This window comes from Chiroxiphia lanceolata, chromosome 12 (assembly GCF_009829145.1).
Source record: "Chiroxiphia lanceolata isolate bChiLan1 chromosome 12, bChiLan1.pri, whole genome shotgun sequence".
Lineage (NCBI taxonomy): Eukaryota > Metazoa > Chordata > Aves > Passeriformes > Pipridae > Chiroxiphia > Chiroxiphia lanceolata.
In genome coordinates this window covers 13,890,541-14,178,898 of record NC_045648.1, presented here as the reverse complement: position 1 = coordinate 14,178,898, position 288,358 = coordinate 13,890,541, and the positions used below count along the sequence as shown (strand labels likewise).

Genomic DNA, 288,358 nt, shown 5'->3' with positions numbered 1-288,358 from the left:
AGATGCACAACATTTATACAAAGCTTAAAACATCGACTGGTAGGATTTATGTTTTTAAAGGATGCCAAAGAAACTTGTGCTTCAACAGGAATAGTTTTTCATGGAGTGCACCTTACATGAAAGGAATGTGCAAGAGAGTGAAGAGCAAGCAACCACATTTTCAAGCCCCTCTAACTAAAGTGACAGACAGGGGAAACTGAAAACTTTGCACACTGGGATGTTCAAAGAAAGCTAAGGAAAACTAACACAGGATAACTGTACACCTCAGCCATTAGCAGGAAATTTTTATTACTACAAACAATACCAGTGTCAAGTCCCACACTTTTTTCCATTTTATATGCCCTGCCTCAATGACTTTATTCAGCAGGGAGACCCTGGAGAGGTTGGGACACCTAGAGCACACTAGAAAGAGTTGGAGAACATTTGCAGAGAAAGGAAATGCAGAAGAGTTTCACAGGTCTGTCTCTTAAACTCTGTCTGCTTACAACAAACGTGTAGAGGAAGCCCTCAGTTTATGGACTACGGGAGCAAGAGGTCAAACTTGTGAGGGGTGGTGTGATACACAACTGTAAGGTCTGACAAGCCATCCTACCTTAACTCTTTCTTTGCTGTGTTAAGCTGTCCTTGCAACTGTTCATTTATGTCGAGTTGCTCTTCAAGTTCTCTCTGAAGTTTCTTTTTCGCACTCTCCAGTCTGTCTATTTCTTCTTCGGCTTCTTCCACTTGACGTTTCATTGCTTTCAAACGCAAACTCAACTGAAATATTTACATGTCAGCTGATTAGAGGACTGTTTTAATTAAAGGAATTTTATTCTTCCAGCATCTATGAGAGGGAGAATAAAGACAAAACTTTGCCAGTGTAGTGACACTGTAATCCTCTGCTTCAGAAATATCTGAAAGTCAGCATTAGACTTCAAGAGAAATGATGGGATACCGGTTTTTTTTTACGGATAATCTTAACAGATGTCTGCAATTTGAAACAAACTGTTCATTCTCTGGGCAGAACATTACTGTTTGACTCACATGCTGAAACAAGTCAAGTTTTAAGCAAGGAATCAACAAAGGCCACAGGAATGATAGAGCATATTGCTATTAGAACATCAATATATGCTTAATACTTATAGCCTATATTTAACAATAAACAACTTGTTTCTTTAAACAAAATGTTATAGTGGCAAAACAGAACATATTATTTGTTGGTGTATTTATAGGATCAATTACTGTCTGTTATCTGCTTTATTTCTTACAATAATTACAGCATTTCTTCTACAAGTGCTTTCTTTTCATAATTTCCAAAATGAATAACCATTTAGTACCAGACAAAAGCACATGATGACAACGGCAACTGCGAATCTCGCTCAGTGGCAGTCCACAAACAACAGAGTTATCAGCATCTACCTACATTCTTCTCATATCTCTTATACATGATGATTTATGTTAGTAGGATTAATATCAGATACTGGCATATTAGTCTACCTGGTCCTTCTGATCAGTCAGTGACAGATGTTCATCATCTACTTGCAACATTAACTCCTTCACTTTTCTCTCAAGTCTGCGGTTACTTAGTTGGAAATTCGCTCTATCCCTAGAAAAACAAACAAACAAACAAAAGACATGTTTGTAAAAAAGGAACTGAAATACTTCTAATCATGATACAATTCCTTAGCAATCTTCTAAGAATCAAATAACTACTAATGGTCCCTACTTTGATTTACTGATTCCATGCAACATATTAAGAAATTTGTTCAAAAGTATGAAGGATTAAGAGGAATTTCCTCTGTCACCAGAGCAACATTTAGAAACAAAAATTAGAGACAAGATTAGAGAATGAAGTGAACGTGCAAGCGGGAAGTGTTACAATACAGTTAATATTTCTAAGTCTATTACTGATAATAGACATTGATAAGACAAGGAGGTATGAAACCATGTTACAGTGCCCAGTTTTAAATTTATAAGACAACTTCTACTGTGCTTTCAGTCGAAAAGAAAATTTGCAATGCTTTTATGAAACAGTAACCATTTTAATTTTGTGCTTGTGAAAAAAAAAATCAAGTTAATTGTAATAGAGACTTAATATTAGCAAGAGGACATAATAAAAACATAAACACACATGTTTTGATCTTAACAACTAGTTTCACCTTTCTTCATTTGCAAGTCGCTCTTCCAGCTCTGTGATCCTTGCTTCCATTTGGGCAACAAGTCCCTCTTTACTGGACCGGTAAGAACCCTCCAGGTGAAGGATTCGGCTCTTCAGGTCTTTGTTCTAGGGTTGGAACACACTTGATTACTACTTATATACTCAAATTAACACATATCACCTTAGCACAAAATTAATTTCTTCAGGAAGACATAAGGTGATCACTATATTTTTAGTTCAGTAAACGTGGAAAAAGAATGTGGGACTTTACAGTTCACTACAAAGAGATTTTCTATGACTGTGCCTTATCAAAAAGAATTTAGTTCAGCTTCAGTTAGGTTTTAGGATTAAATGGAGCCTTGAATTTCAGACAGTTGCAAGCCCCTTCCAACAGTATTTTTTAATATGCCAGGTTTTTTTTTTCAAATACTCTGTCAGATCTGTCTTATGCTCCACACAATTCTTTTGTCAAATTCTGTGTTCACCTGTAACTCCCTGGTGTATGGCTACAACAAGCAGACAAAGAAATTACATCCAGTAATAGTTTTACTCTATCAAAGCTGTTACTGGGTTTACCCCTCCCTTTCTTAACTATCCAATGTTACACCTACTACATAAATAGTTCGAAAAAGATTTGTAAAAGCAGAGGTTTTTGCTCAGATTCACACTTCCATTTTTCTGAGGCCTGGTAATTTAGGTTTTCAATGGGGACCTAATGAAAGAGTTGCCAGGAAAAAAAAAAAAGGGTAAAAAAAAAGTAACATGAGAAATAGAAAATAAAGCTCTTTGTTACAGAACTTCAAACCATGAATTCAGGTCTCAAAAAGGACTATGATAAAAAAGAACTAAAAGTATAAGAATATACCTAGTATATACCAGTAGGTGGCATTCTTTTTTCTCAAACGATCTGAGATTAATTTCACATAATCTAAGGCACCAAATTAGCTGTGTGGTACAAACACGTTCTCTAAATTCCCACTACAATCTGTTTTACGTTCTTGTGCTTGTCAACAATACTATGACTTGCTAAGATAGCTTTCCTATGGATCTCAGCTAAGGGCCACAATAGTAATCTTACTTTCAAAGATCACTGAGCTGCAGAAAACTTCTCTACTCCTATAGGAGAAAACACTCAACTAAAATCACAATTGCTTGAAATTGTATCTCCAACACTGTTCCAGAAACACAGTTAAGACTTTACAGAACAGCTCTTCTGAAAGCTGTCAAAGGATTTACAGCCAGATATAGCCACCTGTCTTTCCAACGAAATTTTGTCACACTCCAAGTCTTGCTTTACAGCTCTTTCCTGAAGTAGCTCTGTCCTCATTTGTTCAATCTATTATAGAAAGAAAAGAGAAATTTTAATAAAAGATTTCATTTACATTTATCTGTATGATACTTTGTGTATGTATATATATAATGTAGGCATACCTATGCAATGAGAAGAATTCAAGACATCCACATGATTTCAGATGAGCTTTACAGTTACAATCTTGAACAAAATTTTCCACTTCAGGGAGTTGATGTTATTCCCAGTACTTACCCTAGGCATTTTACAGCCACAGTGGATATTGCTGATGTTCAGTATACATGTTCTGGAGCAAGGAACCAAGCTCTAAACTGCTGCACGAGAGATATAGCACGTGGCAGGACAGAGTTCTGCATCACATCAGACTTCAAACACCTTTCACAAGTGTTGCCTCCATACTTAAATCTGAACCTCTGAAATGACCTCTTACCTTTAAGCTGCTGACTAGTCTAAATAAAGTTTCACTTTATTAAACACAAACTTGTAGCTGCAGAGAAGTGCCCAGAACTCAGTGAAACACTCTACAGACAATTGCAGTTTTCTATATGAATGAGAACAGTAAAATCTCTTTTTCAACAGACTCTGCTGCATAATGGACATGAACATTTCTCCCCTCCTCTAATCAGTGTTATGTCTGTCATACTGGGAGCACCAATGTCTAAGTTTGGGGAGGGGATGTTTTTGCCTGTCTTGTTAAAAGACAACTTTTGCTCCAGTTTCTGTAAATATTTCAGTTGCATGTTCAATAACCACAAGAAAGATACACTGTCTGTGTGTAAGATGTTAAAAACTACCTGATCCATCCAGAGTCAATGTAAGAATGCAGCCTGAGTTTGTTTCATCTCACTATTGGACTTGACTGGAAAAAAAAATATTAAATTTGAGGCTCAAAGAGAAACTCGGAACTGCCCAACAGCTGCTACTGAAACTTTGGGGCTGAAGGAAAAATCTGCAGTGCTAAAATACTTCTGTTGCCTCTCGTTTCTGCTGAGACCCTCAAGTCTTCACAAAGACCATTAAGTCTTTGCAGGCACAGCAAATGTTACCACAGCATTTGTGCTCTTTCCTGCACAGTGTTTATGATGCTGAATCACCTGAGGAACACAGTGAACATCTCTGCCAATCACTGTACCTGCAAAAACACTGATAAAGATTGCAGTGGCCATAGCATTCTGCTCTACATCAGTGACATTCGAACTTGCATAAACACACCATCCCAGATAAGCAGCTCTAAGTTACAGATTTATCTCAGTAAAGGTCTTTCCAAAGTCATTGGGAATTCTTGCATAAAAAAATCCAAAAGCAATGCTAAGAATGTGAAGGTCGAAAAAGTGCAGCACATCAAAATTTACCTTAGGCCTTTTTCTTAACCACATTATAATACTAAAAAATATATTTTTAGTTAATCACATGTTTAAAGGCAATAATTTACAGTTTCTGTAGCTTTGAAATTAATATATGAATAGAAACCATGGTAGCAATGCATGCAGTTGCATATGTTATGTCACACTATGGTTTCAGAAGAGTAGAAGGCATTTCTGAAAACTAAGGTCAGAACAGCTACTAGAATACAAATGTTCACACATGGCTGTGTTCTCAACAGCCAGGTAATTTCTCAAAAGCTCTCATTGTCACACAGAAGGTTAATAATCACTAAGTTTTATACATTATATAGTAAAATTTTATTTTATATGTTAAAATATTATTTTATAGACACAAATTAAAATCATGCATTTGTATAATGGCTGCATTTATTCATTAAATAGGTGAAAAAATTTATAATGTGAGGGATTACCTAGAATTCATTCTGCTGAAATTGCTTTAGCCATCAAGACAGACACAGAAAGAAATAAAGCAAAATTTGTGGTAAAATGAATGACTAATTAAAAATGTAACTGCTAACTGAAGAAAGGGGTTTTGTTTTATGTAGGAACTTGCTTAATGGACCACTCCAAAGTTCCACTGTGCTCTTACTGTGCTCAAAGGCTGTGACAAATTTGTGCAACCTTCCCAAGATTCAAATTAAGGAATTATTTAGAGGACAATTATTATATTTCCAAGATGACTGCTACTGTTGTTGGACACCTCTTGGTAAATGCAACCTCACAGAATAATAGGAGAGAGAAAAAGTGCTATATCTGATCAGGATCAGACAGCTACGTGCAAATATATACGGGAGGTTGTAAAAAGAGAAGGACAGCAGGACACAATTCTTGCTGTTTTCACTTATCTCCTCCCATTTTTTCAATAGTAGACTCATAATTAACAGGCACAAAGCAAAAAAAATAGTTGCTGTCTGCCAAAATGGGCTCAGTTTCACTTATTTCCCAGCAGTGAGAAGAACACACCAGTGTCACAGTACAAACTCCATGTACACACCATGTGGAACTCTGCTTCATGTTCTACCTTCCCTGTATCTAATATATTTTAGTTACAATAAAAGAACAAACTCTTTCTGCAGCTTGTCACAGATGGATTTGAAGAATGTTAACAACAAAAAAAATGAGAAGAACAACAGTATCAGATTTTAGAAAGCTTTATCAGACATACCAGCATTTTGTGCCAGCTTTAGGATTAGAAGCAGCTGTTGAGTTCATTATTAGTGAAAGCAATTTGATTTCTAATAATGTTTTAGATGCTGTCACTATTGTTTACCATCCTGCACTAGGTTTACAGTCTATGTTTCTTAATTCCTACATCAAGTAATATACATATATATATATGTGTGTGTGCCTATATAAACACCTACATACACAGTTTCCAAGTATGTGACCAAAAACCCCAATGTTTAACAAACAAGCTAAAGCCAAACAAACCCCTTTGATACTTCATAATTGAAAAGCAGCCTTCATATCCACATTTTCACTTGTTTGCTTCCCACACCTGGAGCCAGCTAAAGAGCAGGTATACAGCTATCCATTGGGAACACTTCACCAAAAGGAAGTGAATGATGCAGTCAGCACAATTTTATCCTTTTTTATTTATTGTAAAATTGTCATGAAAACTAATTAGTCCCTTTTTCACACTTACTGGAAACAACTCTGAAGTTAATAGACTCATGTTTGCATTTTCACAGAATACAGGAATTGATGAAGGAATGTTAAGCACTTTTCAATTATGTTAGCAAAACCAACATGGCAAGAGGCACTTCATTTCACTTGTTTGTAGGAAAAGAATCCATCATGTAGTAAAATGTGTCCTGTCCCTGCTCACTTTAGACTCAAAGAGCAGCTGAGCACTCAGGCTTTCCATATATGTGTGTGTGTTGATCATTTTGGTCTTTCTACAGTTACTAATACCTTATAATTTTAAAACTAATAGGATATGACCCACTTTTCCCTGTTTCCACTTTGCTGTGGAACCTCCTGAGAACGCAGAGGAGATGAGAACAGTGTCTCATGCAACCATCCAGATTCAAAAGGGTGTTTAAATTAAAAAAGAATAACATTTTGTGGTAAATGAAATGTGAACTGTTAGTCCTGCCAATGTTTATTCAAACATTCAGCTTTATGTAAAATAGAAGAGGTTGTATAAATTTGTTTTTACTGGAAATTTGAGTATTATAGTTTATTACTGGTATGTTAAAATAACACATTTATAATAATAATTTGAAAAATGTACAGAAATACAGATATTACTAAAACAAATCCATTATAGTTTCTCATGTCATTATAAATGCTTAGCAGACCCTGAAATACTCTTTAGTAATTTGACTACTTAGTCATTCTGGCATAAAATCAAAACAAAGCAACCTTTGTAACTCATGTGTGAAATGAGAAACTCCAGACCTCAAAATAAACACATTTTTTACCCATTATGTAACATTTTGGTCACCAAACTGTATTTCTGGTTTCCATTCAGTTAGCAAATTAACTTACTATAGTTGTAGTGCAGCTGTAACTAAAGTTCTTTTATCCCAGGTTTACAAGACAGGCACAGACTCCAGTATTAAAGGCTTCCTGATTTAACAATAGCATAACCCCATATTATGATTGGTCCTTTACATTCTATTTGACCTACTGCCTTGGGCTCTGTGCAATATCAGTGCAACAATAGCAGAAAGTCTGTATCAGAGTCAAACAGAATCTCAGTAACCTGAGTCCAAACAAAGCAGTGATGGTGCCTTGGTGCTTCAAGGATGTGTGAAAAGAAAGTTAAGCTCTTACTCACTTTAAATTCCCCAGCTGCCTCAGTGGAACACACAATTGCGTCAAAAAGGCACAGAAACTAAGATTTTACTTTCTGTTCTCCCTCTGAAGCTAAAGCTATTCAAAAGAATGTCTGCAGTTCTTTTTTTTTTTTTTTCTGGAGAAAGAGAGAGAAATGAAAACAGACTACTGTGGGTTGTACCTCAGTGCTAATTGTTTCCTGGGCTTCTAGGAAATTACTGTGAGCTCTAGCACTTCATGTAGAGTTACATGAAGTTCATGTAGCAGTAAACATGCTGTAATGAGTTATGCAGCAGTTTCACATCTTTCAGAATGCACAACTAAGGTGAGGAACATTGTCTAGACCATGACAGTCCAAGGTAGACACATCACTGTATTCCTTTTCGTGAACTAATAAAAAACTTGCATAATCCTGACTAATCAGCCATAGGTGCTCTGGCTACTTCTGCAGTAATCAGGCCCTACACTCTACTTTTCTGGTTTATTATAAATCTTTGTTACAGGATCTATAATTTCCTTTGTCAGTTCTTTCAGAAATCTCAAATAATACTATTAAGGCCTCTTAATGACCTCCTAATTCTCTTAACACTTGGTAATTTCCAACTCAAAGGTCTCATCTGCAATACACTCCCTCTACTTCCCCCCACCTGCACATTCACTGGCCTTACAGAAGACAGAAGCAAAATATTTCTTTATTTGAATATAAAGGAATATATATCTATATATATTTGAAGGCATACCTGGAGTACTTTTTATCTTGATTGAGGCCTCATCATACAATCTCCACAACTTCTCTACTTATACAGTCAAAATCCTTTTTGTTACTTGTCTGAATTACTATGATAGTTGCTAAGTGAGACCTATCACTTTATCTTCACATTTTCTGCCCCATTAGACACAACCTCATTAATAAATCCTTCTTCCCTTCTTTCTGGGCTATTGAACATAACATTTCTGGAACAAAAGGTTGATGTTTTTATGTGGAAAATGCTTTCCAACTATCTTACCTTTGATATACCTTAATCAGTTTTTACACTTGTAATGAAAACAAAGCTCTCCCTGGTCTGGCATCCTCAGTTCAGCTGATTTCACTCATTAATTCCACAGTTTCCTAAGCTGCTCCTCCTTCTCTGAAATTAAGACTCTATTATGCTGAATCACTTTTCAGTAAGAGTAAAATCATGATTTTTCAATTTAAAAGACTCTTCACAATGGCCTGTCTCTGACAGCCTCAGCACCAAAACTGAGCCTGAAACAGCATCATCTCTGCATGCATCAATGATTACCTGATGAAGCTCATCAAAAATATTAGAGTATGATAATAGTCTTCAGGCTTTATATACATTCTGTGTCTGTTTTCCAGTTAGGAAAGCATCAAAAAATTGGTCTGTGATGACGTGAAGGAGCATATTTACTCATGATGTGAACTTGGGGTTTTTGGATTTTCATACTCTTTTTAAGTATAGCAGATAAGTCCTATGCTATCATTATTGAGTTGATCAATATTGATTGTGACCCTAATAATACTTTTTCATAGAACCATCATACAAAAGGAAACTTGTTCAAGTACCTGTTCTCTGCATCTGCTGATCCTCTCAGACAACAAATCTGAATTAGTCTTTTCTTCATCAAGCTCAAGTTCCAGGTTAGACAACTTGTCCTAAGTGGAACAAAGAAAAGTAATTTCAACATACTACTTCCCATCCTCTTCAGATTGCTATTCCTTAAACTTCAGGACTCAAACTGTTGGAAAGACTGGGCCTGAAAACTGAAATGCCTCTTAAAACATGTGCAGAATCTACCAAAAAAGATAGCAGGTAGAGAGGTCTTTAAAGTGAATTTGTTTGTCTGACAAAAGTAAAATAGATGCTTTGCTTCCTTTTTTAATCACTCCCACCAATTTCAAGAAAATAAGAGAAATTCTGTAATGTTTCTAGAGACTGCTTCTGAGTGTCTAAATTACATTATACATTTGGAAGACAATTTTCTTTTCATATGAGTACAATGCTACAAAGGTGTTTGTTTATGAAAGTCAAGTGGCAGCCTAGTTGAACTGAAGGGTTATGAAGCTGACCCTGTAACCAGGTGGTCAGTCATGTTACCCAGACTCTTGAAATGAACTGATATCAAATGCTAAATAGAACTTAAACTTCAAAATACTCTTATAAAGTTCTCAGCGATGGGCCTACAAATGAAATGAATGCAAATTTGCCTGATAAACTCCAGATAAAATTAATTAAAAAGAAGTCAATTAAAATGACAAAAGAACAGCTGTAATTTAGAACACACTCGATATGCTAGATATGCTTTGTTTTACATATCTACAATAGATATGCTAACAGATCACCTTTAGAATACTCCAGAATAATTCCTGCCGTAATTCTACGTGGCTTTTCAACAACATCAAGCTATTTGGACTCTTCCCTGGCAGAAACCATGTGAAACACCAGGATTATTTTAATTTCTTCAAATACGAAACAAACCCTTAAGGATGTCTTTTACCTCCATCAGTTTGATTTGTCTTGCCCGATCGTCTTTCAAGTGGTTTTTGGCTTCCAGTTCATACTCCAAGCTTTTCACAGTCTGTTCCAGCAACTGAGTTTTGGTTATTGCCTCATCCTGAGCTCTCTGGTGGTCCCTCAAGTTTTCTTCCATAAGACGCAACTGAAAGAGATTATGGTCATATATTTTGTACTGTACTTTCTATAAATAAGTGATGTCAGTAAAGGGGACTTACTGCAAACACTACAGATCTGGAAGCTTGACAGGAATTGCATTGAGTTCTGGGCTTTTCACAGTAATTTCTGTTTTATCCACATGATGGCACCAAGAAAATAAACTTGGATGAAGTATCAGTTCCAAAGAGATGCTTCACACCACAGGTTTTACACTGACAATTCTCCACAGTGGATTTCTTAAAATTTATTCGTTTTTATCAAGTTACAGCAAGCCAAAATGTTGTCTAAATGTTGTCTAACCATTTTCTAATGGGTGTTTGGAACTTTTGCAATATTATTCCTTTTTTTTTCAGACTCTGAACATTTTAGCTTTTAAATAACTACATAGCTTATATATATGCTTGATGCATTTTGATGACATCATTTTACTAATGACATAATTGCTTTTATACATATGTGTGTGTATATATATATATATGTATTAGTATAACTATTAGATACAGTGGGACTATCTGCTGAAGGCAAAAATTTCCTATTCAACAACAGCATGTCCTCAGTAAAATTATCCAAAACCTTCATGGTACTTTAAAAAAATATATAATGAGTGAGAGGGGGTTTAAGTGAAACCATGACCACTCCTTGCACATGTAACTTGTAATATGTACATAACATAGGATGAGAGCTTTTTTTCTTCAACATAGAGTTTTCCATTTTCTTCCTTTGTTTAGTCAGTGATTATTATAGTGATGAAGCTAAAATAATGTGATAGTGAATATTTACAGAGTTTGCTACCTCTTCCCAAGTCCTGACAACAAACCCTTGGATATCTGCATGAGGTGGTGAACAGCTAGTGAAGTGCAGAGATTTGTACTTTAACAGCCTTTCACGTGCATTTCATGTTTCAGAATGACAATGGACTGTCAGCTTTCCAGATGGGTATCTTTTATGTCTCCACAGAGAACTTGAAAGAGATGCAGTGAAGAACTCCCATATTGCCTTGCAAGACTCATTATTTTTCTGCTGGAACAAGATGAAAATCACGTTGCCATGATCAATACAATCCTTGACTTTTGATGAGACCCTCGAAAAGCAAGTTCTGTGCACTGTGAGACCTACCCAAGAGGATTCTGACAGACAACAGACTTTCCACTGAATGGATGGAATATCTATTTGTACTTCTTAAACACAAAGGAGGAAGTGATAATAAAGACTTTCAATTGTCCTGAAGATTCAGTCTCCTAGAAAGTCTGCTGTTTAACCTGCCTACCCTATATTTTCAGATTTTGTTTCCTCTCTTGCAGCTGGTTGCCATACTACATTTTTAAAGCCCTAGGCTTTTAAATATTTCCTCATGGAGATGTAGAATTCCACAACTAGAAATATTTTGGCCATTCTATATAGTGTTTGGATTATTTTTTTGTCAAACAGTGAAGTTTTCTTTTGTTCATTAATTTTTTCTCTGTATTTTTTCTGTAGTTGCAATAAATAACACTAGAAGTATTCTTCATAATAACTGTAAACACTGTGTTTACACTTTGTTTTACATATTTAATGTTTGTATTAATGTACTTTTTTACATACATTTATTCAACTCATGAGCTATGCTCTCAATGTCACCATTTTATCTTTCACTGTTCATTATGACTCTTCATTCCTTTACAAAGTCTCTCCATCCCTGAATGAAATAAACACATAAGGAAGACAGAACAACAAACAGGAACAATTTTTCTTTTACTGGTGTTCCTTTAAATTGAATTTAAAATAATTTTTTAAGGAGAAAGGGCAATGTAATAGAAGTTCTAAACTGGAAAAATCAAACTATTAAAATATTCCACATACAAAAAATATCTTCGACCAATACATTATCCAGTTTTTCCAACTGCATATTTTTAAAAGACTGGACTGCCTTTCTGGCAAAATTTACATACTAAGAGGCAGACACTTCCTGACTGTGGCTGATTCTTGGCTGCACAGACACCTTTGTCATTTAAATCTGCAACTTGGCTCATATGAAAGAAGAGGAGAATATATGTCAACTCCTCTAGAGCCAGCATTTGGTTTTGTTGTTTGTGTTTGGTGGAGGGGTTTTTTCCCTAAATAACTGCTGGGGGTTTTTTTTCCTAATTCAAAAATATTTCTACATTCCCAATTCCTTCAGTAGCAGGCATTAGAGAGCAGCAGATCATCAGTGTAATCCCTGTCATACCACTTCAGACACACTCATTTGTCAGACACTGCAGAGATCTGTCACCAACAGGAAAGCCCATTTCCCTGGCAGCAATAACACACTGAGCACCACCATGAACAATGAAACTCAAGAGCACTGACTGAGATCCTCTCTCATGATGAGGTGCACAAAAGCATGATAGCAAACCTTCATTATCTTGAAAACTATCTGAACTGAATTCTAGGGCAAAGGTTAGAATTTGTCACTGAAATTGTGAGTCATTACCTCATCTTGCATCCTTATGGTCATCAGGCGTGATTTTTCTACCTCCAGGTTCTTCTCCTTTAATTGCCTCTGCAGATCTGCAAATTCCCTGCGATTTTTCTCCTTGTATTCATCAAGCTGGCTCTGAAGCTCCAGAGCTGATGTTCTTGAGATCTCTACCATTTCAGACATCTGGGAAAAAAGTACATATAATTTTTTTCCTAATTCAGCGCTACAAAAGGTTCTATCATGTTTGATACATCAAAAGGTTTTTTCCTCCAGCTTCAATATTCTGCTCAGTATTTTCAGACAGAAAAATTATCAATTATGACATATTTTCCTAAATAAATTAATTTCTATGCAGAAGTGTGAAAACACAAAACCAGAAAGGTTATTTTCTAATAGTATGCATGGCAAGACTATTCTCTTTCTGTCTGGCAGCAGTTCTTCCAGCTGAGTGATGCAGTGAACTGCATGGTCACACTTCAGTGTGTCAATATTAATTGTAGGGTTTACACACACATGGCACAGTAAGTCTGATGCAGAAGCGTTTTGAGAATCAGCTCTGAAATATCAGTGACATTAGAACTGATCTGAGATCTTGTTTAAACACAACTGTTTTACAATGCTATTTTGAGATAGTGGTGTTCCAATCACTGTTCCAGCCCTGAAAACTTTTATTGAGAGCCTCTAGGTTAAAGAAACTAATAGTAAACTTTGCATTTCACCTTCTTTTGTACATTTCCAAATAAATAATTCTTTACAATTTGTCAGTTCATTTGCTTCTGTCTGTCAGACATTCAGATTCCTGCAGCCTCTCTGGAGTGAACTCATACCTCCTCCTGTAACTTCTCAACAGTCTTGTTTAGTTGCCATCGTTCATTCTCCATTTCATTCTTTATCTGCTTTAACTGTTCCTTCTGCTGAGTTTCATCCTTTAATTGCTGAGTTAACTGTTGCCTTTCCTGTGAAATACAACGGGTGTTCTCCTGTAGGAAATGAAAACATACATATAATGAAATGTAGACCCTCTGTAGATTCCTTAAAGGAATCTTACTTAACACTCAGTCCAGCAGTAATACCAGCAGGCTGCTGTGACATTAAGACAAATTTAAGGGTTTTTTTTTAAAAAAAGGTTATGGAGTTACAGTTTGCTAGTCAGTATTTATTATTTTAGTGATGCAGTGCTTTATCCTTCCTATAAATTCCTTAAACACTGTTGCAACATTTGTAGGACCAATTTCATTATTCTGTTACATGCAAAGCATACATTCCTCTGCAGCTGCACACCAGCCAGGAAATCCCATCTCCTGTACAAGATCCAATATCCATTCCAAGCTTCACATTTTCCTATATGCTCCCTGAAAAGTTTTCTCAATAACCACCTGTTTTATCAGGTGAAAACAAACAATCAAGAAAATCCCCACCACACACACCCAAAACCCCTGCAACAACAACAAAACAAAAACCTAAATCTGTTTCTATGATGAGTGAGAAGTAACTAGTGGTGTTTTTCCCCACTGATGTGCTTCTGTAGCACCCAGAAGCCCTTATCAAGAAGATGCTGTGCAAAGAGATCTTTGCAGCTGTCAGCACACAAATCCCTTTCCTGAGGGAACTTTTGCAGTTAATGTTCAAACCAGACCTCAGTGTTGTTGTGCATTAAATTTTGAATGACCTGCAGAGCTATCCAGTGTGCTCATCTACCAGGGGGCTCCCAGTGTCTCTGCTATCACAGGCAGGATGTCTGAGAGCTTATCACCCTCCTACCTCTAAATAACAGCCTGTCACTACTTCATTCCAACACAGGCACGATCACATGGTTCACATGCACAGCTATTCTCTTTGGAAAAGTGTAAAATAGCTAATGGTTCTCTTGGCTTGATGACTTCTACTTGGTTGGAAATGGTCATTTTCTTACCCAACCATTGTGCACCAGCTCCTCCAAATCTCTTTAAAAGGTGCCCATATTATGATAGTATTATTTAGCCAGTAACTATGCCACAGAATCACTTATTCTTCAAATAGTGAAATTACCATTTAAAGCATAAAGAGTTCCTTGTTGTTTTGCTAAAATCTAGCCAGCAGAAACTTGATAACATAAGTAAAGGGTAAAAATATTCCTCATGAAAACTGAGCATTGCAAAAGAAATTATCTTTGTTTTAGTAAAAATCCTGCATTACAGCAGATACTTCTTCATTCTTGTACTATTATTCAGGAGAAATAACATGTCCTATGTAGTTTCTCACCAACAATAATTTTCTTAGGCAACACAAATTATTATATTGTATTGCCCTTTGCTAGATTAGCTGATAAATGAGAAAAATACTGATAAAATTAGCATTCCTACCTTAACTTTAATATTTGAGAACCACTAATATATCATGCTACAAACAACTGAACCTCAACTTACAATGCTCTGCAACTCTCATTCTAGGGCCTACCATTATTTACCACAATGAAAACAGAAATTTCATGTTCTTCCACCCAAATTTCATGTTCTTCCACCCATGGAATGGATCCCATGTTCTGAACATTTAATTTTAAAAGCACAGATTACTTGGCTCTGCCATCAATCATGTTGGTATAATTGATATTTTTTAAAGATATGACAGTACCATATATGCTATGGTCAAGGGGCATAACAGACTTCCCAAGAGAGTTCTCAAGAAACTTCAGAAAGTCTTCTCAATGGTGCAAAACTGTTAAGATGTATTTCATTTCATGAAACACTGCACTACATGGAGGAGGTTACTCTAACCAGAGGTTATAACACAACATGAAACTATACAAAAATACTCCTGGCCTGACCATCCATAAAGAAAATTTCAGTATAAAGCACTAATACAAACTGGTTGTAAGAATGAAGTGCATGCCAGGTTTAACTTTTCTGAATAGAAATCTGGAATGGAGGAGGAACAGATTTGGCCATGTTTAAAGTAACTGTTACAGTTCTATTCGTATTGTCAGTCTTTCTTATGCTAATCCACCATTAAAAGTAATTTGTGTTATGTAAAAAGCAAGATGGGACAGTCAGGAATTAAATTTCCACTGTGATAAACATTATTATTGTGCCAAAATTTGTCGTCTAAATTGTCAATGGTAACACAAGGCCAAATCAACCTACTGCACAACAGTATTCATTAGAACAAGCAAACTCTAAAGACAGAAAGGCTGAATTGTTCTAAACAAAAGGGACCACTGATTACATCCTGAAGTCCATTAGTGCTCATATCCGGTGCACAAAAGTGTAGAATCAGAAAGAGGATTAAATTTAGTGTTTCCCACTTTAGATGTAAGTTGTGAATAAAATGACAAGACTGACTCTTCTATCTGTCACCTTTCCCAGAATTCTTGAATTTGGAGACCCTGCCTGGAGGCAGCATTATTTGGCTCAGTGCCCTGAAGGATGCAGAAAAACAGGAAGGAAAGAACACACTTTTCAAGCATCTTGACCCAAAGCTAATCAAGATGCAGGAGATGCATGTGGTGCACTGATTCATGTTACACAGGAAGGGCAAGGCAGACTGTGACAGAAGGGAAGTGTGCTCAGTGCAGGGTAGGGAAGAGCAGTGGGCCACCTATGGGGCTTGTGTAAGCACCAGCAATACATACAAGCAAATGAGGAGTATCAGTGAAGTGATAAAACACTTCTTGATGTAGTTACCAGGAACATCAGCTTTAAAACATCATTTTGTAGAAACAAAACTTAGATACTCGTATTATTAAAATCTTAGAAGCACATTCAATTTTAAGACATAGGAGTATTTTCTTCTCGTTTTTATTTTTTTTCTTTTTACTATAATGAACTGAACCATGAGAACATGCTGGTTAACACAGTCTTCCCTTGGTTTTTAGTCCACTTAGAGACAAATTTCTTTTTCAGAACAATAAAGTAACATTTATGTTGAAGACAACAAGGGAAAACATTTGTTCAACTAAAAAAGGGTCACTAGCAATGTACATGTTGCTCACTTTTGAGTCTGACTTGTTTGACAGAATCACTTAAAAACTCAGCTTCTAGACTAAGATAATTCTAAACTGATACCACTGAAATTGATGCTTGTTTGGGACATGTAAAAGGTGAATTACAGAGAAGGAAAATTAGGTTTGTAACTTTTGCAGATACAGAACATGATGTCAGTTAGAACAGTTTTAAGAGGTTGCAAATCCTAGTGATATGTGTTAAATTTCTCTGGGTTTGTGATGACATATTCCAGTTCCATGCAACATTTGCAAATATGACAGAAGCCAATTTCCTGATATTTGTCTATTGCCAATATTTTTGTTTATATTCAAGCACAGCTTTTTATTCTTTTACATGTAAATCACACAACCAGACTTGCATGATCATTCAAAATAATAAAACATGTTTATAAAACCTTAATATTTAAATATTCCAAATTGTTCTTGTTCTTACCTGCATATCTTCTAGTTGGCTTTCCAAAGCCAATTTTAATGCTACCAGTTCTTTTGCCTCCTTCTCAGCATGTTTCAAAGCTTCTTCCAATTGTTGCTTCTCTTCCTGTAATAATTCAATTTAATACATTCAGAAATAGCGACAAGTAAATTGAGCTGTAAAGTCTCTTCACTCTGGCCTATCACTGATCTCCCCACTTGCAAGCTGTGACTTGTTTCGAATCTGGTTTGCACTGGGGAAATCTTTTCTATATATGTAAGCAAACTGCACCCTGCTTCTTATAACCTGCTGGTTTTCCTTACCCTTCCCAATGGCATTATCCATCCTCCTCTTTGTCAGCTTTTACTCTACAATGAATCCATTGCAAACAGGAAGAAGACTCCTTAAGGGGCTTGTTTTCTTAACTTACCTCATATGTCTTTAATTTTTCCTTCGCTGAATTTTCTTCTCCTTTCATATTATCAATTTGTTTGTGCAACTCCTCAATTTTACTCTCTAACTCAGTAACTTTTCTCTTCAACTGCTCGTTTTCCTCAGCCAGCTCCTTGACTCGATTTTCTATACTATTTCTCTCCTCTTGTGCAGCATTTCTTTCACCTTCAAGGACAGCAGCACTCTAGGGAAAACAAATTATGTCATGTTAAAAAAAAGAAATAACTGGTGCTGTTTTCCAACAGAAGTTTCATAAAGCACCACAGCAAATATAGCTAGAATACAACATTAAATATCAATGAAGACTTTTACACTTAGCTTTTGTTTTTCCTCAGGCATATCTACAGATAAAGTATATACAACACCATTATCAAATCCCATTTTTAGGTAATTCAAAGTGATCTAAAAAACTTAACAGACACCAAAAGCCATAAGGACCTGTAAGAAAGTACCTATTTATCAAGAGTTTCTTCCACAGCAACGCAAAATTTAAGCAGCCTCACCCCACTGCTGATTCCAAGAACTAACATACAACACACTACATCCATGCAGCTGTGTGTGGGGCTGCAGAGTAAATGACAGATAAATATAAAGAGGTCTTGACATTGAAAGAAAAGAGGGGGGAAAAAAAAAAGGAGGTGGCACTACTGGAATGAAAAGCCCCAGTGGATTTCAAAACATGGTCCCACAAAGAGCTGTGCCAGCACAGAAGAGCAGCAGAGACTGGAAGTACCTCTCAGTGGTACTGGTACAGCTCTACCTGCAGATCAGACAGCCCACGCCTGGGCTGTGCTCAGTCAGCAGCTCTGCTGGGGCTTCAGTTCCTGCCTGAGGGGGGAAGGAGTTCAACTTGTATTCAAAAAGATACATCTTGCATTTTTCAGAAACTCAAATCAATATACAGCACAAACAAATTATAATAAAATTGTAATAAACTACTCATCATAATTTAGCACATGTGGCAATAGATTTTTAAATTTTTTTTTCAGGGCAACTGGCTGCAGGATGTAACTTTTCAGAGCTAATACTCACCTTACCACTTACCCTTTAAACACCCTACCATTTATTGTTGAAACCATGAGTGGAAGTATGTGCCTGTACTGTTATACTATCTGTTATAACACAGACCAGGTATGTACTTACAAACATGTGGAGTAAAGAGTTGGAAGGATTTAATCTTTGCTCTTCACTGACTTCTCATTCAGAATCCCATCCAAAGAAAACAGAAGAACCCAAGATATAATTTGTGGTTCTTGCTCCTGGGCATTCAGAGTCTGACACAAAGCAATGCTCTGTCCAAAGATCTGGTTCTGATGTGCAGGCCCACTGCCCTTTATATTAAGTCCTTAAACAACAGTAAGAACACCAGAACAGACTCAGGCTAGACCAGTATCCTCTCTTGTGGCCACAGCTGATGCTTACAGGCAAAGAGAGGAAGAACAACTATGGGACAAGCCTTTCCCCATTACACACTCTCAGCTCTCACTAGTTTTCCTCCAGGAACGTATCATCCATTAATTTCTCTAATCCCTTTCAAATCCATTTATACCTTTGGCATCTACATTACCTGGCAACAATAGGTAATTGCACATTAACTACTGAAGCATAACATTTTTGCACATGAAACAGTGTTTATCTGGGTGAAAACAAAAGAAATTCTACCAAACTACTCAGTAAGAAACTGTTTTGTGAAATATTTTATAAAAGCGTGAAAGTCACTTTTCAGTTACACTATTTTTTGATTGTTGCTCCTGATTTTCCCTTCCCTGTGCCCAAAAGGAATAAGCAAAGTTATATAAAAGGGTGTTTACAAAGAGTGCCCTCACTAGATTGTTTTCTAGCAAGCAACAGCTTTAAAATCATGCAAATTAGTTTGATAAAGCGGTAACTCAGAAAACACTCAGACTGTCTACAGGGTCAATGAACTTATTATACAAAAACTGGCAGCATAAGCAGGCTGACAAGTTCTGGTCTTTTGAAAACACTGAAAAAACTTGTTCTTCTGAGTACACGACTGGTTAAAAGCTCTGAAATAAATCTGTTGATGCTTTAAGTTTTCACATACTGCAACTTCAATAGCATTTATATATTCCTTTAATTTTTGCTTTCTTCATGCAGCGAAGTTTTACTAATTAGCAAGCACTCCACCGGTGGCTCCTTTTAGTCTCATTTCCCCCTTCTGGAGCTGAGTGAAAGCAGCTGAGGCACGCTGGGGAGTTCAGGGAAAGGAATGTTGATTTGTCTGTTCTTTTTCATCCAACCGCCTGCTCGGGGCTGCACAGTGAGACAGGACTGCAGCAGCCCCACACTGCACCTGAGGATTCCACTACTTCACCTGCCGGGCTTTGCTCTGCTTTCCCAACACAGGAAACTTCCTTAGAAGTGCATGCACACACACACACACACAAAACCAAATAATCCAACAACTCCTCAGATCTACACACATAAATATACACAGAAGTAGCTTCCATCTCTATATATGATTTAACTTAAGAGGCTCAAAATTAAGTTCAGACTGCACTGATGCAGTCACATCTAGAGATCTTCTCTTGTTTTTTTGCTGTATGTATCTTAGGATACAGCCCCTAAAATGAAACTAAACTGTTACTTGCTCTCCTTTTTCACTGTGTATTTCAGTAAGTAAGCAAGAAGCTACATGAATAAATATAAAAGGTAGAGAGGTATAAAGGGCAAGTCATGAGTACTATCTTTATTAACCTAATTTAAAATCCTGGAAATAAATTGGGTATATAAGTAAAATCTGCCTAAAGTTCCAGCTGCTTGAGTGACCAGCACTTAACCAGCAGATCTCCACAGGCCTCTAATGACCTTGGCACCATTACAAGGGTTGCACCTTCCCATGAACGAACTGTTCCCAAATGAATTTTCTAACACAGTAAGTATAAAAAATTCCTTTCTTTTACCTGAACGAGGTAAGTCTTAAAAAATACCAACAATAAATATATACACTCACACATACTTTTTTGAGATGGTAGAAAATCTCTGTTGGTATATATGGGGAGCTGTGCTGTATTGTAGTTGGAGAGTGAGCATTTTTCCTACTTCTGGGGAGAGTAGGAGGAATTTTCTTCAGAAGTGCTTTCACTGTACACTATTGTTTCAACATCTTTTCAACTTGTTTCAGATACCACTGAAAAGAAACACAGGAGTATCTATCCTATCAGTTTACCTTACACAACTGTACTTGAGGTATGAAAGATCACCCCGAGGATATTGTTTAGGAGTGTGATAAACAAAAAAATACACAAGTATCTTCAATTTGATAGTGAAGTTTAAATAAAGTCAAGCCACACAAATACAATTTAGATATTCTTTGTGTAGAAAAAGTACACATAGCATCACTTCTCCAAAAGAGTCAAATTGAGTCTAGATTGAAAAAAGCTTATGTTCATTTTCGCCAGTGTACTGAGAATTTCATGCAGAGCTTTTCACTGGCATGCCATACACATGCCAAATCCTATAGAATATGGACACGGGAAGTTTGGGTATCAAGAGTCTCCACAATTCTTCCCTTCTTGAATTCTCCACTGTTAGTCTCATTTGGCACTCCATGCTACCTTCTATCTGCTCTCCAGGCCTGCTCTTGGGAAGACAGGTGACCATGACAGGAAAGAGCCTGGGTATCATAGGAGAGGATACACAAAGAAAACAAGCCCTGAAATGCAGCTCTGACAGACCTTATAGCAACACCATTAGGGGAGAACCTGGTGGAGAGAGATCCCTATCCATATATTGAACAGTTACATAAGGGTCAGGCCAGCAGCCATCACATCATACATGGACACTGATGAAGCAGAAAAAGCTTGTTGTGACCTTTGCCCATGGAACCACAGAGGCAGTGGGCCCAACCAGTCCCACACAGCTAGAAGGCAATATTACTCACACAGAGACCATAGGCTGAATTTACCACTCTGTCATTAGAGATGGCTCACTGTATTCTGCAGAAAATTTCCCTATTGAAGCATGGCTGTAGAAGATATGAAAACCACTGCACTGAAATTACAGAGAAATTATTACGTACATTGATAAAGTTTGAATGGCAATTGCTGCACTTCATAGGCAAAAACAAAGTGGGGACAGCAAGGGCAGTTTAAGCTGCCCAACAGTACAGCACAGCAGAGTTCTGTACAGCAGGATTTGGAACAGCCAGCAGTGATCCTGCTCCATGCTTCTGTCTGCATGAGCACAGAGGCTGCCACTGAAAATTCAGGGACTGGCTCACAATTCAAAAAAGGAGTTGAAGGCTGTTTGCAAAAGCATTCAGAGTGGGTTAGAGTGATGATGAAAGCAGAAGGATAACTGAACACTACAGAGCTCGTAAGTACAGATGAGTTAAAAACAAGACAGAGAGAACACAGAGGTAGAGATTGTGCTGTGGATCCACAGCCCTCAGTCCACATGGGACTTGTTTGTAATGGTGCTGTACATAAACAACTTGAGTTAACTGAAGGTCCTTAACGACACTACATCAATTAATGACTCCTGTCAGTGCCCATTCATAAATCCCCTACATTTATTTATTTGAGGATGTTGGAAAAGTTTTGGCAAATATTTTAACTAAGTTTATACAATTTAATCCACGGTAACAGAGCTGGGTGAAGGTCACAAAGTAATGATTGAAGTTAAATATGAAACATTAACAAACCTTGTTAATATAAGAACTTCAGAGAATTGTGGATCAACTTCACAGAGTTTAAAAGAGATTATGAATATAAACACATAACAGAGCACATATCAGACAAAACTGGTTAAACAAGATTCTTGACCTGGAATGAAATACTGTATATGCAGACATATTTGCTGTACAGAAGGAAAAAAAACACACAAAAAACCCAAAACAAAACAAAAAAACAAACAAACAAAAAAACCCAACCAACCAAACAAAAAAAAACAACCTGCAAAACCCCAACCTTCTTGAAAAACAGGAGAAGAGGGAGGGAATTGTATCAAACATTGAAGTGAGCTCTTTGGATCTTAAAATTAACATAACTAAATTCCACTATTGCAGTTTCTTCCCTATGACATATAAAACACATTTATTTCTTTTTACTCCCACTTACTAGTTGTGACAGCATGTTTCAGTAAACCAACTTTTTACTATTACTATTTACTGCATTGTATTACAGAATTATATTTATGTAAGGTAAATACCCCATAGCATTTTTCTTGTTGTGTTTATTTGCATTTGCTTTGTCTTTCCTTTCAATCTGTCTGTCCTCGCTGCCTTCCAGAGCATCCAGTGCCCTCTATTCCCTACATTTAGCCAGCTTTACATTCAGATACCCATCTCCTGAATCTCTGAAGGAGTAATACCTTCCTCTTAATAACTATATCCTTTGCAAACTTCTTAAACAAACTGATACCACCTTTTCATTTATTATTTTTTTAATAAATGAAATATTTATTATGCTTTCTCAAATTTTATCATGTTTAAACTCATGATTTAAGACTGAGCAAGCCTTATCAGCAAAATTAAGCTACAGAGATTAGGTAAAAGGAGCTGGAAATGGGTAGCAAATTTCTGGAAAAAGTTGAGAATAAAAAAAAAAAAAAGCTTGTCCAGAAGAAAAAAAAATATAGTTGTAATGAGAAAGTCCCACAATACAAAGTCCTCAGTGACTGACTGAAGATAACCTTCTGCATTCTCATGTTGTCACTGTGCCACACTACACATTCTTGTCTCTGCCACAGATATCCTGAGGCAAGTCACTCAGCCAAAACTTTCCAGAGGGGCTCAGTAAATGCATGTTCCTTAATTTCCTTGGTGCTTGATTTGAGACACTGGGGCTTGGTTTCCAAAGACTTGAGTGCACAGTTGCAACTGAAGTCAGCAAAAACTGTACCCTGAATATATCAAGGACTATATAATGGCTAACATGGTGTTAACCAAGGCACTTCAGTTTGAACATGCACAACTAAAGGATCCTTTTAACATTAATGTCTCTACCTCTTCATTTCCTATATTTAATACAGGGGATAACATGCCTCATAAGATGGCAGCTATGCTGGGGAAACAAATCAGAGTTTGTGAAAAAAAATCTTTCTTCAGAAGAAGTTTTTGGTATTATGTACTGAGTGCAAGAACTGATCAAAGTTTGAAAAACATTGAAAAATGAAATATTTTAACATTGTGTTTAAGTGAGTACAAGCTACATTTAACTCAGAACAGATAAGAAGTGAGAATGTATGCACATATACATATATATATGCACACAGACAGATAAATATCTCTGTATTGTTTGATTTGATATGTACACCTGATCTACAATGTTTTACCTAGCATAGGTCTGCTTCTCTGAGCCCACAATCACAGCTGCTGGAGTTAATATGTATGTGGCATTTGGCTTTCAGCTTTAGGTCTAAAGTTCCCCTCCACAAGGGAACTTCAGCAGTTAAATTCATTTCCCTCACTTCCCATTCTGCTCCTTTTAGGTGTTTTGCCTAACAAGAAATTAATCTAATAAAGTCTGGGTTTGTGTCCTTGTATATTGTTATAATGTGTTCAGAAGTATTTTAAAACATATTAAGTTTGGTCAAGACCAAGTTTAAATAAAACAGTAAATACTGCTCCAACTCCTTTGCTGCATAAACCTCAGCAAAGCAAATGTATTTATATACTATTCTACTCTCAACTTTGGTGCAAGCAGTGAACAGATTTAAAGAACTGAAGATAAGGCTCAGATAGTACAACAGGCATGAAAATCAAACAAGATCCTTGAGATGCAAATAAAATGTTCTATTTCAACTTGAATACAGGAAAAAAATACTCCTGGATAGGAATGCAGAAAATGTTCTGTGGCTCCACACCTTTTTTTTTTACCACACCCTCCAAACTGGCGAAGACATGAGTGTGGTTGTGTAACTGATCATTAAAAAATGGTTTGGGCTGACTGCAGTGCTTCAGCTCATGGAACTCCCCTTTGGCAGTGACTTCAGGATGCAGGAGTGTCCTTTTACAAAATACAGGAAGAGCTAAAGTGTGTGGGAGCTAAGTATCTCATTCACAGCATGTCAGAATCATTAAATTTTGGCAAAATCCAATGTTTATCAGGCACAACTTGGAAATTTTTTCTAAAAGCCTTTAAATTTCCTTTCAGAATCAAGCTCAATAGAGTAAAACTAGTTCAACCAATTAACAGTTTGTTCTTTAATAGCCATACTTGAAGTACAAATCTAAAGGATAAATCTCCATTCAAAGTGAGCTAGAGCACAAACCAGAGCATTTTAATGGAAGTAAAAGGCTTTGAAATATTCTTTTCATATTGGTATCAAAGTAAATGCCATGATAATCTTCCAAAATCTTCTGAAAGAAAGGGAATGGTGTTGCTGCTCACTTCATTCTATTACTGGTGCAGAACACTTCATTCTACTACTGGTGCAGAACATTAATATCAAGGATGATACTGGCTGCTGAAACCAGCTCTAAAGATCCACGGGCCACCTTTTTAGGTTGATGCTGGACTAGTTGTTTAACTTCTCCAACTATCTGTAAAAGGTTGCATGTGGCTTCAAGGATTCAGATCTACCCAGCTCAGCTCCCTCTGATGATCTAGAGGGGGCAGCAGTGATGGGGATATCAAATCCCTTTCTATTGTCTTTTCCTCTCCTTTTTGCATACAAACAAAATAGTTTCTACAAGACAACTAGACACTGATTTCCCTAGGTAACATGTAAAAAAAACCCCAAAACCATTCTACACCCAAGGACTGACACCCAAGGGAAAGAGACAAACATGGAGAGGCTCAACATAGGGACAACCCTTTAACTGCAATCATCATTAGCTCATTATTCTGTAAAGACAGCTTCTGAAATCAGTATTATTTTGCTATAGTCATCTAGTTTTCCAAGCTCATGACTGTAAATAACAGGTCTTTATTTCTGTTTGTAGTTCCAGTATTTTTACCCACTGTGCACCTTTAGACAACTCTTCCAACCTCAGATACTATTTCTTAAAGCAGTTGAAAGCCCTAGGATGAATAACACAGTAACACCTGGATACTACAGGTAATAAAATCTCCTATCTCTACAAAAGGAATATGTGAACTCCATAAAAGCAAATTGGAGTGTTAGGCTACCAACCCAACCAGAACCAGCCCTTGCCCCCCCACTGCTTCAAAAAAAGGGGAAAAAAACATTAAAAAAACCCCCAGCTTCTTGAAAAGAGACTAAATGGTCCAAATGGCCTTACCTACTGTTTTCCTACTTTACACTCATTATATTAATTCTTCCCATCATCTCAAAGTGAGGCCTAGCCAACTTTAAGACATGGCTATGCCTTTGAAGTTGACTATTATTAGTCACCTATTAAAAGGGTCAGTGGTTTGTCTCTTAGTGAGGTATGCTGCAACCAGCTTAAATTCTCAGCTATATTTCAAGAGATTATTCAGTAAACAACTACACAAATTTACAAGCAATTCAGACTGTCTTTCATTTCAGCTAGAGCCATTCTATTAACTGGTTAAAAATTCACTTGTGACAGTTTAGAGAAAAGACCTGTTTTTTTCCAAGGTCATATTCACTGATCAAAATGGTATCATATCCTTAATATTATTTCCAAAATGATTTAGGTTTTCATTTCTGAGAGGTAATAAAAGATTTAAATGCCTACAATTTAAGTCTAAGTCATGGCTAGGCTTCGCGAACGAAGATTTGTGAAGGCACTATCCACATTTGCAGCAGGCACGCTGGTGGCTTATGAGGCCAATACGTGATAGACATATCCGATTGCAAAAGGCGCAGCAGAAAGACTCCTTAGATGGTGTATTTTGCAAGACACGGTTCTTTCTGCGTTGCCTTTTTTCCTCGAGAGTGATCCTGCGTGAGTTCTCAAAGGCTTCCGCAGCGTTATAGATGGTGTGTCTCCAGGCCTCCCGATTGGAGGCCAGAGTAGACCAGTTATGGTGATCAATATGGCCAAGGCTGAGATGTTGTTTCAGGGAGTCCTTGAATCTTTTCTTCGGGGCTCCTCTCATGCGGCAGCCAGTGGCAAGTTCACCATAGAGCAGGATCTTAGGGAGGCGGTGGTCCTTCATCCTCGAGACGTGCCCTGCCCATCGCAGCTGCGTTCTCAGTAACATGGCCTCAATACTTGTGACAGCTGCTTGCTCAAGTACAGATGTATTGGTCACAAAATCTGACCAGTGGATGTTAAGGATTGTACGGAGGCAGCGCTGATGGAAGCGTTCTAGGAGACGCAGGTGGTGGCGGTAGATGACCCATGATTCGGAGCCGTATAGGAGAGTAGACAAGACTATGGCTTTGTAAACACTGATCTTGGTGCTTTTCTTTAAGTGTTTATTACGCCATACTCTCTTGTGGAGTTTTCCAAAAGCATTATATGCCTTAGCTAACCTGTTGTCTATCTCTCCGTCGATCTTACCATCTGAGGAGATGAGGCTACCAAGGTAATTAAACTGTTGGACTGATTTGAGCTCTGATTGGCCAATGGTGATGTGGGGATGAAGGAAGACTTCCTGAGGTGCAGGTTGATGGAGGACCTCTGTCTTCTTTAAGCTGACTTCCAGCCCAAAGAGCTCAGCAGCACCTGCAAAGCAGGATGTTAAACGCTGCAGAGCTGCTTCTGTGTGGGCAACAAGGGCAGCATCATCAGCATAAAGCAGCTCCCGGACAAGATGGTTTAAGGTCTTGGTGTGGGCCTTCAGTCGCCTTAGATTGAATAGACTTCCATCAGTACGGTATCGAATGTAGATGCCGTCCTGATCATCGAGGTCTGCTGTGGCCCTTTGGAGCATCATGCTAAAGAAGACGGTGAATAGGGTAGGAGCGAGAACGCAACCTTGTTTCACACCATTCTTAATTAAAAAGGGCTCAGAAAGTGTGTTGCCATATCTGACTTGGCCGTGCTGATCCTCATGGAGTGAGATGATCATTTTAAGGAACTTGGGGGGACAACCTAAACGTTCCAAAATCTGCCACAGACCTTTTCTGCTCACAGTATCAAAAGCCTTGGTGAGGTCGACAAAGGTTACATAGAGACCTTTATTCTGTTCCCTACACTTCTCTTGCAGTTGTCTGAGGACAAATACCATGTCTGTGGTGCTCCTGTTGGTTCTGAAACCACATTGACTTTCAGGTAGAATTCCTTCTGCTATAGTGGGTATTAGTCTGTTCAAGAGTATTCTTGCCAGGATTTTGCCAGCAATGGAGAGCAGAGTAATACCACGATAGTTTGAGCAATCTGATTTAGAACCTTTCTTCTTATACAAAGTGATGATGACAGCATCACGAAGGTCTGATGGTAGTTCACCGAGCTCCCAGCAGCGCACCACAAACTCGTGAAATTTGGTGTGGAGTGCAAGGCCCCCATGTTTCCAGACTTCAGGTGGAATTCCATCAACCCCAGCTGCCTTGCCGATTTTTACCTGCTGTATGGCCTTCAGAGTTTCTTCTAAAGTGGGGGCAGTATCCAATTCATATTTTACTGGTTGTCGTGTGATGGACTGAATTGCTGAATCTTGGACTACACGGCTGGTACTGAAAAGAGTCTGAAAGTGTTCAGACCATCGATTCAGAATGGAGGTTTTATCTGTTAGAAGGGTTTGACCATCAGCACTGAGTAGAGGGCTTTGGACCTGGTATGTAGGTCCGTATGCTGTTTTCAAGGCCTCATAGAAACCTTTGTGATCACCTGTATCTGCGCATAATTGAGTTTTTTCAGCTAGATCGATCCACCACTTGTTCTGGATGTCGCGAAGTTTCTGCTGGAGCTTGCTGCATGCGAGACGAAAGGCTGTTTTTCTTGCGTGACAGGATGGCAGTGCAAGGTGTGCTTGGTGGGCGGTTCTCTTCTTCCTCAACAAGTCTTGGATTTCTTGGTTGTTTTCGTCAAACCAGTCCTTGTTCTTCTTGAGGGAGAACCCTAAGGATTGTTCAGAGGAATGCAGGATGCTGTTTTTAATATGAAGCCAGATTGTTTCAGGAGAGGAATCTGTGGGAATGTTTTCGAGCCAAGTTTGAAGGTTTGCCTGGAAACTGTCTCTTACTGTGGCTGATTGGAGATTGTTAACTTGGAGTCTTCTCCTTGGAATGCTGCCCCTCTTTGGTTTGAATTTGAGCTTAAAATTGAGTTTACAGCGCACAAGCCGATGGTCTGTTTGGCATTCTGCGCTGGGCATCACGCGGGTATGGAGGACATCGCGGGCATCTCTCTGTCGCACTAAGACATAATCAATGAGGTGCCAATGCTTAGAACGGGGGTGCATCCAGGTTGTCTTCAGACTATCTTTCTGCTGAAAGATAGTATTAGTGATGGTGAGTTGTTGCTCTGCACAGAATTCTAGCAGAAGTCGACCATTGTCGTTGCAGTTTCCAACACCATGCTTGCCTAATACTCCTTTCCAGGCTTCAAAATTCTTGCCTACTCTGGCGTTGAAATCACCAAGGATAATGATCTTATCGTCTGCAGGAACCTTTTGGGTAAGGAGGCGCAGGTCAGTGTAAAATTTATCTATTTCAGCAGGGTCAGCTTGGAGAGTTGGGGCATATATACTAAAGATGACAACATATTGCTTGTTGTTTAGCGGAAGGCGTAGGGAGATAATGCGGTCAGAGTGACCTGTCGGCAGAGTAATGCGGTCAGAGTGACCTGTCGGCAGATAAGTCTAAGAATGCACTCCTTTTTTACACAGAGCACATTAAACAAAACTTTCCAATTTAGGCATGACCATACATTTACACAGTTATACAATCCAGAACCAGGAAAATATTAACCTCTCTCAGCCAGTACTTATATCAATGTCACATTATCCCCCTGGCTATGTATCATGACATACTCAGACTGGCTTATATCAACAGTTTTTTCAGGGTCAGAAGTTGTTGCAAAGACGAGAGTAAAATATTAACTAATTCTGTGTTCACATTGTTCCCTACTGTTTGACACAGTCAAATACTTCGCATACATCTACAAATAAACATATACTTTCACAGGAAAAACTAACTGAATACATATACTGTCTTCTGCTGATAAGGATTAGAGATCTTCCTGAAAAGGATTAGAGATCCTCCTGATGGCATTGAAGAAGTACCTGGCTGTACAGGCTCTTGCCAAATTTCAGATACACAAAAAAAACCCCCAACAACAACCCCCCCTTCCCAACTGAGACTAACTGAACTAGTCCCAGCAGAGTAAGGTTAACAGTAGTGAAATTACTATTACAGATAAAACAGAATGATCTTTTTAATTATTGTCGAGATGTGGTCCAATCCAACTCAAATAGAACTTTGCAGGACAGTTTTGCTCAGAGGCTTTCTTGACTCTACAGACAGTATAAAAATAGTTTCATGGTACTGTCTGCATCCAAGCACACACATGTACCCACTAAATAAATGGAGGGGTAAATTCCACAGAAAAGAAAGACCAGGGCAGGTAAAACTTAAAAGACACAGTAACCAAGTTACATCTTCATGCACTTGGGAGGCACATTTTATATTCCTGTTGACAACACAGCTCATATTCCAATATTTGTTTGGTACTTCATTTAACGGGTGCCTAAAAACACGCATGATGCTATTACCAAACAACTTCCTTTCCACACACAGAATACAGACACTTAAAGCAAAACAAATCAAATCTGTCTCCCAAATTTTCCATATACACTTCTAAACTATGTGTTTCCAATAACAATGCCCATTTAAGGAGTGCCTGCAGCCTTCCCTCCACCATCACACTTCTGGCTGCACACCCTCCCTCTCTTTCCCCTCACTCCATCTGTGTTTGTACCACACTGAAAATCAATCAGAGACGTACCAGGCTTTTAGAAGGCTGGTAAAAGAGGGCAGAAAATGCAAGGAGGAGAGTGTTATGTCATGAAAGATGAAACACTGACTTGGACCAGTCACTCCACCATTTGACTCTGTACAGTTTGGATCAGTCACCAACCAGCTTCTATCACTGACATCAAACCAGTGTTTTGTCAGCAAAGGGTGCCCCAGGCAAGCAGAGGAAAGAAAACACCCACCAGTGGCATCTGAAATCCTGGCTCATCTTCTCTAAATCTTTTCCAATTGTTGTGTATCTTGCTTGAGATGAACAGACTAGTCTCAGAGGATTCAGGATGCAGATTCAGAGGAGTTACTGACGTATCGATACAAGGGCACAACGATGTTCTCACGCCCAAATAATTCTTATCATATAATTTGTTTCTTTTACTGCTATCAAGACTATGGGTTTTTAGTGTGATTTATTATAACCCCAAGATTTTACCTTAGCATGGCAAGAAGTAGCTGGGATTCTACTGGGTTTTTTCATATATATAATTTTACAGCTATATACATTAGATCTGTGTATCGCTTTCAGTACCAAAATGTCTCTGCAATGCTCCACAGTTATATCTTCACTCCCCTCTGAGGAATTTGGTTTGTAAAGCATTATTCCAAAATACAGTCTCAGAATATACTAAATTATGTTTCATTTTACATTTAAACTATGTATTCCATCCATTTCTACAAAAAAGGCAGACATAGTATATATCAGAATCATTTACAATGGTTAAGTTTTTGTTAAGCTTCTGCTCCATGCAGGAGATTTTTATTAGCTTTGAGGAAGAAGTATAATATTATCAGGCTGGGTAGAAAAAGATTCAATAGTTACTTTCATTCCAAAGGTCTTTACAGCTCTGTGCTAGATTCACCTAAATTCACAAGATGGGAAAACCAAAACCCAAGCTTCTGATCATTTATAATACTCAAAATTTCATATTATTTTCCTGTCTTAAAGGAATACACTTTTAGTTCATAACATGTGCAGAAGGCAACCACTGTCTTTTGCTGTTCCTGCACTTGCTGTGGTAAAATTCCTTCTCTTTCATCGTATCACATGGCTAACACACACATGTCAGCTAAAGGCCACATGACTACGAGCTTCATCACATTCTTCAATGTGTTGATAAACTAATCAGCTCCGAGCTCTGAGTGTCTGTTTTACCATTCAGAGAACAAAGTCAGACGTACAACAAACGCTGGATAAACCAGCCAAGGTCAGGCCTAAACAAGCCTCTTCCTAAGGTGATGATTACAGCTTCTTCTGAACAGCAGAATTTGGGCAGGCTGCTGCTCAAAATACACACACAGGTTTGAAGTGCTGTGCATTTGCAACTGCCCTCTTGAGCTGATACAATTCCACTGGAATTTGAACAGCACTGGTTGCAATAGGCTATAACCTTTTACCTGCAGTATTACCTTCCAAAAGCTGTTTTCAAATTTTACTGAATCAGTGGCACTTCATCTACACTGACAGAGCACTCATGGTTAAAGTAGTACAAAATTCTGGATTGTTGTGTTGTAGAGTCAGATTAAATAACAGAAATTTTTTGTACTACATTAAAAACTGGAGGGGATCCATATTTATTTCTGTTCTAGCATTGTGATTATGAAGAATTCCATTCTTAATCAGAAAGACCTTCATTTCTTAATTTATTATTAAATTATTATCCCACAGACACGGTCTGGAAGTTTTACTATTGTTAAATGGAAATAGTCTGATCCCAGTCTTAATAAACAAGAAATGACGTCAAGAATAATCACAGCCATCTCAAGACCACCACAAGCAAAAAACATAACACAAAAGTTAAAAAGGTAAACTGTAGCAGAGAAAGTTAATATCTTAATATCTGTGACTTTATGTAAAAATCTTTATTACAAAAAACAACCAACAATAAAAACCCAACAAAACCCCCCAGCCCAGCACCAGAGCAGTGAGCATGAGAACAGAATCATACATGACAAACAACCCTGCCCTGTTCTTCTACCAGATAACCTTGAGAATGTTTCTAACATTGCTTCAGAACAGATCTATGTGGCATTCTACCCACACAGACCAAAGGCACTCTACATTACTTGCCAACCTACCTGATGTCTCCAGCAGCTGAAAATTCTGTTGATTTAACACTGGCATAAAAACTACTTCCTTTCTCTCTGCAAAATTTTCCTTTACAGCCTATATACATCACAAAACACCTTTATTCACTGTAGCAATTTGGATGATCTAGAAGCAATAAGTACTAACACTTTGTACATACAGATTCCAACATAACCTGATCTATCCAACATCAGTATCCACATTTTGTGTGTGACAAACCACTATTACAGCATTTACACACCTGTTTTCCTCACCACATACAACAGAATGGCCCTTTCCACTAATCTTTGATGTAAATTTCTTGTACCACCATCCAGTATGAATTTTTCCAGCTTGCAATAATATTAAAAAAAATAAATTTAACAGGTCAAGCAGCTTCCATTGTACAGCATATGATTTTCACACACTGTTGGGTATTCCAGAGTAATTATAAACCCAATCATTAACATCACAGCAGATCACTCAGTTAACTTACTGCAGAGATTGGTTATATTTTCCTGACAGAAGATATATCAAACTCAACAATTGATCTCAGCCAGCAGGCATAAAGATAATGCTGTGCTTAAAAAAAAAAAATCATTAAGAGTACAAGATTTAAACCAAGAAAAAAAACCCACCTTGCAATTAAGCATGTTTTACTTTAAATAAAAACAAAAATCACTTGCATTAAAATTATAAGAGAACTGGTGCTTAGGGCAACATTAATCAAATAAATTTCACTTTTGAACATCTTATTAAATTTACTATTAAATTTACTATTAGACTGTCCTGCAAGTAAATAAATGCTATTTATAAGTATCTCTAAGCCACAGCACCCCAATCATAGAGCCATTTCCCAGACTGTGGTATTGTTATGCTGAACAGACTACTCTTTCATTTCTTGTCAGTCGTAATTACAGCTCCATAATTGAAATACAGTAAATTACCAGGCACTAACTTTGAAAGATGGTTCATTGAGGTTGAGCTGTCACTACAATTACTGTATAATAAAAAATGATCATTTAAATGTTCTACTTTTCTCTCAAAGAAAAAAATTAATTCAATTCAAGCAGCTCAGACGAGTCAAATATCTTCATGATGATGTAAACAAAGAGAAACAACACATTTAAGCAAAGTGAGCAATCTCAAGCACAAGTCCTAGGCTGCATAAACAGCTCAGCATATATGAAGTTTTCAGACCTCTGAAGAAAATTTCATGTTTAAAAACAACCCTTTAAAAGGATAATCTTTAACAGAATTCAGTCCTAAAATATCTATCCAGCATCTTCCACATGTGCTTCTATTTTACTCATAAAGCATATAAAGCTTTGGAAACCTCTTTCAAGTTTCAAGCTTAATTTTAATTCAGTTCTACGTTACGTTTTAGATCACAACTAGTAGGATAACTACAACTCACCTAAGCCCAGTGAGGAGCAACACACATGAATTAGAATGGACATTTCTAAGCAGAAAGCTGGGCCTACAGTTCTGACTTCTATTGGTCAAGCACAGTTTGCCTGCAAAGATTTTCTCAAACATGTGACAGAAATAAAAAGAGGGAAGGGAAAAGATACAAATAGCTGTCACTGTAAAAATAATGCTCAAAACTTTATGAGAACATCCCCTTACCAAAAGAAAATTTTTCAATGTATTTGTAGCTGCTGTCTCTGCAAAGAAAACTTCACAAAGGACGTCTTTTGGAAACCAGTAACAGATAAGCACACATGAAACCTGTTCCTATTCTTCCCCTCACACAGACTTCCTGCTAATGCTGGAAGAGGCAATTCCTTCAGTTCTGTTTTCTTCCTGTCTGATTCAAAACACCCAAATCCCTGCTGTTTCCCTTGTGCTGGAACTCCTTTGACCATTCAGTAAACAAACTAAGTTCAATAAATGAAAAGGACACAAAATAAAACAAAAACCCCACACTAGTACTAAGTAGTTGAATGGACAAGATGGGACAATGTAATCAGGGAACAGGATGTGACACAAGGAGCTGAAAAGAGGAATAGTGGGCTGCAGAGAACTGCTAGAAGTTCCAAAACTATAATTTCAACAGCATCACTGGCAAAGCATACTGGGGCTCTTCAGGGCATCCTCAAGGTTTTGGTGATTCCATTTAACCCAAGACAAGCAAATGGTCCTCTGTACCACACTCCCATCTATTCTCTCTCAAAGTTTGCAATTAAGCACATGTAGTCAATAACTGCTGGAAGAAAGGGCCACAACTTCAGCTGCGACAATCAACCAAAACATCAGATGAGTGTATGAAATAAAACTTACTCTCAGCAGCTAAGAATCCCCAGCCCAAATCTTGTCCTATTTATTTTGCTAAGAAAATAGCAGTATCTGAAAGCATCTAGTGTATGACATCTGAGAGAGGTAAGATTTTTCCCTGTAGAGATTAACTGTAATCACTTCTCTTACCTCTGTTGCTTTCTCCAGGCTCTGTCGCAGATCGAGCAATTCCTTATCGTGTTGCTCCTTAACTTTGTCCATCTCCATGTCATGGCTGGATACTTCTTCTTTAAGTGCTCCTTTTAAAGCTGTAAGCTCTCTCTCTCTCTTTCTCAAGATCTCTTCTTGTTGATCTTTTGCTATTAATACTTCTTGCAGATCCTGCTTCATTTGCATCAGCTCCTGAAGCCCAAAATTAAAACACAACTGTGTGACACACAGGAATGTTCTGTCTGTATTTCACACAAAGAAAGCATATAAGCTCCCCAAGGCCAACTTCGTTTCATATGACTGACATGTTTTATAGTAAGCTAAAAATTTACTAAACCCTAGGATTATTAGAAGCTGATGGTTTATGCAATGGTCAACATATCTGATGCTGTAAAACTATCAAAAGACTTTGATGGTGTATGTTAAGCCATCGGTAAATAAAGAAGGAGTCAAACAGAGGTTGCAATTTAACAACTCCCTAAGTCCTACTTTCAGTAGCAAAAAGGTAGATTAAGAACAAAGACAAAACATTCTTTCTCATATGGCAAGAGAAGCAAACCCAATGATAATTCTTTGTTTTATTTTCTGCTGAAAGAATAAAGTTGCTTCTTCAAGTGCTGAAGACAAAACAAGTGCTTCCCAACTGAGTCCCTGTGTTCACACCCTTCCTCCTCCTCCCACCACGTTCACCCTAGAAGGCATTTCCCCTCTCCAAATTGCTGGGGAGGAAGTGGGTAGTCAGTAAATATGAAGACTAAAGACACATGCATATAAACACAGAATAAAAAAACCAACAACAATCAAAAATGTACAGCTTCAAGAATTATCTGATTTGGTATTTCTCAAGCTGTGAATAATTGCACCTCCAAAACCCATGTAGGCTTCCCCTCACTGAAGCAGGATCAGTACATCTAAACCACTCCTGACACCCATCATCTACTTCATCCTTAAAAGCCTACAATGAAAGGGACTCTACTACCATCCCAGAGAGCCATATTCCTCTGTTTAATTATCAACATTATTAGAAACTTTTTCCAACACTTACTTTAACTCTGAAGCCGAGTCTCTCATTTCTTACTCTGTCTCCACACAACACAGAAAAACTGATCACTATCACCTTTAGAGCAACATTCTACAAAATGCTTTGAATCTTCCCTCTCTCCTCCACTCAGATTAAAGTCCTGCTCCATAGGTAATATTTTTCAGTACTACCACCGTCATTGGAGATATTCCTCTACTTATTTACAACTTTCAACTACAGTATCTGAGATTTAAGACAGCAATTTTAGAGAGTAATCAAATCTCACCTATACAAAACAAGCTAATTATTCTACTAAGCATGTCTTGTGTGCAAACATCTTTAATATTCCTGAGACCTACTGTCTATGCTTTCTTTTGCATTTTATCATTTACCTTCCATTTCTTCTTTGCACTAGTATTAAGACAAGTTAATTGTCTTGGTACTTTAGAGTACTAAGACACTGTGAATTCTTATCTTCTTTTTGAACATTTGTGCACTGATACTCCAACACACCCTTACCAACAAATTTAATAAATGTGTTCTCTATTTCATAATCAGTATATTAATATAACCAGGGTTCCAGCCAATTCATCCTTCATCTCAAGGTGACAGAAAACCTTTCTTTTGTTCCTCTCCAGACTATCCCTCCTCCTCTGCCCCTGAACCCATCAACAGAAAGTCAACAATTTAGAGACTGCTTTGGTGCAATTCTTCTGATTTTTTCATTCTCCTTCTGGCACTTTATAACTAACCTCAATCAGAATCTCTTTCTCCCCTTGATCAGTATGTTTTGCATTATCCAGTTCATCATGCATCTCAGAGAGCTGGTCCTGAAGATCTCTGATCTCAGTCTGGTGCTGTTCCTGTTCCATCTTCACTTGAAAAAGCCTCATCAGTAAAAATCAGACAGGATTTTTTAATTTGTAGAAATACTAATTTGTTCATTCAAGTACTAAAAAGACATATGTATTTACTCCCACAAGAGAATGAGATACAATGAGACAAAAATTAAATGTCAGAGGGGTAAAATTGAGAAATCTAAGTAGGTATTTAAGTGGGAAGTTGTATTTTATTTCAAACTTGGTCATTCAAGTGTTTCCACATTTCAAAGACTCAAACTGTATATCATGACTGTGATATATTAAAAGCATTCTGCACTAAGAGGACGACTATAAATTCAGTAATCTTTCTTTTCCTTCCAGATATTCTAAAAACATGCCTCTTTTAAATGGTAGAAACACTTGCTATGATAACAAATGCACTCATCTGATTCCATTGAAATATTCTGCAGACACAGGTACTTTTAATCTAAAAGGTTTAAGGAAAGGTACAAACCCCAATGACAACTTCTCTAGAATTAACTCACTCCTCCAGGTTTTGCCTGAGGTCCTTCTCATTTTCCTCCAGCTGCTTTTTCAAGGCTTCCTTCTCACGTACACTTTCATCAAGTTGCAGCTGAAGATCTTTCAGACTTGCTCGTGTAGCATCTCTCTCTTCTTTGGAATTCTGCTGATTCTGAATTTTGAACACCAAAAGTTATGCAAGGTAGTAGCAGCTACATGAGTAACACAGTTTGACTCTCAGCCCACGTCTGTCTTGCTGCAATTAACTGATTAACATTTAGCTCTGCAGATACCCAAGATATTTTATGTGCAATTGCTTAACAGTTTTGTTCACTTCTCCAAACTCCTTCCCAAATACTGAGAAGAAAGACATTTGTTAAAAAGCATAACAGCGCTGTGAGCAACCACACTTCAAAGAAAAAGTCTTCTGAAAAAGCAAAGGTACATCTGGATTAAGAAAAACATGAAGCAAAAGAGATTCAGCTGGTTGATCAGTCATCACTTATTTAGGAAAGTATATTTGAAATAGTCAAAAGCTTTATAACAACAAAGTGCTGTACCCTAATTTCCAGATCCAGTTTTTTCTCTAATTCTTCCACTTTCCTTTCAAGTTCTGCTTTTTGTTCAACCAATGCTTTTACTTCAGTCGAAGAATCCGAAACCTACAATTAAATAGAGACATTTATTCCCACAAATGCAAGACATTCTTTTTTTTAAATCTAAAGCAAAGCTACAAGCAGGAATAATAAAGTGTAGCATCAACTGTCTGAGCTCACCAGGGACTTTTCATATGGGTCAGGTCTGGTTAAGATTTTCAAAGAAACCATGATTTGATTTTCATAAAAATGTCTGGATAACTGCTCAAAGCAAGTTGTCAGTAAAACAGGAAATACACAAACCTAAAGAAAAATTCAAATCAGGCAACATATGAAACAATTCACAAGTACGTGGGCCCAAATTTGACTGGGATATTTCTAATTATGCAAAATGGACATCAAAGGAATTCATGCTCATGTGTCAACAGATTTTCAAATACATTTTTTAGGATGTGTTTTGCAAAAGAAAAAAAAAAAAAAAAAAAAAAGCTGTAGTTAATAACAACAGCTACATGAGTCTCTCATTCCACATCTGTCTCACTGCAATTAACAGATTAACATTCACTACTCCAAACTCCTCAAACACTAAGAAACAGATGTCTTAAAAAGGGTAACTGTGCTGGGAGCAACTACACTTAAAATAGCCTTCTGAAAAAGCACAGGTATATGTGGATTAAAAAGAATATGACGCAAAATAGATTTTCATTTTGACTAATTAAAGCTCAGAATAAAATAATAAACAATAAGGATTTAATCATGCTCATGCCATCACTGCAACAACTGGGCATTTCTTCAGTTGGCTTTAGAACTGATAAAAAAAAGGTACCATTTAGCAGGAAACAAAAACTTTTCAGTAGTCAGATTGCCAAATGCTGTTGTTGTAATGTGACTTTTATACAATATCCTCAACTACTGCTTTTCTAAATTACAAATTAAAATACTCTCTCCACTTAGATATCTATTTATAGCACTATAAGGAGAAGATGCTCCATCACTATTTTTTAAACCTAAGTAGAGTAGCTTTTTCTTTGATCTGACAAAACATGTTCAAGTTTGCATCTCTCTCCTTTCAAAATGCAGAAACAAAATGTAGATGGTTTCATGGTAGACGTCTTCACATTCTTTTTTAATTTTTAGCAAATAGATTTTCCATAAGTCACCTCAGTGCATGATCAAAACTAAGCTATGCTCCTGAGGGGCTACAAGAACAGCCTGGTTAAGTCAGTAAGGGGAATTCAAATTTTTCAAGCCCTATCTAAATACTGTAGCACTTTGAAACAAGTCAAAACAAATTAGAAAGTCTTTACCTGTGTCTTTCCAGCAGCTCTTGACTTTAAAGTCTGAATTTTCTCAAAAACTAAGTTGACTTTCCTCTTTGTTGCATCATCATTATCAGGACTTCTAAAACAGACAGTAGAAGTAAGCAATGATATGATCAAAGTTACTATTTTGTTAACAACACAAATTCAGAGTGCCCAAACTACTGAAAATCACCACAAAAAAACCCAAACTAATATGAACCAATCAGAAATTATCTTAACTACGATTTATTAAAACCTTTAAAGAGAGGAATTAAAAATTTATATCCCAAATGTTTTCTGAAAAGCCAACCAAAAAAAAGATCACTGAGCTCTTTAATTGCAACTCTCTTCTGTAAGACTGTAGCTGTGGCAAAACAGATATTCAGCATATATATATATTATTCAAACATACCGAAATTACAAGTAATTAGTGCTAGGTTTTTGAAGTCCTGACTTCTGCACCATAAAATAGCATTTCCAACAGCTCCCAGATCCTGCTATATCAGGAATGTAAAGAAACTTAAATGCATTTTATGTTTTTAATTAATTTCTCCTTCATCTTTCAATAAGTAGAAAGTACCAAGTAAAAGAGTTACAGGTGGACAAAGGATTAAATGCACAGCAACAAGAGAGCTGCTGTCAAACTTTAAGAAACAACATTTTTTGTTGCTGTTTAAAAAACCCAAAGGTTTAAATTCCCATAAGGTATCATTTGAATTCTGCATTGACCTCTATATCACAAGTTTAACTCCAGAAGTATTTAAAAGACCAAGCATAGTCCGATTCACAAGTTTCAAGTACATTTAATCATATCCTGCACAATACCTTCTCATAGCCTGGGTATTCTGAGATCCTGTAAAGCCTTAGAGGACACAGAATTGTCTTCTTAGAGATACAGAATTGTCAGACAGACATTTCATTTAGTTACACCTTTGACTTCACTGTTCCACATTTTAAATGTAGTAAAAAATAAACACTGAGGAAACACAGTCTCCTCTCCAAAAGTTTTACTGATGTTTACTAACCCTTCCTTGAGGTAATTGTAAAGTATCTGTTTCGCAGTCTCTTCATTCGTTTGCTGTGTGAGATCTTGCTGGCCTTTTAAGAGATCAGGAGTTGCCTAAAAGGACAAGAAAAAATGCCAAAAGATACAATCCTACGACAGTTGTAAATACAACCTGTACAACTGAACTTCTCCATTCTGTTCTATTATGAAAACATTCATGAACCTGAAGTTCTCAAAGATCCACTGGAGTTTTGGCTTACTGCAAAAAGAAACCACACTCCACACCAAAAGAAAGGAAACAAACTTAATTTTGTGTAGTTACATATATTTCCATACTCTATTTTTGTGCATTTTTGCTTACATATATTTCCATACTCTATTTTTGTGCATTTTTGAATCATCATAATCTCATTTACAAAAATCTGCTTTGGCCCCATCATATTGCTTCACCCATACAAGAATAAGTTGCTACACAAACCATGTTTTCTACACTTACAACAACAATAATTTTTATATTTACATTTCTCCAGAACAATCCCACTTGGAAGTACACTGTGATGGGAGTTTGTTCTCGTGAAGACCAGAATACACAATTAACAACATGACAGTTTTCATACACGAGAGTGCAAACGACAGCTCAAAGAAAAATTCAAAGTTACCTGAATATTAGGGACAGATGAACATGTTCTTACAGAAATCTTCTTGGCCCCTGAATCGGGGGAAATTGTGATTCGGTTTGGCAACAATAAAGTGGAAGTTACTGTTCTACCTTCCTCCCTCTTACTCTGCCCTGGGAGTGTAGATGACCTACACACCGAGCTCTCAGTATCGGCTCCATTTTGTTTGTGGTGCTGCAAAGAGCTGAAATTGTTGCTCTCAGTGTCTTTAACAGGCATTTGCAGTTTTCCAACACTTCGAGCAGAAATCTTCATCTCTTTGGAAAGTGACTTCTGATCCCTGGATAACTGCTTGCGAAGACAAACTTTAGATGGTCTCAGCAAGTGCTCAGTTGACTTGCCCAAGCTTTTATTGAATTCACCTAAATAATCTGAATTTACATCAAGACCTAACGACAAGGCACTATCAACACTTCTTGATCTTTTACGATCATCTGGATGAATTCTATTCCTTTTTCCTGACCTGCCTCTCCTGTGAGGATCAACCTTCTTATCAAACTTTTCGATGAGCTGATCTACTCCTGGAAGGGACCCAGTGTCAATATCACGACCAGTTCCCGGCAAAAACGGAATGTATCTCCTGTTTTCGTGCCGATTGACGTTGTCTGCATAGATGGCATACTCCTGGTCATCCAGCAAGAACCTGTACAAGGAATTTGCAGAAGTGGGAGTAGCCGACGAGGACGACGATCGCCGTGAGTCATCCAAGACCAGCCCGGTTGAATCTTGTCTGCGGAAGGGAAGCACATCTGGTCTGGGTTTCCTTGGCTCTGGATAAGAAGTGGGACTGACACACGGGGATCCTCCTGCAGATGAGAACGACTCGGAAACACCCCCATCGCTGGGGCTGATCTTGCTACTGGGACAGTCCAACAGCTGCTTATTTTGATCTTCTACTGACCTGTTCAAATGTATTTTTTTTGAACTTGCTTTGGTTGGCTCTGCATGGTACGTATTTGTTTTCTGTAGGGACACTACTTTAGAGGAGGAAACCCAAGGCTTTGCTTCAGTTTTTTCATCTGCAAAAGACTTCGATTTACTGCACGCAGAAGACTGGTAATTATCCAAGTTCAAGTTATTTTTTTCAGGATCATAAGGCTGTAAAAGTTCAGGATGTCTTTGAAAGTTCAACAAACTGGAGGATTTCATAGCTTCATCTTTAAAATTTGACATACCACTTTCCTTTTCATCTACATTGGTTATCTTCAGTTTTTTAAGCATGGAAGGTTGCATGTGCTGTATTCCTGTAAATTTTGTGTGTTCATTGATTTTATCCTCCAACTTAGAAGCAGTATTGGAGTCTGAGGCTGGCTTGTTTACAGTCTGAGAAATGACCTGCTGCTCTTTTCCAAAAGGAGGAGGATTTTCTGATAAACATCCTTCTGTATTGTTCAGTACTATGTAAGGATGTCCATCGATTCCTTGGACTCTAATACTGACACCATAAGACCCCGTCCTCAAATTCTGTGCACTTTTAGTTTTTTGAGTCTCCTCACTCGTGAGTTCAAGAGTGACTTCATAGTCTGGCTGCACGTGCTTAAACCCAGCAAAATATGGCTCCATGTCCATCAGGGGATTATAGCTGAATAGGAGAAAAATTACAAAATTGTCATTGCTTTAAATAATTTAGATTATTTCATTAATTACTTTATTCCACTGTTCAATGTGACTATGAAGACTAATGGCAATATGCAGAGAAATCAATGGCCAAGGTAAGCAAAGCCCAAAGCAAACGTTGTGATACAAAGACAAATGTCTGACTGACAGATTCTGGATCAACATAATGTTATTTTATCATGGCAAATGTTACCTTCACAGAGTTGGTGCTGGTTGCTTTGGAATCAAGTGACTTCAAATATAAGGAACTCTGGTTCAATCTTCTGAGTCAAAGCAGCTTTTACTTTGGGTATCTCCACTATACTTACTGAAAGACCGTACCCTTCACAAATAATGATCATTCTATAGCCAGCAGTTAGTACCAGCCACATTAACCCTTAAACATAAGCCCGGGAGAGCAAAACACAACCAGGCACTTTTAAGTTATGAGTTCAGGTAACTAAAGCACTGCAAGGAAAATCAATATCCTCATTACTTTGAGTTGTGCTTTTAGGTACTTGGGTTTTAACGTTTGTTTCTAATGACATCTGAAAATAAACTTTTTCATTATCTCATTGTCATCCCTAAGAATAAACTTTCGTATGGATTAATTTAACAACCTCCCAATTGTAACCTTGTTCCAGAAAACTCCAGTTGCTATCCTAAAACAAGGTACTTTCCTGAGCAACAAAAATGGAAAAATACTGCCAGTATTTCCAAGGTTGACAGCATCATTTTCAGAAGCACTGTTAACTCCAGTCTGAATGTACCAAAACTGTTTCAGTTCTAGAAAACAATAAATTAAACCCTACCTGTGTTTTTAATGTTAAATGCCATTCTTTCTTTCTCTAAGAGCTGGGTTTGCAGGGAGTTTTACTTTACTGTCTGATGCATATTATGAGCCAAGTGTCTACAGGCAGTGACAGTAAGAGCTGTGTCTATAAAAGAATGGAACACAAGACTCTGTCAGACTGATGCAAAACCTGGAGGAATAAACTTTTGAACTGAGCTGGAGAGTTGAGTAACCCCTGAAGCCTGACAAAACCGAGATCTCTAACCGACGGTGAGTAATCATCAAGAGGAAACCAAAACAACAGGATGTCTCATGGCAAAACAAACCTCTGCAGCCAGTTTCATTCTCCATTTATCTCGGCATGAACCAGCTCCCTCAGATATTTGTCAACAGCAGAATTCTCATTTTTTTCCTGACAGGGAATGAAAAAGTTTGGCTCAATATTCAGAGTATACCAGTTTCCACCCAATTCTTCCTTCTAGCAGGACAGTTCCCCTCAAAAACCTCTTCTTCTCTCTATAAACCAACTCCAGCTCCCCCTCAACAGCAGGCTTACTTCATCCCAAGGAACCAGCATATATTTCTCTAAATATAATGCTAGATATCAAGTGATTATTTTCATGAGGAAAAAAGCAGTATCATTGTCGAAGTCTTCCTTAGCTATTGAAAGATTCAGTGAACTAACTAAATTCTAAAACTAAATCAGGGGTTAAATTCACTTATTAAAGTGAAATAAACAGACACTATGAATTTGATCTCCATTTAAGAACTCCTGGGGTAGGAAGAGAAACAGAACAAGTGAAGAGACAAAGAAGGTTAAGGAAAGTGGAAAAATGAAGGAGTAAAAACAACAGAAGGAAACAGCAAGGACCAATACACTTCATGATCTCAGGCCTCTATTCTATGTATTTCTCCATACTTTTTTACCTTCTTTTCTGACTACTCGCAACATCGCATATTAATTAAGAGAGAGACAAAAATAACAAAGTCAATTCTAATCACCCAGAGTCAATGAAGACATTTCCATCAATGTAGAGGGGTTTTGACCAGGGTACTGAACTGAAATCAGCTTCTGAACTGCACTGATGGTGACTAAGAATTCAAGGAAGGGAAAAGAGAGCACTGTGCAGAGTTCTAACTTAGAATATACACTGCAAAGGGACAAATCTAAGGACTGGAGGCAGGAAGGAAACCAGGCTCTCCACTCTGCTCTTTGAACTGTCCAGCTACATTCACTCATGTCTCAAAGTTTCTTTGTTTGCTCAAGGCAACAAAAAGGAGATACTTTTAAAATTTCAAAAGTTGTTCTCAAATAATGTAAGCATTTTGAAGCCCTTATGCTTTCCATTTTTACATTACTGTTATATTATACAATGTTGATCTGAAGTTACTTCTCTGGGTATGTAATGAAATAATAGAAATTTAAATATTTTCCAGTCTTAGCAAAATAAAAATTACAAAGTAAAGTTTCTCAGACTTCTACATCAAATCAGTATGACGTCTAGGGAGCAAAAGACATGATTTTGTAATTGAAAATTACTAACAAAGAGACTTCAAACAGCCTGTGAAAAAAAGCAACAAAAATACCACAACTTCTAAAGAGCAAGCATTTAAATTCTCAATTAATGTTTTCAGAAAATACAAATTATTCAGAACACTACTTGAAAAAATCTGGTTTGCAGGACACAGTGTGCTGATACTACTCTAAGTTAAAATCACAGATGGTATATTTGCATGTGACCATGTCAGTGAAAGAAAACCCCTGATTTATACATAGTTGGTGGCACATCTGCAGAAGGTGAATATATGAACATCTTTAAAAAAGGCTCTCCAGTTAGTGATTGCAGCAAGACTAGAAATGCCACTAAGACAAACTGCTTAGTGTATGAAACTTAACACTACACCTTCAAGCCGTATAGATTAGCGGACCTATAAAGAGGGTAAAGTTCATCTGAATTTGCCATTAATGGTAACAATTAACAAATACAAGAAAAAGGGGTCAGTAAAAATAAACATAAAAGTTAAAAAAAGGGTTTACATCAATCAGCATAAAGAACAGATAAGGAATAAATTACAATATGTCATATGCAGGATGACTGCAGCAGCAGTGCTTTCAAACGTTGCAGTGTTGCTAAAAATATTAAAGAAGTAGAAAAAAAAACTAAACCCAAACACCATCAAAAACAACCACAAAACACCAAATCCCCTACTACATAGTGGAAACAATATTTAGGTTAATAATCTGCCTTAAATTAACCATTAATATCTTTCATTAGTCTCTAAAACCATAAAGAAGTATTTGACGAATACCATAAAATGTGTATTTGTCTTCTTCATGTGCATTATACAATAAAACTCTTAATTTTACTGTAAAAAAGGATTAGCCCCTCTAGAAATAAAAGTGTTCACCCAACAATTTTTTAAATAAAACATTTTATCTTTATGTAACTGTGGAAAATATATATATATATATATGAATTCCCATTACATCAACAAGAAAGCAGCACAGATGACCCTAGTGTTCAAATATTGAAGGCTTTACTTTGAATTCCTATTTTACAGGATGTCAAGCCGCAGTGGATAACACTCACATGAACTACACAACGTCAAAAAGTTGTTTTACAACACACAAAACCACTGCAAACATTTTCAACTTAAAACTAAAAGCATTACTGGCTTTCCAAATCCCTGAAGTATGTTAATTGATTAATTACAGTCGCAGTCCCATTTCCACACACACGTCGGTCAGTTGGAATCTCCGGCTTTGGCAGGGTTACAGCAGCACACGAGGGTGGGAGCACTGAGGCTGCTCCTCTCCCATCTGTCTGCCCCACTCCTGTGATGGATGTCACCAGGGCAGAAATGCAAATATGTGAAAGCTCTAATGGCTGGGTACACACCTCTGCCAGGGAACACCGCTCAGGTAAAGGCAACCAGCCCCGGGCTCCATCCCACGACTTCTGACACAGGGCAGGGGGCACAGCTGGGGGCCCTGACCACAGCCACAGCTGCCCGGTTTTAATCTTCTCTAAGTCTGCTGAAGCCCTCAAATGTTATGACAACACAGCTTGTTTAGTCTTAAGCTTATGAAAAGAGATTAGATATTTAAACAGTATTTGGGAAGGTATTTTCTCTGTTTGTGGCGCTCATTAATTACTTGTAGTTACTTATAAAGAAAATATTTTTTTAAATAGAAAGTGATATAAATCCTAATTCCAGGTTTTCTACAAAACTAATACTTTAAATTTTAAATATAGCTTCCAAGTCATTTTATTTGCTGTCTCAGAGTTTAAAAATACAACTTTCAGAAAACACAAGGAAAGTCTTAAGCTAAAGACTTTTACCTGAAGTCTTAATTAGGTAAAAGATTATCATTCTATTATATTATAAAATCAGCTCTTATCTCCTATCTGTGAAGCAAGTATCATTACAACATCATATAAAAGTTAACTGGGACTTAAGAAATGACTACTTCAATAATTTTTTTTTTTAAATATTCTACTTGCTAAAACAACAGGGAATATAGTCAAGGCCACACAATCACCAGTATCTTGCAGAGACTAAAAGTTCAGGTGCAGTTTAGAACCACATAAATATATTGATACCTTCTGATTGGTATCTTCACATGCTGTTCATATCAAGCTACACTTTTTTTGAGCCATAAAGAGTCTCCTGAAAACTTGTAAACAGTTCAGAAAAGAAAGACTTTCTAGTTACACCATATAAACTTAAAAAGCTAGATTTACTGATCAACAAGTTCAGAAAATCCAATCATCATTTAAAGCAAATCCAAAAGAACACTAATAAAGATCCAGGAAACATAGTCAAGCACAAACAAAGCAAATTGACTCCACAAAGTAACACATGAAGTTTTACTGAGACCACTGAAGCGTATTGACTGTGTGTCCCAGATAAGTTATTTCATTCAAAAGTTCGACAGAAGAGTAATTTTCAATCAAATATATCTTTGAAAAATGTCAAGAGCTGAAAAAATCTTGCAGGCCAAAGCCTTTGGATCTACACAGGCCCTTTCTCCCTCTGAAACCACGAGAATCATGTGTAGACCCTGTGTGGTCACATCTCCTTTCACCAGGCTACAGGTTCAAGTTCCTTAAGCAGTTCCCAATATGTTGGTTTGAGATGCTTCACAGGATGTATATTACCAACTGACTCTAAAAATATACTTAACATACTATCCCCAAACCCAAAAGTTGCAGCACCCTCTTATCTCAGCTTGGACAACCCTCCCTGCTCCTTTTGCGAGCCCCCAACGTGCAGCCACAGCTTTATTGATCCGGAAAAAAAAGGAGCAGTTTTCTATCAGATCGGCAAGAAAGGCACCAGGGAATGATGGATCCCCTATTTTGTCAGCAGCATGGCCTTGGACTGCTGGAGGCCATCAGAAAATTTCAAGCTGAATTTGTGTTTTAACTTCATTTTCAGGGATAGAAACCTTTCAAAACTTCTACAAACAAAGCCACCTGTCACTCGAAGCTGTTTAGGCCTTTCAGTTTTGGGATTTCTTCCTAAAATAAGACTTCATAAAGGTGTTAAACCATTCATTTTAAATACAGGCCTCCAGTAGATATGGAAGTCCCATATTTTATCATTATTCAGAAAAGGTTTCATTTTTCTGAACAACTCCTTTTTGCCAAAAATGATGGCATTTTTGTTTATAAAGAGAACTTGTCAGCAGAGGTTCTCATGTCTGAAAATCCAATACTCTGCATATTCTTCTGTAGCAGTTTGTTCTTCAGTGGTGATATGATACTTTACAAAGAACCACAGGAGATGAACACTGAAGGTTTAACAGGCAAAAAGCATTTTTTTTTTCAAATTCCTTTTTTTCTTTCACAGCTATTTTACAGCTAGTTAACAGCAGCTATGTGAGACCTGCCTACAAAAAAAGAAAATCTGTCATCTGGAACCCTGACTGTTCTCCCTGACAACATGAGCAGAAAAGAGTGCTTTGGAGAAACACACTCCTGTGCCAGACTTGTCTGTTCCCTTCTTAGCATTACAGCATCACAGAGGCATGGAATGTCTCCACTCATCCATTTCAGTTCTTCTTTTGCCAAATCTACAAGAGAGATTTATCCAAAAAAATTGCCTTCCCAATCCCGTTAATGCCAAACTCTGCATGTGAAGCTTCTCTTCTGTATCCTGCCCACACACCCTCACCACAAAGCCTCCCACACATCTGTCCCACCTTCTGCTCCAGCCTGAGACCAACCAGCTGCACTGCACACACAGGGCTGCTGGCACTGCAATCCAGGCAGAGATGTTGCCCAGCACGTGGGGGGATACACTATCCCACCAACAGACACGTCCCTCGACCTCCCTAAAGAGCCCCAGAGCCCTTACAGGTATTGCCTCACACCACATGTAGGCTCCTTTGGCACACAAGCAGCGAGGGAATATGGAAGAATAAAATGACATTTGGTTCCACGCAATTTATTTCTAAATTTTCTTCCCCCAAGAAAAAAAAATAAGTCACTGCCCATATTATTTAATCGGTGCCTTTTTTGAAAAGTGGGATGTAACAGTTTATGGATGTTTACTCCAGATTTTCCACATGCACAGCAAAATGCCAGGAAGGCACTATAAAATTTGTCCTCCGGCCTTACATAACATTGAGCTTGCTCTCCAAGCTAAATAATGGATTCTCTGTGCAGCTGAATATTCAGAAAGTATCAGCAATATCACACAAAGTGGGTTTGAGGGCAATAATAAATGACAGAGCTATGGAAAAAGGACAGGAAATAACTTTAGGAGAGAACAGGATGGAAAACTTACATACCGTGAGGGTAAAGAAAAGGAAGTAGACAGGATAATTCATGGAAAGACCAAAACTGCAATGTTTTTATACTTGATGGAACACAGTTTTGCAAACATGCCTTGCAAGTATGAGGGGAAACTTCATCATTGTCACTCCTACCTAAAATTTGCTTCTGCACAAGACAAATGGGCCTGGGTTGTTGTCCCTTTCATGCCATAAGGAAGACAGCTCTGGGGTACCTGATAAGTTTATTTGATCTACTGCTCACAGGGGAGCAGAAGGCAGAAAAGTGAAATTTTAAAGTTCTACATACGAGACTGTAAAAAAAAAGTCAGTGAAAGTCATTGAAGAGCAAACTGACAATATCCATCAACAGAAAGATACCTGAAACAACAATTTTACCATCTTTTAAATAGATTCCTTATCCCCACTGAAGATTTTTTTCTACTTCAGGTATGTTGTTTTGTGTATATAAAATTATATTTGTATCGTATCTGGCAGTCACTCTCCACAATTATTAGAAAGAAAATTATGACAGTTACAATACACAATTAAACTTCCACATAATTTGTTTTTTCCCCTGTACTGTCTGTAAACTGCCACTCCCTGTCTAGTGGTCAAAATTCAAAACTTTCAAAAGGCCTACACAAAGGATTTTCTATAATACAGGAATATCTGCAGGCAGTAATGGGGAAAAAAATTATTCAGAGAGATTTCTTTTATTATTGGTCAGCTGTTCTGATGTCAGCATCAAAGACCTAACTAAAATGTCTACAAATGAAGAACTGGAAAAAAGACTGCTGAGTTTTCAAATATTCATTCCCTTTTAAACCAGCCCAAAAGCTTCACGTCCCACCTCTTCTTCCTGCTTGTCAGAAGGAAAGAGACTGTGAAAACTCTTATACTTGAATAAAATCAGGAGTTACTTGGAACGAAAGCCACATGGCATATATTTTTCAAAACTCCATATACCACTGTTAGGCTGCAAAGACTTATGCTTGGTATCACACAGACACAATACCAAATCAAGGCAGCTCTTCAGCATCTAAGACAGGGTTGCCCTGTTATTATAGGTAGAATCACCCTCACACAGCTCATAAAAAGCTAGCAGATTTTACATTCTTAAAAAAATACTACATATAAATGAATGTACAAGCTATTTTTAAACTTAGTGCTAGATCCCATCCAGCACCTCAGCCACAGTCCCTCCGTGCACCTCAAACCTCCCTTTGAAAGCAGTAATTCCAGCCTCCACACCAGAAGCTGTGTAGGTCTGTGCCTTCCATAAATGCAACATGAGTTTTTTTCCTTTGACCAAGTTGTGATTAACCATGGTAGTCATACACCTTTGGGTGCATAATGGAAAATGAGGTCCAGCCACAAACACTGACCCACGGAAGGAAGGATTCCATCACAGTAATGCATTTTTGTAGGAAGTATTTCAACACTTCTGTATCAATTACTTTCATTTTTATTCTGTGAAAAATACCATTCTCTGTTCTGATTTCACGTGGCAGACTAGGGATGAGAAGTAAGAACTTCCTGCAGGATGAAAATTCAAAATAATGCTTTTCTTCCCTTAGGTATTAGTGGAAACAAACAGCCATGCTTCAGTTAGCATGGATTACAGATATTATTTTATCAATTTCTCCTGAAACACAGTATAGGAAAGTGCGCAATCTTTGGGTTTGCTGCCTTAGAAATGAGCATTTCAGCTTCAGTTCTGCCCCAAATACTAAACAACATTATTCAGACACGCAGCCAATAAAATAGAACATTAGTAGCCACCTTTCCAAGGACAGGAAGAGGATTGTATTTAATAAAGACTGTCCGTGGAGAGAGCCATTAAAGACACTTAGAGCAAAAGATACTGTTCACTTGCTTACAACATGGTTCATACTCCCTCTGGCTGGAAATTGTTGTGTTTAAGGAAGTCTCAGTGTCTGAAATGTAAAACATCTTGTTAGTCCTATGAAAGTATGTGACAGATCAGCCAAGTACTGGAGCTGTGTGACATGCAGCAGGTTTTGTTGGCTTATTTATTGCTTGGGTTTTGGTTTTTTTTCAAAATTAAAATCTGCTTCAATGGCTGTAAGTCAACAACAAAATATTTTGGCAGATCCTCAGGTCTCATAAATTGTCAAAGTTTTATTGAAAACAAGGACATAATATATATATCCAATTTTCTTTATCTGGTATGTATGAATTCATGTAGCAATTTTACCAGATTTATCCCCAAAGGAAATAACACATGACCTACTAACCTTGCTTAGTGAGTGGAAATTAAAGCCTTAATTTTTGTTAATGATGAAAATACTAAGAAACCCCCAAATTTCCCATGGGATATTCTAAATTATATTATATATACTGCATCATATATACTTTGTATTGTTATTAAAAAGCTCTCTTGTTCTTTATTGAAATAGTTCATTTCCAGATTCTCCCAAATCATAAGCAAAAGGGAATCAGAGACCAAAAAAAGGCAACATTAAAAGTATACTAAAATAGAAGTCAACCTGCATCTGAAACATAGTTCTAAGAAACTAACTCATGTCATCTGTAGTGACCAGTCCCAGATCCTGTATATTGTGACACAAGTCACTGGAGGGAGATGGAGAGTTACATTTGTTTATTAATAGTTACTTTGGTACAAGCTCTATGTGGACACAAATACCTGTGTGTGTCCTTGTGGCATGATACTGTTTCATCTCCCAGGCTCAGATACATCTGTACAAGTTCTTTTTTGCCACTAAAACAAAATCCAATTACTGGGATTCTCTACTTGCCCTTTAAGTATCTCGACAGTAGTGCACTACAATTAATATTTATAAATTTCAAATACAAAAACCTTATAAACACTTATCACAGAGTTAATTATATACACGTGATACAACCATGCTCAGTTTTCCTTCATTTTTATGAACTTGCAAAGGAGAAGGTTAAAACCGAGAAAAAAAGAGAAATAAAGTCACCAAGAGAAAATTTTATTTTGTATACTTTCTCTTAGTTCATCACATTCTAAATGTTCCTATCCGTTGAAGTATTGACAGAAACAACAGTTGAGTGACACAAGAACACTTACTCATTCTAAAAGCAGTTTGTGATTTCAAAGACAATAGCTGGTTTGTATCCAAACATCTGACAGGATTACACTCACTCCACAAGAGATTCTGTGTTGATTCACTACATTTTCCTCCCATTGTCAGTGTTAGAAACTGTATTTTGTTCCAAAGGAAATTATCATCATACATCCCAATAATATCATTATTGTTTCAATCGAAGAGAGTATCCTGTTCATATTTTTAGAGGCTTGAGCAAAAAATCTCAAGTTTGTTAAGAGTCTCTTAAAAAGCCCTTCTCAAAGAAATGAAGACAGAGAGTTAGGGCAACCTTTCTTAAAAAGTTTTGGGAGTGCTTCAAAACCACAAATTTATTTGCAATACTATCTAACATAAACAGATCAATAAATAATAAAAGGTTCCTTACCTCAGAAATTATTCCTTCACCTTAAATGTGACATTTCACTGGACTTTCTTCTCACTATTCCCACCCCAAAATATAATCTTGTCTACAGGAATTACAGCAACACAACAGATGCAATCAGCATAACCTTGATCATATATGCATAAGTTACTCCTAAATAAAATTAATGAGGAACTGTATGAGCTCAACTGCTTGCAAAGACCAAGGTCTCACCTATATGAAGAGACACAGAACCCAGTTAATCTCTGTGAAGATGCCAGTATTCCATACAAAAACGACATGTAAAAGAGGCTGCAGGAGTCATATTTACACAGCCCACATAAGGCCACAGCTTCATGTATTCAAGCTAGTTATGCCTCCCACTTTTCTATTGTTAAACTTTGTCTTAATTACATTGCATTCTTTAAACACTTGGCTTCACACCCATCTGGTTTCTTTCAACTAACTCAACCATGCGTTTTCCAACTTAAACATGCAGCCAGGACTGCAGGCCCCGAGCCCAGGCACCACCAGACAAGATGATATCATCACACTCTGTCTGAGACACGAGCTGAGGAGAGGAGAGGCTGCAAAACTCCACAGAGCAAAGGAGCTTCCCAGGGTGCTGCACTGCAGCGCCACGAGCTGCAGCGCTCAGAAGGGCTTACAAAGCCTCTGAGGTCAATGCTGTCAGCGTGGGCCCTGCCCGCACACTGAGCACAGGTTTAACCAGCTCCCACTTCTCACCTTCACACTGCAATAGCGTTAATTACTGGGGGGAAATGAGAGAGGTAGGGCTGCTTCTTTATGAAGCTTGAAGTGTTTGTGGAATTATAATGTAACATTACATGCCATTGTTCTTCTAAATAAAGGCTGCTACTGCCAAACATTTGCTCCCTGCGTTTAACAGCTAATGGTGTGCAAATGAGGGTATGAGGGATACCCCAACCCATTACCAATTTCAGCAAGGCCTCAAAATATTCTGAGCTTTAATCACATCACTGAAAACATTCCCCATCTGTCTATAAAAGCTTAAATTTTCCCCACCACTTCCACATTTTGCTTTATGATGAAACAGAACACAGATAACTACCCACTTGTATGTGTGTTTATGTACCTGAAATACATCTGTCATTCTAACAAACTTCAGCAGCTCTCAGAGATCTTTCAATAGAATTTAAAATGGGGTTTAAACATTCCTAATGGCTGGTAAATACTTATCAGGCTTCTGCAAGTGTCTATGAGAGTTTATGTACACACATGCAGAAATACATAAGCACATATGAAAATATGTAAGCACGGGCAACTCAGACAATGCATCTCCTTTCCATATTGTATTTAGTTTCCACATCCACATTTTGGCTCCTTTTAAACAGTGTGTGTAATGTACGTGCAACTAAAGTATTATGAAGTGCTGCAAATGCCTGGAGTAAAAATCTTGTCATGCTCAGACTCAGAGAGTCACGTAGCTGTTTGAATGGTAATGACTCTTGCACGCCTGGGGACCCTCACAAAAAAGGGCCATTGTGGTAATAATTGAGGCATCTCCCAGTCTTACCAATCTCCCCGATGGTTTTTTTGAAGTCTAAGTGCTTTCTGAGATGTTTCTCCAATCACATTTATTCCTCATCGCTCTCTGTCTTTACCAAAATCAAGTAGATCGTGAAAAGGTTCTTACAGAACACTGATTTTAAATCTCATACTGTCAACCTGGTTAACAAATCTCATAAACACAAAAGACGAACCAATTTAATTTAAAACAGTTAATTTGCCTAAAAATTTAGAGGCATTCACATGTTTGGCTATGGATTTTGTCATCCACTCTATTTCACATAAAATGGAAGGTTATAAGCCTACATTTGGATAAACTCCTTCAAGGAGGCTGCCAGCTCTGTTGGCAAAGATGCTACAAGACCACAACAAATACACTGCACTCTAATCCCAAACAGTGGTGACTCCATGACTACCACTCCACTAAATCTTCAGTACATACATTCCCAACATGTTCATTTCTCAGGTTTAAACATTAAATTTTCACACTTGGCTATAATGAAATGTATTACCATTTTAATCTAACACCACTCAGAGAGTCAAGGTCAAAGCAGTTTCTGAAATGTGTTAATGTTTCCAGATAAACATGCCTGGAATAAACATTCCATGAACACGTAAAGCACTTTCCCTCACACAATAACCTGGTAATGGAGTGTTCTCAGTGGGCAGATTCTCCATTCTGCCAATTAAGAATAAAAATAGCAAAAAAAAAACAAAACCAAAAACAAAACCCTTTTTGGGGTTTTTGCACATCCTACCAACACACCATTCGAGATTTTTATTAAAAAAGTTGTAAAACTGCCAAACCTAAGTTCAGGATGCATGAAGTCTGTACCATCTTCCTCAGTATGCAGTTTGTTGAGACCCGGCAACAAAACAGGAGGAGTTCTAACATCTTCACTTCATCCTGGCCATTCAAGTCAGTCTTTAACCTCAATACTGTAAATAGGTAATTCTTTGCAAAGTCTGGCTCTGAAAGGTCTCTCTGAACTGATCAGGTAGATGATAACCTCCTCCTACCACTAAAAAAGGAAGGAGAAGGGGGACAGACAGAAGAAAGAATAAACACAAATTTCTTTAACCTGCTTTATCTGAACACATGAGCAGTAGGCAGCAGGTAGATGCAACATTTCTGCTGCCGTTCAGAGTTGCACTCAGAGGGTGCAGAAGTGTAAAAAATGCCCCATTATTTTATTGTTCATTGCCATTTCTCAGAAATCTCTTTGTATCAGTGATCCTGACCAGATTCTTGCTGGTTCCCTTCTAACAACACAGGTGGATGCTGCCACAGGCTGAACATTGCTTTGCATAATCAGATTCATGTGCCTGATATTAATATACATATTTTCAGGTTACCTCCATAATAGAAAGGCCATATAATAATGACATTATCACCACTATGACTTCAAAAAGCATAAATGGTAAACCAGCAGACTACAGAATGAAACTGGGATGGTCTACTTTTAATTTCTGACATTGGCAGAACTATTTGGCCTCAAAGTACTCAAGTAGCTATTTTTAAATAATAACCTGCTCACTATGATCCAAGCTGAACAACTCCTTGCACACATGTTTATCCTGAACTGCTCCATGACAAAAGACTTAAAAATTCACGTTTGAGGTCATGCCATTTCACCTACACATTTCAGATGACACTGCAAAACCCAGACAAACCAGTTTCACCAATACTCCCAGAAAGATCAACTTCCTATTACACAGTGTAAACCAGAAGAAGGAACTGTCACCAATTCTTTCCTGCACCTTTGTCATCCTTCTTACACAGGATATACCTGTGTATTTTTGCAGTGAATTAAACTCCACATCCCCTACACATACCCTCCCAGGGCAACCCAAGTGCATTTCGAGACATTTTACTACCAACAGGGAGATCCAATGATGCAATTAACAGAAACTAAAATCAGCTGGTTTACTTGGAGGCAATTCAGGCAGCCTAAGCAGTCATCCATTCATTAGATTTAAAAGCAAAATACAACTAAATCAGATACTGAGAATAAAAAAAACCCCAGGCCAGTTGTGTGATACACTGCTGGAGCAGACAGGCTCTTTAGAATGTTCCTGCAAATTCTGTAACCAAAGAGGTGAGCAATGTTAAGGCCTGGCTTTTCATTACTGTCCTAACACTAGTTATGTTTGCTAAAATAATCCCTTCTAATGTGTATTTGCCTTGTAGTGGGATTTAGAAACAGTTAATGTCAGCTGCAACTCAAGGTGTATGTAAACCAACTAGGAATACTTTTCCTATGATTAACATATTTCAGAAACACCTCTAAATTGTAAATACATACACATAAAAATATCAGTCCCTTTGTAGCATACTTCATTTGAAGCAATGCATTTTTTATCTCAGATTAATTATTAAAAAAACCCATGAATATTAAACTGAAAAACTATCTGCTACTAACAATTACCTCCTCTTACGTGAAAGATTATCTTAATAACCTAAGAAAATTTTAATAAAAATTTGAAGCATTGCTTTCTTATTTTATAGAGTTTTCTGTTTAAAAAGTGTAGCTGTGTCTCAAAAATAATAACATACATTAAAAAGCAGTGTAATTGCCTTTCATTACATGACAAACTTCATCTCCTTTGTAAAACATGCTGCTTATTACACTGTTAATGGTTTGCTTCAATACTGTATGAAAAACTTTCATTCCTATTTATAATATTTTTCCAAAAGAAAGGACCCAAATTCAAACTAACACTATAATTATTTAAAAAAAAAAAAAAGCTTACAGCAACTTGGTACACTTTTACATTAATCAGCAGTAACCACATCTGGCTCAGTACACACTGTGAGCATAAGCAGTTTTATTCTGGGTCTAACATGAGAAAAAAAACGAGACAATTCAACAACTGACATTTCTAGAAAATATAATTGCGAGTCAAACAAGTTCTTACAAAGCACCTTTAAAAAGTAAAGAGTGGTTTGGTTTTGCCATTTTAATTATATTTTTATACAGGTTTTAAAGTTCTGTTAAAGCCAGCCATGAAAGAGATTTATAACTATGAGACATGTGACAGTTGTCAGCATAAGCGTCAGACACCAAATCCATCAAATTCCCACGGATGTGCCACAAATCAGGATATTCCAGGGGCTTTCTGATTCACCTACAGGATTCACTTTTATGAGTCCAAGCGAGTTAAACATAGTGTAGATGTTCAGAAAAATAGAACAGCTTTCAAGAATAGGTTTCTACTATTTCTATTCTGACAATTATTCAGTGTACATTGCAGTAACTTTTAAAAAATATTTATATGCTAAAAACAGGAGAAAGATAAAAGCTGCAACAACTATTCTGTCAACTGCAAACGTTCATGCAAACTCACCACAAAAGTTATATCGCAGCACTGATCTCCCCATAAAGTTGTCATCAAATGGGAAGGATATAAATTATATCAGATGCAAAGTTAATTGGGAAGAAGAACAAATGGCAGAACTGCCGTTCTAAGCTTTTCCCATGAAGAAGGGAACACACACAACGCGGACACACCCTTTCGCAAAAAAAAAAAAAAAAAAAAAAAAAACAACAAAAAATCAACCAAACAAGAAAAAACCCAAACCGCTAATTTGCTGAATAAAAGGCAGATGAAGAAGTCAAGAGTGCCCTGAGCCCAGGAATGCCAGGAATTCCCGGAGGAATGCGTGCGGGCAGGCGGTCCTGGCGCCCCGCGGGGGCTCCGGCCGCGCCCGCCCACCTGGAACCCGGGGCCGGCAGCGGCACCTCCGGCTGCGGCTCCGGGGCAGCCGCTCGGGGGGAGAACCCCGCTGCTGACAGCCCCCAGGAGAAACGAAGGCAGACTCGGGTCTCACCGGAGTCCGCTCTCCCCGCAGCGCCCTCTCCCCTCCGCCGCTCAGCCCGCCCGCCCCGGGGCGGCCCCGCCGCCGCTTCGCCAGCGCAGCCCCGAGGAGCGCCCGGGGGAAGCGCTGCCCCGGCGCTGCTCCAGCGGCTCCCCGGGCGTGCGGGGACAGCCGCGCTCTTGCCTCCTCGCCCCCGGGAGGGCCCGGCGCCCTCGGCCTTTGGGAATGCGCGTGTTTAACGGAGCAGAGGGAAGCAGCGACCCGGGGCGCCTCAGGAGCCGCCCCCACAGCCGAGGGCGGCAGCTCCGCGCGGCCACCGACCCCGTGCCCGCCGCGCTCCCGTCACAGCCCCGTGCCCGCCCGGCCCCGGCCGCCGCGGGGAGAGCCGAGCGACGCCGAGCCCCCCTCAGCCCCCAGACCGCCCGCCGCCGCTCTCCTCACCCGTCCCGGGCCGCGTCTCTCGCTCTCTCTCAGGGAGATCCCCACCAACTCCGTGCCACTCTCTCCGCCGCCCCGCCAGCCGCGCTCGCCGCCGGAGCCGAGAGCGGACTGCCCGCCCCTCCAGCGGGGGAGGGGGCGCCGGGGCAGGGCCGGGGAGGAGCCAGGCGGGGGGCACTCCCGCAGGTGAGTCCGGGGCTTACCGCCGCTTTGTAGCCCGCCTGCGGCCTTTGCTCTGCGTGAGGGGGAGCGCGGCGCGCCGGGACCTCCCCGACAGACACCTATAGCCCGCAAAGGGAGGGGAGGGCGCCCCGCGCCTCCTCAGCTCGGGCTGCGGCGAACCGCGCCGGGACGGAGCGGGGTGGCCACAACAACCCGCCGAGGAAGAAACCCGCGCGCTGTCGGTGGAGGCCGCCTGACAGCCGGGTTTGTTTTCCCTCGCCGTGCGGAGGCGGCTGGCGGGGTTCCCGCCGCGGCGGGAAGGGCTGAGGCAGCACAGGGACGGGGCAGGGCGGGCGCGGCGCTGGCCGTGAGGAGGAGGAGGTGAGGGAAGCGCTGAGGGAGCCCGGCTGGAGCGAACAGGGCAGTGCTCCCAGAGCGGCGTCACGGGCACCCCTGGGCACACCTAGGCTACCTTCAGCACTCCGGGTGATTTCCACAGTGTCGTCAGCTACACTGGAAATATCACAAGGTGATTCCAAAATACTCTACACGTGTAATGAGAACTGAAGTGCTGCCGTACTGCAGCATCTCTCTCCCTTGATCCATGAGAGAAGGAAAGGAAGGTGCTAAGAACTTATGGTTTACAAGTGTCATAAAAAAAAAATAATACAGTGTCTACAACTACGTCACAAGAATTGGGCCTCAGATAATTTTTTTCCATGCTCAGAAATCTGTTCTCAAGCTCTGAGCCACATAAAAACCAAAGGGCACTGTCAGAAGAAAAGGCTACAGTGTATGTACGGGGAAACAAACACAACAAAACATGATAGATCCCTATCTACAACAGAAAAATGCAGTGAACATGAGAAGGAAGAATTTAGTATATGAGCCATGAAAGCCATGTCAGAGATGTTCTATACGAGGAGTAGGGATAGGCAAACATCCTCTTTTCAAAGCCAGTAGCACTGGAGGTCACTGCTCAGATTTCTGTCAGAGCTGCTCTGCTACCTGCTACATGTCTGTCAAAACAAGCCCAATTAGCAAACGTGTGTGTATGTATATATATGGAATGTATATATAAAATTATATATAGTATCATTTTATAGATATTCTGTAAAGAATGCCCCTGTCTTAGTTAGAACGTATAAACCAAAGAGGTCCAACTAGATAAGGAGCTGTTCCAAATAAAATTTCAATATTAACACCGCTGGGGCACTGTATCCAGTTTTGGGTTCTATGGTGGGGAAAAATACATCAGAAAACTAAGTGCATTCTAAGAATTTTAAGGACATGTATTTCAGTAGTATTCCAAGTCAGTATTTCATAAGGACCTATTGACTGCTGCAAGAAACAGTCAAAAGCAAAACAAAGAGACAGAGAAGAGTGCCTGACAGCAATTGCTTGTGATCAAATACTATACTGATGGTTAATCAGTAGAAAGAACTCTAAACTGTGGGAATTGGACAAATTATAAACAGTTCTAGAGGGGAAACCAGTGAGTTGTTTGCAGACATATGGCATATGTTTGCTAACAGGAGGGAAGTATTAGGTGTGACAGGGTCTATAAGGACTTCTGTTGTGGAAATATGCACCTCTATGTAATGTATTAAGTTGATTCTCCCTCAAAATGGTTGTTGGGAGGAAAGTCATAGATGTGCGGATTTTTATGGCCCTTGCTAATAACTTGTCTTGTCAAAAAAACATTCATGAGACAGAACAGCCCAAACTTGTGCTGCCATCTTGATTTTTTACATACTTTGACATTTAACATTTGCTTTTCATATGCATTTTTTGACATAACCAGTCCATAACTAGTCTTGGAGCTGTTTAAGTAAAAGATGTGAGGTTAAGTAAAAATGTGTAATGTTTAAGTGAAAGTTTGCTTAGCTCCTCTCACTGTAGTTTTCAGAAAGCACATGAAGGTCACACACACCCCCAACTGATAAAACTGGGAAACAATGAATGGAAAATAAAGTAATTAAACTCTTTTTTTCTCAGTTACTACGTGAGTTATGTGGCAAAGTTTCAGTTGAACTCACAGACATTTGTATATATGACTGTATTTTATTCCAATTAAAGTGTTAAGAAACACGCTGACACTTTGTTCAGCCTCATATTGTAGTTTTGTAACGTGTGAAGGAATTGCACTAAATAGAAAACAAAATGCTTCATTAAAGAGGTGTATACACCTCTAATTTTCAGGTTATTGTTAGAGGTTAATTAAAACAGTGTTAATAAGTGATGCTGAAATGTACAATGATGTACATTTCCATTGCATTTAGAAACAAACCAGAAAAAAAATAAGATTCAATTCTTGCTAAAACAACCAGGCTATGATGACTACTGCTAATTATTATATAGCCTATAATTATTTTTTTTCATGATGTACCTCTCAGATAACAGCTCAAGAGACAATTCAGTTGCTATCTGGCATACTCAGCATTAAATTGCTCAGAAAAATGTTCTTTTGTTCAGTATTGAGTCTCAGAAAAAATGTTTCATATGGTAATTAAGCCAAGGCATTTTTCTTTTAACTTTCAATTACTTTTTTTTTTTAATTAAAGTGGGGGGGAAGAGAAAAAAGTGGGACCAGCACAATTGCTAAAACTCTTGTATTGGCTCTGAGCATCCAAGACTGGAAAGGAGAATTTTGACTGGATTTTGACTCAAAGCTCTATCCTACATTTGGATAGAGGAAAGTTTACTTTGAGCCTTTGAACATTTAATTTTTCATTAAAACTGTTGTTTAAATCAAACATTTTGTCAAACTGTTTCTTACAGATCTTTGGCATGTTCTGAACCTGAGTTTTACAAGTACTTGATGTACTAATGCTACAAACAGGAGGACTCCCTAAGAGCCATATTCCAGCTGGAATACTGCAAAAGTACGAGGTTATCCAGTGAGGTAAGAATTTCTGAAGGAATGTATACAAACCCAGCAATAAGCTAAAATTGCACTGAGGACAGAGTTAGGTCATACACAGAATATCATCTCAGTGCAGGCTGCATTTCCTTTCCCACCCCTCATCCACTTATTTTTCTTTTCCTCGCCTGTAAATTAAGGTTTTGGTCCTCGTTCCCAAGACTGGCTCGACACTGTGATTAATGTTTCTCTGTCCAGGCAGTGTATTATCAGGCAGTTGGGAAGGACAATACAAAATGGAGTTTGCAGCTAAAGCAAAACCAAACAGTAATGCCCAGCAGTTTGTGCTGTAGATTAATTCCAGCTGCTCCAGCACACCTCGGGAACTGAACAGCACTCCTAAATTCAGCTCTCCCCTTGCACTGAGTTAGGCTGTGGTGAAAGCTTGGCCTCTTAGTGCTGTGCTTGGCTCCTAGCAGGATGCATCTCTCTCTCTCTCTGCTATTCCACTACACGTTAAATTGAATTTTGACACTTTATTATAGTCCCTGATTTCCTTTCAGGAAAGGATCTAATCCAATAATCACAGTGGAAAGTAGGAAAAAAAAAAAAGTCTTTCTCAAGGTGTATAATTTCATTGAAACACTGCTTCTGACTCATGTTTTACAATACATGTTGCAAATTTTCTTTATTATAAAAGGTTATAGATGTCTCTTGCTTAAGAAATAATGGTTATCCCTGTTATTACTGTATTCAGTAAGCTGTTGAACAGACATTTTTATCTATTTCTTCTTTCAAGAAGCAACCTTCAAAATTCAGGTTTTTCTTTCTAGTCTCTACTGTTATTTTTACTGACTTGTTTCTCAAAACATTTTATCTCAAGCAGAATATTTACAGAGTTGATTCTAAAATTATATCTGTAAAATTGGATCTGTATCGCAACCATTTTAATAAATGTAAAGCACTTTAGAGTTATATGAGCATGGGAAAGTACCCTTTTATAAAAACCAGACCACTTTGGCTATCACAGAACACAAAGGAACAGTTCTATTTTAAATATTAAATTCACTGTGGTAAAAATTTACTTTCAGAGAAGGGTATGGGGTATTTGAAGAAATGTAATTGTACACTCTTATCAGATGCTTTTTAATGTATGATCTCTGGTTGTTCCTCAAAAGACAACTAACCAAAAAAGGAGACCCTTCATTTTCCACCTTGCTTGTATTTTTCCCCATCTTTTCACAGTGGTTTTTCTCTCCCTCCTCTCTTTTCCTCTCCTCTGTCTCTTCCTCCCTCCCTCTTTCTTTCTTTTTGGGGGTAGCCCATCTTTTACACTTCTCCCATTTCTCTCTCCTCCCAGGTACAGCTGTCAAACACTGGGTACTGCTGACAGAACCCAGGGCACGGGGTTCCCTCTAACCCAAGCACACAGTGTGCTCTAAACCAGCCTGAATAATCCCCCCCATCAGGCCTGGCCATATATTCCAGAACGTATTGGCATGGCAGGAGAGAAGGTCTGGCAAATAAAATGTATAAAGGGGCAGATTAAATCGTAAACCGAGAGATTCATATTTTCAGGTGTCTTCAACAATGAAAAATACCTGGGGTTTACTTTATACTAGCTAATGCATGGTAAGGAAGGAGTTAGGAGATGAAGATTTAAATTGAAACTTCTCTTCTATGGAATCTAATTTCATTTTTGTGAGCTCAGGTTTACAGATACTCCTTCTGCTGAATGTAATGATGCGATTATTATGTAATGATGTACGATTATTAACCTTACTTTTGTAGAAATCAAGAGTGAGATACAATATTCAAAGTTGCAAAGTGAGATGAGAAGGTACCACTGACTTTAACAGCTGTTGAGGGGAAAATGTATACAACACAAAATTTGATCACAAATAATATGATAGTTTCAATATTCATTTAACAAATAATACATTGTCTAGTAATTAATTGAATAATTAATCCTAATATGAACTTTAGTTAAAGATTTTGGACACTGTTCTATAACTAACCATGGCAAGGCTTTCTGAGCTCCCATTCTTCTCCTTGGACAATTTTTGGCTGTATCCACGTTTCTTCCTTCACCTTAATGACACAGTCTTGCTCCCACTAGTCTTATTCAAGTGATCTTAGCAATGACAAAAGGAGGGGTTTTTTCCAAGAAGAGCCTGCAGAAATCCCAGGTACTACCAAGTGCATCTACATTAAACTTCCAGGTCCCATTGTAGCTGTTACCTGCTCTCCTGTGCTCCATGTGGCTCTCCTTGGGAAGTCCGTTCTCCCAGGATTTGGCTGTGCCCTGTCTGCAGGAACAAACTGATGTTTTAAGGGTAGCATGGTCTGAGCCTCTATTTCCACAAAAACATAAAGTTAGTGATTTGTTGGCATTGTCAATGTATTTATTTGAAGAAAGATTAAAGGGTGCATTGTTGCAGTCATTGCAGATTTAAACTCTGAGTCATTTATCACAGAAATAGTAATGTAGTAAATGAAATGGCTTCTATGCTCTTTATGCACGTGGCTCTTAAGAACTACTACTTTTTTCTAGTTTTTAATAATGCCTTCAGTATTAGAACATTGTAGAGCTCCATGCACATATAGATCTATACCAAACAATGCTTTCTAATCTTTTTAATCACAAAAATAGTACAGAAAATGCTGTGCTGAAACCAAAACCATGTATCAGGGCAAGATAATACAGAGACTTTCTGAGTAATTCAATAATCCTGTCTCTTATCCTGAAATAACATCCATGTGTAACTTTAAGCAAATGTACATGTTATTGATATATTTAAAGTTTAACCTAACACATAAGTATCTGGAAAATTAAGGTCTACGTTTGTAAGATTGGCATCCAAGGCTTGAGTCCTGAAGACAGAATATATTCTGTATCTCTCAGAAATATTAATTTAAAATCTTGGTTTACCTTTATTTAATTAGCTTTCTTTTGTTTATAATGTACATGAAACAATCTTGGTTTAGGGTATGCAGGCAATTTAACACATACCTAGTGTATCAAGGAAGACAGCATGTAAGAACAAAATTGTTATTTTTCATGTTTTAAAATCTACTGTTGATTAAAAGTATAGCAGGACAAATTTTTATTTAGTTTACTGTACCAATCAATCCTTTCTGTCACATGGGGATTTGCAGGTATTGCATCTTATATTCAGTTTCCTTAAAAACATGTGTGTCTTTGCTGAGAGCTAAGGCCGATTGCCAGGAAGGAATTTAGGCTCCTGATTCCCACTGAAATAAAATTATTTCATTGGAGAGGTGAAATGTTGAATTACCTGGGTCTAAACCCAAGCATAAACTTCTGGAACAGAGATAAAATCATCACAATCCCATGTAAAAATTAACTTTTTTTTTTCTTATAGACATACATGGGTCTCTTATTTATTAATGTTTTGGGTTTTTTTCTACTTTAGACAAAAAAAAGAAATATTTGTGGAAGTCTAAAGCAGTACCCGATTTAAACCCTTTCTCTGGAATGAATTTGAGAGTGTGGCCACTTTTATGCTGTGGTGCAATAGCACCACTTGGTGGCTACAGTAATTTTAGCAGTTTGGTCCTCTGACAAATATCTGGGTAATAGCTTGTAAGTAAAGACCAGGAAACAAGGATTATCTTTAATATTTTTACATTTGTTTTTATTTCTAGACACTTTTTTCAGTCAGGAGAAGTAGTCCCATTTAAATCGTTTTGTGAAGCAATATTTTCGAAGAGATATAAACATTTCAGTAATGGTAAGAATATTATGTAAGAATATAGGAAACTTTAGGATTCAACTTAAAGATATTGAACTTTCACCTTTAAAGATAAAGCATCACTCCTGATTCACCTGCAGTATCTTAACTACTGATGAACTGAAGACTTAACAAAATAACTCTATCTTTGCAAGTCTAGGCAAGACCCAGAAAGACAAGTTAAGGACAGGTTTTATGGGATTGGAATTTCCAGCATTTATAGGTTTGTTTGGTCAGGACTGATGCAGAAAGCTGCATCAGTTAAGCATGTGCTTAACTTAAAATGCCTTCTTCAAGCCTATTCATTTCAATATGACAAACAGTTATTCATTAATTAAACTTGGAAAATTATTCAGGGCTGAACATACCAGGAAGATGGGTGGAAAATGAATGAGTTACCTGGAAATCCTTTGCTTTTTCTTTTTCGGGGGGGGGAAAAGATGGTAGCAAACAGACATGGAACTTTTTACTCATTTGCAGGGTGTAAACCATAGCAGAATAAAGTCAACTCTCTTCTATCTGAAAAAATATATCCAATTGTATATTTAAAAAAATAAATAAGCAACAGAAGAAAGACTTTTAGCCTATTAAAAAAGAAGTTACGCTGCAATAACAACGAGTTGTGCTCCCACAGTGTCAGATGCATCATGTCAGGGGTCAATAGAAAGGGTCTGCATGAAGTTGAGAGGTTGCTGAAAAGAAGTAGTGTGTGAAGGTCTCCCCTCACTTTGAAGCTCCAGGAAGGAATTCTGGTGTGCTTTATGGGAAATTTTAACCAAACCCCAAAAATCAAGCAAGGAGTTTTGCTGTTTGCAGACTGGAATGTACACGTGTGTAAGAAGCATTTCAGTGGAAATTAAGGGTTTTTAAATTTTTGAGTTCCGCTTGTGAACTAAGTACTTCACAACTCTAAGTTTTTCATAACTCTTACAAAAAGTACTTTGGAATCTAAAACCATCAACAAACAAATTAGATGAACTCAGGGAAACTGGTTCATCCTGGCTTTTATCATGGTTTGTTCCTTGCTTTTCTTTGAAAATAAACAGTGTCTTGTATGGGTTTCCACTTCAGATCCCACAACCATCCATTGTTTTAAGAGAAGAAGCTTCCAGCCTATTTATGAGTCAGCTCAGAATATTTAAGGTATTTCAGTTAATGCTGCTTTCTTTAGGAAGAAAAGCTTTTTTTGGTTAGTGTTTTGTGACTGTAGAGGGTGCTCTTAAAATACTGGTGATGGTAATAATGTATGGCAGTCAAAGGTTTCTTTTTCTGTAAAGCTTATCAATGTTAGGATGTTTATATTTAGCAAAGAACATTGTACAGCTCGTGTGTTTTATTTTTGATATGGGCAAGAGTCACTATCCACATTTGCATCCAAAAACATCCCTGTAAGCTTTTCTGGATTTAGTTTATTTTTGCAAGTATGTTTCTGCTAAACAATGATAGTATCTTCTGAGAAAACTATTGATGTGCTCTAAAACAAGTTGAAAGAAATACTAAATAGGGTATATTTTTAGTTGCAAGGCCATTGAGAGTTGGATAAGAGCTTATTGTTCCAAAGAAGCCATTTAAGTATTCAGAAAAATTCTTTAGTTACATGAAGTTGATGCTCCCACATTGTGCTGGTATTCTGTGGGGAAGGATTTAACTGTATTTTACTTTGGTTTGTCTGTAGTTTTATTGATTGCTTCACCATATTCCCAAGCTATCTGGTTTTTTTATACTTCTTTAACTTAATTAGAAGGGTGAAAAAAACCCTGGATACAATAGACTAAATCAAAATTTATCCTGCTATACTTTTCCCTCAACAATACAATATTTTTTTTAAATATAAAATTTTATGTTCCCCTCAGCACAGCCAAGAAACAATGGAATTAATTCTGTATGCTTCAGAAATGTTGCTTCTTTCCAGAGAGAGCAAAGTCTATTAACCTCAGAAAGAGAAGAATTTTGTTTTAATAATCAGAATTGCAATGAACCCATTTTAAAGCAGTGTAAGGAGAGCTAACATTTCTGAGGTCAGGACCTTTACTATGCTGCTCTGTCAGTCCTGGATGGGGTGAGCTGTAAAAAAATGACTACAACAGCAAAACTACACTTCTTGAATAGGTTGTAGTGTAGTCATGGTAAAGGCTTTTCTTGACATTCATGTCAGTCAGAGATCACAGCTCATCCCATCCAGGACTGACAGAGCAGGGGTCTCACAGTAAAGGTCCCAATCCAAACTTTTCTTGACAACAATTCCTCTGCTTCTCATGCTGGATTTATGTACTTACCCTGGGAAGGTGCTTGTAGACGTGAACTCAGAAAATCAGACTTTCCCCAGTGATCACTCATTGGGGATTCAGGGGGTCACAAAGGCTGTGATTCTTTGCTTCATATTACAGCAGCTCTGCTGTGGGCCCAAATGAGTGCATAGAAGTCAGTGCAGCTTGTTTGCCTGGGGAAACCCTGTGAGCTTTTCTGGCCAACTTCAGCAGCATCTATTTTAGGGAGACTTTGCCAAGATCACTACATTAGGAAACCTTTTAAGCACAGACCAAGCTTAACAACTGTTTGCTGGCTTCTAATGAGATGAACTTGTCCTGTTCCAATCTCCAGTTTCCACATCAAATTCATCAGTAGAACTTGCAGGTTAGGGCATGTCCCTTGACATGTTTGTGTATTAGGTCATACAAGGGGGACTTCAGGTTACCTATGACTGACTGCAGGCTTGCCATGTGAATAGTCACATGAAACTCTATGAGAGCTAGCAAAATGAACTATCCCCACACATCAGGCAAGGCTTATCCAACAGAAGAAATGTTACTGCCTAAGGCCTGATGGTAGAACACATTTCTGTTGTGAGTCTTGTAATAGGGGAATGCAATGATATGGAAAAGACAAGGATTTTGTCTCATAGGGCTTTCCTTCCTCAGGATTTAGTACTAAGTAGTGACTTGACCAAACAAAACCTAGGCCTCCACTGACCTTGTGAAGTACATAAGCTATTAAAATAAATAGTCATGCTCCATTCTTTCTATCACAGTATTTCTGGTGGGCAGTGTTTTCACTTCCCTAGGAGAAACTAGAAGTGTTTCCCTTAAGCATCCCTTACACTGAGGTTCTTAAAATGGGAAGTTAAAAATGCAAATCTTATACACAGTCAAGACTTGAACACAGACTTCCTCTGATCACTGATCCTCTATTCACTGAGCTATTAGATAAAACAGACAGTACTTTTCCTCCCATTTTCTAAGAAAAGGTTGGCATAAATTTCTAACTCTGGAAGAAAGTTCAGAAATTTATTTTGTAGATTTTCACACCTCTGCAGCTCACATTAAAGGACCAGAATGTCAGAAACAGATGGAGCTCAAGACCATCATCTTTTCTTTAGAATGGCCAGTCTGGATGTAATTTATCAACTTGGGTCATTTCTGTGATGGATCCTCTTTCCCTGAAGCGTGGAAAGAGGCAGTGAATGCTCTTCATTCTGGGCTGGAGACTCAGCTACACAGCAAAGCATCACAGCACCAAACCCTCTAACCTGCAGCCACTCACAGAAGTTACCCAACACGTTCTAAGTCAAGTCTGCCTTTGCTGGTTCACTTTTGACAATACCTTCTACAATTCTAGAAAATCTTAAAAGCTCAGGAAAAAAACGTCTTGTATTCTACAATATGGATATTTCAAACAGTGAAAGCTGTGAAGGATGCACATGTTGGAATGACAATAAGACAAATGGAAGCTTTCACTGGGAAGATGCAAACCAGAAGATAGATAGCTTGTTTTGCTTTAGGTAAAGCATGAATGCAAACATTTAAACTGGAGAAACTCCCCTTTCCTTCTGTGGCCCCTCTGAACCATTACATTAATTACTTGGAACTATTTACCTACTTCCCTTCGTTTAGGCCCCAGGTGCAGACATTCTGGATACTGAAAATTATTTTCATTCTTGTCTCTGGAGTGAAAAAACAATATATGGAAACACTCATCTTTTCCTTTCTGAAACCCATGAAGGTGAGAAGATGACATCCTAATATATATATATATATATATATATATATATATATTGTGCTGGCCTATTTTTTAATACCCCATAACAAAACAGGAGAGTGGTAGTGGGTGTCAGCGATGTTTCTTTTCTGAGGTACAGTGAAAATATTTGTTTAGTTTTGTTGCACTAGCAGGGGCAGCTGGCAATGTTTGCACTTATGTATCTTCTAACACTTCTCCGAAGAGATACCCCTAATCTTTTAAGAAAGACAAATATCTCATTTTGTGAATGTGCTGACCTGTTCTTGTACAGTGGCTCTGACAGCCTTCCTTCATGATCAGTGCTAGCCTGTCTTTGAAATTAGTCTAAATTCTGACCAGCCAGATTCAGCCATACACTTTTCCATATGTGAAGCTAGAGAGTTAATGGAAGCATTAAATGTTTAGAAAATAAACAATCAATCTATCACATTAGAAAATTTGGAAAAAAAAATCACAGCAGAGGCTCAAAACCTAAACTTCTAAGTTAGCAGCAAAGGGGATCAGTCTCAATATCTATCTATGATTCTTTTTGGCAAGATAACCATGTCTCAAAGCTCTTGCTTAGAGTTTCATTTCCAACTTCCCTCTGAGGGAAAAATGAATTAAGCTTTTTCTAGTGCTTGTACTGAGAGGTTCTTCTGCTCTTGATTACTTTGTAGTACAAACAACAGACTGTGGAACACGGGCTGTATAGATATCTTTAAATAAAGATTAACAAAATCTATGGCTATTTTCACGAAGTGTATTCAACTTCTCCCTCCCTAGTAAAGAATATCAGTCAATCCCAGGGTAGCCCAGGTCATCACGGGGTGGCTACCGAGTCTGGCTCCCCCTGTCGCAGCTGCCTGGCAGCAGGCCCACCCCGAGGAACAGCCAGCTGGCTCTGCTCTGTGTTTCAGCTTCCTCCAAGTTCTCATGCGGACCTGTGAAGCAGCTGAGTGTATTTTGCCCGATCGGCTTATTTGTTGTCAATCCAGAGAGTTTCCCCATTGCCCTGACTGCTGATGGTGCAGTCAGTTTGCACTGCAGAGTTGTCAGCGTGGCCCCTCTGCTCTGTCATTTCTGCTGCTCTGCACTGGCTCTTCAAAAGATCAGATCTGTTTCACAGATTTTTGTGCTTGTTTTCGAGTCAGTTCAGCACTTCTCTGTTCTGATATGGCTTGTCCAGATGCACGAGTTTCTTTTCCCAATCTGCCAGCTTTTGGCCCCAAGCAGACTCACTCTGAGAAAGACAAATCCTTCCTCTACCCTCTCTTCTATTCCAGCTGCACATCTGTGAAACTGTACAAGCCACGAGGGTGAATCTTCATTTAGAAGATTTCCTTAGAGCACAGGTGCCCATGTTCATCATTCGTGATACATCCACCAAACTTCAGTGGGAAATACAATTCCCTCCTAGAACTGTGAGCAATAACAGTGCAAACAAAAGCATCCTCTTCCATGTTCCTCCTCTGATGTCAGAAAGAGAGTATAAGTAGCATCTGCCATAAAAACAGAACTTTGAATTCTAAGGTGTAAATCTAAGGATTTTCAGAGGCGATTTTAGGACTAATTCACTGTTAAAAGAAAGAGAGTACCTTCAGAATAAAAAATTATTTTCTAGAACATCTGTCTATTTTTAAATTAAAAAGATTATGTATACCCAAAGTATGTAGCAACTTGCTTTCTATTACCAACTAACAACCACGTATTCTTCTGGAAAATAAAGTTCCTTGGCCTAGTGAACATAAGAACATGATATTGTAATTCATTCAACTATGTAGTCATGTTTTTAATCCCATTAGATTAATATCCTGTTGCATTTAGTTACCTAGCTGAGGGAAAGAGATATTTGTCAGACAGTATTTCAGTATCTGATCTTTTTTATTGTATGCTGTCTCCTTATTCAGTAGGACAGCACTGGAAACATTTGTAGTGATATTCATTGCTCCATGTAACCTCATGATCTTAGTTATTTGCAGCCTCAGCTCGTTAGCACAAGTTTTCCCAAATCTAGCATATTAAAGTCTCTTCAAATTGTTTTTAATCACTCTCAGTGTCTGGACTTTTTCTGTAATTGCAGTGTCCTTTCTGAGAAGTGAATTTGAAGGAGGAAAAATGGTCCATTCCCAGACTTCAGTATCCAACAGAGATGAATTTAAGACCTCACCACAAGTTAGTGGTGGCCTCTCTGAGCTGGGCTACTGCTAAGTGCAAGTCAGATCATTCCTCCAGCTTCAGCACTCCTCTCAGATTTAAACAATGGCATTTACAGGCATAGAAAGAGATATTCAGCTATTGGAACAGCAATTTCTGTTCACTTCTGAAGAGAGAGTATCAAATTGGGTGCAGCTCTGCCTACTGGCCACATGCTTAAACAACCTCAGCGACACGAGCCACTGCCATCCTCACCTTCACATCCATACTGCCTCACAAAGGCACCAAGAAAGTTCATTCCAATGCCCTTCTAAACCAAGCAGTTAATAGAGCCATCTCATTCACTATGAATTAGTTTGTTTTCAGTTCTACCCCAATCCATCTGCTTTAATAGGTTCTTCATGACCTTCCCAAATGTCACTACAGCTTGTCAGGAACTTCTCCATGAGCACAGTCCATGTCAGCAGTGAGCACACTGACATTTGCTGGCAGGTAAATTTATTGACTGTAACCTAGACAGGTATCTGAGCTTGTGTCCAATTTAGTTGGACAGAGTTACTCAGATACTTGAAGATGCTGATACTATTCCTGCAAAAGCACCTTCTTGAAATGGGGCCTCTGTCACCTACAAGGATGAGCAGCTGCTGAGTTTGGGAAAAAAATAAAAATTAAAGAAATCCTCTGGTATGGAAATCTGTTTTACATTGCCCACTCAATGTCTAATACTTAACTAATTCTACTTATACTGCATTCACACATTCTGATGCAAATACCTGTTAAATATGGTGTCTAAAAACTTAGGATTAGTATGGAAGTCTAAAAAGTAAATATACCCACGAAAGAGAATTAATTTTAAATTGTAATGTTGAGATTGAGTCAGTGATTACACCGTGCATGAAATCTATTTAATTCATGATTATTCCTGCTATTTCTGATTTTTGCTTCAAATGAAATGGGGCTGATTGTGAAGAATATTACTGAATTCTTCTGTTTATTTAAAAAGGAAGTTGGAATTTTTGAAGGATGTTGAGTGCAATCACTGTCATAGTGTTTGAGGGTGGAGAGCTAAAGAGTCTGAGAGATCTTTCCCATAAATACAGTGTTCTTCAGGCACAAAGACTTGGGAAGGAAACAATTCCATCTAATTAGGAAAGTAATTTTAAGCAGAAAAAAAGATGTAAAAGCTTAGGGACTGTTCTTGTCAGAGAGAGATGTTTCTGAGAAGAATTAGGGCAATAGAGGATTATTGTTTTGTTAAGCCTTTGATTGAGATCTCAGACTTTCATCAGTTCTGTAGCAATGCAAGCAAAGAGATCTAAGGCCCAAATGCATCTCCAGAAAAGAGATCTTGGAGAAAGAAATTAAAATAAAATAAAATTTTAAAAAAAAAAACCAAAAAAAAACAAAAAAAAAAAAAACCCAACCCAGATTAGGATTTAGCTTTTGGGTATTTTTAACACCCAGTTTATAGCCAAGGGGAAGTTTTTCTGTCATCACCCTATTACTTTTAAAAATGAAGGGGAAAAAATATTGCTTTTGATTTCTCAAAACATAGTGTTAGTTATCTGAAAAATTCCAGACCAGAGCATGAAAGATTCTTTAGAGGAAAACTCTAAAGTTGTTGTTTAGAGGCTGCCCTGAGTATAGTCAAGATTAAAGCCCTTAATGAAGGCAAAGCTTACTTATCTGATCAGATTCTAGCATAATGGTCTAGCATGTGATATTATTTTGTAAAAGTTACATAACTTTTTGTTTAAGAGCATGCTTTACTTTCAGCAGCACAAACAACATTTTTAACCTGTTCAGATCCTTGAGAAATGCAAACAGATTCGAAGAAAAAAAAAAAAAAATGGAATATTTGTTCACAAAGGAAAATCAAACCTTTCTGTGACTTGGTTAAGATGAAAGCAAGACAGGAAACTAATAAAAAGGATCAGAGAACTTGGAAATAAATGTTGACAGGCTTGTGCTCTGGCAGTCTAAAAATCACATACTACTAAGCATTAGCTTTCTGCTTAAGTGTTTGCCCACAAGATTGCCTTTCCCTAGGAGAGGCTAGAGATTACCCACAACTCCTTTGTGTTTGCAGCTTTTCTGTGAGTGTGTGTGGGTACATCCTACCATTTATCAGCCACAATCACTGAGGTCACAAGTCCCCAGCCTCATTAACAGACAGTGAGCCAATTGAAAAACAACCCTGCTCTCCCTTGGAGCATCTGGACATCTGGTGCAGGACTAGGATGCTTAATTTTGAAACAGCCAGATCTGGGAAGAAACTGGGCAGTTAGGCAAAAAAATAGGTAATAAAACTTCAGATACACAGAGTCATAGAGTTTTCCTCTTTTGACAATAGAATTTGTGGATTACAGCTTAAAGCTTTTTAGGGTTTCTCACACACTGAGAAATAAAGTTTAAAAGTTACAATATTAAAAACTTAAGTGGAACAATGAAAAAAAGGAGCATAACCCTACTGCAGTGTGGAAGAGCTTCATGAAATCATTAACTGAATATTGCTGGCAGTCTCAGCCCACCATGGTGTAGGAGCATTGTATCATCACAGTGTTTGTTACTGTCAGAAAACAAAGACAGGAGAGAAAGTGATTGCTTGGCTCCTTACATGTCTGATATAATGCAACCTAATATGTCACATTAAAGAATTGTTTCAAAATCCACAATACAGGCTTGTAGCAATTGCCACTGTCCAACTTACAGACATAGCCTGAGTGTGACTGGTGCTGTCTGGTGTTATGCCATCGATCTCACCTTCTGCATTGCCATGAAAATACAGTGTTAATTCCTGCAGCTCAGACTGCTTTCTGCTAAAACATTTACTTGGTTAAACTTCTCACTAATCTGTTCATCCACTGGCACAGGGAAACTGCTATTGTATCCTGAGAAAATTGCCATTATGTACAGCCTTTCCCAGACTAAGGAACCACTTGCTGTACTTTCATTCATCTTTAAACAGAAAACAGTCACTAAAAATTTTATAATTGAATGCAGATTTCGAGAGTTTTGTTCAAAATGGTCCTCCAGAGAACACAGTGAAAACAGTATCTCCTAGGGCAGCAGTGGAGAAGCTTTCACCAGCATTGAGAATGCAAATATTCATTGCTTCTGTAGCCAAGGGAATGATTGGTGCTTTGTGACACCATATATTTAATCAAAGTAAAATTAGCATTACTTTTCTTTATTGTTTCTTTGCCCTCTCAAGATACCACATTCCCTGCTGAATATTAGATTTATTCTGATTAACCAGAAAACAGTAAATTATCCAGTTTGGAATATAGCTTCATTGCCAAATAAAAGGACACTGCTCTACTGCACCATGGCAGGGTCTCTTACTGATGTAAATAATATAATAGAATGGATGGCAGCACTTTTCTATCATCTTAATGCTACAAGTTCAAATTTCTGCATGAGGAAAAGGCCAAAAGAATGTTTAAACACTACTACTTAAACTAACTTTCCTTTCTGGGTCAGATAAACGAGCTAATTGATTTTTTGTTATGTTCTTAACTAACAAGGTGGAATGAGGCTTTGTAAAGCTCTTCCTACCATATTTATACAATCAAAGAATAATCCCCAACAAGGAAGTGTTTCTGCTGCTGAAAGAAGAGAGGGGGAAAAAAACCCCAAACCAACACTGGAGTAGAATAAATGCAACTTATCTTCCCCAGCTGTACAGAGCACAGGGATGGAAAGAGGGTGCCACATTCGGTTACTTCCTTCCACAGCAGACTAAGAAGCAGAGGAGCTGATTTTGTTGTCCAGCTCCAGAAACAGATGTGGTTTGAATTTCTGTGCACTTGGGGCTGAGTGCACACACAGCCTGAGGCCCGTGTATGTGTACCCTGCTGAGTTCCACATGCTCAGACCTGATGGAGAAGGCCTACCTGTAGCTTTTGCAATCACCCACAGCCTGTAAGCTGCTCAAGTACAGCTCCAGAGCCAGGGTTATGCTTTGTCACCAGGAGAAGGGCTGTGATAATGCATGATTAGTCCAAATCCCCGAGAAGCAGCAAGACAGCTGGGACTACTAAACCTGGCATCAGTGGTTTGTAGTGATCAAGTTGTGCACTGGAGGAGGGAGACACCTGGAAGCCATTTCCTGCTTGTGAACTGTTCTCCCTCCCCCTTCCTCTCAAAGATAAGTGTATGCCATGTGGCTTTTGGCCACAGGGAGTTTTTTTGGATGCGTAACGTCAGGAAGGTTTGCTTTAAAGGCACAAATCCAGGTCTTTCTTTACATATAAAACTTCAAAAGACTATTTTCCCCCCCCTCTGATACTTCCCCCTCCCATCCTCTTCTGACTTCAAATTTTTCCAACTCTGAAAAAGTCTTTGCAATTTCATCTTGAAACTGTCAAATGCACTTTAACAGACTGGAGGCCGCTGAGGCACTGACCTGAGTTGTTCCAGTGCCAAAGCCACTGATTGTTGCTTTCTAACCATCCCTCACTAACATACAGCAGGTTAAGATCTCCACACATGCACACACCCCCTTGAGTACTCGAAGTTTCCTTGGCTTTGCAAAGTAAGCACATATTTTGTCCATGAGAATGCCTTTGAGCAGTATCTCTTTTGTCAGTTAGGTTTCTCTGGTGCACTGTAATTCTTGACAGGAGACATCTCCAAACTTCTATTTTTTTTTTTTTCCTGCCTCTGGAAACATTTCATTTGTCAAAATCGTCTCTCTGTTTTAGCTATTGAGCAAGGTGTTGGTCCCCTCAAAATCAATAGGAGCCACCAGATTCTAAGGCACCAGAATTTTTCACCTCCTGCCTTTAAAACCACTTTAGACTAGAAGCACACAATGCTCTGCCGGTTCGAAAGTACTCCAGCCTTTTCTTGATATTTTCTGTGGAACTGTTGGTCTTAGAATAGCAGAGGTGGAACACTCCTGTACTTCTGAACACTCCTGTACAACTTTATAAACTACTTCCAAATAATTAATTTTCTTTCTGCTAAGAGAAATCCTAGTTTTACTAACTGAAATCTAGAAGTTTTTGAAAACAAATTCAAAAAAAGAGTTTTTCAAATGTTAAGAGGCCAAGAAAAATGGGTTTGTGAAGTCTTGCACAAAATGTCACCCATAAATATTCTTCAAGGTTTTGAGAAAATGACTTCTTACCTAAAGACAGTTGTTTTAGTGTACAGTTCATTAGTATTTCATTACTATACTTTGCAGTAGTTGTAAGATTAAGCAAAAGTCCAAATACCAGGCAATTTCCCAGTGGCCAGGCAGGTCCAACATGAAGGCAGGCAGGCAGGCAGGCAATCTGCAGGTCAGGGGCAGCCCAGGAATCAGCAGGCAGAGCTGAGAGGTCAGCCCAGCTCATGGTCTGACCAGCAGCATGATGGCCAAGCACAGGCACACCTAAGACCTGGCTCAGGCAGGGACTGAAACCCCAGGGCTGAGCTTAAATGAAGCCCCGTGTCCCATGGGCAGGGGTGTGGGGAGAGGCCCCAGGTGAGGCTGGTCAGGGCCATTAAACCTCATTGGTGCACTCAGGCCCCCGAAATAAGTCACTGGAACATCCAGAGTCCTATTTTCATGCATAAGCAAGAAAAGAGGAGAATTATGATTGTGGTTTGACCTGTGCTGCATTTTCTGACCCCCGAGTGCCTGATTGCTCAACTATGGTATTACAGTAATGCTGTGTCTACTCACAGTTTATATAAACACAGAGCATGTTAAACAACTGACTTATGATGTGATACTTTTGTTTCCACTGAATTCTAGACCATCTGTGTACTAAAAAATCTCAAGACTTGGAAAGAAGATCTGATCTATTCAGTTTTTTCACTAAGTAGTTACAGATACTACTGGAGTATTCTGTATGTACTTTCACGTTTATATTTCAGTCCTTTTCTCATTGCAATTAAGCATCTGTTGGATCCCAAGGCTTGGTTGATTTTTAAATGTCTTTGCTTATCTTAAACCTTTAAAATTCTCTATTTATGTGCTGTTCAGATTATGAAAATTAGTGCAAGCTTTTTTTCTGAAGTCTTAGAGTTGCTATAGCAGAGTTTCAGGTTGCCTGATTTGTGAGAAACAGTTTGGTCCGTGTCTATTGACAAGCAATGTTTTCTTTTCCATCTTTCCTAGCTGAGGTATTACATATTGCTCTCTCACACTCTGGGACTCAGAGCACTGCAAGATACAATTCTAACAGGCAGTCTGTGCTTCTTGGAATAACTCCTGAGTGCAATTCTGAGTGTCCAGTTGGCAAACTGTGTACCCCACTCTAGAATTAAAAAATACATGATTCTCCTGTTGGTAGAGAGAAGACTCAAAGCATATCAGCTTCTACCAAGTTCTCACTGGGAAATTCTGGCAGAAAGGATCCATTTCAGTGCCTCACACAAAGGGGTTGGATCCCAGCAGGCTGTTGGAGTAGTTCCTGCAGTACAGTCATTTGCTTCCTTAGCTCTGGCTGACCAGGACTAGAAGCAAAAGAGTAACAACAGGCAGTGATCCAGGTGACAAGAGGGAATAGGGAAGAAGTTGAGGCACCTATGCTGGGTCAACCCAAAAGCCCATCTAGCTCAGTATCCTGCTGTGAACAGCAGTCAAGGGTGGGTCCCTTGCAAGCGGGAAACAAATGCTTTTCAGCTTTTCCTTGCAGGAACCGTGTCCTCCACACCTCTTGTTTAGAGAACCACAGTGGGCAAGACAACTGCATAAAAGCTAATAATTGGTGTTTAATGCAGGATAAAAGGGATCCAGATCTTGCTGATATAAACAAACAGTGTTGTTGGCTTCAGTGCCAGTTGTGTCTGCTGAGATTATTGCCCAAAAATTTTACATAGAAAGAATAGCCCGAATGAAGACGTTACTCAGTAGCTGTATCAGATTTCATAATCTTTCTATATTTTATGTCTCCTAGCAGATCATAGCACTGCTCTGTTTCTAGTCTGACACTTTGTTTTGATTTTAATAACCTAATATGAATTAAAATAGCAGGTGCATAGCAACACCTCTTTAGAATGAGTGTTTGATGCTAATAAGCATGTTTAGCCAAGATGTTGCTGAGCCATGGCTTTCATCTCAGCCTGTACAATACATATATGATTTTTAAAAAATTGACTGCTTAGCTGCTGGCTTAAGGATTGTGAAAAACATGTATAAAATATCAACACAAAAATTATCAGTCAGTGAAGCGATGGGAGATCATTAGGAAAACAGGAAAGATTCTATGTGGTCAGATGACTAACATCACTATACTCTGTATTTTTGCTAATAATGCTGCCAACATTGGAAAAGCTGGATGTGGTCTGATAAGAGACTGATGCATGTAAAAGGAACCAAACACTACAGAGAAGGATTCTTGCTCAACATAAAAATGAAACAAAAATCTGTGCACAGACACAAGCAAACTGTAGTTGCATCTAGTGGAAAATTGAGGGCTCATTAAATGAAAGGGTTAAGGAAGGGATTACAAGAATGAACTCCAGGCAGCCAGTGGATTCAATTCCCCTAGATTGTTGGGAGAAGGAAAAAGCTGCATATCTTTGTCTCTTGTAATTGCTTTGTTCATTACCCTCCTAAATCCCCAAAACAAACAACAAACAAGCCAAGCCCTCCCTTCATACAGACATGGTCCTGCTATTACAAAGGTTCCACTTGTTAAAACCACTCTTGTCTATTTTGGGGCTTTTTAACTTTTTATCCTCTTACCAGGTTGAAGGTCAACAGAACTCACAAAGAAAATATTGTAATTTGTTTTGCTAGTAAACTAGGACTTTACTGGAGGCACAAACTGTATCAGACTGGGATAGTGCAGACTTCATATTTGACCTGGGTCCAATCTAGAATTCTGAAAACACAGCTCGGTTGGACTCGATAATCTCAAAGCTCTTTTCCAACTTAAATGATTCTATGATTCTATTGTGGGTTCTGCTACAACAGGATCAATGTATCATTTAATTTCTCTTCCAGCTTCTGGGGCAAACCCTATACACTCCATCATTATCTTAATCAAACAGCACATAAGATAAATTCCCTGCATCACTGAAGTTTCCAATCTCTCCATGATTTCAGTACTTGAACAACATTTCATGTCTCTCATTCTGAATCATCAAACTCTGCACCTTCTGATAGGAAACACCAGCAAAATGGCAGAAATTAAAGAGAAATCCAACACACTCGGCAGCATAAGAGGGATTTCTGAAAGCTACTTATTAAATTCTGGTAAAAATATTGTTGGTCTTGGATATGACTTTGTGTTAAAGGTATAATTGCATTAATTCTTAGCGAGGAAACAGAATTTCTTAGGTGAACACTTCCCCCAGCATCTTGATTTATTCTCAGTTTGGACAAAGCTGTTAATAGGCTGAGTTCTGCAAAGTCTGTGACTCTGGTAAGTCTGGATGCACTGCATGCATATTTTCCATGGGTAAACCTATGCATTTGGAGTCAGTGAGCCTAAACTGTGCAGCATAATTAGAGGAATGAGCCTCAGGTTGCTTTGTCAAAACATTCTTTAATTGCTGGATTTTAGGATTATTGGATTAGAAGATTAGATGGGATGCCTGGAAATCTTAAATTGGAGCATCCACTAAAGTAAGGCTTCTCATGAATCTGATTTACAATGCATCTATAAACCTCTCAGTTTGTATAAGTTGCTGTAGCAATTGTCCAAATATATTTTCACGGTAGGAAAATATGGACATATTAACTATGTTTTTTCTGACCTCCCTTCTTTTCTAACACACGTTAAGGAACCTGGTAACTTTTCTCCATGAGAATCAATTGCTAACTGTGATGTAGCCAGGGGGGATAGAGTGCTCTGAGCTTGGTCTCTGGATCACTGAGCTTCCTTGCCCATAGGATGCTGAAGGAATCCTGATACCAGCCAGACATGGCATTCACCCTGCAGTGGGTGATTATTACTGAATTACATCATGAGCAGTAAGCATAGCTGCATTTTTTGTGGCATTCTTATGAGACTGACTCTGTTGTCAAAGCATTTTGCTCAGTGTCTCTGAGTCACAAGAACAAGGTGCACTACAGGTCCTCCTCCTTTTTCCTCAGTGCAGTACCAAGTGCAGAGACTTCACACGTGGCACACAGGAAGTTATTCCATCATTCCTCATGTGAGCTTATCTCACCTCTAGGGCACACTTAGTACTTCACTCCTGAAAGTGTCTGTGAGAAAGATTTCTCCAGCTGCTGGTGCTCTCCCTGCTTGGCCCAATGTGTCACATACCTCACAAGAAAGACTGTCTATATGTTGTATATCTGTGTGTGTGTGAGTAGAGGAATAATGGCACAAGGATAAACAGGTCACCAAACAGGGAGGGAAATTCAGGCCAAGGCTCAAATCCCTCTTAAGAAAAATGCTAAGACGTTGGTCATGTCAGTATTGAGCAGAATTGTCTGGTAAATTCTGCTGGAAGTTCTGAACCCACACGTTTGGAGTCCGGATGTTTCAAGTGGGACAATTGATATAACAGTGCCATGTTGCTTTTTCCTGAGATGGTTTTGTAATTATTAGGAAGATGGCTTGTAATTAGTTTACCAAAGAGTTTTGAAAGTTATTATTAATAGTCTGCCATCAAGTTTTGTGAAGCAAACAGGACTTCTGTTCGCAAGCAATATGGGGACAGCTGTGCTGGCCATATTCTCAAGATAGGAACAGAGTAGTCATCCACACTTCAAAGCACCATATTCCTATATCACTTAGTACTTGCACTGCTGAAATGACGGTATCCAAAATAAAAGCCAAAGCACTGGAGTGTCCCAGTATGATGAAGATCATGACTGCCTGAACAGAAGGATCAATATGGGAAGGCGTAAATCACATTCTTATTTTCTGGGGTAAAAGAACAAAATACTTTGGTACAATTTTGGCATCTTCTAAAGTCAACTGGTATTTTTATCACTGATTTCAGCTGTGCTTTTTGGGTCTGGCAGTCTTGTCAGGATTTAAAATACCTGAATAAGCATAATTATATCTAGTCAGAGCTTTCATATTTTCAAATTGAAACTGTAGGAATAAAAAAGGTAACAGTTTGTCATTTTGGTAACAGAGCTCTGTGAAAAATAAGTGCTTTCACTAAATTCCCACTATTTCACAAATTTCTGTCTGAGGTAGCACAGAGCTCTCCAACTTCCCTTAAAACAGTGATCTGTGTTTCTGTTTAACCCAGGGGCTGATAAAAATGGTTATACGATTGGGTAGCATAAAATAAGGAAATAAATAGCTCAACAGATGTTCAGTGGGATACATTTTTTTCTCTACTGTGGGTGGCTGCTCACTACTGTCGAACTAAAAAGAAAGTACCTGCAGGGGCCCTTTGCCTGCCTAAACTGAGAAGGCAGCCTGGCTAAATCTTGCCAAGGGTCAGAAGCAAGGGAGTGTCTGTCAGTGACAGGAGAGGGAGCTCAGTGCAGGGCAGGCCTTCACCAGCGTGGCCTCGCAGCTCACCAGCAGGGAGTGCAGGTCCTGTTTTCCCCCATTCTACCCCAGTGGAACTGTGCTGTCTTCAAAGAATATTCCACACATGCACCAGTTGGAGTCTGAGCCTGTGTTTAACCACATATCCTCCTGAAGCAGTTATTTCTGTGAGACACTGCAGCAAAACTCCTCTACAAAAAGCTAGAGCACATGGCCTGAGAACAGGGACAGAACTGGACATGAATCACTTCCCACCCCCGTGCTCACCCTGTGCTCTTAAATGTAACTATAAACTGGAGCCCTGGAAATCTCTGGCCTCTTCTGAATTGCTCTCATGGGTAAAATTATCCCCAAAGAACGTGACACCAAGCACACAAAATTTGGGGGTCACTAGAATTGCTGCTTTGTGTCAATTAGCCCTTTTTTGTGTGTCACTGGCTCTAAAAAGCCAGTTGGCTTTCTTGGCTTCTTTACCTCTTAAAAGACATGCAAGATTTATTTCTAAAGGGTTTTATACTTATCAGAGATTCACAGAAAGAGAGAAAAGAGTAGAAGGTTATAGTAAGTGTGTGAATCCTGCCATTTGTATTACCGAAATATTTTTGTAATCAAAAATATCCTTGCCAGAAACAGTTTCAGGTTTCTTTGGTATTTAGAAATCCTTTGCTAAACAAAGTAAAAATGAATGATAAACAAAACTGAGTTTCCTTTGAGCCTGATGTTCTTGCAGCTGCACTCCACTTTTAAGAGTAACCTATTAGCAATTAATTTAGAATGACACTGGCAAGCAGTTCCCAGACTTTAATTAATATCTTTTTGACAAGCTCATAATCTTTCTAGTTAATAAAGTCTCCCTTAAATTAGTTTAACTCTGATTTCACTTACCATTGTAAGCAATCAGCATCAAATCTAGGGTACTTAACAGTACTTTCTCATTTCAAATGCCTTTAGACAGAGAATTTATAGTTACATTTTAAAGAGTAGAAAGAGTATTTGATGAAGGTCACCCTCAATCCACTGGCAGAGCTGGAAAGAAATCTAGGTGCCTGATGCCCTTCTGTCGTGTGATTGATTAAGCAGTGGGGCTGTCTCCTCTCTTAGCATCTTGCAAGGAAAGGATTAAATTCTGATTCCAAGTTACATAATTGATCCTTTTCCTTTAGGTCAATATCAAGATCTTTGAAAGTTATAGCGCAATGCTGTAGCTATAATATAGTGAGTCACTGCCTGTAAAAGTTACTGAGATAATAAGTATCAGTACAGGACAACTTAGGGGGCAATTTCTCATTTAAATTTAATGCTCTTAATATATTTGTCTACTTCTGAAAAATTGCCCTTAGAATTCTGTGTCAGTTCTGCCCACATGTCTCAAATGCAGAACCAATCTACATGAGGGTGTTTTGCAGCCACGTTACCCTGTGCTGTGTGATAGGAGACAACACTGTGAATTAGAAAAGATGCTGAGATTGAATCTCCTTTTTCCTCTTGGTAAGTCAACAACTTTTATATAAATGTTCTGAAATGTGCTATATATATGCCTGTTACACATGTGTATTATGAGGAAAAAAATTTTAGCTGTAATGAGGTAATTTTTGATATGTAAGATCACATCAACCTTTCTTTCTACTTTGCCTACAAAACAAACTAAGAGGTGCACAAGTTACTGTCAGGCTTTGGGTCTGAGAGGTTTTTTTCAAGATTTAGAAAACTCCAACTTCCAAGCTGTAAAGTTTTAATCTGACTACATCTACAAAGAGAGGAGATCTTTTCATTTTAAAGGTAAGCAATGTTTTGTGTCTAACAGACAACTGTAAGAAATACTTGTGTAAGCACTGGATGACTCTGCTGCAACATACTGCCAAGGGAGACTGAAGGTAATTTTTGAAGGTAATTTTTGCCAAGTGGGGATATAACACTTTTTTAATTTGCTGTTTCACAGGGATGGCTGGTTTTAATTTTTATTTTTCATGTAAGATGAAGCTTGATGTGAAAAAGAGGTATGAAAAAACCAATATTTGCATATTAGTCTCCTTCAGCTTAAATAAATGTAAAAGCCTAATTTAAAAATCTGTCTCGTTAACAAGGACTAAGATAATCAAGGTGACTGAGAAAGATCATTATGTTCTGCAACTTGATTGGGATCCCAAGACCAGGAGACATCTCACCACCTCTAGAAGTTGTGAGCGCTCCAAAAGTATTTGCCTAAAACATATAAAACTGAAAATAACATGTCCCAAACACCCTTTAGAACAGTTTTAGCAGCAATAGGCACCACCTTGGAATACTGACTTTGTACAAAGGAGTTATTTTAGGTTGCTTCTTTGTTCTTTGGTTTTTTTCCTCTTAAGTCAACACTGGGGGGAAAAAAAAAGAGATGAAAGAGATAGCTAGCAAGGAAAAGTGCAAAAAAATGTTTTCAATCAGTAGTTTGTTCCTCAGCTGAAGTTCCACAGTTTTTCCCTGCTGCCTGTGACAGCATCAGCAGCCTGGAGGCCTTATTGCTGTGACAGTTCCTACAGTTCTGTGGCAGAGATAATTCCATTCCACAAGTCACAAATTAGAAAATGGTTTCCTACAATAAAACACCAAATGAAACCCAACATGATCTTCCTCCTTTCTCATGCGTGTCAACTGTAAAAAGTTTCTTTGGCCGGAATGTGGCTCTGATTACATTTCTCTATCCCAAAATAAACACGGTGCAAAAGAAAAGGGTACAGGGAGGAGGGGAAAGCCTGTCAATGGGCCACCCTCAGGAAACCTCACAAGATCTACTGTCTGTCTCTGCAAGCCAGGGAAGAGCTGAGGAAGTGATCCCAACTTGGTGGTCTTATTCTTAATTAAAACAAATGAGGCTCTTTCAGCTGCTGCAGATAAATATTTGATGAAAAGGAACAGGGACAGATGTCGAAAAACTGTAGTAAATAAAGAATAAGACCAGAAGAGCAAATGTTACAACAGTATTTTATATTTAAAAAAAAAAAAATCATTATACAGATTTCTATGAAATGTCTAATTTTACAAAGATCATTCCAAAAGAGGGAAGACTAATTCTTCATATTTGCTTTGTTGAAGTAGAATGAAAATACAAATGCATATCGATAAAGAAAAATTTTTAAGTCAACTTGTTGCACATTATGTGGTTAAACAAAAGGGTGAGTTTTCGGGCCATTGATGAGACAGAAGACTTGAAAGTCATCTGTACACTTCCATGAGTTTATGTTAATTTTAGAGTGACTAATAGAGTTTTGCTCCAAAATATATGTTAAGGATGCACAGTGAGAAGCTGCCCAGCAAAATCCAGTAGCAACATCCCTGTTGCAATAATCTGTCTTAATAATTGTGAGCCACAGCCTTTCTGAATGGTTCATTTTATCAGGTGAATGTGATACCACTCAACCTTTTCCTGTGTCACAGTTGTATTTACAAGTACACTTGTAACTGCAGACTTCGCAGTGCTCACAGTGGGGATTTACACGAGATGAGCTCCATTTTAGTTACTCTGTGCCCTGAGAGCACTGGGTCTAGATTAGTTTATCTTTTAGCAAATTCATTGATAGCATTCTGTGAAAACACTGATCTAATGGAATTGACTTCAAAGTGGGCCGTAAAAGAAAGCTGAGTCATGAAATCAAGGAAAAATCTCAGTATTTGGCTCTTTCAAGATTAACATCTCCCCTGTTAGTGTTATATTGGCATTGCCTGCTGGTTTAAAGTCTGATTTTGCCATTCCTGGGTAAAATGGATGTTTCCTTTGAGTCCAATGGAATTGCACATCTGAGTGTGAAAGAACTGATTTTATAAGTAGGCTTTACAAAACTGCTGAGTGAGTGTGAACCACAGGAGTGTCAATGGAAATATTTCATGTTTAAAAACAGCATGGTGATTTGGGTCATCAGAAGCTGGATAAATTGGTATAATCCAAATTCTGAAAAAAATAAATGTTAAAGTTATGAGTGAATGGAGTCCTGGAATATAGACCTAACTCTGAAGATAGATGAGAAGAAAAAGTTGATTGACTGCAGTGCATAAAAGGGTCTACATGGGGATAGTGTAGAGTCAGAGTCCAACAGTGGGCACAGGTGACAACAGAGCAACATGCAGTGACAGCAAATAAAAGTGAACAGGTTCAGATGAGAGCTGAGGAACAAATTCTAAACACTGAGGAAAAGTAACCTTTGACTGCAGCAAACTTTCTGTAATTGGAGGTAATGAAGTCAGCCTAGAATTCTAACCACTAGGTGTGGGTTAAATTGAGAGGTATGGTCCTCCGTGAAAACTGCAGGAGGCGCTTTGTAGCTTGCAGAAAGTTAAAATATATTATCATAATTGTATCTTCTGGACACAGCACCTGCAAATTTGTGGTGTTCAGCATAACATTGTATCCCGAGCCTCTAGAGGTTTTCTGAAGCTGACACAAAACTTCTGATCCGTGGGTCACACAGAACATCTGCCCTTTCCACTGCAAATTTCAGGCAAAACTGGGTAGTCTCAAGTGCACTTGATAGTCTCAAGTGCAAAACAATGAGACAGGTAGCTTTTAATTTGAGGATCAAACATAAAGAACTCAATAGCAACCTTGCTTGGCACCAATTTACTTGTGATCTGACAGAACCAATCTGAACCCAACAAGCTCCCGGAGATAACAGTTTGTCAATTTTCCATTTCAAAGGCAGCATGATAACTGAGAGCTTCCAGATATATCACAGGGAAATCAAACTTTCAGCACACAGCAAACTTTCTGATAAAGGCCTAAGCCTAATTCCATTGAAGTCAATGACAAACCCCAGCAGATTTCAATAGAGGCTGAGTGAGGCTCAAGGTGAGAAACAGCTCACCTAAGAACGGTTATAATCAACTCAATCCCCAGTTAGGACAGAAAACATGTGAGAGGATTTTTTTTTTAATGAGCAGTGCCCCCAGTTGAGAATTCCCAAAGAATGAGTTACAGGGATGTGTGACACTGAGCACTTCAAGGGACCTCTGCAGAAGCTGATAGGATTTGGCAAGGTCAGCATGTCCCCAGTTAGTGTGGCATTGCCATGCCCAGCTGAGAACGTCCATAGAACCTGACAGCAGTTACCCTCTTTATTTAGCCTCAAGCAATCTCCAGGCTGTCAACACAAGCTGCAGCCAAATGTTGTACTGGAGCATAAACAGTGAGAGTGTGGCTCATGAAGCAATAAATAAAAGGAGTAGGCAGAGGGGGGGCAACAACTTTGCCCCTGTTTTCTGAGCAAGTGTAAGGACTACAAAATGTACAGGGCCACATCCATGGCATGCCCAGTGCAAGACAAGAGAGAGACAGGGAACTGATACACATGCTGCCTCTGAAACCTGGCTGCAGCTGGAATGTGATTCAGCCTTGGATCAACAACAAGGGACTACTCTGGATTCACATGCTCCAGTTGGAAATAAACACCCAAAATACCTGTACACCAGTTCTCTGCTACTGGAGCTGTGTCCAAGCAGCATTGGCCTTGACACAGGCAGAGACTGAGCAGCTTCTCTAAGGAACTTCCCTTCTATTTTTCAGAGTGCAAAGAAAATGGGTAGGATACATGTTTGGTGTTCCTAATCATGAGTGACATATTTTATAGAGATCTACTTCTGTAAAGACTTCTGTGATGGGTGAAATAGAAGCAAAGAAGAAAAAAAAGAGTTTTCTCCAATTTCTTGTTAAAAAAATGTAAGAAAGCCCCAGAATAATGTTCATTTTTTCATCTCCTTTACAAAGTGAAGTAGACAAAAAGGAAAGGACCAAGGTTATGCTTCACAGTCAGGATTTAAACTCAGAACTTTTGAATACGACCCCAGTGCCTGAGCTACATGTTCATTTTCTTCTCTGTATTTCCCCACAATCTTAGACCATGTGGCCACTGTTGGTGAAATGAAAAACAGGTGCAGATCCATGAACAGATGGGAGACCAGCCCTGGCTGATCTCTGGAGGATAATACAACGTTGTTTTCCAGCAAAGAGGATTCCAAAGAACCACAGAGGCAGCACCCCTGCCCTAAAACTGAAGCTGCTCTGCCTCACACTGAATGTTATCTCCACCAGCCCAGCAAGAGGGAGTTTTGAGGAGTGGTCTGTTGTCTGTCAGCAAAGGACACTGCCTTACTGACCTCTCAGACTTGCAATATTGGCATCCCCGATTTTCAGGCCTGTCTATAAAGATTGTAGAAGACTAATTGCAATTCCATTCTTTGCAGTAACTGCAGCCAATGTTTCCAAGTTGCTGAAACAAGAAATTTCTTCCCTTGAGTAGACAACTTTGGAATGTCTAACCCTCAAAAAATGCTATTAGTCATATGCAGCATCTTTCTCTGGGAAAATCACTAGTGATATGGGACAAATCATCCAGGTAAGATGAATGAGATATTTGTTCTGGATCCGTAAGGGCAGATCTACTTTTGATTTCCACTTCATGGGGAGCTGATGGCTTAGTCCACAATAAGTGCTTAAACAAAGAGCTTGGGCTGCTTTTCTTACTGGGGGAGTGGTGGTGAATAACTAACAGGGCAATTGCCTGGTCCTGAGCACAGGAGGGAGTGTTGGGATGCAAAGTACTTCCCTGCCTTGTGTGACCCCAGTTACCATCCCTGCATGGCACAAGGCACATTTTGCCTCCACGTGTCACCTGTCACAGCAGCCAGGAGTATTAAAGCATGGCACCCCTCAGTTCCACAGAGCACAACCCAGGGGGGAGCACATGTGGGAAAACAGGGTGTGTTTCATGGGATCACAGAATAGTTTGGATTGGGTGGGACCTTTAAAGGCTGCCTAGTCCAACCCCCCTGCAGTGAGCAGAGACATCTTAATCTAGGTAAGGTTGCTCAGTACCCCATCCAACCTGACCTTGAATATTTCTAGAGATGGAGCATCTCTCACCTCTCTGGGCAACCTGTTCCAGTGTTTCACCACCCTCAGCACAGAAAAATTCTTCCTTATGTCTAGTCTGAATATACCCTATTTTAGTTTAAAACCATTACCCTTATCCTGTCACAACAGGTCCTATTAACATTTCAGCTTAGATTCTACTGGCTCCAGCTTTGTCATACATCTCTTTTGCTTCATACAAAAACACTCATTTACTGCTGTGTCCAAGAGAGATCACTTGTCCTTGCTAAAGCTGCTTCTGCAGCAGAAATGCATGTCCACTTGGGCCAAGAAACTTGAAAAAGACCTATTTCCTTTGACTTTATTTAAATTGGGGGCACAAAACCTGATTTGCAACAGTAGGCCAAACCCACATTGACAACATGTATGTATTCTGCTCAAATTCATTGGGAAAATCTATCTTGTCCAAGTTTTAGACAGGGTTTGAAGGAGAACATTCTCCACAGATGACATTTAGATAGATAGCATTTAACAGCAAAGACCACCCAGGACATTGGGAATCTCAAACTGCTTGGCCTCAGTTTCTCTGATTTGTTCTTCTCAGCTTCACGTGTGCTCTTTGAGACAGAAAAGAGCATTTCCTTCATTTGGAACCTGTATTTCTCTTCCAAGGAAACATTTGTGAAAGCAGCTGGTCCCAGAGGTGGAACGTTCCCAAACCCCACATGGAGCCAAGTACGTAAGTTATGGAGTCAGTGGTGATACCACGTTACAGAGAACAGCCAATGAGTTTTGGATCTTGCACCTTTTCTCTCTGCAATAAGTTCCCTTCCCCCATTCTTTTGGAACCATCTCAGTCTGTACTGGAAACAGAGGATGTAATTTATTTTTATCGCCTTCCCTGTCAAACTGGCCAACTGCCACAGGGCTCTGCTTTCAGATGGAGCAAGAGGCAGGAGAATCACAATGCAGAACCAGTCATTTCAGTGGCTCCTCCTCTGTTTCCTTATCTTGTTTTGAGGCTACCTACTGTGCTGTCTTATCACTCTTTCTAATCCTGCAAAACTTCTCTGCAACCTGACCCCTTTGCAGAAAGAGCTGACCCGCTCAGACCTCCCTGCTTCTCTAGTCCTGCTCCCAACCTCACAGAGCATCTTGCTCCTTCCTTTGTTACTTTAGGACTCCTCTTTCGGTGCCTGTTTCACCCCCTCACTCCTCCTTTTCTTAGCTCATTACACTGCATTTCATTTCCTAGCTGAATGTACATACAGCTGTGTGGCCTCCTTAGGGAATGCTTAATTTCTCACTGTCCAGGCTGCCCTTTGATGTCTGCTGAAGAAGGATACATCTTCTTTTCCATCTCTTCACATGTGCCTATTAATTACTCTCTTCAGAGAGACTGTTTACTGACTATCACTCTGTTTACAGTTGAATACAGCTAAACATTTGGTCTTCACAGTTCCCCTCTTCTACACCACCCACCCAGTTTCTTCCCAATTGTTACAAAATAGATGTCTCCAAATCACTGTGTAAAGTCACAGATGCAACAGACTCACGTTCGCACACCCAGCCCCTGCTCTGAAACACTGGGTTTGCTTCACTTACAGAGAAAGACTATAGTGGTGAGTTTGTCTTCAGCTCTCTAATGAAAAAGAAGCAGTGAATCTTCTCTTGCACAGATTCCTACCTTGGGTACTGCAGAAAACTCAGATCTGCAAACGTCAGGCTCCTGACCTGTGAAGAAATAATACAAACTCAGTATGAAGTGCCCACTGAAGTGAGAAGGGCTGTCCTGTGCATAAACTGTGCATATGGCTTTGTGGGATCAAGGGCCCTTGGGCAGAGGGAATTTTAACAGGCTGGGGGGGGGGGGGGAAATTACTCCAGCGATGTGCAGAAGAGAAGAATTATATGGTTATAATGTAGCAGTTCAGATCTAAGATGAAAATTCCTTCAGATGTCCTTCTCAATCCATATGGAGCTTAAAATATTACTAAATAATGTGAAATAAATTAAAAGCAAATGTGGGACAAATTACGGGTTTTTTCCCCAATGAACAGATTATTGTCAATCAGAGAATCATGGAATGGTTTGGGTTGCAAGGGCCTTAAAGATCATCTCCTTCCAAACCCCCACCATGGGCAGGGACACCTTCCATTAGACCAGGTTGCTCCAAGCCCCATCCAACTTGTCCTTGAACACTTCCAGGGATGGGGCAGCCACAGCTTCTCTGGGCAACCTGTGCCAGGGCCTCCCCACCCTCACAATACAGAATGTTTTCCTAATATCTAAACCTGCCCTCTGTCGGTCTAAACCTGTTACCCTTTGTCTTGTCACCACATGCCCTTGAAAAAGTCCCTCTCCAGCTCTCCTGGAGCCCCTTTAGGTACTGGAAGGTGCTGGAAGGTCTCCCTGGAGCTCTCTCTTGTCCTGGCTGGACACCCCTGTCTGTCTCAGCCTGTGAGAGAGGCAGAGGTGTCTCTGACTCACCTGTCATGCTGGAAGGGACCTGGCATTGTTGAATCTCACCACTGCTCTCCATGCTGGAGCAGCAAACCTGCACCATGCTAAGGATTCCATCAGTTAATTAGCAGAGGCATGTACCTGGGAATTAAAAGTTTTAAGCTTGCTTACAACTGATCCAGAGGGGAGACTGTGTCTCGTGCAACAGAAACTAGGGGTGGGGTGGGACAGGGAAGGGCCAAGGGAGGAAGGAAGTCCAGGAAGACCTGTGGAAGCAGGCACAGACAACTCAGTTTACATGGCCTTCCAGCTGAAAAGTCACCAGGGAAACATGGGAATTAACCAGTGTGTGGCTGTGGTCATTTTTCATCAGTTACCCCGGACAGGCCAAACAGCCACACCGGGAAAACAGCAAAGCTTGACATGTGTCACTTCTGGTTTCACTCACGCTCTTTTCCCTGATGCTCCTGTAAATGCAGAATTTGCATTTATATCCCAAACACTTTATAATGAGAGCTTTATTGACACATTTGTTCTACTTCTGTATAACAGGATAATGACGAACAGCTGGCTACAGATAATGACAGGCACTAATTTATGGTGGGTTACTACCTTCATATTCTGGAGGCTGGTACCTTTTTTCTTTTTCATTTCATTTTTAGTATTCTTGCCCTCCTGTTGTACTTGCATTTTATGATGCTCACATTTACTGTTCTTGTGTGCTGGGAAAGGAATAAGCATTTAAAAAGCTTTATGTTTAATTACACTTTCAGCTATTAATTAGACACACAAACAAATTAAATGTACATTTAATTAAATGTTACCCATTTAAAAGGGTAAACTGGAAGCAGAGTCCATCGACTTAAAACCAATATTGCGTGCATTTATCTTAATTAGTCAGGTAGTGTTAGGGATTAATGAACTTTAGCTGTTATATTTATAATCAGATGCATTAGCATTTGTGTCTGTAGCACACAGAAAATGAGTTCAGATGTGAGCTCTCTGCTGCTCTGTGCTGTACAATCAGAACGTGAAGAGTATCTGCAAGACTTACTTTCCCTGTCACCTTTAAAACAAATGTTGTGATACTCTCTTTGGCTTTTGCAGGTGTGAACTGAACATTCAAAACGTGATCCAAAAACTTCCCCTACCTTATCATTTCATATTTACACACAGGAGATTTCTCCTCCATGGAGTGGCAACTCAGTATTTGAGATGTAGATTCGTTATTGAGGTTCAATTCTGGTCTGAGCAACTGAGACTGATGCAGGAAATATTAAGCCCACAAATACAGCACATCTTTCTTGAAAATGAAAGAGCCTTGGCATTCCTCTGTCTCTAGTTTACCTGCAATAGCCAGAAATCCAAGTATTTAGCCCGGCCTCTGACTTTCTAACAGGTCTGCCCTCCAGGATCACTTTTGATCAACATTTTGAGAATGATTTTTATCTCAGTATAATTTTTATAAGATTTTTTTTTTTAAATCAGGTTCCATTTAATAGATGTTTTCAATTGCAGCAAAACATTTGAGAAGTCAGGATTAGGAGGGAATTGAAAGGGACTCTGTTTACAGCCCAGAGTTGCAGTTCCAGAGCCTGGTGTGGGCAGTTTATGACTCACACAAACAATCCGAGGTGACTCCAATCAGCAGCTGAAGTCCCTCGGAACGTGTACCCACAGTGCTTGAGGTATCAGTGGGACAGTGGATTTGTATCTTCCCCAGGAAATAAACTCTCCCTGTTTTGCCAAGGCGTCCAGGTTGACAGAGGGATTAACTTCAGTAAAACAAATGCAGGTTTAACAGTACAACACACCCCCTAAATGGCACCTGACTTACCTGCTCTTTGGCAGCAGGGACCTGAAGGGAAGAGAAAAAGGGTTGGAGCAGTCTCCTATTCCCACCACAGCCTGGGAGGCCTTTCTCTGGGGGCAGGTGAGCAGCAGGAAGGCAGGAGCTGGGGGCTGCCTTTCCCCAGGGCTGCAGCCCTCCATGCCCTCCCAGGCTGTGGTGTGCTGGGACTGGGGGAGCACGGTTTGGCCCTCAGCTCTCTGCCTGCACAGGAAAGGGCCAGTTTGCTCATTCATTCCTGGTGGGCCTTCCCCAGCCCCACTCTGGACATGCTGCCAGGCTTTAAAGTTGGGACAAATTATTTCTTCCTTTTACAGGACATTTTATTGTGCCCAGGGGAGGTGTATTAGGGAACATAAGGTAGTGGTGTTACAAACTCCCACCAAAGTTCACCACTCACTATCTCAGTTGTCTTTTGCAGACAGTTCCAATTTTATTTTTGGTCTCCCATGACTTCCAAATGCTGTGGGGAAAATGTTAATTAATTCTTGTGAAATGTTAACTAATAAAGAATCTGAAACCTTCTTTTTAACATCAACTACTCAGTAGCTGGAGAAAAAAGATAAAGTCTATTTTAAGACTTTACCAATGCTTTAGATTTACAGGAGAGCTTTCCTACAATATTCCAAATGCTAATTCCAGAAGAATTGCATTTAACAAAGGTATCCCAATGTGCATCTCTTCCACACACACAAAAAAGAGCAAATAAAAAAAAAGGAAACATTAAAAAAAAAAAAAGGTGAAAGACTTATGATCAGAAAGTAAATGGTAACAGGACAGCAGAATATGGTAAAAGATGAAGGGGAAATTGCCATTTTTACTCTCTCTGAAAAAGAGTGACAAATATTAGGTCTCATTCAGAAAAGGGAAGAGGAGTACTGATGGGAGCTCAGAGGCTGGATTTAGAATTGTTACAGGAATAAGTTTAAACTGGGAATGTGTGCTGGGCACCTCTCCCACAGCTGCTGCTCAAGGCATCTGAAAGACAGACTGACATGGCTGAGTCTGACCTGCAGGCTGGCAAATCCTGTACAATGTCCACTGAATCTCAGGGTAATCCACGGAGTTTCTGAGGTCACAAAGGACAGGATCGGGAGCTGGAAGCGCTGCTGTGCCCAGCAGCTGTACTGACATCACGTTCAGTCAAACATCAGCACTTTACAGATATATACATATATATATATATGTATATATATATATAGTGTCTGTATCAGCTTTTGTCTTTGCTGTGCTTTTCCCTGGATATTTATTTAAAGAAGAGTTGAAAAATCTCAAACTTTCCCGGTCTGCTCATTACCTGAGGTTTTTGGCTTACACAGCTGAGGACCAGGAACTGCACGAAGGTGTCACCACTGTCTGTGTGCCTTTGGGCACTGTGCACTTCCAGTTCCTTTTGTTTGCACTCAGAAAGAGATACTGTAATTTCAAGCTTGAACTACAGACTTTTTCCCCCTATTTTTCCATAAAACTTATATAAAGGTAACTTGGCACTGAACTTCACTGCACAGAGGGGCTCAGATATGAGCACCCTTTCTTCAGGACAGGCAAAGGGAAGGAACAAAATGAAGGAAGAGGACGTGCCTTATGGAATCAGCTTCTGCTCCCAGTTTGTGTCTGCCTGTGCAATCCCCTTCCTGCCCTGCACAGCAGCAAACACAGCTCAGGCACTGCTGCTCCTCAGCTCACTGGGAATTTCTGTACTGGCTTCCAGGGAGGAGCAACAAGCTTCTTGTGCCTGCAACACGCTCAGTTCCTTGGGAATGGATGTCAGGCTGTGTTCAGATACAGGCAGAAGAGAGTTTTCCAGTGTTTTTCAAGCAACACATTGCCCATGAGGAGAGAAATTTAAAAAACTCACTGATTTACCATGTTAAAAAAAGATGGCACATTTATTGCTACATAAATGTTATATACATAGTGTTTTCTGTTACATTGACAGAAATTTTTTGAACTTCTTGCTGCTGGTTGGAAAGGTTTATCAGCAATACCTTGAAATTTGACACAGGGTACAAATCTGCAATAAACCAACAATGGAAACTGGAGAACAAGATGAGAAGCAATTCATCTCGGACAATTAGCTCTTACAATACTCCATAGGTACTACACGGTATGCTAGAACCCTACTATGGTCTTACAATGCTATTGTAAATTTCTGATATTAATGAACAGGTTATGGTAAATAACCCTACATTTTTACTACCTAATATAGTAAAATAAAGTAAGAAACTTTTTACTGAAAACTTTTTTGATTTCAAAAATCTAGAAAGAGTAATATTTAGAATTCAAGAAATTTTCTTACAAGATTATTGTATAAAAGACTAGCTACAGTGAAAAATAAGCCAAATGTTTTTTTCTTTCTATTTTATGAAGGAAAGCTTCTGGGCATACTGCAAAGTCTAATATAGCCAAAAAGACAACAAGCTTAGAAGGAAAAAGGCCAGGCAGTGGCACGTGATCACTTTCACACGTCATAAGCAACAAATTCCGTTTAGCTGATAAACACTGAAATGAAGAACAAGGCCACAGATATAATCAGGTGTTATTGGATGATATATGCAAATTAAAGTAATAGAAATGAGTCCACTAATTCCACAAACTGTTTTGTTAGGAACCATCCAAAACATGAGCTTAAATTCATTAGTTTATTTTATCGATCCATCTTTTGTTCTTTCAAATTAAATGACTTCATAAAAATTATAGTTTTGTTCCTGTTTTGTGTGTGAACCAATTGCCAGTGATGAAAGATGCACTATATAAACAATAGCTCAGACAACCTTGGCTTAGGAAATTTCCTCCCATGGTCATTGCAGTGGAAGACAGTTTCCATGGAAGTTCAAAGGGATTTTAACCATTTCAGCACATCTGTGACAAAGGAATACTTACGGACACTGTTCTGGTGGAGAAACATTTAAAGGTTTTAATGCTAATATGGCTTGGGACATTTGGGGGCATTTGTTTGCATTTGATTCACACTGGTTTTTCTCCACTGACAAGCCATACAAGGTGACATGATCATTAATGTGCACAGGAAGGAAAAACTGGTGACCATTGCTCTCAGATTCCATTACGTAATTAGCCCACCCTGCTGGTGGTTATATCATCACACTACCTGCCATGGTGAACTCAGGATTTTATATTCACCAAAGTTACAGCCTGAAAAAAATCTCCTTTGTATTTTAATGCATTTTGTGCTTACATACAGCTAACACTTTACATGTACTATATGTAGTACTTACTGCTCGGAAAACAAAGCAACTCTAACAAAGTAGATTCTCCCCACCCAATTTACACTTCACGTTACAAGCTTTACTATGAAGCCTAGAAGCCTAAAAAGGTTTTGTTTATAATTAGAAAAAAAAAAAATGTTTGAGGAAAGTCTGAGGGAAAATAAAAATCACTTTTTAAATCCAAGAAATGTTATGGTCACAGTATTGCTCCTGCCTGCAGCCTTCATGAAGCCTCTGAGGGGCTTGAGGCACAGAGCTCAGTATGGAAGGGGAACTATGACCATAACTGTTCAGATTACCAGAGATCAAAAATAACATAAAAAAAGCTATACCAAGGAATAGTTTCCTATTGCATGGAAAACACTAGTCATATGGCAAAAGGAGAGGAAAGGACAACAAAAGACTTTTCCCTTCCTTTTTTAAGACACTAATAGGTATGCTGGGAATGCTACGGGTCGACGGTTGTCACTGCTTTGTTCTCTGAATGTGAACAGCTTTAGTAAATGCTGGCATTCAGCTGAAGTTTTATCAGCCTTTAACATGTTAACTTTTCCCTTTATATGTAGACCTTTACAGTTCCATAACAATAAATAAAATTTGTAGTTACAATGCATTTGTCAATTCAGTTTAGGCACAAGGCAACTTCCACAATGAGTGGAGAGATCACAACAGTCTCTGATTGTGCAGAAGCGACACACTGCTTGCAACAGAATGATATGTTCAGAGTATCTCATGGGCTGAAATTCTGTCTGAAGATCTTGTATCTTCAATCCTGATGCAGGTGTTGACCAGTAGCTTTGATCATAAGATTGCATTTGGGTTTCTTGCTTCAAGTGTTTTCTCCTGTCATGTTTGTGTCTTCATATAATGTTAGTTGTCTGTGTCCTTGTGAAGAAAGGTCACCTTCTGTGTATCCTACCAATAATTCTGGAATTCTAGAAGGAAATTTGGGAGAAGAAAAGGGTATGAGGAAAAGAACCACTAAAAAGCTTCCTGTTGACATTGGAGAAATTATTTCAACTGGATCTGGTGTCATTTTCAGTCTGTTAAGTGCAAAAGAAAATCACACTGAGAGGCCTTGAAATCCTTCTTCCCAGAGATATCCATACTGAATATTATATATTGAACAATTACTCCCCAGAACCTTCTGTTTGGCCTCTCTGGATATGGGAGGAAGAGTAATCTGCACATCTTCTTGGCTTAGAGAGCAAAGTCAAACACAAACTGAAGGTCTGAGGAGACAGTACCTCCTTCCCTCACTCCTGCTGAAGGGACATTGCCATGTACCTGTGCAGCCTCTCCCTGCCAGTGTCACACTCCAGTCATCTAACAAGGTTACTGCTACCAAAAAAAATAAAGACATCAAACTTTTGAAAGTGGTTCTTTGTATTTATATGGCAAGAACAGAGTGTGGGTCTGCTGTAAATCAAGAGTTATCTGACAATTCAGAAGTTGTCTATTGCTCTGGCATGAAATTAAACAAATTAAGGAAATTCAAAGCATTAAAACTTAAAGAAATTCAAAGAAATTCAAATTTACTTTGCTAAAAAGAAAACCCACTTTGTTTATGAAGAAAAAAGCTGCCCATAAGGGATGAGGAAAAAGTACTGCCTCAAATAAGACCTGGTTTCAAAGCCATTTTGCTGCTTTCTAAGAACATCAGGGAATACTAAACTTCCATGGGATATATCCTGGCAAGACACCTTTACCTTAAGGTAAAGTAGAAGCAAACCAGTCTATAGACACAACAACAAAAACCCTCTTGAAACATAAAATTTAGTTAAACTACAGATTAAAATAAGGGCACTGAACCCAATTTTTTTTTCAAAGTGGCAACAGCTCTACTGAAAGATTCAGAATTTTTTCTTTTTAAAATCAAGTTTTTCCCAACTATTTAGAAACCCAACCAACAAGCCACAGTAAAGCCCAAAAGACTAATATTCCTGTAGGGCCTCCCATCAGCAGGTTTAAATGAGCTGTTACATACTGGGCCACATGGGGCTCTTGGAAACACTGATCTACCTTGCAAAGCTGAAAACATCACTTCAAATCTTCACTATCTTTACTAACACAGATTGTGACTTAAGACAGTTCACAATCTCTGCTGGGCAAATGAGAGGAGTTACAACGACTGGCCTTGAGCCAGACAGCAAATCTCTCTGGGATGAGGAGTCTCTCAAACTGTCTGTATCAGCACTGGGAAACAATAGGTGGATTTTTAAATGAACTAATGTGATATTTAGACCATTTAAAGATGTATAATTCATCTCTATTATGCTTGGCTTATCTAGCAAGCTGTTCACAGCTCCTCTGATGTCATGCCAGGAAGGCCACCTGAGCCAAGAGATGTAGCCATTGGCAACAACACATGGAAAGACAGAGACTTTGACGACAATTTCTTGGGGGTTTATTATAGAACTAAACAAATCTGGACGCTTTTGCTTATGCTCAGCTATGAAAAGACTTCAGCAGCACAAAGAAGTTTGGTGCCTCTGGCAGCTCAGTGACTAAAACCCAACATACCCAGGTACCTCCCAGACTGCAGCCAATACAAGAAGAGCTTTTCCCCAAGGAGACATACCTGGCTGGTGTTCACATATGACCCATAGGGTTGGTAGTTTCACTCAGGCCAGGGTGGTTTCCTGGGTGTGGTGTTGGCGGCTCTGCCGATACGGCAGAAACTTTTTCTTCTTCCCTTCTCTTAAGGCAGGCTGCTTTAGGGTTTAGGTTTCGTTCTGCAACAGAAAACATCATTTGTAACATCCCATCCACTGCCAGCAAGGGGAATATCCAGACGTGATCTGCTGGAGTAAAACCAGCTCTGCAGCTTCCCCTCCTGAGCTGACATCCCTGTGCACGCATGCAGGTGTCTAAAGCTGCAGACCAGCACTGCTGAGAGTTCTACCAGACGTCTCCTCAACTGGTGCTTAAAAAACCCAAACAAACAAAAAAACAAACTCAAACTTTACTGGCTGACTACATACACCTTGAGAAACTTTGAAAAGGTGCCTCCTTTATCACATAAGTCATTGAAGCGCAAAATGGGAACTGTCTGTAATTTACGATGTAATAAAATGGAGATTTTGGCATTTTGTTGGTACGCTGAGGTCACATCAAGCTCACTGACATCACACAGCTTTAGTAATGTTGCTGCTCCTTTCCTCCCCAGAAGTATTACCCAGCTGTTAGAACAGGGGAGGCAGAATGCCCTAAACTGACAGTTCTCACCATCCCCTCAGGCCTGTGAGATCACCTTGTGCCCATCTCAGCTCAATCAAAACAATGTGATGATAGTCACACAGAGCAGGAGGATTGATTTTTTTCCAAACTGTATTTCCTCTCACATTAAAGTCAGTACTTTATAATAACCAGCTGTGGACCAGCTATCAAGGTATTCCATCAGCATGTTTTCACTTCCCCACTTAAGCTTCAATAGATGCAGATTTGGATCTCGTTTTCAAATAATGACGGTTTATAAAAGTCGACTGTTTCTGTTCTTCAAAATGGCTTTTCATGAATCAAAATACAGAAGATGTAAATCTCACTGGCCCAGCAGACACACAAAAAAGGGGTAATATATTCCACTGTTGAATTTAATCAACATTTTGAGGTATTTTTCTCGCTGTCAGTGAATCCTGTTTTGCAGTTGGAGATGGCAGATACAATTATAACTGTAAGAACACTGCCAAAACTGAACAGACAGCAAGAGCCCTTCTCCTGCCCTGAACAAGCACCCCTCTGGAACTGCAGTTTACTGACCCCTGTGCATTTTAAAAGGGGTAGAATCCATCTCATCTGACAGAGACTATTTTGGACGGACTTGATAATTCTGCTGTCACCAAAGTCATTATCAACAGCCTCCTACTGCATTCCCTTAAGGATGAGCACTCCTAAAGAGTCTACTGGGAAAAAAAAAAACCTGCTAACTTTTCTCAGTCACAGTTTTCTTTGTCTAACTGTGGCTTGCCTTGAAGTTTTAAAGAAGATTTAATTATGTGGAAACTTTGAAAGGAAGTTAATTTGCAGTGATTTAGGAAATGGAGATAAAAACGCTGGCCCGCAGTGAGAGCTTCAGTTCGAAATGGTTGATTCTGAATAGCATCAATCACAAAATGAGGAGCTTCATTACCAGCAGGGAGAGGAAATCGTTGATGCAATTATATAACACGCTGGGAAAGCTGCTCTGGGCGCCACACAAAGCTCTGGTCAGTCACTTCAGGAACAGGTGCAAGGGAAGACGGGCGGGATAAATGGGGAACACGGGCCCTGTCCTGACAGGCACCGTGAGCTGCCAGGGGCGGCTCGGAGGCACCCAGGGTGACATGAGGAAGGAAGAGCTCTCAATTTACACTGCCTGTACAATGGGTCCAATTTAGCTGTTAGCACATTTGGAAAAAAGATTTCTACCAAAGACAAAGAGGTTTGGAAGCAATCTCTGACCAAGGAAAAAGTGATTAATTATCACATGAAGCTTTTTGTGGATTACAGAACTCGTAAGAGCAGGGAGATGGACTTGATGATTTTTAAACATCAAAAAAACATGATTAATGTTATTCTGACTTCCTCATCATACTCAGCATTATCTTCTAGACCATGGCAAGCATTTTCAGACCAATACAGTTCCCAAGATCTAAGTCTCAAAGATGCTAAAACTGGGTTTTACAACGGCCCCAGCTGGTGTCTCATCTGCAGAGCAGAGTTGCTCTCTGTGCCTTGCAAGAGCTCAGGCTGGAGACTGTGTGTTTCTTTATTAAAAACTGGATCAGTAAAGCTCTGCCTGAAAACACAGCATCTCATCCTTGCTGCACAGTAGGTAAGCTTGTCTAAAGTTTGTCACTTTCAATAAACTCTTAACTAATGCTTGAATCTTTTGTGCAAAATGCAAGCAACAACTGAGGAAATGGAAGTAAAACAAGGTACACAAAATAAAACGTTGGTATCACTCAGTGACATCAGTGATTCAAAGGTACAGAGACTGAGCAAACACAGTCACTGACATCATCCACATCTGCCAGACTTTTCCAGTCACTTACACCAGTGGGACACTAAGGAAGATGGTTGTTCACAAATCCCAAACAGCAGAATATGAGGACACTCCTCGGTAAGTGCCAGAGACACAGAACAGACGAGATTATTTCCACTGGAAGGGACCTACAACCATCATCCAGTTCAACTGCAGGACCAGCTCAGGGCTGACCACAAGTTAGACCAAGGTGCCCCAGAACTTCAACATGTCTTTGACAAAAGTTGAAAGGGAGATTAGAAGTCAACTGTGGCTTCACTGAGACACGAGAATGGAACAGTTGAAGAAGAACCATCTCTCCTTAAAAGAGTGAATGGCACAAAGCAGTCTTCCTTCTGGACCTACCAGTAGGCCTGTTGTTTTTTTCCTGGAAAAATTTAAAGGAATCAGGGGAAGAAAATTCATGCAAACCCAGTTCTGATTCAATTACAGCAGAAGTTGGTTTCCTCCATCCCCAGTATACATTTAATTGAAAAATCTAAGGAAACACACGTAAAGTCATTCCATTTTAACATTTCAATTATGTGGGGTTCATCTTAAAAATAGATCTCTTATTCTTGCTAAAGCCTTTATATCACCAAACAAGTGCTGATTACAATTTAAAGCCAGATGTGTCAATATTTTAATTAATCAATTTACCTTGAAAAGTGTAATCACCTTTACCATCTCCAGGTAAAGAGATGGCTAATTGTGCAGGAGAAAGAAAGGTCAAAGTATAAACTTCATACTCACTCCTTTCCCCCTTTTTTTTTTCTTTTTGTGAAAGTAATTCTTTGCTCTTCTTAAAGACCTTCAGCGTCGTTACAGAACAGAAAACATACTTTTAACAGCTCTGCATTTGTTTGTGCAGGTTTCGAGGGAGCAGCACTGCTCCATAACCAAAGGTACCACACAAGCAGGGCACTGACCTCTCACTTGCTGCTCTAGACTGAGGATCACGGCCACAGCCTGGTGGAGAATGAGCAGCTTCGTCTGCGGTTTCTCGCTCTTCAGGTGGAGCTGACACATCCTGCCGAGCTCCTTGAACGCCTCGTTGATATCCCGGACACGCAAACGCTCCCTGGCGTTGTTTGCCATCCTTCTCTCCTTTTCTCTTTCTATTTTCTGCTCTGGGTTTAAATCCTCATCTTCGTTAGTACTGCTGCAAGAAAGCAGAAATAACAGTATATTGAAATACCACTGGGATTCCAAACAAGTGACCCTGCTGCTGGCTTAGAATTTTCAGTTGCTGAAATTAAACTTCCCACCTAATCCATTCCACTGAAGAATATTTAACTAAGGAAGTGTTAGGTATCAATCCTTAATTTTCCAAGGTAATTCTTGGTGTTCCTACCTGTTCCTGAAAATAAATGTTAAGTGGCTTCTGCCTGAAGAATATCCACAGAATATTGCCTACAGCAGGTAAACATCTCTAGGAAAACTTGTGGCAATGCACTGCTCCTTGAAGCAAAAGACATACTCAGACTACCACTTCACTCAGGTACTGATGGCTGGTCAAACAGTTAAAGATGTAACTCAGCCACCTTGTCAGGTGAAGAATAAATAATTTTTGCTACTTTCCAATACATTATAAAAAAAAGGCATTCAAGGGATTTTCAATTTCATGTGCTTATTAAAAAGTTTCAGTTCTGTTAAGACCTTACTGGCCAATTTTAGAACTATTTTTCCTTCTACTACTCAGTGTAGAACTAAACAGTTATATTTAGAATTCCTGAACTGCCTCAAATGATATCAAGTTGCAAAGCCTTTTTTTAATATAGGACTGTCTAACTTAGTCTAAGAACTGTGCAAAACCTCTGCTCCACTAAAACACACTAAAATGACATTAGACATGTGTGATGATACAGACTCTGCTGCCTGTGCTTGCAAAATTCTGATTGTCCACTGTTATCTCAAATTGCAACAGTTGTGTCAGGCCTATCAGGTAGATCCAGAAACATTTTACTCAGTGTCAGCTCCAGGTTTTTTGTCTGTGGCTTGGGAGGGGACAAAGTGTTTCAAAGGGATATTCAGCCACGGTGTTCACCCCAGGCTCCAGGTTATCAGCCTGGAGCTCTCCATCGCTACAAACTTACATTGAGAGCCAAGGCCCGGCCCAGGCACAAAGTATCACAAATTTCTAACATTCCCCATCCTCTGTGCTGGGCAGGGCCCTCTGAACTTGTTACTACTTAAATGTACAGGCAGACATCAGGCATGGCACTGATCTAAAGGAATGTATACTTTTCAGGTGATTTTCTCAGAAAATCCTATACCTTTTCTCTCTTTCACTGCCTGTTGGTACATGCACTGGTTACACAAAAGCCTTGTAATAAATTTATCAAACCTAAGGACAACAGGCTACAGAGCATTAACAAAGCACAAATTCTGTGGGTCACGTCAGCAATGCACCTTGTTCTGCCTCTGGAGGAGACCTTGATATCCTTCTGGGAGGACTCGTCATCTGATTTCATGTCATCCGATGAGGGCGGTTCATGGATATTCTCATCCTTCTCCTTATGTTCAGACTTGATTTCTGTTGGACCTATAGCCACAGACTGGCTCTGTAGGCCACCCGACAGTGCTGCAAGAACCAGAGAGCAGAGTGAGTGTCACAGCACTGAACATTTCACAGAACCTCAAGCAGATAATGTGGATGAGAGGCCAGAGCTGAGCAGAAGCCTGGGAACACAACAGGAAATACTGTGCTCTGGCAACAGACACGACAAATCCTGGTAACGCTGCTGCACTTGGACACGTGTCATGGGTTATAAAGTGACTGCAATTCACAGAGAGGTCTGACTGGTAACAGCTTAATCTGAGAAAAAACACTGTTTAAGACAAAAGGATCTTTAGTGAAGTAAGGAAATTTGCACCTCACGTCTGGGCTGCACAGTTAAGGGCAGAGCTGCACTGCCATGGAGGCTTGGGCTGAATGTGTAACACACCCCTCCCTCAGTGGTGCTGGTACACTGATAAATAAGCTGATGTCTGTTTTCTGCAGTTTACTTGTTTAGGCTAAAACTGGAAGGAACCATAAACACTGGTGTGGAATGACTTCCTTCTGGCTGGACTGAGCTCCGGTCTCAGCTCACTCCACAACCCTCCTGGATGATCCGGACATGGCCACAGCTCTGCACGTGGATCGTGGCTCCTTAAGCTGGAAGAATGTGGTTGTCATGCAGTTCTCTCTTGGAACTGTACTGGGACAAGCCTTAGACAGGGATGCCCACAAAATTGTTGCAGGAATCCCTAACAGTGGTGGTATATAGGATTTATAATTAATTTCTATTTTCCAACATTATCTATGTCCCTATCCCCTGCACTGTTGCCATTTTACCACGATCTACAGCCTCCCTGGCTCTAGATTGCTGCAGACCCCATTCAGCATTTAGGACTGGAAAGTTACCTCTGTAGCTGTCTTGTGTTTTATGATTTAGTTCTGTGCTCTGAGCAGAAACTGTACTGGGAAGAACTGAGTGGTTGCTGTTGAGGCTGACACCTTCTTCCCGGTGAGTCCCAACCTAAAGTAAGGCAAAGCAAAGGTTTCTATTAAAGACGTGATTCAAAGAAACAATCCAAAAATAGAAGTTTAAAACACTTCAAGTGTTTGCTGGATCAGAGACCTGAGTTAAAGCCCTCACTCAGCGAAGGAAACGCTTGGTTGAAAGATGCTGTTACACTAAACCACCTCTTACCCCTTGCTGGACTGAGCTGTGTCCCAAGCAGTGACCAGCACCTGTTTGAAATAAAGTAGCAACTTGGCCAAAATTTTTCTCAGTATTTCCCCACAGAACACTATGGAATTTCCTCCCTGCTTTACACCTGAGGGGTTGAAGATCTGATTAACTTCTGCTTGCAAGTACTTATATTTTGATCCTTAAAAGAAAAGTATGGGGAATAATAGTCTTCACCCAGTGTGAAAGGTGCATATGCTGCCCTACACTCACGGATACAGATAAAGACACATGTACACTCATTAAACATAAATAGCATCACTTCTTGTTTGCTGAAACAGGATTAAGAAAGTACTGGATCTAATATAAAAACATTATTTTATTCACTTCAATAATTCTCTCTCATTTTCCTACTTTCTCAGCTAAATACATTTAGTTTAGTCCCATTACAGAATCATATCATACAAAAATAATCCAGGCATCTATCTGCTCTTACCACCTATTTCCTAATCTGCTCCTTCATAATAAATTTGAGCAGCAAGCATTGAGATGAAGAGTCTTGAAAAATTCGAATTTTGCATAACTTGAATTAATGGTACTTATGTAAGACAGCCATGAGTGTGCATACCTAACTTGAAGAGGCAATTTGTTAAAAAACTGCTGCTCAATACAGAATACTGTTATCAACTTCTATTAAAAAAAATATTTTTTGTTTGAGAAAGAGGTAAAGACACACTGCATGAAGTTAAATGATTTGGAACACAGACTATTTAAAGCTTTTGATTCCTAAAGACACAAAAGTCCTTAAATATTTATACTATAACCAATATAATACAATTAAACAGTCAAAAAACTGAACAAAGATGAGGGATTCTACTATTATTTGTATAGTTACAAAAATTGGCTACAGATGAAGCTTTTTATTGGAACAGTAGCAAACATGTCAACTAGAAGATTAAGCCTTTAATTAAATAGGTTTATTGCCTGGAGTTACACATGAGAACCACTGTTTTTCAATAAATCCTTCAATCCTAGTAAACTGCTGAGCTTTGAATCCCTCTTGAGTAATTAATGCAGCTTTTACCTTTCATGTCTTAGTATGGGTTTTACCCAGAGAGAGATAAATACCCTTATGCAAGTTTATCCTTTGTTTAATATACACTTGTTCCTGTAAGCTAATGCACAGGAACAAAAAAGGAAAGGGGGGAACCCCCCCGACAACCCACAACTAATATCAGGTCATTCCGGGCTGCTATTTGTATCTATTGTTCTGCAGAAAATCTCCTCTTGTATTCTGTGGAATATCTGTTGCTATTTCAAGTATATTTTATCTTCCTTTGCGTGTAATAGGCTTTGTTTGTGAGAAGTTCTACTCTGGATAGTTATCCCAGCTCCTGCAAGAGCCATGAACTCGCTGGGAGGAAGGAGCAGAGCTCAGGTCTTTCAGCCTGAAAGACAAAACTCTTTAACACGGGAATGTCAAGCTCATTCTCCACACTGAACTTTCAAAAACGAGTCTTCCCCTAATTCTGCCCTGCAGGTTGTGTGTTTTATTTTATTCTTCTGGTCATGCTTAGTCCTAACACTTGAGGGTGCTTTTATTCAAGCTACAGACTATTAATCGCTTCAGGGCCAGGTTTGTTCTGAAGTCTACTTCTTAAAAAAGGCAAAAATTTCTTAAAGCTATGTACTAACATAACAGCTGCCAGAACCCTGGTAACTTTTAAATCTAGAGCTAATCTAAAGGCGATAGATTAGCGAATCAATTCTGACAAAGACAGAAAATAGATTAGAAATAACAACTGAATGAAAGTCCATGTTCCAGTCCTTTGAAACCAAGACAGACATACAATTCAAATTAACAAGATTAATACAGAAATCTTAAGAGATAAAATGTTACAAAACTGACCATAACAATGATTTTTATCTCTGATCCATGATACACTAGAAAATCCAAAGTGGCAAACAAGAAAACCCAAATCAAAAGACTCGCTGAAAGTCGCAGAGGCCAACAGCTGTTTTCTATAGGCACAACTGATCGGTGACTGCTTCGAGGTAGCAAATTGGGTCTTTAGTATCTTATAAGTATCGAGTTCGGAAAATTTAGTTTGCTTTCCTTCTCCCGGACTCGCACTCACAGAACAAGGGCTGTCCCCATCTGCATTTCAATGGAGCAACCTCGGGCTTCCTTTAAGTCTTCTGAAAGGCGTCTGAGCCCCTCAGCTCCGCGGCCTCGCAACAAACGAGCTCCCGACATGTTTTATCGCCGTTATTTATAAGCAATTCTGAGTCAAACCCTTCCCCAGCGCCAAGGTCCGGCCCCAGGGGCACCGCTCCAGGGCAGGACCCGCTCCCCGGGCCCCTCCGGTCCCGCTCGGTCCCCTCACGGCCGGCCCCGCCCGCCCATCGCCGCGGCCCCGGGCCCCGCACGGCCCCTGCAACGCCGGGAGTTCATTTCATAAGCAAACAAACTGCGAGTTAATTCATTCTCCCATGCGCTAATCCAGCCTTGTTTCCATGATCCCTCGCAAGCAAACCCCGCAGGCTCCTCAGCCACACAAAATGGGAGACAAGCGGAAGGCTGGGCTGCACCACAGAGCTCGCGGTTGTGCGGGCAAAATACTCTGTTCAAGTCTGAGGAGCGACCAGCACAGACACCGCCTTTGTTACAAACCTATTTAAATCACTCCCCTCTGCACGTCCCCTCTACACAATGCCAACCCAGCATTCGGGGTTCACAGCAAATCAAAGAAGCCACAACTCGGTAAACCCAGTACAACAGTAGCCCTGCATGCAAGTCTGTAAGTTATAATTTACCGGGGGAACTGTGTTAATTTTTATCCATTTCAATAAAAACTTGCACATAGGACAATCTGCAGCCCCGCTCACAATTGCAAGTTTAAAAAAAAAAAAAAAAAAGAGCGTAGAATGTACTTCGGTTGATTTAAGTGGTAACATTTGAGATCCAAAACCAGAAAACCAGTGAAGTATTTTAGGCAACTAAATAAAAATTAGACAAATCATGGGCACTGATGACACACGAGTGCCTGTAGGAGAACCGAGTGACACGTGGGGAGAGGACAACCTTTGTCCTGTTAACATGGGTTCTGCAGCTCACACTTCAGTTTGATTACTCATTTTGAGCACCTGGCAATGAAAGCTTTTGAGAACTGGAAAATAAAAATACCAGCCTTGCTCTGGGTCTTTAAAACGTGCACCTTTCAAGCCATACTAGCTGGTCGATTTGGCTGTGGTCATTAACACCATTTTAACTAAGGGGTGCCTAATTAAGACAATGAAAAGGGCTTTGGAATCAAGATTTTTACACTTCAGACAACTCAAAGTTGTTCAGTGGGAGCATAATCTCTGTAGGGAAATACCAAGCCTGGAAGGGTTTGAGCAAGAGCAGAGGTTGGTGTTGGCAAAGCTGCTTAAAGTGCCCTTTCATGCTTCTCGGACAGCAGGCACAGGGCACAAAGAGGGAGATCACCAGTCTTCTTAGATTCCTATTATACCTGAAAAAACCCTGTGACTTACGGATTGAGTTTCATCCTTAACTAAATTTCCAGGCCTTTTATTTATTTATTTTTAATCAGTTCAGGCTGTTCTTTTTCCATTGTATTACAATGACAAATAAAAAGCAGCTTGAATAAGAACAAAAAGTATTACTTCTTAACTTTTCAATAATACATGAAATAAAATACAAATCAACTTCAAAGGCCAGTTAGCAAATATTTGATGAGTTTGAGATATTAAAAATCTATTTGAATAAGTCTAATGGCCAGCCCAGCTAAAAAGAAAACAAGACCATTCAGAGCAAGCAGGAAATGAAGTCAACTAGAGTTGTAAAATAAATCTGGCTCAAAAATTAAGCAAATGTTAAAATAAAACCATGCCTGGTTACACTAATTACATAAAAAGGAGTTAAATTACTCATTTCCTAGCTCCTTCTGCCAAGATCATCATCTTCAAGGGAAATTAAATTTATTTTTTTCCTTTTTTTTTTTAAAGAGCAAAAATGTTTTGTGTAAAGATCCCACACTCCCTCAACAAGGAAGTTTCATTTAGTGCTGAATTCCAATGAACATTTCTTGACCCTATGTCAAACAAAACATCAAAAATAGGTAATCATAGGTAATCACCCTTATCAATGTTGACATTTCTCACTATGTTAGCCCAATACTAATTATTTTCCTAAAATTTACTGGAGGTCATCTAAAGTAAAGTAGTATTTAAATCCTGGATGAAGTCTAGATCTTATAGTTCAGTTATTTGTGTGTCAAGTTCTCTGCTCTTCCATAGTTACTATTTAAAAATACCCCAACCTAAGAGTGGATAGTTTGAAATTAATTGGTTATTGCAGAAGAATTCCCCCTCATACTTGGGGGGCATTGCTGCAGTGCAGTCAGCACTAATAACCCACTTGGTCTGCTCTGCAGCCAGATGTGCCAACCTCTGCTCTGGACGGATCTCAGGACTCCATCCTAAGTCATGCTGAGTTCCTGCAATTGCAAATGATGTCAAAGGGCACTCTTTGGGGACTGGGCAAGGCCACAACAGGATGCCTTCTGTTGGAGCCAATTATTCTGATGTAACAAAATTAAGGTTAATCCAAGAAATTCTTCAGCTGACTCACTTTTCAAGCCAAAACTGATCTGGAAGCTTGTTTCACCCAGTGAGGATGAAATGTACAATCAAGTATTTTTTTGATTTGGACTAATCTAAGTTTATTTCTAACAGACAACAAACATCTGCCAGTCAAATCATTAGATGATAAATCAAGTCTATATTACATTTGAGTCACACAACCACATTAAACTTGAGAAAATCAAGGAACCTTGGTCCACTCTGGAGAGTCGTTTTCCGCTTTCAACTATTTTAATATAAACTGAGTTGATAAAATATTTATCACAGCTTAGTTAAAAGAGTAACTGAGATTTTTATATACATTTTGGCCCTATCTGCATTTGACTGTGTCTGGCTGAGCAGTATAGGAAGGTTCCTCAAGTCAGGGAACAAGTTTGTCACCGCAGTTTCAGTCACTCGCTTTACCCCACAGCATCAAGATCAGGGGGAAAAAAGCTTTCTTTTGTATGACTAAATTTCAGTCTATCCCAGAAGATGGTAGAATTTAAACAACATTCTTTAAATATTAAATCTCAGTCGGTATTAAGAAAAAATTCTACACTACCTATGTATCACTTCCTTCATTGCTAAAAGCAACTGTGAACTTGTATAGAAACCTAAAGTTGGATGTGCATTTGGAAAGTCCCCCCTCCCCACAGCCCCCAAACACACACAGCTTATAGAAAGTCCCCGGTTCTTTTTGATGTTTACTGCAGTGGTCCTGAAATTAATATAAATGGATGTGTGACGTGCGAATGGGAGAGCCTGGAACTAATTCTGTTTTATAGAATACAAACCCTTCAGCAATTGGGGTACCTAATTATTTTGATGATAGGTGAAATTTTGCCTTGATCACACAGTACCCAGCTGTGAATCTGTTTTATAACAGAAAATTTCACAGCATGTAACTGGTCTTTAAAATTACGCTGTAAACATGCAAACACATGGCACCACTAAAACAAGCATGTTTTTAAAAGCTCTTTTTCCTTTAAGCATTTTTGAGAGTGGAGGAATGAAAAGGAAGAAAAAGGGAAGTGAGCAATGCTACAAATAGATTCGTTTACTGTGTAATGCTTTTAGCATATTTCTGATCTATAAAAAGCTCAACTGCATTTTTTCAGAACAGTTCACATTTTTAAAGAAACTAAAAGAGATGGATTGAATTATTTCACTCTTCTTGGGGATTAATCTAAAAGTTGTTTCCTTTCCATTGTTACTTACACTACAGCTGTGCTCAAACTCCTTTTCATTTATAAAAAAAAGTTTAAATTTTGAGCCTGCGCACACTATGGTTCCACATTCCAACAGCTTCCTCCCAGTCCTCCGCCAGCATCTGCTATTGAAGACTAGTTCCAATTTACAATAAACAGCTTTTCCAGACCAGAACACTTGAAATTCAGTCCTTCTTGACTGCTTTTCCCATTCAATCTCCCTATTCACCATTTCAAGGAGAAAACGGTTCTGCCAATTATTACACATCTGGAAAAAATGCATGTATAAGCTGAAACGCTCTCAGCAGAAAGTTTCAGCTTTCTGCATATGGTCACAGCAGGATTTTATGGGCCACTGACCAGGCCAAAGTCTAAGTTTTCCCATCTTTTTCCTCTCCCTCATTTCTGTCCACCCCCACCCCAACAGTCTAATTGGAAACCCATAGCAGGTGCAAGCTGTCTGCCATCTTTTCCTCCACACGAATCTCGAGTGGTTTCTTCCTGGTAAATATTAGTCTTACAGCCCAGTTTTAACTCACTAGGCTCTGCGATAACTTAAAATGCGTCAGCTGCAACTGCTTTGCATAAATATGTTTAAAAGCATCATTACCATGGATGCTTGTCTGTTGGCTGTTACAAGGCTGGATGCTCCATAGTTGGAGTTCAGGCTCCCAATTGGCCCATTGTGGGATGGTCCCAATAAACTGTGAATATCTCCATGGCCACCTGACAGGCTCGTTGAAGGCCCCACAGCGTGATTTCGTAGAACATGGATGGCATCATCCAGTCTGTCCAAGCGATCCTCCATCCGGGACTGCTGTTGGGATGCAAGAGGGACAGGAACAGCCATTACTGGATAAATCTGCAGGCTCCTTATGGTGTAACAGATTCTACCTCGGAGATATTAAAGACAGAAGATGAAATGTGGTATCAAAATGGTATCAGAGAGCACCTACCAGCACTACAAACAAACAGGAAAAAGAAAATATTATCTGGAGATTTTTGCTCAAGATAGCATTCATTCCACAAATAGGTGGCAGCTTTAAGAGTGAAGCTTATTATAAGGTTAATGCTACTCAGCTGCTATTACATGGTATGAACAAGAAAAAAAAGAATTGCTACAAAATAAGTTATCTAATGCAGGCCAGAATGATCATAAAATCAGTCTCACCACTTTGGAAACAATTAAGAGAGGTAGTGGCTTTTTGAGAACCTATATTACAAAAAAAAACTGGACAAAACTTTAAGTTACCATTTTTTAAAATGGATCTTCAAACAGATTTGATATTTCAGAAGTAAAAGCGAGTTCTTTGTGTTACTGTAGAAAAGTTTGTCTTAAAATTACTTTCCTTTCAAAGGAAGACCAAAAAAAAAACCAACTCCAAAGCAAAACCAAGTCTGACGCTGCAGCTCTCTAGAAACTGAAAGAGCAGGATGTTGAAGTAAAAAGATGGGTCATACACTACTCTAATTTAAGTTTTTAATGGGGAATCCGAAGGAAGCGTTAATTGAAACACAAAAAGGCACCATCTAAAGTGAAATAGTACCTCACAGACATCCTTTAAGAAGGACATTGCATCTTGCAAATGCTCGTGAAGTTGCTGTTCAACTCGATTTTTCTGGCAAAGTCAAGACAGAACAGGAAGCAAAGCACAGGTTAAGATTAATTCAAAAAAGAGGTGAGGAAACAGCTGATGTGCATGTCAGCAATAAATTGTTAGTCAAGTTAATGCAACAGAGATCTGATTATATTAAGATAAGAAAAGGCTAATATTTAACACTGCAGTTATGTTAGGATTGTAAGATGTATATAACAATTGTATTTAATTGCAAAAATATTGAAGAAAAGAAATCTGATTTAACTTATGTTTTATTCTTGTTAGACAGAAAAAAAGAAATTACATCTGTGGAAACTAGAAATATTAAACAGGTAATCAAAACCTTCCCTCAAATTTTCCCCCTTTCCTTCCCGATGCTGTATCATAAATGTAAGCAAGGAAGTCAGTAACTTAAATCCTCTGCTGAATCCTCAAAAGAAGAAAATTTACAATGCTGTAGATTACTGCCTGTGTGTTTTTCTGTAAGATGTTTTATTAATGAATGAACATTCCCCAATAACAAACAATAATTGCAAATAAAATGTATTAATATTTTAATAACGATGTAATGCCAACAAGCCCGAGAGACAACCATTTGAGGGAGAGAGGGGGAAGGACAAGCAAATGCGGAGGCATGAAGTCTTTATCTTTCTCCAGACTGAACTTTAGATAAGAATTAGCTATGGATTTGTGAAAAGGTACCAGAATCTCATAACAGCGCTTTAGCACCAGCTGTCCTCAGCACAGAAGCCTGATGCCCAAGGAACAGATGGTGAAAGACACACCCTGCACGTCTTATATTGTTCAACTGAACAGGCCATTTGTTAGCAAAGAATTCATTTGTAATGCTATCCTACTGTTTCCTTTAATGATATGCAGGATTTATACAAAACCAAGCCTTCAACTCTTAAGCAAAAAGTACTGTGTTGCTTTCAGCAATTCTTACCAAGGAGTGTAGAGAGTTTTCATAGTTGGGAGATGAGGGGGCTTGTCCTCCACTCCTGGACCACTGACTGGCACCTGCCAAAATTGTCCAGGTTAGTGCACAGGTTCACACAGCAGAAGTGGGAAGCAGAGGCACAGTGCATCTCAACGTAATTAAACCCAACATATTCTGCATAAAGGTAAACTGGCATATGGGTATACAAAGGAGGAGAAATTCCTTCATTCTGCCTTACTGAGAGATAATTTTCATATCCTGGCATCTGTAGGGTTGGACAGACACACTGTCAAGGAAGGACAAAGCAGTGCCATCTTCCAAGTACTTCAACATTAAAAACGTGGACTAAGCACCCACACCCCATATGTGAAATACCTGCCTTCTCCCTGTGTCACCTGCTCAGTTCTGTTCAGTATATGTAGGTGTATCTTTAACAGTGTTAAGATATACAACAAACGTATTTAAAGAGATCAAATAGACACTAAATTAAGGATAACTGGAAAACCATTTTTATGACACCTCTCTACTAAACAAGAGAATTTAAAACTAGATCTAAAAGCTTCCTTTATCTTGTCTAGTTCTACACTACACCATTTTAGATGATAATGCATTCCAAGTTTAGAAGAGTAAAAATACACCTAAGTTATTCTCATTTGTTATTTCAGATATATTTAAAGTAGAACAGCAGCTTAAAGTCATTGATTGTGCAACAAATAAACAATTAAATCCTTATTACCTATACACTGCAAATTCAAATACGTATCCATTCTAGTCTGACATAAATATACCTAATTACCATGTAAATTTTAAAAATAATTAGATGTGAAATGCAATAACTAATAAAGCAGTACTTTTAACACAAAGCCTGAAGTAGTACAACATGCATTTTTCTCACCAACTAATAATGCATCTTTTATAAAGATACTACATGAAATTCTATGGCCATTAGAGACAGCTTCCTTTCAGCCATACAAATGTAATAATAAAGCAATTACATTAATAAATTATGGACATACAATCCAAAGCAGCTCATTAAAGGAAGAGCCTGTGGGCTTGTTCTTTCAATAACAGCCAGGGCTGTACGTCTGGAAAACTGGGAAAAGCTTTAATAACATTACAGTTCCTTTGTTCAGAGAGCTGCAAGTAGTTACCTTTTAAAGACAAGGTTTTATTTAACAAAAAGAGAACAGCTTGCATAGCTATTAAAATACCTAAATATTTCATTTCTAATTAAAAAATAATAATAAAAATCTCCTATTCCATAAAAGTCCAGAGCTGCCATAATTGTGCTGGAATTCTCTTTTAAAACATAAGGAATTCAGTGAGTAAGTTTATAATTACCAATTTTGACTTCACACAGCTATTCTGGGTCTGGATCTGTAGTCTCCTTCTGCATTATTTTCATTCCTGAACTTGGGAATTACGTTTGGAGTCCCACTCATTTTGCAAAGCATTAATGAAACAACCTGAGAGTATTTTGGCTCAGCAAAACGTTCAAGTTTTTATCTAGTCCAAACTCCACTTTTAGAGACAAGAGGGCGGGCAGGAGCTCTCACTGGGACACAACTGAGTGTGCTGCTTCCTGCAGGCCGGCACCGCCGGGCATCAGGCAGAGAGAGAGCAAACACACCGAGAGCCTGTGCCCCTCGCCAGACACGTTCCTTTGGGTTTGCCACATGGAAGCAGGGACTGTTTCTGCAGCAGAACAAACCTCCGAGTGGGATTGTGAGCCAAAAAGCAAAGAGGGGAGGGAATAACCAACTCCTCCTCTCAAAGGCCCAGCCCAAGTGCAACCTGCGGTTTGCAGTCACACCTCCGGCACCGGCGGGGCTCTCTCCAAGCGGTGGCACTGTGGCACTGTGCCTCCCTGTCTGCGCAGGTTGCCAGATGGCACCGATTTCCTGCTTGCCTCATTCCACTCCCCCTCCTAGAAGTTTGTGCATGAAATCCACCAATTATGTTAAAAAGCATCCTGGCACCACAAGCCCTGCAATTAACAACTGCAGCTTTTAGTGCAGCACCAACATAGCAGCATGAAAAACACAAATAAGCCAGGCAAGTGTTAGGATTTACAGGGGTCACCGACAGCAATCACTGTAGTATTGTTCCTACTCTGAGTCTCCCCAACGCTAATCCTCTGGCTCCCCTTTCAAACACATACTGAGAGCCACAGAGGGCTGGGCTGCCTTTGCATCCTCAGAACCCACCAAACCCTTCTGAATACCTCTGATCCTGGGAGAAGGATTCTTAAAATACCAAGGCTCCCACTATTCAGATCCCTATATAAACTTCACATATATATACACATACAATCATTAAAACTATGCAAGAAGCTCAGCTCTGGGCATGTTTATGTAAAATTAGAAATTAAATGAGGGCAGGGAAGATGAGAGACACACTATTGTCTCATAATACTTGGGGGTTTTCATTGAGTTGTTCTTCAAGCTTTTACTTAACTGAATATGTCATTAATCCTCATTCAGCAACCCAACAGCCCAACAGTTCAGTCACAAGATCATGAACCCCAACATCTCCTGATGTTCCTGTCTCTCAGTGCTTTCCCTGGTAAACAGAGCACTCCTACTGTAATTTACAATTAAAGGATGGCTAAATTATGACTTACTCAAATCTGCAATACTAAGAATGCCAACTAAACTAATACCTGACTACAAAAGGGGAAAGTGACAATGAAGGCTAAAATGCCCCAAAATATATCATTTTAGTACACATAAAGCATTTGTTTTATCTGCAATAACTTTTTGGGTCAAGACGGAAAATGGCTACCAGGAGTATAAATAGCAATAAATGCAGTAGTAATTACTTCACATTGTGCTTCACTGTGTTCTTAGTGACTCATCTGGGAATGAAGATAAAAGTCCAGATTCATAAATGAAGGTAATTAACTACTGGAGCAATTTACCACAGGCTTGATAAATTCTATATCACTGAAATTAAAGGGGGTGGGAGGGTATAAATGTGAAGCAGATGCTAAGTTTGAGCCTGAGAAGGATTTCAGCATTATTTGCTTATATCTACTATTGTCTTAGCCATCAGAATCCAGAATAAGGAACACAAACCAAAGTGTGAACTTTGGAGAGTTTTACATTTGATACAGGTTGCAACAGGCAAAGGTAAAAACAGTGAAGGGAAAACACTAATTTTAGGGACCTCAAATTTGTATTCTAAACCCAGAAATTAGCTAGTGCTTTCATGCTTACAAAATGAGGTGTGGTATCTAATCAGGGAACTCTTGGAAAAAACCCTCTTTGGGATCTTTAAAATTTTAAATACTTTTAAAATTCAGAACTTATTTCTTCCAGCCATAAAATATTTTCAGTATTTGCTTTGATGTTAAAAAGAAAATAATAATAATTTTCTGGTCTGATCTGCCTTTTCAGCACAACAGAATAGGCAAAACATTTTTTGTCAACTGTAATCACTAAATCAAAAATCCCATTAATCCCATCATTACTCAATTCAACATGGATTATTCAGTAATAGAAAAGAAATGCCCAAAGCAGCTGCTCAGGTAAGCCATGTCAGATATTCATTAATCCATTATGTCCACAGAAAACCAGAACAGTGTCCATTAAACAGGAGTGAAGTATGAATGATTAAACTTTTGAGTGACAATGCATATACAGATATCCATATTCCCACCCATATGATTATGACTGCATTTTGCATGTAATACCTCTACTAATTTATTCACCTAAATTACAAAAGTGTTCAGCTAAGCTCATTCTGTACCCTCTCCTCTTTAAGTTAATGTTATTGTTTTATAAAAAGCAAAACACCCTTGCATAGAGGTGACCAATGGCCAGAAGCCTGCAGGGATATATTAAACAGCAGAGAATGGGGAAACAGACTGTTGTATACACGTTAAATAATTTAACAAATTGCACTATAGGAAAGAACAGGGTTAAAGTTACATCATCTTGCTTGTAATTCTAGTTCTTTGTTAAACAACAAATTTAAGTCAATGGAGCTTTCACAGCCCTCTCTATATGGAGAACAGCTGTTCAACTTTTACTAGACAGCTGAGGCCACAGTGTCTGTGAAAGCTGCACTACCCACTAATAGCTGTAGGCAGCTGCCCACAGTTCATCTCCACACTGGAATGCTTCTTCCCACATTCGCTCTGCAAACACACAAAGCACAGGTGACAGAGGTGGCTGCAACACAGGGCATTTATTTTGAAAAATGCCAGAAATTCTTCTCCCATAGAATGAAAGCATTCATGAAAGATATGAATGAAAAGCTATCTTGTGGAAAAATTGGAGAGTCTCACAGCCTACTATATTTTCATTAGAGGGAACACACATCTGCTGTGTTTGTCACCGAGAGCTGCCGCAGAGTTTTAACATATAGCTTTAAAAAAGAAAAACAACCCAATCAAATCACTCTTATTCCTCTCAAATGGTGCAGATCTGCACAGATATCTTTACAGCTGTGATAGTATATGGTCAGTCAACGCTTTCAAACATTATTTTAAGATGCTAATTTTCAAAGCCAGTCGCCAGGATTTAAGTGAACGCCCATAACAAAATATATTTCAGAATCTGGATTTATAAATCTCAGTTTAGTACAATGGAAAAATAAACAAAATATAGAAGTAATTATGCAAGGTAGCTAGTGCTGATTTCACTGTGATTCCAAACAGGATGTTTGCAAAACAACAAACAAGTTATTGACAAATGACTGGTCTGTACCTGTAAGAGGCGATGGTGATCCAACTGGTGTTGATGGATTTGATGGAAAACTACTGCTGGTATGATCAGGAGAATAAATCTGACAACAGACAAAAGAGATTGTATATCAGTATATGTTATAATATAGGGGGGAGAAGCACTTTTAGGATTCCTTTTCATGCTTTAATTGTCACTCTCGCTTCTGGATCAACAAAAAACCCAGTTTGATCCTTCAATCACAGTTCTGCTTTATTACACTCAAGGCTCTAAAACTGTCCAGAGAACTTTCATTTTCAAGCAGCTGTCCAAATAAGCACAGCCTGTATTTGATAGGGACACAAGTATAAGTGACCTTCCTTCTAATTCAACAGCAGCAGAAATTACAGCCTTTCTGTCACTGAAGGGGAATGATATAAGTAAGAGTTCACAGTACACAGATAATTAATTATATCAAACAAACCTTCAGGAAAATGCCAATGAATAATGACTTCCTAAACTTTAGAGAGAGAAAAGATTTTAGCAGTCAACACATGTTATATTCTAAAAATTAATCTTTTACAAGAGAAAATATCAAGAAACCATTCAAGTTCTTATTATTGGTACCCACCAAACAAAAAACACCTGAAATTCTGTTCCTCTTGCAATGTATTGCAGCATGCTACATGTATTGTAACGTTCCTCTCTTATTTCTGTATCAGTTGGCCCCTTGAGATACTAACTTTCAACTTACAACAATTCTTTCCCTGCTATTAATGAAATTAAAAACTATTGATAAATGCAAAAGACATAATGCTTAAAAGCTTTAATCAAAAATTAAAATCCCAAGACCCTGGGAAAATTCATTTTATGAAGGGAATTGAATAGATTTAGAGGGTGACTGTGGGCTTCAGAACATATTTTTATAGGTCATCAGTTCAAACCTGTTTTACTTGAGCAGAGACCAGGATTTGTTAGTCATCAGATGGCAGTCAAAAAAATCTTCACTGGCAGTGTGGTTGATGTCTCTTCACACAGACAATATGACATTTCAGCATTTAGCTGACAATAAACTGGGACTTCATTAAGTTCCATATTGTATTTTTTGAACTGACAAAACCAGGACTCGATAGACCACATGCTCCTTCCTGGTTTATCGTACTTTTCCATTAGAAAAGACCATCAGTTCCCTAATTGAAATGCCTCCTCCTTTTCATACATGCTAGAAAGAAAATATATTTAGAAGAACAAACTACCTCAGACTACTGGAGGAAATTCATGCATTGTACATCAGTATAAAAGTAAGTCTTGGGTGTCAGTATAAGAACTGTAGAGAGTTCCAGACAGATAAGATACAGAAAATTAAAATAACATCAAAGAAAGGCCATGAAGTTTCAAAGTAAACTGCTTGTTTTCCACCACTCTACCTGCCACTTTTATTTTGCTGTACTTTTTAAGAGGGAAAATCTCTAGTCTAGCAAAGCCAAGACTAAAACATGGGTCAGAATTCATTCTCATGCAGCCCCTGGCCGCTGTGCTGTTAAATGACCAATGATGAACAACCCTGACACCTTCTGCCAGGCTTAAACGGTAACATGACTCATTTTACTGCAACAAATGAGACTCCTCCTCCTATCAGTCATGGTCCATTCCAATCAGCGGGGTGCCAATATGCCAGGGTCTAATGAAAAGGCTCTTAGACAAAAGCTGCACAATTGAGAGCCTGCAGAGCCAAACCTCAGAGCTGTTAGTCCAATTTTTTAAACACTACAGTGTACATTTCAGTTAGGCTTTGTTATGTTAATGTTATTGAGTCTAAAGCAACAAAGAAACTTAATTCATGAATTACTTTTAGAAGTCAACTTCCCTACATTTTCTTTTCTTTTGTGAAGGGACCAGTGGCTATTTAACTACCGAGACGGTACAAAGGCCTTTACCCCAGTGCTGAGGTAGGAATCAAAACATAAGTTATCACAAAGAGGTCTGATATAATCAACAAAGTTAAACAGTCCTCCTGTTTGATCTCCTCTAAATTAAAGACCAAGTGTTTTGATTTGGCATTAGGCAATGAAATAAACCAGATGTTTCTCCTGCCATATAACCCTCCATGGGCACAATCTTAAAGGGTTATTGTTTGGCAAATGTTCAGGGAAACACATTAGAAATGGCACGAATACCCAGATTTTCTTTTCTTTCTATCTATACTAGTTCATTATCCAAACTAATGCATAATCCACAGGGCTTTGGGAACTTTGTGTAAATACTTTCATGTACAATTCTCTTTCTTGCCTACCCTGAGATTAAGACCACAATTATCCAGGCTTAAACCTAAAATAAAAGAACCTTTGCAAATGTATTATCTGGCCTTACATGTTTAATCACATACTATTCTGTATGGTCTTTAATACCTAAACTGAAGAACAAATGTCGTATCCTCTGATGTTTCGCACATGAAAGGCCTATTGTCAGATGTACATCAACAGAATTTTAGAACTAGAAATTCCTCTCAACAGTTGCAGTGGCAGCATTTAAAATCCCAACAGAAAGGAACAGAGTGTCATCTTAAGAGGGGAAAAAAAAAAAAAGGCAAGACAATTGCAGTATTTAAACAAAACTTTGTTCAAACAGAAGAATATTCTTGATTTACTAGCCATCAGGATTCATGTGTGCCAGCTTCACCTGCGGGAGAGACCACCTCCCTCCTCTGCACAGCCCCGAGCTGTGCTCCCCGCTGAAGGAGCCCGAGGAGTGTGCGGGGTGCGCGTGGTGCGGGGGAAGCAGATGGATGAGGCGAGGGATTTGAAGTGTGCAGACTATGGCATGCACTGATAGAGCAGATGGAATGCATCACCATCAGCTATGACAGAAATGATTTATGGAATGACCTGGCTGCTCCTGCCAAGCAACAACACGGGATGACAGAAACAAGTTTCTATGACAACCAGGGCCCACCCACCAGTTAGATTAAACATTTCTGCCCTGACTTCCACTCGCAATATATTTAGAGTTTTTCCTCAAAACATCAGCCTGGCTTTCTCAGCTAGTGACTTGGACAAAAATACCTGAAGGGTCGAGAAAACCATTTAGAAAAGGAAAGCAGTGGAAAATGTCACGAAGTCCTGCAGGTCTAACTGGCCAGCGCGTCAGACTTACAACAAAATTTTGTTCCGGCTGCAGAACAGCAGACACCCAAATACATCTGCAGAGAAACGAACAGCCTGGAGTATGTAAGCACTGCTATTTCTAGGAGTCAAAACGATCCCTGTTCTTTTCTGACAGGTCTCAAACAGACAACAAGAGAGTGTTAACTGCCCTCTGGACTCCAGAATTGTTATCTACTTGCTGAATCCCCAAAAGCAACAGGGACGTTTTTCTCCTCAAAGCCGGCAGGTCAGAGTTCTCCTCCCCAATATGGACATTACAGACATTATCAGATCTGGTAATCTTCTAACATATGACCCTCTGAGGGATGGATATGCACATTTGCATTCACTGGTATGAGGTGAGGGATGCAGAACCCAACGCAGGAATGGTCATTCAGGGCTGCAAAGTAGTCATTTCTACCCTTTATATCAGACCTAGTCTCCCTCCTTCCTCCATACAGGAAATAAAAAAGTGCTTCCCCAGCCACCATTCCCAACCCTGAAATTTCTGCTACTCTTTTCTAAAAAGTACATCTGATTGTATTAATGAAAAAGTAATTGCTGTATGCATGCATATGGAAAAAGAGCTTACAGCAGACTGAAGATATTTGCCATGTTTCAAATTATTCCAACAAGAGTTAAGAGTTTAAATTCACGCATATACAACATTTTAAAGGCTGTTCCATAAAATACAGCTATACAACAGACCATTCAAAACCTCTCAGTTTTATAAGGCCACTAAGAAAACATTTTAAACCTTGAGGCAGGAACTGCTCTAAGAGTAACATTAAAAATATTTGGCTTTAAATAGAACAGTACAGAAAAAAATTAAAAATAAATCCCTTAACTTTTTACGATTATCTTTTACTTTGTCTAACAAACTTTTTAAACTGTATCTGCCCTAAATTTTTTGATGACCTGAAGAAAAAGGAAGTCTGAGTGACTCTTCTACAAATTAATGCATTTTTCACTTGCTTTTAAAAAGGCATTTTTCTAGTATATGAAATTGTATCATAGTACATTGTTTTAAGTTCATACATGAAAACTCCTGATTTGATATTATAAAATCAATGACACATAAACAATGGATGCAGTGATCTAAACATGTGTTTCAGATCTGAATATTCTAACTGCTACTTACAGATGCCAATGCCTTTCCAAGTGCATCACCTGTCTGTGAGCTTCCAGCACCATTTCCTCTGTTTCCTGTAATGTGGAAAGCAAACCCAACACTTATTTTTAAAGCTGAAATTTTATTTACTTTTATTATTTTATTCATCACATAGAGTTAAGCAACCACTTTTTAAATGGATTTTCTGAGGAAGTCAGTGTCAATAGAATCAGTTCTCATTAGACTTAAAAATTTAATTAAAACAATTAGATTTACATTTAGATGCTCTCCTCTTTAAAGTCAAACACAGTATCACCGTGATAACTTAAGAACCAACAAGTGAAAGCAGTTAAAAAAAAGACAAATTATTTTCTAGGATCACAGTCTAATTTTAATGAAATGTGAAAAGAAAAATCAAAATCAGAAAATTACATTATTGCAGCTTATTTCTAAACTGTTATCACTAAAGTGCTGCATGTTTAATTAATTCTTAAAGCCAAATTCACAGAATAGTTCCTTGTGCGCCTCCCTGCTCCCCCTGCTCTAATTCCCAGTGTTGTACTCTCATCTTTATTTTAAAATGTCCCTGAAAAGCTCTTATCCACCACGCTTTCTGTCATCCCTGCTCTTAGTTGCATGTCAGCAGCTTTGCGTGCCCTTTTGCTCCACACACCATTAAGCCAAGAGGAAGTCTGAAGCCCTGCCAATTGGAAACAGAGAGAGGAACTGGATCCTCCGAAATATCTGCTTTGCTATAGAAGACAGATCCGTTAAAAGCAAATCCTCTTTCTCCAATTATCAACTTCTAAAGCCAAAAAAAAAAATGTATTTAACATGAATGTAAGCAATTCACGTCAGAAATCCAAACAACGCAACGCTTGCTGTTGCAACTTTGTGGCAAACTTGGATTTTCCAGACTGAATTTCCCATGCAGATTCATTAACTGGGTTCTGTTTAAAGATCTTAGTGTAAAACACGTTCCCAAATCAAAGCCAATATAGTCCCCCTAACTAAGTGCAAACCATATCAAAACAATAAGGGGCATCCACGACATTTGATTTTTACAGTAGTATCTTAAAAGGTGCAACTATGTGCAAGGCACAGCTGATCAGCCTGTATTTCATCCTCCCTAGGTGAGCACAGAGGAGACTAAACCAGCCACCATCCTGGCTACTCAGTAATCTCTAAAACAGTTAAGAGAGGAATTTACGATGCACTTTATCGAGCTCCCCAAAGGAACAGCCTTCCTGCCTTTCTCTGGCAGTGCTTTGGTGACACAGCAGCTCTGAAACCTTTAACACCAGCACTACCTAAATGGACACATGCATGCACTGAACTACAGAAGGAGAACTGCTGTTAGGTCAGATGGATGCAATCCCTGAGCATAGGATTGCCTGGGAAAGCAAGTAAACCAGTACATCTTAAGCTGACTGAGAAATGGTTTGCCTGATCTCGGCCATCCTGAGGACAGAAACATCACAGTGGTGAATCTCCCCTGATCTACAAGCAGGCCATAACTTAAACCTCACTAATTTTGTGCGTCACGGAGCCCTAAATTTCATTGTCTTGTAAAATGAAAAGAAAAAAAAAAAAAAAAAGACAGGAAGAACATTTTACCCAGAATATTATCTGATCCATTGACAGGTGGAGTGTGTGAGGCAGCTACATAAGGTGAACTGCTGGTACTGCCACGGTGGAAGCTGGACATTGGAGGAAGACTGGCATTTATATCTGTAGGTGAGACTGAATGCGGGGGATAGCTCTGGAAAGAAGAGAAACAGGGATAAGACATTAAGTAGTCCTTAAATAAATGTTGATATTTTAACATACCAAATATACAACACCCACTTCTTTATTACAGAAGGAAGGGACTCATCCATCCTCTGAACAGACCACTACATAGCCACAGATTTTTATTTATACAACGGACATAACTAAAAGGACATAAATCTAATACACGAAGTCTGAGGTTTCCCACGACTGGGCTTTTAAGTGACACACAAGAGCAGCAAACAAGAAGTTAATTCTTGTAAGTCAGATCTCCATACACAAGCCTAAACAGATTAATCCGTGCTGTGTGTCTTACCAGACGGTCATGTGTGTGCAGGCTGCCGTAACTGCCGGACTGGGACATGTGGGAAGAGGAGCCTCCCAGCATCCCACCGTAGCCAGGCTGGCTCATGCCATTGGATGAACTCCAGAGGTCAGAAGAATTGTGGGTCCCATCTTTTTTTAAAATATTTTTTAATTTAAAAAAAAGAAAAACAAGAAAAATACATTTAATGAAGAAGAGTACTGATTTTTCTTTTCCTTTACAAAATTATTTTAAACAAATACAGTATTCAGCTACTGAGACTAACATCAGCAGGGAAATTGTGACCAGTTTACACTGTAACTTCTATTTTCATGCCATCACCACTGTTGCTATATTTATTAAAAAAAAAACAACCAACAAAAAAACAACAGAGGTTTTATAGCTGAAATATAATCCAACCACAGCTGAGAAAATACCAAACACTTCTGCTAATTACACAGACCTTCAGTAAGGCCAGATTTAAATCAAGAGAGTTGATAAAAATTCCAGACTGAAAGAAATAATAAAAAATGAGGTGGAGGGATAAGAAGTTCGGTTCAACAGAACTCATCATAAACATTCAGAGCAAAACATCTATTTACCTAAAACAAGCAATTTATAGTCTAAAATAAATTAGCACCACAAAAATATAAAACCATTCCATGCCAGCAGATTTAAGTAACTGAAATGACTACATTACATAAGCCTGTGTGTGAGTGCAGTTTCCCTTCTGCAGCACCCACTGAAGTGCTCTGTGAATTCCCGCCCTGAGAACTGAGCTTCCAGTGTGCTCCAAACCCTCCTCAGGCTGCAGCACGAGCTAACTGTGTGACGTGAGGCTGAGGAAATGGATTCTGCTCTTGTTTTGTTCAGTGCAACTCCCTTTTTTCTGTCATGCTGGATATACAAGCTTTTGAGAACTCAAGACTGTTAGCTGATATTGTACAGTCAAATTCCAGAACAGTCAAGAAGCCCCCACCTCATTTTTCTCTATCACTCCAGTGCGCTGCTCTGAAGGCCCTACAAATCAAAGGATGGGAATTCTGTCCATCTGGCCTGCTCTATAATCCCCTTAAATTTCAGTCAGCAATTAATGTCATGAGAAAAACTTTACATCAACAGACAGTTCCCTTCATCTAACTGTTTTAAAAGTATATAAAACTCATTCACAGGCTCTAGTACAATATGCTCCCTTTACACATCTTCATTCACTCAGCAGAACAGTGACTGCAAAGTTCTGCCTAAAGGACATCTACCCATATATCTAAAGTCATTTTACCCACCTTGCATAAAGAAAGTGCTAGCAAACATACTGCTTGGTGGCTTAGGAGATGGGTAACTTGGAGATTCTCTGTTGAAATCATCAGAACTCGGGGATGGTGCATACACCTAAATATTGGAGAGCAATAAAAGCACGTTAGTAATAACTGGGTGTCGTGCATTAAAAAAAAAAACCCATAACAGCACACAGACACAGATAGAAAGCACAAATAAAAAAAGAACAGTGTAGCAAGCCACAGCATTTGTTGCCCTTGTTTTATTTGCTTTTTAGCAAGTTGCCACAGTACAGAGGAACTACAGTAGAATGATCCTAACAACACACTTTCTGGTGTGCCAACTCAGCCAGGTGGCCTGATAAAAGCTGAATGCTGATTTTGCTTTCTAAGTGCACGACTCGCACAGACTTGTTGCTCGAGATAAAAAAAGCAAGATAAAACAACTGGGCCCAAAACAAATTTTATTTTAAAACAACTGTACGCCTGTTTGAATATTTAATTAGCTGGCATCCCAACAATCAGAAAGAAAAAAAAAAACCATCCAGTGACAAATGGAGAGGTTTTAATGCAACCATTGTATCATCCTTTCAGAAGCTTGCACACCCTTGGATGGTCATCAGAAATATATGCATGCAAATGCTGAGGAATAATCTCAGAACTGCAACATGGAGCACATAATTTTCACACTGGTCTGGCATTAAAGAAAAGCAGCATCATTGTTTTTTCCATGTAACACCACAGTGGAATGGCCATTCTCAACTTGAAAACAATGAATTTTCTTTTCAAGTTAAAAACTGTAAGATGCCAAGTAAGCACAACGATTAGAAGTGTTTCACTGCAGCAACTTTAAGAAATATAAAGTATATTCAGGAATAAGTTAAGCAAAACTAGCAAAGCCAACATTCACAGAGTCAAGGATTCTACCCATAGTCAGTTGTTCTAATCTATGCTCCTTCTTAATACCAGTATTTTGGTCAATATACTGAATATTGCAATGATGTATTAAAAGATAAACTGCTTTTTTTAAATTCAGTTTAACATAAATAGCAGCAAAGAATATAAATATATAACATTGAAACTGGAGCATCTCTTTGCTATGAAGTAAAAAATGTGGTATTTTTATTTTTAACTATTTTACTTGCTAAACACATGACTTCATAAATGCATATATGAAGAACAATTTTAAAACTTTAAAGCTTATATAATGCAACTTGCAAAGTGCACTAGGCCCCAAAATTCAAGAGGGAATATTTTGATCCCTTCCTATGCACATCCAGGCACACGCATGTTTGCCGGGCATTCACATCCCTCCCTTGTCTTTCGGGGATGTTGTTTACCAAGCAAGAGAAGGGCCAAGAAAACCAAGCCGGCCAACAAAAAAGCCTAAGTTCCCTAAAAAAGACCCATTGTCCTCCCGGAGGGTGACTATTCTGATAGGGATATTCAGAAAGTGAAGTGGGCAAGGCCTGCTCCATTTGCATACCAATACCCCTCCTCCCCGCTCCCAAGCGCTTTTCCAGCCTGCTGTCGTCGGAACAAATGGCCGGGCATGTGCCTGCAGCCAGCGCGCTCCGACATCCCCGGGATCGGGCACCGCGCTCTCGGCTCGCTTTACACACACACACACACACACACACACACACACACACACACACACACACACACACACACACACACACACACACACACAGAGTTCCGGCAGAGTGTCCCCCCGTCGGCACGATGGAATCGGGACAAGGGCACAGGGCACTAAGCCAGGGCGCAGCCGCCGGGGCGAGCCCGCAGTGACAGCGGCGGCAGGTAAAGGCGCACCTGGGCAGGAGTCAAGTGCAAAGCTCGCAGCTTTCAGTCGTGCGCTCGTTAAACGTTACTCCTTCATCAGAACCAACGAAAAAATTTTTAAGGGAAGAAAGCTTTTCGGAAAGCTTTTGTTCAGTTATTTTACTCGAACTTTTTCAGTTTGCGGAGTAATTGTGAAATAGAGATGCTTACCAGGCCTGAGTGACAGAACGACAATACGTTCTGAGCAATGTTCGCAGTACATATGTATTTACTCTATATGATGAATGCACGTATATTCCATGCCCGAGACATATTTTAACAGAAATGTCACTCTGTCAAATTGTAAATACTTGCACTCCTAAGACTGCAAACATATTAGGCGAAACTGGGCCTAATTTACAAGTTCTCTGTTGTGCAGAATAACACAGCATATGCTATAGCTGATGGATAATCTATCACTGTCACAGGACAGCAGTGGAAACAAAGCTTTATGACACTTAGCACCGCCATGGAGATGTTCTGATTAATGCCAAGGCACCTACAATGACGAATTATACTTCTCTTAAACTGCAACGTTATCAATGAGATTTGTAAATAAAAGCTTCAGACTGAAATGTTAACGTTTTACATAATTGGGCGATTTATAAAAACCGATTAAACACTATCTCAAAAAGGGGATTAAACTCAAAAACTCCTGCAAATATATCATTTACAGATACAAATGTACAAGCCATTTACATAATAAAAATGTTACGAATTATATAAACGTAGAAGAGGCCCTTCCAAACAGCTACATGAAAGTCCTAGCACAGACACATAACTTCATATAGTTTCTGCTTGTTTTGCTATCTTAACTATAGCTTGCAAAAACATAGCTGCAATGTTATGAAGCTGCACTTGTGCCAGTCTAGATTTTTCAGATCAAAGGGTTCTTGCGGCAAAACACAACTGATGTGGTCTCAAAGACTTCATTAACTCCAGATGTGGGGAAATAGCCAGCCAATTCCACAAAAGGAGCGAGTCTCTTTTAGTTACAATCAGAACTACCCACAAATTAAAACCAGGCCTCTGATGTCATCTGATCACCTGCAGATGAGTGCCAGGTTTTTTCTGGTTAATGACCTAATCATAATTTTTATGTTGTGTTACTACAAACAAGATTTAAAAGCAAAGGAGAAATTTTACTAAAATTAACCCCAACGCCACGAATGCAAAGTCCAAAATAAGAAAGTTGACAAATAAAAAAAGATGAAATGCTATTTTCAAGTCGGGAAGCGATGCATCGGGCAACTGGTTTGTTCACTCTGAACGCCCCACATGCACTGGGACCCCTATCCAGGCAAACACAGCCCCTGTGGCTGCTGGCCCACAGGAGGCTGGCGTGGTCTGCATCCTACTTAAAGGGCTTTCTCTTCTGCAACAGCTGAGTAAGGCAGTTATAAATATGACGTGGCTGCTCAAGACGGCCTCTTTTAGCTATTAAACTGATAACACTGACATCCAGGAGGCATCAAACCAGTTTTTCCTGGCTGACATTCCCACTTAGACAGGGGGAATACTGTTAAAAGGTCAGCCTGTTTGCAGAGTCTCCTTGGAGAGGGCTGTCTCTAGCAGGTAGAAGAGGAGCCCATCTTATAACCCCCTCTAACACACTGCGCCCAAAGGCATCGAATGTGTCTCCAGGCTGACAAGCAAAACACTCCCTGGTTATGAATGGGAAATTCCCTTCCGATAAACTAAAGCCAAAACCAGTTTTTCACATGACTTATCAAGTCATGGACTCGACTTTTTTGGAGCTGTGCTAATATCTACATCAATCCTAACACTGCAGCGCTCCCGAAGGGTGGTTGGCCTCCGCTGAGGGAAGCAGGACAAACGAGTTGCTGAGGAATCAAGTCAGAGACCCACATCAGTCTCTCCTGCACCCTGAACTGGTTTGTGTTTCTCCAGTGGGAAAGGCAGGAGGATGACAAGCAGAATTTCTTTTTGAGGGATAGTGATGGGGGTTGACTTCAGACCAGAGCTGAGAAGACATCAGCTGTACGACATCAGGTTTAAGCAAAACAAAAGCATCATCCTGAAATCTGCCCTGGTGATTACCACAGGTAATGAACACTACTGGAAAAGTTACATGGACCTACTGTATCTAGAAGATTTCAAAGTATTACACAGTGTGCTTCTGTTTACGAATAGCAGTGTCAATAACATCAACATTAATTTGAAGATCTGGGTTTACCAAATTTTATGCTAAGTAAAACTTCCAAGTTGCATTCTATAAATGCATTTAATAAATATAACACTTGGAGTCCTCCTGTTGGCATCCATCCTCTCAGGCAATTTTCCTGTAATAAGTTTCAAATTCTTAAATATTTATCAATGTTTAATATTAATGTTAAAAGCAGATTAAAAAAATAGCAGTGAAGCAACTAAACTTACTTCCGATGAGCTCACGCAATCTCAAGACCAAGGCTCCCATCATACATGATGTTTATGAAATTATGAATGTTACTCATTTAAGCCCAGTTATTAGCAATTCTTGGAAGTTCAGGAAAATATTTATCAAGCTCTTTGAGACAGAGAATTTTTTTAAACCAGTAAAGATGAATAACCTATTCTGTAGCCTGTAAACTCTGCTAAGTAGCCTATCTACATTCCATCAGCATCAGTCATGCACTAAGCAAGTGTGCACTGATGAATGATTTGTACATGTGGCAAAATTTTACAGGGTATTATCTACAGGTTTGGTAGCAAAAGCTAATTTTGCTGAAAGGCGGCTCTAGGAAAAGGAAACTTGTTTTCATATTTACTATACTTCTGACAAAACCATATATACTAAAACTTCAGGAATGAAGAACGGTAACGGAGTTTGCCATACTCCTCTTTACAGCCAGACAGAAGCTGACATAAAAAACCAAACCAAACCCAAGACCCAGCCTAAACCCTTGTTCAGCTGATATTTAAGCAAGATGATCAAATGAAGAGCCCTGGTATACAAGGTCAGTATAACCATATCCTCAACCACACTTCTGTGTCCAACACCAGGTGTAAAGGTTCATACATTTAAAAAGCTCTTCTCACCATCCAGAAGGATAATAAAACACTCCTTTAAGAGAACAGAGTCTTGTCTGCAAATCCAACCACAGTTTTTAAGGATGGTATAAAATTCAAACTTCTTAAAGTAGCTAAATTGAATTCCATCTTAAATAAATGTTTACGCAGTTTAAGCATGCTATACATGCCTATTTGGGTATTTTTGAAATGCAGAATCCCACTGCAATGCTGCACAGCACTACCAGCAGTACTTCCTAGCTTCTTCCCCAGGAAATGACAACTTTAAAGTCATGTTAGAAAGTGACAGGCAAACCTAGCAAAAATCTCAAAATCAGTATAGAGAAACCTTCTGGTCTGTTCTTTTGATTTTTTTTAAATTTTTTTTTCAATTTGTAGTGTAAGCTAGAGAGGGGAGGAAAAAGAAGGTAAGGCAGTAGGAACAACATTAGAAATATATACTTATATAGTGCTGAAAGATTCTTTTTGTGTTTTATTTGCTAAGCAAAATCTCTTCCCCACACTCTTCAAACCACGCTGTCAAAAGAGGACACATACAACTATGTCTTCAAAAATTTCTGATTAAATTCAAATTTTCAGGAAACAAAAAATAGAGAAGTTGAAAGCACTCTTGCCTGTTTCTTAACCTGCTCCCTGTATTTCAGAAGGCTGTTTTAGCTGTGGGAGGAATCCCCACCAGCAGCACTGATCACAGGCAGATGCAGTGGTAGATACAGGCCATCTTTTGCATTTGTTTCTCTCTCCTCTGAACTCAGAGCACTCTTGTTTCTGTACCTCCACCACAGACTGTTCTATTCCTACAGCCAGACTTCGACAGGCACCTGATTATGAAAGCAAAGGCACTGAGCAAACAGGGGCTGTTCCTCTTTGGGGCTCACATTTGGAGAAATATAGATCTGTCCCCCCCAGCACCTGATCCCAGCTCGAGCTGCTGTCATTTGCCCAAGGAAATGGACATAACCTTCACTTGAGAGCATTAATAAAGCTTGTTGCAGACAAGACACCCTTCTGGCAGGGGACCACTGCTCAGCAGATTGGCAGCTCAACCCAATGGAGTGGAGCAGGGAAAACTCTCTGGGGCTGGTGCATTGTAACTCATCATTTTATAGTGGGATGGGGAGGGGACAGAGAAGGGCGAGGAACAGACAAAAAAATAAAAATCCAGCTGACCAGTGTTTACTACCTCTCTTTATTCAATGTCCACAGCCCTGTACCCCTAGAGATTTTCCAGATGATCTTATATTTGTCCTGACTCACAAATGTTAGCTTTGACCTTGCCTAAGTTGCTGTGGGCAGCATATGGCACAGAACAGCTTTAATTGTACTTTCCTCCCCGTGTACTAACTGGCCCAACAGCAATAAAAGCAAAATTGAATCGTTCTTTGGAGCACCTGGTTGCTCCCAAATTTACAAACTGAAAACATTTTACATGGATGTTGGAGGACTAAGTACATTATTTATTGCATAACAGCTCCAGCAAGGCGTGCTGGGGTGTCACCCGAGCACCACGCAGCGTTATTAACGTGTTTTGCTCCCTGTAACGCTGACACTGACGGCTGCGAGACGGGCGTTCTCTGCTCTAAAAAATACCCAAATATACAGATATACTCACACCTGTGTGTAGTTGTTCATCTACACACACGTGCCCATCAGCAACATGTTTACAAGGAGCCTTTTACGCTCTCAAAATTGTCCAGAAGAAAAGTGTTTTCTCAAAACCAATCCCAATACAAGCTCGTTCACGAAAAAGCAAATCACAAAGCACTACACATATGCAAAATACGTGTATGCCCTGACTTTTTCCTCCCTTTTTAAAATAAGCATTGTAGAAATCTACTGTAAAAGATGCAGTAACTCCACCCTCGATAAAATCTCAGCCAATAATGAGAAAAACAAATATTGACTCAATAATAAAAAATACTCATATACGGACTGGTTTTTAAATCAACCCACACAACGCACAGAACACAACAATTAAGTGAATATATTCGCAAATTTATTGTCATATGAAATAGTAGTCATAGGTGATATTTTTCTTTAAATTATTTATACTGGTGATAACTGACACAGCACTTTATTAAGACCTGTATTAAAATAACGCTACAGTAGATTTAGAAAATAACCAATCTCTTTCTAAACTTGTAGGTGAACTGAAAAAAGTAGAACTCATTCAAGTCTATTTTACTCTTTCAGAACAAAGACGATATCCAACTTCTACTACTGAAATATTAATTTTGGTACCACTGCATTTTCTACAATCTAAATGAAAAGGCCCCGGTGAATGAAGAAGGTTGCTTAATTATTCATTGATTTTAAAAAAGAGTAAAATAAAAACACTGAAAAGCAAACAGCATAATTTCCATTTGTGCTATTATTTCTACCTAAACATTTTTGCAGCTTTGTTTTTAATGGAGATTAGGTATTTTGATTTTTTTTTTTGGGGGGGGGGTTGTAGCATGGCTCTTGAGTGGAAGAGAAGATAAAGCTTAATTAATAGAAACAGTTTTAAGTATAATTTTATTTTTTTAAAAAACCTCTACATGACAGAATATTTTCTATATATCAACAGGTGAAGGACAAAAAGAAAGAAAAAAACCAGGCTACATCTTCTAGTTCAGTGCAAGTGCTTTGTTTTCTTTATGAAACAGATTAAGATCTTTTTTCTTTTTGATTTGGTGAGGATTCTTGGAATACAGGGTTTTTTATATAACACCTATTACACATAACAACAAAATTCTACTCTTCAGCAAGGGATTTGTATTAAAACATTACTTTTCACTTTCATGTGTCCCTCCTGAAACATACAGAAATTACAAAAATAGAACCTCTTCTAATGGTAAAAACCTCTGATTGATATTTCAGACTTTTAATGTATGTGCCAGACCACACTGAACCATCTACTGGAGTGCTCAGATACTTGTTTTTTTAGCTTCATATTAAGCTTTGTTTTCACTTACAAATTTAGGAAGATGAAAAGAACAAAACATTATCAACAAAAAGTTTAAACCACACATTTTCTACATGTGATTTTTCACTCATTTTGTGAGTAAATAAATCAGATTTTATATACATCAGCAGTTATCAAGGAATGTCAACATCTAAGAATCTAATGTGATCTAAATAAAAACCTCCAACTTGAACAATGAGGTTCATACTATCAACTACTAACTTATCAAACAATACAAGTAAAAGCAGTAAGACATCAAAATTAGGGTATGTACTGTTCTCTCACTGAAGAAAGGTTCATATAAAGATTTGGCAGACACACCAAGACGTGTGCTTCAAAAACTATAACACAACAACCAAGCCCCAACTTCACAGAACCTCCTTATGTATATTTAAATTAGTAATTTAGGCCAACTTCAGAATTCCTAAGAGAGAAAGTGCTAAAAGTTACTAAGGTGTTTTTAAAAAAAAATTAAATAAAACCTTGGGCAACATGATATAGGATGATCATATGATTTGTCATCTATTTACTAACTCTTCAAGCTCATAAAGGTCACCTCTGACCCATAACAGGCACATGCTATCAATTTTCAAGCCATGCCCTCCTACGGTACCAGCACTTCCATCCACTCTATGCCTGGAAATACTTAATAAGATCAAAGCCTTTTTTCCTGCTACAAGAACAAAGAGAAATGTTGTAATAGAGTGATCTGTGCTCTAGAAAGAAATAAAATCAAAACTCTATGCAAGTTATATTCCCTTTGCTTCAGGGGTACTGTATAGTTAATTTTACTTAAGTCTTATATATATCTTCACATAAAACTTCAAACAGATTGCTTTAGCCTAGGAGCAGACATGAAAGAAAAATCATTTCATATTTGAAAGACAGCTGGCATTTATACCAAAGGAAATGAAATAGAGACCAAGAGATTTTACTGATTCCCCAACCTCTCCTCCAGTGTCTTTTCTGTAATTCAAGAAGCTCATACACAGTGCCGTTAATGAATATAAAGATCCATAATTTAATTACTCTTGAACAAAAATCTTGGCAAAAAAAGTTTACTAATGAAAGCAAAACTCACACAGGCCCATAGGAGGAGGACCTACAGTAAAGAAACAAAACAAAACCCACAAAAAAAGATCAGTATCAGCATCTCTCCTTTTCCTACTAAAAGCTATTTTTATAACTGAAGAAAGCCAAAACCACATACAACATAAACAGACTGGAAGAAAAACACCGTGTTAAATGTACCATCACATGCTAATTTTTAACACACACACACACATAAAAAAATCAGAACCGGTGCGTCCTGCAAGTTTAAAAATTGTAACTATCCAAAACCACGAAAAAGAAATATACCCCGTTCCGTTCCCAGAAAGTTAAAACGCAGAGTGGAGATTAAAAAAAAAAAAAAAAAAAAAAAAAAAAAAGGAAGAAAAAAAAATTATGCATTTTTTTGCCCCTCTGGTGTTTGCAGGAACATTTGATTATTTATTCCGAATTCCCCCCCGCGATCTCCGGGCAGGGCAGCGCCGGCGGCCGGGGCGATGCCCGGGCTCGGAGCGCCGGGAAAGGGCTGCTCGGCAGCCCCGGGGGAGGGGACACGTCTAAAACAAACCAAAAAAAAAAAATTAAACCAACCCAACACAACCCACCCCAAGGAAGAGCCGCGGGCACGCAGGAACATAAACTTCGCCGGGCTCGGCGGTTCTCGCAGCGCCGCCCGTCCCCCGGCACACAAAGCAGCCCCGAGCCCCGTTCCCCGCACAGCCCCTTCCCCGCACAGCCCCTTCCCCTCACGGCCCCGCCGAGCGCCCCCGGGGAGCTCCCGCCCCAGCGCGGCCACCCCGCGCGTGTGTGCCCGGACAAAGGCGGCCGCCCCTCACCGTCTTGCCGTTGTAGTAGTACATGAGGGAGCTGCTGCCCACGCCGGGCACGGGGTACGCGCAGTACATGGCGCGGGCCGGGCCGAGCGCGCCGCCTCCCGCTCCCCACGGCCTCCACCCGCCGCCCGCGCACATGGAGCGCTCAAAGGCGGCTTATGCAAAGCAGGACTGAACCATCTCCGGGCGGCGCGGGGGTTGGGCGGGCGGGGGGCGCGGCAGCCCCCGCTCCGCGCCCCGGCCCCGGCCCGGGGAGGGGCCGCGCCCCGGCCCGCGGGCTCCGAGCGCTCGGCGCACGCACCCAGCGCACCGCGGAACCCGCACATGGGCACGTCCCGGGCGGGGTAATCGAATGCTTTTTGTTTTAATTAAATTAGAGCGCTTGTGGCCGTGCAGGCGCTGCTCGATGCGGCTCCAGCCACACGGCCATCTGGCTCTGCCTGAAGTTGCTTCCAACTTTGGCAAACGCTTCCCAGAGCCACGGGGAGCTGCTGGGAGCGAGTCCCGGGGGAGAGCCCGAGCACCCAGCGCTCCCGGGGCCCTCCGGGCAGGGCAGCCTGGGACACGGAGTGACCCTGACACAGACAGCACCTACGCGAGCTGCTTGACTTTAAAAAAATATATGTCCTGTAAATATTTTCACTTCATAGAATCATCCAAAATCCTTCCTTAAGATGGGGTATATACAAAGTACGAGCATTCTCTTAGAAACGCAAGTCCAGGCTCCCTTTATGCTGTATAATACGTTTTTGTCTGAATAAGGCACGCATAGGTGCCCATACAAGAAATGGAGGGGATCCCCCCAACAACTTTGGCACATCACAAAACCGGACTGCAACTTCCAGCATAAAGATCCCTCAATATTTGCACACTATCGACGCCTGGTAGGTCTTTTTGCTCTCTTCAGTGAGCAGTGGCATTAACTAACATTAACTTTTAATGAGACATACATTTTTTTTATTTTCTACAAGTGAACGCAGCTGGTTATTAACTGAGCTTCTGGTAAGTCAGCTACTCATTTCAATCCAGGAAAGAAAAGGTTAAAGCATAGCCACGTTTCTCCACCTCTCACTGTGTTGACTGCCAATGCTGTGAATTCTCCCTGCCTTCCTCCTTACAAAAGCAGGAAAATACTTCAGGATAAGGACAAAAATGGGTAAAGTTCAATTCAGCTATTTACAGGGAAAGAAAGCGAGTTGCAGAAGTTTGGTTCGTTCTGTCAAGCACCTTGTGTGTCAGTGAAGCATGTTTATTCTGAACATAAAAGATCCAAAAGGGTGACAAACTGACTGCAATCTAATACTATCATCAGATAAAAATCTCTGTAGAACATCCATTATCTCAGGACGTAACTACTGTAGTCTCTATAAATATACAGGATATACACACACTGACAAAAAAATATTCACATCTCCAGCTTCAAATGCTTTTTCAGTGAACTCTTCCAGTCAATTAGGAGACTACTGTGCTCAGAGTACGTTGGCAAATACATCCTGAAGTTTCCATCTGCTGAAGAACACTTGCATTTTTACTGCGAGTCAAACTACGCATCCAGAACTATTTAACTATGCAGCAAAGCTAATGATATCTGAACTGAACTCTTCTCCAATACAAAAGGCGTAGCAGCAGCAGCTGCAAAAAAGAACATCACTATACTTCAGACTATTAAATTGCCAGGCCTGCAGAGTGACTGGCGGCTTCCTTCTTCCCTAGGGACCACAAAGACCCATTTCAGTCCCCAGAGAGTCCGTAAGAAGCTTTGATTTGCAGCTAACAATGCTATTCCTTAAAGCTTCTCACTAATGTTCAGGACTCTGCAGACGAGATATGCTAAAAGATCTTCAGATCTTTGCATGAGCTCCTTCTCATAGCGCACTAGATTAAAATCACTACTTCAGACTAATGTACAACTTAGGAAAAACCCCAGACACTGGAAAAGGCTCTTTCAGCTTACACTTGAAGAAGTAGGAGAACCCTTTAAAAAATGATATAATTTTAGCATGCAAACTTTTAAACCATTAAAAATACTTCCAGGATAACTGAAGTCAGTTCTTTGAAGTAAAGACTATCATCAACACAGTTGTAATTGCTACTGCACCTCCACGCACACAGGCCCAATTTTCAAATTAGTTGTATTAGAGGTGAAGAGCATGTTCAACTCCCCTCTCAAATAATAACCATTATCCACCTGCATACAAGCAATTGGAAAAGTGTTAAAAAAGAGAGCAGAAAAACCTGACTTGACTGTGCAGCACTGGGAGGGGCCATCTCTGCATACAGCGGCCCTATGCTTGTACAGAGCAATTGTAACAAAAAATATATAGGTAATATTAACTACTAATGTTTACTAAACACTATTAACATTTATCAGTAGAAGTAAATCATTGACCTTGTTCATCATCACATGGGTAAGACAAAAGCAACAATATGATCAATAAAACTAAGTAACACCACTGCAAACGTCTGTTTGCAGACAAACTGGTCCCTCTGTAATGAGTCACTAAATGAATTTGCTCCTGAGTTACTTCCCCACAAATCAAAAGGATAACAATTGCATTTTACCCAAAAGGAAATTATTTGTCCTACCCTCAGTTACAACATTAGGAATAAAATCTTAGTGTACAGTACTTGAAATCTATCACTGTATCTGGTCTACATGTTCTGTATGAAAAAAGTGTTTCTCACAGGACATTTGCTACATCAATTCACCTTACAGGATCAGCCCATAATTCCATCCAGCATATCAAACTTTAACCCACAGAAGTTTCTTTCACCAGAATAGATAAAAAATGAACCTAAAATGGAAGAATTTGAAAGTCTGCTCAAAAAAATGTGATGTTGTTACCAGTAACTGTATTTGCAGGAACTACTACCAGATAACTATTCCAAAAGCTCCTGAAGTCCAAAGCAAGTTTTTGTTTTGTGGTCACAATTTTTCTAATCCTCATCTAAGCCAAGGAACAGCTGCTCCGAAATTTGTTTTCTTAAGAGAATCATGTTACAGTGAAATGAATCATGGCTGGATCAGCGATACTGTATGGGCTACAGTTGTTTACTCCATTTTTCCTTGGTGACAAGTCAAGGGTTAATCTTATGACTCAGCCTGACAAAACAAGTCAGCTGGAGACAGGGCCAATTTTTTAAACTTGATTTCAGACAGACATGCCGTCAGCAGAGGAGCACTGAACTGACATGCACTTTGTAGCCCGAATTGTTTCCACTCATGACCCTGTACCGTGTGTCAAAAACAATAAACTGCCTGTTCCTAAAGTATGTAAAGAGATTATGAAAGCTGATGCAGAGTGAAATACTGACCTAAAAATAAACCAAGCTACCTGTAAGAGAATATTTTCAAAGATGATTTTAACACTAAGAGATTTTGTGAATGAACCACATGTTCTCCCTGAAAACAGACTTATGTAAAATACATTTTTGTTCAACTTGTCAGAGCCACAAAGCAAATACACAATAGAGCATATGCAATTCATCATTTGAATTTATAAAAAAATAAACATAATTTCTCAGATCACTGAATGTTATACCATATGAAAGACAGTTATGTAACTGTCTCAACAGATGAGAGCCATCCTCTTGTCAAACATATTCCACAAACTGATATAGAAAAATGCTTTAGAAAGGTTAATGCTTTCTATCACAGTTTTATTATTTTAAATGGGTCTATTCTAATGAAACAAGCATCAAATTTTTTTAAATTATGTGCAACTAGAAATTAAAGTTCCTTTTTGACCAGCAAAAGCAACTGTGATGTGTAAACCCAAGCATCAAGTATCTCCTTGAGGAGAATTGGCTTCAATCTCACTGAAAAAAAAAAACAGTAATGTGGTGAGAGTCCAAGCCTGCTTTTGGTGGAGAAACTAGTTCTTTTGTCCTTACCAATTTCTTAGGGGCTAGACTAACCTTCTATCTCTGGAAATAAGGCAACTACCCAAGAAGTCTCTCCTTTCCTCCCCACACTGTCCAAGGTTGGAACTGATTATCAATTTCAGCCACATTTGACAGAGGAACAGAAGTTTCACAAGTGATTAAGTTCTTATCTGTTCTAAGAAAACTGAAACCTGAATAGAAGAGACAGGCCCCAACTGATACAGAACAACCTGTTGCTAACTCAAATATACACAGTAATTTTGAGCTGCTTGTCTAGCAACAATACAAAGAAAAAAACCTCAACAATTCTACACATCTTAGGTCTCTCAATATAACTTATTTTAAAGCCAAATATTTATGATGATTAATAATAGCAAAGCCAGAGCTGGGACCATTGCTGAAGGATGCACTGAACATGATGCATAATGTAGCTGTTAGAATAGAAACTACTTCAAGCCTTAAGAAACAAACCTGGCTGTTTTCAGGGGAAAACACAATGCTTATTATACTCTCCTCTATGTAATTCATCAGTTAAGTAAAAGTTGATTTATTTTAAAATCCTGGAAGGATATCCTCCTGTGCTAACCAACCACTGAGCACGCTGTTCAGCAGAGATGGAGCAGACAAACTGCATGGAAGGCAATTTAAAATAACCCAGTGGACTCAATTGGATAGGCAACCCCCCTCCCAATATCCAAAGGAAGATGTATTAAGCAAATTAATTTACTCATCTATGCAAGAGCTAAAATAGTTTGGTGGTTTTCCTTTTAAAAGGAAAGGGTTTGTCTTTAACTGCATATTTAACATTCATGTTACTATTATCAGAGAAAAAGGAACAGTTTGAAGGGACAGAATATGGACAGCAAATACTAATGAAATTGATATTAATTGCTATCCTCTACTTTTACCTAGCAATATTACAGGATTGGGGGATGCTTGTTGGGATTTTTATTGTTGATTGGGGCCCTTTCTTTGCTGCAAAAACACCAGTTACCTATGGCAGGTATGGGAAACTACAGCTAGGACCTTTCTGTTTTAGTAGTTTTCCAAATAATATTGAATTTATCCAATACTAAAATTTAATTTATCCAATGTTATAGGAGATACTTATTACATAAATATTTTTCTAGAATGGAAAAAATGAGGAAAAGAGTGCTGTGTATCACATTCTTCAGAATCAAACACAATATAATTTATCTGAGGAAGTTTTACAACTTGTTTCAAAATCTTTCAGACACAACTTTGACAGGATATCGCTCAGATTCAGAAAGTTCTATTTGCTGAAAATATAAAGTGCTTATGGCTTAAAAGACTCTATATGAAGGCCTTAACTACTCATATCTGCATTTAAAAGTAAACAAACATGTTTACTATCCTGAGGCAATAAATTATTCTATCAGAAGTCAGATAATCATCACCCCAAAACGTGTTAAAAACCTACCCAACCTAAAAACGTGTACACACCTTATAAGGATTTTTAAAAGTAATTAGCGAGGCTGTTACCGAAACTCACAGAAAACCACTTGAATTACAGATTCAACTCAACATGGCCAGGCAAATTTACGCGAGCAGCTGAGAAGTGACTGCGGGGTCCCTCTGCCGGCCCAGCCCCAGGAGTTGGGCTTTCCCGGCCCCATTCCGTGGTTTCCCGGCCGGCGCTCCCTGCAGTTGTGCCATCGGCCTGCAGGGGGCCCCCGAGGCACAACGTGCGCCCGGCCCCGCGCCCCGACAGCCCGGGGGTGTTCGGTGACTCGGGTCCGAGCAGCTCAGGTTTGGTCGGTGACTCGGGTCCGACCAGCTCAGGTTTGGTCGGTGACTCGGGTCCGAGCAGCTCAGGTTTGGTCGGTGACTCGGGTCGGAGCAGCTCGGCGGGATCGCGACTCCAAACGCGGGCAGGGAGCTGTGTCTCGGCTCTACCTCCTTGCACCGCTCCCCCTCCGCTGTGCTCCAGCTCGCTGCTTGGCAGAACTGCTTTGCAAATGAAGCCCAGAGCTACCCAAAGCCAAACGGGCAACCCTAGTCGCCCACAGTTAGGGACCTACTGCTACCTTACAGAAAAATAGAGCCACTAGTAATTAATCCTAGCTAGCCCTGCAAATGGAATAAAAATCCCATAACTACCTCCCCAACACAGAACAACTTGCTTTCTTTATAAGTCCTGACGTCACGTGAAACTCCGTGGCACTAAAACAGGAGGCAATTTAATTCAATTTTTTTTGCTTTGTTGTGTAAAGACACATCTACATCGGAAATTTCATTTAAAGACCATGCAATGCTTTCATTTCAGTGCCATTCTGCTGGAAAAGCATTTGTTTTGGTTTTGTATTGCCCATTTCTGACTGGTGGCCAGCTCCCAGGAAAAGACACCTGCCCCAATTCGGGCTGAGCAAGCAACAGAAGGGAAACCACTCACTTCAACAGCACATAAAACTCCAGCAACACAGCGTTCCTCACTACTTTCCTAGCTGACTTCAGGGATTAGAAAGTCTTCCCACCAAAGCCACAAGTATTATCAAGCAAAAGATATTAAGAAATAGTTTTCGAAAAAGCTTGTATCCTTATCTATTGTTATAAAACCACCACACTAATTTGTGGCAATGCACACATTCATCTTTGAGGTAAAGCAGAAGTTGCAGAAATTCCATATAACTTCTGCCTAAACTATATGAGCTGCAATTCAGTCACGTTGGGTTTTTTAGGTAACTTTTTCTAACTACGCACAAATTTAAGGTTCTTCTATGCAAATCTACACTCTAAGAGCATCAAATGCACTCATTTTGATATGTTGTGAAAACTTAAAAGAAAAGTACCTCCAGTAAATCCAAACAGAGAAAAAAGTTGACATCACTACATATCCCTCATATACGTATGTATATGCAGGATTTTCACTGAGAAGATCTCTCAATTAAGCAACCTCAAAATAGTTCACCACAGTCAGATGACAGGACAGTTTGGAAAAATGATCTGATTGCAACTTTTAAGAAAGCTGTAAAGAGAGGGTTACTCAAGCACCTTCACCCTAATTCAGTGAGAACTCGATCTGAACTCTCACAGCAGGACTTTGCAATGAACTGCTTAGTTGTTTAATGACAGCTAAATGTTCTCATGTAGCAGAAAGCAGGTGGGATGCTATAATCTGAGGCTACTGCGGTTTTCAGATGGATTTCAAATAAAGGCCATGTTGAAAAAAACCCCCTATAATAACCTAACCAGAAAACCAGATCTTTTTCTTAATAAACATAAAATCTCAAACACTTTAACTTCGTTTGTAACATAATTTAGGGGTTGGATGTTTTACATGTTTGCATTTTTTTCAGGCTCATAGATGAACATGGTGCTTAAAAAGCAATAAAGAGCAAGCCCCCAAAAACCTTAACCCTTCAATCGAGTGACCAAAGAACAAGCATAGAGGAGAGATGGAAGACTGAGTCATGAGGAAAAAATTGCAAGTTCTGTGTTGCATTATCCATAAGGATTTATTTACTCACTTTTGTTATTTAAAATTGCCTTCTAACGCACAGCACAGCATCAGAGGCAAGGGTCAGGCAAGTTACTGCTGTCTTTGAGAGCTTCAGATACTAAAGACAAGTGACAGCTGAATGTATCACTTGACTGCACAAGGCAATTCAGAACAGATCTGAGCAGACTAAATGCTGCTTTTTACATTTGGGCACCATTTGTGGACAGTGAGAAAAGATCTTACCAAGAAAGTCTCACTAGAAAGTCGGTTAAGCACAACATCACAGTCACTTCAACATCACACTAAGTATCTACCCAGGATGCTCTGAAGTTTTTAGTCGGAGCCACAGACTTCATAAAAGTATTCCAAGGATGTTGCTTTACACCAGGTCACTTCAATACACGTTGGAATTGCTAATATTGAGAATGACACTCTAAAGATAAAGTCCACTCCATTAGTGAATGTTATATTATTTTGAATACAATCTAAGCAGTGATCTCTCAAAAACTGTGTTCCATGTGATAATTAAGAAGATACTTCCCACTCCACCATTTCAAATAATCTCCTTTTACCCTTTGGGAGGAGTAGAGGAAGGAGAGAGCACAGAAGGGAGTAACATCTATTATTTTTCTTCTGGTACCATTGGTATCTTCATGTGACATGTCTTGAAATATCTCTAGAAGCTCAGTCTTAAAAGACTAGTAGGAAACTAAAAAGAAAAGTGCCTTAAGTGGGAGGTAGTTCCATGCATGCAAACCAAGTTTTCTGTATCTTTGCATCATAAATAATTATTGCAATAAATTAGCACCCATGAACTATACACATACTGTAGAGGGTGATATATGAGGAACTCCTATAATTGAACTACAAATTGTCTTAAATGCATTGAAAAATATAAAATATAATGAGTTTGGACTTTAGAAAGAGATCACTGGTATCAGAAAATATTACTTTGACAATCTCTTATTAAATAAGTGCCATCTAAAGGTTAATATTAACTGATCATCTCAGGTACTATGGAAAGTCTAAAATACTTGAAATATTTATTAGAAATGGCACAACATGGAAAATAAGCAGACAGTTGTGCCTGTGTGTCACAGCTCATCTTCTCTAACAAATATCAGCAGATATGATGTATTTTAGGTTATTTCTCTGATATGAGACTAATTAAATGGCAAAAGAAAGATGATAGATATTCACACTATTTTTTTTTTAACGATGACCTCGTGAGAGCCACTGATTATGGTACTACTAATAAATATTAGTTTGAAATATTTTCTGACTCCACATGTAAACAGTGCATTTCTGCTCACAGCCCATCCATTTCTGGATGGCAACCCCTGGGCATTGAGTGAGCCTTGTCTGTCTTCTCCCTCTGCAGACAGAGCAGCTCTTCAGAACCCCTGACACTCTGCTCTTCCTGACTCAGCCCCAGTTACAACTGGTTTCAAGTCACACGATGTTTTTGGTGTCTGGCTTAGTTCAGGTAACTCCTACAATCAGAAAAATTCTCAGAAATATAACAGTTTTGAATCTCTGAAGACCATGTAACTCACTGAACAGCATCTCCCCCCTACTATAATATAAACAGCATATCATAATCTTGCTTTTCTCTCAGACCTGGCTTGAAAAAAAAAATAAACCACTGATTTTTTAGTTTCTATCCTCCCCCCAAGGCTTTAAATTTAGTAGTTGTAGTTCAACAAAAATGCTTGCATGTCAACATTCAAAATGTTTTGGGCAGTGAGTCACCACTTAGCAACTTACAACACAAAAACTTAAAAATGCATTTGCCTGGTACACTTAATTTTTACAGTAAAAGGACAGGTTTAGAATGAGTTGCATTCCAGAAAGTATCTAAACAATTCACCAGCACATTTCTCTGTTTTTACTTTGGGCCCTGATAAGAACACATGAAAGAAGATAAACTTCAAAACAAGTAATTTCAGAAAGCACTCTACAAAATCAAGAGAAAAAAAGAAACAAACTAGAGGAAGGGTTGTTTGGTTTTTTTTAAAAAATCATTATTTCTTAAAAGATTGTATTAAATTACCGTTATCTAGGAAATTAAATTACTGCTGAGTATCCGTTGACATGGCAGCCCTATACTAACAAACACACTGCAGAAACCAGTATTTCAGAAACCGAAAAATTAAAAAATACAGATTTGTATAATAAAATTAACATCTTTCCTTTGACTTTTCATATTATAATTAAACTACTGTGCACTATCTATTAGCTAAAGCAACTTCTGTCTTTCCCACAATACATTCCGATTTCCTACCAACATATATTTAAAATAAAGACTACACTTACGTAATTATCTACTCAATTTAAATTTCTTATGTGCTCAGTGAAATTTAGTTTTGTGCCATCTTCCAAACATGTAGTATCTCATTTTTTTTTGGGGGGGGGTAACATGTCATTTCACTGCAAGGCTCTGTTCAGCAGTGAAACACAGAGAAACGGTGCTTAAAACCTGCAGCATCGCAATCATTGATTATTCACAGTAACTGCACTTAATTGCACAGATTGGTACAATGTTAATACAAATAAAATCTCTCTGCATTTTATTGTCTCCACTCTTACAGAAAAATTAAATGAAAACCACTTGAAAAATACTGTTTGTTAAAATTAAAACCTCGTAGGAGGAATGAGAGAAATCTTTCATTCCCCAAAATGATCTCTTTACCTGGGTGATGCTACTAAATATTAAACATGTAGTGTAAGCTTTATTACTGCCTAGAATTACAGTAATAAATTACATGAAAATTGCACTGCTATGTGTTTTAGCTTCTCTGACATTTTAAATACATTTTTGTTAATCTAGCAGAAATCATCTGCTAGACTGTAAAGCCACCCTACATAACACGCAACTGTTAAAATGTAAATTGCCAAACTATTTTTAGCTGCTGCTGAAGGGGAAAAAAAAAAAAAAAAAAAACAAAAAAGGAAGGGGGGGGAAAGAAGAATATTCCTGGCCTCGGGAATAATGATTTGAGGCATTGTGTTCATTTTGTTTATCAAGCAGCTATTCAGCCTCTAGTGGGGCCCAAGTGCTTATGCAAGCAAAAGCTTTTAAGAGTGCCTGCAGCTGCAATCCTGGCTTCCAGGTAGGCTGCAGGTTCAGAGCACAGCTGCCCCAGGCTATCTATACTATCTCAGCTCCATCTGGAAGTACGGTTAATATAGGATTTCAGATCCCACTTTCTGTCTGTATCATCGTGAGCAGGGGGAGGGAGAAGGGAAAGAGAGGGAGGAGAGAACAGGGGAGATGCAAGGACTAGGAGACACCATCCGTACTTCAGGCTCCACACGAAATAAAAAGATCAGCCCCATTTTGCTCCCACTATATTACGGTTGCCTGTGCAGTGTGTTCTATTCAGCCTATCCGGCTTTGAGTTATGACTCATCCAAGTGCACCTGCGCCCATGTGTTAAGTACTGCCAAATAAAAGCCCAACATCCATTTACACAACAAAGAGATGTATCCCGCAAGGCAGCGGAGCTTCCCCCTCCCCTCCTGTTTGTTCTGAGCAGGGGAAAAAATAATTCTGTCCTTCACTTCACTGGGGATTTTTCACTTCACGTGGATTTTTAAATGCAGATTCATTTATAAACAATTTTCTTCCTTTTAAGAATAAAGCATATTTAATACCACAAAACACCCCTATAGCATTAGATTATCACAGCCATTAATGATTTTTTCCACCAAAACCCTTCCAACCTTTTTTATCAAAGCCCTTTATTCTCGAAGGATAAATTTTCAAGCAAAGAGGGATCAACAAACTAGTTGCTTGAAAGCTTTCCTGATGCTAGGCTGAAGTTAGGAAAGGCTTAATGAAGGCTTTAAAATCCACCAGGGCTTCACAATGAACATCTGACTCGGTGATTTATGCATATTAATAACCTCAGTCCTACTGAGGCAAGCTGAGCTGTACATGTCCTCCGAATCTTAATGTCTTCAGCTCCACTGGGATTATTACAAATGTAAATTTCTAAGATTCTCAGCTATTAATCTCTGTCTGTCCTCCTGTTCAGCAACATAATGACTAATTAAACATCAAAAGACCTGTACAGGAGATCTTCTTTGACAGCTCCTGGCCCAGCTCTCTTCCCAAGAGAGGAATTCAAATGACAGGGACAAGTGGGTAGGAGCATATGAGCGAGCTACAAATCACCGCTATGAAATCTAAAAATTCCACATCAAATGTGTATTTAGTCCTGCAGAACCACTCCCAATTACCCAGCCTAGCTGTTCGTGTCCAGCACACAGCCTTCCCAGAGCTGAAGTTAAGGCATTTGTTCGTATGGCAGGTAAAGAGAGTACAATCTGAGCCCAGTTTTTTTACTATAAGTAAAAAAAGTAGTACTTACAGAAGAAGGCAAACCAGGGGGCACCTTTCTTACTTTCTTTGTCTGGAGAGGATCTGCACACAGAAAAATAAGGTTTCATCAGGTATCTACATTACAGGTGAAAAAGAATAAACAGCCACACTGTACAGTTTTTTCTTTCCATGACGAATTTATTTTCCAATTTCATATTTTTTTTCTTCTCTGTCAATGAGATTTGTCTTTCACATCAATACAAATATAATACAACATACCCATGTTCTTCTCTAAAATAAAGCTTTACTTTCAATTCTTTCCATAAGGAAAGCAGTTATTCCTAAGTACACCTACACTGATCACCTCATACACTTGCTATGAAACAAAATACGGTTTTCAGATATACAGAGAGGAAAATGAGCCTGACTAGCAAGAGAAATGCTTTCTTTTCTGCACTTCATAGTAAAGACAGAACTATCAAAAAGGAATTTCACACATTAAAGTATGACAAACTAAAAATACTAACATGATGTAAATTTTATAGCTTTTAGACTATGCCAAGGTTGTAAATAATCAGCCACTCTAATGACCTAATTATTTTCTTTAAGTAGTAAAGGCAATACAACTCAAATTTGCACTTAATAGTAAAGTTGGAGGCATGATAGCTGCTTCCTTCTCCCAATAGCTATTGTAACCCCACAGAAGTACCCAGTGTGATGATGTACCCACCTTGCCCTCAAGGGTGGGTCCTCACACCCAGCAATTTCACTGCCTAAATCAAGAACCTGAACCACTTTAATCAGCTGCTAATAAAATCAATCTGAAAAGTAGGCCTGGAAATTAACTGATGTTTTGAAGACGAGTATCTGGCAAGATTTCCAGTTCTACAGTTGACCGATTGAGTCTTCAATTAAAATACAAAATTCCTATTTTTCTAGTTTCCTCCAGAACATATGACAAGATAAAGGTGAGATAAGGTGAAATATCTGCTGGATATCCTTACTTTGATCCTTTCCCTCGAAAAGAAAAGGACTTCTGGAAAAGATATTTCCACTGCATTGAAAAAGTGTCACCTGGAGAGAACACTGGTTGGTTTCAATGCAATTTAGTGTGGAATTTAATGAGAGCTTGTTATAATCCTGTCAGACAGCTCCTTCTTGGGGATAAAATGGCCATAATTTGATTTTGTTTTAAATTCTCAGGCAGCAGGTTTGTAAAACTTAACTAGTCCATTAAAAATAAAATAAATAAAAAAATCACACGTACTTTCTGAAGCCATTGGAAAAAAAGACCTGAGATAAAAGTGTGCTTTCTCCTCCTGACATTCCAGGAAAAAATATTTCCAAAAATTTGTAACCACCACCAGCCATATCCCAGGTTACAATCCCCAGATTCAACCATGACAGAAGGGGGAATATCACACCAGTACCAGTTTGAACAGGTTTATACCCCTTGAGCTTCTCTTTTGAAGAAAAAACTGAATAATACTACTCTGAAAACACCACACTTCATTTTCTTTAATATCTGGAAAGTACCAAACTCCATATCGTTTGCACAAAAAACTGAGTCACATATCCAAGTATATGTTAGAAATCAGATTATATTTTTCAGGACTGCCTTCACACCATGACCTTTCTGCACATGTCATGAGCACTGTCTGCCCAACACCAAAGTCATGTTTAACAGACCCCTGTTACTCAAAATCATAGCAGATCACTACAATAAGTAATTTTTCACTAAAACTGATTCAACATGGGCTAAAACATCATCATCATGTTAAAATCCAGCTCTTTTCTATTCAAGTTCAAACACCCTTTCAAGCAGTAAAGGGTTTCACTGAACTTTCCTAAGACAGATGTGAAGAACTGCTGTGTTTGTTCTCATATTCTGAGCAACATGAATCCTTACAACCATATTCATAAAGACAGACAACCCTGAGTTAAATGATGGTTGACTTGACAGCAAGCTAAAAGGTTACACAGAGATGGTATTTTAAAATACATATATACACATATATAATAGGAGAAGAGGAAATGGTCTCAAGTTGCCTTTCCCAAGGAAGGTTTAGATTTGGTGTTAGGAAAAATTTCTTCATTGAAAGGGTTGTCAGGCCCTGGAACAGCCTGTCCAGGAAGGGGTGGAGTCACCATCCCTGGAGGGATTTAAAAGACATGTAGATGTGGCACCTGGGGACATGGTTTAATAGTGGGCTGGGCAGTGCTGGGTCCATGAGTGGACTCAGTGGTCTTAGAGGTCTTTTCCAACATAAACGATTTGATGATTCTATGATATATTTTTATAATTTATGATTTACCAAACCATTTCAAGCATGTTCAGGACTATTTTAGTGCCCAAGAAGTTTGCAATTCTAGTTAATATTAAAGTTACTTTGGAGAAGCAATTTGCATTTGATTAAAATCTTATTTGGGGTAAAGTATGGTTTGAGTTACATGGTTCCAACAAGCAAGATTTTTATTATGGAATAGAAGTGCTATACAGAATGAGGGGCATTAAAAACTCAAACATATAACTAGAGAAATCCTAATGACCTATCATACTAAGACTGAAATATATGGCAACTAGAATATAAGGTTATATAACTATATAACCAGATACATAACTATATAACCACAATATATGGTAAACTAGAATATAAGGTTACAGTCTCTCTTTTTTTACCAAAAATATTTTTTCTAATTTACACACCAATTATTCACAATAGTCTGACATCAGAAACTACAGAACATCTGGCTTGTTCTTGATTCTCTGATTCAACAGAATTAGAGGACTATAGAATATTACCACTGTCTATGACCAAGTATGAAAATTCCATTCACCTCAAAGTATCCCCAGAATAAAATACTAATAATTGTCATAGGATTATAACAATTTTTAAGCAAGTTCCTGCCTGCATATTTTGCAAGGCAGTTTGATTTTAGGATAAGCTACTAGTCTCCAATTGCTAAGATCTTTAAAGGCATGTTGAACCAATTACAATGAACTATATATTGCCCTGAATAAAGTTACTTTTAGCATATAAAAGGATAATTGTTTCCCCTTTGTGTCCTTCCCCTACTAACTAATGGTAATGACCTCAGGGTCAGGCATTTCCAGGAGTTAATGATGGCACGGGTTAAGGGCACTCAGCTGGTCATCAGCTCCTATCCATCTGTCATTATTGCTTTTGCAATTAAGGGTTTTATTAGAGTTTCTTGTTTGTTTTGTAAGCCATACTGACCAGTGTTGAATCCAAGCTAGTGTCTCAGAGAAAATGTTGATAATTCCAGTTTTTCTCTTATAGAGCAGTTTGGTGTAATTTCAATTGCTCCACCCAGAGCAATCTGCAGTACATGAAATCAACTGTCAAAGAAAATAATGAAGTCTGCAGAAAAGCACCATGAACAAAAGTTTAAAGCCTGTCTATATTACCTACCAAGAGCTGAGGAGTCATGAAGTGGTCTTCTGCGCTGATTTGTGCCAGAAAACGGGTAGTAGGGTGTTCCAGGTTTTCCAGAGGACGACAGCTGACCTGGACTTCCAAGCCCCATGTCGGACCGAAGCAGACTAGACTACAAAAATATAGAGAGAAAAGTAGAATTAAGCTTTATAACAACTCAGCTGTTGACATACCAGGCTAACAAACTATTAACCACACATACTGCTCTTGGCATTTATAGGAATTTACTGGGCTTTCAGTGAAGGTTTTAAACTTCAAAAAAAAGTTGACTTCTTTAAATGAGTGTTCAGAGTGTAATTCAGAAAGAAAGAGCAAGTTTGGCTGTGAGCCTCCAAAAAGCCATAACCATTTCAGTTGAAAACATCTGAAAGAATCAATTCATATTTAAATTTTAAACAAAAATCGTAATACTTTGTTTAGTTTGCAATGTAACACCTCTTCTATTACACAATATAAACATAATTGATAAAAACTGCGAAGAGTTTATAGTGTGACATTAGGTTTTAGCACATACTTAGAAATCCAGACTTATATTACATTCATAAAAACATGGAATAGAACAGACCAAAAAATACCAAATGCAGACAAAAGAGATAAAAGAGTAGATTAACAAACAGAACATGAAAAATTATGATATTTTAAAAACTTGAAACTAACAACGTAATTGAACCCTACCTCTTTTGTTCCCTTTTCATGCAATAAATACAAAAACATTCTAAACACTTAAAAAGGCACTATATTTTGCTTAACCTCACATTATTTGGATTTCCTCCGTGAAACTGAAGCAAATGCTGGTGATTTAGGAGAACACAGTTTTTCCACAGTTGATGCTATGCTGAGCATTGTTTTAGTCCGAAAATCCTGACTTGGAGCGAAACCCACAGAACTGTTTGTATAAAAAACATTTGTACCAGGTGGCAAAAATGTGTTCACTGCATTTCACCCCTGGCAGTTGAATCCAGCTTTCTCATGGAGCTGCACCCACTCAGCATTGCACACACCTTTAATGTTTGCCAAATTGGACAGTGTTGGATCACCATGGATCCAGCAGCCTTCAGAGGGCAAGAGATTTGATTTCTTCATACATGATCATTCCATAGTGCAGTGTTCCCACCACAAAGGGGCCAAGCAGGGCTGTGGGATGGCAGGACAACAGGGATGTTCTTCTAACTCATCTGCACTGACATTTCATTGTCAGGGGATGCTAAGAGACAAACTCTTGACTGGAGTAACTTTTATTTTATTAACCAAAAGCCACCCTAGTTGAAGTTTCTCCTAGTTGCTCCCAAGCCAACATTCCTCCTCCCCACTCCCAGCAACGAGCCCTCAGGTTCCCAAGGCTGTCACACAGATCCACTTTGGGCTGGATTATGGCAGGAACTGCTCCAGTGCTCTTTGCCTTCCAGGGCTAGAGCAGCCCACTGGAACAGGCCATTGCTCCTGGTTCTCCTCTCCTTTCCTTCTGAGGCTTAATTCCCTAATTCATAAATAAATGTACTTTTTGGATTACATTCTGTCCTTCAAGCTGGCTCTTTTGGTGTGACGACTTGTGAGAGGTGAGACTAACTCAGCTTTCAGTAAGGTACTAAAACTCTTCTACCTTGCAATGCAGTGGGATTAACAGAAAAATCCAGAGTTCATACAGAGTTACAAAATACATATATAAAATAAGCATTTTTCCAGATAAATGGTTTTGCATCATATCACTACTGAAATGTCTTTTACTTGTTTGATGACTAATTTGAGCATGAGAAATCTTATATTCTAATTGAATAGAGTGGGATGTGAAAGAGTCACCCCACTACAAAGTAAAGGAGAGCCCAAAAGTGTTAACTATTCCATACAAAAGTTTGAAGATCAAAGTTAATTATTAAAAATGTTACAGCAAATAAATAGCTTTTTCTCAGCTCAATTTTTTCACTGTTATTCTTACAATAAAACAGCCTTTGAATCAGAATTGTTAATGTAAAACTCATTCTGAAATGAGATACTCTGATAAGGAGTGACAAAAGTATCCAGCAATGCATGGAAGGGGAAGTCTGCTTGCAGTCTGTTTCAAGATTTGCTAATTTTGCCTTTGTCAAATAGTTAAGATTTTATTGTTTTGCAGAAAACATCATGAACATCAGAATATTTGTCTTACCCAGTATAATCTGAATTTAGCAAAGATATTATTCTAAACATTTATTACAGTCCTAGTGGTGAACACTGTGCAGGAAACCCGGGCAATGTTTTGTGAAGAGCAGCTCCTCCAAACCAACACTGTCCAAAAGAAGTGACACCAGTTCTGCACTCAGCTCAAGACCTGACATTCTTGACCAAGAACACCAGGACTGAAGGAAAGTTTCCTTACACAGCCTGTGGGTCAGGGAGGCAGTATTGTGGTAGCTGTCACTTCAGGTAGCTGATGCCAGGTCCCAGTCACAGGTCCCAGCACTGCTGGGGCTGGCACAGACCTCTGGAGTGGGATGGTCCTGCCCCGCTCGCTCAGAGCTGCTGGCAAACACCATCAGGAGCTATGTCCCATTCACATTAAAGATAACCCTCCCTGCTACCCCCAGCACCTCCTCCTGATCCTTGGCAGGGATTCTGGAAGCACAATGGGATCCATACAGATGCCTCTGAAAAAAGGGATGTGAGGGTTCTTAGTTCCTCTGTTCCCCTACTCATTAGGAGAGAGGGATAGAGATTACAGAAAAAAAAAAGAACCAATCAACCAAAAATCCAACAAACCCATCAGCAGAAACTTTTAAATTCATTTCCACAAGGTCATTCCAAAAGGCAAGGATCTATATCTTTTCTAGACTTGAACTCCAACCTTTACTCCACAATATTTGCCACTCTTGTCCTTGTCCTAAGCATTCCAGTTCATGACATTTTTCACTGGGCCCTGGATTTCAAAGCAGGCTGGCTACTACAACACCATAAGCCTGATGTATAAGTAATATAATACATACCCAGTAAATCTCAAGATGTGCAACAGACTCTAAAGAAGTTTTCTGATCTATACTGTGTTTGGGTAAGAATGTTTTATTAAAAAAAAAAATATTAAAAAAACCCAAACAACACAAAACTACAATGCTCTTCTACCATTTATACAACCAAATGAAGCATCTGTTTAAAATTTTATAATTGTTCCTCAGTCTTCCAAAACAATACAAAAATAGATGTCATTAGTTCAGCTCATTGATTTTTCTGCCCGTTTGAACCAATTCAGAAGCAATATTGATTAGGACTGATCCTTTCCTAAGGGCACCTGATAAAGAAAGGAATACAAAAATACCACTGAGGATAGCAAAAAAGCTTTGTATTATCAGCATCAGGCTTCTCCTGCCTAAGTGCCCGAGGTCCCTGCACAAGGCAGATCACTTACATATGTAGTTAGCAGCGTTCTCCACAGAGAACCTTCACGCTCACTCTGAACCTCATCTGCCAAGCACGGATCCAATTACTAAAGAATAATCAATGACTGGTTATTCTCCTGAACGCTGTCGAGTCCTTGTCTGTATTACTGTTGTAAATAAACAGGCATCAGCCTTCAAAATTTGCCTCTTTGGATTTTATAATGCATATTGCTGGTTTCGAGAAGTTATTTAAAGCAATATTTTCCCTAAGGAATGAGTGTTCGACAACCAACTTTAAAAAAAATTAATAAAAGAAAAAAAAGGCTTTTATTACAGTCAACTAAGAATGCAGCAAGCCTGATTCCAAAGAGAACAGAGTAAAAGAGGTAAACATGACTGCTTTACTTTTCAGATTTATTCCTTTCAGGGAAACCAAGGAACAGTTTTGACACCCTCAGGGAAAATGGCATGGCCTGATCCAAATAGGAAAGGCTTTCACAGGGGCCACTGTCCCAGCAAATGCTTTAAAGGGATCACTTTCCTAAAGAGTAGAGGAGTAATCTATTCAAGCATTGCCAGGGTGAGGTGGGTAAAAAAGAATCATATCTCGTGTGAGGGGTGTATTTATGCACCTTTGTCGCAGAAAACAAGTAACTTTGCATGGCAGCTGCACTTTGGTGCAGGCAGAGTCAGCTTCCATTCAAACTAACAAGCCAGTCAACCTCATGCTTATACCAAAATTATATGCCTGAGATAAAAAAAGCTCCTCAGTCAACTTATTTTAAAATGGTTTTTAAAGTGATTCTTTCAAAGAATTTAAGAATAAAAGTAAAAGAGAGTTTGACTAATTTGGAAGTTTTCTTTTCCCCGGGCCAAGTCTATGAATCTTTAGATACAATTTGATGCCAAAACACTGCTCTGCCTTCAATGAACTTCTAGGACATCAGCCAGCAGAACTCTAATATGTTGGTAAACATTTCCTTAATTTTCTTACTTTGATTTAAAAAAAAAAATGTGGACAAGGCCTACAGATGTCCTTAGGTAATATTCCTTGCAGCTCTCTAGCCTTTAGGGTACATGTAGGGAGGAAAGCCAAGCTGTCCTGCAAAATACACAAAGTTTTAACAAACACACTCCATACACTACACATATAAAGCTTTACCTTTTCAAAAATGTATTTGCTACATCAGTCGGCCTTGTGCTTCTTGGTCTAAATCTTGTTCACATGCTTTTTTTAAATACAAACATTGGCAAACGCTTTAAGAACTCAGATTTTCCTAGTGCAGCCATAGCCAAACTATGCAATAGTTTCATCCAAATACAACTGTGTGCCTTTACATTATTCATTATTTTCTATCAAAAGAATAATATGGTTGAGAATAAAAGCATTAGCCCATTATATGCAACTGATTATGACAGGCCCATTATGCTGGCATAATAAGGCAGGCTGCTTTGGCAGTGAAATGAGAGCTGCAACCTACCAACTGCAAACTTAGATCTTGAAATCCTCCCCAGTAGTCAAACAGATTCAGCTAGATTTTATTTTTCCTGTTTTTTTCATTACCTTCCTTTTCATAAAGTTTATGCTTTGAGTGAGTCCTAGTAGTCAAGCTGTCCCTGTTTAAAGCAGAAAAACTGCCTAGAGGTTAAAAAAACCCCGAGTGTTTAGTTAAAAATTGGGAGCTTGGATACTTTACTTTTACAAAATAATGCAATGCAACACCACCCATCTCAATCAGATCCCTCCATTATCCCACCACAGCCACGGACAAACTCACTGGGCATTTCTGTGTTGCTCAGAACCACACAGAGCAGATGGCAAGTGCATTCCTGGCCTTACTGTAAACTTGAAATGGTGCCCTGGGTAGAGCACAAGTTTCATGTACATGTCCTTTCACTCAGTGAGCTGTTTGGATGACTTAGAGCACGTATGTAATGTGTCTCTAATTGCCTTATAGGAAAATTTGCATAAGCCAATTTGAAAGAATGTAACGAAATGGAAAAGTCAAACTCTGCTAAACTTGCAAAATCGCACAGCTAAGTTGTATATTTTGCTACTGTGTTTCCAAAGGAAAATCTAGCACAAAATTAAAACATTCACAAGTAATTGCTCTGTGAGATCCTCGTACAGCACAGAGGTTTGGGCTGCAAAAATACCATTCACTCGAGTTCCACGTCATGCAGCTTAAGCCAAAAATATAACTAAGATATAAAGTGTTGCGTTTCACTTTACTCAAGTCTCCAATCTTTGGAAAACTGTAATGAATATGCACTACAAAATAGGAGTTGGATTTGGAAAAACACTGACATATGATGTAAATTCATTTTAAATTTAAATTTTAGAGATATGTTTGCAATTATCAGCATGTTGTTAAAGAATCTCATCCTGAGAATATCATCAAATAGTAATGTGAAATACAGTGTTACCATTTTGAGAACAAAGGGACTCTGAATGAGTAATCAATAGCAACTGGCAGAAAATGAGGCATTAATTATGATCCTCTCTAGTGTTTTGTCTCAAAAAAGGTTTCATTAAATATATTGTGCTAACCTGTACATCTTCAAGCCATTACCAATAGATTTGATCAAATACATTTTTGGACTGTTTCTGGAGGAGGAAAATATCAGAATCAGAAAAACCAAAACAACATCTAAAGTATTATATGATAACTTGAGCTTTTTTTCTTGATCAATTTAAAGGAAATGAGGGGCTGCTAATAAAACATCTCAGGAGAGGATCATCTAACAACATGTTGATAATTGCAAACATATTCCTCATTTAAAAAAAAATACTTAGATCTTATAATCTCAATGTAGTCTCTCGAAAATTTAATTATCATCTCCTATACCTAAAGTATCATGCAGGTTTGAGAAGATAATGACAGTCATCCATCAACTGCATCCTGCCAGTGTAATCAGGCTAATCTAGCTCACTGGATTAAAAACCAGCTACCTAGGGTACTAAATACTGAAGTGATGCAACATCACAAACAAAATAACATTTAGTTTTACCGTCTTTCCGATTATTGTTAACGCTGATGAATATCAAGTTATCAATATATTCTCTTCTTACACCAAAGCTTTTCCAGATCACCATGAGCTGCTTATTCATGTGTATACTAAGCAGAATCTGCTACTATGGCAAATTCTGTTTATATGTAAATATACTGGGACTGAGCACAGGGGCAGAGGAGAGAGAAGAAAGAAGTTTATTCAGAATTACATATACAGGGTTTTTTAAGCAGTCAGAAGAGTAAAGATTCAATGCGAAGGGAAGGAAACATCTTCTATTCTTTCTACATCTAAAGGGCTTTAAAGCACCTGATTAACACACATATTTTGAAGAGTCCCTTCCTTCTCTTCTGCAATACTGGCTTCCCTGCACTGACAGTGCCTATTGGCAGGACTACAAATTCTGTTTTACGCTTCTAAAGCAGCCCCCTGCTGCTGTTGGTGTCCAATCCCGGAGGTTATGCTGGCTCAGCTTGTCTCTGTTCATCCCCCCGGGCAAGGTATTTTCGCCTTGCTGCCTGAATTGGAGGAAGGCATTACTAAGCATTGTGATTACAGGTCAGCCACCCCTCCCTTTGCCTTTGAATCTTCTCGCTACATTATGAAAACAGTAATTTGAACAGCTTCCTTACTGTGATGATACAAAAGCAGGTTTCCAGAGAACTCCAAAATGTAGAAGAGAAGCTGCTGAGGGCTTATTCATCTACTTTTTAATTTTTTTGGTACCAGCCTCGCAGCTTTTCTCTATGATTTCAAGATATAAGCGTGAGGAGTCAACATTATAATAAAGGACTTCACACTAAATCTTATTTACAGAAGTCAGACTACAAAGGATACCATAAAACTCAAACTATCCTTGCATCTGTTTCTCCCTCTGCATCTTCAGCAAAATGATTCAAAAATATTTCAGACCATTGGTAGAATGTTTCATGTATCCAGTACTGGGAGCTGTACATCTCTCCCACACAACCAAGAGAAAAATCTCTCTTGCTCTTAAGCAGCAAGTCAGAAAATCTGTAACATGATGAGGGTTCATTAATATAGCAACCAGATAATTGTTAGGACTTAACATGGAGGGCCCATATGTTTTCACATATGATCAAGTGAGAGCTCAGTTCAATACCAGGGGGCTAAGAAATGGATAGACACACCCAGGAAGTATCTTAGGCTACAATCGAATTCCTCTAATAAATGTTGTCCTTCTCTCCCTGCTCTTCAGAAACCTGTGCCACCAGGAGCACTAGCATCTTGAAAAACACTCCACAACACAACTGAAATTAAAGCAAGTTGGATGGTTTAGCTCCACAAAAGAGGAATCAAAATTGTGGTTCTTTCCATCCCTGACTGTCTGCCTGGAGTCTCTCCCAGCCCATCCCAGGAAGCAAAGTAGCAGGTTGCCTACACCACTCATCTCCTCCTTCCCAATTCTACTCTTGGCCTGTATCCTTTTTGAGAGCAGTTATCTGTGCAGATGTGAAGTTTAGGAAGGGACTTCATCTCCTATGAAGTAAGAGAGGAAGGTAAATGGGGCTTAGCATACTAGAGTAGTTACAGACAAAAGGAATAAACACTTAAAGAAAATCCAAAGGGCAATCCAGCTCATTCAGACAGACAGGCATGGCTGGGGGGACAGAACTGAGCTAATATTTTCCCCATCCTCCACTAATATCATAAATTTGTAACTGAGAAGCACCCAGCTCTGAGGCAGCCAGATTAGCTGGACACAAACAGTAATTCACCACAGAAATTATATCTGCACTCCATGGTGTAACATGCTTTTTACTTCCTCAGGCAGCAGTGTGCAAGATACCGTATTCTGATTTACAGGATATTCATAACCTTAAACACAACTAAACACAATCAAAAAATAAAGGTGGCGAGAAAATTTGCCAAACCTAAACAGCGTGAGAAAGAAGGGCAAAGACAAGAAACAGTTTGTCTGGTAAGACATTCAAAATGATTCCTTGCAGAACTGTTCCCCCTTTATAAATAGCATCCCTCCTCCAACTAGAACGAATTCCTAACACCTGCTACCCGCTGCAGTCCGGGGGGAATGTCTTCCCTGATTAACTTCAGGTGGTCACCTCCAGCTTGATACCGAAAAAAAAGAAACCTAGCCTGTGCCCAGCACATTTTTACTTTCTAAAAAGGTTCTGCAGGCTCCTTATCTGCTGAGAGACAGGAGATATTTTCCCAATAGCACAATAAGTAATTCATTTCTAATAAATCATGATCAAGAGGAAGTTAATATTGCTTGATTCCACTCGAGAAGTAAAATGAAGCAAAATGAACTGAAGTTCTGGCGTTCCATCTGCCCTTAAACTATATATCCCTCTCCCCATCCCAATCTTTTAAGATGGTATCAGCTGGCAGAATCCAGAGTCACTGCTTCAGTTAACATTCTGTCAGCCTTTCCTTCGGCAGCTGCATTTCTTAGAGATTGAGAGCTCAGCTGTAAAAATCTGCTTTGGGGAGACACCTGATATCAAAAGTGTCAGAGAAGAAAAGATTAAAAAGAGAAAATTTACCAAATAAAGTCAGTTTGTCAGTTTTAAAGTTATATTGGTATTAAAAACCCCACACATGTAAAATCCTCAAAATTTTTTATACTTCCGTAACTCAGTGTTACTCAGATTTCAATAGACATTCTGTTCTCTAAACTGTTGCTAAAACTATGTGAGGAAGAAAAGTAACTGGTGCCACTGCTTGTCATCTTTCTGAGGCCCCACAGAGAGGAAAGGTCCAGAATCTCATACAATTTTCTGCCTCATTGGAAAGATCCATCTAAAGCATCTTCAAACACACACCTGCAGTGAGGAGGAAGAGCTTTCTTGTTGCTGTTTAATAGACTCTGTTAAATAGAAACTTTAGCAAACATCCTTGGAGCAACTGCAGAGAATGCAGCTACTGGGGGCTGCACCTGCAGAAAGACTTATTTGGATGCTTTCAAACCCATTTAAAGAACAGCCACATTTTAAAATACAATGTGCTACAAATACCTTTTTCTGCTCTGACTCTTACATTTTAAGTAACATCTCGGCTGTCAGATACCACTAAAACACTACTGTGCCCCACTAGTCACAATCATTCATTTCTTCCACTCTTGTCACTTCCAAGTTTTTCGTTCTTACAAAACTTGTATTTCCAATTACATTTTTCATACTGTTCTTGACTTGGTCATTTTTGTCAGCAAATCTCATTTCTGCTTCCCACATACATTTTTATACACTCTCACCTCCTAACACTCACATTTTTGTCTCTATGCTTACTCTTCCAGCTGTTACCTGATGCTTTACTAAAAAATTAAAATCAGGTAATCTTCTCCATTACACTCTATAAGTGTCTTCCAATTATATAGTTTAGGAACATATTAAAAACACTTTTAGGTTGGTGCTGTTCAGTTCTACTAATTCTTCTCTATGTATTAAGCTGGTATCTAGATCCTACTATAGATACTTATTTTCACTTTTGTTTGACTAATCCTCAGCACCCTACCAGTAACACAAAAAAAAGCTGCCATTTTTGCCCAAGTACAATACCAGCAAGGTTTTCTGTTCTCCCTAGACAGCTCAAACTTCTGGAATTGTACTCTTATTACACTTCCTTAGCCTGTGAGATGGCTGTTAGAGAGTGTACTCTGAGATAACACTTGCCCCACCATTGCAGATTTGAATTCTGCTCAAACTGCTCTAAAGTCTCTTTAAATTTTAAAGAGGCAAATTACTGACTATGCAAAGGCAAAGTAACATACACTTGCAAACATTTCTTTTGCTAAAGTGATCATTTGTTAAATTGCCCAAGAAATTGGTGCTAAAGGCATTTTTTGGGTTTATTTCAAAAGTTTTTAAAGTGTTGGTTAAGAAACATTTTTTTTTCCACAAAAACATCCCCAAACTTTTTAGTCTGTGAAGGATGTAACAACCAATAAATACAGTTGTTCATGCTATAATTTTATTCTTTAATACCAAATTTGCAGACAAGATACAAACTTTTAAAATTCCACATTAAATTGTGAAGAAAGGAGAAATTGGTAAAGTCTGAAAAGTCTGAAAAGCTGTCTGAAATCATGTCTTAGCATGTTTACTTGAAGTATATTCCCATAAGGAGCACTAAGTGTGGTGCTAATGTGCATAAAATCTTACTGTCATACTGCAAAATTCAGGCTAATTTAATAATGCCTGATGTGCATTACATCATATTGCAGTGATGTAATAATATGTTGCTAAATGAGTCACCTCCCATTAACTTCAGAGCAACAGCAGAGTTGATGGCTAGTGAAGGAAAAATGGTGCAGCAATATTACTGGAAATATGGATGGGCCATCTTTCTACTGGATTTCTTTTTCATCTTAAAAAAAATCAAGATTCTGAAGGAGCCTTAGTTATTACCAATATACACAAAACTTACATAACAATAGCAGCATAAATGAGTTAAAAATCATTATTATCATATAGATTCTTCATATGCTCTCTGTGTAGTACTATACATTCCATGGAATATGTCTATATATCATGTACTATAGAGCAGTAAATATTTTATACAGTATTGTATATATATAATTGTGCATAGTCTAAGTGAAATGTATTTAATATAATCAATCCATAGCTCCCTACAGCATTCAAGTGTACTACAGATTTACCATCAAAGTTTTTTCTACGTGGATTTTGTAACTTTTCCATTGCCCCATCATCATACAGAACATAGAGATAGTGAGTTAGAAAAATAAATAAAGATATGTCTCTGTAGAAAGACTACACTTTAAATCAAAAGTTCTGAATGCCTCTGAAGTTCTTGCCCAGCATCCTTTACATTTAGTAGTTGATTCTATCTCCTTTCCCACACATGGGATAGTGTGCAGACTTGAAATTATTATGAAGGAAGGGTAAATGTGTTATCTCCACATGGCAGAAAATCCATAATGTCTATTTTTCATGCATGATTGTTTAGAATGAAAATAGAATGTTAAGGGGATAGTCACCAACAATTTAATGTCTCGAGCCCAGAGATGCCAGTGGGGAGAGACTGTGCCAGGCACACAAGAACAGGCACTGGGAGGCTGAAGGAGCAGCCCCCCCTCTCTCCACCAATTATCCAGGGCCCTCACGGGCTCCTGGGGATAAAGTTCGCCTCTGTGAAGACCCACAGAAACAATTAGAAGAATTAGTGTAACAGCTACACATGGACTGCACATTTATCTCCATTTCACTTTGGAAATAGTGCAGATTCCTGGCTTTCTTCGAGCTCAGACCTGTCAGAGCCACGAGCAGGGACAGCTGGGTACCTTTTGATGACACTGGAAATGGGAGTCGTGCATTCAATATCTGAAGTCTAATCTTGTTTCCTTTACATAAGCAACAGCTTTCAGTACTAGATGGCACAAATGTGAAGAAAATCTCTTATTACAAGAAGCTTTCTGAAAGTTTAATCTTTACCTGATTTAAGATCTGTGGAAAGATGCCCTTCCCAAATCTGCAATTACAAGGCCAACGGCAATTGTGGAATCCCCCACAAAAAATCACAAACCACCAGGCTCCCTCCAACTCAAAGACACAAATAGAGACTTTGTGTCAAGCCATGTAGCATTGCATTTCACTCTGACAGCAAAACAGAGTTTTTATATTTCATCTAAGAGCTGTCATTTCACTATCCAGGCAAAAGTTTTTGACAGTCATCTCAATAAGCCTCGATTTGTCATCTTATCCATCCACTTAGTCTATATAATCTTAGATGCTCCTTTTTGGCTTGCTTTAAACACCTGACGGGAAGAAAACCTGAAAATCTGCACTTCTGTTAGACAAATATTCATAAATTAGCCACATTTACATTCTTGTGACTAAATGTTATATCTGAATCACAGTTCATTACCTAAGTTGCTCAGATTCTTAAGTTACACTGAAAATCAATCACACTTCAACTCCTACAGCCTAAATATAAAGCCTGTAGGTAGCCAACAGTCCCTACCAATCACTGCTTAGATTATTTTCAGTAAAAGGTGAGAAGTGATACTAAGACTCTTAAACATTGCAGTTTACAGTGGTCTTGAAAATTTTCATTCCAGCCCTCTGTAAACTTAACAAGAAGTAAAAATTAAGACTCATCACACACCCGCACCAGGTCATTAAAACCATTTACACCAGTGACATATATAAGAACTATGGTAGGAGAAGGACAAGTTAAAGAGTATTTGGAGAAGGCAGGTATTTTCAATTAATCTGTACCCAATAACATACTCAGAAGACCAACTGGCTCTTGCCATTCTTGCCATTTCAGAAACCTTAGTCACTGTCAGTGAAAAACCCATGGTTTGGAGAGAGTGCAGAGGCTAAAAAAGAATGGGATTGGCTGGTTTGAGAGAGGAGGAACAGCAGTGGCTTGTAATTCCTCAACAATTTAAATTTCCTTTTTTGAAGAATACTGGAAAAAATAGACTGCAAATGTCAGAAGATAATGAAGTGATTCAGATTCAGCTGGAATAAACTATGTAAAACCAATCTCATTTCCTTCTCAGATTGCATAAGAGATGTTTTAATATGGCTTTTACAACTTCTGCATTTCACAGGTGAACTAAGGAATCAAGGACAACTAAAACTAGTGCTGAATACAGAGCATAGCTGATTAAAAAACAGCTAAGAGTTCATGATCAGCAGTGGGTGAATGTATTAACTGAGACTTTGCAGGCGTCTGTTTTGGGCATCATTCCACCTCTTAATTAGTGAGTTGGATGAAAAATGAAGACTACATTTACTAAATTCACAAAACAAATAACCCATAAGGATCTCCAAATGCAGTGCAAGCCTGGAATTCAGAATTGCACTCACAAATTTCGAGATGGTAGAAGCAATGTGTTAAAAAAGTGAATACATTTTTGTACGTGGAACCTGCAAACTGAAAAACACAGGGTGAGGAATGACAAGCCAGCCAGCATTACCATAAAAAGGTATTGGGAAATTTTAGATCACCATGATTCAAACAGGTATCAGAGACTGGGTATTTGCTAGGGGAAAAAAGTAAATACCATACAGCAAAAACATCACAGTATTGTCAGAAAGATCCGGGAAATTTCTTTTTGCCATAGTGGTCAGGCCTTAGATGAGGCACCTGACCTAGTTAAAACACTGGAATTTCCTGGGGTTCTGAATGTACATTCAGAGTACTGCATAAGCTTTTCTACTAATATTTCAATCTGAGATAGACCCTGTTATATATCCACTACTAAAATATATCTATACAAGGGCACTATACACACCCATGTGAAAATTAACTCCAGTTATGTCTTATCTTTTCTAGGGACTCCTTATCATCTTAATCATGTAGTGGATTTTCAGCCTCTACAGACTTAAAAGAGAACAGATTCTTCTCTGTGTGCACTGTCTGCAAGACAGGAGTTAGCTACTTTAATTACAATGATATTTAGATAAAGCATCAGGGAAACTTCTTAAGAGTAAGTATGTTTAAGTAATGGAAACCAAAACCCAGTGTGGTCACACAGTCTCCTCCACCTCCAGACATCTTGAGGAACTATATCAGCAGGTCAGGGACAATGCAGCTGATTCTACATTTGGATTGTAATGATCTCTCATGACCACTTTTGACCTTCTCTATGACAGCTTTCAAATATTGTAGCTACAATGAGAACTGTATGTCAAGCACTACCATGCATTTATGGAAAACATAAAAAAAAAACCACCAAAAAGGTTGAGAAATCCCATCACATTTCAAGTTAACAAATTATTTCAAACACTGGAAGATTTACCTGAAAAGACCAAAATAAAGTACAAACTGTAACTCATCACATTAATTTAAATTGAATTCAAATTGAATTGAAAGTTAACTCTACCATAGTTTTTTATTATTCTGAATATAAAAGCACAACAGATTTACCTATAAAAACATTTCCCTTATATACTAAAAATGTATACTAAAAAACTTCAAGGAAAAAAAATTGTGACAGAGGAAATAGTAGGAAGCTTATCAAAGGGATAAACAGAACTAAAAGTGCAAAGGTATAAAGAGAACTAAAAGTCATGTTAATAGAAAAAATATGTATAAGTTTCTGGTTTTAAAACACCTATATGTAAAAAATTTATATTAATGGTATTACATAGAAACAATTATAAATACACAGATATAAAAGGATTTTCCTCAATGAGAAATCAAACAATAGAAATTACACTCATTATCACAAAGCAAAACAGAATTTTATACAAAATTAACCCATTTTCCAATACAAAACATTAACTTAATGAAAGAGTAATGTGGAAATTAATTTGCTTCAAAACTAATGTCAAGTTTAAGTTATTATACTCAGGTACAGCACATCCAGAGTTATTTGAACAATTGTAATAACACTAATACAATGTTCTACTGTCTAGACTGGCACTAATGTGAAGCCCATGATTAAGGTAAAGAGGTATTACAGCATTTTGGGAGAACATTCCTGAAAGCTCACCCATGAGGTACAAACAGGTCTTTGTTTGCCACATCTGTGTTGCAGAGAACTGGTAAAGGCTGTGGGAACAATCCTTCCTCAATAGAGGAAGCACTGCCACATGGTGCTGCCCACTCCCACTTCCTAAACTACGAGTTAAAAGACTAAAAACCAAGATGTCTAACTCCTATGCTAAGTTTTATCCTCTAGAAGAGAGATCTTCCAGAAAATATCAGTTCAAAGCCAATAGTCTGCTTAGTAAAATTAAAAGAGGATTTCTCTTTGAAAAAATAAGCACAAATTAATTTCTTAGAACTATAAACATAATATATTAGTTATTTAAATCTTTATCAACAGACACAATGTAATCAAATGTTAATTATACCTTTAAACAGTCAAACTTCCTGTACATTCAAAACAGACTTTTAAACAATGATCAGAATATTCTTAGTGTGGCTCATTAGAAATAACATGGAAGAAATTGTCACTCTAAAATGAAGATTTAGAGACACAAAAAGAAAGGTTTTGTAATTAAAAAATCACATCATCAAAATGACAAAACGATACAATGTTGCACACTAATTGTTACACCCAATTGTTAAATCAAACTCAGTATGTTCAGACCTGTAACAACTTCCCTTTTACTCCAAACCTGAGCTACTTGCACACAGCAGAAGTATCTCCTCTAAGTAGGTGTATGTAAGTACAAGGCAATCTGCAATCTGACCACATGGAACACAGAAAATTTATTCTGCAAACTGTGGAATACATTCCTCTTTATTACGTTTGGTAGCTTAAACTAAATTTTAGTTCAGCTTATTGCATTTGCTTTCAATCATCCCTGTACTTACCTGACAGCCTGGTAAGCCTGTATCTCTCCCATACAAGGGAAATGGACCTCTGTCTGAGGTTTTTCCTATAAAAGAAAGACATTTGAAATTAAGTTATTTTTACAATCTGCTAGATATCTGCATCAGTTGTCCTTGTATATGCAATTGAGAAAATCCATTAGCATGACAGTAAATTTACAAACATTAAGTCTCATGAATAAAAGCAGGTTTTTATACATCTGTGTTTAACACACTCCAAGAGCACTACAGGAAGAGATGACATACTTACCTAATTAAATTCCTTAAATAACCAGTCAGATACTATAAAATATGCCTATTCAGTATGTTTAAATAAAAAGGGCAAAGGTCCATTTTCATTTCCATGATCAATGAGCAACAGCACAGGCACTTTTAGACATCTCTCCTTTCTACATGAAACCAACACTTAGCTGGTACCCACCTTAGGCCACGAATATACTGAGCAGTAAAATAAAACCACATGAAAAGTAAACAAAACCAATTCAGAACAAGGAAACTCACACCAAGAGCTGAATCATTCAGCTCTTGACACTCACCCCTAAATGCTCAGAAATCTTTTTGTCTCGTGTACAGATCAGTACAAAAATCAAGCAGCACAAGCGGTCAGGACAGTAAAACAGACCTTTCTCTTCTGCCATATAAGCAATCTTTGCCTGTAGGTAGCACATATAGAACACTCCTGCAGAGTGGCCGACTTCTGATATTGCTGTCTGAGGTCAAAAGACATGAGCAATGGATTTGTCAATCCCAAGAAAACTACTTAGTGCTTATTTGTTAGATATGCCACCAAAGTGGCATGTTTGGATATTAAAACTCACTGTGAAAGTTCTCCAGTAGAGCTTGGAAGTTTATCAACTTTTTATTTTAAAAAATCTTGAATACAAGCTTGCTGAACAATGCCAAGCATCAGAGAGTGATCAAGTTTGTGCATAATAGAAAACACCAAATGCATGTGCCTGCCCTAATTATGACACAAGTAGAACTCAGAAACACCCTGTAACACCACTGAGAGCCTTATCGAAAGGTAAGCATTAATAAATCATATCTACCTATTTGTAAATGAATGCTATCTTACCCAACTAGGCATTCCCTTTTCTAAACAATGTGTGTGTTATCCAGTCCTCCTAAGAAGAAAAAGTAGCCCTTCTCACACATTCCCATTTCAGTGATAAATAGCTCCATGCCATTGCAATTGCACTTCCAGAACAGGACTTCCTTTGCTTTTTCCAATTTTCTCTCTTACTACCAAAAACCCCTAAATGCCATTTTGTAAGAGGAAAAACTAAAGTATGTTCACTGTTCATTTAAAAAGTGCATCTTATGTAAGCAGGGAGGAACAGGAAGTCTGAAACTCTTGGAACGACATCTCTGCAAGATTATCATCTTGATAACTACAGGTATTCTGGTCAAGAATAGTTTGCTTGAAAAATGGCAGCTCTGCTGTAACAAAGGGAGGAAAAAAGTTGACATTTTTCTGCTGAAGCAATTTGCCTCTCACAACTATCGAGCACCAAGCAAATAAAATACCTAGTGTGCAAAATTATAAGTAGTAGGATGAATCATGCTGTTCATATTAAACCAGACTCAGCATTTTCTTTCCAGAAAATGAGAATCTCATACCATATGATAAACAACTTTGACTGAACTGTGCAGTATTCCAGGCAGGCTTTAAAACAAATATTTGTACAAGAGTCAATTAGAGAGGCTAGAAAAATTATGATTTAAATTATGGTTTGTGCAGCTAGCAAGAAATTGTTAGATATGAATGCATAAAATCATGTTATTTAAATGTTATCATTTTTAAGTTTGGCAGGTTCATACCAAAGGAACAAAGCTTACCAGAATGTCTAATCTACAGTAAATTTGGTTCTAAGAAATGATCGAGAAAAGTCAAGGCTTCCTGATGCTGCACTGCCCAAGTATTTATCAAAAATTAGAGCTGGAGCAAATTAACATTTAGCCTGTGTTCAAATGGCTCAGCTTTTCAATGAAGGGATTGGAAAGCAGCCTAGGATTAAGTACAAGAGGGTACCTTTCATGGAGTCTCCCAAACACACCCCCAGTGCAAGCACTTAGATAGAACTCTCAAACCTGCAACAGTGTCACAATGTTAAAGGCACCTGTTTTAAACCACAAGAATCCACAGGCACACACTACAGCAACACACACGGAGACTCAACTCCTGCCCCTGGTTCTCTCTGTGCTGTGGTCCCTGGTGCACTGGAGCAGGGAGGGGACAGGGAGGTGAGTGATCCCAGGCACCATTACAGCACATCTGCTGGACACCACCAAAGCCCCTGTGGCTTCCCTGACAACCCATCCAAAGGATTTCCCAGCATTGTGCTGTCTGGCCACATCCCAGTACAATGGAAAAGTGAAAGAGGACAGACTTCAAGCTGCCTGTTGTCACTTCAACACACTTCAGGGCTCCAGTCCATGCACAATGCTATTCTCATTCTTTAAAGCCTTGTAAGCAAATGTCACAGGTAATATTTACTTATCAACAGAAAGAGAAAATACTCAGCAATACTTCATACAGTGAGTGAGTCAAGTACTTGGAAGGTGGGTAATGCCAAGTTGGAGAAGATGACACTCAGTGGTTTAACAAACAGGTAGGTCCCACACATAGACTCTGATCAGTGTATGGACAGTCTCTGGTATCCAAAAAAGTTCAAACACGTGGCCAAATATACCAAAGCAGAATCCCTTTGGTGTTTTTCAGCTTATGAAATATCTTTCGTAATTATTCAGACTCTATAGATTGACAGAAGAGCATAAAAACTTAGAGGTTACTGTAAAAACTGGAATCCCAGTGCTTATGAGCACATAAACTTTAAAAATACATGAGACTGAGAGTCAAAACAGACCTTGAGAGTCAAAACAGACCTGAAATGTCTTGCAGGTTTACCCCACAAGGTTTGCTGTTGTATATTTTATATCCTCTCTCAATTCTTGTCTCAGTGCTTACTACACAGATGGCAAGCCTCTTTTTCATTAAAGCTGAAAATTCAGAAACATTAATGGGGATGTAAGGAAACTCATTATGGCACCTGACATTAATTGGAAGAAGGAAGAGGAGTTTGCAAAAGCACTGTTAAATGACAAAATCCTCACTGAATGCTTCCATTTGTGCAGGTTTGTGTAGATGTGGCTATAAGGTAGTGTGTAGATATACCAGCTGGGAAGGTAGATGCCCAGGTGAAATTTATCTCCTCATCAGATCTAATTTCATTTTCACACAATATTCATGAGAAGTAAAGGAACTTTGGCCAGTTTTCCCAGCCTGAACACTTGCCATCAGACCTGTGCAGGAAGGCTTCCTACGCAAGGCTGGTGGGAATCATCAGCTCCCTGCTCACCTTTATCACCTACCTCCTAACTCACACTTTAAAAGTTACATGCTGTCATTTTAGGAGCAAAATCTACGCCTTGCTTACAAAGTAGCACCATGGTAAACTTTTCTTCAGGTTACATACTAGTGGCTTTATATACTAGACCTTTGTATTCAAACCAGATCTGGAATAAAGGAATGGGCATTTAAAAATAATTGAGTGGGGTATACAGAAAAATCTTATATCTGCCACAGGTCAAGTCACAAGGCATTTGAATCTTTTAATAACTTGGAATTAGTGTGTTTTGTTGGTTTGGGGTGGTTTTTTTTGAAGTTTCATGAGTTTTCATCAAAAAAATCTTCACCAACCTAATTGCTATCTAACAGGCCTAAAGTCCAAGGACTACGGAGTTAAAAGCAACCTAACCAAGAAAATCCCACCAAGCATTCTGAACCACAGATATTTCCCAACTGTATAAATTTAAAACCTTGACACATTCTTTACCAATTCAAACATTAATAGGCATTTAGTAAATCGTTATTTATCTCTTGCAATCACTTGTCTAAATGTGATACGCTCACAACTTCATATAGATTTTGAATATCACACAAGGAATTGTCTTCCACAACATCTCTGTGTATAACAGCTGTGTAGCCTAAATACTCCTAACACAGAACAAACTGAAACAGCGAGATGCAAAGTGAGAGTGAGCTGAAAACAGCCCTACATTAGCTCAGCTGAGGACTACTTCAGTGAATGTGCTATAAATGCCTGCCAGTAGTAAAACAGCCCTTTCCCACTGCTCCTAGATAGTGCTTGGCTTCGGAGAAGATGACAGAACTCTCCAAAAAATTACTTCAATTCCCACAGAGTTAACCCTTTGCAGACTGAAGATCTTTCTGTGCACTGCCAAGACTTTGTTTGGGTGGCAATATGGAAAGCGAGATCGTTTCTGACCGAGGCCACGTCTGTCCCCCATATGAACGCCCAGTGACCACAGCTGGCAGCTGCTCTGTTTGTCACACATGAAGTGTGGCTGCCCTACTTGCACAGAGAATCTGCTTTCAGTGAATCCTGAAGCATGTTTTTACAGTTCCTAATCATCATTTCATCGCTGACAACACTGTTAACCATACAGACAACCTACCCAAAAGTCAGTTTATAACAAAAACATCTTTGAGACATCTTTGAGATTTTTTTTCTTTTAAAGTTATTAAATTGGCATTGGTAATTTGACTAGAAATCAATTTTTATACTGCTTTCTCCTCCTCCACATCCAGCAAAGTGTGTGTCTTTGTTACTCACAGAATTAATACATCCAAATAATTTTTCATGTGCAGATCCAATATAACAAGGAACAAGCTGCACAAGCTACACTGACAGGCACATACAAATGATGCAAGAAAAACATGCAAAGTAAACATTTTTCTACTAATCAACATCCCTTTCCAACTTATCATGAAGTAGAAAGTATACGAAGTTTATAGAATAAGATCCTTACCGGTCCATTCTTTATTTTTTAAAATTCTGTCCGTGTTAAAAATTCTAATTCAGCAAATATTCAGTACAGTGTAATCAAAGTATGTTTTAATCAAACAGAAAACTAGCCCTGCTCTTAGGATTTTGTGGGTTGCTTTCTTCTTTGAGGCAAGACTGACTGACGCAGCCATAAAAATTTTTACAATATATCCAGATATTCACCACAGCACCAGAGGAATATTTTCTTCCTTTTCTATTGCTATAATAAGCCTACTCATTAATAGAGGTTGTCACAGTTTTAGTTTGTGTCTTATACCTACATCTCCTGTAACATTTTAAAGATGTATAATGCACATATGTATATATTGTGAGTACATATAAAAATACTGCACACATTTTTCGGTACAATACTTGTGACCAAAACTCTTGGAAATGAAGCAGAGATCTGAAGCAACACAATTTGAAGAAATGGCTTAAAATCCATGACCTCCCATTCTCTCCAGGACAAGGTTTAAGTACCCCTGGCTGACGTGTGCCAGGCACGCTGCTGGCTGCACTGGGCATGTTTGACAAGGCAGTGCCAACAAGTGCAGCTGCTGGACTTGCAGCACCCTCCTCCTGTTCATCCCAAGCCAAATTACTCACTCAGCTATGAACAATGAGGCAGCAACACAGGAAAACGCCAAGTGCAAGTGAGATTAGTGATAAACTCCAGGATCCCTACAGAGGTCGGTGATTAGCAGGTCCCCAGTTGTAATCACTTCCCTCACCCAGCCTTTATCTCATCACACGCTCCATCTTAGCTCGGGCTCCTCCTGACTGCAGCAGCTTCCCAATCAATAGCCCTCCCAGCCTTGCAAACTCATCCACACTCTCCCACCGTTTAATAAAGCACTCAAATCTACATAACATGGATTGCAAACTCGTAACACACGTTTTTAACCTGAAGTTTAGTAAGTAATTCAAACATAATAAAATCACGTTACTGGAAAATGTTGTAATAAAGTAACAGAAGAAAAACTACAAAGGCACTTAAGCAGGAATGCCATGCCCAAGTGGTGCTCAGCAGTGCAGCCTATGCAGCTGAGCATAAGAACGTTGATCTACGTGTTCCTGAAGAATGGGTAAGGAAATAGTATACAGACTGTGACTAGTGAAAAAAATATATTATGTTAGATTATTTTTCCCCCCCATACTGTGATATCTTCTAACACCAGTTTTCCCAGACAGCAGAAGTAAGTGTTTTAGCAAAGCATGGTTTTAACAGTACAGATTTGCCCCCTCCTCCTTTTTTTGGCCACAATTTTGAAAGACTGTGATCCTACAGAAATAATAATGGGCAAGAAGTAAGAGTTTGATTTTGAATGAGATTTATGAGATTTAACAGTCCAGTCTCAGGTCTGCCAGAAATCTCCTAGGACTCTCCATACTATAAATTTTCATTTGTAAGACAGCATTATACTTCTGCTATCTAGTCCTATTATTTATTTGGAGCAAGAACTGTTTTTCACATCGAAATGATTCAAAAGGTGAAAATTCTGAAGCTGGAATTACATGGAATCTACCTCCCATTATAAATTTTGCAATTTAGAAACAATATTTCAGACAGCAAATACTGAATTATTGCTTTCGTTAACATTTGGACAAGATCACCTGAAAAAAATTTCTTTATTGTGCTTTCCAAAGATTAGAAAAGTTCAGAAGTTTTTATACTTACAGTTGTGTAGGCATTTGCAGATGTCTTTCTCTGTTAGAATTCTACTGATTGAACCGACCAGGCAATAAATCTCAGAGTACTTTTTTAAAGATGTTAAACACAGAAGTCAAGGGATTTCTCACAACTTCTTTAACACAATATTTTAAAAAGAAATAATGTCAACGTGTGAAGTGGTATTAAAGAACCTGCTTCCCAAAGAGATGTCTTTGACACTTCCATTCCATTGATTTGTAAGTACTTCTAAGAAAAGATGGAGTATTTTGTCAGATTGCAGAGCACTGCACAGATCTTGTGCTATAAAAACAATTTATTAATGCTCTCATGTACTTCAAATATACAGGAGATAAGGGTGGACTAAATTCCACATTATATTTGGATTGACCCTATGAACTTGTAATTTATATGCTCATGTCAAACTAAGAACATTTCTATTCCAACAGAGGCTGAGCCATGAAGGCTCCTTGCTCAGTACTATTCCTGTCCCTCCACTTAGCAGGCTCACACTGTGCTAAATAACAAACCAAATGTTTGCAAGGCTAAAAGGGACTGAAGGCTCTGGCAGGAAGAATGCACATCAGTAACTGAGGGCAAGGGGAAGAGGGAGTACAAACCTGAAGAAAGAACTTTCTTCTCCTCCCTCGAGCATATGTGGGCAAGTATCTGCGAACCAAATAATCCCTGAATAGCTGTTCCATGGATTTAGTTTCAAATTCTCCACTACTGTGTCTACCCCAGGCTAACCTTACCATAAATAATGTTAATGCTCTATTAACCCATTAATGTGTGTTATGCACAGAGAGAACACCCAGTGTGAGAACACACTAAAAATATACTAAAAATGGGGGAAATCGAGGATATCAAATATCCAGAAGACAATAACCAAATTGAGTTTGCATTTGAATACACACACTGGTGACAAGAAGGCATTTGTCATATACATTTACTCACCTCACCCATCTATCCCATGTTTTTCTAGAGTATTCAAGTGTCTTCACTTTGTCTGTGAAAGCATTTCTCCCTTTGCCACCTTCCTCATCTCATCCCCAAGGGTTTTAGTTAAAATTCTCAAGCAACTAACAAAGTTGCTACTTACAGTTAACATGAAAAGCATGCCCTGCTCTCCTGGTGTGGAAGTCGTCCCAGATCTAAGGACAAAAATTACTCAGCTTCTGTCAGTGACTTTGAACATCAAGTACATTCTTAAGTCTAAAGTCAAGAGGATTTTATAATTGGAAATGAATAGAGAATCCACACTTTACAACAAAATGCTACACCTGTTTCCAATTAAAAGATTATTTTGGTGACACTACTTACTACAAATTGCTACATTACTCCATATATATATATATATATATATATAAAAAATATATAAATATATATATATAAATTCTGTAGGTATCTACAGCTTCTCTCACCATCCAAGACCTATTAATTTTCATTAGACTTGAAAAGTCAGCTTGTCAACAAAGAAAGATTCCTCCCTTGCCCATTCTCTGTATAAACACAGGCACAAACACAGCAAACATTTATAACCATCTTCCATAAGGCAACTGGCAAACATATACAATAGTCCTCTGTCATACAACACTTCTGACAGCTCTTATTTGGATGACTTGCACAATTCCCTGAAACTTCACCCTTCACAGGCAACATGGCCATCCCAATCACACAGGTAGAAGTCTGTGATTCAGGAATTCCCAAACTGGGGGCTCCAGACTAGGAGAAGAAAAAAAAAAAAGAAAAGGAAAAAAAAACCCAAAAACAAAAACAAAGAAAACCAAACCTCAAACATCCATTAGATGCTAAAACAGATTTTGAAAGAAAACAAAACAACATGTTACGTGTTTTCCCAGTATTACTTCTTCAAGACACAATTTCTGCAGGCACCACAGAATAATCCAGTTACCTGGATTAAAACAGGAGGGGAAATCCTCACCAGACAGTGCCTGAAAGGAGCCACCTCCTGTTCAGGGGCTGCAAACTCCTAACTATTCACATGCACTGTATGTAGGCACACAGAGCCAAAAGAAGGTGAAACAGAGAGACAGATACATACAAAGCACCTAAAATGCTAAGAGCTTAAAACAGGAGTTCTTATTTCAGTACTTACAGTAAGGGACTTCAAAATGTCCAGCAATTGAAAGCAATCTGCCCAAACCCTGAGGAGAACTGCACAGAGAACATCACTGTGCTGCACAAAGGGAAACTGGAGCTACACAGAGAACGAACTTTTAACTACCCACTAAAAAAAAAAAAGCACTCAAAAAATACAGATCTTCCTAAACCATCCCCTCATCTGTAGGCACCCCATGTCCCCATGCATTTATGAAAACATGGATACCTCACTGCCAAGGCACCTCAAGGGTAAATACTGAGGGGTTAAGTCTTATACAAGACAGAACAACAACAAAACATTAGTTGCAAAGGAAAACCTGTTTGCTGTTTATTTTGGGAGGTGAGACAAGGAGCATCCTTGATAGAGAAAACAAAGTATAAGAATTAATAACAGTCATGGGAATGTGACTGAAGAAACATTAACAATAATAACCAGAGTCCAGACATAGTCAAGGTGAACATAAGTCTCAGATTTAAAAGCACCATGGAACATAGTGTGCTGTTCAATGAACTAAAGAATAAAACTTCATATATCAATAAATACTACCTCTCTGCTTGGCTACCCATGCTTTCCAAAGGCTTTAAATGACCTAAAGCAGATAAGGAAAACACTTTTCCCCTGCACGTTAAGAACAAAAGGAATACTCTTGGCAATATTGGTAATTATTTTATAGAAATGATAACATGAATAAGAATGATGAAATATTTTCTATTTCAACAGCAAGGAGGATGTAAAAGCAATTGCTAACATTCTGCACTTCTGTATCAGCAGGTCTAGATAACCTGACTCCAAAAGGATTAAAAATAATTTTTAAAAATATATGAAGGAGTTCTCTCAGATATTAAGACAAGTTTTTACTTAGTCTTAGAATACTCATTAAATGCAAGATCTCATTGTACATTTTGTACAATATTTAAAATACGCAAATAGGATTATCCAAACAATTTACTCCTCTGATGGCAAATCATAAATAATGAAATCACTAGAATGGAATTTTATTAATAAAGGATTAGGCAGGTTAATGGTAATGCTCTGCAACCCGAATTGGTGGGAAAGATGTCTTTTCAGACTGTGAGCTGGCAGAGTACACTCTCAGTGTAGCTGATTTTTGTAAACTGTGTGCATTGATACAATAAACTATTTGACAAAAAAGGATACATTTTAGAAGAATAACTTAAAGCAATAACCTAATCACTCTATTAAAACAATGATGCATTAAGAGAGTAAAACCTAGGCACCAGACAAGGTTTCAAATGCAACTGTAAACAGAGGGACGTCACTGAATATTTTTCAGTGACATCAACATGACTCAAACCTTGCCCCTACATTTAGTCTTATTTGTCTTTTTTTTATTTCTTCCTCAAAGCATCAACTTAATCTAAATGTGTTACTGGAACTTCAGAGTTTGTTGGCAGATTGAAACAACTGAAGACAGGTCACTGTCTGGAGCACTCTGAGCTGCAGGGAAGGAATGAAGGTGCCTCTAACTCAGCAGGACTGGGACAAGGCCCTACAGCCTGTCCCTGGATTTATCCTGAGGAGAAGGGTGGCAGCTACAGAAGCTTTCCGTGTTGTCCCATTATCCCAGCCTTTCCTGCTGGCCTCCCTCAGCAGTTCTGCAAAAAGCTCACCAGCCCTGGCAAACCCCAGAGGAATCTCCCCAGGCATTGAATGAAAAGCCCAAATGTCTGCCTTGGTGTTTGGAATATGTGGTTATGCACCTCCAAGTATTGCAAAGTGTAAATCTTCCTTCTAAGCCTAAACAGTATTAAAGAGTGAAAGCAAAACCACATGGGTTTTGTATCTCTTTATCTATTTTACCTGCTTGGACTCCAACTCCCTGACTACAGAACAGGTACTGTGGAGCTTGCATAATATTAAAGTAGCCTTTTATACACAAACTAGGATTAATTTCAAAGACACTTTCCCATTTCATACCTAGCTGTTATCTTTGCTCTAAGCTTTCAACTACACATTACTCCTTGATACCAAACAGTCATAAACACTTACAAAACACATTTTTCTTGATCCTGCTCTGAGTAACTCATCTAAGTCTCAGCATATAAAGCACATATTTTACTTCACATGCAGTTCTTTTCAACTTAAATTTATGTTTTTATCAATCTCCTCGCATCTAGTTTTGCTATTACCAACTACACAGTTTATATGGAACCTGTCCTGCTTCATGTCTTTATCAGCCTGGAGCAGAAGACAGAGGTTGCAAAAGACCCCACTCTGGGATAGGCAGGTGGTGTATTTGAAGGCAGGACCACCATTCAGAGGAATGGAGACAATCTAGAGGATTATGCCAACAGGAACCTCATAATATTCCACCACAACAAATATAAAGCTCTGCACAGAGCAGCCCCTTGGACCAGTGCAGGTTGGGGTGGCAGGAGAAGGAGTGGATGGCACAGGGAGGTGAGTGATTATCCACCTCTGCCCTGCACACATCACAGGACAGCTAAAATATTGCACCCAATTTTGGAACCCCCAATTAAAAAAAAAAGAAACAAAAACCAGAAAAACAACAACCCACAAACAACACACAAACAAAACTAAGCTGGAGAGCAATAAAGTTAACAGAACGAATGCCACTGCTTCCAGGGGATGTGAAGGAGGTCTCACAAAGATCCCTTCTTTTAACTGGTATCACATCCATTCCAGAATCCTGGATTCTGAGATCCTGCAACTTTCCCTCCAGCTTCCTTTCACTCAAGTCAAATCACTTCCAATTTTTTCAACTTCCTTTTGCCATGACTTTGTGTGTCTATTTTTCTGTATTGGTTTTTATTTTCGTCTTACATTTAGATCTCATACATTGCCCCAACACCAAAATTTAGTGAAACAAATATAAGCTTTCCAATTCAACCAAATTAAGTGTTTTAATTATTCTTCACATCCTGGCTCTGCAAAAATGCTCATGCATTTAAAAAAACCCACACACTGATCCATACCATCTTTCCATGAGAGCACTCTCACTTGGTCTCTGCGGTGAGTTTTAGGATTTTCTCTATCCTGTATGAAATAGTAAATGATACTGAATGATGACCAAAACCATTTGAAGAAAAGTAATAAAAAGGATTAAGACTATTATTGAAATATCTGGGTCTCTCCATTTTTAGATTAAAAACTGCACAGTAAAGTAAAACATGGAATCATTGTAGGAGTTCCATGCTACAGCTGTATCTCGAAACTTTCACTACTTTTATGTTAATTTAATTCTCACATATATTCTAATTAAAAACCAAAGTAGTACTGAGGTCATTTAAATTGCTGCACTTCTGCTTCTAGGGTTATATTCACAAAGTCTATTTTAAGAACTGCTTTGGAAGCAACTGATGTTTTATGCAGTGAACTGCTATTTTCCCAGATGAATAGAATATCCATTCTTTGGCTCACAGTTTCCATGACACTAAAAACAAAACATTCATCGGCAGCAGCTCAGTGTTTGATGGTAAATGCAGCTGCAGCTCACAACAGCTCACAGTGTACCTCAGCCCGCCCCAGCTGAACACAGGCACTGTATTTCCCCAACGCAATTTCATTGTTTTACAGACAAGCCCTTTCTTGCCAAACTCAAACATTTCAAATCCTGCTGCTGTTCTGTCTTGAAATGAAAAGTTATTCAATTCTGCGAGTAATGATACTAATGCAAAGCCTTCCAAATTACCGAACAAAGTACGTAACCAGAAAGAAGACTTTGGTAACAGTAGCATTTGCCCCCACGGTTATAATGACATTTTTGGCCAAAGAATTTCAAAATTTGCTCCCTGTTACAATTCCAACTCACTTCCTTCAAGTGAATTTTTGAGAAAAAATTACAGAGACTATTTTAAAACTGGTGAATGGAGTTCATGGCAGTCCAGAGACATGAAGTGCACTGAGATTTCAGTGCGTTTCCCTCCCCAAAAGGAGCATTAAAGTGCACATCTCTCTTGAGAACAAAGATATAATGAGACAGTCTTCTCTTTTAGGGCAAGATGCAAGACTCCTATTTAGTAATAATTTAATCCTGTCCATATTAGTTAACTTTTCATCTGTTTGAGATTCAGTGTAAGTACGTGGTCACTCACCTTTTCACACTGGTCAGCACCCCACAGTTACACACACCTTAGACTTAACCACACTGGTCTGATTCTAAAAGCTCCACTGAAAACAGGACCTAATCAATACTCCACGTTTATTAGAAGTCAGTTTAGTCACAAATTCAGTAAAGCAACTAATCACATGTGCACTTACAAGTATACAGATGGACTAAGTTCAGCAGGGATTGTATGAACTGTACACTTAGGAGACTGTTGATGGACTGCAGACTGATTACAGAAAAACTGACAAAAGAGGACACACTATTTCAGTAGTAGTTTCTAAAAAATTCCACCAAAATTTCTGAAAATATTGAAAATGTAGTAAGTCAATAATAACAAATTTGCAGCTTAAGGGAATCGCTATTTTAAGCTAGAAATTAATTTCTTTAAACTACACAGACTGAAATTAACGTCTGGTTTTGCCACAAAATCCAGTAATAACACATACGCCCTCCCTAAGGGAAGAAGCACAGTCCCGGCTCGCAGCGTGCCGCGTTTAAGGCCAAGAAAGGAGCCAAACATTGCCCTTTCACGGTGACAATGACCGGCGGGGCGGAGGGAGCCGCTGGCGCGTCGCGGTGCCCCCCCAGCGCTCCCGCCGTGCCCGGAGCGCCCCCTCCCGCCCGCCGGGGCTCCTGCAGCGGAGCCGCCCCGGCCCGGACACGGGCACGGGCGAGGAGCCGGGCGAGGAGCCGGGCGAGGAGCCGGGCGAGGAGCCGGGCGAGGAGCCGGGCGTCACAGCGCCACGAACAGCACCGCGCGCGAAACCAGAATGCACCCGCGCTCCCAACCAAGTTTTCCTTTAAAGCGCGGCTCCATAAAGAGAAATATTACTCCAAAGGCTGCGGTATTGTTTATCAATAAATCATTAGCAAAACAAAAATTAAATCATCGCTCTTTATACCCAAAGCATTGACTTCAACTTGAGATTCAGCAGGCCCTTCAGGATCAAAGGGTGTTACAGCAGCTTACTGTCAGGGGCCAGTGGAATTCGCTTTCAAGCATTACTCTTAATAAATTTCTATTGATGGCCTTTCTACTGACAACCTACTGGACTTTTATCACATCCTTGCACTAAGCCATTAACAAGACTGGATCACCAGTGCACTCCCCACAGACCATTACAGATTACAAGATCAGAAAAAAAGTGAAGCCTGCTTTTGTAGTTTTTCCAGGACCTGAATACAACACACACACACAGAATGCAGCATTTTTACTGCCAACACAGCACTTACACCTTCACAGAACTCTGTTAACTGCAGCGTCATCTGTGTTGCAGGTACTCATCACTGTAACCCAGGGAGAACATTCATGTCCTACTGCAAATACAGTCCTGCAGAAGTTCCTCAGTGGGTCAGTAAATGCTGATACAGGACACAAACGTTATCTTAAAAACTTCAGTTTTATTAAGTGTTTGCTGAGGGTTTGACTCTTATTTTCCTTCTGAAGCCTAAAAGGAGACAAGAAGTCCAGAAGTGGGCAGAAATAGTCAACTCCCCTTACAGTTCCTGGAAAGAATTTTCTTATCTACATTGAAGATTTAAATTCTTCAAGTTTATTGCAACACTGGTGGACATTTCTCTATCCTAGTGTTTCCCAAAGAGCAGACAATAAATTAAAGATCCACCAGCTTGACTGGCACATTAGACAGGATATTGTTGTTCCTATATTTCAAATATGGAGCCAGTATTATTAAAAATGTTAAGGATTAATCCTGTGTTTTCCCGAGACCGTGTTTTTGCAACTGTAGTGGCAGTAGCAAATAAGGGACCTCGTGGTAAGAACACAAGCAGCAATGTCCTTAAGCCCACAGTAAATTCCCACCTGGCTGTGATTATCACTCATACCTCCGGTATGCAGGGGGAAGATGAATAAACCCAAAGAAGCTTTTTCAAGTATAATTTGCAGCACGAAAACCTGAAAGAAACCCCACATCTTAAGCTAACACAGATCCTTCATAGGTCAATAGTTAGCGATCCTTTTTATTACACCCTTCTCAAAAGCAGATGCTTTATAGCTGTTTACTTTCTGAAACTTTGAAAGATGCTAAATTGGGATGTCAACCCACCTAAAGTCAGCAATAGAGGAGGAAGACTGGACAGACAGATAGTATCTATTATAATCACAACCAGTATGCCTCTTCCCCAACCATGAACCATGTCTTGTCCATCTGCTCAGGTACTTACCTTAAGAGATAATTTAAAAAAATTAATAAATTCATATCCATGTGAGAGTGGTGCAAAGAAAAAAAAAATTACAGCAGCTATTTGGGATACAGAAGGTCAAGATTTCCAGAGTCTCAAAAAAAAAAAAAAAAAAAAAAAGGTATTTTAAAGACATCTCCAAAACTGATATCTAAAAGATGTCTGCTTTGCTCAATTTTACTTGAAGTATAACTCAATCACAAGTGCACAGGAATGCTGAAGCCATCTCATGTAGCTGTATTCGAAATCCTAAATATGGATTTATGACCCTGATCCTTCAAACAGCTACATACGTGCTTAACGGGATTATGTGCTTAAAGTCTCTTAGATGCAGAAGTATTCGTAAAATTAGGACTTACCTTGGGCACGCAGATCAGTAGGACACATTAGATTTATACTGACTTTTGTTACACTTTTCAGACATTTGGACATTTCCCATTGCATCAGGCAAACACTGCAGCAAAACTATTTCAGCAGTATTTTCCTTCCATATATCACAAAAAGCTTATAAGGATTACTGTTTTCCCTACAAGAAAACAGGGTACTATGGGAGCATTACCAAAGCACCAGAATGCTAATTCTGGTGGTCACTTTGCTTATGACAAAAACAACCATTAAGTAAAAATCAGAGATTTGTTATAAATAGCTTTTTTTCACACTATCCTAGAACACTGTGTATTTCTAGAACTGGAGCTATACTGAAACATTCTGAAAAGTGAAGCCACTTGAGATATTATTTCAAAAATCTTGTGTGTGTATGTGTAAGTAACAACACTTTACCTATGCACGTTTTAGTGTATCCAAAACAGTTCAGCCACACATATACAGAGTTTCACTGAGATTTTTCTTCCCTGAATAAGACCCATTCTTTGTTTACTACTTTTTAATTCTTTTTTTAAAAGTCTTTTTTTTCCAATTACAGGCAGGAAATAAAAAGATATGCAACTCTTTTATGTAAAGTAAATCCATCTGGATGTTTGCTGCATCCTATATTATAAACTTGTGATCCCCAACCAGAATGAGTTATAGTGAAGCTGCAGGCAAAATTGTCTCCATATACCACAATCCATTATCCCTGTCAAGTTAATGTTCCATGTTGAGCCATATGGCGTGGGTACACACTCAACAAAGGAAATTCCTTAAACTTGTTATAATCAGCACTTACAGTCATCCAAAAAAACTGACATAAACAGCTTTATTGTGTTTTGTGCATTTCAGTTGATATCCATGACAAAAAGAGGAAGCTTCAGGGGGAAAAAAAAAAAAAAAAATAGGGAGAGGGCAGAAAAGTTGCAATAATAAAAAGGGAGGGGGGGAGACAGAGACTGTACATTTCATAATTACACAACATTTTCCTTAGCAAGTGATTTTCAATTACAATAAGGCTCAAGCCTCCTGACACAGATACAGTGTGCCAGATTAACAAGAGACAAAAAAAGACCCCAAAACCCTACATCGATATCTCATTTTCAATGCAAATAAGACATCCTATGGTTTCAAAGTGCCTGACTCAAGTAAAAGATTATCAATTTAAACAAAAAAAAATAAAAAGTGAATAATTTTTAGTTTTTCTGACTTTGGAAAGAAGGTTTGCCTTTAGTTGTTATACAATTATCAAGAATTTAACAATCCATCATTAGCAATATGGTAATTTAAGTAAATATCTTTCTATGCATTAAGTGCAGGTCACAGATGAATTAAGGACTCCCAGAAGCCTCTGGTACCTGGCACAACCCATCACATCAAGCCTAAGTCAAGGTACAAGTAGAGCAGAACTTCATTCCAGCCCCCGCAGTGACAACAATAAAACGCTGAGAAAACACACTATCAAATACTGAACTCAGCATCAATTTCTGTTAATTACAGCCTTGTCAGCAACGTGATTATTCAAACAGCTCATGCAAATGTTAATGAGTCCTTATTTGCATATTTATTTTTTCCTTTGTTGAAATGTCATTGATTATTACATTCTACAATGATGAATGCTGCTGATGATGTGCTCTGATATGTAATTAGTCATTAAGTGGAATGAATAGATCAATTATGAAAAAGGAGTGAGATTAAGAAATATCAAACAAGACCGCCCAATGTAACCATAGAATTTTTTTTAAAGGAACTAAAATAATTTCTTGGCATTTAAAGTGCAACATCAGTAGTTTTCAATAAATAAACTACTACTTTCCTGAGGTTAAATAAGATCTTCCACATGCACTGCTACTTGGGTAATCTAATTACAATAGCAGAGCGCTTTTGTGAGATCAGTAAGAAATCTGCAGTGACACGGAGGTTTTGGGGATCTGTTGTTGCATCCTGTCCCTCCTCTGGGTTTTTTAAAAAATTATAATGTCCCAAAGCTGCTGCTGAGCACCCCCCAGCCCATCTGATCTCCGAGCAGAGCTGAGAACAGCTCTTGCTGCACTTGCAGCAGCCCCACTTTGTTCTCAAGGCGCTGCCTTTTGCGACTGCCTGCTCCGAGTCCCCAGCCAGCGCTCGCTGCTTGCGGATGAAGGGGAAATGGGAGAGAAGAGGAAGGAAGGGAAAAAAAAAAAAAAAAAACCCTAACAAAAAAAACACATTACTGCAGACCAGATGGGAACATTCCACATGACCAAACCAATCAATCACCTCGGTGGGGCGCAGGTGCAACACAGCCGTGTAGCAACACACCATTTCACAGTCTATCGGGCACAAACACATGGTCACCAATCAATGGCACCCCCAGGACCTGGGGGGGAGGCTCTCTCGAGCCTTACTGGTCCATGCCTGATGACTTCATAATCACACATCATTTCATTCACTGGAGGATACAAACCAGCATTCTAATAACCTTCCCCCGAAACCGGTCATGTTGTGCATATTAATAGAGTGCCGGGTAGAGCTGAACCACCGGCTCCGCGCGGCAATTCGAGCAGAGCCTGCGAGAAGGAAACAACCTGAAGCGAAGAACTTCTGCCCGAGGAAGGAGCCGGCTCAGCCTCTGACCAATGGCAACGTTATTCATTTGGCCAAAATAAACTGTGCACGACGCTCGCACCTTTCACCGAGCAAGCCCCGAACAATAGCGAGCAAGAAAGAGAAAGGACAAAGCGGGACGAGAAATCGATGAAAGAACGTGCTGCTGGAGCCGGTGACATGCGAGACAAAATTCTGAAACAAACAGCAACACTGGTAACAAAGGAAAAAAAAAAAAGTTAAAACTATTAAAAAAAAAAATTATCAATGTGCTTACCAATGGTCTCAGGGAAAGAAATAATTTTATTTCTTTCAGAGCAAGTCTCGCAGACAGTTTTAAAACAAGCAGATAAAAAAAATTACAAAACGCGACACGATCCCAACACACCAAGACTTGGATCAGAGCCGTGGCTGCTTTTGCCTACAGTTTGCAAAAAAAGGTCCATTACAAACGTTAATTTATGTTTGTGTTATTGATGACTCAGGAGTATAATAAAACACTGTGGACATAAGGATATGGAGACATTTTGGCCAGAGTACATCATACTATACTGTTAAGTATTTGCACTGTTAAAAAGATATTCGGGAAACAAATGTGACAAGGAGAGCAGCATCTCTTGGAATTACATTATGCCTTGGGGCCAGAAGTCAAATGAGTTGCAACTGAAACATAAAAGACTAAAACTACTAATAGACACTTTTAATGTTTTAGAATGTTGTAAGTGCCCAGGTAGGTAGGACTCCACCATTTGGTTATCAAGGCAGAGAGCTTAGTTTCATTTACCTTTTTCTTAAATTGATTATATGAAGAACAGACACCTCTGAATTTTACAGTTAAAAATTAGGCAAATGTAGCATCTACTGAACCACCTCAGCTTTGCTTTTGGGTATGAATTGCTGAGAACTTGGAGAAATAAGTATAGTAGGCATGACAAGGGAACAGCTGCTAGGTTGCACTCAGGAGCACTACATGTTGCTTTAGGTCAATGGCAATTCCTCCTTCCCCACACCAGAGGCTACACAAAGGAACTACAGGATACTCTATTTTATTAATACAGGGAGAGGGAAAAATAATGTCAGAAGCAAAAAGCACACTTTTTTATAGTTAGCATCCAGATAATTTGGTGATTTGTACTGCCGCAGGCCCTTTTATCTTCTTTCCTTGACCCTCTCTTCCCTATCTCAAAGACCTCAGAAAAAGGCACAAAAGCATTTACATTTTGCTAACAATTCAGAGTCTGGGTACAATTCACAGAATCACAGGACCAAATCTGAGTCCTGTAATCCAAAAACTACACACAATAAAAAGGTGGCAGATTCGGTGTTGTTAGACAGAAGAGCACGGAAGGGTTAAAGAACAAACATGAGTAATATCAAAGGAATATTCACATCCTTTTGCAGAATTATGTTGACCAGCAGCAGATGAGGAAGTGTTCTCCTTCACTAGAATACAAAAATCATTAATCAATAAATCATTAAATTAAGGGCCTGATGACTGGTTCTGTTCTGGGTACTTAGAGAATGCTAATTACTGTAGGGTTTGGGGAATCTATAGTGTTAAAATCAGAATATCTCCTTTAATAAGATCCGTTTTTTAGATTAAATTCAGCTTCTTTTATTTTGAAAGCTCTTGAAAAGAAATGAAAAATGTCATATAATGAATTAAGTACTAATATTCATCCCACTTCATATGCAACACAGGGCAAGTTGATGGCTACGCTACAGACTTGACATCTCTTAAGAGCCAAAAAACTAACAGCTGGTGACATTCCCAATGGAAAGTGCTGGGAGGAGTTTGACAAAGAATCTCATCCAAAATGAGAAGGTGTCAGTAAAGCTTACCCTTACCTGGAAATATTAAGCAAGATGGAGAACAAGGAGACAGTCAGCCCAGATCCCCAGGTCAGTCTGAGCATCTCAAGTCCCTTCCCTGAGCTGAAGTTTTGCATGAGGGAAGCCAAGGACACAGATGACTGTGGTAGGTGGCACAAACCAGATGTTAAACCTCTTCTGACAAACCTGAGCCTCTCATAGACCAAGGTGGAAAAGCAGAGGGGCTTTGTTTGTGCCTTATTTACACCTTAAAAATGTTTAGCTCAACACATGGAAACCAGAGCACAAAAGGATTAAGATTTCTCAGTTAAACTTCAAAAAATGGGTATTCCAAGATGGGAAAAGGTGGTAATCCCTGTGAGCAAGGGATTTCCACAAGCATTTCCACAAGGACACCAGGAAAGGCACCAGAGACCAATTTAATGAACTTCTGAAAGCAGTTCTTAAGAAGTGCAACAGGTACGAGGGATCCAATTGTTATGTAAGTTATAAAAACATCAAGAGAGCAGATTTTAATCAGTTTGTTTAAATCAGTGAAAGAATCATTACAACAGTAGCACGGATTTTAATCCCTAAAGAAAACAGTATATAACTTCTGAGATACCTTCTACAGCAAAGGACTCCACTGAAGATTTGCTCATACTATGATTCTTATCCCCAAAATGCACAGAAGCAAAGTTATCAATAATTACATATAATTCAGAAGTATACAGTATATAAATTAGCAAAATATATCTTGCAAAAAGTAGTTTTGATTTATTCATTTACTAAAAATTAGACAAGCACCGCTGTTTGCAAAGAGGGAACTAGAAATTCATGAACAGAACAATTACTGAAAAAACCCAACCTCATCTTGTCTGTGCAATAAGCTGAAATGGATTTCTGCAAGAAGTACTCACAGCATCACAAATAAAGCAAAATTAATATTTACAATAAACAGAGGCAAGGATGTGTTGAAGCTTATGACAGTTGACAGCTAAGTCTGAAAGAGTTCTGCAATTTGAGTAAAACTGGTTAAATGACAAGAAGGCAATGCAAACATTACCCTAACAAAAGGTTATTTTTGCTCAATATTAGAAGCCTTACAAAATTCATTCAACAAATGAAACTTCAGACTGAAAACACAGCTCAAATTAGGAATATACTTCCCTCCATAAAAGCAATCCTTTTAAGCACTCAAATCCAAAGAAAATCTGTAATGCTACTAAGAATTTTTTAACTACTTCAGAAACATTCCAAGCCACCTCCACTGAATGCTTTAAAGTTTAGACACTGTTGAACTGCTCCCTTCTATCTAATCAACTCCACTGACGTTGCTCAGCTTTATCCAGGGTCAACAAAAATGATTCATTTTGCTTTTTGCCCAACTGGATTCCTCCTGATCAGCTGTTCATGTCAAGCTGTCTGATTTCCATTCAGCCTTCACAGCTGGATTCATTATAAAAAAAAAAAAAGGAATATTAAACCTTGGGCAGGCATAACTGGCTTTGACTTCCAAATAAGCATTTTTCTAACTAATCATGCCATACTTTCAGGTATTAAATAAGACATTCATTCCAATACAATTTTTTCAATGTGACACAGACTGCATGTATTTAAGAGTTGCAAATGTAAAAAAGCTAACAAAACCAAAATCTTTGATGAGGAAAAAAAGAATCAGGGTAGAATTTATCTTCTATGAGTAAAAATCTCCTATGAGTAAAAATCTGCTTGTAAAGAGTTGGAATGACATGGAATAACAAACAGTGGGTTTGTTATTATTATTTTTTAAAAAAGCTATGAGGAATAATTTGGGGGGTTTTTTTCAGTAGTTACTGAGTTGGTTCTTAAGGAGTTGATATCTTTTACATTTTCAACAAACAGGATTTTTAAGTTACAACAGAGAATGCATACACTACTTAAAACTGTTTCATATTAAAGGATGTTCTTGATAATAAAAATACTTTCTGCAAGATGGATAGTTACACTGAAAAAAAAAAAATTCAATATCCACAGGGGAAAAAAAGGGAAGTCTGTGGAATTTATTTTTTTTATATTTGTCTTCCAAAACAGAAAATAATGAGCAGTTCTCCCGTCAATGCTTATTTAAGCAAATATTTGAAGAGGGTCAGCAGGATAGAAAGGAGAAAGGCAGCATAAGTTAAAAAAGGTGGTTCTGTGTACAAATACAAAAGCTGAAATATGGCCATCTAGCAGTTTGCAGTTACACTGCACTCCCTTTTTAAACCTCTCCTGAAATCTGCTCGTGGGTCTTCTCAGGGGGAAGGAGCAGAGCAGGCAAAGGGCCTCGTCCTCCTCCTCACAACAGACCTTGAACAGGCTACAAAGGGAGGTTGGGACTGCACTGATCACACAGCAAGGGGAGAACACAGGAATACAGATCATCATAAAAACAAAGGCAAAAAGGCAGGAAGGGTAAGAACATAAATAATTAAAAAAAAAGCTCAAAATAAAATTTACTTGCTGGAGTTTGTCACTCCCTGTCTCACTGTTGACAGACTGCTTCTACAGATTTGCATCTTGCCACAACAAAATGGTCAATACATATTCTTTTAGTCATTGAATTTGAAAAATGAACAATCTAATTTAGGTTTAGCTGCCACAAATTTTGAACTATTTAAAAAGCATGAATTTATTAAATCCTTACTGAATGCAAAGTCATTAAAACATTAAGATAAAACTTTAAAACATTTAACAAACATATATTTTAAGTCTTCTGCTTAGGGTGGCTCCTCCCACCTCTCCACAGCAAATTTATGGACCCCTGAAAGGAGACAGTCGAGCAGATATCTGCTCAATATCTTGAAACTTCAGAATTTTATTACCAGCTGCCACTAATCCTGTCTTACAGGCCAACACAACCAAAGAATTCATCCAAAGAGGGACACAGTCAGAAAAAAGAAAGCTATGAAACTTATTACACACACTGCTTTATTGGCACTATTAAAAAAAAAAAAAAAAAAAAAAAAAAGGAAAATCCAGGAAAACACATCCTGCAGTCACAATCACTTGACATGATTCTTGTGACAAATGAAATTAAAAAGCAACTAAAAAGGAAAATGACTTCAAACAAAACAAGTTCAAGGCAATACTGCCTTTTCTAAAGCCTAACTAATTTTCTGCACATGACCCCTTCTGTTATGTACAAACAGAAACAAAATGGGAAGAAGTTTGGATTTAGTACTTTAGAAACTGGTCACAGCAGAGTCAGCTCAGATGGTCAGTTGAACGAACATCCTTAGGGAGACAGAGTCACCCCAGAGGCTTTGTGGGCAAAAAATCCTCAGGCAAAGTGATTCATCATGTGTGGCAAGATGACTGTGACATCTAAAGATTCTTGCCTTGAGCTGCATGGTACATGCTACGAGGGATCAAGCGTTCTGAAAAACATCCACACATATCTCAGAAGTCGCAGTAAAAAGGACACGTTTCAAATAACAAAACACTGGACAAAGAAGATGTGTTTGTGAATTTGCAACCCATGCTGCTGACCTAACATAGAAATAATCAAAACTTTACTAGTTTTGCATTCAAAATCACTCTTTCAGGTCTAACTGAAGGATGTTTTATCATCTGGCACATATTCCTTCCTCCAACATAACTAACCCAGAGCCCTGCAGGTTTGACAGCCTTTAGAAGTTGGCCATCAATAAATTACTATTATTCCACTTTAAAATGTATTTCCTATAGTAGTTTTTATTATCCTCTTGTCCATTCACCACAACTTCTAGCATTTCTAACAGAGGATCAGCAGATGCATTTCTACAGCTCATTGCAATGACAAGTTTTCATCTTCCAAATCTAGTGCCCAATAATCTGTCCTGTGAGGGAGAAAACTTACAGCACTACACAGCATCCTTGGTCAGAATCTGCACTTAGAGATCTCTTAGAAGATACTGATTTTGAGTATACAAATGCTTCACAAACAAGCAAAAAGACCCCCACTGGAAAAGGATGTTTTCCATTCCTCTACCATGGTGCCCCACCCACAGCTCTGCCCAATAACAGGTGCACAGGGGAAGAACCACAAAAAGCCCCCCAGAGAGAACGTGACAAAATTTTATGGTCTGAACTTCAAGTCAGGCTTTATAGCCAAGCATGTACCTTACAGAAAGTAACAACAGAGCAGAATCAGATTCAAAACTTACAGTTTTCTTTATATTTAAGATGAAGGAAACACAAAGAAAATAAATCTACAGAAAGCGACACATCTGCACAAAACCACAGAAAATGGTCATTCTTAAAAGAGCCAAAACAAGTCAACAGACCAAGGAAGACAGACAAGCCAGGTAACGACAGGAAAAATCCCAAAGTGCAGCTGAGCACAAGCCTGATGGAAGTGCTCAGGTGGAACAATGTACTGATCCAGATGGGTGCATTCAAGGGACAAAAACACAAGTTTAACTGCACAGTAAGACTACAGTAAAATTAGACTCTATAGATTTTGAGGACAGGTGATTCTACTGATGATTTTAATATAAATTCAAGTTTATGTTATTCTCAACCTCTGAAGCTTTGGCATTTTTTGAAGAAAATAAATTGGACCAGCGACACGTAATAGTGTTGCAATAACAAACAAGACAGCAACGTAAAAGTAGCATCAAGAAAACAGGAGAGACTGGATAGAAGGGCAGAGACAACTCTAAAAACATGGCTTTCAGTTCAATAATGGTGCTGAAAATGATTCTCAAGGGAATAACAATGCTTTAGAGCACAGGTTAAAAGAAGAATAAAAGTTACTGGGGCCTGGATAACATTTTCTCCTGATGAATCACTGCCTTTCCATTTGGTGTTTTATTTCACATTGGTTTCGTGGCATTTGCACTATGTCTCTCTCATGAGCCCAAGCTGTGTCTGTGCTGGGGAAAGAGGGGGAGGCACAAAACCCAGAAACTCGGCACTGTGCAGTGACAGGGAAGCTTTGCCTCCTTCATACTGCAGAGTGTCAACCCAGCCAACTAAACCCAGTATCTCAAGTTCAAGGCATTTGTGCTCCGAATTTTCTTGCATGTAGGTAAAATGGATAAATCAACACGGAAAAATTTCTATATTAAAAAAATTATCATTTTGCTTTACTTTGTTCTAAATATATTGCTGAAAGCCCCCTGTTTATTGTGTGTACATACACGAACTATCCTAGATAAAATGGTTACCAACTGGAGAAACACATGGGCTTTTTCCTCCTGCCAACAAACTATATTCCTTTTCATACTTTGCAACTGTGTCACTGAACTAACTAAACCCAGCAGTATTTTTCTTCTGGCCTCTCTTCCTCCCACCCCCCAACTCCAAAATACTGAAGGAACAGGTTTATACTCAATTCCTTTATCAGATTTACAAAGGGGGTTTGTTTTTTTCTTTTTTTACCGTGTACCTTTTGAATCACATTTCTAGAAAGATACATTTCTAATGTAATAGCAAAAATACACTCAAATAAAGAACACACATGTATACTGGACAAAACTATTCATTACAAGTGTGCACAGGGCTTAGTGCCAGATAGCTGTCAAACAAAGGAACAAAATCATACAGTTGTTTGGCACTCAAGGCTGAAATCATTGCGAAACATGCACTGTTTATAAATTGTCATTGATGAATAAAAGCAGTGAACAAAAAAAATTTTAAAAACGCAGCCGAGCACCAGAAAGACGAGGCAATGATTGCTCCTCCTCCCACCACTCTGTGATCAAACAAAACAAAATAACCCTCAAGCCCCCAGGATGCTGGGCAAGAACAACGTGGCAGTGCAAGGCAAGCAGAGCATTGCATGAACCAGTGACTTGGGGTTGTGCTCCCACAGCTCAGCCCTGCAGAGTACCCACAAAAGTGATAGATTCACACACACACAGACAAAAAAGGCGTGTGGATTTCTCAGCTTTGTTATTTATAAAATAATTTTGAAACTATAGTAATGCTAGTGACATTTATCTTAAGCTTAAACATATCAATCCCAGAAGATGCAAAGAAAAATTGCCTCCGTGATGGTGAAATATAAAACCCGATCTTTGACCAGAGAACACAGCACTGCTGGAAAAATATCACCTCACCTATCACTGAGAAGAAAGATCTAATTCATGCCAAGTGAAAGGATGACATTTCTCTAAATATAAAGTAAAAACTCTATCCTGAAAAATAAGCAAGAGCTCAGTTTCTGATCTTGCATATCTGTACCAATTTCAGTATCTTTCAAACTTGAAGCTGTATGATAATGCAGCACAGCTATAAGGAAACAAAAGCTCCTCTAAAATTAAAGAAAAAAGAACTTACAAATGGGGAGAGGAATTTCTTTTTTTCTGACTGATAGGTAGAATACCAAGGTGTGCTAAAAGCTTTCTATACTATAACATACATAAGAGCTTCTGCAAACTCCTTTCAAGTGGAGCAGAAGATTCTCTATGATATTTCATAATGCAATGCAACTTTTAAGACAGGTAAGGCATTATTTAAGAAATGTGGTTCTGTAAGGAATTTATTTTTGTAAATCTTGATTCAAGCAGGTCAATCAGCCTGTAGTTTAGGCTGGGAAGTACATCAAGGCTCCAAATAAATATATAAATAAATGAAATCTGAGGTGCCAGCTTGTAATGGACCAGCGATACATTAAATAAATAAATGACGTAACAGGAAAGGAATTCAGTCAGAAACAGAAGTGTTATTTATCAAGTCAAAATAGTAAGGCAAACTTCTCTTTTCTCCTACCACAGAGCAAAAAGACTTGAAATTGCAGTATCCTGATAAAGACTGCACAAGTACACTCTTTCTATCACTGCAGAACATTTTTTAACCATGATACAAATTTATTTATGATACAGTCATGCACTTAGGTATTCAATGCAGACCCCAGGGATCAGCCTCGAAGCTTACAAGACTGTTAACAAGTCACACATTACTCTCAAGATTTCTGCTTTCTATGTCCCATTGTGTAAGAAGACATTGCAAGATGCCTTATTTGTACTGCACGTGTCTGAAGTTCCAGGCTTGTTTTAGAGGTCCCTGTTACACTGGGAAGTAAATTAAAATTTCATTGCAGTTATTGTGACAATAGTTCAAGCTTTGCACACAGTCTGTACAATTCCAATTTGAATTTACACATTTTACATTTACAGATATTTTATTGTGCTTGGTTCCCAACCACCTTTAAGGCTCCTGGCCAGCCCTTGTCAGATTTAGGAAAAACTGTAAAATCAGTCTCAACTCATCTCAATAGTAACCACTGTGTTTCTTTCCCATTCTCATTTCAATGAACCTTTTTTATTTCATCACTGAATTTAAGGTTCCTGCTTTCTTTAAAGGAATCACTAACCATAAACCCAAATACTGCCAGTTCCTTCAATCCTGCATTTAACACATCACCACATAAAATTATGCATCGATTCTCTCTCCTATTTTATCTTCAGATGGGGAGGACCCGTGTGAGCACCTTCCAAAAAAGCCCCAACCAAGCAGCACCCTCCCTCCACCAAGTGCCATCCTGGCAAAGCTTCCACACTTATGGATAACAGGGTTTCTATTTCTCAAAGTGACCCTCCAGTTGGATGCCAAAGAAAGAACTCCAGAATTTTCATCTGACTTCCCAATACATGTTCATGTTGGAGGCAGAGAAGCTGCACACCTGAGAGCCTCGGTGCTGGCAGCCTCCACAACGAGCTTCAAAAGCCAGCAACCAAGAAAACCTTGCTCATAAAACGAGATATTACCATTCAAAATCCAGCAACCAAGAAAACCTTGCTCATCAAAGGAGATATTACCATCACTTCACACAATGAGTTGCTATTTCTCTGGTTTTCTGCACGTTTCTGTTACGTGAAAATCTTTGACCCACTTTTCAGAAACAAAACTTGGGTGCAATATTAAATTGATGTGAAAGTGCCAATGTCAAAATTAAAAAAAATTTTGTTTTCTTTTGGTAATACTTGTTTCACCCATCTATTATATAGCTGAAGAATTGCACACCTACAGCAGGTTATAGCTCTAGGGAAAATGCAGTGGCTGCTCAGGCAACTCACAGAAACAATACTATTAGAGGTCCAACACCTTCATGCACCTCAAAAATAGGATTATATCTTTTATTTGCATCGGGTTTGTTTTCCCCTCCGAGTTGTCTGTGTATCTAAACAAAGTCAGGTTTCCAGCAGCAACAAACATTTGACTCACTAAAACCCAGCCTCTAAAGAAAACTATTAACAACTTCAAATCATATTAATGCAAATGCTATAATGCCCCAAATCACAAAAGCCACTTGTTTTGGCACGAGCAGCCTAGTTAGAACATTTTGGTTGATCAGTTCAGAATTTAATCACTGGACACAGGCTGCTGCATTTATTAAAAACTGGACTGCTAGCAACTCACAGGCTACAGCTACAATGCATGCAAGAATGAAAAAAAATTAATGGAATGAAATAGAGATTAAGTAAATGATTTTTATGCACCTGGCGATAAGCAAACATCTTTATTACAAAACAAAGACAAGCCATGAAAAATTACAAAATTATCTTTTAATCACCAGTGAGCTTTCTACAGTCTCCTATTTGAACAGGATAATAGTTATTATGTAGATCCCTAAGCAACTGCCTCATGGGGAAATTACATCACCAGTATGGGAAAGAATCACCCCCTCCTCCCTAGAAGGGAGCTTGGCGCCTTCAGACAGACTCAAATTTAAAATCCTACAGCTTCACCCAGCTGATCCCATCCACTGGAACACATCTACAAGTGCCCAGGGATGGAAGGAACCACAGGAGAGAAATATGCCCTTTCAGCATTTCATGCACTGATGAGCCTTGTAACAGATAAACATACCCTGCAGCAGCTAAACTGACATGTTATAACAAAGAGGAAATGCAAGACTTAAAAATTTCATCAGATTACTATTTATTCCCCTTTTCAGAGGCAGAGTACACTGTGAATAAATCAACACTCAAATGTATCAGACTGCATTAACTAAAAACCAAGCTTGGCAGAACAATTTTTATCAGAACTAAAATATTTCAAAACGTAAAAGCCACACACTTGCATATTTAAATTCCCAGACTGGCAATTCAAAAGTACTTAGTATGACAAAAATTCTGAGTTCAAGTCTGAGACCATTTTGAAGAAGGCAACATTTCATCTTCCTCCAACACAATTAGCACCAGGTCCCATTTTTCTCCCGTGAATGCACAGTGCAAGCACCACTTCTGTCCACGGGCCACCAGAACTGCGGGTTCTGCTCGTGGGACACACTGGGGGCTGTGAAGGAACCTGTGGCATGGGCAGCATCCAGCAAAAAGGAATCATCAGCTCTTCCTGGTGTGATGTCAAATCATACAGCTGACGGGTTTTCAAGAACAAATTTATTACTTGTCAGAAAGAAAACCTTTCTGATCTCTCCCTTGAACCACAGCACTGCAGACTAAGCCTGCAAACAACTCCAACACAGAGTCAGAGATATAAAAACCTTCTAAAGTTGCCCAGCACTCCCCGCAATGCTGAGGAGAAAGTGCCTCAACGCTCCGGCAGCTCTGGCAGCTCCTGCAGGGAGCAGCTCACGGGCAGGGAGGGGGGGCCGAGTGCTCTGCACCTGCTCCCCCCGCTCACCTTCCCGCGCCGGGAGCTGCCGGAGCCGGGCGGGAGAGGGAGGGCAGCTGAGCCCACGCTCCTACCTGGCAGCCCCACACCTGAGCACCACCTGAGGAGCACGGCCAGGGCCCCTCTGCCACAGCTGCTGACTGGGAGAGAGAGCAGAGTCTCCGGGGGCACAGAGCACAAGCCGACACCTGCTCCAGCACAGCCTTACGGAGCACACGAGCTGCATTCCGAGGGAGCCTCCAGGTATTACTGTATTTAAAGAAATGTTAGCAAAGCTATTTGATTGAAATATTACTGTAAACAGAAGGGAAAACTAAGCTTAACACGTACTCTTGTGAGCAAAAACCCAAGGGTAAAAATGCCCTGCACTTAGCACTTTCACTAAATGACTGTGTAATTTAATTTCCCAGAAACCCATTAGCTTTCACAAAAGGAAAATTAAGAGCAGATGAGAGCAATTCTTTGGTGCGAGTGGAATTTATTTAATGTAATACCTGGGGAAAAAAAAAAAGATAAATCTGAAACTGTATGAACAGATACAAAACATTGCAAGTCTAGAAAGCTCCAGCCTGCAGAGCAGCAGCTCTGTGCTGGCAGTAACCAGCACGTCACATCCCAGAGCCTGCCTGCCCAACACACCACCCCAGAGCTGGGACACAGCCAGGTGCACAAACAGCCCGGAACAAAAGGACTGCTGGCATTCAAAACAAACAAACAAACAGGAACCTCCATTTATTGATGGAGTTTTTTTATATTCATATGTGAACCAAATGATTCAAACAATTATCTGGGAGAGACGAAGAAATAATTGAAATTTAACTTAAAACATTACTCTGGGTTGGAAATTTTCATTAGAAACCCCAAAATTCACATTAGGCTTTTAGCCAATCTATAATATCATAAAACCCAGCATCAATTAAGCACAGTGACATGCCCCAAAAGAAAAAGAAACAATCTTAGAAGGGAGTTTAAATGTAAATCTTCCATTTGCCAGATGCACTATATGCAATGATTTGGAAAAAACTAATTTTTAAAAAAACATAAGCCTATCTGCAGCAACAAGACATGAAGCATTACTGGTATTACTTTGGAAAAAGTAGCCACGGTGTACAAAACACAGGTGAGCCAGCATCTTAATATTTTTAGCTTTAACAGCCCAAAACAGTAAATGATTCAATGAAATATAAACATAATGCTGTGAAACTGCATGATCCAGTTACTGTAAAGGGAACGTTAAGGAACTTTTCCAGCATGGGAAGTTTATGGCTTGTGGTGGACTCAATACCACTACCCCTAAGTATTTATTGTAACTGGATGATCTTACACTTACAGGTTTTTTTCTAAGGAAAGTTTTTCTGAACTCTTAGCCCACAGTAATATCTGACAGATAACTATGTATGATGTCAAGCTTATTACTATTTTCTTTTTACTTACTGCCCTATAAAATGAGATGGACTGAAGCACTTGTCATAATCTTTGCTGTGCCACTGTTTTGTCATTGTCTTCCTTTATCATTTTCCTCTTTCTTCCTAATGAATTCTCTGAAGGATACAAAATACTCTGTCCCCACCATTCTCCAAGTTAATAACAATGTAACTGCGTAGGAATTATTTCAGATCAATCTTGCTATTAGTCATATCTCTGGAGATAATTTCCATTGTGATGCCTATTTTTTTCCATGTGTTAAAATATTAATGACAACAGAAAGCAATTCAAGGAAATCTAACTATTATTTTGGACAAATAGAGGGTCTGCCAACTCCCTATTTGCATCTGCCCTCTCCCTTCCTAAAAGGTAATTAAAATAGGATTCCTGACAAAAATTATAATGGTATCATTCTTTTACCCTTTACCATTTATCCTTGCTGGTTTCCTACTACTGCCTTCAGCATTATAAAGCCATTTAATAACAACTTCTATCTCTCCAAGTCCAAAATTCCTTTACTGAAGAGCTACTGAGGAAGAAATCCAGCAATTTCCCTGAAGATTAGTTAGATTCTTAACTGGGTAACAATTCAGATGCATGCCTTCTTTTAAGTGTATTTTAAAGTTCAAAAGCCTCTCCTTCTACTGAGAATAACCTTTCCCAAATTAAGGTTTAAAAAAGGCTTATGTCACCTGTTCAAGAACTGTATCAGTACTGGAAAGCTTGCAGAGGCTTCAGCTATTTACCATGTTGCTTCCAAAAGGCCCCTCTAACGTTCATCACTAAAAATACCTACTACTCTATCCAAGCCAACTGCAGTGCTGAAATTACAAGTCAAATAATAGATTTTACAATAAAAATTAAGACTAATTTCCCCGGTTTGAAAGATGCACTGGTAGAAGCACAGCCATTCCTAGAAACCTGCACAATCAGGCAATCGAGTCACTTAAATGAACAGTAACTCTCAAAGCAGAAGGCATCCCAATCCAGATATTGATCTCGAATTTGTATGATTAATACACAAAACCCATCTTTAGTTTCACAGTAACTCATAAGACCAGCTTTGAAAAGTCATAAAATTTGGCTTCAACCCCTCAAGCACCTCTTTGCTCCTGCCACCTTCACTCCCCATGGCCAGCACATACCCATTAACCCCCTGCTACCCTGGTACAAGACAGAGAAGATAAAATAAAGCCCAACATGCATTACTCTGCTTACATTTGACAGTACTACCTCTGCTTCTTTCATCTATTTGTTTCAACCAGGGGAAGAATCAGGCTTACCCTTTATATTCATATTACAAACAGAGTAAAAGAAGCTATATTTTTATTAACAATCTGACTAATTTATAGTTCTAATTATTTTAACAAGCTTCTACTCCACATGTTGTAAATACCAACTGATGTGTCTTGACTTCCCTGTGAGGTCAGTGCCTCCTTTCTCTTAATGCTGGCCCTAAGAAAGTATCATGGCATTCCCTGGCATAGAGCAGAAGTTTGTTAGGAAGAGGAGCCAAGTCACCACCTCCCCAGGATATTGAGAGGTGAGTGTATGAAACAAACTGGTAACTACAACCCTGCACTGATCTACAAGTCAGTGGGCAAGTGAGGTTGGGAAAATGCAAATGACCTGAAATCTTCCATTTCCATACAATCAGAGTTTCCAATTTCGTTGACAAGCCTGCGGCTCAGAAACACCCAGAGCTCTAAAATTCAACCCAACTCTAAAGAGATTAGTTAAAGAAATAATGAGAAAACAAGGAAGTATACCTGAAAGAAAACTTGGAAGAGTGATCTCTCTTTCTACTTTGAGAGGCTGATTTTAACATGGTAAACTTATATTCAACCACTATCTTTTCACTCACTGTGGAGTAACTTTTTAATGACTTTTTATCATGTACAACCTTGAGGAACTGTGTAGTACACAGACGACGAACGTGGAGCACAAAAGTTTTGCCTTTATCCTTTCTACCTCTTGTGGAAAGACAGACACACAAAAGAAAGTAATTCACCCACTTCAAATTTTCAAGACAGACCAACAAAAACCTCTTTAAGTCATATTCAAGAATAATCTGCTTTCTTTCTTCCTGGTAAGTGGAAGTAAAAAAGCTCAGTAGAATAAAGTGCAGGGAACAGTGCAACAGAAGACACAATACCACATGCTTGAAGGGTCCCAGCAAAAACTGACCTCTCCTTGCAAGTGCAGAGTACTAAAAGGCAGCATAATTACAGAGAAAAGAATCTCATATCCTTGTGAATAGTTTTCTAGAATGTAATTAAAGCAGAAGTGTTGAATAAGCAAAGATTATCAAGTCTAAATGGAGCTACAATACCACCAATATATCTTAGCCTGATTTTCTTCATATCTCTATGGATACCAACAGACTATGCTGGTCCCAAGAGGATTCAGTGGTTTTACTTAAAATATAAGTAATGTCCCTTCTTTTTTTATGCTACCAAATCAACAGGATAATTCTGGAATTCATTAGTGAAGAACACTAACCAATCCAACATAATAGCTTTACTTCCTCTGCAAAACACTTCAAAAAATATCTAAATGAATATGGAAATGCATCTTTCTGTGGTAAATTGTTCATTATTGAATCATTATCAACTCTTGTTAGACAAAATTTCTCTCTTTTGCAATGTACAAGATCATTAAAATGTTTGAGAGCTCCATCATGAAAGACAGTGGCACTTTATAATCCGCTATCTCTTCAGGCAAATATGCTTATGGCTGAGCATAATACACAAAATAACAACATCCCCTTGACACACAATTCTTCCTTTTAATGGTGCTCTTAAGTGTTGACAGCAATGGTGAAATATGTTGTTGCTCTTTTCCCTTTTTTTTTTTTTTAATAGTTTTTAACTATTTCAGAGATGTACTTCAGTCATGACAAAATGTTGAGAAGGGATGTGTTTCTTAGATATTCATTGTGGAACCCCACAGGGTAAATCACTGCTTTACCCTAGTGAGGCATTTCCCACAAGCTCATCAAGTTCATGTTCTTCACCTCCACCTCCTTTTAACCTCCAAAGATCACAGAATAACCAGTCAAAGCCTTAAATATCATCTCTGTATGTTAGCTGGTAAAATGGACATTTTCATTCTGTTTATGGGAACATGTCCACAATTTGATATTAAAAAACTGTATAACTTTTTCTTCTAAGAAAAACTTAAAGAAATACAATTTTTCTTTTCAGTAATAGACAAAAAACTATAAATACAGATAGAAGTACTGTTTAGGGAACTAGTACTCTATGTTTTCATATAGTTTTTTTATCATTCCTCTCTCCAAACCTTCAGCATCAATTAAGATAAACTGCAAAAATTACTGATGTGCAAGTATGATATACAAAGCTGCATCCTATACTGTAACATCAGTAAAATGAACATATTTTTTTGTTATGACAAGCCAAAAAACTACAGGTGGAATATTTTTAAAAGCGTACATTTAGGGTTTTGATGTGTACATATCTTAGAGATATATACTGAAAGCCTTCTATAATTCTTTGCTGCATATAGAAGGAAACTAAATACTTTTGCTCCAAGAAAATAAAATCCCTAAGAACTCTTAGCCATAAAGCTTTACAAAACTCTTTCAGTTCTCAGCTGCTTTGGGTGACTGACATATACATATCTTACAATTTGTTAATCCTCCCTACAAAACCATCTAAATGGAGGCTTCTTCTCAAATCTGTATTAATGATTTAATTCCATTATGTCTAATAGAATCATCTCTTCAATAAAACTGAAAAAGAAGATATAGTTGCACCAGTTATTTTCTTCATATGTTTGAAGGCATATATTGTTTAATATAAATTAAAACATGAGCAAATAGTTTGCCTTTGGTAACAAATTAAAAATAAAATCAAACTATGTATTTTTGTAAAATAAAATCAGTATCAGCCACAAAGCCTGGAGACATTCCATACATGCTACTGATCAAAATACTGGAGAAGCAACTGAAGTAACTTATCTTTTTGGTTTCCTGTATTTGAAAAACAACATATTTGAGGGAGTATTGGGAGAAGCTCTAGTCTGCTTTATCAAAATAACTACTACCTTTGAACTTTACTGTCTTCAGCTAGAAGTGTCACTGACCAATTGTACTCTTTCTAATCAAAGCCTACAGAGATGGTCACTTTAAAATCATGTTTTCAGCTTCAAATATGAAAGTTTCAACTCAGCAATGGCTCTGCTTAGTCTGCCTTCGTTACAGAGAAAATTAAAGTAGTAAACAAAGACTGAGCAAAGTAGAAAGATTTCCAAAAGAAATTGCAGACCACCAGGATTTGGATTTAGGTAATCCACTTAGATTACCATGGCTCTGTCTTTAAAGGACAATACTGACATCACAAAATAGGTCATGTCTACAAGATGCAGAATATAGAAGTGAAACAGTGTGAAATGTACAAATTCAGAACAAATATTCAGAGTCATCCTTAAATTTAACATACAAAAAAAGTCTGCAGACTACATATTGCCAAACAATAAATATTTTGAAAACAACGTTTTTATGCTCCCAAACTGGAACAGGGAAAAGGAGGTTTTCAAACAACTCCATCAATACATTAACATTTTTCAGGTAACACAAGTGCAGGCAATGAAGAAAAAGCTTTCAATAGCTAAGGCCACAATATAATACACAGTTTGCTTGCTTTTCCAGTTTCAAATTAAAACAAAATGTTAAACACTCACAGGCCTGAAAGCAGTAACATTTGCCTAGCAAAGCAGGAGTTTCCATCTATTCCTTAGAAGTGACAGAGTTTCTAATACAACAAATATCAAAGAAATTAAAAAATTAAATATAAGAAGCAAGCCCTCAAAGCATTAACTGAAGAAAAGCCTACAGTAAATTGGCAGGTAGTTCAGGAATTGACTGTTAGAAAAAAATATTTTTTTTTAACTGTGCAAATTAAAAAATGATATAAACGTCTTTTCAGCAAAACTTAAGGAAAATTAAGCCTTAAAGTAATTTAGAATTTACTTCAAATCAAAATATATCAGCTTTCTAGATCAACTTGAGGAAAATCTAGATAGTTCCTTCTTCTAACAAGTCCCGGACAATGGCCTTTATGGGGAATTCACCCAACACAAAAAGATTTGAATAGGGAAGTCAGTGTTGCTATGAGAAACAGAGCAACTTCCAGATGCTTGACATGTCAGGCCTAGACAAGGGAATGAAAAATGTCTCTTTCTGACCAAAGAGGCTTTGAGGGGATACTCGTAAAGAATTACCTACTTACCCATCAGATTTGAGTTCATGAAAGGTGTCGGGGACAATCCTTCATGAGGCCCTAATCGACTGTCATTCAAGTGATCACTGTAATGAGGACTGTCTGCAAAACCCTAGAGAAAAAAAGACCAGAGTATTAAACAGATTATTTGGCAGCCCTGCTAATTGAGTGTAATGACACTTTCCTAATTAAATGTGCAGAGTCACAATTGGTCATTAATCACAAAAGTTGGCTTTCAGGTCTATCTCACAGAAATTATTCTCTGCCCACATTTTACTTTCTCCGCCATGAAAAAGAAACCACATCGTTTCTTAATAAGCTGTGTCCTCGTGGACAATATTTCTAAAAATTGAATAATACAGAGATATTTTGATATTTGAATCCTCTTAGTGTTAAGTCGCTCACCACAGAGAGTAAAATTAGTCTGAAGAACTTGCAAGTGATTTTTTTTTTCCTAAGGTTTCTGTTTGCATTAATAAAACACAGTAAAAAGGCCAGGAAGAGTCACTGATGTTAACAAAAAATTATTTGTACAAATGAGAAGAAAAAATTCCATTTTCTCCTTGCAGCCTGCTATTAATATTACAGATTAGTAGGCATTTTGACACTATCACATTACTAACCAGCACAGCTCATTGATAAAGGGTTTACTTCCATACAGTGATTAAATAAACAACTTTGTCACCCAATTTGCAAACAAGCACTGAAATTTAAACACTTTTTTGCACTTCTTTAGCATTAGTACAGTCAACTTAACAGGCCTGGAGAGACCTTATGCAGTCAGGAAACACTGACTTATTGAAAGCTTATACCAATGGTATAGGAGAAGGAAAACAAAGAAGTCCTAGGATGCATGTATTATTTAATTAACCCAATTACACGCAACTCTTCAGTACATTTCAAAATGCCTTCAGCTTTTCCATATAAAGGTATGAAAATGGTATTTGCCATTCAGACTTATCAAATGCGTACTAAATCACTTATTCTGTACCAAAACCAAAAATTGCACCTCCTTCATAGCCAAACCTTTGAAAACCATTTTGTAAACCTTATCTTACAACTCACACCGAGTCACTTCTCGTTCAGAAACCTAAAGCTCAGGCCTAATTAAGGGAGGAGGGAAAAAATTGTTCGCAGCTACCAGGAACCATCCCGAGTGCCCTGGGACTACAAAATCATCAATCACTGAACATTTCTCATTTCTTCAGACCGCAGGCTCCCGCTCAGACAACATTAATGGGGCTGGAACAGGCCTCCCTCTCTTTGCCAGCGCTGTCACTTCCACCAAAGGGCTGCTCACTGAGGGCTAAGGAACTGTCAGGGCGCTCCTGCTGCTCACGGCTCCGTGGCACAGCCCCGCTGCTGCTCCGCTCTCCCACTCAGCTGCTGGGAGTCCCAACTCCCCAGTGGAGCTTTAGCTGACTTTAGCTACTCCAGCATCGGCGATACACATGTGATAGGCATCCAGAAACAATCTTAGTGACATTTACAACTTGGTTATGACCACAAGGGTGTCCTCTGGAAACCGTGACCTAGCCCCGGCTGTCAGACAAGCAGCATGGAGCAGCAGCTGCCGAGGAAATGGAGTGGCTCCTAGCTAAGGTCACCACATGTGGGTTATTTTTATGCTGAAATGAAACAAGAAAGAAATTAAATCTGCTGAATAAAGGAACAAAAATTTGCAAATACAGGACCAAAAGCAGAGTTCCTAAGTAGGCACCTTCCTATTTGTGTCTCTGTGTGTGCTCGTTATTGTGGCTGGGTTTTTAAAGCCTTTTTCCTAAGACAATAGTTCAGTTATATTTTATTTTTAAAAGAAAAACTGTGAAGGACACTGTCAGTGATAAAAGAGGATCCCTATCTCAGACATTCAGAAAGTGGTGCCCAGATGAGCCCCAGAACCTGAAATCTTCAAGTCATCTTTATTTACGAAGTAAATAACAAAACGACTGAAAATATAACAGGAGTAAGACTCATTTCATACACGGTTACACATCATGCAACACAACCTACCAAATGCACAGGATTCTTAATGCTCCTCCTCATGTTAATACTGCATATTCCCCCACAAAACACAGGAATTGGAGAACTGGGTGGTTGGTTTACACAGAAAGGAATATTTGCCCCTCTATCATCAAAATTCCTTCAAAGAATACTTGACGTTGTGTTCTTTTCATACACCCTCTCAGTTTCCCAGATTGCACTTGCCACCAATTACCACAGCATCCAAGCTCTATTTCTACACCACCAGACAAATCTACCTGGAAAATGCTCCAAGTCATCCTTCACAACACCAAAGCCACTGAAAACAGAGCATTTCATGTACAGGGGGAAACGTACTAAGGCATATGCAAGCCCTTTAAATAGAATTGTTTTTTTTCTGTACTTTAATGCAATTCATAATCAAAATTAATTGTGTCAGGCATTTCATTCTTTGCCATTACAGAATTTACACTTGTTCAAGTTGTAGCCCAAGCCTTCATCTACAGTGGACTGATGTAAAGAGGTCTTACCTTGGCCACCACCCCTGATACCAGTTATCCAGAGTCTGAGTTATGGATTATCAGCTCAAGTAGCAGTTTTGTTTGGGATTAGAAACACAGGGCTGATTCCCACATATAACTCACCCACACTAAATGAATACAAAATAACCATGAACACATGCAGTTTTGATTTAACAAACAACTTCTGCACTTCACAAAAGCAAATTAAGGAAAATCAGAAGAGCTCTAAGGACAGTGATTTAAATTACACTGAGTTATTTCAGAGCATTCTTCATATTTAAGCTGTACTTCAAATAAAATTGCATTCCTGATACCAATCTTTGCTTTTGCATCTGTATTGTTAACCTACATAATAAACAGCATAAAGTTCTACTACTGGGAGAGAGCCGTAATCAATCATAGATGAAAACTTTAGAAGCTTCCAGTAGCTTTCCAGAAGCTATTGGAAGCTTCTAGTCATACAATCAAAGCCTTAAAAATGCATTTAGTAAATATGATAGTGCAAATTGACAATATATGTTTACTGTTTAAAGAAGAACAGGGTTGAGAGCCTTAAAAAGTCTATCTGCAATAACAATACAGGATAGTGGTTTTTTTAAAAGTCACCTGTGTGACTGAGTAACAAAGAAAAAACACCTTTGGCTGGCACCTGAACTCATCGCTCATGGCAAAAGCAACAGAAGGTGCTGGTGGGGATTTATATCAATTTCTATCAGAGCCTCTTTTCAAATCCATGTTTGAAAGACTCAATAATATATACCCCCAAATTTCAGTCTTCCTTTCTGAGAAAGGAAGGAAATCTCAGTTCACAGTAATTCTGAAGACTGATCTAGTGAAGCTCTCTGGATGGAAGCTGGATTGATACAGGCTCCAAGCAGAAACAGGAACTAATCAGTCATGCCAAAAGTTACTCTCCCTCTTGGGAAGAGCTATTCCATGGTACATATTCTGGCTGGTGATGTCATTTTTTGGACCACAGGTGGGCTTCCAAAGCTCTTTGGAGCATTTCTACCTACTGTTCCCTGCAGGGCAAGTTTAACAGAAAGGCTGGAAGGAGACACTCCATGCTGAGTGCACATCCCCATTTCTGCCCTCGTGGCTGCTCAGCAAACATCCCAATGGATTAGCACACATCTGAGAGCACAGCTGGAGTGTTTAGCAAATAACTGGCAAAAAGTCTGCAAAATAGGAGTTACTGGACAAATTTATTTTCTGTTCTAAGCACCCCGTTCTGAAGGGACTGCAGACAGCTCAGGGCACTTTTCTGTTTACAGAAAGCAAGCTGATTTTGAACATGATTAGATACCATACCTGCAAACTCAAAACCATCTTGTTTGTTCCAACCTCTTACATAGCTATTACAAAAGCAAGCTTTAACCTTCCCAAAGGAAGACAAAACTTCTCATTCTGTACTGTTATAGCCCAAATAAAGTGTAATTGGGGTTAATTGTTCCCTCACAGCGTTTTGTAATGTTTTCAGTGTTCATTTTGCACAGGTCTCTCCCTGGATTTCAGTCTGACTGCATGTGCGTGATCAGAAAGACCAAGTCAGATACGTCTACAAAGAAAAGCAACAACTATTGTCTGTTAATAATACCTGTCATGAAATCCAGCTGAAAGACCACTACTAATTAGTGCTGCAATTTAACTAAGTAGTGAAGGCACTCTCAACATCAAATGCTCTAACTGAGTAGTAAAGGCAATCTCAAAATTGTACACTTACTTTAGTAGTTTTTCAGGTATTTCATTGGATTAGAGTGATGTTCTCCTGGTATTCCAATAAATTAAGTCCACCAATTACAAAACTCTACAGCTGCAACATTTCTTCTCCCTACCTCTTCTGGGTAAGATGCCCCAAGCATCCAGCTGATTTGGGCTTTATCAGGAGGATTTTCCATGCTAACATAGCCAAACCAATTAGAAACCTGAGACTATTTACAAAATCATAAATACCTGTATACAGAACACCTGAAAATTCTTGCAGAATGTATTATTCTATTCCATTTTGTCCAGAAGACCAAATGGAAAAAAAACCCAACCAAATCACCCAGAGAAACACATCCCTTACTGGGCATGTTTATCCAAACCATAAGAGGCAGCCTGACACAGTGAGTCTATGCCCCATTTTACAAATTAAGTGGTAATTCACCTCCTAAAACTCAATGTCTTTCAATGACCATTAAAGTCCAGTCATTTTGGTTAAAGTTAATTACAGAACTCACCTAAGAATAAGACAAAAACTTCCCCAGTTCACTGTCCCTACCTTTTTCATTGCACTGGTTCCAGGTTCTCTGTAGGACTCATCTTCTCCTTTTTACTTCCACTTCAAAAATATAAAACTATTGTCCCTTAGTAATTATTTTCTGAAGTCACACCTGGATTTTGTCCATAAATAAAACTGTACTCCTGACCCTAACTCAATTTGTGGGATTTTTGGGTTTGTTTTTAAATAAGCACAACATCCTGTTTTCACTTCAGGGTAAAATTTGAAGAATGAAGGAGACACTGTAACTACAGGGTACACAATTTTCCTATGCATTTACTGAGTCCACAGAATAACTTCTCCCTGTACAGAATAACTTCTCCCTGTACTCTACAGCATTTCATTTGCTCAAGTCCACTAAATGAGAGATCATTTGTTTATCCTGCCTTATCCCTGAGCCCTCTCCTACACAAGTCCCTGGGAACAGATCAAAATCTAAGGCTTATAACCAAGCTGCCAGATCAATAAGCACATATTTGCATTTTAGCAACTTACAATATAGCTCAATTATTGCCTTTAAACTTAAGACACTAAAATTCCAGTAAAATGAATGGTTGACTTCACAGTTTGACAGGGCTACAGACCAAAGGATTAAATTTAATGAATGCTGCTTTCAATTCCTTGAGTTTTATAGTTTGGCTGACTTTAAATAACAAATATTAATTGTTTAGTGCTCAGGAATACTGAGTTCCCTTGCAAGCTAAATTTGGCGATGGTCTTATGAATCAGACAACAGTCATCCAAATGACTAATGTGTAAATGAAGGACAGTGAATCTACTGCTGAAATCCACTTTATTTTGGACTATCTGCCTCTCCAAACTAATCTGAGAATTCTAAAGACAAACAAGGCAGGAAAAATCACCAGAAGTGGGGGAAGTGGGGAGAGAAAGCAAGACACAGGCAGTGAGAGGCAGACAGACAGACCAGAGAGACTGACTGCACCCAGAACACTGTGCTGAGTCACTGACTCAAGATTAGACAAGAGGCTCTGGGAAACAGCCATGCCAAGGTGTCCTAGGGAATTTAAAAGATTAGGGATTATGTGCTCATGTAGGTTTCCGGAAATAAACAACCTGGGGGTTTTGGTGGTGGTGGGGTTTTTTTTAAGAGCATTTTAGCCACTGAATCCACGTATTTGTCAGTGGCTCCCAGAGGAAAGACTACAGAGCCAAAACCTGTCTGGGTCTACTGAACACACAGATCAGGAAAAATGTTGCAAAAATGAAGGTAAAGTAAAAATAAATCCAAGGAAGAGTAATCTTCCTTTCTGCCTGGAGGATCACTTGCACTATATTCACTGATCTTAACTGAACACAAAGAAACATCACATTGTCACAGGTATAACTTCATTTAAATCGCTGATAGTCTCATAGCCAACTATTAGTGGGAACAATATTGCTTCCAAGCAATGCCCAAATTGATTTTCCAAAACATGGAGCAGATGGATAATGATGGGACACTCCCCACACACCTTACACCGTTTCATCCATTCGTATCAGTTGCTTACCATGATCCAAAAGCTGCGAGACCAAGCTGAGCCCTGGCTGACGTGCCAGGAAGCAAACACCTCTCCCCTCCACAGGCTCCATCTCCCCTCCACAGGCTCCATCTCCCCTCCACAGGCTCCATCTCCCCTCCACAGGCTCCATCTCCCCTCCACAGGCTCCATCTCCCCTCCACAGGCTCCATCTCCCCTCCACAGGCTCCATCTCCCCTCCACAGGCTCCATCTCCCTGCCTGCTGAGAACAGTGCTTCAACCTCATCTCCCTTGATTGTGCAAGAAGCTTGTACAATACTTATTAAAAAGAGCACTGAATGCAGTTTGCTGGTGGAGATCACCCAACTGCACCAGTGACAGAGCTTTCTTGCTCCACTTTCCAGCTTTAATTCAGATTCCCTCCCACTACCAGCAAGTGTTAACACTCTACTACAATATCCTAAAGGCAGAAATGCAGTTTTGTATGTTATTTGTTCAGCTGCTACATGGGGGCAAAAAAAAGCAGGTATCACTACTTCAAATTTCCCATGTTACTGGGAAAAGTCAAGAGAGCTTTCAGAAGTATCCTCCAAGTGTCACCATAAGTTATGTAACAAAGCTCTAAAAATATTATCTTCTTTTCACATATCAAGTTGAAATACATGAAAAGTATGTGTGCAGAAATGGAATATGAGAACAATGGAAAATGTGGTTTATCTGTTCTTGAAATTTATTTATTTTGAACATCATTTATTTTTAAATAATCGCCATTTTCTCCGCCATTTCCAGGAAGTTAACTTACTGAATGACAAATCTGATTTTAGACAGCTAAACCCAATAGCCAATTACACCTCTAAACTCCTGTGAGATAAATATCAACATAATATGTAATGGGACAATTCCTTGGCCACTTGGAAAACTAATTTGTGACTGATTCCAATGCTAATTTTAATATGATAGGTAGTGGCAATAAAAACAAAAAGCACAACCAAAAGATCCACTTCTCCAATACAGCTGAAATAAAAAATTCATATGATGAAAACCAGATTTTTCTAGCTCTTATCTAAGATATAAACCAGGAAAGAAAATAAAACAAGTATAGCCAACAGACTAACAATAAATGCTTAAAGGCAATACTTGAAAACCTAACTAAAGCATTCAGAACTTAAAAAATCAGAACTTGCTTGAGAAGTGCTGCTCATAAATCAGATTACAAAGTATACTGCATTTGCAAGTGTCCTGTGCACTGAATAAGGAATATTTAATTTGGGCTTTGATTCCACAGTGAATCATCTGCTAATTTATAGAATACTTCAGGAAAAGCAAATAACCAGCAGCAGAACCACCGAACAACCTCCCTCCTCTGCAAAAAGTATCAACAGAGTTAAAAAGGACACAAATACAACAGACTTGTTAACACTTACAGCATTTCTGTGTCTCTTGACGTGTTTTGCTATATTACAGCTTCCTTTCTTGTTATGTACCTGAGATTAAGAGGTATAAAATACTATTTCAAAACCTGCTATCTCATTACTACTTTTTGACTGTTTTGCAAATTAAAAGTACTATTTGGGGGAGGGGGGAGTAGTTTGGGCATACAGTATAGTATTTCAGGTTCTAATCCATGGATGAGTATTTTACGTACAGGAGAGGGAATAACCTGTTGCTACAAAACCATCTGAATCGAGCAGTGGTATCTTGATCAGTTCAACTCTGCCTTCAAGTATTGAGATACAAAGCAGAGTTACATAATTGAACAGAAGGACAAACTGCATCCTCAGTACTGGAACTAGAGTCTGTGTTATATCAGGTCAAAATGTGCACTCACAGCTTTTAGTGCAATGTACATGCTGGAAGTTATTTGAAAACACCCACAGTTGGGATTTTGGAAGAAAAATACCTCAGCTAATTTATGCTAATTTTTTAACAGTTAAAACTATTATGTGTGTATATAAAAAAAGGTTATCCAGCAAGGAAATGTCTTATGAAAAATATTTCAGATATGCTTGATTTGGAGACAGCAATCTAAGCAGATCAAGAACTAACTTGCTCCTTTTATTGCAAAGACGTGTTACAACAAAGTCAAAACAATGAAAGAAAACCTTGCAGAGCATTATTCCTCATAAAAGCAATCATGAGCCCCACCACAATAACAATGATGGGAGAAAAATGATTCATTACAATGCAATGTTTATTCCCAAAAGGTGATCATACCAATTTGTTGCCACATAAGTATAAATTATAACTCGCAGCTACAGCAGGAAAGCTCAGAAGTTCTGGTATCATCTCACGACGGGACGACAAAATCCTTAAGTTCTGTAGGGCAATGTATTATTGTGCACCAAACGTGGTACTTGAGTCAAGTACCTCAGAATTTGCTTCAAAGAGCTCAGTAGAGTAAGACTTTGAAAAAGCAGCTTTACCTTCCTCTGCCACACTCACCCAGAGCCAGCTGCCCTTCCAATGCAAGGGATTACAAATGCTTGCAAACGTCCCTCCAGCTCTACATCACTGAGATAAGGGAGAGACTTGCACACATCAACCAAAGACAGGCACTGAAAACCCACCACTGCTGCACATATGGAAGTAGAAACAATGTTGGAGACTAAGAAGAAAAACAAGCACCACAAGAGACACAAACTTGTACATGGACTTGAGTACAATCATTCAAGAATTAGGAGACCATCGGCACTAATAGAACTCCCCTGACTTGCTAACTACCATTCCTGAATTACTCCTATAAAACCAAACCTTTCCTACTTTTTTCTCCCCCCCCCCCCATGTATATCTCTTCAAATTAATAATTTCTTTAACAAAACATTTGGCTTATGAAAGAGATCATGCACACAGAAGTCACTAATGTCTCAATATGTATCTTCTCATAAATTTAAGATCATCACAGCCAATTCAAACACAAATCCCCACTGGACTTACAGTGTTAGAACACAATTTAACATCTGGAAATAACATCATGAAAAGACAAGGCTCCTATCTAAGGGTTCCTAGCCTTCAACATCACTTCAAAACACTATTGAAGTAAGAACAGTTCAACTTTTAATAACTATTATCAGAGACTCTTAAAATAAACTGCTATCAGATATGAGAAGGTTCTTTTCCAAATTAATTATTGATCAAAAGTTTAAAATACACAACAAACACCCCTCCAAATACAGGAATATATGTCTAGTTTTCACAGTGAAAAGAAGTTACCAATATGGTTTCCCCACCTTCCCAAAAAACTGTACCCATACCAACGTTCTTCAAAAATTCCATGAATAAATCAAAAAGAGTGGGTGAACAAAGACGTAGTAAAGTTAGCAAAAAAAAGTTTTAAAATAATCCTAACTAAACATTAGTGCAGAGTTGCAAAGCCAGTTCTCCGTGAAATTGGTAATAAAAGAGCAGATGAAATTTGGTGTAAATAAACACAAAGTAAACATGTTAAAAAATAACTCAGTGTCATAACAATGTAACTACTGTACAATGTAAAAGAAAATCTTATTTTTCTACACACTTTTCAAAACACTATCACTTCAGAGCTCAGTGACAGTCAAAAAAGCACAACTTAGTATAGAGTAAGAAAGGAACAGAAAATGAATGTATCATTATGTCAGGTAGAAATTTATGGTGCACCCTCATCTTGACAATTGCACACAGCCATAACCACCCTAAAGCTGCAGTTATGCAGAAGAAGCAGAAAGATTCAGAGAATGAAGAAGCAGAAGATTCCAGAACTAACCCCAGGTTAGGAGAATTATTATATAAGCAAATACCAATAGATTACAATTCTTCAGTTTGGCTGAGAACAACACAGAAGTAGCATGTAAAACACAGATGTTTGTGGGGGAAAAAATAAAAATTACCAAGTATATCAGTAAAAACCAATTGTTACTATTCAGAACACAAGAACATGGTGGAAATCAGTTAAATCACTGGTCAGCACACTTAGGACAAAAACACCAACATTTTTGGCACAAACTGCTTGCAATTCTTGCCAAAGCTGTAATCAAAGTCAGAAAAATTCACAAATCACAGAGAGCAAGTCCAGCAATAGCTGTAAGAACCACGTCCAAAGGTTGGCTGTGCCCAGGAAATCTAAGCCCCCGAGAGCTGGGCTTTTGCCAGCAGAGTACACAGCAAAGGTGGCAAAATATTTGCCCTATATTTACACTCTTTCCTAAAGCATCATTGCTGGCCACAATTGAACCATCTGTACTGACCTGAACAGACCTTTGGCAGGAGTTGGGAAAGAAAGATGTGCTTTAGCCAGTGTTCCACCATCTTCTTCCATTAGCTTTTAACAATTATGTACTAAACTATCAGCAAATTCCAACTCCATTCAATTGAAAACTGCTTATCTTTCGGTGACTTTGGAAATTCCAGACAATTCTGAACCAACAATTTAAATTCTTAAATAATTTTGTCACTATGTTGTGACCTTTAAAGAAAAACTCCAGTAGTAGGCTGCTCACGGATTTTAAAAAAATAAAAAATCACACACAATATAAAAAGAATAAGTGGTACCTCTTGAGATTTCAACTTTTCTATGTCTGTGGAGAGGTCTGAGCTTTTTCCATGGAGACTGCCATTTTCCTGTAAACAGACAAGTAGTAGGAACAATTAGGACAAGACTAACATTCTACATTGAAATTATGGGGGAAAGCACTGGATTAGGAAGTCAAACATTGTAAGACAATTATAACTTCTTTAAACTCCACGTTAATCACCACAAGGAATGACCTAAGAATGTTAAAGGCTGTGTATCCTTTGCTCTGCCTCCTGACAAACTGCTCCTTACAATACAGACCCACACACTCATTTTAGCTCTTCCTCAGAGACATCTGCTCTGGCAGCCCATGTAGGAGTACTCAGAAGTTCTCGTTATTCAAAATTCTGAATCAGTAAATGTGCCTCATTAGTTGAAAGAAAACCAAAAATGAAAGACCATACATCATACCCAAAATTTATGCATGTAAGTTTGATTTAGATTGGTAAATGAAGTCCAGTGCTTTTTCAGTGAATTCAATGCAGAAGAGAAATTCCTGTGTTCTCCTTTTTTTGCAGAAGATCACAGCCATGGGTCAAGTTAATTTGTACCTCTTAATCTTTATCAATTCTATCTACAGAGAATATATATTTCTAGTGTTCACTTTTCTGGGGAGAACACAGGAACAGAGTTTTCCTGTAAAAAAAGGAATTGAGTTTTCTTTAAAAAAGTAAACTGTTGTCATTTAAATGACATTCCAGGCTACTATTCTTCATTGCCTCATATAAAAAAAAAAGGCTAACACACAAGGCTCACTGACTTTACATTATTGGAACGTTAGCTGGCTGATCCTCTAACACAAAACAGTTGTGATTAATATATCCACACAGCCAGTGAATTGCAAGCTCAAATTCCAGTTGGATCAGCTTAACTCATGATTGATTAAAATTAATCAGCAACGTCATAAATGACTGTCAAAACACCAAACACGTACAAGGAGAATATGAGTTACTTAAAGCTGCATAATATGACTCCATTTCAAATGTAGAAGAGGCATTTGAAGGCTGAGCTTTATGCCTCAAATTATGCAGGATGTTTAAAAGAATGCCTAATTTCCATGTTGCACAGAAATATTTCTTCAACCCATAAAGTACTTCTACATTTCTATTATAATTCCTTTACTAATGATCAATAGAAAAATTAGGACTTTGTGATAAATCTTTTTATCTATTGCTGTCTTCCAAAGTCAGGCAGAAGCTTTACCAGTATCCAGTGAGCTGAACAAGATTTTGCAGTCTACCCATTTTATTCCACAGCATGAGAGAGCTGCAAAGGTGTAAATGCTAACACAGCTCTGGCTCCAAGGTACTGAAATCAGAACATCAGGTCTGCTGGGTATTTCTCATTCAGGTACTGAGCTCGTTGGCTTTTTAGGGAGTAGATATTCATAAAAAGAATATCGAGTAGATGAAAGGGTTACTAGGGGGAAAGCTTGCTTTTGACCACTGAGTTGGGGTTTAAAAGGGTAATGTTATTTTAGGATATTAGATACTATCCAAAACCTTCAGCTCGATAAGCAGGACGGATGAAGTGGGAATGATAACAGGAGGAAGGTATTTAAAAGAGAAGCCTCTCCTCAACATCATGACACAGCACATATTATAGCTGGGTAATGTTAACAGAGAGGCAAGGGCTCCCTGCACTTCACCAGTAAATCTGCTCCTGAGGAACAAGACTTTCTACTTCATTTTCATGGTCATCATTCATTCAAGTGCACAGTTAAATATGGTTTATTTTCATGAATTCTTAACCCATATATTTTTTAGCTTTAGAAATCTGAATCACTATTGCAGCTCAAAGTCATTAAAGTCTCTAGAAGATGCTAAAATGTGTATTTAAAGGAGTTCAACCTTCAAAAACTTTACCAAATCATGTGCCAATTTACATTGTACATTCCCATAAACTTTTACTATGAGTTATTATGTGGGTATCTTACCCTTGAAGATTCGTATGAAGGACTTGGCTGACCACTTGTTCCCCAGGATGTGGCACCTGTTCGCTCATCCATACCTAGGAATGAAAAGAAAAATACAGACCTATAAGAAATGATAGCCAAAACAATGTTCTCTGATGCAACCTGAAAGAACATTCATCTGCTTCCACGCACTTAAAGCAAATTCATCTGCTTCCACATACTTAAAGCAGTATTTCTAAAACCAAAATTTAAGATGAACAGTTTCCTCGTTAATTAAGCTGGCTACAGAGGAACCTGCTCATTTGGACACCTGCAGCTGCTGAAAACAGGAGCATAAAAAGCCAAGATTTGCCAATCTGCAGTGTGTGCCCTACCCAATCCATAAGAAATTAGCATGAGGAACAAAACAGGCACAAGGATGGGAACACGGGGGCTGTTTGCACAGCCCGATTTCTCCTGCATCTTAAGCACGGAATGTTGCAGCACATACTGTGAAATGTATACTTGTTATCTACTCTCTGCTCTTGTGTCTTGCTTAAGTATTGTAAAATGTGCAAAATTATTTCCCCTCCTTGGCCTTCACACGACACACAAGATATTTTAGCACAAGGGGGGAAAAAAAGGCAAGACAGACTGGTTATGTTTCAATGGCTTAAAAAACCCACAGAGGCTCATGGTGTCTGCCCTACTAAAACAGTCATGTTTTTTACACTCTCTAACGGTTCTTTTAGAATCAGTTCCTTTTATGCAAATCCAGGTTACAGATCACAAGAGAAAGGGGAAGGAAGAAATAGGGAGATCTTTAAGCACGGTATCAGAATATATATCCCACGTATCATTCCATTTCCAGTCAAATTTAAATGGTCAAACCATCTTTAAACCACATTCCCAAACAACTCATTGCAAAAGCACCTGAATTCCTACAGCAAATTCCTTCACACAGGATGAAGGCACTATTCTAGCAAGTAGGTTCCTGATTATCTGTATTACATGATTTTTTTGTAACGTGTGGAACTTCCATCCTGAATTGCACACTTCCACGCACTCTGGTCTCCAAAACACAACTCATTGCTTCTCTGTCACATGAACTTTTCTCACAGCTCTGATAAACAGCATAAATTCTTTATGTGATATATACTATAAAATATTTATGAAGCTTTATAATGTCATAATTTATAAATAAGAACTAAGTGTCACGATTTATAAATAAGAGCAGTGCACAAGTTACTCCATACGATCATCTCTAAACCCTAACTTTATATTGCAACTATAAAGTTTTCATTAATATTTCTCAGACTGACCATACTACAAAGTAGAATTGAAGTTAATACTTCAAATAACTACCTATGTACTACTAGTATTCTAATCATTATTTCCTTAAGAAATGTGCTTTATGAAGCTATAAAATTCTGCTTTGACAAGGACAGCCTGCAGAAGGGAAGGTCAAATTGAAAGTACAGTATAATCAGCCAAATAAAAAACATAGACACCTTTTGTGTAGTGCAGGAAAGATCCTCAAGGTTGAAAACACCCTTTGAAAATGCAAACCCACCACTATATTGAGCCAGCACTTTAGGGAAGTTTGCTGCATTTTGCAGCTGACAGCATTGTTGTTGTTTCATTGTAACTGGTCCAGGAGCTGAGTAAAGAGTCGTGGCTGGCACTGACAAAGGCAAAAGTAATCTTTTGGCACAATTGACTCTTTTCTGCCAGAAACAACAGCTCTAATAATCCAGTGATTATCATAACAAGTCTTCCATTGCTTTAGTTTAAAAAGAGACATATGGTGGGGGGGGGGAGGAAAAATATCTCACTGCAAGACCAAGTCCTTGGGAAAGTTTAAGACACAGTACATAATATCAAACCATTTTAGGAAATATGTCAGGAGATAATGGTTATGCATAGAGTGTTCAGAGGCATGACCCCTGATCAGTAAAACATGCTACTCATTTAAAAATTTGAGTCAGTGGGACATAAGGACTTATGTTAAGGTTCTGCTACATCAGCACATGTACAGCTAAAAATTCTTGTATTTTAATTCTACCATTTGAATTATGCAAATAATTTAAAGAAACTGCCTTCAAACAAAATGTAAGAGTTTAAGATGGGAAGGAAAACTGATTTCTAAATAGTTCCTGTAATTTTTTCTCCTAAAAAAGTCTAGTACAGTTAGCTAGAGTAGTCAGGAGGATCAAAACTTCCTTTTTGCTGTTAGGTGTCTTTTTCCTCCTTTTCATGCAGCATTTTTTCTTCTTACAAGACCCAAACACCCAAAAATACCCTTTAAATAAAATTTGCACACAAGGAACGTACTTTCACAGTTTGGATGTTCTGTGAAGGCTACAAGAAAAGAAAAAATCATATACTGCACACAGAGCACCAGCAGTCTTACTGCTGCTTGACATCTGGATTTGACTTGGAATGACACCCCTGCTGCCCTTGGTCTCCACCAACATAAGACACCAAACAAGTACAGACCCAGGTAGGCAGCAACACAACCAGGAAATCAGATATGTGTCTATGATGGCACTCAAGGAATCTGTTCTGGTTTGGACACTAATGTGTCCTTCCACAGATGACAGGTAAAAACCAACCAAATATTGCAAGAGACAAAGACCAGTACAATTTCTAGCAGGCTGGGCACAAACAAACAACATATACTTGAATGCAACTAAAGGTAACTCTACTGAATGAGCCAGGACCATAAGATACACCTTTTGGATGGAAAGCTCCTGAAGTGGGGAATACTCAGAAAGAAAGAACACGGGAGTCATCTATGGGAATAAACTCAATAAAGTCTCAGAGCAGAAGTGTCATGAAAAAAGTTCCAGCATTTTCCTAGGAAATGCAAAAGCGAATGGAAGAACTAGGGGAATCATCACCTTCGTATAACACCTTCCACAGGGAAATGTGGGGACCAATTCCAGTATCCACTGGATAAGGGGCACAGGAAAGCTGTGACAGAAAATGTGCTACCCAGGGAAGGGTTGTAGTATCTCAGTCTCCATAGGTAATGCAAAAAAGGAGAACATTGAACAACCATGTTGTTCTAAAGGTCCAATAAGAGACACATGCACTCAGGCAGACAGGACTACAACGAGGTTCTACCCACACTTCCTTTTGTTAGTAGGCATTGAAGATGGAAAGCAATGGAAATGACTCACAATTTCATAGTTCTCAATCAAAATCGACTGTTTCTACAGCAGAGACTCTGCAGCTTAATGAGGGGGTGATTCAGTCAGCCTGATGCTGCTGGAGCACCTTGAGCCACCAGGCTGGGGCTGGGCTGGCTCACACAGCACCTCCAGGCACTCAGAGCACTGTCCCAGTGAGGGCCAGCAGGACACAGCCCTGCCCTTGGCCAGCCCCAGACAGAGCACCAAACCCTCCAAACCCTCCGAATCCAGGCCCTGGCCAGGCTGCAGGAAAGGCTGAGTGTTCCTCACTCACCTCAGGAAGATGGGCCAAGTCACAAGAACACCTTCTGGCTTTGTGCACTGAATTCTAAAAAGGCTTTGCTTAGTTGTCACTTTTATGATGCTGCTGTGAGCATTTCAAGCTATTCTAGGAGAAAAGTTGAAGAAACTTGTTGCCTCATTACTTTGACATATGTATTCATGCTGAAGAAACAGGTCAAAACATTCATCTAATAAAAAAAAATTGGATCTCAATCAAACTGAAATGAAAGTTACTCTTGCTGGCATAAGACAAAGAAGACTATATTTAAAACTTATTTCAAGAGACACAGGCTCTAATGTTCGTGTAAACACGATAATATACTTTATAGGGTTACCATCTGCTATGATGTTGATCAAATAAATGATTTGACAAAAAAAATCACATTGTGGATTGTTATACTAGGTACTCAAGGTATGAGTTTCTATCTTTTATAGTTTCTTTATCCAATTTTGTTTCAGAGTAATGATATTCCTTCAGATAAGATTCAACCGCTGAAATCAATTACAAAAAACCTACAGCACAAACCATAACAGTGCTGATTGTGTTTTGCATCTTAGACACAAACAAATCAATCTACCATTAAGCCATATATTACAAAGGTCTATTGTGAAGTATGATACCAATTATTACCTAAAATTATATTTTAGATCTAGACTTTCTAGTAAGGGGGTACAAAGAGTAGAATTATTTGATGGAAAATACTATACTCAAATATTTTAACTTTCGATAGGCTAAGACTAGTTCTCAGCCTCTTCTTGTTGCTTTCAATAGAAAATATTTCTCTTTTTAAAATAGACTCTATTTTTAGTAACATAATAAAACCATTTATATTCTAACAAAGAACTCAAAATTCACAAGTCAGATAAGTAAAGACAAGATACATTTATTACTCAGGGAGGGGGTGGAAACATGGATGACAGGGGACCAGAATGACACTCAAACCAAAACCAGCTTTGACAATAGATGTAATGTGGTGGGCTTAAAATATACAAAGCTAAGGGCATTAATCAAATTGAGAAGAGAAATGAAACACAGGCAACCTATCAATAGTGTAACCACTTCAGTGCCATTGGCATAAATTCAGATGTGACATTATAATTAGGTAAAAGACAAACCACTTTCATTTCAAACTATATAAACAGAGAACTTTCCCTCCATCCGCCCTCAAAGGAAAAACAAGGGGAAGTACAAGCACAGAGGGGAAAAAAAAAAAAGAAATTTCAGATCTCCATCCATACTCTTTCTTGGAGAATGTACTGATGGTCTTACAGCATATGGATACCAAGTTCCCCCCGTCATTCCAGATAAAAGATGAAAGTTCCTCCCCAGTAACGACCTGCTTATTAGAGGCACCAGTGGGAGTAGCAGAGCATCCCTTTCTGTACCTTTTGCTCCAGAGAAGATGGATGGAAGACCTAAGGATATGTCACACAAACACCATCTTGAGTCAGGGTTGTCTGGCACAAACCCTGGACTCCACAATTCCTTCAGGAAACTGCCCAAGACAGTTTTATTAAGTTGCATGATGCTGCTCACTCTCCTCACTGCATTGAGCCGTGGGGTCACAGATCAATTAATCCATCGTGTGGTCTAAAGGTGAGATTCCTCCTGGGCTTAACTGTTAGTTTCCATATCTTCCCCCACCTGTCCAGTCAGGTTCATGACCATGGCAGTGGGGGTTATTAACTTCCAGCCTCTAATGGCAGGGATTTAGGAGCACAAGGAAGCACTGCAGGGACTGAAGCCCCTTGAGGAGACATCGCTTACCTCGACTGGTGCCCATAAAACACTTGCTTCCATCTGAATATCAATCTTTGCAAAGATCAGTTTAGAAAATCTGTTTGAAATATCAACAGTGATTATCAATAAGAGTAAATAAATTAATTTTCATTTTTGAAACACTGTTTATCCTGGAGAATTCCAGAGCATGATTATCTAACACAGCAAAGAATAAACATCTGCTATGCCAGTCATTGTGGAAATTATTTTAAGAATTGCATTATATCAAGTTCACTTCTATCTACAGAATAGGCAATCACAATTAAAACTTCAGTAGAACAAAATCAGTCAAATGGGAGGAATGTACAACAAGTACACAATTTCCCTGGGCAATAACCAAAACTGAGACCAAAGATTACGATTGAGAGATGTTAAAAATTAATTGTAACCTAAAATATCAGCAAATTGAATACTCCCTGTATGGAAAGCTGTTTAAAACCTATACTTTCATACAGAAAATTATTTGCAAGAACAGTATTTTCTCAGGTCAGAATAAAACTTCGGGGTGTACACTTGAAGAACTTTTTCTAATGCAACAAAAGACTTACATTGTAAAAATACAGAAGAACATGGAAAAAAATCATGTTGGTTCAGGAAAAGCTTGAATTTGTTTTAAAAGTGTCTATTAGCATCAAAAGCCAGTACCAACAATACAGTTCCTGCATAACTATCAAGTATTTTTTAGATTTGTTTCAACTCATTACCTAAATACAATTTGCTATTAAAAAAAAAGGCAATTACTACTTTTAACTTGATTTCACAAACAGTCCTATTCATTTCTTGCAATAAGACCTATGTACTCCCTTAGAACAAAATTAATTCCTGTAATAGGAGCACTCTTACAGAAATGTCAGAAATTACCTGCTTCTCTTTCCTCATGCTCTCTGCTTCCGAGTCTCTAAATCATGTCACCAAACACCCCAAGTGACCTGGCATGACCTGGACACTTCAAATACAATACAACCCCTTCAAAATAAAATTGGAACTGCCATTCCCAACACAAACTGTACTTAAACCAGAAAACTTCACATTGCTACACCCATCTTGCCAGAAAAAGTCCATCATGTACAGTTCAAGGAGGAGAGCATTATTTACAATACTGTATGTAATATGTTGTATACAATGTATTTGTTATTTGTCTATAGTTATTCAGACAATTCAACCCTAACTTAATGAAGAAAACTATAAAAATTAGCATTTAAACTATTAAAAAAAGGGAATTTCCTTAGAAATCCACAGAGGTGCTCAGAGCACTTTACAGTAAAGCTGTTCTTTACCCCAAAGAAAGAGTATTTCCCTACATTAATACAAGCTTTAATCTTATTCTTTGATCTAATTTAAGGTTAAATTCTAAAAGAAAAATTAAAATGTGAATCTCCCTAAATTATCCTGTGTATAAATAATATTGACATGTGTGCACACACAGAGTATATTTTGAAGCCTCCCTGGTTACAAATGTGAATAAAGCAAACCAGTTTAGAGAGCAAGCCTTTAGCAGGGATACAACTCAGAGCCTTTATTCAGAAGCCAACACACACCCACAGTTAAACTGCTATTAAATTGCATCATGCTGCTTATTCCCCCCGCTGTGTTGAACCATGAAGTATCAGACTGAACAGCTCTAACAAGCAAGTCTCAGCCCTGTGGTAGTGCCTATCATAACAATCCATTCTACTGGCAAATTTTCCTGTGGTTACTTCAGTTATGACTCAACAGCTTTATATAACCACACACTTTAAAACATATATATATATATATATATTTATATACACCAAATCAAGGGCAGTGTCACAAGACTGCACACACCAGGCCAAAAATAATCAAATACAACCTCACGGGCAACACTGTTACCAACTGTATTACAACAGCACAGGAAACTGCCAGTTCAGGCACCAGAACACAATAAATCTGAGTTACACAGTCTATAACTTAGGTGCTAACTCTCATGAGCAAAGAAAACACTGCAAGTGTGATAGCTTTCCTCACAACATGTCTAAAAATGTTAAGAAAAAGTACTTTTAGTCATTTACTGTATCACAAGGTGTCCGGCAAATTTTGACCCTCTTGAAAACAAACTCCAAGATGAACCTGATGTCAGTATCCTTTCCTGGTGATGATGGTTGTCATGCATCTTTGTGCAATTAAAATAATCAAACTGCAACAAATTAGAAGTACTTTGTTGATATTTAGAAGATCATTAATGAACACCCAAATCTCTTAAGGAAGAAGAGACCATCTGACATACCAAGCAGAGAGGGGACAAAAAAAAAGAAAAAGAAAAAATTTGTGAGAAATATCATATATTTTGGATTTCCGACTTCATGAAGGTGCATCAGTGGAGAAATCAAGCATCAGACAAAAACCTTGCAACTTAGTTAACCAGAATTTTGAGCCTTAAGTATAATGGCAAGTATAGCATAAAGTACAGCCAAGTAAATGCCAATGTAATTCCACATTTACAATTCTATGACTGGAAACAGTCATTGATCACAAAAGTCTGAGTGTGAGTCTGAATTTCAGAAGATCTACACCAAGCCATTTCCTAAAAGCATGTGGAAGAAAATCTATACTTTGCTAAGGTACATAGTGTCTCTGTATCTGATTTTTAGCTACCCTACAATACTGAAATCTTAAGGAACATCTTACCAGCAGCACCTCACACTAAAACAATACACACAAGTCTAAAACATCTTACACTTTTCATAAAACAGAGCATGTAGAATACAAAGAAGACCGAAAGGTTTTCAAGTTTGCCTCTAGACAGGCATATCTTTAAAAAGATTCCTTTTGATTACTTGTTCTACAGAGAACATCTAAGTCAGCTGCAGGAATCAACTCTCAGTACTGAGCAAACAGAAGTTACACATCGGGGTTGTGTGAACTTCAGTTTTTCATGAGAGAATTCAGGCTCTTTCAATACAGCTGGGGGAAAGTGTCTGTTACATGAACATGTCAGCATTAAACATCCTCTTTGAATTCTAAAACAAAGTTTATCTGTTCAGTATTTAAACAGGGAAGAATGCTTAATGGATAAATGCAGGCACTGCACATCTGTTCACCTAAGCCAGAGCTGTGGTAGGCTAGCTCTAAGTTACATGTGAAAAAAACAATAGAATAAATATAGCAAATGTTGACTTAGGTAATTATTACAAGCTGTCTCACTTATTTCTCTCCTCTTTTGCCAAAAATCATGAAGAAACCCCCCATACTGCTTCATTTTCAATTGGGAAAGAAGCTTTTGCAAGGTTAGGGCTTCACCATTTGCCCTGCAGCACAATGAAGTGCCTACCAGTTTGTCCAAGGGAAAGACAGCACCTCTTCCCTCAGTAAAAAAGCTGACTAGGGCAAATGTGGTTTTTTCTATTATTTTAGGCATAGAGAAAAAAAGGTTTAAAGTAAACTATTAAAAAATTTCTAGAAGCATCTCTACCTGCATTTATATAGCTGAGAATTTGAGCTGATGGAGGTTAATGCTGGGCTGCAGAACCAAGGACTACTTTTTTCCAGCATGCATTTTGTACCATCAAGTGCTTCCCCCTCCATAAGCTGGCTGGAATGTAATAAGGCTCTTGCCAGATGTTCTGCTTTTGCAGAGGTCCAAAACCAACAGTTCTCAATAATTCCATTACTTCCAAAAGTCATAGCCAGAATCCAGTCTGAACAAATGGAGATCGAGCACAGCCCGTGCTGCCAGCAGGGCCCTGAGACATCTTAAAAAAACCTCCAAACAAACAAAAAAAACCCAATAAACCTTTCTTCCCTCAACACTGAGACATTTCTTCCAACCACTTAATTGACAGAGATTGTACTGGTATTGTTAAACTTCATTCCCAAAGTAAAAAAAAAAAAATATGTTCTCTGACAAAGGAGAGAAATCTGTCTTTAAATTTCCCAGATATCATTACATCTGCCCAAATATTTGCTGAACCGAGCTCCTTGCTGCCTGGGCTGTTAGCTGCCTCCTGAAGCAGGCAGGCAGGCTTTGTGTTGACAGCTCCCTTAGTGTGAGTGGCAGCAAATGATGGTGTGCCCACAATGCTGGAAAGCTGATATGATACAGCTCAGTCTCCTCCATCAACAAACCAGGTGGAAGGACGACTGTTGCCTGATGTTAATGGGCCTTGTGCTAATCCACAGCAGCACTGCAGCCACAGACATCTCAGGGAGCCTGGTTTGCCTTCTGTCCCCAAAACCACTTGTTTCTCTTCATTAGGTGTTTCCACTCTTTCCCTTCGTTTAAAGGAGAGTTTGTTCCTCCCCTTGACCCAAGATGTGACACCACAGCTCACTGAAGTACAAAGCTGCACAAACCCCGTTTTCACTGGTTCCTGCCTCCATCACCAAAAGGTGTCACCTGACCTACTGATTTCTGCTGCACTTCAGATTCTAACTATCTTCTGGTAGTATATCTATGTTGTATTATCCGAGTTATCCACCTTATAAATCTGGAAAGATTATCTTTCAACAACGAAATTACACCGGTAGAGGATCAGTAACACAGAAGTAACAACTTTAGAGTAGTCAAGGCTTCCCGTTCAGCATTGTGATATTTAAATGCTAAAGAGTAATTACAATAGTTCAACATTGCTAGTTTAGCAAAAACATGCAACTATTCTGAAAATAACTTGAAGTAGTATCACAGTAACTAAAACCAAAAAACTTAGTTTTCTATTGCAGAAAATAACTACTAAATCTGACAGGGGCTGGCTCTGGTAGAAGTGAGTCGAGAAACATCTCCATTTGCTAGTGAAGATGTTGATATTTCTCTAACTCTACTTCTTAACCAAGGACATTTTTTCCCTGTTTGAAGATTTCATTGATCTTCCTTCTATTTCTTCTGCTAGCTTTTCATTTAACACTCCATAGTCTGGTCCGACTGCATAACACTTCTCCTTGGCTTAAATCCTAAATATCACACTTTTTATAGAAATCTGAGTTTTCAATGCTTTTCTTGTAACAAGTGTTACATGAGTTAAAACACTCTTAATAAAATCCACTTAAAAACCATGCACACTTCAGAAGCAGAACTCTGACAAAATAGTTAGAACTGGAATTTATAGTCAAGTAACCCCATTTTAAATTGCCTTCAAACTATAACAGCCTTACAGCTGGAACCGACATACCTGTTGCTGTTAAAAGTGCACTCATGCCATTTTTTTTTAAATGAGGACAAGTTGCACTTTGAATACAAAATAAATTTGCTGCTGCTGCTTCTCCAAGTTTGCTGTTACAGCAGTTTTGTAGGTTATAGCTAGAAAATGCTGAAAGCCAATAAAATACAGTAGACAGTCTTCCTGTGGTAAAAAGCACCCTTACCTAGTAATTATCCTTCCTACAGTAATAATACAGCATTAAAGACTTTAAAACATTTACTTAAGGAGTCAGAAAGCAAATAGCAATCAATAACTAATTATTTTTGTTTAATTCCTCCTTCCAGGATGTTTTAAAAGTCCTTCTACAAAAGTGCCAAATAGTCTTACAACTTCATTCCTATAAAAATTACTCCTTAATTTTAAGAACCGATTTCCAGGGATATTTAATCAGAACACTGAAGCTAACGATTGTACATTAAAATTAGGACAAGCACTGAAAGTATAATATTACAGTGAGCAAGACAAAGAAGTGGATGGACACTGAAACCCTTTAACTCCCCGGCACCGCAGAGCAGCAGTCACTGCCAGCACAGCATCCAACCTGCAAAGCTCCAGCGGCACGAAATCTCCTCAGGCGATGTCTTCACACAGGCCAGCAACATTTACCAACTCCTCACAAGGGATTCTGCTGCAGGAACCGCTGCCAAACAACAGCCTATGAGTCAAGGTTTCTGTATGCAAACACAGCCCATCTTCCTAACAACTGAGGGCTGGCTGCCCCCCAAAGGAGGCCATCCCGCTTCCCGGAACACTTCACTGTCCCCACGGCCTGGCTCCTCTGTCCTCTGCCCTCAGAGCAGCACCAGCGTGTGTTAGGGACCCACAGGAAACCTGCTCACAAAGAAACTTGTAGAAAACAGAACCATAAAAAAAAAAAAAAAAAAAAAAGAAAAAGCCTTGTTGGTTTCGGGCCAGATGAGCTCACAGAAGTATTTCACTACCAGGCCAAACACCACCAGTGTTGGCAGAAAGGAAAGGGAGAGCACAAGAATCAGACAAGGCCAAAGTCAGGGTTGTGTGAAGGGCCAGGGAAGCCAGCCCAGCACTTCTCAAGCATTGAGACTGGCTGTATTTTAAAAACCCAATGATTTCTTCAAGGGAAAAAATAAGAAAAGAAAAAACCCCACCATCATTGTGTGCTGATGCATAAAATCCTGCAGTCTACTTTGGGACTAGGGGCTTTATTGAACTATTGGTACTAAGCCAGTGTGTGAGAAAAAAAAACGAATAATATTTGAATTACATCAAACACCAATTAGCTCATAAAAATCTTTAAAATACTGAATCTGCTCAGTGTTGGGGTAGAAACAGGTTACCAGGAAGTATAACACTGCCAGAACTCTCACACACATACTTTACTGTTCACTTACTAGAATTTTAGCCAAAAGTTAGAAGAAGAGTAAATTACTTCAGAGTAAATGGCAACAAAATGCAAGCATTTTCCATCCCTCTCATTCTTCTGTAATTAAAAAGACAAAGAGTAAGAATCTTTATTTAAAAATTTCAAAGTACATTTTGAAATTTAGCCAAAACAAGTCTTGGGTTCCATGTGCCAAATAAGTCGATTCTATAAATTACTACATCCCATTTTCTCTTTTGTATTTTAGACCCTTGAGCACTGCCAAAACAAGCCAATTTAAACAGATTGCCCCTCTGGGTGGTGACTTTAGGTTTAAATTTTGTTGGTCTTAAATCCTGCAGTCAGTTCTCTATATTGCTGCTTTTAGCTCTGGCAACAGCTTTCAGACTTTGCTTCACTTTGTACTTTACTTGTTCATACTCCAACACTCCAATACAATGAAATTTGTGTAAGTGCCCAGATTTGCTCAACCACTCAAAATAAAAATGTTACCATTTATAAGGTTATCCAATAATTTTAACACAAGACAGACTCTCTGCATTCTTGTTAAATACGTAAAATAACAACGAGAACAGTTTTTGCCTTTTTGGAAAAGAAAACCATGACTTGGTATTTGGGGAAAAAATTCTTATATTCCAACCACAAACAATATTATTACCCTTCAACATATAATCATTTAAGTGTTTTGCAGAGCACTCTTCGTGAAGGTGTAATAAGGCATCAAATGTCTCTTTATATCCCAGTTTGTAAGTGAAGAACTACTGACACAGGTCCAGAGGAAAAACATCAACCCTCCCTCCCAGATGCAAGGAAGCATTCTGAAGATCTGAAGATTCACAAGTGTAATTGGGCAATTCAGAACATACATCACATCCAGCTCCACAACATATGCTCACAGGAACTCAAAATGCAGAACTTACTCCTTTAGACAAGGCTGCCCCACATACTTTTAAGAAAATTAAGAAATACTTGTAAACTGAAGTGAATTCACAACTAATTCACTTCACCTTCAACACTCTTCACCTGAATTCTGTGCCCATTCCACAGACACATGTGGCACTTCCCTGACAGCAAAATCCACACAAGTATTGCATTTCCACAAATTATATGAAAGCCCAGTGAATTAAACAAATACATATTAAGGCACCTAGCAGGAATCATGGGAAACAAATGTACAAATTCAAGTACAAGAGCTCCAGTAGCAATTCTGTTCTACTCCATTGCACATCCCTTAACATGTAAAGCTTATATTTAAAAGGTCACACAAGGGAAATAAACATGGGCATCACTCAGGTGTATATGTGCAATTTGGCCTTTAAAAAAACCCTGTATTAACTACCAATTACAATATCAACTTTGCCTCAAGGAATATAAATTTTTGTTAGGATTTTATTTATTGCTTTTTTTAAAGAAAAGCCAAGCAAAGAAATCTGAAGCCACTTCTTTTTACGTTTTCAAGTTTACTGTTGAATTTTTAAACATCAGAGCATAACTTGCTCTGAGTAAGATATATATTCTTAACTAATTAGCAGGAAACTCTAACACTGTGTACACTTCAGCCCCTAAGATCTCTTTAGCCTAGTTTTCGTTTTCCTAGAGGACTCAGAGTGATCATTATCTTAATGTTGAATCTATTAAGAGAGAAACAAGAGAAAAAAAAATCCTATGAAATATTACACTAAAAACAAGACAAAATAACAGAGTAAAACGAGCATGGAGAAACAATCAATACCTGCTTTTATTAAAAGAGGTTGAAAGTGAACAAAAACTTCACACATGGTAGAACCTCTTAAGACCCGTGAAGACTCTAAGTCATCCGAGGACTAATAAGGTTTTCAAGAAGTCTTTTTATCTAATACACCCCATTACTGCAGAATATAAATTCTTAACTCTGTCACTGTAAAACCAGAGTTTAGTCATTTACAAAAGATTGTAAAAATACAGATGAAGCTAAGCCCTCTCACCTTATTTTCTATTACGAATGAAGTACATTCGAAGTCAAAATTTTATACTTGCTGTACTTGACTAAATCCAGAGTAATGCCATCTCTAATACCAGTTACAGAGAAATAATAGAAGAATCTGTTGTGGTGCCTGTATTGATTTAGTGTTATCTTGAACACTTATTGAGTGTCAATTACATCTCCTTCACACCCACATCCCTCCTTCTAACACAACATTTACAAGATTTCTTTAAATCTCAATATATAAAAAATACAGCAGAAACTATAAAAGCTATAGAAGGGAACATCAGTATTTTAAACAGGTCTATTGGACTTGATATTTGGCCTAAGAAAAATACTGACTACAACTACAACAGTGTCACTATTATGTTTATGCCATCTTTTACACAAGAAAATCCACTCAATGCCATTTTTAAAACAGCTTCAAAATTAGAGGAATGTAACTGCAGCAATCTTAAGGGTGTTAAGCTTCCAGAGCACAGCCTGTTCAGAGCAGGGCTGATTAGCTCAATCACAGCACCTTGCTCACAGCAGCTGAGAGCTCCAAACTGAATCTAAATCACACCAAGCAACTAAAAGCTCAGGCAAAAGAAGTACTTCATCCTCAAAGCATCGAGGATACAAAAATAAAAAGAATGGATAACCTACACAAGTTTGTGAGTTAACTAAAACCCTATGATACACGTACTAAAAAAAGTACAGAAAGTCTCAAAATCAACTTCATGAACACTCTTAAATTATGGAATCCTGTCTGAACTTAGTGATTGCAAACGTGGTTACAGCACCAAAAATGTTACGAGGGGTGGAAGGCACTGCTATTGATGAGAGAGAAGGGGAAATACGAGCCAACTGCTCTAGCAAGGTTTTGATTAGCTTTTACTTTGTCCCTTGATGTTGTCAGACTCATTGGAATGGAAAAATTGCAGGATTTATTTTGTTTACTTTTCAAATGCAATCAAAGTAATTCAAGGCCACCAGCAGCCTAAAGAGGGAGAATGAAGCACCTGTAGAGGTCAGCATTCCAGAAGCGTATCAGTAAAAATGAAGCAAAATGTCAAATCCTCTGTTCAGGAGGAACATGATACTATGTGTGTTGAATAATGATAATTTAATGCATCTATACACATGCATGTATCCTCTGTCCTTTAGACAAGTAGTATGGGAATAATTTTGCTCTGATGAATATAATGTGGAAGAAGATGAAAACAAAATTCCTGAACTGGTTCATCACAGCGGTAATATTTGAATAAAACCAGTTTCCTTTGGCAGAAAAGAGCCACCACTGTGATTAACTGTTTCATGAATTTAATATAAAGAATTTCTACAGAGAATTAAATAGGATAATTAATACACAGATGGCACAGGAAACTTTTAAATTTACATTAAAAGATTTTCATAGGAAATCAAATTGTAAAATTCCTTCCTGGACTTGAGTTTTGCTCATATCATACAATGAATATGCTATAGCAAAGGGTATTTCTAGGAGACTGAGAAATATGTGCTCAAACAGTTCAAAAATTTAAAATACTGTACAACAATTAAAATATCTTCTACTAGATCATGAAAATGCATTAGAAATAAAAGCATACCTGTTTTATTATTACGCTATGAGGTGAAAAGGATCATAAGAATTCTGAACACTGCATCTTTTTTTCTGAGTGTGTGCCAAGATATCAGGTTTAATCAAAGCTTTCTGTTGATTTCAGGAGGAAACTGGCACAGAAAACACTTGCTACACAAAATCTCTGATTTGTTTGGTTTGGTTACGTGTAGTTCTTCTACGTTGACCCAGGCATTTCAGCCTGGGTTGCTCCTTGCAACTTGGAGAAGCAGTTTAAGTTATGAAACTAAAAAGGGAAGGTTCTTTTTCATTAAAAAGTTGGTTCCAAAACCAAAAGAAATAAAAAACCAACCAAAAAAAAAACCCCAAACAACAAACTAATGAGCCTGCAGCAATAAAACTAATGCCCAGCCCATCAAAAAACTTGGATTTGGAATTCAAAGGACCTTTCAAAAAACAGTCAGTTGACATCAATGCAGGAAAAAGTTACCATATCTGTCTATTTATCAAGTAGGACACAGAAACCATATTTTTGCTCTGAAATGGGTCAATATGAACTGAGTGGATTTGAATAAAATTGTGTTTCACTCTGGAGTGTTAACTCACTGTTTTTTAAATACTTTAACCTCATTCTCCTGTTTCTTTACCACTGTATTTGGTCTTTAGGACATGCTAGAGATGATTATTTATTTTCTGATTGCCAATCCTTCCCTTTGGGAAATGGTTTTTGTCCAAGGTTCTCCAAGTTTCCATCCTCCTCAATACACATGCAGTTGCAGTATTTGGCTCTGGCTGGGAGCTGCTCAAACAATGCAGCCTCCAGACAATCACTCACACACGGGCTGGCAGCAATGGCCAACACTTGGATCTGACAAGTCACACTCTTGGCTCTTTGCAACTTTTTGCATTAAAAACAAGGAATCCATCTCCTAATCCAGAATACTCATGTTATCCAACTATGCAGACAAAGCAAGCCAAAAAGTCTTTGAATAACAGGACCTTTGAGAAATCCTAGGAGCAGAACTCCCTGCATCAAGGAGCTCTGCACTCCTCCCCCTGTTTAAGCAGCCTGAGTGTGAAGGAATTACTTGAGTGTGTGACCAGAATATTAAATATCTCACACTCCCCAGGTTCACAGTGGGGCTATCAAATAACAGAGCAACTACTTCGGAGAAAAACTTTTTTGCTGACTCCTGACCACCAGTAGTACCAATAACAGCAGCATCCTCAGTTCATGCCTGGTTACACTCTACTCTGCATTGTTACCACAGCTTGGAGAAAACACTGCTAAAGCTGCTAACATGATCCTTCACTGGCACTGCCAGAACCACTGGATGCAGTGACAGAGATTGTCTCCCTACAACTTCACCTAATTTTAGGAAGCACTCAAGTACCCAGCCATTTCTGAAAGCATTAAGTGGATTAGCATGTATCAAAAAACTCACTTGAAATCCTATCCCATACAGGATGTCTTACTCCAAGTTTCCAAACAAAAAATACTTGCAGTCACTGTGCTATAAACATTGCACATCTCAGACAGAAGGTGCAATTTCCTTATCAATAGATTTCCACTGCATACCCACATCTGTGTATGTGGTAGCAAGAGCAGACAAGATAAAACAATGAAAGAAAATATAAAAGGCCGAAATGGTTCCACAGTCAAGAAAATAAATATATAGATATACACATACAAGTGTGTGCATAAAAGTATATATTTAAAGAAGTATCATCTAAATAACTGACTATTTCCTTTGGGCATTCCAGATCAAGAATCCGGGTTAAAACCAGAAATCAATAAAATTTAAAAAAATAATTTAAAAATTCCTCAAAATTCATGTAATTTTTAAACTGCAGAAGAAGCTATTTTTCTATTGATATTACACAGCAAAAATATACAAGTCACAAAAAAAAAAAAGCCAAAGAGTTTCAGCAAATTTGATGTCCCTGGTGACAAACCCTGCAGTTAACCATGGAGACTCACCTTTAAAGTCACTCAGTTTTAAAGTCACTAATTTCTCAGAGAATACTGTGAATTATAAGAAAGTGCCAACAGTGGGCTGGGAGGGAGAGTAAACAAGTAAAGGACAAGTTAAAATAAGAGACAGACATAAACAGAGTATAAACATTTGAAAAGCACCAAAGAAAATATTTCCTAATAATCAACATCTGCTCAGACACAGGTCCCTGCCCTTTCCCCTCCCACGGGCAGGGGCTCCCTGCACACTCCAAACCTGCAGCTGAGCCACCAGGTGGGAGCTGCTGCACCAGTGCTGGGCTCCCTCCTACTGCAGTATGGCAAAGTCAGCCTCTGGTCTCACCTAAGCAAGGCTCTGTTTTGGGATGACCAAACAGGCAAGGCAATCTGCATTACTACCTTAAATAGACTGGGCTTTAAAGATATATAAAATTAAATTAGAAAAACCACACAAATACAAAAACCCACACGCAACCTATTGCCTACATTTTAATCACGAACAGAAAGAAAGGAAAAATGAGAGAAGATATTACTTATACAGATTTAAAGAAAAAGGACAATTCTTTTCAATAGCAGGCTCCATTTCTCAACTTGACCATGTTCCAAAAGATCAGATAACAGTATCAGGCAACATCAGACTATTAATGACACAACCTTACAGAATGGAGAAAAGTATTTAGGCAAGATATTGACTTTGTAACATTTAAGATATCAGCACACAAACAGCCCATTCTTTTTCAAGACATTAACATATTGGTATTAAATACTTGGATTAATGGATTACGAACGAATAATACCATAAATTAATTCTGATACATCTCAGCAAAGTTGCTGGAAAAGAAGAGAGAAAGAAAAAAAAAAAAAAAGCAAAAGGAAGAGCTCAGCATTCTCGAGGTATCCCCAGGGGAAAGCAGCAGCCGATCATGGCACACATTACCTCTGCCCCTTGTTCATCCATCTGCTGCACCCCAAGGAATGCCACGGGGGAAGCAAACATGTGGAGCACAGCTAATAACAGCAATTCTGTCCATATTAGAAACTAATTATCACCCTTTCCTATCAGGATCAGTGCTTCCAGAATTATAAGCAATTTACCCTCCTAAATGCAGTCTAGAATTTAACACTCAATAACTCAATAGCTTATTTTTCAAAAATGCTGATTTGGGCTTATATGTAATACAAATTATATTTCCTTTCCTTTCTGTACAACTCACTCTTGCATCTGAAGATTTCATTTATTTATTTATTTATTTATTTAGTGAAGAGATGAAGGGAAAGAAACTCTGCTTAAAGACAATCCTGTACATTTAACTCTCGGCTCAAAACTGCACAATTACTGTGATTAAGTCTATGTAAATCTAACAAAAAAGACAAACATCGAGTTCGTATTTTATTACCAATCTTCTGGAAATAACAGCAAGAAATCTCATTGCTCCCTGCCAAATATATTACTTTTCATTAGATACAAAGACCATAAAACTACAAAATGAGATAAAAAGCTGTGAATAGCATTTTATGTAGTGACCCTGCAAAGAGAAAACAGAGTTTCTCCTTGCTCCATTTTTATTCTACTAAACTAAAAATTAAGACCTTGGAGAATCGTTGATTCTCCTCTGCATTAGGCTACTCTATAAGAACCTAATTATTTCAAAATCATCAAGTAAACATTGTTTTGTTTTAATTAACACCACCTATTTGAGGCACTACTTCTGCACACAAGCAGTTCAAATGTTTTGCAGCACAACCCAAAGAAGTGAGAAACAGGGAACACAGAGGAAAATCATACTCTGAGCACAAAAAGCTGAATAAAGAGCATCAGATATGACTCAAAACAGTGCTTATCTGCCAAGAATCTTAATTTCTCTTTGTTTTCTATTCATCCCTTCCTTGAGCCACGTACTCTTTAGCCCTCACCCAAGTTTTGCATCACAGCCTACCAAGACCAAAGTACCCTCTTCCATTCCAAATTCCCTGCAAGCCCCTCCTGGTTAGCCAGCAGGTGCCACTTTTTTTTTTTTGAGGAAGACAAGGTCAGCATTCCCCTAAGGATCTGAGCAAAATGCCTCCTGGAGCGAGCAGTCTGGGACTGGAACTTGGGTCTGCTCCCTTGAGACTGCACGCGCTGGCTCCACGCCTTGAGCTACCCCTGTCAAGAGCTGTTAAGGATTCCCAGAAAAGTCTCACAGATTTAAGTGAAAAGCATTCTAATGGAAATCACTAAACCCCTTGGTTTGCACCTCTGAAGAACACACATTGATACTACACTTAAAACGTTTTCAGATGAAAATGAAACATTCCCCAAAATATTTAATTCGGAAGTAAATAGAACTTAGTGTCAGATGCTAAAGACAAAGCAGAAAGTTAGTTTTTAGACAAGTGTAATACCAGTATAAATTCAAAGTACTTATAAATCTATCTTTTTTTTTTCTATTTTCCTAAATGGGGAATAGTCAGGGCTATATTTATGATCAAGCACATCCTTCAGCATGAAGGGATACAAAGCACAAACCTAACGCAAAACATCAGCAACTTGGCTTAATAAGATTACAGTACATTAAAAGGTGCTCATAAGCATTTTCTATAAATGAAATGTAAAGCCTGATGACTCCATACGAGCCGGAAGACCAACCTAAGCTCATAATGAAGGTATTGTGACAAAGCTTAGTACCTAAAACACCAACAGAATGGGGTATTTTTGATGTAGTTGAACATTTTACACCGATTATAAAGCAGCCACGTTCCAGTGACTCGTTTTAGGGTAGTAGTGTTCTAGTTTCTATGATCCATATAAGAGTTATAAGGCAGATAATACAGAGTTTATCTAGTAAAGAATATTATTCCTTACTGCAAATCTCACTTCTCAGAATGACAGCATATTTACAGTGTAACAGCACATGGCTGGAAAATTTAAGCCACATGCCAAACACCCCTAAAGAAATCAGGAAAAATACACGCACATTTAACTGAGTACAAAACAGTTTATTTCTCCAATGCAAAGAAAAAGGGATATTATGATCTTTTACAAGAAAAGCAAACAGGCAGACTAAAATATCAAGAACTGCAACCATTAATTCATTAAGTAACAACAGAGGGAATATCAAAACCCACCACCCCTGCACTCCAATCACATGTGCCCTCACCAGCACAGAGGAATAAGTACTACAGTGACTCCAACAGCATCAGGTAAATTTGGGGTTGTTTCCTCACCTTTGCAGTCCTGAGCATGCTTAACCCCATGTCTACCACACACATACACAGCTATTCTTCTGTCATCATCTGTACCCCTTCAGAAAGTAGTCCTACAGAAAATAATCTAGACTAGTAATGACACAAATTTGCCAGAACAGATTTGTCAACAGCAATGATTAACAGCATAAAGGCTGTTCTACCAACATCCTACTTACTTACCTTATCTCTCTTAGCTAAATTCAGTAACTAAATTCACATTAAAATAATTGTACAGTGGTACTTCAGCATTCAATAAATACTATGTTCCTATACTGTATGCCAGTATGAATCGTTCCCAGGATTAGAGGGGGAAAAATTAAAGTATATAACATAGAAGCTGACATCCTTTAACTTCACACCTGGTTGTCTGCCCAATCAAAATATCAATTAAGTCAACACCAGTTGAGGAGTTCATTTCTCTAAATGACATCTCAAACCACAGATACACAGATAAATTCCATTTTATTTCTGAGAGGTACCAGGAGCTCATTGTGCATGCACAATGCATAGAGTGTGCCGAGGAGGAAGAACTAAAATAAGGATACTCTTACACAAGCCAGTCACCCATTCTTGCCATCATTTACTAAAAATAATTTTTTTAAAAAAATCCCTTCTGTTAACTGAACTACCTAAAAGGTTTCTTTCTGTTTGTTAAATTAAAAGAAAAACTCGATTCTGTAAAAAATATATTAATTCTTTTAATTTGAATCAAAATACATGCAAGCCTTTGAGCAGATTATAAGCCTACAGTCAGGTGTCTATTTCTAATAATCCTCATAATAAAAGCAGAGTTGTAAGTAGAGCTCCTTTCTGAGAGGTTTTTTCTTTCTTAAACATTAGCAACTTGGTCACAAGCCACAATACAAAAACAAAGGACAAACTTCTTAATCAATTTGCCACTCCTCAAGTGTACAGATTTAACTATAGTCACCCAGATATACCCAGCTGATTCAGGAGCTGTGCAAGAAAAAAAAAGGGGGGGTTGTCACTGTTGCTTTTAAATAATTTGCAGCAACTTACTACCTGGAAGTACCTCCACAGTCAGCACTGAAACATGAAAGGGAAGCCACATTGACAGAAATGCAGAGACATTCAGCAACCTTCTACTGCTCAATATCTCTTACCAAGGCACTTCCTTCACTGCACTGCACCCTGTGTTACCATGACATTCACTTTTAAAGTTTTCCATTCCCAACTCCAGACACATATTACAGGAAACAATTTTAAGGACATGTGATATTATCAAATTTTATTTGAAACAAATGAGCACATAACCCTTCCTAGGGCTACTTTCTCTGACTCTGATGCTAAGGAGAACTAGAGGAAAGTGCTAAGAGAAGTCATCAAAATCCCCGAAGCTTGAAAATTTGTCAAATCAGAAAGACTAAATACAAAATGTGTTATATCCAGCACAGAAACACTTGAACAGTCATATTAAAACAGAGGTCCAACTTGAAGCAGTAAGTTAGAGGCACATTGAAAAGAGTCTACTTTGAGAGCAGAGCCAGCTCTCTGCACACACAGGCATCTGCAAGGCACTTCCAGCATCAGGCCACATGCATGTCCAAAAAGCAACAGAGCAACTTACAGGTTCTAAAAGCACAGCTCTTTTGCACTTCTACTTCCCTACAAATAATCTTGTAAAAGAGTGGATACTACTGAACAAACACAAAAGGTCAGAAACAATTCCCAAGTACCTGGAGTTGCCCTAAGCCATTACACAATTATGGACAGGCAGATAAAGTTTCTGAAACTAAATATCCACACCCTAAAAAAGCTCACCATTCTGGCTGAACTCTTTCCCTCCAAACAGACAAACCCTAACAGCCTCTTTCTGCTCTCCAACCCAGGCTGGCAGTAAGTGCAGAAAGAGTTTGTTCACTGCAGAACATAAACCACAAGCAAACCCCACCACATGTGCAGCGCTGTGCTCACATGGCTCCCGGCCAGCCTGACTCCTATCACTCACAGGCAGGAAGAAAACCAGACAGGCCACTTCAGCAGAGGCTTGTTCACTGTGGGACAGCAACAGAAGAATTATTTGCACAATTGGAGCCATTATGCCAACAATTTCTGTTCGCTGACACCCTTTACAGAAGTCCTCGAGGAAAAAGAGATAACTACAATTCACAACAATAGTCCCAAAATGTCTGAGACCGTGTGAATTTATCTACAAGGTGTATAAAGAGAAGAGTAAAATCTACCAGCATGCAAGTGGCTTCAATACAGACATAGGATGGGATTGTTAAGCCAGCATCCAAACTAAATTTCAATAGCAAAATCCTGTCCTAATAAAGGTAATGCAACTACTTGAAGTGTATCGTGTAAGTAGAGAATACTTAGTCTTGTAGGAACTTTACAATATCAACATTTCCTCTGCAACCTCTACATGGTTCAAATGAACCCCCCCCAAAAAGCAGCTGCTTGACTTTTAGCCATACAGCAAATATCACTGATATGTTCACTGATCTAAAGCTACATTTTTTACCAAACTGAGATAAATTAAGTTATCTAAAATCTAGGAATACTAACGAAGGAAATACTAAGGTCAGAGAAAGAAATAATCAAGACTAAAGAATTCAGAAAGATAGCCAGGTATTCCAGCACTGACAGAAGTGGGACACCAGATGGTTCTAGTGCTTTTTCACTTCCAGTTTGTTCATTTCTACAACTGCTACAGAACACAACATGGAATTTCACATGTGTGAGCTTCACATTAAGTTTATGAGACTTCTGAGAAATTAAGTCACTCCTTGGCTTCCTAAATTTTATCTGAATAAGTTCAACAAGCTTCCTACAAAGAAATAACAATATAATTCTCACTAATATAATCCATAATTCTGGATGCATGCAAATTAGTTCTATATATTGTACATTTCAAAGATCCAAACAGACTGGAAACAAAAAATTCTCTTTTTTTTTTTTTTTTAAATCTGTCTGCTTTTAAAGTTTATCTGTCATGAGGCTTCAGAGGAAAAAGCAGGCTAAAAACATACTCCAAAGCCTATTCGTAGCCCCATGGGAATGCAAAGTCTCAAAACACTAAATCTGTCACTGGTTCAGGGGTGATTGCAGACACTGCTGTGCCTCCCACTTACATTTTCAGTTGTACATTTCCAGAAATACGTGTGTGAGAAAAAACTTTAAGACAAGTGATCTTTTAAAGGAAAAATATTTGAAACTCAAAGGTGATTATGACAATCTTGAGGCATCCTGGAAGAACATCCTTGCAGTAAAAGGGAATCAAAGTGTATTTCAGAACAACCACTGTTCTTAATATTTATATCAACACTTTCTTTTCTATGTCCACTTTCTTTTCTTGTACAAGACACCTCTATCAAAAAAAAAAAAATCACACCACCAGGAACAGCAATGTAAGAGAAAGTTACTGAATTGTCCCTGGACCTTTTGTCCATCAAGATATGTTAGAAAGATTAACTAAAAACACAAAACAGAATACAGTGTTCAGGACTGGCATTCCTTTGGCTCATATGCCTGGAGCAATCACATGCACCCAGAAGCAGTCAATTATATTAACCACATGGATAAAAGCAAGCCTAGGACTATGCAAATGACCAAATAAAATTAAAAAATTAATAAACTTCAGTGAACATCCAAATTCAAACCTACCCCAAGCAAAACAAGTTAACTTTACTGTTTTCCTTGCTACCCAGTGGCACTTATGTTAGGAAAGTTTTATTTATGACATTAATATTCACTATTAGAAGCAGCATAACTAACAAACTGTAACAAAACACAATAATACTTTATCACCTCATCTTTAGTTTTTAATTCCAAGTAAAAAACAAGTTTGTATTAAAAACCAACTCATTCAGAAATTAAGGAGAACCCACACCAAGGCCAGAAGAAAGACACCCTTGACTACCAAAACCAGTAACCAAAGCTGGTAGTGGACAGTAGCAAGCACATAAGAAGGGCTGTGGCCATCTGCATGGAGAACACCAAGAGCACAGTGGTACAGTTCTTGATTTCCCAGCTTCAAAGCTGAACAGTATTCTTTCTAAATGCTGATGCTCTTCAGATTTGTTCTGAGTTTTTGGATAACACAATCGTGCCAAAATAAACATGAAAGTTGCCTTCACATTCTGTTTTGTTTCCACTTAACTCAGACAAATACTCTTCGAGAACAAGTTGGAGAAGGCACCTATCTACACTAATAAAACAGTGAAGGATCAAATGTATACTTTGCACAGTAACAACAAATAAAGAGATAAGAATCTCCAAAGTTTCTTGCACATCAGGCACATGGAAAAGCAAACAGTCTTCCCACACTAAGTTTCTACTGGATCAATCTTACGGGATCCACTGGAAGACACCTCTGCCTCCCATTTCCCCAGCTTTCTGTGTCACCCCAAACACTTGCTTCAGCATAAATATCCCACTTCTCATAAAAGCTGCTGTGAAGTTTAAAAATAAGTACCTCAAATCACTTGAACTGCAAAAAGACGTGAAACTTGACATGAATAATAAAAAAAAAGCCTCACAACAAGTAGCACATTCGGAAGCTGCTGAAATGTAATCTATAAATTGGGGTCAACAGTTGGTTCACCTTCCTAAAGGAATGTTTAATTCCTTATGTTGATTCACACTTCCCCCCCCTTTCAGTGTTTTCTAAAATATTGTTCCTGCTGGTTGCATCAGAAATTCCATTTAAAGTAAAAGAAGAGAGAACAAAAGCTACAATGTTTGTAACACTTGTTTTTATCCCAACCTGGTTGTTTTTCCTCAGGTTTCTAGAATGTAAAGCAGCTTCCCCCCCCCCAAAAAAAAAAAAAAACCTAGAACCAAATAAAAAACAAGAGTCATAACAAGCTAGTTTGGCAAAATACACTTGTTGAATTTGGCATTCCAAAGGATTGTTTGAGGGCCAAGGTCCTGCTCTTCTCTTAAAGGAGATTTACCTACAATGCAGGTTTCACTAATCAAACCAACAGAGACCAAAGCACACTGCTCATATGTGAAGGATTTGTTTTCAAAATATCTGCAGTGCTTGAAGTCTTCCCCTTTGACACGTATTTACTCATCAGGATTTCTTAAACTTCCATCTCAGAATTACAAGAATCATCTGTGTCACAAAAGGCTTCATTTAATGCTAAACAACTGGGTTTATGACAGAAGAAACAAACAAGTTAAAAAGCACTTCGGGGGAAGGAGAAATTAATGTTTTGAAACTAACTTCTTCATGAGCATTAGGTTAAATCAAATTTGTTTCATAACTTTAAAACCCACACTGTTGTAGCACAATTAGCTTTTCCACTGCTGTTAAAGTGGAGGTTCTGTCTACAACATCCCAAAGGGTATTTTGTAAGTACTCAGAACACAGGCACAGTAGCAAATGCAGTCACATTTAACACAGCCTCAGCTCTTGTTTCAGTCACAGTAGGTTTTGTCAAAAAAACCACTTGATTACTGAATCTTTTTAGACGACTTGTTACCATATCCATGATTATTAGATCATGGCCATAGGCTAGACACTGGTACATATATCCAGCTGTCACACTGAATTTCATCCATTAAATACAAAGGATAGCTATAGACAGGGCTGTTTTCTGTTTATGTATCAGGAAACCTTTTTAGACTAGAAATTTTCTTCCTTGAAGAAATTTAGGCAAATGTATTTATCTGTGTTTTCTTATTTGGACAAGATTCAAATTAAATTTACAGAAATGAGAAGCATATGTAATCTGTGAAGGTGTGCTCAAACAGTTTCTAGAACACTGCTATGAGCCCCAGAATGAAATTTGCATTTCCACATTTTTAAATAACAGAGTTTACATTTAAAAAGCTGTATAGTAGATGCAGCAAGAACCAAATTGAAAAAGAAAAACCCCATAATTCGAACAACATAAGTAGAAGAGTGAATTAAACAAGCAGAAATGTCAAAACTATACACAAAAGCAGGGAGTGGTATTGACACTGAAAATATGTGCAAGCTAATTTAACTCTGCTTGGGTCATATGAGGTTATTCCTATTAACCCATTCCAAGACTTCCATTTCCATGAACTGAGGAAGTAAAACACTTCTTGTCTCTTCTACAGTGTGAACACTGGCCCTCATTTTACAGCTGAGGAAACCAGAAAAGAGAAAAGGAAAAGAGAAAGGCACTTCCTCAACTATGCAGCAAGACAGGAACAGAAATTTTGCCTCTGCTATGTCCCTTAAAACTCAAGAATATCTTCTCTTCACTGTGCAATAATACAACCTTGGCAAAAGTTTTTGATGGAGATAATGCCTGCTTTAACGTATTTAAAAAAACAACAGCACTGAGTAGCAAGTGAGTAATAGTATTTCCTAGGACTTTGCTATTCCTAGTGAATTTTTAGATATTAATTCATTAAAGTCATTCAGATTTCTTTTAAAAAAAAAATCACATTTTGAGAATTTTGTATTTGTTCCTAATTCACTATTCCATGTCTCTGTAATTAAACAGATCCAGTACAACAGATGACAAAACCAGAGAATATTGAAAAGTACTTAATATCCCAATACAGAAACTTGTTACAAGAATTACATGATCTGCACCTTTTATTGAAGAATTAGTCATGCAAGTATAAAATTACTTCAAAATCAGAATTTAAAAAGATAAAATACCTAACTTCTCCTACTAAACTCATTTAAAATGCTACCTTTACTAAGCCTGATGAAATCAGGCCAGCATTAACACACACTTACATATTCAGAACACAGTGAGCTTATCCCAGTGTATGTCAGTGACCCCACTGCCACAACCCCAAAAGCAGGGCCTACCCAACTGGTACTGACTCAAAGGCTAACAGGACACATAAATAGAACATTTGCTGGAACTGGGAAAGGCCTTTTTTCCCCAAATGTGCCCAACTGGCACGAGAGTTTGAGGATACTTGGGTTATTACTGCTGTGTTCATGCCCAAGGAGAGCTGGAGAGCTCCAGGACACACGTCCACTGATGCAGCACTAAATTTGCTTCAAAGGGGAAAACAACAACAGCAGACACCTTGCAGGGTGTGATTGCCTTGGTTCACACTCTCCTTGCAATCAGTGCTGCCCTCTCCTTGGTGCAGGATGTGGTCACTGTGCCAAGGCCACTCACACCCCAGCTTGTCTGCCCAGGTTAGGCCAACCCATGGAGCAGCTGTGAGGAACAGGTCCTGTCTGAACCGCTCAGAGCAGCAGCTCAGTAACGCTGCCCAAGGCCAAGGCAACCTGAAGCTGGGCTGCCTCCCTGCTCTGGGAAGGGGGCAAGGGCAGGCAGGGGCTGAAGAACAAAACCCAAGCTCAAGATCACTGGTATGGCACGTGCACACATCTGCTCCAGCAGGCAAGAAGTTCTTTTCAAGTACAAATAAAGTATTAATTATTTCGTTCGTCCTTAATTTCACTTGGAAGGAGAAAAAAGAAGAATGAAATGTTTGCTTAATTCTCATTTGTATCTCCTATTTCAGAGAAAGTGATAAAGCTAAAGACTATGTTACACAAAAAGTTGGAAAGGACAGAACAAGCTACATGGGTAACCTCAGAATTTTTTTCATCTAGAGGCTCTTTCAGTAAAAAAAGAACACTTAAACATGGAAATCCCAGTCCACATGAAAGAATGTTGCACAGTGTTAATCACATTGTCTCCTGACTTAGAAAAGTCTTCACTTTTTCTTTGTATTCTTCAGCTTCAAAATTGTTTGATCTTTTTAAATAAGCAAAGAATTAATCAAGTCTGTCCTCACAGTACATGTAGAAATGGACATTACTGCTGTCTGGAGAATCTGTGCTCTAGAAGTTGTCTCTGATTTCCCACACTTCAACCTGAGGAAGAAAAACTTCATTTACAAAAAAAACCCCTCAAAACTATATTATCTGATGGGACACAAGAAATTCATAGCCTTTTCTTAATTTGATAACAATTAGCCTTTGGTAACTACGGTTACACAAAATATTTATACACAAAGATCTAGCTGAGTTTGCTGAAAAGGGGATCCTATGTAAGGGATATTTTCCAAACAAATACAGAACTTGACGTCTCCACAAGTGATTCTCCCCCATTAGTGTCACATTTAGGATTGTGCAATATAAATAATATGATGGCAAGGCAACCATTTTACTTCGAAGAAAGGAAAACACGAAGTAGAAAAGGATAATGAATGAAGCAGCATCTTTTCACAACTTTTTTGCACTAACCAAAATCATGAAGGAAATCCTCTCAAAATACTTTTTCCAGGTACTAAAAGGGACAAGTACTTTGGGAAACTCAGAAAGCCATACAGTGATACTTTTGCAACAAACACTAGTTAGCTGTTACAAGCACACAACCTATATGTGCACTCAAGCCAAGTATGTCAAACATAAAAAAAAAAAAGTTCACAGAGTAAGATTTTAAAAAGCTGTAGCTTTATGAACTGGGGGTTCAACTGATTAAAACAGAAAATAATGTCTTGCAAGGAAATCTCTGCTTCCCGCACTTTTTGCTCCGGCTCTGTGCTAATACTGACAAGGTACTTGCAGATCAATGCACCAGCACTTCAGGAGATGCAACAGCTCTGCCAAGAATCCTGCCTTCAAAAGGACTTCCATTGCTATGGCAACAGCATGTTCTCCAGGATCCAGTTCGGAGACAACCTATGACACAGCCAGGAGAGATGGCCAAACTCGGGCTGATTCCTCACTGCAGCACAAGTGCATTGTCACACAGATGCCACTTAGCACTTGCAGAAATAAAGGTACAAAATAGGGGTTTTTTTATGATAGTCCACAGAGCACTAAGATTACCTGCCTATAAACAGCTGCATCTAGGAGAAAAAATACCACTCACCTTATAAAACAAATATAGACTATTCAAAGGTCAAAAGGAATATAATCATTGGCATGGAGTATATAAATTGCATTACACACCATCTCCTAGATGCAGGCATTTACCTAACAGGATAGGGGGAAAGGAAAAGTAAAATGTTAGTACATAGTGAATAAGCAAATTATTGAAGCCATTATTCAACAAGTATCTTGAAAATAAAATGGGTTTAGTGAATATAACAGACAGACATGCATAACTAAAAACCCCTGGTTTTGCTACATCACTCTACAAACCAAAAAGTAAGCTCTTAGAATGCTTCTCCTTCTACCCAGAAGTGTATTCACAAACACACACCCTTGATGTCTTGAAATTTAACCACCTAACATGTTGAGTTCTAAGCATCCTTGCCATACATATCACTCTTACACTTGTAAAAGTTTGTGTACTGCTACAAAGGGACCAGCCAGTAATTCAAGCCATTAGAAAGCATAAAAGGAAATTTAAGTTACCTGAGTTCATTCACCCCAGATGACCAGATATATGAAAAACATAACAATGTGGTTGCTTTCTCTACATTTCTGACAACCTTAAAATCATTTAGAAACTCTGAAGATTACTTCTGATTGAACTGTACAGCCCTTATATACCAAACACCAACAGAGGATTGATTAGAGCCTTTTTGTAAAGAATCACAACTTTCTTTAAAATCTTGGTGGAAGAAAAAAAGATATTAACTTTTACAGAAGTTGATTACTTCCCACTTTAAAGGGATGACTTAGAAAGAGGGAAAAACAAAAGGCTCTTCCCCTGATTCATGAAGGCCTGTAGGATTGGTCTGAAGATGTGGTCTTCCATCCTTTGAAGTGTCAGGCATCACCTGACTTGCTTTGTAAGTAGTAATATTACAGACTATTAAAAAATCTTCCAAATAAACTAATAAAATGAACAACTGAAAGAGGAAAAAATATGAGGGATTTGGTTTGTTTGTGTTTTTAATGGGACTTGGGGTTTTTGGGAGGTCTTTTGTATTGGTTTCTTTTTGACTGGTATTTTTTTGTGATGTTTTGGTTTGAGGGGGTTGTTGTGTTTTTTTTTTTAATTCAGGAGCTTTTAAAATTCAAAATCTTGGAAGTACTTGCAAGAAAAATATCTAATTCAGAGATTCCTGTCATAAGTAGCATTGACAAAGTTCATGCTCCATTTTTTTGTGTGCGCTTACTACTGTCCTCTGGCAAGGGAATATGATATCAGAGATATTTTCAAGGTTACCAAAATAAAAGTAGTACACAGAGGAGAGAAAACATGAGAGACACTCCATGCATTCATACACAAAGTGGCAGAAATGTGCATTTGTTTTCTAAAATCCAACTAAGGGAAAAATGTTTGCATTCCCATTCCATTCAATCTCTTTGCATCTCAGCACCACGAGCACCAAGCCTGCAGAGACACCCTACACAACACAGCCATTTGAGCTCTGCACTAGTAAAGCACCAAAAGCTTTTCATTACTCCAAAACTCGGTCATCTTCATTAAATCACCATCTCTTCATAAAAGCCTGGCCTTCATTTAGCATTCTGGAAGATGAAAGAGCAGTTCTCCTCCTTATGGATTACTTCTCTATTACAAGAGAGTGTTTTGCACGTCAAAAGCAAACAGTAAAGGATTAAATGATATTGTAGTTCCTGCTCTTATTTATTTGCACTGGGCAGTGAACAGAATTGCAAAGAAACAATCAGTGATTATTTTAAGCTGTGTTCTTTTGCAAGGATTATGACTCATGAAGATGCTGCAGAAAAAAACTGGAACGGGATAAGGTGTCGCATTGAAAATGGTCGAAACATCACGATACGAAAAATGTTTGTCCTACGAGCAAAGCTGTCTGGTTTAATCACTTCATGGAGTAGCCACAATAGCTCTTGGGGTAACACCAAGACAATACTATTTTGCATTCAAGTAAACACAAAAATAAAAATACAAACAGTGAATTCCATTCTCCTACAGAAGACCAAAAATACTTCAGAATTTTTGGAGGTATGTTTTCCTACCAACACTAATCCAACACAATAGAAAACTGAAGAGCTGCTTGGTTACAAGACAGCCCTGCAGCGTGCCAAGTGTGAAATTCAATGACTTTATCATGGATTTATCTACATATTTTAGGCTTCAAACATGTTTTCCAACAGAACTAGAGAAAGCAAGTTTGCAAATCAATGTTATTTCAAATTAGACTCTCCATATTTTTTTCTCACACATTATATGCCAATAGGTATGAATCACACCCAGTAAGCTTTGTGTTTCACCAAGTCTTCTGTCTGGCTCCCTTCCTATTGCCTCATCCAAGTGAAAAACCAGTTTATTTTGGACTTTTAGATAGATGTTAAAAATGCAGTTAATACAAAAACCACCAATGTGCATTCAGCTTTTATTTTAGGGAAGAAATACAACCACTCAATACATGAAAGATTTTGTCTGTAAAACCTGAACATAGAAGAAGAGAGGAGGATTAAAAATTGATTTACTCTCCAAAGACAATGATATACATACTAAAAGCAGTAACATATTTTGGACATACTCTAAACAAAATAAATACAGATACCAAGTAATGCTCCAGACCAAATTCTTCTTTATACTGAATTAAGGGTAAACTGTGCTTTAAATTCAATTTAACACATAGAACATGCACATTCACAGTCTGATCTTCATTTATATTTTACCTGTAAACTGTACACAACTAGAAATAACCAAATTTGGTTTTTTTGTTTAACTAGGTATGCTTTTCTAACAACTATGTCTGCCTATTCATGTTTATATTTAAAAAGGAGGAAAAAATACACCACCAAAAATGTAATTTTCACAAATCCAGGCTCAGAACCCATAAAACAACATAAAACTCCAACCCAGCCCAACTGAAGTTTCACCGTGTTACCACCACTTCAGCAACTGCAAAAAGCTCTTCCAGAGACAAGGCAAACACAAAATGCTTCCTACAGTTTTGTTCATGCAAAGGAAAGTAAAATATGAAAGCAAGTGGTTCAGCTTCTTACTAGAACTCCAGGTAACTGCTAACCTGATCAAGGCACAGAGACCACCATTTCTGCAACTGTAACTGGCACAGAACAAAAACACCCAAAGAATCTGCTATCCAAAAAAAAAAAAGCCAGACTTGAGAAGTGTAACATAAATATTTCACATGCTTATAAAAAACAATATAGACAACCTCTGTAGAAGGTCAGGAGCAAGAAATCAGGTCCACTGCAATAAAAAAAAATTACTTCAGAAAAAAAGGAACACAAAATTGTCAGCTCTATGTAAGAAAATATCTACTTATTTCCTACTTAGCAATAAATTGCTGTAATACCAGAAATGTACACTTTTTAACTTTCTTTTAAATGCATTTCCATAGCACTAATATGGAAGTGTACAACTTCCCTGCCCAAGATTAGCCTTCCTTAGTTTTATGCTAAGGTTTTACTAACATCCAGAGTATTACCCTGCTAACAGGGCTGTGAACACTCACACTCCAGCCTCTTTCTCTCTCACCCCCATTCCACACACTTTAAAACATCAGCAACAATTATTCTGATGTGATCAAGCAAGATTTTTCTGCATTACACTGGTAAGAACATGAAGTTTATGCATTTTAAAGCAATTTCAACCCCTTCTTAAAAAAAGCAGTAAATCACATCTCCAGCATACAAGAATCTAACAAAGTCCTGAAGATTGATTGGGTACATTTTAGCCTGATGATCCTCTGAAAACAGTGAGATATTATCAATATAACAAAAGCTGCTCTTTCTGGTCATTCTTGGTATTCAGTTAACATCTTCACCAAAGAAGTACGTCCTTTATGTTTTTGAATGTTGTGTTTACAAACAGAGTTCTGTTTTACAAATGAAAAAACAAGGCATTCATTCAAGACATTAAAAAAAAAAATTACCATTATCTCATCTTCAACTCATAATAGGGGAAAAAAAAAAACCTTTGCCCCTACAATCACTAGTAAATAATGGATGGTAGTATTTAAGAAGTCCACAAGTACCTCCAAATCCTCAGGTTGAGGTATTCAATTGAACTGGGGACTTCTAAACTTTCATATTAATTTAAAAAAAATCCAAACAAAAAAAATCAAGCAAACAAAACGCACAAATTGAAGAGTGGCCATTACTACTAAAGACAGGAAGAAAAAAATATTAAAAATAGATTTCCTGTCCTTAAAATGATAATTTTGAACTGCACTAATACTTTCCCCCCCCTTTCCCTACAAAGTTTAATAACTGAAAGTGATTAAGGCGAATACACAATTTAAAACTAGTTATGCATATTCAACAACAATCTTCAAAAATGCAGAAGAAAAGATTGGCTTTGTTTATTTCTTTCTTTATTATTTAAATTTAGTGACTTCCTCATAGGATAAAACGCAAAACCACTCAAGTTTTGCTATACATTTCTGGGTAGTGCTAACTCATTAAACTACACAATGCCTCTAAAAAAAGCTTTTTAGAGAATATACTTGATTGAATGAAGTAATTTATTGAAACTGAATTTTCAAGTATGCAAACTGATATTTGGGTTTAAGTAAATTTAAGATTGGAGACTTATTTATTATATCGCATGGATCACATCTGGTTCCATGTGTAATTTAAGAAATTTTACAAAGCTTCTGAAAATGCTCAGTGATACCTCCTCAAAAACATGATCCTTCAACATAAAGAGTAACAAAAAGAACTGCATCTACACAGTCAAGAGAACTCAGCTCAACAAGTCTGGCAAAGTATTTCAGTTTATGCACAGCTTTCCATTTTAAAAACAATCTCTACAAACTTCAGTCTCACTAAGAGATATGGTATTATATTAGTACCTTAAACATCTTTCTCTTCATAAATACACATCATGTTCAACAATGAAGAATTGCACTATCCCTTTAGCAACCTCAAGAAAACACAGTTTACCAAGTTTATAGTACAGTCTCTGGTACATTAACAGAAATTCATATACCAGTATCTCTAGGCTCAACTATGGATAAAGTAGAATTACCTGAGACAAACAGCTGTCATAGCAACTTGATAGCAAAATGACTAAGGGGTTAAATCCTCTCTGTGTGACAGCTGGAAAGAAGTGGGGAGAAGGGAAACTTTGGCAAGCATGACATTCCCTTGTTAAAGACCAAAAAAAAAGACCCTTAAAAAAAAAAAGAAAAAGAAAAAAGAAACCTTAGCAAAAGCTGCAGACATAAAAGTTCTACAGGGACAGAGTACAAGTTCAGCTGACATTAAAGGACACACAAATACATAAGAATCTCATTTATACTTCTCTTCCTCCACTTTACCCAAATCTTTAGTCCTCATATTTACATTTATATCAACACTGCTTTCTGGGTAAACACAAAACTTCACATCATATTCCTTCCCACGTGCCATTAAGACCACTCTCCAAAGCTTCTGGATACTCTTCATCTCTTGCAGGAGATGAGAAAAATGTGGCAGATCACAAAGCTACTGGCTGGGGTGGAGACTCCTGGTGGAAGGTGGCCCATCCTGGGTAGCTCCACATCAGGAAAGGACAAGGCACTCCTGCAATCCCAGATCTGCTGAAGCCACCCAGAAATAACATTGCAAGGACCTTCCTTGTGCCCTGAGACAGTAACATTTATACAGGGATTGGGGTTTGGACACTGTGCTTATAACACAGTGACCACATCACTGCTCTTACCCTGGGAAAACTCATGGCTGGAAATAGAGGATTAACTTTTTGAAAGAACACTTTCTGCACACCAACACAGCCAGAGCCACAGCTTCCCTTACTAACAGTGTCAAATGCATCTCTAAACAGAAGACAGGCCAAACACTACTAAAAATTCTCAAATTAGCTATTTGGAAAACAGCAAAAGAATTTCTGACCAGTTTACATGGTCAGAAGCCACAGTCAACAGCAATAAACAATGGATGAACATCTACTTATCTGCTCTCCAAACCAGATTCAGAACACTGAGCTGTTCTAGTAACTTTTCCATTCTCCTCCTTTTTTTTTTTTTTTTTTTAATCACAGGAAACATCAACACCCACAAGACCACAAACACATTGCAAGAGACTGTTCACTTTAAGGCTGGGTTATGAGTTCTCTCTATCCAACATTTTTTTATCCTTCTCTTTCTTAAACAATATGGAAGCTGTATTAAAGATGAATATATGCTTTTAAAGACTGTTCATGGAGTAAGTGCCTGATAATTTGTCTTTCCAAAAGCTAGGGAAAGGGAGGAGGAAGAGACAGCAACAGTGAGACAGGAGCCGCCAACAGGCAGCTGCAGAGTCACATATTTACCAATTCTGTATCACCCTTCAGGTTTCTAAATGCAACAGGTGAGGGATCCAGACTGAAATCTTGACCTCACTTGCAGTTGGCCCATTTGAAGAGTAACCCATGGGTCTCCCCTACAAACAACTGGAAGGTGAAGAAGCTCTGGACACCTCTCTGCTTTCCAGCACAAGGCTTCTACAATGCTTTCAAGGCTCTTCAGAAGAGGAGAGAATTTAGCACCCCTCAGACCCAAGATGAAATAGCAGGTTACCAGGTCTGCAGGTTCACCTTTGATGAAGCCAGAGGACAAACTACATATTAAAAAATTGAAAACAATTAAAAAGCCACACAGCTGCATGACCTAATGTTTATTCCTACAGATTTGTAGCATTTAACACACAATAACCCTATCTTCTTTTGAACAGTTAACAAAAACACACAGGAAAACAACTTATTTTGGGTGATAAAACCAGAAATACATATGAAATTCCTAAAATATAGGCCTTCCACTTTTTCATTTATTTATTTAAAATCTGCCATGACCTAACACATTGGAGAACCTGACTGTGTGATTACACAAGATCTCTTGTCAACTCCTTAATTCAGAGATTAGGAGCAGCCACTGGGAATTTTCCTACACCTCAACGGGAGACTGCACCAGAAACACACTCAGAATGATATCACAGAACTGATTCTTCTTAGGAATCATAGCTCTGACAAAAAGAATTAGAAATAATGTACTTTGAAAGGTTAGGAGCACTAACTTGCATACATAAAAAGTCTCCTGTTTCTGCCGTTTTCTTCAAGGCTGTCAGAATTAAGAGTGCCTTTTGTCTTCAACACTGGTGTAGATCAATGAACAGAGTATTTCGAATATTGCCCATCGAGGTAACTCCCCCAAATTTTATTTTTATTTGGGACTTTTTTTTTTTTTTTAAACAAGGAACCGCCGATGCAAAATTTAAAAGGAAATAAGAGTTTACAGCATGGACAAACAGCAATAAAGTCAGGTTTGGTTAATTTTGGAAACACTGTTTGGTAACTTAATAGATGTGCTAAAGAATTGCCATTGTGTCCATTCTCAAGACACACGGCCCTAATTCAGAGACACTCAGGTTAATGGCAGCTATCAACTTAAATGGTCTTTGCATCAAGCCACTAATTAGTGGTCTGTCCCAATCCACTCCTTGCAAACTCAGTACATTGGTAAAGAAAAGAGGAAAGGGCAGACTCCTGAACTCCCATAAAAGGGGACCAAACCCATACAAATGACAACCTAAAGAGCTACATCCACAAGGTTTTTCTCATGTAGGTCCAGTACAAGTCATGTCTGGGTACACACAAGATTTGTGCCCAAAGCTGTCCACATCCAAATGTGTGTACTTACTTTTCATGAACTTCAGAAGGATCTTTTGGGCAAGAGAAATGTCATATTCTGACAACTTGCTCTTAAACTGCACCTTTTACTTCAAACTCTTATCACTCTTTTCTGTTAAACATCCACTTCACCTCTTTCACTGATACTTCACATATGCAGGTGCACAGCCACACGTAAAAATAATGCCACTGGTACACTGAGGAAGTTACTGAATAGAAAATAGTTGGCTACACAGGAAAATATTGCCTGTGATTTATTCTTCTTTAACATATGAGATGTTCTTTGCAAAAGACAAAAAAAAAAAAAAAGAAAGAAAGAAACTATTTATTTTAGGGTAACAAAACTGAGATTAAAAAAATTTCAATTACAAAAAAAAGATGAAATTGAGATCAAAGCTACTGAAAGCCATAGGAAAATTGCACTGGTTTTGCCTATGGCAGGCACCTGCATATTGTGACTGGATGTTAATGGAGTTACTCTAATAAATAAAGAGCATTGGGCAAAATCAGTAACCACCCAAGTTTGTATTGGCATATGTGTTGTGGCTTAGACAAAAGCAAAACAACCCAAAATTTCACTGTAAATCATAAAAGTTGCTGTTAACCATAGTAGCAACAGAAACTTTAGATTTTAAATAAAAACTGAAAAAAGCCTGATTAAAAAACCCGAGAGAGCACATCTCTGGCCTTTGTCTTCTCCTACTACAATTTCTAAGACAGAAATGGCTTTATCTTCACCAGTTGGTTTTGGAGGAGAAAAGAATGGCAAATTCCATTTTAAACAAGAATTAATTACAACAGGTATGACAAGGAATATTTTGTGGCTTAACTTACTGACTTATATATCAGATTACTTTTCCAATATGTTTACTTTCACCAGTAGTCTGACCAAGTTATTTGACTTTATCAGCAGCTTACACGACTTACTGTCATAACATACTATGATATATCAGATTAGTTCACTTATTTCATCTGCAGCTTTCATTCATAACTGATTGACCTGTAGAAAGCAAGCCTGCCCCAACACCAGACTTCAGCTATCTTTTAATCAAAACACAATGTTCATCTGTTAATCCAGGACAGTAATTTCTTATAAACTCTAGATCAGTTGTATTAGCTGTTTTATATATGCAACCCAACTACACACATATTTTTACAAGATAATCAGCAGAAATATTGCAGAATTATAGCAGATCGAGCTTGTTACATCAGAATTAATAACATTATACTAGTAATTTCCAACACTTCACAAAGCCACACCTGAAAAACAAACAGAACTTAACCGCTCTTGAACAGCAATTAATTTGTCCTTTTAAACTGGGGGGCCTGGGGTGGTAAGGAAAAAAATATCATGAAAAAAATATCTGATTCCTTCTAAATCAGATTTCCCAGAAACACACAGAAACACAGAACCAAGAAGATACACAATTGATTTTCACCTGCTTAATGGGGGCCATTAGGCTGACTCTGGAATCACTGCTAGTTTTTTTCGGGAAGGAGCAAGGAAGGTGTTTTCAGATGTTTATTTTAAGTTTAAATGAGAAAGGGGTCTCTATAATAACAAACAATGAACACATTCTTATTCCAACTAAGAAAAGGAAAGCACTTTCCTTTAGTATGCTTGTAAAGACATCACAAAAATAAAACAACTGAGTTTAACGGGAAAGATACTGAAGCAATCTTCACTTCTGTATTGCCATCAAAATCACAGAAAGTCTGTAAGAGGTAGGAAAATCCAAAGGAAAAAAAATAGTACTTTTTAGGAATATGCCTGTACTGTGCTTTGCAGTGCTAGACAGCTCAAAGGAATAAATACCTCCTCTTTTCATGTTTCTCTTTAAAAAGTGACCTCTAGCAGTAAAAAGAAAAAAAAAAAAAGTTTTTAAACAGTGTTTGTCCTAGAACTTACAAAACACCTGAAATTAAAGCAAGATCACAATTAAATCTGAGTACTAGAAATAAAATGCCTGTAATTCAGTGATCTTGACATAATATTTCTATAACACTTCACACTGACTCAGAACACAACTAATATAGAAGTTTGTCACCTCTCACTCCTGCAGAGTAATCCCTCTAGGTCAAGGGTTAGGTCATAACATTACAAGAATTAGGGCATATAATCCCACTAACCAGTAAATCTCTACAACTAGAAATGTTTTTAATGAAAATCTACAAATATATACTACTATTTTTCGAAGAGAAACTCAGCTGAGGCTGTAGTTTGTTTGACAGCTGCTCAGGATTGATATTTATGGGATGATGCACCATACTGGTAAAGAAATTCCAGGGGTCACTAACACTGTTTCTCTCAAAGAACTAACTGTTCTGGTATCCCCTCTTTTTCTAACTATACAAGGAGAGAAAGGGAAACATTACCTACAAACAGGGCATGCCACATAACCTAACAGTGCCCTAGGACCTGAACTAAAAATGAAAGCTCTATTATTCAACAGAAAGTTATTCTACTCCTTCAGGAAAGGCAAGAACTAAGTGGTACAAAATGCTCAGGTTGTGCTCCCCACAATTAAGTTGGGAGGGGCCCCAATGTCTTTTAAAACAAGCTTCAGGGAAACAACTGTCTTGAATATTTATATTTGAAGAAAAAATATTAACTACACCATATACAGATCTCCTGTCTTATTATTGCCAATAATTAAAACTTGATGTACTCTCAAAGAGCAAGAGAAAACAAATCACATATTTTGAAGAAAACATAAAAGACTTCAAGTATGTAAAAGTACAGGATTTGCTACATATTTTCATTAAATTAAATGTGGCAGGTAGTCTCCGAAAAGTTTGGAAAATTACACAACTAAGATGCTTTTAAAAACAAAAATTCTGAAGTGTCACTATAAGGCAGAGTGCCAACTGGACTCTCAAAGTAACAGCTATGACAATGTAAGAGGCAAGCAGGGGTTGCTACCCCACAATTTCAAGCCACTACTTTGCTTCTCTACTGGCATTGTCAATATTTATTTTCATTATCTAAAATACAAACATCACTTTGTTGTCTTCATAAAAACAAAAATATAATTTCACTGTATTCAAACAAGATGAGCCCACATAAAAAGTAACTTAATCAAAAACTTACTTAAGTTTCTCTTTTGATAAGTAATAATGTGCCCTTTAGGGAATGATACAAAGTATCTTTAAAATTTGCACTTATTTCCTCTTACAGGCTTATCTTAAAGGTCTCTGACACAGCTATTAGGAGGACTCATGAAAATACATTGAAGCCACAAAACACATGCAAGGTGTAAATACTGTTACTTGTTTTCCAGATGGCACTGATAAAGTTTCAACATCAGAGAATTCTACTTGTCAAGTCTTTGATAACTACACAGTACTAGAAAATTGTATCAAACTTACATTTCCCTTAATAGATGCCTTTAAAAATATATTTTAAAATATAATATCCTTGAGTCAGGAGTATTCCATTATTTGGCATTTTACTCCAGTGTTTTCTCCTTTCACACGGGGGGGGTAGAAAATACTTCAGCTGAGCAGGTAGGTTTGATTTTCTCAAACCAAACCAACACAGTCATTTATTTTTAATATAACAACCAGACAACTTCCATGTCAGTATGGCTACAGAGACTCAACACTTCGCTGCTCTGGGACAAACAGTCTAAGAGACACAGAGGAAAACTGTGGTTAAAGTTGGCAAAATCCGTTATTAAGATCAAAACAACACGTCTGTAACTGAGCTGAGGATCTTGTGAGAATATGTACAAATGAAAGATTACTTTGAGCACATGAAGACTGTGCTGAAACATCAAGACCTAGTGAGGTGAACATTTTGTATCTCGGGTGCATCCTACCTGATCCACTGAACTGGCTGCTTCCTAGCGTAGTTGGTCTGGTTTTTCCACTATTAACAGGTGGGGAAAACATCTGCAAAACAAGAAAAAAATACGCATTTTAATCAGGTTTGAAAGTCTGTGATGAATTATTAATGTAAACTGAAAGAAAGGTTAATATGAAACCATTTCTGTTTTCTAGTTTCTGCTTGAAAATAAACAGAATGCAAGATGCAGTTTAGACCCACAAAACCAATAAGTGAAGTACTCCTTGCAATTTATCAACACCACTAAAATCTCCCTTCTGCATGAACATGAACAACTTAAAAAATTAAAAGGACACCTACTACTAATATGACAATTTCAAATAGTTATATGTCTTAAATTTTGCTACTCAAATTACGTTTCTTACTGATCTGCAAGTATAAAGTCACTGGATAAAGACAGCATTTAAGAAGCAGTAGTTTTCTGTTGTGTTTATAGATCAAGAACACTTTTGCAAATCTGTTAAAAGTATCACACAGAAAATATCTATGATTTTCTAAGCCAAAACCATCAATGAATAAATTCTGTTATTTGTGGGCAATAAATTTTCTTTTGTTTAACCAAAAAAAAAAAAGAGCCAAAGTACCAGCGCCACACGCCAGCTTAACAAACGTTAATTATTAGATTATGCCATCACTGGGTCAGCCTGATTTTAACCAGTTAAACCAATTGACCCAGCTGGTATTACCGTATTAAATCTGGAAGTCTAGACATTACATCAAAGTTCAGGTGTCCAACTTGGCTGAGGCAGAGCCAGCCGAGCCCTGCACGCTGCTGCCCCTACTCCTCACTTCGCATGACCACGGAGAAGTCATGAGAAGACCTCGGAGAATATCCTACCGCACTGAAGTCCAGCAAGTCGCTCAGTTCCTTGTCAGTTCCTATAGCGGCCATCCTCTGCTGCTGGGAATTCATCTTCCTCCGCTGCTCCGATCACCTTCTAGGGCACAAGGAGAGAGGCACAGGCAGCACTTCCCCGCGGGAACCGGCCCGCGGCGAACGGGGGCCTCCGGTACCTGCGCCCCCGGGACGGGGTGGGGGCTCCCAGGGGAGCCTCGCTCGGCCGGGCGGGCTGACGGGATCGGCAGCTCCCCCGAACTAACCAACTCTCCTCAAGTTTCCTCAGGCTCCCTTTTCTCCTTCATTCCACTTCTCTCCCAGCCTCTACCGTGCCACGGTCACGCCGCAAAGCGAGGCCGCCGCCGCCGCCGCCAGGAATTAGGTCCCCCCCAGGCAAGCGAAAGCAAACAAACAGCCGCGGCCCCGGCGAGGTCCGGAGAATTAGCGAGAGATTAAGTGACTCACTGTCCCCGCAACAATGGGGCTGACGAGCGGGGCCGGACGAGCCTCAGCAGAGCCATCTCCGCCCCGGCATTATCGCCCGCCGCCGGTGCCGGCTCCCCCTCTCCCCGCCCGCCCTCCCCTCCCCGGGGGCCGCGGCCGCCGCTCGGCGCTCGGGACCGCGGCGGGCCGGGAGCCGCCCCCGCGCGCCGCACGCGCGCACGCGGGACCGGGCGCGCGCGCCGCCGGGCGGGGGGGGTGCGTGTGGAATGCGCGTGCGGCGGGAGCGGGGGGGGCGAGAGGGAGCGGGAGGGGCCCGCGCTCTTCCCTTGTGCCGGCGGGGGAGCGGCGGGGGCCCCGCAGCCCCGGCCAAGTTTCGGAGCACGCCCGGGCCTTTATGAGAGCGGGGAGAGACGCCGAGCGCCGCCCGCGGGGGACCCGCTCCCGCCCCGCCGGTCCGCGGCCCGGGGAGCCCCGCACACGCCGCACGCCCGCCCCGCCACCCGCCCCTCGGGGTCCCTCAGCGGCGCCCCCGCGGCCTCCCCGCCGCCGCCGCCCCGCGCCCGCCCGCCCGCGGCCCCGTCCCCTCGCCCGCCGCCTCTGCCCCTGCGAGCGCCCCGGCCGCCGCTTCCCTACCCCCTCCCACCCCCCCCACCCCCGCCGCTCTCTTCCCAACTTCTGGCGGCCGCCCGCACTCACCCGCTGCCCCCGCGCGCTCCGGTGAGCAGGGCCGGGCCGGCGGCGGCGGGCGGGCCGCGGGCTGGGTGGGAGGCGACGAGCCGAGCGCTCCCCCCCCCGCTGGAAGGAACTTGTGGGTTCCCTCAGGCGGACATTTTTTTGCTTACAGAGCCTCAGCACCACGTTCGCGGCTCCGGCTCCGTATCCCTCCGCGCCGCCGCCGCCTTAACCCTTAAGGCGCTGCGCCGCTCCCGCCGGGCCGGGCGGGGACCCGCGGGAGCCTCCGGGAGCCGCACCGGGTCCCGCCTCGGCCCCCGCACTCCCCAGCGGCGGGGGAGAAGCGGGACCCCCCCGGGCCGCTCGCAGAAACACGCAGCGCACGGGAACGGACCCCTCCCCACCGCTCCCCAACTCGACCGTACCCGCCAGCAAACCTCGACATGCAGCACCGCCGGCAACGCACGTGCCCCAAAATACATGATCGCACTCCCCATCCCCTAAAATATGCCTTAATACTTTTTTATGTAGCAATACACAGCCTTACTGCGCAAAATAAAACTGCATATAGACCACATAAATATTTAAGCGTTCATTAGCAGCTTCCTCTTAAATACATACCATTAAAACCACAACGTTTCAAAGCACAAGAACATGGCTGTTAGTGCAAGAACACACACTCAAACTCTGCAGTTCTCTGAAACAGGTGATGCTAAAGCTGAACCAGCCCCACGGCTTCCGTGCAGAAATGGGAACCAGCGGGTGAAGAACCCGCGCCCTCATTTGGGTCCTGCCACTGCTACGAACAAATCACTCTTTTGTGCTCCGTCTCCCCCTCAACAAACGGCACTGCCAGCCTGTCCTGCTGGGAAGTTTATTTCGTGCCTGAGCCACTCCGGCACAGCAGAGTCCCGGCCTGCGGCGAGGGCGGCTCTCCCCGACACCGAGCGGTGCGGTGCCGGTGCGATGCCCGTGCTCCGTTCCACGACCGTCTCCCGAGCCTGCAGAGCCCCCAGGTGGCACCTACTTGCCACCACCTGGGGCTGGGCCTGCTCCTCTCTGACCCCGGCTACCGAGGGCCACCTATCCCTCCCGCTGAAAGGGAGAATTATGAAGTAATAATCTATGCGGCTTCTGGCATGTTATTCTTTTGGAGCAAGAGGACTTAGAAAACAAGAGGACAATGAAACAAGGATACTTAAAATCCCGGAGAAACTAAAAGGCTCCAGGGAGGCAGGAGGCACGGCAAGGAAAGGAGTGCTGTGTGGAGGAGCACGCATCCCTTACAGGATGCTGCTTGGCAGTCCCCCAGCTCTGGAAGGCAGGAGGCTGTACACAGGGCTCTCCAGCCACACACCCATCCCTTCCAAATAAACTCTTCCCACCCCAGGCCCTGGCTGCGACATCTTCCGGAGGAAGGGGAATGTGGTAACAAACCACCCCCAGGCAAAAACAAATTGGAGACTTTCCTCCATTTTTCTCCCATATATGCCGTGTGCTGGATGATCATTTGGCCTCCTGATTTTATGAATATTCATATATTTGCCACTCAGAAATTCAGGAAGCAATTTGTATTAAAATATCAACACAATGACTTCCATTCTGTGTGCCCCTGAGGGATATAAGTATGTACTGTTTCTCTTTGATGTATAAATAACACTTCACTTTAGAGGAAAGTACCCAGTGACAGAGATCATTTCATGAGGAACTTTAACACATTTTTGTTACAAGGAAGATCTGCCATTTACATACTGTGAAGATATTGTTTCTCTGGAAGCGTTGCTTTTTAACCAGTAGTGGCACTCAGTGCCAGCACAGCTGCCAGGCTGATAAGCATTGCTCAAAAAAACTGACTAAATGTAAAGAAGGTGGAAGCAATAATTCTAACAATTATTTGTGCTGATGTGTAATTGCATTAAAATTATAACTTAATTTCAAATAGAATACCTTGTATTTGCCTTCTGACATCAGATTTTAAGGTTCACACTTTAAGGCCTTTATTTGCAGTCAGAAACTTCGAGTGGAAGATGACATATCCACGTAATTCATGGCACAAGGTTTAAAGTTACACGAAATACCACAAGATGTTCCATTTGCTCCACAATGACATGTCACTTTCTCGTGCAGATGCTGAGTAAACACACTCAGTACCAAAAGTGACTTTGTAGCAGCCGTTCTTTTGTGTTACACCTCCACGGGCTGTTGGCCCTCTTAGAAGAACTTCATTTCCAGGCACCTATAAAAAATTATCAGAACATAAGTGAACTTTCCAGAAGTTATGCCAGACAACTTAGCAAGTACACAAGGCCTCAGGGAAGGTATGCTTTGGCCCAAAATGCACTGGGAGTCTGACCTAAAGGAGTTTGCTCTGGGGAGATAAAACTGTAATGAGTTGGCCCATTCAGAAATTTCAGAACATACTCCTGCAGGTAGCTCGACTAAAACTGCTGTGAAAGATCAGTAACTATCACATCCTCCATTACAGTAAAATTCTAAAGTGATTTAACCTAATGTTTCCTGGGTACTGAAAATATTCTGCCACACTGGTGAGACTTGGGATCTTTGACCTATTCAGTTTTTAACTCCTTTTCATGTAACACTGATTAGAACTAACATGTACACCCAAAACATCGAGGCACAATATTCTTTGTCTATACTGTCTTTCATCTATTCTCAGAATCTCCACCTCTTTCTCAAGGTGTTACTTACTTAGAATCCTTTCAGCTCTGTCACTCCCTATAAATTATTATAAATTATTCCTGTTCACCGTAAAGATAGGAGCTTGAAAAAAAAAATGCAATTCACATCCTTATCCTGTCATAGTCATCTGCAGAAACTGAAACAGAAACCAATGTGGTCAACATTCAAGCAGAAAAAAATCCAAACAAAATCAAGCCAAATAAAAAAAAAACCAACAAAACAACACCCCTCCCCCAAAAAAGCCAAAACAAAGTCTCTGCTTTTAGCTCTCTAGAAGCTTTATAAACATTTTAAAAGATTTGCAGAAATCAGCATCTGAAACCTGGTTCAGATAGGTACAACAGTTTCCAATTTTCAACAAATAGAATACTTCAGTCTGATTCCTGCTGCAATTCCTAGATATGATTATTTCCTTGTACATGTGCAAATACAGCAAACATATTACACAAAAAAAACCACAAAAATTAAGAACTTCCAACTTTTCCATGACACAGCAGCACCTTCCTTGTACATTACACACCAGGCTAAAACACCCTCTGCAACTGTTACACCTTTCTTTCTTTCACGTCTTTAAAAATAAAAGGTCTTCACTTTGTAGGGAGCAACCGATCAGATGGATAGTACAGAGATCTACCAGGATAAATGAATTTATCAGTCTTGTGGATAAATACCCTTTCCTGAGAGAAGTCTTCAGCCTGTCACGGAGTAGTGCAAGTAACAGGCAGGTAAATCCATGCACACAAAGTCATCAGTGAACTCCAGACACTGACAGAACACACAATGCAACTGTAAATCTTTATGGTAACTGCCCTGACAGCTGATCTACCAACATCAATATGGTCAGCAACCAACCAGAGCAATCAGGGAATTGCTAGCTGCCAGATGGCGATGGCAACATTCTTCTGCATGCTTCACCGTGACCATGAAAATGAGGAATTACGTACAGGACATAAAAAAATTAAGAGGAATATAAAACCCAAATCACTTGAGTACAACTCCCTGAAAATAATCACACTCATACACGGTTTTCACAGCCTTCATGAATTGCTTTCCACCCACTCCTTAAAGGAAAAATATTTGATACAGCAGACAGCTGTTGTGCATTCAGGGATGTGAGAAAATGTATTCTGTATTACTATTTAATGTATCATGCCTGTGTGAATAGAATCATTAAGCTTGCATGTCTCCTTTTGGTTTATTTATTCTTAAATTTACACATGCTGAATTAATCCACTACCACCACCCAATCTGTATAAACTCCTGGGGTGTTCCCCAACAGAGCACTTGACCGAGGATGAAGTTTTCACTGCAATGGCTCCTTTAAATCAACATGTATGTGCTCAGCTTGCATCCACAGCCAGCAATTTATCCATGATAAATGCTATTGCTCAGCAAATCCATAGCCCTGGAGAAAAGTCAGCAAAGCTTCTTTCCTGCTCCAGTTTGTTGTTCTTGTTTAGTTTCTTACAACAAATTCCCATCCTCACTTAAACCACTGAATCCCTTCTACTGCTTCCAGTAGACTTCCCAGTACAGACAGCAATGCTCATTTGGAGTAAGCAATAAGGAGAAAACAACCTTGTTTCCTGCAACTGGCATGGACAAAGCAATTCCATTTTCTCACTGGATTCACCTGGAATCTGACTCAAGCCAGTAAAAAAAGTAAATATTTTTGTTGTAATACATGAAACTTTTGGATGAAGCTCTTGGGGAAGCATTGTGCTCTTCCTACACCGCTTCCATCCAAAGCAGACTTCGGAAAAGTATCCTACATACAGCTGTGCTCCTGTGCCCAAGCCTCTTGATTGCGCAGTGCTCGCTCTTATCAGTCCAGCCCATCTCACAGATAACTGAATTTGCTGCCTGCTATATTTACCTCGCGGTAATTAAAATTATATAACATATATATTATGTAACTTGTTCTACAATATGGAAGATACAGAACATTTGCAGAAGGCTACAATGGTGAAAACTCGTCACCAAAGAGTAGTACTTAGGAGGTGATCGGAGAGCACATGCAGGGTGACTACTGCAAAGTCAAAACCTGTTTCTGTGGGGCACTGTTCTTGTTCCTGCTGCTTGTACACTTCACTTGTTCCTGCTGCTGACAAAGCGCTCGCCAAGTGCTTGTGGCTGAGCAGGGAGTGGGTAGAAGCTTTAGCTCGACCTCTTCACAGGAGGAATTCCTACAAAAGTTGACTGGGGGAAGCGGGGGAGGGAAAAAAGGCAGCGATTGAAGGGAAAAATCGCGGCGGGAGGGCCCAAGGGAGATGGCTCCGGAGCAGGACCGGGCCGGGCACAGCGGGGCCGTGACCGCGGCCAGAGACCCCGGGCCCGCCGGGAGCTGCCGGAGCGGCCCCGTTGGGGCCCCTCCGGCTGCGCGAACCCCGCCCGGCCCCGGGGATCCCCGGGCTCAGCCCGCGCCCAGCCCGTCCGGACGCGCCGGGTCCCGCTGCCCCGGGGCGGCCCCGCGGGGGAAGCGGCGCTGGCCGTACCCGCCCGGCCCCGCCACCCGCTCCCCGGCGCGGCCCGAAGTTGTGCGGGACCGAACAATGCGGGGAGGACTATTTCTCCTTCCGCCGGCCGGGGGAGGGGAGGGGAGCGGCGGCGGCGGGGGAGGGTCGGGGGCCGCTCCTCGCCGCAGGTCCCGGGGCGGGGCGGGCGGGCTGAGCCCTCCCCGGGGCCGGTTACGAAATGCGGGGGAGCCCGGCCCCGGCCCGGCCCGCCCAGCCCGGGGGCAGGCCGGGCGCGGCTGAGGCACCGAGCGCCGGCCGCGGGCCCCTACGGGAACCGTCCTGTCCTGTCCTGTCCCGTCCCGTCCCGTCCCGGCGGCTCGGCTGCCGCGGCGGGGCTGGCAGGGCGGCAGCGCTCCGAACGGCTCGTCTCGGGGGGGGAAAGTCTTATTTCCCGTATTCCCTGCTGCCGCCCCAAGCCCGGCGGCTCCCCGCTCCCCCCGGGACTTACACACCGACACAGGGGCTCCGTACGAGCGCGGTTATCGCACACGACTGAACATTTGCGGCTCCTGGCCATGTGCGCCTGGAAGGAACATTTCTCATCTTCCCCCAGCTCAAGGAATGAACCTGAACATCATCAATGGAAGCAAACAGTCTAAATAAAAAAGTGACTTTAAATGGGTGTTCGTTTAAGCAAGTATTTCTTAATTTAGCTAAAAACAATTAACAAGTGCATGCTAAAAGCAACATGTTTTCCTGCTTTTACAGTACCTTGCTAGGTAGAAATAAGTAGTCACAGGAGATTTACACTAGCTTAATAAAATTAATCTAAAATTACACTGTCTTTAAAGATGGCTTAAAAAAAAAATCAATGTTATATAAACCTTAATAGAAACATGTTGAGATGTTTAATTAAAGCGTTCATTAAACCACAAGCAGACTGATATCCCCTGGAGAAAGGAAGTTCCTTTTTTCAGTGTATCTCAACCTTTTGTTCAGGAGTCCTGATCGTGGCCATGCCAACTGCTCCTGGGAGGTGACCGAGGTGGTGTTGGACAGAGCCAGTCCCGCCGAGCTGCGGGCACAGCACAGCCCGGCTGCTGGAGGGACACACTGCTGGCAAGAACGGTCCCCGTGCTGTGCAGCTGCACCACTTTGAACTGCTTCATTTTAGGAAAACTCATTTGTAAACTCAGAAGACACAGATTACGACAAAGCATCATGTAACAGATTATAAAAGGGACTTATTTTCAGTGAGGAAATAATACATAGGTTTAAGTCTGCTGTGTAAACTATATGCCCTCCACTACACGTTTTTATGATCGACTGCGTCATGAGCACTTTCGAAATATCCCTAGAATAAGCATTATTGCTGAAAGCCACTGGGGCAAAGCATCTTTCACAAACAGGTCTCACATTGAAGGACATTGGCTAGTCAGAATAGAGTTAATTTTCAGAGAGGATAAAGCCTGAGCACCACCACTCTTTCCTAAGGAAATCACTTGCAGACAACAACACTGTGTTCTTGGGGATGGATGAGTTTTCTTAATGAATCACAAACTTATTTGCTAATTTCATCCAAGGAAAATGAGATCCCATTCATGCATTTCATGGAAACAAGGACTAAAGCAGAAAAAAAGGAGACTGTTAGTGCACCTACTGAAGAAAGGACTAGTTAAGGCCAATCCTTGTCAGCGACCAAAGAACCCAGACACAGGACACAAAGCCAGGGGAAGGTAACTTTAGGTAGTTCCCTTCTGGCAGGGCAATTTCTGGTATTCTGCCCACCACCGGAAGCTGGAATCAGCAATTTGTTTTTATACAGGCCTGTGTGAACATTTCCTCATCTCCAAAGTTTCACAGGAGCCAAGAAATAATTGCTTTAACGTAATCAAAAGCCATATAACCCATAGATAATGTTCACCATTCTAAAATTGCTTGGACGAATTTAACCGAAGTCTGACTACAGCCATTCATCAGCCAGTCCCAGATGGGCCTCTCACGCATGAGATTCCTACTGAACACTAATTCCCTGCTTGGCACTGAAGGGAACAGGTTCTGTCCTTCACACAGCTAATGGACCATCAGATGATGCATTTTGGGAAACTAAGATGACAGAGAAGACCAAATTTACAGAGGAAAGTCACAGCTTTGAAGAACAGTAGGAATTCTTTATACCAGGCACATATAGAACTACACTTTGAATTATACTGAAAAAAGTTTCATTTCTTAAATAAGCAAAGGGATAACACAGGGGTTTTTTAAGGTTTTAAGAAAAAAATTTCAGTGTTGAAGTTCTATTTTGAATGCTGTTGGCAGCCTCATTGTAGGTGGACTCTTGTATGAAGACAATGGTGAATACTAAAGTATTTCCCTCCTCATATATTACCATTATTATTTTTTCCAACAATAACTGCAGAGCACATCAGATTAATTTTCATTTGGGAATACAATTGTGGGCAGTCTCCTTGTCATACGTATTTATAATTTCACTGTAATTAACATAAATATTTCTGTTAGAAATGAGAGAGTCTTGCAAGTGCTCTGTTCATAGAACTACTGACCGACTACATTTAATGTTCTTTTTACATGAATCATTTAGGATTAAGCTCCACAAAATACATCTCATCCCCCATAATTTGCCATTATGTGTCTCTCAACACAGGAAAATCTGGGGGAGTTGATTCAATTACTGGAGATACTTGACTATCCTTCTTATTCTGACTCAGAAAAAAAAAAAAAAACAGTGTAAGAAATAATAACGTGACAGTATTACTCTATATATCATATTGCTATTTTGACCATACAGTGTTTCCATGACAGACATGCAGATATACAAGGCCAGATGACTTCAAGAATGGTACCCATGCTTTTGATGAACTAGTTTGCATTATCTCATCTGATCCCCTCTTTTATCATGTGTAGATGAGCTGTCTTATGCACCCACATGGTTATGACATTGTCACATACAGATACTTATTGCAACTCCATAGCTTCCAGATGCTACAGAACAGTACAGCATCACATCCAGGATCATGTCCAACAGGAATTTTACGACTCTGCACTCAAAATAGAAACTAACATAGAAAAATATGCATGTCATACCATGTAGAAGGTAGTTCTATATAGGTCTCAAGTTTAGAGCTAAAGTACACTTCAAAGACAGAGAACTTCTTAGGTTTAACTTCCTTTTTTGATGAGGGGTTTACTCTCTAAGCAGCATACTTATGCTTTCAGTTCTGTGCTTATACAGCACCAGTTATAACTTACAGAGCCATAATTCTACGATAGCTGCAGGTCCTGGAGAGCTGGATTGTGTCAAACAGAGGCTTCTGCATGAAATACGACCTTAAATCAAGTTTCAACAGCTTATAAGACCAGAGAACGTAAGAAAGGCCATGCTGCTCAGAGCAAAGGTCCATCTATCCCAGTAGCCTATTTCCAAAATAACAGCCCACTATAGTGTCTGTTCTTTTCAGTTTAATCTCTCATATGTTCTCCATGTAGTGACTCTTCAGTGGGATTCTGGAGAGTGGAAATGGGGTTGGCTCTGTGCCCGTTCCTGGTATTGCATCATTTCCAGACTAATGAGAAAGATCAATCATTAGCCAGTACAGGACACCCAGGGAAGTATGTAAGAACCAGGCATGAGCAGAGTCATCTGATATATTCACCCTTCTGCCAATAATAAAATTAATAATTTCTTGAACAAGAAGTTGTATTTGATTATTGTTTTTAATGGCTCTTGAGGGCTCATCCTTTATGAATTGCTTTGGTTCATGTTGAACTACTTTACTCAGCAGCTGTACTTGTAGAGATCGTGACAAAAGAGTCATCAAGGAGTGAAGCATTTTAATACTGTCAGTGGGGTAAGTATACTCCATGAAAGGAGTAAATATACTCTTTGAAAGGCAGTAAAGGAGATGCAAGTCTTGATGGGGAAGACTTGTGTTTGTTCTCCATCGAGTACAGGATAAATATATTGCCATTGAAAGCACTAAGGGCCAAGTTCGAAGTCTGGTAAAATATGAGCTTTTAGTCACTTTACATTCCCTACATTACCTTATCTCTAGCTGTAAAACTCAGGTTTTACAAGATGGAACATACTGTGATTAACCCACAGTTTCATGGTTAGTTTGCTACCATATGCAAGCTGTTGCCTCTTGGTTGTTGGGCAGACCACACAGAATGGTTAAAGGTCACTGTATCTCTGCCTTTACCTCAGTAGGACTCAGGGTCCTCTACCCAGATTCTTATGTTCATGAAACTTGTAGAGATTTACTATCTTTGAGACAAGCACCCTCTGTTAAATTGAATTAAAACTGGAAAATACATTTAAAAGGTATTGGAAAGACAAACAAATGAATTGCTAGTGCAACTGCAAAAACTTATTTTCTATGAACTAACACCAGAATAAAAGCAGTTATAAAAGGTTCTTACCATAATATTGCTCTGATTGAAGTCCATGGATATGAAGCTATTGCCTTCAAAGGAGGACCAAAGTACAGCCCATCCAGTGTCCCTTCAGAACTATTTCCAGCAGAAATGTCACAGCCTGTCAAAATAATTCATATTACATGTGGAAATTTTTCATTATGTTCTCTAAGAAAAACGGTTCTTTAGAGTTGAGAGCTTTTTCTTCTAACATTGTTTTGTATTAATCCCCTCTTTTCCAAACTGCACAAAAATTTAAATTAATTGTATAGCTCCAGGGAATTCCAAAGTTTACATTCATTGCTGGTGGTGATTGAAGTGGTGGTTGGAGACCTGAGCAGCTGCATTGCCATCAGGGGCCTGGCTCACAACTGAAAATTAAAGGGTTGCCGAGCCCAAGCTGAAGTTCAGAACACACTTTTATCTCTGGGAGGCAAGAATTATTGTACAAATTGTGCAAATTCCTTTCAATGTCAGACTCAGTTTAAGGTTTCTGAAAGGCTACTGTTGTATAAATAATTCTGAATACTGCCTTCCACTTCACAGCTTTAAATACTACAACCGCAGTTTTTATTTTTTAATGTTAAGGAAAACATTTTAGCAGCACAAATAGAAAACTTGCAGTAGAATCTTGCCCTCCTGAACCATCTCAAAGTTTTAGGTTTCTCTTCAGTGGAACTATTATTTTCTTTCTGGGCTTTCAACTCAGACAATAATGGAGTAACTTTGTATAGGTCACTCGAATTTTCTTTATCTCAGTTGACTCCCATGTAAAATAAGACTAGACAACCTCACTTAAAGGCTTGCCAAAAGAACTAAACTGTAATTTCTTCAAATGAAGCATGTAATAAAAAAGATTTTAAGTAATTTAACATTTAAAACTAGAACTGGGTAATATTCTGCATACCCATATGACTATATTTTAATTTTGGATTATAGGATAGATGTACATTAAAAAAAACTTGGATAATTTATACAGCTTACTGCTAGGGATATACACTACTAGGAATATCCTGTCTTCATTTTAAAAAGCTAATAATGTTCATCTAAAACCCCCTCTATTGCTATTTGATATATGAAGATTTAAAGAGACTCTGTTCTACAACTTATTTAAACATATTTTCAAACCTTATGAGAAATACATTTAAAAATTACTGCCTGTACATGCATTATTAGAATATATACATATGACCTGCACTTCCTAACAGCTGTACAATACCTAAAAAATATCTTAAGTTTCTATTACCTGTGAAAGTGAGGATTTCCTAATTTTTTTTTAATGCAGAGACCATAAATTTAACTTTGTTTTTCTATCTGAAATTCCACTCACCAATTTCTCTGATCCTGTTTTAAAATATGCATTCATTTCAATAGGAAACAGTTTCTATGTTTCCATTTTCTACCTGATACTATAAAACCACTGTAAAACATGTTAACCTTTAAACTCTCCTTAAATCAAATAACAGAAGAGGAACTATTAGCATATCAGTTAAATGGGACCTGCTTGATCAGAGGTGGTGTTTGGTGGGTATTTTTGGTTTTATGCTGCAGTTATATAAGTTTATATTGCATTTATGATGGTTAAACTGAAATGATAAAATAGCATGAGGTATGTATATCTAAAAATGAAAATGATTTACTCCTTAATCTGTGAGACAAGGCCATTTCTTGGGCAACCCTAAACAAGAAGGAAATTCTTTTCATAGTACATTTTACAGCTAGTTGGGCATTTGTAGCTTATAATTAAAATAAAACATAGCTCTTCACTATGAGCTATTTTTTATTTGTATTTCACATTTTCAGAGCATATTTTTCACCTGTCCACTACAGAATACACAATACCTGAACAGCTTGTAACTGTTAAGAAGAGAACTCCAGCTTTTTTTCCTTTTTCCATAGGAGATGCTTCATTTTGATTGATAAGAAAAGAGTTTTAAGAAGCCTATAAGAGCTTTCTTGAGACAAGAGAAGTTTCCTCTGGTATTGCTTTTCAGACTATCAGTTAATGATAGACAGTGATACTTTAGTATAGAAGCAACTCCACCTGCCATGACACAAGATAATACCTTTATATCATCATATCCTTGTGACCTGCTCAGTGCCACCTTCCTGGTGTGACTGAGCTCTGCTGTATCTGGAGAGCTGCTCATCCCCACATATGGTTTGATTTGTTGACCTTCTGAGGCCCCTTTCAACATGAATTATCCTATGATCCTGTGATCCTACGATTCTTCATATTAGTTGGTTTAATATTTCTGTTAAGCCCTCACACCAGAGGAATTGCCCATGAAAAACTGCTAGAGGTACACAGAGCTTCATCACAGGGGATGGGGTGATGATGCCTCTGACCCACAGTCAGCCTTTGGAAAGGTTAGCAATGAAATATTGGATAGCCTCTCAAATGTAGAAAAAAATCAAAACAATTTGTTTAGCATGATATAAAGCCAAATTAAAAGTAGGACAGAAAGCTTTTGGGGGAATAGACACACGCTAAATAAAAGTGGCTGCTGCCACTGCCACCCTGCAGGGCCTTACAAGATATCATGGAATGTGTCAATGTGATTTATTTTTATGAATTATTCCTATGGGCATGATGTATGTATTCTGTGAAGATTAAAAGGAGTTGTTTCTTTAGAGATACTACATTAAGAATCACCATAACGTTATAGTTTGATGTGGTAAACCAGAAGATCCCACTCACTGAACATAAATCAGTAGAACAGAATAAATACTGCACACAAAATTCATGGCAGAACAATTCACAAGGCTGAATACGTTTTACAAAGTCAGTGAAGTTTGAAATGAAACAGATGAGGCACTGAGCAAAAATATTTCCCAATTTTGAAGCAGTATATTCAGAAACACATTTCCTGCATTGTAGGATTTAATTTTCTTAATAATATCCTTTGGCTCTTCAAGAACTGACAAAGTGGTTCCCACTGTTGCTCACATTTTTTAAAGTTACCTGTCTGTCAATCGCCTGGAGAGGCACCAGTTCCACAAGAATTTGTAATTTCAACCCACACTGAACAAGACTATGATTATCTCAGAAACATTATTTCCAGTGGGTTTTGCTTTTTTCTAATAATATGTTCAGAAAGTCACACTACACTTGATACAGGACTACTGTGTAGGTTTCCACACTAATTAATCACAGTAGAGTATTCTTCTGTGCAGTACAGAAGCTTCAAGAAGCACAAGGCCCAGCTGTTCCAGCATCAGAAAGCATTTAATGAGTGGTCTCCAGAGCCTGCACGGGTTGCCTGTGCTCTGACTGCACTTCCCAAATTTCCACTGGAGTCCATGTATTTCTAACAGGCACTGATTTTGGTGTAGACAGGGCTCCCCACACTTCCAGCCTCTGCTGGACAGAACAACTCACTGTGTGCAGGAAGGCTGTCAGAATTCACAGCTTCAGTATGTTGAAAGCTTTAGGCAATACAGAAGATTTCAGTCCTGTACATGAGAGGAGATGAAAACAATCCATGTTTCCACTTTATACATAAAGCAAATACTTATTTCTAAATAAAAAATATCTCGTATCGTTGATTTCGAAGATTACTTGTTCATTTAATTTTGTGTATGTGCAGATAACTATTGCTATCTTCTCATACCTTAAGGGTTTTTTTCCTTCCTCTGTCAGTGTGTTGTGATTAAGGTAGACTTCTGCTCCTTAGAGATGTTTGGTCTTCCAGATTAAATAAAAATTTTTGTGCCAGATCACTTATACATGAGAATGTATTTAAATAATAGACAAGTGACATGCTTCTTTACATATATATTTATACGTATAAAGTGTTAACTTTATAAGTGTTAACTATAGCACAAGATACTTGAAAAAACATCAAATAATTGTTAAAAACATTATTTATTAAATAAAAATTTGCTTTTAACAGATATCTCAAGTACTTATTTGACTATAGGCTCTCTTTACTATAGATTTCAGGAGCTTCCTAAAGACATTCAAGGACACAAAAGCAAGAGAAATCAGGGGAATTGATTCTGTCACATTCTGGAGGCAGTTATAAGGCAATTTATCACTTATGAAGGGACTTCAAAAGCTCATGAGCAGTTGGGGCACCATGTATCAGAAAGGAAGTAAAATTCATAAGTGAGTCACCAAATGTTACAGAAGGAAGAGAATGATCCTGGGCACCTTAAAGAACAGTTATATGGGTCCAAAGATGGTTCTAGAGTAACAGAGAAACTGAGAATAGAAATAATGTGTAAATATTCTCTGGTCTTATCTACATGTTCCTTCACTTAATGTCATATATTGGTAAAATAAAACTGGCTTAGAAATCACATCACAAAACCTGCATGCTCTGTGTCAGGGCCCTGAGTGCAGTGACAAACTCTCTCAGTAATTGTTCTGACCAGCTTCACCTGAGGTCTCCCCATACCTTTGACCAGGAACCCCATTTAAGCTCCAGTTGGGCCTCTCATTCCTTCCCTGAGCACTGCCTTAGTGTGCCTGCTGCTGGCCCTGTTCCTGTAGAGCATTCCTTGGTGGACCTTGTACCTGAGGATCACTGGACCACTGATGGGACCTGATGCCACCCTGCTCTGCTGCCTCTGGTGCTGTGGGACTGTGTCTTGCAGGTAAGGTCCTTGCCCAGTGTGCTCTGTGACCACCCCTCAGCTGCCAGCTCAACTTCCCTGGGGAGGACCCTGCTGTTGCTGTGCCCAGGCACTGTGCTCAAACTGCATTCCTTGGGAAGCAATGTGGAAAGAATTCCTGCTGTGTTAGAACTGTGGGAAGCTTGTGCTTAACTAACTGAAGTTTTCCCCCATCTTATGCTGGAAAGACAAGCTGCAGCTGGACTGGTGGGCCCTTTCTGGGCTTGCACTTTGCACCCAGCTCCTCAGGAACTCAGCTTTGGAGTTCACCCAGACCAGTGCAAAACACCCACTCTGTGGTACCACTCAGGTAGTTACTGTTCTAACAAATAGTGAGGTGTAACTGTTATATGTGAGACAACTGTTTTAGTAAACACACACTTCTACTTCATAATAAGTTAGAATACAAGTAATGGGGAAATTACTGGAAAACAGTTACTGTAAGAAATGTACTTTAGGGCTGAGACTCTTCTTGGCAATTAATTAAGTCTTGACCATTGCATTTCTATTATGCTGCAAGAGAGCAGAGCAAAGACTGTGGTTTTTATGAAATGCAAAGCTCTCTGTGTTACCTTTCAGAGATCTTTAAGCAGGGTAGCAACTGACCCTGCCCATCCATTGCTCAATTTCAACTTCTAAAATGTGTTTTAAAGGCTTGAGCACTACTAAAGACTTTTGCATTCATACAAAGTCAGTCTCAGCGAGTCATTTATCAGTGAAGTGTTAGGAATGAGTCATAATTTCATGAGGTATTTTCATAGTATATTAAATGCAACAATATGTCAAACATATTGCTACTAAGATTTATTGTTAAGTCTGCTGAAAGCATTTTGTTCAAAACAATGTCTTCTGTATCTCATACAGCTTGAAGATTAAGTTAAATTAACTTCTTTGCTGCAGTCAACAGGAGAAAAATAATTATTTCCCTGCCTCAACTCTCAGCCACGAGCAGCAATGTTGTCAGAACTCAGCTGTGCCACAAACATCAGTGGTGTTAATTTGCAGCTACACCTTGAGCAACTGTGGAGTTTCTTTGCCACTTCTGTCCCTAATGGCAGAGCAATGAATGATGATGCTGCAGTTGGCCCTTCTCCAGTGGTCTCAGTCTCTCATTTCCTTGCCACTAAAGCAAATACATTCTCTTCTGTGGGCTAAAAGGTTTAGATGTCTACTGGAATTTGTAGCCTATTCCAGGTACATATTTGATTAGGCAAGTAGAGTGCTCTATCTCACATATGCAATTAGTGACTTACTGAAGTGTTACTGGGGACAAAAAATCACATTAGCTACATGGATGTGAAAATATGACTAATCAGTGTTGTGTTTCAGTTACTTTAATCCAAAAGGCTCTGTGAGGATCTGCGTATCACTAAGATCCTACTGTATAATTCAAACTCTTTCATCTAGAGAATATCTTAGATAAGCAATACAAGAACATAAATTCACATAGAGACTCTTGTGATCTTTCAATGTGATCTGGTACTCATAAGAACACAAGGAACCTCTCATTCATGTAAGTGATGATAACATTATAAGGCATTTCTTTAGGTTTGACCTTCATGCTCTGAATCATACAGGGTTGGTGAAAGTGGAAATACAATCATTACTTTTTCAGAGTTAATTTGAAATTACACAGTACCCAGATCACACTGAAAGACCACGAGAGTCTCTATGTGAATGTTATTGACAACTGAGAACCAACCACAACCTTGTCATGCCCCCTTCTGCAGCCCTCCCCAGCTGTGATTCACGAGAATCAATACAAGTTGTGCTTTCTAGAAGACAGGACTTGAGGACTTGATTCTAAATGTGGTGCACCTTTGTCTAAGCCATAAAAATACTGTGGAAGGAAAGGCCCAAGGCTAAAAGAGCAGGTGTTTTTCAGGCTAGAATTAAAATCAATCAGCAGCACTGCATGGGGGAAGCTTGCACAGTAACTTTCTGATCTCTGTTTAATTTAAGCAAGTGTTGGCAATCACTATTTTCATGAAGTTATGATTATTCTTTTTTTTTTTCAATAAATTATAAAAAATATCACTTCTAATCTGGCCTTTTCATGTAAAAAAAATAAATTCTGGGCTCCTAACAGTTAGAATAATTTAATAATACTCAGATACAAGCAAGAGTTAATATAAAATTGCAGATCTTTTTGAAGTGTTTTGAGCAGTGCCTTTATGATTGCAAAGTCTGTCAGCTTTGTTTAATGGCTCATATTTCAGTATCAGAACTATGGGTGGCATTACGTGTCTAGGTTTTGCACCATTTAAACCTGGCAGCTGTTTAATTTACCTTTGTTGCATAATAAAACCTCCTTGGGATGAAAAGAAAAATTTTCAATGACACTAGTCAGAGCAAGATCACTAGATGCCAGTTTAGCTGCATTAGCTCTTCATAGTGTTTCACTGAGTCTAGGAAACACATTCAAAGGGACAGATTCTCCAGGTTTTTGAATTCTTTGTGCTTCTCAGTCAGTGAGGAAAGGTCAGACATGGGTCTGACAGCAAGGAGAGAATGAGCAAAAGAGGACACAACAGCTCACCCACTGTAACTGCCAGTCTTAACGGGGGAAATGCCCACAGCACCCTCGAGTAGGAAGGTGATGGTGACCCCATTCCTCTGGGTCACTGATACAAAGGAAGGATTGGAGTGTTTCCCAGGCTGCTGACATCCCTTATAGCCAAAACATAACTGCAACAGCAGATAATTTGCAGTACTCTTCCAATTCCTCTTGTCTCCTTACCTAGCAGAAATTTGCTACAGCAAAGAATTCTGTATCTATTGAACAAGATTTCTTGCAGTTCTTGCACTAGGGAGTGCCTCTACCCTGGCTGTGAGCAGGGGCACTGTCCAGGCTCACCACTGTCTTTCATGCTACTCCTCACCAGTTGTTGATTTACTACAGGCACTGCTGAGCAGTGTTCAGGATGGTGAGCACAAAGATCTTTCCTGTAATCATGCCTGAAGGTTTACCTTATCATTTCAGACCTGTGTTTGTCATTTTGGAGGTAGACTGTATTTCCAGGTGCTACTAAACAATTACACTTCAAAAGAATCATGAATGTATTTTTCCTTCTTTTCAAGTAGAGAATGGCCAGAGTCTCCTCAGTGGTGCTCAGTGACAGGACAGCAGGTAATGGGCATGAAGTGAAACATGTTAAGTTCCATCTAAATGTAAGAAAACACTTCAGGGGTTGCAGAATGCTGGAATAGGTTGTTGAGAGCTCCCAGTCCTGGAGATATGGCCCTGGACAATCTGCTGTAGCTGCTCCTGAGCAAGGGTGTTGGACTCTACAATGCAGGTGTAACCTCAGCTATTCTGTGATTCTGTAATTAGATCCCCTTCCTTAATGCAGTCATCATTTAGGCCTTTTACTTTGAGACTGGAATACTGTAATTGATTCAACAGGGCAAGGCCTCATGATCACTGAGAGAATGAAGCTGTTAGAGCCTAATGGTGAAAATGAGAAACCCAAAATCAAACAAACCACATTAGTGTTTTGTGTTTATCCTGACTTGGTTGTGTCGGAGGAGGAATCTTCAAGGAACAGGGCTGACTAGGTGTTGCACTGGCAGGACTGTCTGCCAGCATCTCTCCTCACTGGCACATCCTCCCCTCTGCTCTTAAATAGGCAGGTGTTGCTAACTCAAGCAAGTCTCTAAAGCTGCAGAAATTTTACAGGAGAGAGAGGTTGTTGAGAAGATTCTCTTCCGAAATTAGAAGTGTTTTTACTCTTTCAAATGCTCTGAGGACAAGCACTATCTGCTGCTTGCTGCACAGGGTTTGTAGGCACTACTGGTTCATGAAAGGGCAATTTTAAAGAATGAGGAAGATCGTGAGTATTCTGCTTGAAAATATTCATTTTTCCATGTTCCAAATAAAAAGTTTAAAAATCAGCTTTTTTAGACTCTGTTTTCTGTCCCTAAATGTTAGAGATTAAGTGCCATTTAGATGTGTTGGAATATTTCCCCCCTTTTCAAAAGCTACCCATACAGAAATGTTTGGCTTCCCTTCAAATGGAACGGTACAAAAAAAACCTGCTGAGCACGGTGGTAGCAACAGTTGCACTTGAAAATGTTTGCTACTTTAAAATGACTGGGGGACTGAGTTTATACTTGTGAAAATGGAACAACAGGTACAGCAGAAAGGCCGTGAAAATGAGGTTTATACTGTAACTGGTTGGACTCGTGAAATGCAATTAGATTATTGCCAATAAACTTGCACAGATCATTGAGTTAGACATATTTGTACAGAGAGGCCTCAGCTGTACTGGCTTGGAGGAGTGCACTTGTTTAACAGAGAATTTGGAAGCAAAAATAGCTCACTTAAAAAAGGTAGATGAAGAAAACTAGAGATTTTGATGTTCTGCTTCCGAAGGTGAACAGACTGATTATATTTTTTTAACTTCTAATTATTCTTTTCAAACCCCTTCCAGATGATAGTAGTTAAAAAAACCTAACAACGAAATGTACAAAACAAGAGAATTAATTGATCAGTAATTTTAAATATTATTCCTATGTCATTGGCATTAATTGTATGTATTCTCTATTTCAAATGTTAAAGCCTTAATAAAAACTGAGCATGTATTTAGCCAGCTCTATCAGTATAATGTTACATGAGGTTTTAATATACTAAGACCCCAGTTTCCCTATACCACCAAACAAAATTACCCCCTTTCTTATCTTTTCAGTACAGCAAACTTCTACATCCATTTCTTTTACAAGCTGCTGTGTCCACTATTCCCCTCAATGACTCCAGCTGATGGTCACACTTCCACTGAGTGCTGTAGAGGAACTGCCAGACCTGTTTCTTGCTGTAAGTCTGGTGTTCTCTGTAACTCCTCACAAATTTGCTCTTAATATGTATATAATTTCATTATGTAAATGCTATTGTGGAACTGATGTGTCAAGTGGGGAGAGAAAAAAGAAAAGCTTTTACTTTTTTTGCTCTTTTGCTGAAGTAGCCAAATATTTATGAGTTAATGCCCGGCAGAACTCCATTGCATAGCATGGCTAAAACAGGTGAAAAAGATAATGTTTTAGAAGTAAACTTTTTTACAGTAAAAAAAAAAAAAAAAAAGGAAAAATGAGTTGAGTATGCTAATGAAATAGTAGAAAAAGCCCTTAAGGAAGTATGATGGTGTTGAATGTGTGATACAGGCCAGATTTTGACTGAGGAAAGAACGGCTGTGTTAGTTAAAACACACGAGGTAGGGGCCCAGAAGCAGAGATTATTGGCAATCGCTGTGGTGTTTGCAGACAATAGGAAGCAGGGTGTGCCTGCCCATCTGCTCTGCAAGCTTCAGCTCCAGCTGTGCTCGCCAGCTTAAAGGAGGAGTTGCAGCTGTGTGAGGAATATTTACAGCATAGGAGGGTGTGATTTATGGCAAAGATAAGAATTGATGAAAAAGTAGGACTGGACATACTTTAGGTTTAAGATGTTGTTTCAAATCTTGTCTGTGATTCAATGCTGGAAATTTCCTTTAAATATTCAGAGACCTGAAAGAAGAGATTTGATTTATAATTTACTTTAGAGTGTGTGTAAATACAGTGCTAGGAATTAGTATACAATTGCCCAAGTCCAATTGTTATAAACATAGTTATACAAGCACAGAGTTTTCCTGCCAAGGAGAATGATCAGAAGGCTCTGATAGCTTAGTATCCAAGAATTAGGAACTGGGAACACCTTGACTACAATTAATTTTATATTATTCATGCTAATGAATCAAACTCAGAGATGGTCTGGGTGGAAGAACAAATTATCACAGGACTTCTTCACTGATGTAACTTGTTGGCATTTATAGTTTAGTAGAAAAAATAGTATTTTTAGATGGGATTCCTTTATATTCACAAAAATATATATGTACAGCAGATGTTTAAATACATTCCACCTACTGTCCTTTCTAAAGAGATGATGAGTAAATAATTTGACTAGAACTGTTTAAAGATGTACCTTACTCTAGAGGACATTATTTAGCTGCCACAGGTAAAGGTGTTTGTGATAGCATTTGTGCTACAGCATTGAAAGCTATTTGTGATAGCATTATTTAGCTGCCACAGGTAAAGCTATTTGTTTCTCTGATAGAGAAGCACTAACCTGCCCACCAGTTACAAGCAGTCAAGAACTAACATGCAGTTGCCACAGCACACAATAACAGCAAGAAGTTAACCTGTAACTTGGTAGAAAAAGAATTGCAGAGAGACTTCCTCATTTTCCCCCTTGGAAAAAGTATTCAGCTAAAAGTCCTTGCACAGGAATTAGTCACATTCTTGGTTGCTTTTCCTGTGTCCAGGGGAGTTTGTGACAAGCACAGACAAGTGCGAAAAGCTTTGATATTATATCTTGAGATAACATTCATCTGAAGAGTTGACGTCCCTGGAGCACGGAGGGAAAGTGTTATTCTCTAGTATTCCTTAAAACTCTCAAAGCAAGTGGGTTTTATTCTGTTCACGGAGACATTTTCAGAAACCTAAATCTATTAAGTGCTACTGCCTTAAGAAGCATTTCTTCTGTGAAATAAAAGGGTGCCACAGGAAATCCTTCTATGTGAGGGTGGAGGTAAGTAGCTGGCATTTGTTTCTAATTGGTGTTTATCTTATTGCAAATTCTAATTCATCTCTTCCAAATGAATATGGAACATTTCATTTGCTGATCTTTTGCATTAATGTGGTCAATATAATTGGAGCTGAAGTGAGCTGTTTGCCAGACTTCCTAACTGCTGCCAAGAAAAACTTGGGTGTCATTTTAGAAAAATCCATGGGTGGAGGAGGACGAGATCATGACCATCTGTCTATGCATCAAAGGCTAAATCATTATAGGGGAAAAATAACTCCTCTGTTGTGTTTGCCAGCCATGTTCGCCTTCAAAGTAAGTTCAGTTGGTAACTTTGGAAGACAAACATTTTCAAAATTGTCCTGTGGGCTCAGACATTTCTTGGAAGGAAGTTGGGGAAAAACTTAAAGGTCAAAACTGCACAACTTGGAAGTGAATGAGATAACATGAGGATAACATTAGAGGAAAATTATACAGTCTCCTTGGAATCTTCCCGAACGCTTTCTGTTTGCATCCTTTTAAGTTTCCAGAATCTACCAGGTATACAGAAAAGGAAGCACATAGTCCCTTTCTTGTCCTGCAGACAATTTATACATGTTCCATGTGCCCTATAGCATTTACAGACTCCTTGACCTAACATTTAACAAAGGGACAATAGAATAACAGCATCTGAGAGATGTGACACTAAATATGCACCCGGAGCTACCTGAGCCTTAGGATTTCTGTTGTTGGTCAAGATAATAGTCTGAAAAGGAAACAGTCTGAAAAATAATTGCATAGAGAAGAGGGGCATTATCTGTAGCATAGCTAACACTTTGCTCTTTTTATTTGGTTGGGTTTTTATTTAATGCACTGCAAAATTAGTCTTGGCATCGTGCCGAAATCCATCATAAGAAGCTAAACTAGAAATGTCTCTGAAAAGCCATCAGTCCTTCAAACCTGGAGTCACTGTTACAGGCTCCTTTATCAGTAGTCACTGTGACATAAATGTCTCTGTGATGAGAGTGAAATGACAACAAATGGAAAATGCCAGTAACCATGGGAGTTCTGTTTAGGCTGCCACTTCCAGGATGCTCCTGTTCTAGTTCAGGCTGCTACATTACTCATCTTAGTTCCTCTAAGTCCCACCTTCTTGCATAGCCCTCATCAAAATATTTGCATTCTGTAGGGTATGACATCTAAGCCCAGACATGGTTACTTAAAAATATCACTTTGGCTTCTCTGAACAGGAATCCTTCATAGTGTCAGTCTTCAAAGGAAACAGTTACAGTTCTTATCAGGATTATGGGGCTTTTCTTTGCATTGAGATTCTGAATTCTCTCCTTCTTTGAAGATAAGAAATCCCTGCTATCGCAGCCTTTATCTGAATACGAATGGCTCCCTGGATTTGATAAACTGTTTAGGACTACTAGGATCAAATTCTGATCTGGGAGTTCAAAACGTGAATTAATTTCACCTTTGTATGCTCGCTATTCTTGATTTCTATCTTTCCTGATAAGTAGTGAAATTGAAAAACATAATTTGAAAAAAAATTGTGGCTTTTTGGAGTTATACTTCATGTTCCCACATTTTAAAAATAAAATAAGAAAAAAAATAGTGACTTTTGGAAGAATATCTAGGGCTCATTTCTAATAAATGCAAAACCAAGCACAAGTGAAATTTTTAGATTGGTCAAATGTTAATAGCATGTTTCACATACTTGAAATGTAACAAACACAGTTTAAATTTGCAGTATATTCTGAACAGAGAGCCACAGCATTCCACCACATCTGGAATTTCTGAAGATATATATGTAGATATATAGATATAGATATATTACAAGTTTCTCTCTAATAGTAACTTCTAAGTATTACCTCAGCCTCATGTAATAAAATGCTGTCTCGAGGATAAATGTAAAAAATATAACTGCTTAACCAAGATTTTTAAGAGGTATTGACAATTCAGACAAATTATATTTTTACATTATCCAAGTTGAATGATATCCTGAAAAAGAACTCAAATTCTGCAAGTTCTCTTTAAAATCAAAATTAGTTCACTGCAATGACATGGCTGAGTTTGCTGAAATGTTTGTTTGCATCAGGCTTCTTGAATGTTATTCATCTTCTTAAGCCTCTAGTCTTGAATTGTAACAGGATCTGTGCATTCAAAAAAAAAAAAATTGAAGTCTAAAAGAGTAAAACCTAGTAACCAAGGAGTCCTGTAACACTTGCAGAAGACTGGTGGTAAGTAATAAATTCATTTAATTGTCATGAAAAGTGTACATATACATACTAATTCAGAACATTCTCCTGAGGCTTTTAAGAAAGAAAAGAGTAGAAACCTTTCTGCCCCTGCACTGTCTCACAGGCCACATGCTCAACAAATACTTGACCACGAGTAGTAAAATTTGCTGTCTGAGATGAACCATAGGACATCCTGTAAAGCAGAAGTGTTGGGAATCTGCATGGAGGACTGAATTAGAAAATTGCCACAAGTTCAAGGGCCAGGTCCATTTTGCATAAAATGGAGCAGATGGGAGCTGCCTTCATCTGTGATCCCACGGCTCGGCCCACAGAGATTATAAAGCCCAGCTTGAAATACTCCATTTCTGTCTTGCACTGAGCAGGTGATAAAGGAAGACGCAATATATCTTGCAGATATTTTGAAAGAGCTACTTTAAGAAAAGATTCTATGGTGCATTATTGTTTCTCATCTACATTTTTCTAGCAAGAGTTCTGTTTTTAGCACCTACAACTAACACCATGCAGTTGATTAGCAACAACAACTAATTGGCAGTTTCTTGGCTGTGTTATTGGAGCTCTGCCTGTGCTGGCCCAGACATTCCCCATTTCTCAGGAAGCCTTTTTGCTGTGTTACACAAGCATTTATAAATCTTCCATCATTATATTTGATCTGTATGATGCCATTCACAGGCACAACCAGCTCAAATGCTGAGAACCCATATTTGAAATTCTTACACTGCTCAAAAGCTGCTGGGACATTAACACATTGCTAAGGAGGGGATGTCTTAGGTTGTCCCTGAAGATCATCATCTAATAGGTATTTTACATGCCAGGAGTGATTAACTATCAGCATTTTTGATTGAGAGTGTAAGAGATTTAGAGTCTAATTCAGCAAATCTTAAATTTAAAAATATTTCCTCTCATATTAAGCAAAGCAAGTAAACATTTTAAAAATCACTCTGCAGAGAAATTTTAATGTGTACATCAAAATTTCAGGAAATCCACACCATCTACATATGCAGACTAAAAATGTTATGGATTGTATTGAGTAAGTCATTCCCTGTAAACCTCTCTGAGCTGCATTATATCAACTTATCACTGGGTATGATTTGTGATTTAACTCAAAGGATATTACTCTTAAAATACTGGTATTCCAGACTGAAGAAGGCTAAAGTCTGTAGTGGAAGTATAGAATAATTTTGTTAACTGTCCACAACTTATTAATACAGTGTAAAATCCATGGGATATCTGATAATAAAATTGTGTTGTCCTTTGGAAATACTGATACATTTTCTGTAATAAGATTTAAAATATAAATGCTAGAACATTCCTAAACTTCTAGAATCTCCAACTACTATACTGTATCTGGAGATATTTTACTTTCACCTACTTTGTAGATCCCTACAAAGTCATATATGGGCTGTGAGAGATTTTTGGTGCAACTACTTTGTAAGGAGAGAGTTCAAACTTGCTTACTGATGGCTGATCTTTTAGTAGAAAGATGACTAAGAAGTAGTTATAACTTGTTATTGTGAGTGGGTTTATATCTATTTTTTCCCCTAAAAACGAGAATGGACAATGTTTTGCCATCCAAAGCTATAACCAGTATTATTCAGTACTTGTGCAGCCCAGCCTTAGCCTGTGTGCTGTGCTCTGATCTGCCTGCCCAGAGCAAACAGGGTGGCTCTACAGGATGCAGTTCCCTGCAACTGCTGCTTGAGGTCCCCACCCTGCTGCCCTTCTCCCGTGAAGGTGCTGCCCAACAGCTTTGTGCTCCTGTACTGCTTGTCAGGACCTCTGGCTAAACCTTTAAGAACCATCTGAGAGCTGAGGGAAGCTCAAATAATTTCTTTGTCAGAGCTTGCTGGGGCTCTAACTCTCCTGGTTAGTACTTTCCAATTTTTCATGAATAGTTCCAGTCTCATGATGTAGTAACAGCTACAGAGCCAAGGAGTTGTATCCATTGCTTCAGCTGGAGTAGCATTAGAGCTGCTGTGATTTGTGTCAGGGTCTGACTCAGTGCAAAACTTAAGGGCATCACTACAAACTAAGATTTTCCACTTCTTACAAGAACTGCTCTGAGCCTATATATGCAGTAATATTTCGATTTTATAGATGAGAGAGATCAAATTATTTATTTCAATATTACATATACTTTAATATCCAGGAATTTCTGCTCTTGCCTTAATACTGCAACAGGAAAGCAAGAAATCAAGCAGAAAACACATGCTGAAGTTATTGTAACTGCATCTTTTCTCTCCCCTTGGGGATTTTGTTTTCAAGCAATGGCTTCCTCTCACAGCTTTTAATACTTAATTAGTCATTTTCAGCAGCATGGAGTTGTTCTAATTTGTTACTTCTATGTTCCAATTATGAAATATGACAGATTCCTAAATATTTAATGGGAATGGGATTATTAGCAATGTGCCCTTGTTGTATGCTGCATTGTTATCCTCTTTGGTATTGTAAAATATATGATGTACCTGTAGAAAAGAGACCTTAGCAGGGCATACAGATGGAATTGAATTCCTGAAGCAGTCATAGGTCTGCAAGAGTTATTCTCAAGATCTCAGTACAGTCTTCTTAAATTATTATACATGAACACTAGTGAAAAAAGTCATCTCTTATTTTTCTGGATCTTGAATACTGCAGATACAAAGCACATCAAAGTTGCTTCTTAAAGCTTTTTTCCTCATTAACTGAGGCCCTTCTTCCTCACCATATTCTTCAGCCTCATGTTGAGGTGTGTCTGGGTGACAGCTGTACAGCCAGGATAGCATCTAAGCCTTGCACTAGTCAAAAAGGAGACTTATTTCAGAGTATTCCTTAAAACTCTCATAATATCCACTTTCTCACTATACCTTATGAGAATGTCTGACAAGCAATCAGAAATCAAACCTAATGTTTGCATTGGAGAGGTGGTTTCCTTGAAAATGGTAAAAGAATTAAGGTGTTTTTCAAACTGGAGCATGAAGTCTAATTAAGATCTTGCTTTTCATAAAAACATGGAAATAAGGTGCAGGGTGTTCTTAGCATTGATTGCAACTACTGGGAATTAGGAAATGGAATTAAGTTGCAATATGCTACATATGGATGATTGACTTCTTAAGGATTGATGAAAAGAGTAGTTACCCAGAAAGACTACCAAATAAATGGGTTTCTTCATTATGAAAAAATCCTGAAGATGCTGTGTCCTAAATCTATATGGAATAGTCAACAGGAGAAAATCATAACAAGACTGACATCATCACAAATATTGTTGTTCTGCATCTGCCTTAATTTCTCGTTGCTTAATTTAGTTGCTTCACTCCTCTTCTAACAGGATTTTAATTTGTCATCTGTTGTCCTTTTCTTGGTATCCTCTAAAATTAGTAAGAAATGCAACCAAAACAATAAATATCTGGGTAAAGACACTGCAGAAACCATTCTAACCTAAATACATCAAATTTTAATATGGTACAGTAGAAATGGGTAAAATTAAATATTTTTTTCTTCAAGTCAGCAAATATTGTATTTCTGTGTGGTGAGGAAGCTGCTCTGTTAATGGGCACAAGAATATCTGGCTTCTGATGTTTAAAATGATAAGTTTATTAGGTGGGTATATTTTATTCCTCTCCAAAATAATACCAAATTGAAAATACCCTAAAAGAATTAGATGACTATATGGTTCCACAAGAAGAGTATCTCTTCCCCTCTTATAGATCATTAGGTGGTTAACAGTGTGAATGAACGTGGCTGCTCCTGCAAATTGTTTTCAATGAGCTGTTGAAATAGAAAACTCATCTGAGAAACTGCTCTAAAATTATATCACAAGTTTCCCCAGTGAGCACTTTGCTACTGCAGTTCAAGAGCAGTCCTGCAGCTTAAACCACTAGAGACTGTTTATAATTAATGCCTAATTTTTCACAGGTGCATTTTTTATATATTTTGTCAGGGTATTGGCATTTTGTAGCTAATTGAGATTTTCCAAACTGAAAATTGCAGCTTTAGTCCACACAGCATATATGGATAGAAGCAAGGTGTGGTGTTAAATCTGAAAGTCAATTCCACTTGATCAACTTCTGAAAAGGCTATTTTATTTAAAAATTAACTCTTTGTCGATGCCAGCAAGCCTTCCCTAGCTCTGAACAGAAGGCTGCCTTTCAGTACCAGTGCTTCATATTTATCCCTTCACACTTCTCTTTCCTGAAAAGTAAAGTATTAACCTGTCTTGAACCATCAAACTGATGAGCTGTTTTTTCACTGGTTTGTACATGGCCTTTTAAGACATTGATTTTGGAGACTGAAAGACTTGGTGAGTGATTATGGCTTGTAGTAAAGGTAGTTTAGAAAACATGCAGAAATACAAATTTTTAAAATTATGTCAAATTCACATAGGTATCTTGTTTGTTGCAGGAGTTTAATATTTGTACTCTACCTGTCAAAACAGAAGCAGAGCAGTTGACAGATTCATTGTTAATGATTCCCCAGGAAACCATAGACTAGGAGTGGGACACCAGAGAAAACTACTAGTCTGACATGTTTTGTTTGTGACAATGAAATTAACTGCAAACCACAAATTGTTTAGGGCTTCAGTGTGTTGATAGATACTTAAAGTCTAGGAAAGATATTTTTTTACTGCACATAGATTTGTACTAATATAGTAGCATAATTAAGGAAATCACCCTGCTAATGTCTGCTGCAGGCACATAAAAAAACATTTGTTAGAAATATGTGGGATGGAGAATGTTACGATCAGGATCCCTGAAAGAATTCTGTGTAGTCTCTGCTCACTTGTATTTTTTGTTAAGATGGATTTTATTGCCATAATGTTATTTGTGATTTCATATTGTTTGTTCATGTGATGAAGAGGCAATTTTTAGCTTTTTTTAACACCAGAAGGCATTTCTGTTGTCCCAGGCCACAGGAATTTTCAGCTGGTACCAAAGCAAAACTATTAATTGCAATGTCATATGAAATTCCAGTTTCTCTCTGTAAATCATCACTCAAAGACCAAAAAAGCATCTGTCCAACTTTACTCTCCTGTAACTGTTGTTTAAGATTCAGCTCTGTAATCCTTTACTGCTGCAGGCTCTGATGCTGGGTTGGTCTCCATTGCTACTATTGCTCCATTTGTGAGTCTACAACACTCAACTATTCTCTTTACTCTAGCTGGGATAAAAAGTAACATTGGCCAGACACAGAATTTGCAGAGAGAAATTAAAGGATGTTTTTACTAGTTTCATGCACTTATGCAATCCTGGAAACAGGGATAATAATAGGGCATGTTGAGAGGAAATGGAGCATTACAGCATGTTGAGAAAAAGGAAATAGAACAAAGATACTCAGCTTGAAGTGAGGTTAGCACAGAAATTGCCTTCCCTCCCTCTTCCATACGCTGTGTAATGCAAAACCAAAACAAAACTTTAAGTTCTAGTTAGAGACTCAGAAAAGTAATACAGAAGTCAGCAGAATAATTCTGTTTGTGAAAAACAGCTAATAAATGTCACAAAAGAATGACACACTGAGTGTCACTTGAACTCTTGCTGTGCTTTGGGAGGCAGCTCAGACTGTTTGCTCCTGGGCCATCCTTGCCCTCAGAGTTCAGGAGTTCCTGGGATAATAAAGGTGCTTTCCCTTTGTTCACCCAGGTCTGTGAGAATCACAACAAATGAAACTTGGCTCTTGCTTGCAAACTGATGGAAGCCACAGTTGTGGCATTTCTCAGATTTCTCTCCTGGAGAGAGTGAGTGTTTTTTCATTCTAAGTCTCATCCTGGGTACTCTCTACCCAGCATTACTTTTACAGGAATTTGAAGCTTTTAATTACTTTAAAGGAGTATCTACCATTTTATCAAATTTTTCTCAAATTGGCCTCTGTGCTCAAAACCTATTAACAGGGTACATGAGCTATGATTGCATAAATCTCCTTTCCTTAGTAAACTAAGCTAAATACCTCTAAGAAGCCAAATGAAAGTTTAATCTTTAAGAAATGACATTTTAAAAATAATTTCTTATAGACATTCCTACCAGATTTAATGTCCTACTTATACTACTATTCAAATCTAAAGGACTAACTAAGAAATTCCATTCTACATGAAAAATATGATTTTCTGTCAAGCTTTTTGGAACACCTTAGATGTTTCACAGAAAATGATTACCTTGTCTGCTTCAGAGCTGAGTCAATATTAACACCAATGACTTGACCATGGTATTCAGATGGATTTTGGTGGAAGTACAAGCTACTCTAGGCTATCAAATGCATGTAGTCCAGGTAGGAAGCATGTATTCTGCTTTGGAATTTGGCAAGGGAACTATAAACTAAATTTTAGTCAAAGACCAAATATTCAAGAATCTGGAGAAGATGAAGAACCTTGATAATATCAACTCTAAACCAGTTGATATTATCAAAGCTGCTTACAACTTTGTTTTGTAACTTTTCTTGAAGGAGTACAATAATTCCTGCTCAGAACACTGTATGTCCAACATGAGGGAGCCTGAAGGAAAGATAAACAAGTTGACTGCTGAATACTGAGGCAAAAAGGAAATAGCTGTGTAGATATGAGGCCTGTTGGACAGTTTCAGACTACATAAATAGCAGTCAGTGGATCAGAAAACTTATGACCCAAAAAAAACCCCCAACAGAAACCATCACAATCATTTTATTAAAGAAGGTTTTAAAAAAGATATAGTTCTACTATTTTACAGTTACCTTTCATATGCTACAGAGGAACTTTCTAAAACTGAAGAGAAAATGCTAATCTTCTAGAGACTGCTCTCAATAGAACCTGGGAAAAAAAGCAATTCAAAAGAAGGCAAAGATACCACAGTCACCTGAAATAAGTAGAATGTTTAAGAGGACAACATTTTCTTTTGCTGATTCCTAAACTTCATAAAACCATGTGAATGCAAACCTCTAGGACATGATTGACTAGACTCATGAGCAAGAAAATGAAACTGGAAGTGATGCTGCCTTTCATCCAGAAGTCCAGCCCCTAGTGCACTCATCTGGGAGAAAGCACTGGACACAGGAGACCTGTGCCTGGTTCCCTCTCTTGTTTGATGAGATTTTTAGTAGGGGTTTTGGAATAAACATCCATGTTTTGTTTCATGTCAGTGTTTGCTGAGCCAGAATGACTCAAGTCTGATATATAAACCAGGAACTTGGCAGGTGGGGTATCCTAGGCTTTTAATCCCTGTTCAGATAGACATTAAACATTCTTAAAGTGGAACAGGTAAATGAGAGAAGAGCACCCCAAACACCCTGCAAAACTGTGATTAGATCAGACCCATGGGAAGTGCTGAGCCCAGGATTAACAAGAGTTCTCCCTTTGCAAAGTGTAACTATTTGGCGAGTGGATAAGACAGCAGTCCCTGTTGTTTTCTGTTTTGTCAGCCAATCTGATAAACAAAAATCAGTTATTGACACAGACTTTCTCAGAATTCATGGACGAGTTTTACAGATGTGATGACAGTGTCAAGAAATCAGTTTCAATTCTAGTTTTTTGAACAGAAACTGCAGGGCCAATACAAGATTACTTTTTAAAGAACATAAAGAAATCTAACAATCTAAAAGTGTGTCACTCTCTCCTTACAGTGACTGGTCCAGAGCTGCTGATATCTCAGCATAAATTCTGAATAACATTCTACTAAAGGAATATTAACAGATTTTCTTTTCTTATTGCTATCTTGTTAGTCTGGGGTTTTTGGATTATGAGAAAATACTGCTTAGAAGCTAATATGTCTTTATGTTTATTCTTTAGGCACTTTTAAAGTCCTCCTAATAGCAACTCAGTGTGAGGCAACGTGAGTTATTTTATGATTTCAAAGTAAATGCATAATTTATCACTTCCAGTACTATCTGCAATAATTAAGAGCTGCATTGGAACATTGTACTTCTACAAGTTTTGATTCACTTTTTTGGTGGGTTTTTTTTGTTTGGTTGGTTGGTTTGGCTTTTTTTGTTTTGGTCTGGGGTTTTTTTAAAGGAATTATCCTTTTTTTTTTTTGTCTAATGCAACATGGTTTGCCTGCGGGATCCTAGATGAACACTGCCTAATATTTTGCATAATGAGTTTAATTTTTACAAAGCACAACAAAAGGAAGCATCATAGAAGGAATTTTCACTTCCTGTTAACAAGGGCACATGGTAATGAGTATCTGTTCACCATATTTTAATGAACTACAATATCTTGGCAAAATAATGTACAACATCC

General features: G+C 38.8%; 2 protein-coding genes and 2 long non-coding RNA genes across 23 annotated transcripts in view; 1 reads left to right on the top strand and 3 right to left on the bottom strand.

The window, feature by feature from the left end:
* CGNL1 (cingulin like 1) overlaps positions 1 to 58,409 on the bottom strand; it is a 60,625-nt gene extending 2,216 nt beyond the window's left edge. For 2 of the 5 annotated variants that reach the window (XM_032700329.1, XM_032700332.1), the window contains exons 1-18: positions 58,287 to 58,409; positions 40,827 to 42,426; positions 40,187 to 40,281; positions 39,168 to 39,261; positions 37,825 to 37,926; positions 37,288 to 37,436; positions 36,674 to 36,809; positions 34,880 to 35,092; positions 17,555 to 17,761; positions 17,146 to 17,250; positions 13,561 to 13,713; positions 12,746 to 12,916; positions 10,118 to 10,279; positions 9,186 to 9,275; positions 3,390 to 3,473; positions 2,139 to 2,263; positions 1,477 to 1,585; positions 593 to 756 (exon numbers count right to left, since the gene is read on the bottom strand). In XM_032700329.1, coding sequence (XP_032556220.1) covers positions 593 to 756; positions 1,477 to 1,585; positions 2,139 to 2,263; positions 3,390 to 3,473; positions 9,186 to 9,275; positions 10,118 to 10,279; positions 12,746 to 12,916; positions 13,561 to 13,713; positions 17,146 to 17,250; positions 17,555 to 17,761; positions 34,880 to 35,092; positions 36,674 to 36,809; positions 37,288 to 37,436; positions 37,825 to 37,926; positions 39,168 to 39,261; positions 40,187 to 40,281; positions 40,827 to 42,413 — 3,746 coding nt within the window. In that variant the 5' untranslated portion in view covers positions 42,414 to 42,426; positions 58,287 to 58,409. Of the gene's footprint in view, positions 1 to 592; positions 757 to 1,476; positions 1,586 to 2,138; positions 2,264 to 3,389; positions 3,474 to 9,185; positions 9,276 to 10,117; positions 10,280 to 12,745; positions 12,917 to 13,560; positions 13,714 to 17,145; positions 17,251 to 17,554; positions 17,762 to 34,879; positions 35,093 to 36,673; positions 36,810 to 37,287; positions 37,437 to 37,824; positions 37,927 to 39,167; positions 39,262 to 40,186; positions 40,282 to 40,826; positions 42,427 to 43,252; positions 43,379 to 57,373; positions 57,539 to 58,286 lie in introns of all 5 variants that reach the window. The other 3 variants (XM_032700330.1, XM_032700331.1, XM_032700333.1) reach the window with 3 other exon arrangements.
* Positions 58,394 to 83,401, top strand: LOC116792894. The gene is made up of 4 exons (XR_004359295.1): positions 58,394 to 58,469; positions 61,227 to 61,350; positions 83,001 to 83,110; positions 83,327 to 83,401. It is a non-coding gene; the product is annotated as an uncharacterized LOC116792894 (long non-coding RNA).
* Positions 83,402 to 94,642: 11,241 nt separating this feature from the next.
* Positions 94,643 to 258,074, bottom strand: TCF12 (transcription factor 12). Of its 16 annotated transcripts, none has more exons than XM_032700728.1 (22): positions 257,804 to 258,074; positions 256,067 to 256,166; positions 255,203 to 255,275; positions 214,474 to 214,547; positions 212,516 to 212,584; positions 201,755 to 201,857; positions 165,772 to 165,836; positions 150,113 to 150,248; positions 146,728 to 146,780; positions 125,332 to 125,437; positions 124,061 to 124,200; positions 123,592 to 123,736; positions 122,005 to 122,069; positions 117,766 to 117,844; positions 113,060 to 113,133; positions 112,063 to 112,134; positions 111,126 to 111,332; positions 104,411 to 104,525; positions 103,414 to 103,585; positions 101,931 to 102,160; positions 98,581 to 98,734; positions 96,301 to 96,934 (listed from the first exon to the last, which is right to left on the bottom strand). In XM_032700728.1, exons 2-21 carry the CDS (start codon positions 256,139 to 256,141, stop codon positions 98,592 to 98,594), a joined length of 2,196 nt encoding a protein of 731 aa, XP_032556619.1. In that variant the 5' UTR covers positions 256,142 to 256,166; positions 257,804 to 258,074; the 3' UTR covers positions 96,301 to 96,934; positions 98,581 to 98,591. The 16 variants fall into 16 exon arrangements, with proteins under 16 accessions (XP_032556625.1, XP_032556619.1, XP_032556612.1 ...); XM_032700721.1 differs by having other exon boundaries at positions 101,931 to 102,163; positions 257,804 to 258,069; XM_032700726.1 differs by having other exon boundaries at positions 101,931 to 102,163; positions 111,126 to 111,329; positions 257,804 to 258,069.
* A 1,080-nt stretch (positions 258,075 to 259,154) lies between these two features.
* LOC116793114 lies at positions 259,155 to 262,229 on the bottom strand. Its single transcript, XR_004359382.1, has 2 exons — positions 261,461 to 262,229; positions 259,155 to 259,418 (listed from the first exon to the last, which is right to left on the bottom strand). It is a non-coding gene; the product is annotated as an uncharacterized LOC116793114 (long non-coding RNA).
* Positions 262,230 to 288,358: the final 26,129 nt, after the last annotated feature.

What these genes read in the sequence shown, in the direction of transcription:
- TCF12 (XM_032700721.1), bottom strand. Translation starts at nt 256,141, where the DNA reads ATGAATTCCCAGCAGCAGAGGATGGCCGCTATAGGAACTGACAAGGAA. An exon ending in TGCACACACATGACCGTCTG is followed by an intron (nt 123,737 to 124,060) that starts GTAAGACACACA and finishes TCTTCTTTCCAG; the next exon opens with AGCTATCCCCCGCATTCAGT. An exon ending in TCCTCCAGAGGCAGAACAAG is followed by an intron (nt 102,164 to 103,413) that starts GTGCATTGCTGA and finishes GCTTTCTTGCAG; the next exon opens with CAGTACTAACGAAGATGAGG.